This window comes from Oncorhynchus masou, chromosome 11, assembly GCF_036934945.1.
Source record: "Oncorhynchus masou masou isolate Uvic2021 chromosome 11, UVic_Omas_1.1, whole genome shotgun sequence".
Taxonomy (NCBI): Eukaryota; Metazoa; Chordata; class Actinopteri; order Salmoniformes; family Salmonidae; genus Oncorhynchus; species Oncorhynchus masou.
In genome coordinates this window covers 17,619,003-17,907,360 of record NC_088222.1, presented here as the reverse complement: position 1 = coordinate 17,907,360, position 288,358 = coordinate 17,619,003, and the positions used below count along the sequence as shown (strand labels likewise).

Sequence of the window (288,358 nt, the reverse complement as noted above, 5' to 3'; positions counted from 1 at the left end):
CCAACACACTGACTCAACTCCAGCCACTTTAATAATGGGAATTGATGGGAAATTATGTAAAATATATCACTAGCCACTTTAAACAATGCTACCTAATATAATGTTTACATACCCTACATTATTAATCTCATATGTATACGTATATACTGTACTCTATATCATCTACTGCATCTTTATGTAATACATGTATCACTAGCCACTTTAACTATGCCACTTTGTTTACATACTCATCTCGTATGTATATACTGTACTCGATACTGTATCTTGCCTATGCTGCTCTGTACCATCACTCATTCAAATATCTTTATGTACATATTCTTTATCCCCTTACACTTGTGTCTATAAGGTACTAGTTTTGGAATTGTTAGCTAGATTACTTGTTGATTATTACTGCATTGTCGGAACTAGAAGCACAAGCATTTCGCTACACTCGCATTAACATCTGCTAACCATGTGTGTGTGACAAATAAAATTTGATTTGGATTTGATTTGAACAGAGCGCAAACCTGTTTAAAAAAAGAAAAAAGATAAAGAAACACCTCAAGGCACAACGCCTCTCCCCTAGTTGGCCTAGATAGTTTGTGTGTATGTGTTGGTACTGATATGTAGCCTACCTGTGCCCTTTTAAAATAAATGTTTTATTGATGTAGTTCTGTCCTTGAGTTGTTCTCGTCTATTATTGTTATGTATTCTGTCATATTTCATGTTTTGTGTGGACCCCGGGAAGAGTAGCTGCTGCTTTTGCAACAGCTAACGGGGATCCTAATATAATACCAAATACCCCACAGCCCTGTGGAAAGGAAGTGTGTGTTTTTTTGCACACTTGTTGTTTGTGTACATGGATTTTATAATGTCATATGTTTTTCCCACACCACCACTTTCCATCAACTTCTATAGCAGACCCTCATGCCAAATTGAGTCAAAAGCTTTTTTGAAATCAACAAAGCATGAGAAGACTTTTCCTTTGTTTTGTTTTGTTTCTTTGTCAATTAGGGTGTGCAGGGTGAATACGTGGTCTGTCGTACTGTAATTTGGTAAAAAGCCAATTTGACATTTGCTCAGTACGTTGTTTCCACTGAGGAAATGTACGAGTCTGCTGTTAATGATAATGCAGAGGATTTTCCCAAGGTTGCTGTTGACGCATATCCCACGGGAGTTATTGTGGTCAAATTTGTCTCCACTGTTGTGGATTGGGGTGTTCTGTCCTTGGTTCCAAAATATTGGGGAAGATGCCAGAGCTAAGGATGATGTTAAAGAGTTTTTGTATAGCCAATTGGAATTTGTGGTAGGATACCATCAACACCACAGGCCTATTTGGGATGGAGGATTTGTATTTTGTCCTGTAGTTCATTCAATGTAATTGGAGAATCCAGTGGGTTCTGGTAGTCTTTAGTAGTTGATTCTAATATTTGTTTTTGATCATGTACATGTTTTTGCTGTTTGTTCTTTGTTATGGGGCCAAAAATATTGGAGAAGTGGTTTACCCATACATCTCCATTTTGGATAACTCATTGTGTTGCTTTTTGTTTTCCAATTTTTCCAGAAGTGGTTAGATTCTATGGATTCTTCAATTACATTGAGCTGATTTCTGTATTTCTGTATTGTTTTCATCATTCACCATAGTGAAGGCGTAGGCTCAGGTTTTCTAGTTATCTATGTTTTTGGTTGGACAGGCTTCTCAATTTCTTTCTTAGGTTTTTGCATTCTTCATCAAACCATTTGTCATGGTTGTTCATTTTCGTAGGTTTTCTGCTCGTCTCTCTCTCTCTCTCTCCCTCTCTCTCTCTCCCTCTCCAAGAATTTCACATGGAATGAGAACATGGCGGACATGACTCTTGGAACCCCATAAATCACGGAAATGTGACACAAATACTGCATAAAATCATAATATATACAAAATTCATAGTCCTATAAGTTTGATAGACTTAATTGTAGATGGATTCCTATTCCTACCTGACTCTGTTGCCCCTTATTGAATAAGGACTTATACAGCATCTTCCATAGAGCATATACTTATTTTCATCTTATTCAGTCATAAAGGTTCCTCTCAAAGCTACGATAACATGATTTCTATAGCCAGACCTCTCTAACGCAGCAGGCTAAGACGGCAACTGAGGAAGATAACGGATGACACTGCTGCTAGCACCAGGGGATCACACACACACGTTTCTTTCTTTCTCTCACACAGACACACACACACACACACACACACACACACACACACACACACACACACACACACACACACACACACGCACACGCACACGCACACGCAGACACACACGCACTTTTCTTTCTCTCACTCACTCACTCACTCACTCACTCACACACTCACACACTCACTCACACACACACACATCCAGAGATCCTGTAATGCCAGGCTCATTTGCATCCTCATCAGTATGCATGAATTCTCAGGCTGAACTGTAATACCCTAACTGCAGCATAATACACTCTAATGAGTATGAAAGTGAGCATGACAATTAAAACTCACATTAATCACTAAACGCTACTCTCAAGGAAGATGGCAGATAGAGAGGGAGAAGGGAGAATGGGAGTAAGGAGGGATAGCAGAGAAGCAGTAGAGGGCAGGAGTAAGGAGGGATAGCAGAGAAGCAGTAGAGGGCAGGAGTAAGGAGGGATAGCAGAGAAGCAGTAGAGGGCAGGAGTAAGGAGGGATAGCAGAGAAGCAGTAGAGGGCAGGAGTAAGGAGGGATAGCAGAGAAGCAGTAGAGGGCAGGAGTAAGGAGGGATAGCAGAGAAGAAGTAGAGGGCAGGAGTAAGGAGGAATAGCAGAGAAGCAGTAGAGGGCAGGAGTAAGGAGGGATAGCAGAGAAGCAGTAGAGGGCAGGAGTAAGGAGGGATAGCAGAGACGCAGTAGAGGGCAGGAGTAAAGAGGGACAGCAGAGAAGCAGTAGAGGGCAGGAGTAAGGAGGAATCGCAGAGAAGCAGTAGAGGGCAGGAGTAAGGAGGGATAGCAGAGAAGCAGTAGAGGGCAGGAGTAAGGAGGGATAGCAGAGAAGCAGTAGTAAGGAGGAATAGAAGAGATGCAGTAGAGGGCAGGAGTAAGGAGGAATAGCAGAGAAGCAGTAGAGGGCAGGAGTAAGGAGGAATATCAGAGAAGCAGTAGAGGGCAGGAGTAAGGAGGAATAGCAGAGAAGCAGGAGTAAGGAGGAATAACAGAGAAGCAGGAGTAAGGAGGAATAGCAGAGAAGCAGTAGAGGGCAGGAGTAAGGAGGGATAACAGAGAAGCAGTAGAGGGCAGGAATAAGGAGGAATAGCAGAGAAGCAGTAGAGGGCAGGAGTAAGGAGGGATAACAGAGAAGCAGTAGAGGGCAGGAATAAGGAGGAATAGCAGAGAAGCAGTAGAGGGCAGGAGTAAGGAGGAATAGCAGAGAAGCAGGAGTAAGGAGGAATAGCAGAGAAGCAGTAGAGGGCAGGAGTAAGGAGGGATAACAGAGAAGCAGTAGAGGGCAGGAATAAGGAGGGATAGCAGAGAAGCAGTAGAGGCAGTAGTAAGGAGGAATAGAAGAGACGCAGTAGAGGGCAGGAGTAAGGAGGAATAGCAGAGAAGCAGGAGTAAGGAGGGATAGCAGAGAAGCAGTAGATGGCAGGAGTAAGGAGGGATAACAGAGAAGCAGTAGAGGGCAGGAGTAAGGAGGAATAGCAGAGAAGCAGTAGAGGGCAGGAGAGAGGGGGATAGAAGAGGGGTAAAGAGATGGAGATCAAGGGAGGGTGCTGAGGATAGGGGGATCATGGAACACACTGAAAGAGAATGGAGAAAGAGAAGAAGGGGTTGAGGAATAAAATGGGTATGGAGAAGAAGTTAGGTTAGAGAGATTGATAGAGAGATTGTTAGAGAGATTTATAGAGATTGATAGAGAGATTGTTAGAGAGATTTATAGAGAGATTGATAGAGAGATTGATAGAGAGATTGTTAGAAGAGATTTATAGAGAGATTGATAGAGAGATTGTTAGAGAGATTTATAGAGAGATTGATAGAGAGATTGATAGAGAGATTGTTAGAGAGATTTATAGAGAGATTGATAGAGAGATTGTTAGAGAGATTTATAGAGAGATTGATAGAGAGATTGATAGAGAGATTGTTAGAGAGATTTATAGAGAGATTGATAGAGAGATTGTTAGAGAGATTGATAGAATAAGAAAGTGACAGACATTTTTCATGTATTACATGATTTTCTTTCTTCATAACGCATTCTATACACTTTTTTGTGTGCTTCTCACAAATGTACAATAAGCAATTTGTGTCCCTTTCACAATAATCTGAGATACTGGGTTTGCTCCCCTCCTCCTGTCTCTCTTTCTTTCCCACTTTCCCCATCCTGTAAAGATAGAAATACCTACAACAGCACCATTGTGTAATGACACCATGAAAAGTAGTGCACCTAAGCTGAGATCTGGTGTTCAGAGGCGTATGTAGCGGGGGCTACTAACAATCACGGATTACAAAAAGAAAGCCAGTAATGTTGTGGACACTGCCTACTGGACGAGCCAAAAAACCTTTTCTCCCGCTTCGAACACGATGACTCTGAGCTGCCGAGGAGAGCCCCTGAGGACAACGAGGTCTTCACAGAGGATGTATTTTTTTATTACCTTTATTTAACTAGGCAAGTCAGTTAAGAACAAATTCTTATTTTCAATGACCGCCTAGGAACAGTGGGTTAACTGCCTGTTCAGGGGCAGAACGACAGATTTGTACCTTCTCAGCTCGGGGATTTGAAATTGCAACCTTCCGGTTACTAGTCCAACGCTCTAACCATTAGGCTACCCTGCCACCCCATGTATGTATTTAAGTCATTCAACTGTGTTAACCCTGGCGAGGCTGCCGGCCCTAGCCGCGTCCTCAGAGCATGTTCAGACCCTAACCCTAACCCAGCTCGCTGTTGTGTTTTTCTGACATTTTCAATCTCTCTCTAGTCTAAGGCTGTTATTTCCAGCTGCTTCAAGATGTCCACTATCATCCCATGCCCAAGAAAGGGAAAGTAACTGAACTGAATGATTACTGACCCGTAGCACTCACTTCCGTCATCATGATGACAAAATCGCCATTGCACTGCACACACACCTCACCCACTTGGACAAAAGGAATGCATATGTGAGGATGCAGTTCATCAACTACAACTCAGACTTCAATACCATAGTGCCCTATAAGCTCATCACAAAGCTCACGACCCTGGGACTGAACTCCTCCCTATGCAACTGGGTCCTGGACTTCCTGACAGGCCACCTCCAGGTGGTGAAGGTTGGCAACATTACCTCCTCCACACTAATACTCAACACAGGGTCCCACAAGTTTGCGTCCTCAGTCCCCTCCTGTACTCCCTGTATACCCATGACTATGTGGCCTCACCACAGTTATATTTGACCTAGATAGTTTGTGTGTATGCATTGATATGTAGGCTACGTGTGCCTTTAAAAAAAAGTTATGTAGTGTTCTTGTCTATTGTTGTTCTGTATTATGTCATTCTGTATTATGTTTCATGTATTGTGTGGACCCAAGGAAGAGTAGCTGTTGCTTTTGCAACAACTCATGGGGATCCTAATATAATACCAATACCAACCCCATCATGAAGTTCGCTGATGACTCGACAGTAGTAGGCCTGATTACCAACAACAACGAGACGTCCTAGAGAGTGGAAATAGACACTGACGATGTGGTGCCAGGTAAACAACCTCTCACTCAAAGTCAGAAAAACAAAGGAGCTGATTGTGGACTTCAGCAGAAACCAGGTTGGGCATGCCCCCATCCTCATCAACGGGGCCGCCGTGGAGACGGTCAAAAACTTCAAGTTCTTCTGTGTATAAATCTCAGATGAGCTGAAATGGTCAAACCACATGATACCGTGGTGAGGAAGGGCGCGGCAGCGTCTCTTCAACCTCATAAGGCTGAAGAAATTCTGCCTGTCCCCGTGGGCCGGTTCACAGTGTTCTACAGGAGCACCATCAAGAGCATACTATTGGGCTGCATCACAGCCTGGTACAGAAACTCCACCGCCGCTGACTGCAAAGGCTTTTTCAAAGAGTGGTACGCTCAACCATTCGGTGCTCACACCATCTGCCTGCCCTCTAGGACACCTACAACACCAGATGTCACAGGAAGGCCAAGAAGATCATCAAGGACTTCAGCCACCCGAGCCACGGCCTGTTCTCCCAACTTCCAACACTGAGACAAGGGAAGTATCGGAGTATCCTGGCAAAAACTGTCAGACTTGCCAATAGCTTCTACCCCCAGACCATCAGATTACAGCTGTAATTATGTATATATTATTATTTTTCATTATTGTTTCATTCACTTCTCACTTCCCCCCTGCTGCTCCCCCTATGGACATGTTTTACCAAATTGCCACGCGCGCTGCCCAAATTGCAGGCTTCCCAAATTAGGCATAGGCCTACACTTGTGATTTGAAACAATCCACAGCTATTTTTTAAAATAAGCTATTGATCCTCTGTGGCTAAATCATACTCTCTGGTGAAGTATTTTGAATGTTTTTATTTAGACACAAGTAACTATATCATTTGGGCATCCTAACAGTGAACTGTGCACCCGCCAACTTTCCTTTACCATTCAGGCTGAAACCAGAGATCTGTATGTAATGAGGAGATGCTCATGTCTCCGACCCAACAATGGGAGTCGTTGTCCCAAAGGCGGAAAGGCAGGCGACAAGCTTAGGTTCTGCATATTATGCCCATAGAAACATATTGGGCTTATTCTGGACAGATTTTGGAGAGAATGAGCCCTCTTGCTTTAAAATTCTCTCAATGGAGAAAGCATCCCAGTGAGCAAAACAGCACCCCTCTGTCTTACTATATGTACCCCATGTATCTGATGCTGTCTGGCCAGAAAGAGTATGACATGCCATACTTTTTTTTGCTCAGACATTTTTGTCCAGATAAAGCATGTTTACATGGTATACACATAGTGAGACAGAGGGGTGCTATTTCAGTTGCTCGGATGCTTTATCTGAGATTGATGCGTCTTTCTGTTGGCGCGCGTCTCGTTCAAATAAATGATCAATATTTCAATATTTTATTTGGACGGGCAAGGATGTACGGTAGGGCGGGCCAGGCCCCTTAAGGCCCACCGACAACGTCACCCCTGTTGGTCAGTCATGAATATTCACTGTCGTCTTGGTTAGCAACTCCAGTGTAGATTTGGCTTTATGTTTTAGGTTATTGTCCTACTGGATGGTGAATTCATTTTCCAGTCTGGTGGAAAACAGACTGAACCAGGCTTTCCTCTAGGATTTCATTTATTTTTTATCCTGAAAAACTCCCCAGTCCTTAACGATTACAAGCATACCCATGATGCAGCCACCACAATGCTTAAAGATATGGACAGTGGTACTCAGTAATATGTTGTATTGGATTTGCTTTTTTACACTTTGCATTTAGGACAAAAAGTGAATTGCTTTGCCACATTTGTTGCAGTATTACTTTAGTGCCTTGTTGCAAACAGGATGCATGTTTTGGATTATTTTTATTCTGTACAGGCTTCCTTCTTTTCACTCTATCAATTAGGTTAGTATTGTGGAGAAACTATAATGTTGATCCATCCTCAGTTCTCCTATCACAGCCATTAAACTCTTAACTGTTTTAAAATCACCATTGGCCTCATGGTGAAATCCCTGAGGAAGGATGCCTGTATCTTTGTTGTGACTGGGTGCATTGATACACCATCCAAAGTGTAATTCAAATCAAATCAAATGTTTATTCGTCACTTACAAGCCCCTAACCAACAATGCGATTTTAAAAAATATGAATAAGAACAAGAAATAAAAGCAACAAGTTGTTAAAGAGCAGCTGTAAAATAACAATAGAGAGACTATACACAGGGGGTACCAGTACAGAGTCATTGTGCGGGGGCACCGGTTCGTCGAGGAAATTGAGGTAATATGTACATGTAGGTAGAGTTATTAAAATGACTATGCATAGATAATAACAGAGAGTAGCAGCAGCGTAAAAGAGCCATTATGTTCAGGATTCTTATGGCTTGGGGGTCGAAGCTGTTTTGAAGCCTCTTGGACCTAGACTTGGCGCTCACTGGTTGCTGTGTGGTAGCAGAGAGAACAGTCTATAATTAGGGTGGATTAGGGCCTTCCTCTGACACCGCCTGGTATAAAGGTCCTGGATGGCAGGAAGCTTGGCCCTGGTGATGTACTGGGCCGTTCGCACCACCCTCTGTTGTGCCTTGCGGTCGAAGGTGAGCAGTTGCCATACCAGGCAGTGATGCAACCAGTGAGGATGCTCTCGATGGTGTAGCTGTAGAACCTTTTGGGGATCTGAGGACCCATACCAAATTTTTTCAGTCTCCTGAGGGGGAATAGGTTTTGTCGTGCCCTCTTCAAATTAAATCAAATCAAATCAAATGTTATTTGTCACATACACATGGTTAGCAGATGTTAATGCGAGTGTAGCGAAATGCTTGTGCTTCCAGTTCCGACAATGCAGTAATAACCAACAAGTAATCTAACTAACAATTCCAAAACTAATTTCTTATACACAGCGTAAGGGGATAAATAATATGTACATAAAGATATGAATGAGTGATGGTGCAGAGCAGCATAGGCAAGATACAGTAGATGGTATCGAGTACAGTATATACATATGAGATGAGTATGTAAACAAAGTGGCATAGTTAAAGTGGCTAGTGATACATGTATTACATAAGGATGCAGTAGATGATATAGTGATATATTTTACATCCTTTCCCATCAATTCCCATTATTGAAGTGGCTGGAGTTGAGTCAGTGTGTTGGCAGCAGCCACTCAATGTTAGTGGTTGCTGTTTAACAGTCTGATGGCCTTGAGATAGTAGCTGTTTTTCAGTCTCTCGGTCCCAGCTTTGATGCACCTGTACTGACCTCGCCTTCTGGATGATAGCGGGGTGAACAGGCAGAGGCTCGGGTGGGTGTTGTCCTTGATGATCTTTGTGGCCTTCCTGTAACATCGGGTGGTGTAGGTGTCCTGGACGGCAGGTAGTTTGCCCCCGGTGATACGTTGTGCAGACCTCACTACCCTCTGGAGAGCCTTACGGTTGTGGGCGGAGCAGTTGCCGTACCAGGCGGTGATACAGCCCGCCAGGATGCTCTCGATTGTGCATCTGTAGAAGTTTGTGAGTGCTTTTGGTGACAAGCCGAATTTCTTCAGCCTCCTGAGGTTGAAGAGGCGCTGCTGCGCCTTCTTCACGATGCTGTCTGTGTGAGTGGACCAATTCAGTTTGTCTGTGATGTGTATGCCAAGGAACTTAAAACTCACTACCCTCTCCACTACTGTTCCATCAATGTGGATAGGGGGGTGTTCCCTCTGCTGTTTCCTGAAGTCCACAATCATCTCCTTAGTTTTGTTGACTTGAGTGTGAGGTTATTGTCCTGACACCACACTCAGAGGGCCCTCACCTCCTCCCTGTAGGCCGTCTCGTCGTTGTTGGTAATCAAGCCTACCACTGATGTGTCGTCCGCAAACTTGATGATTGAGTTGGAGGCGTGCGTTGCCGTGCAGTAGTGGGTGAACAGGGAGTACAGGAGAGGGCTCAGAACGCACCCTTGTGGGGCCCCAGTGTTGAGGATCAGTGGGGTGGAGATGTTGTTGCCTACCCTCACCACCTGGGGGCGGCCCGTCAGGAAGTCCAGTACCCAGTTGCACAGGGCGGGGTCGAGACCCAGGGTCTCGAGCTTGATGACGAGCTTGGAGGGTACTATGGTGTTAAATGCCGAGCTGTAGTCGATGAACAGCATTCTCACATAGGTATTCCTCTTGTCCAGATGGGTTAGGGCAGTGTGCAGTGTGGTTGAGATTGCGTCGTCTGTGGACCTATTTGGGCGGTAAGCAAATTGGAGTGGGTCTAGGGTGTCAGGTAGGGTGCAGGTGATATGGTCCTTGACTAGTCTCTCAAAGCACTTCATGATGACGGAAGTGAGTGCTACGGGCGGTAGTCGTTTATCTCAGTTAGCTTTCTTGGGAACAGGAACAATGGTGGCCCTCTTGAAGCATGTGGGAACAGCAGACTGGTATAGGGATTGATTGATATGTCCGTAAACACACCAGCCAGCTGGTCTGCGCATGCTCTGAGGGCGCGGCTGGGGATGCCATCTGGGCCTGCAGCCTTGCGAGGGTTAACACGTTTAAATGTTTTACTCACCTCGGCTGCAGTGAAGGAGAGACCGCATGTTTCCGTTGCAGGCCGTGTCAGTGGCACTGTATTGTCCTCAAAGCGGGCAAAAAAGTTATTTAGTCTGCCTGGGAGCAAGACATCCTGGTCCGTGACTGAGCTGGATTTATTCTTATAGTCCGTGATTGACTGTAGACCCTGCCACATACCTCTTGTGTCTGAGCCGTTGAATTGAGATTCTACTTTGTCTCTATACTGACGCTTAGCTTGTTTGATAGCCTTACGGAGGGAATTTCTGCACTGTTTGTATTCAGTCATATTACCAGTCACCTTGCCCTGATTAAAAGCAGTGGTTCGCGCTTTCAGTTTCACGCGAATGCTGCCATCAATGCACTGTTTATGGTTAGGGCATGTTTTAATCGTTGCTATGGGAACGACATCTTCAACGCACGTTCTAATGAACTCGCACACCGAATCAGCGTATTCGTCAATGTTGTTGCCTGACAAAATGGAGTTGTGGTCAGCTTTTCCGAAAGGGGGGCGGGTTAGGGCCTTATATGCATCGCGGAAGTTAGAATAACAGTGATCCAAGGTTTTGCCAGCCCTGGTGGCGCAATCGATATGCTGATACATTTTAGGGAGTCTTGTTTTCAGATTAGCCTTGTTAAAATCCCCAGCTACAATGAATGCAGCTTCAGGATGTATGGATTCCAGTTTGCAAAGAGTCAAATAAAGTTTGTTCAGAGCCATCGATGTGTCTGCTTGGGGGGGAATATATACGGCTGTGATTATAATCGAAGAGAATTCTCTTGGTAGATAATGCGGTCTGCATTTGATTGTGAGGAATTCTAAATCAGGTGAACAGAAGGATTTGAGTTCCTGTATGTTTCTGTGATCACTCCACGTCTCGTTAGCCATAAGGCATACGCCCCCGCCCCTCTTCTTACCAGAAAGGTGTTTGTTTCTGTCGGCGCGATGCGTGGAGAAACCCGCTGGCTGCACCGCCACCGAGAGCGTCTCTCCAGTGAGCCATGTTTCCGTGAAGCAAAGAACGTTAGTCTCTGATGTCCCTCTGGAATGCTACCCTTGCTCGGATTTCATCAACCTTGATGTCAAGAGACTGGACATTGGCGAGAAGAATGCTAGGAAGTGGTGCACGATATGCCCGTCTACGTAGTCTGACCAGAAGACCCCCTCGTTTCCCTCTTTTACAAAGTCGTTTTTTTGGGTCGCCGGCTGGGATCCATTCCGTTGTCCTGGTTGAAAGGCAGAACACAGGATCCGCTTCGCGAAAGTCATATTCTTGGTCGTACTGATGGTGAGTTGACGCTGCTCTTATATTCAGTAGTTCTTCTCGACTGTATGTAATGAAACCTAAGATGACCTGGGGTAGTAATGTAAGAAATAGCACGTAAAAAAAACAAAAAACTGCATAGTTTCCTAGGAACGCGAAGCGAGGCGGCCATCTCTGTCGGCGCCACAACTGTCTTGGTGTGCTTGGACCATGATAGTTTGTTGGTGATGTGGACACCAAGAAACTTGAAGCTCTCAACCTGCTCCACTGCAGGCCCGTCGATGAGAATGGGGGCGTGCTCGGTCCTCCTTTTCCTGTAGTCCACAATCATCTCCTTAGTCTTGATCACGTTGAGGGAAAGGTTGTTGTCCTAGTACCACACGGCCAGGTCTCTGACCTCCACCCTGTAGGCTGTCTCGTCATTGTCGGTGATCAGGCCTACCACTGTTATGTCGTCAACAAACGTAATGATAGTGTTGGAGTCGTGCTGGCCGTGCAGTCATGAGTGAACAGGGAGTACAAGAGGAGACTAAGCACACCTCTGAGGGGCCCCAGTGTTGAGGATCAGCGTGGCGGATGTGTTGTTACCTACCCTTACCACCTGGGGGCGGCCTGTCAGGAAGTCCAGGATCCAGTTGCAGAAGGATGTGTTTAGTCCCAGGGTCCTTAGCTTATTAATGAGCTTTGTGGGCACTGGTGTTGAATGCTGAGCTGTAGTCAATGAACAACATTTTCACATAGGTGCTCTTTTTGTCCAGGTGGGAAAGGGCAATGTGGAGTGCGATTGAGATTGCGTCATCTATGGATTTTTTGGGGCGGTATGTGAATTGGAGTGGGTCTAGGGTATCCGGGAGGATGCTGTTGTTCTGAGCCATGACCAGCCTTTCAAAGCACTCCATGGCTACCGATGTGAGTGCTACGGGGCGGTAATCATTTAGTCAGGTTACTTTCGCTTCCTTGGGCACAGGGACTATGGTGGTCTGCTTGAAATGTAGGTATTACAGGCTCAATGAGGGAGAGGTTGAAAATGTCAGTCAAGACACTTGCCAGTTGGTCCACGCAAGCTTTGAGTACACGTCCTGGTAATCTGTCTGGCCCAGCGGCTTTGTGAATGTTGACCTGTTTAAAGGTGTAATGGGATTTATATGTTCATATGAATGATTAGAATATTCCAGCTTGAAACCATATGATTGCATGAAATGAATTAAGAATCATGATGAAATTGATTAGAATCATGTGATTATTCTAATGATGTGTGTGGTTTTAGTCAATAGAATTATATATCCGTGAGTGTAGTTTTTAGTCAGAGTATAACAATATATCTGTACGATGTGTCTATAATAGTATCTTAAAACCAGACTGTCTGAGCAAGATTCGGTGCCGATCTTGGCTGGGGGCCACTGAGAGTACTTCCCTGGGTCTCCCTATCTTGAGGGAGGAAGGGGAGTGATTCTCACGGATTCCCCTAATCTTTGTCGGCTGGGTTGCAGGACATTGTGGGCGTAGGATACCTAAATGAATGGTTCTGTACAACTAACCAGCGCTCTCATGAATAAACCTTTTTGACTATTTAGCTGGGCCTCCATCTGTTTCATTCGACCAAGATCTTACAAATTCTAGGTTTAAGTTGCAGACTGAGTAGTATAATTGAATTGGGTTATGAACCTTGAGAACATGATTATCATAACAAAAGGTCTTGCTCACATTGGCTACCGAGAGTGTTATAACACAGTCATACAGAACAGCTGGTGCTCTCGTGCATGCTTCAGTGTTGCTTGCCTCAAAGCGAGCATGAAAGGCATTTAGCTCATCTGGTTGGCTCGCGTCACTGGGCAGCTCACATCTGGGTTTCCCTTTGTAGTCCGTAATCATTTTCAAGCCCTGCCACATCCGATGAACGTCAGAGCCAGTGTAGTAGGATTCAATCTTAATCCTGTATTGACGCTTTGCTTGTTTGATGGTTCATCTGAGGGAATAGCGGGATTTCTTATAATTGTCCAGATTAGTGTCCCGTTTCTTGAAAGCAGCAACACTAGCCTTCAGCTTGATGTGGATGTTGCCTGTAATCCATGGCATCAGGTTGGGATATGTACGTACGGTCACTGTGGGGATGACATCGTCGATGCACTTATTGATGAAGCCGATGGCTGAGGTGCTATACTCTTCAATGCCATCGAGTGAATCGCGGAACATATTCTAGTCTGTGCTATCAAAAAATTCCTGTAGTGTAGCGTCCGTGTCATCTGACCACTTCCGTATTGAGCGAGTCACTGGTACTTCCTGCTTTAGTTCTTGCTTGTAAGCAGGAATCAGGAGGATATAATTATGGTCAGATTTGCCAAATGGAGGGCGAGGGAGAGCTTTGTATGCATCTCTGTGTGTGGAGTAAAGGTGGTCTAGAGTTTTTCCCCTCTGGTTGTGCATGTGACATGCTGGTAAAAATGTGGTAAATTTATTTAAGTTTGCCTGCATTAAAGTCCCCGGCCACTAGGAGCGCCACTTCTGGTTGAGCATTTTCTTGTTTGCTTATGGCCTTATAGTGTTGGTTGAGTGTGGTCTTAGTGCCAGCACCAGTCTGTGGTGATAATAACGGCTACGAATAATATAGATGAGAACTCTCTTGGTAGATAGTGTGGTCTACATCTTATCAAGACTTCTTTAATATTAGACATTGCGCACCAGCTGTTATTGACAAATAGACACACACCCCTACCCCTCGTCTTACTAGACGTAGCTTCTCTGTTCTGCCTGTGGATGGAAAATCCCGCCAGTTCTATATTATCCATGTCGTCGTTCAGCCACGACTCTGTGAAACATAAGATTTTACAGTTTTTAAATGTCTCATTGGTAGGATAATCTTAATCGTAGGTCATCCATTTTATTTTCCAATGATTACACGTTAGCCAATAGTTACCCATTATTACCTAGACAGACTCACAGCTGTAATCGCTGCCAAAGGTCCTTCTACAAAGTATTGACTCAGGGGTGTGATTACTTATGCAAATTAGATATTTCTCTATTACAGTTTCAATAAATTAGTAAAAATGTCAAAAAACATGCTTTCACTTTTTCATTATGGGGTATTGTGTGTAGATGGGTGAATTTTTTTTTTTTAATCCATTTTGAATTCAGGCTGTAAATAACAAAATGTAAAAAAAAGTAAAGGGGTATAAACTTTCTGAAGCCAATATATACCACAATAAACAATACATTTCAAAGTTGAAATGCTTTTGATCAAGAAGTTGGCTCGAAAGCTCCACTGCTCTCTATCACCACCATGGACAGCGCCCTACACACTAAAGTTCGATTTTGATAAAAGCCAACCATCTAGATTGTTTCTAACCTTTTCAGATGAGTTGGAGTCTGCTTTCTTGATACTCTGTGGAAATTCTTGATTAATTGATCATTCCTTCTTTTTTTCTCCAAATACAAACTTATAGATAGGAACAACAACTTACATATGCAGAGAAACAACGACGACATGTTATCTGCCCAGACCCACATGCTCACACTGTCACGGATCCCTCCGGAACTTTCATTACACACACCTGGCCCCTATTCCCAGTGATTAGTAATTGTATAAGTGTGCCCTTGGTTTACCAGTGTCTTGTTGATTATTGTTACGATGTCCGTTAGTGCGTGTGAGTACCTGTGCTGTGTATTTTGGCATTAGTGCCATTGTGGATTGCACAGATGATTACGGGTCCCGTGTGTTAATCATCGTGCGCTTGTGTTTTTTTTTAGGTACTCCTCGCTCTTTTGTTTGGGTTTCAACCCTGTGTTTCGTATGGTGTTTGTTTGGTCTTCGTCCCCGTGCCTTGGTTAACTTTAATTTCATTAGTTATGCTCCAACTTTTCCTCCATCTAGTGCCAACATCAGTTCTTTTTATGTCTTGGTTCCAATAATTAATATTTTTTCTAAGAGATTATCAGGTGGATATGCTTAATCGATCATTCTATTCTCCCCGAAAATGTATAGTAAGATCTCTCTCAAATGCCAATTGTTATAGTTGAGTTTTCCTCAGGTGTAGCATGCTTATTTTGTGCTGACTGAACATGTTTGTTACATCCAATGTCCCACAGTGGTTGCTGGTTTGAAACAAGGAACTCAACAATGTCCACAATCGCTGACACATGCGATTTCTTGCCAGCTGCCCATCCTTAAAAAGTGTTGATACCTCAGTACAGCACTTTAAACTTTTTCTTTCCACAGGGGAGTGCTCAAATGCTCTTTGCTTGACGCGTGCTTAGCGAATACTTTGGTACTATCAATATCATGCTTCCAGTTAGAATACCTAGCTTAGGTGAAGTCCTTGTCTGCATTAACGTTAGACCCAACAAATCAAGTCAAACTTTATTTGTCACATGCACCGAATACAACAAATGTAGACCTTACCGTGAAATGCTTACTTACAAGCCAGTAACCAACAGTGCAGTTCAATAGTTAAGAAATAATTTACCAAATAAACTAAAGTTAAAAATAAATAAAAAGTAACACTAACACACTAATACAAAATAACGAGGCTATATACAGGAGGTACCGGTACCGAGTCAGTGTGCGGGGGTACAGGTTAGCTGAGGTCATTTGTCCATGTAGGTAGGGGTGAAGTGACTATGCATAGTGTTGGATCCTGTGTTTTACATTATAGCCATTACCATATATATGATTGAATATTATCTGCTGTTGGCTTGTGTGGATGTATGTATGTGTTATGCAACATAGCTGACTTGAAACATTGTTAAAAGCTTCAGGGCCATGGGCCTTTCTCATGATGGAAAAATACAGAAGACAGGAGCTATGCAATGAGTGGGGGGGGCACATTCAGAGTGTGAGGTTGCAGAACAAGCGGTCTTTTGTTAGATAACAGGAGCCAGGTGCGAGATAACGGTATGGAGCATGAGTGCATGGATGTTCTTCACAGCAACAGTTACATCTATCAACAGAAGCGCCAAGAGGCGGGGACCCGCCTGAGCGCCTGCAATAGGCTGAGCAAGTTTAAACCACGCCCAGCCTCTACTGTGATAGGCCAGTTCAGACGGGTTGTTGTCTATCACAGTATAAAGAATACTGTTTACATACATCTTGTCAGTTCTCTATTCTGCCCTGCGTGGTATTACAGTGAGCCCCTATATACGAAAGTTACATTTGCCATTTATTACTTAGCTAATAAAAAATACATAGTATACAATCGGTGACTCATTGTTATATTTATCCTGACACCAGATTCGAATTTACGCAACTCTAACAATAGATAATAAACAGCCAGTAGCAGCAGTGTACAAAACAAATGGAGGAGGGGGGTCAATGTAAATAGTCCGATGGCCATTTGATTAATTGTTCAGCAGTCTTATGGCTTGGGGGTAGAAGCTGTCAGAGGAGCCTTTTGGTCCTCGACTTGGCGCTCAGGTACAGCTTGCCGTGCAGCAGCAGAGAAAACACATGCAGCATTTGCAATAACCAAGTATTCCAGCCACTCTTCCAGTTGCTATTAGTTGCTATTGCTATCTTCCAGTTGCCACTCTTCCAGTTGCTACCAGTTGCTATTAAATGAAAATGCTTGGACAGTAAACCTGTCAGGAACATTTGTAGGTGGAGGGGCTGTGGAGTCGTTATCCTGGTGGCGCTTGTAGAACGGTGGGTAGGCTCTGCACGCGGAGCAGCGTCATCGCTTGTAGAACGGTGGGTAGGCTCTGCACGCGGAGCAGCGTCATCGCTGCTGTGCTTGGCGGTGGCCTTGGTGGTTTGATGCTGCTGTTGCTCATCACTCTCCTTCTCCTTTTTGCTTTATTTTGGGTACTTTGGCAAACGCTAATTTCTGAAACCCATCGTGGCAGTTAGATTAGCTAGTTCGAGCTAGCTAACTAGGCTAAGGCTAACAACACTAACACTTTTTTATAACTAGCTAAGAAGCTAACTAAACTTGTAGTGAGGCAGAGTTCAGTGAAGGAGCTTCAATGGTAAACTTGACCCTGCCTTTATAAATCAAAATCAAATATTACAGGTGGAGGCGTGCCACGTTATTCACGTAGCCTACCACAGATGAGAAGCGTTTTTTTAACCACCCCAGTACCTTTCCTTGAATAATGAACAGATAGTCTTCATCCCAGTGTGCAGAGAGTGTCAGAGAAGTCACAAACACATGCACACATTCACACTCACATGCACTATTACCATTGCATTACCGTAGTAACGACCATCATAAAAACTAACATTTTAAAGTCATAAGACCATCATGCTTGATTGAATTCTAGTGTCCATTGCTCATGTTTCTTGACCCAAGCAAGTGTCCTCTTCTTATTGGTGTCCTTTAGTAGTGGTTTCTTTGCAGCAATTCGACCATGAAGGCCTGTTTGATGCAGTAGCCTCTGAATAGTTGATGTTGAGATGTGTCTGTTACTTGAACTCTGAAGCATTTATTTGGGCTGCAATTTCTGAGGCTGGTAACTTTAATGAACTTATTCTCTGCATCAGAGGTAACTCTGGGTCTTCCTTTCCTGTGGTGGTCCTTATGAGAGCCAGTTTCATCATAGCGCTTGATGGTTTTTGCGACTGCGCTTGAAGAAATGTTTAAAGTTCTTAAAATTTCCCGGATTGACTGACCTTCATGTCTTAAAGTAATGATGGACTGTCTTCTCTTATTTGAGCTGTTCTTGCCATAATATGTACTTGATCTTTCAGCAAATAGGGCTATCTTCTGTATACCACCCCTACCTTGTCATAACACAACTGATTGTCTCAAATGCATTAAAAAGGAAAAAAATCCTCAAATGAACTTTTAGCTAGGCACACCTGTTAATTGAAATGCATTCCAGGTGACTACCTCATGAATCTGGTTGAGAGAATGCCAAGAGTGTGCAAAGCTGTCATCAAAGCAAAGGGTGGCTACTTTGAAGAATCTAAATATAAAATAAATAAAATATATTTTGATTTGGTTAACACTCTTTTGGTTACTACATGATTCTAGTTGTGTTATTTCATAGTTTTGATGTCTGCACTATTATTCTACAATGTAGAAAATAGTCAAACTAAAGAAAAACCCTTGAATGAGTAGGTGTGTTCAAACTTTTAACTGGTACTATACAGCCATATTTTAAGATGTCAAAGCTCACAACCATTGAATCCCACATAATTTTAAAGCCCATTTCATAGAAAATGCTACAAACTGAAATATACACTCAGTGGTCAGTTTATTAGTTGCGCCCATCTAGTACTGAGTCGGACCCCACTGTAGCCATGGAGGGATGCACCTGGTGAGCAACAATGTTTAGTTATGCTGTGGTGTTCAAACTTTGGTATCAAGGGACCTAACGTGTGCCAGGAAAACATTCCCCACACCATTACACCACTGCCACCAGCCTGTTCTGTTGACACCAGGCAGGATGGGGCCATGGACTCATGCTGCTTATGCTTAATCCTGACTCTGCCATCAACGCAACAGGAACTGGGATGTGTCAGACCAGGCAATGTTTTTCCACCCATTAATTGTCCAGTGTTGGTGAATGTTTGCCCACTGGAGCCGCTTCTTCATCTGCTGCAATAGAGCCATTCGTGACAAGGATCAACGAGTTGTGCGTTCTGAGATGCCGTTCTGCACACAACTGTTGTATTGCACCTTTATTTGCCTGTTTGTGGCCCACTTACAGCAGGAACGCACAATCCCTCCCCAGTGCTCAGACTGTCCGCAATAGGCTGAGAGAGGCTGGACTGAGGGCTTGTAGGCCTGTTGTAAAGCAGGTCCTCACCAGACATCACCGGCAACAACATCGCCTATGGGCAGAACGTGCTCTTCACTGACGAGTCGCGGTTTTGTCTCACCAGGGGTGATGGTTGGATTTGCGTTTATCGTTGAAGGAATGAGAGTTACACCGAGGCCTATACTCTGGAGCGGGAGCGATTTGGAGGTGGAGGGTCCATCATGGTCTGGGGCGGTGTGTCACAGGCAATCTCAACGCTGTGCATTACAGGGAAGACATCCTCCTCCCTCATGTGGTACCCTTCCTGCAGGCTCATCCTGACATGACCCTCCAGCATAACAATGCCACCAGCCATACTGCTCGTGCTGTGCGTGATTTCCTGCAAGACAGGAATGTCAGTGTTCTGCCATGGCCAGCAAAGAGCCCGAATCTCAATCCCATTGAGCACGTCTGGGACCTGTACGATCGGAGGGTGAGGGCTAGGGCCAGGGCCATTCCCCCCAGAAATGTCCGGGAACTTGCAGGTGCCTTGGTGGAAGAGTGGGGAAACATCTCACAGCAAGAACTGGCAAATCTGGTGCAGTCCATGAGGAGGAGATGCACTGCAGTACTTAATGCAGCTGGTGGCCACATCAGATACTGACTGTTACTTTTGACCCCCCCCCCCTTTGTTCAGAGACACATTATTCAATTTCTGTTAGTCACATGTTCTTTTTTTGCTGAGTTTATATAGTACATTTGGTGTGGTTACCCTTAGATATATTCTCCAGAATTTCACAGAGGCATCTTTTGTCAATTTTTAAAATTATCTTCAGAAAAATGTGCCAATGCTTTTTACATTCGTGTTTAGTATTTTACAGATAGAAAGATGGAAAAAGGTTTTTTCACCAATCTTCTCTGTAAAAGTTCGGTCCTGGAGTGTCCCAACAAAATAAAACCAAAATATTGGTTGAACTTCATCCAGTGTTCAGAAAAATATATTCTCAGGATATGCAAATATTAACATATTTAATGAGATATCGCCTCATTTGCATATTTTAATACAATATCTCATAAAAATTGTAATACAAAAAAGTATTGTATTTGTGTCTACATTCAATTGGCAAAAATGTATTCAATCAATTAAGTTGGAATCCCTTTGTTGCTATTGACTGCATGGTGTGTATGTTACTAATGCCTCATTATACCATTCCACCATGTGTCCGTCAAGACAGAAGCATTTACAGCTCTCTTTGTTTCTCCGCAATATGCCTCGGCACACACACACACACACACACACACACACACACACACACACCCTTCCTTTGTCCCTTTCTCTCCTCACTACAGATCTGCAATTGCACAGAGGTGTGTGATTACGTGTGTGCGTTCCTGCGTGTGTGTGTGTGTGTGTGTGTGGACCTATAGGGCCTCATAAGCCAATCATTGTCACAGCAGCCACATGCCACCATAAATTCTGCATGCAGTTTATGTTTTAAACATATTTTCTTCAGCCCCTCTTCCTTCCATCCCTCCACCCGTCTTTCTACCCTGCCCCCCACAAACAGATGGAGACATAGACAGTGCACACAATATGAACACATAAAGACATGCCTACACATTCTGTTCGGTCGTTCTCTTTCTCTCCTTTCTCTCCTTCTCTACCTTATTACAACTATCTTTTTCTCTGTGATAAGTGATAGAGGAGTTGATTGCTATGGTGACCTGGCCTGCATGCCGACCCTATCTTTAGATAGATAACAGGTTGGTGCCAAACCAGTCCCACCATGGACACTTACCAAAAGTAACCTTCCATGAACACACACTGTCCATACAACTTCAGCAGGAGGGACAACTGCACAGAGAAGACAATGAAAAACAGAGAGCGAGTGAGAGAAAGAGAGCGAGTGAGAGTGAGAGAGAGAGAGACCGACAGAGAGAGAGACCGACAGAGAGAAAGAAAGCAACTGACAGAGAGAGATTGAGAGAGAGAGAGACACAGAGAGCGAGAGAGAGAGAGGGGGGAGGTGGGTGGGTGCAGCAGGGATACAGGGAAAGGGTAAAGTTAGTCTGTTAAACATTGATGGAAACCAATCTACTGGGGAAGCAGACAATGTGGATGTGACTGGGAGAATCTACTGGGGAAGCAGACAATGTGGATGTGACTGACATAATCTACTGGGGAAGCAGGCAATGTGGATGTGACTGACATAATCTACTGGGGAAGCAGACAATGTGGATGTGACTGGGAGAATCTACTGGGGAAGCAGACAATGTGGATGTGACTGGGAGAATCTACTGGGGAAGCAGACAATGTGGATGTGACTGGGAGAATCTACTGGGGAAGCAGACAATGTGGATGTGACTGACATAATCTACTGGGGAAGCAGGCAATGTGGATGTGACTGACATAATCTACTGGGGAAGCAGACAATGTGGATGTGACTGGGAGAATCTACTTTGGAAGCAGACAATGTGGATGTGACTGACATAATCTACTGGGGAAGCAGACAATGTGGATGTGACTGGGAGAATCTACTGGGGAAGCAGGCAATGTGGATGTGACTGGGAGAATCTACTGGGGAAGCAGACAATGTGGATGTGACTGACATAATCTACTGGGGAAGCAGGCAATGTGGATGTGACTGGGAGAATCTACTGGGGAAGCAGACAATGTGGATGTGACTGACATAATCTACTGGGGAAGCAGACAATGTGGATGTGACTGACATAATCTACTGGGTGACTGACATAATCTACTGGGGAAGCAGACAATGTGGATGTGACTGGGAGAATCTACTGGGGAAGCAGGCAATGTGGATGTGACTGACATAATCTACTGGGGAAGCAGGCAATGTGGATGTGACTCGGAGAATCTACTGGGGAAGCAGACAATGTGGATGTGACTGGGAGAATCTACTGGGGAAGCAGACAATGTGGATGTGACTGACATAATCTAAAGAATCTACTGGGGAGGCAGACAATGTGGATGTGACTACTGGGGAAGCAGGCAATGTGGATGTCTACTGACTGGGAGAATCTACTGGGGAAGCAGACAATGTGGATGTGACTGACATAATCTACTGGGGAAGCAGGCAATGTGGATGTGACTGGGAGAATCTACTGGGGAAGCAGACAATGTGGATGTGACTGACTGGGGAAGCAGGCAATGTGGATGTGACTGGGAGAATCTACTGGGGAAGCAGACAATGTGGATGTGACTGACATAATCTACTGGAAGCAGGCAATGTGGATGTGACTGGGAGAATCTACTGGGGAAGCAGACAATGTGGATGTGACTGACATAATCTACTGGGGAAGCAGGCAATGTGGATGTGACTGGGAGAATCTACTGGGGAAGCAGACAATGTGGATGTGACTGACATAATCTACTGGGGAAGCAGGCAATGTGGATGTGACTGGGAGAATCTACTGGGGAAGCAGACAATGTGGATGTGACTGACATAATCTACTGGGGAAGCAGGCAATGTGGATGTGACTGACATAATCTACTGGGGAAGCAGGCAATGTGGATGTGACTGGGAGAATCTACTGGGGAAGCAGACAATGTGGATGTGACTGACATAATCTACTGGGGAAGCAGGCAATGTGGATGTGACTGGGAGAATCTACTGGGGAAGCAGACAATGTGGATGTGACTGGGAGAATCTACTGGGGAAGGAAGCAGACAATGTGGATGTGAGGGGAACAATTTACTGGTTACTGTACCAGCACCAACTCTCTCTCTCTCCTTCTGTGTGTGTGTGTGTGTGTGTGTGTGTGTGTGTGTGTGTGTGTGTGTGTGTGTGTGTGTGTGTGCATGTGTGCATACATGTGAGCTTGTGTTAGCGGAAAACTTCTCTTGCACAGTAACTTAACCTCACAATAATATTTAACTTTTTTTCATTCTTTTGAGTTGTTTGTGTAAACGTTTTAAAACTCTTTAATTGCAAGGCTAGGGGAAAAACAAATGACAGGCAAAACTATTGTATTTAAATTCTGAGAATGTAATGAAACATAAATGTATAATGCATCTGGCTGGGGGACACTGGAGTGTAGTGTGAATAATTAACAATGTTATATTATACTGCTGTTAGAAACTCCTCAGCTATACTACTTTAAAATGCTGCTGCTCATTTCATTGTGGATCTGTTTTTTTTTTCATTAAACCATCAGGAAAATAATTGAAAGGATTGTGCATCCCTAAATGTTTCATTTTCACTTCTTCTTCTTCCGACTCTTCCTCCCTAAGTTTCACAGTGTGAATGATGGTGTTTGCACCCAAACAAGGTGTGTGATATGAAATGTTCTGCCGGGTTAAATAATTAAGTCAGAGTGTTTGGGCGGGGGGCCTAGCAGACAAACTAATCTGAGATGATAGGGTACAGAGAGAGCGGCAGGTCTGGGAGGGACATTAGAAATGTACTATTTTATCATCTCTTATACAGTATATCATTTACATAGAGAGAACCCATTAAGATTCATAGACTAAGGCACTCTGGGGCAAGAGGCAAGAAGGGAGTTGAGACATAAGCCTTGATTATCCCTGGTACAAACGTGTCCTTTGTCCTTATCTTGTCCACATTCTGATTGTGCCCACATTTCAAGACATGCGTCTACACATGGTATCCGTCCACTGTGTCTGCATAGTGACCAGATATCATGGTTCCTCCCTGTATGCACATTATTTGACAGATATTCTTTAAAAATAATATTGAATTATCTATTTTAAGAAACCTTAACATTAACGGCATAAGTCAATGGTGCATCCTGTCAATGGTTTTCAACGGCGATATAATTATGATTGAAATGTTTTTTCTGTCCAGATCCCTCTACACTTGTAAGATATCCAGACAAATGCGTCAGAAAGATCTGATCACAATCAGATCACAATGTGTCTTTTAATCATCTACATCTGTCTAGAAATGTGGGCACAGTCAGAATATGTAGACACATGTTAGAAATAGTTAGAAACGGGACTAGAGAGTAGAGGGGAGAGAAAGAGGAATGGAGGGAAAATGGAGGGAGGAAGAGAGTAGAGGGGAGAGAAAGAGGTCTGCAGGGAGAGAAGGAGGGAGGAAGAGAGTAGAGGCGAGAGAAAGAGGAATGCAGGGAGAGAGGGAGGGAGGAAGAGAGTAGAGGGGAGAGAAAGAGGAATGCAGGGAGAGGGAGGGAGGAAGAGAGTAGAGGGGGGAGAAAGAGGAATGGAGGGAAAGATGGATGGAGGGAGAGAGTAGAGGGGAGAGAAAGAGGGCTGCAGGGAGAGGAGGGAGTGATTAGAGGGGAGAGAAAGAGGAATGGAGGGAAAGATGGAGGGAAAAAGAGAGTAGAGGGGAGAAAAAGAGGGATCAGGGAGAGAGGGAGGGAGAGCCCTGCAGACATATGGGTCAGAAACCATACTTCAAACAGTTCAAACTGGCAGAAAGATAGAAACATTATTTGTAGTAGCATCAGCAGCAGTACAGTGGCAAGCAAAAACTCCCTAGAAGGAAGAAATCTCAAGAGGAATCAGACGCAGGGGGGCTGAGAAGTGCAGGAGGGAACAGATTTAGGAGGGAGGGAGGGAAGCAGAGAAAGATGGAAAGATCCCCCCTCTCCCTTATCCCCCTCTCCTCTGTGTCCACCTCCATGGTCTCCCCTCTCTGTCAGCTAGTCTGGCCTGGCAGGCAGACAGAGTTGATGGCCCTTATGAAAATATGATCAATTCAATCGGGCTGCAAATTTTATGAGCCGGCCGTGTCAAAACAATCTCTTCTGTGACGTCTGACACAGCATGGCGAGCACTGAATCAGAAAATATGACGAGCAGTGGCCTGGCCTGAAACCCTCTCCTTCTCACTAATATTATGTATGACCGCCTCTCATGCTTATTGAACACCCCCTCATCCCCCTCACATCCTCACATTCTCACCACCTCACACCCATCATCCCCTCACACCCCTCATCCCCCTCACATCCTCACACCCCTCACATCCTGATCCCCTCACACCCCTCATCCCTCCATCCCCACTCCTCCTCTATTCTGTAGTCATGTTGCTAGGCCAGTGCAGATAAACTATTATGTCTGCCTGACACCATTCTATTATCACTACCCCCACTTTCTATAATTCAATTTCTATATTCAATACAGAGTCCAGCAGAGAGAACTCTGTTTTTAATTTACGCCCTTATCTCGTTGCAGGGCACACTGGGTAATGGGACTAGATATGCCTGGATGGGGAGGAGAGGGGGAGGGGAGGGTCCTCGGTGGCCAAATTCTCATCTCTCCAATCAACCAAAAGAAAACATTATTATTTCAAATTAATGCAAATATCCTTAAATGGGTAATACATGCCCAAAACTCAAAATGAAATTAGGGTTAAACGCTGATTGAAAATAGACCCAGACATTTACATTTACATTTAAGTCATTTAGCAGACGCTCTTATCCAGAGCGACTTACAAATTGGTGAATTCACCTTCTGACATCAGCTCGGTACTAGCTGTCTGGGTTTCTAGTACCTAGCTGTCTGGGTTTCTAGTACCTAACTGTCTGTGTTTCTAGTACCTAGCTGTCTGACTTTCTAGTACTTAGATGTCTGTGTTTCTAGCACCTATCTGTCTGGGTTTCTAGTACCTGGCTGTCTGGGTATCTAGTACCTAAATGTCTCGGTATCTAGTACTAAAATGTCTGGGTATCTAGTGCCTAGCTGTCTGGGTTTCTAGTACCGAGATGTCTGTGTTTCTAGTACCTAGCTATCTGTGTTTATAGTTCCTACCTGTGTGTGTTTCTAGTACCTAGCTGTCTGGGTATCTAGTACCTTGCTGTCTGCGTTTCTAAAACCTAGTTGTCTGGGTTTCTAGTACCTAGCTATCTGGGTATCGAGTACCTTGCTGTCTGGGTTTCTAGTACCGAGCTGTCATTGATTCTAATACCTAGTTGTCTGGGTTTCTAGTACATAGCAGTCTGGGTATCTAGTACCTAGTAGTCTGGGTTTCTAAAACCAAGCTGTCTGGGTTCCTAGTACCTAGCTGTCTGGGTTTCTAGTATCCAGCTGTATGGGTTTCTAGTACTTTGCTGTCTGAGTTTCTAGTTCCTACCTGTGTGTGTTTCTAGTACCTAGCTGTCTGGGTATCTCGTACCTTGCTGTCTAGGTTTCTATACCTAGCTCTCTGGGTTTCTAGTACTTAGCCGTCTGGGTTTCTAGTACCTAGCTGTCTGAGTTTCTAGTATCTAGCTGTCTGTGTTTCTAGTACCTAGTTGTCTGTGTTTCTATTGCCCAGTTGTCTGTGTTTCTAGTACCTAGCTGTCCGTGTTTCTAGTACCTAGCTGTCTGGGTTTCTAGTGCCTAGTTGTCTGGGTCTCTAGTACCTAGCTGTCTGGTTATCTAGTACCTAGTTGTCTGGGTTTCTAGTACCTAGCTGTCTGGGTTTCTATTGCCATGTTGTCTGGGTTTCTAGTACTGAGCTGTCTGGGTTTCTAGTACCTAGCTGTCTGGGTATCTTGCACCTAGTTGTCTGGCTTTTTAGTACCTAGCTGTCTGGGTTTCTAGTACCTAGCTGTCTGGGTTTGTAGTACCTAGCTGTCTGGGTTTGTAGTATCGAGCTGTCCGGGTTTCTAGTACCTAGCTGTCTGGGATTCTAGTGACTAGCTCTCTGTGTTTCTAGTACCTAGCTGTCTGGGTTTCTAGCGCCTAGCTGTCTGGGTTTCTAGTACCTAGTTGTCTGGGTTTCTAGTACCTAGTTGTCTGGGTATCTAGGTACTAGAAACCCAGACAACTAGGTATTAGAAACTCAGACAGCTCGGTACTAGCTAGCTCGGTACTAACTAGCTGTATGGGTTTCTAGTACTTTGCTGCCTGAGTTTCTAGTACCTACCTGTGTGTGTTTCTAGTGCCTAGCTGTCTGGGTTTCTAGTGCCTAGCTGTCAGGGTTTCTAGTACTTAGATGTCTGTGTTTCTAGTACTGAGCTGTCTGTGTTTCTAGTACCTAGCTGTCTGGGTATCTTGCACCTAGTTGTCTAACTTTTTAGTACCTAGCTGTCTGGGTTTCTAGTACCTAGCTGTCTTGGTTTCTATTGCCTAGTTTTCTGTGTTTCTAGTTCCTAGCTGTCTGTGTTTCTAGTACCTAGTTGTCTGGGTTTCTAGTACCTAGCTGTCTGGTTTTCTAGTACCTAGCTATCTTGGTTTCTATTGCCTAGCTGTTTGGATTTCTAGTAATTTGTAAGTCGCTCTGGATAAGAGCGTCTGCCAAATGACTTAAATGTAAATGTAAATGTAGTACCTAGCTGTCTGGGTTTTTAGTACCTAGCTGTCTGGGTATCTAGTACCTAGCTGTCTGGGTTTGTAGTACCTAGCTGTCTTGGTTTGTAGTTTCTAGCTGTCCGGGTTTCTAGTACCTAGCTGTCTTGGTTTCTTATGCCTAGTTGTTTGGGTTTCTAGTACCTAGCTGTCTGGGATTCTAGTACCTAGATGTTTGCGTTTCTAGTACCTAGCTGTCTGGGTTTCTAGTACCTAGCTATCTTGGTTTCTATTGCCTAGCTGTTTGGATTTCTAGTACCTAGCTGTCTGCGTTTCTAGTACCTAGTTGTCTGGGTTTTTAGTACCTAGCTGTCTGGTTATCTAGTACCTAGCTATCTGGGTTTGTAGTACCTAGCTGTCTGGGTTTGTAGTATCTAGCTGTCCGGGTTTCTAGTACCTATCTGTCTTGGTTTCTTATGCCTAGTTGTTTGGGTTTCTAGTACCTAGCTGTCTGGGATTCTAGTGCCTAGCTCTCTGGGTTTCTAGTACCTAGTTGTCTTGGTTTCTAGTGCCCTATTCTCTGAGTTTCTAGTGCCTAGTTGTCTGGGTTTCTGTTACCTAGCTTTCTGTGTTTCTAGTATCTAGTTTTCTGGGTTTCTAGTACCTAGCTGTCTATGTTTCTAGTACCTAGTTGTCTGGGTTTATAGTACCTAGTTGTCTGGGTTTATCGTACCTAGTTGTCTGGGTTTCTAGTACCTAGTTGTCTTAGTTTTTAGTACCTAGCTGTCTTGGTATCTTGTACTTAGCTGTCTGTGTTTTTATGTAGAGAAAATAAATACATCAGGAATGTTGAAATTGCACAAACGAAAAGACACAATTACAAAATAATAATGACAAAATAGCTCTGTTATTCTCATCAGAACAGGTGAAGAGGATTTACATGATTATCACAGAGGCAGACTATAAAAATGTCACTATGTTCAGGTCTGAGCTTGTTCTCTTTACCTGTGGAATCCCCGTCCGTGTTCCAGTACCCGTGTGTGTGTGTGTGTGTGTGTGTGTGTGTGTGTGTGTGGTCTGCGCACACACTATGCGTATTCTGTAGCTGTAGGCGTACTACAGGTTTTTCCTATTGGTGTTGTCTTATTGTAGCTTGACCTTAGAGTGATATACCATTTTTATGAGATTTTTATACACAACCATACATCACCAAACTCAAACTTTCCATAAACAAGTTAGAGAATGACTGATGCAGTATATTGCTGAATGGCGGAATCCCCCCCCTATAATCATACTAGTTTTGGCACCTCGGCGAAAGCTCCTTAATTTTACCCAAGGGGCCGAGCTGCAGCTGACAGAGTCTGTCTCTTTGTATTTGTATATTTCCTTTTTGAGTGAGTGAGTGAGTGAGTGAGTGTGTGTGTGTGTGTGTGTGTGTGTGTGTGTGTGTGTGTGTGTGTGTGTGTGTGTGTGTGTGTGTGTGCGGTGACAGTCTGCCATCTGTTGTTGTGTGGAAAACAAACCTTCAGTCCTATTCTCTGGCTGCAGACAGAACTGAGAGGCAACAATTAAAATAGTTTTAAAATAATAAGATATTATATCTCATATCTGTTGTAAAATAATATATACATATCTCTGTGTCTTTAGCTGTTATCTTCTTTTTTAGAATAATAATATATAATGCTTTGATTTTCAGACATTAAAATGACAACACATATTCTACATCAGGGCTCTCCAACCCCTGTATAAGGGCTCAGGGCCAGAACCAGATGCAGACACAGGAGGAAGATGGTTTGAGTGCTTGATATTTATTAGTACCAAAAAGGGCAGGCAAGCGAATAGTCGTGGACAGGCAAAAGGTCAAAACCAGATCAGAGTCCAGGAGGTACAGAGTGGCAGGCAGGCTCGAGGTCAGGGCAGGCAGACTGGTCAGGCAAACGGGTACAGAGTACAGAAAACAGGCAAGGGTCAAACCGGGAGGACTAGCAAAAGAGAGAATAGCAAAGCAGGAGCACAGGAAAAACACACTGGTTGACTTGAAACAGACAAGACAAACTTTCACAGAGCGACAGGAAACACAGGGATAAATACACTGGGGAAAATAAGCGACACCTGGAGGGGGTGGAGACAATCACAAGGACAGGTGAAACAAATCAGGGCGTGACACCCTGATCCTGGAGAGATCCCTTCCTGTAGGTTTTTGCTCCATCCCCAGTTGTAACTACTTTGATTCAGCTTATCAACCAACTAATTATTAGAATCAGGTGCGCTAAATTAGAGTTGGAGTGAAAACCTACAGGATGATATCTCACTAGGAACAGGGTTAGAGAGCCTTGTTCTTCATCACACAGTGTGGCTGGACGCTATAGGACTCACGGTTCACTGGGAGAGAATGGTGAACATCGCCCCTAGTGGCCAAGGCGTCCTACCTGGCTGTCTGTTCCTGTTCAGCTTTGACCCATGTTACACTGTTGCCTTGCCAACAACAAGCTGGCGACAGCACAGAAAGGTGGTAGTCTATACAGACACAAAAGTCTAACAAAAGCTTGTATAAAGTTTACACAAAACTCTGAAACTGGATGTTCCTTGCGGCCGGACCCAGGTGGTGATGGTAGGCAACAACACCTCCGCCAAGCTGATCCTCAACAAGGGGGCCCTTCAGATGTCTGTGCTTTGTCCCCTCCTGTACTCCATGTTAACCCATGACTGTGTGGCCACGCATGACTCCAACACCATCATCAAGTTTGCCATGACGGTGGTAAGCCTGATCAGCGATGGCAATGAGATTGGAGGCCTGAGACTTAGCAGTGTGGTGCCAGGACAACAGCCTCTCCCTCAACATCAGTAAGACCAAGGAGCTGATTGTGGACTATTAGAGAAAGATTGGAGAGCACGCCCCCATCCAGATCGACAAGGCTGTAGTGGAGTGGGTCGAGAGCTTCAAGTTCCTTGGCGTCCACATCACTAAGGACTTAACATGGTCGACACACACCCGCACAGTCGTGAAGAGGACACGACAATACCTCCTCTCCCTCGGGAGGCATGGGCCCTCGGATCCTCAAAACGTTCTATAGCTGCACCATTGAGAGCATCTCGACTGCAAAGCTCTATAGAGGGTGGTGCAGACAGCCCAATGCATCACTGGGGCAGAGCTCCCTGCCGCCCAAGATCTCTATATCAGGTCGGTGTCAGAGGAAGGACCAAAAAATTGCCAAAGACAAAGTTCACTGCTACAGTCCGGCAAACGGTACATAGAGCATCGGCTCTTGGACCAACAGGTTCTGAGATAGCTTCTACCCCACTCCATAAGACTGCTAAATAGTTAATTAAATGGTTACCTGGACTATGTGCATTAACCAATTCTTGCACTGACTCTATGCACACACACAAGACTGTATATACACACTATGCCTTCAGAAAGTATTCACACTCCTTTAACCGTTCCACATGTTGTTGTTACAGATTGAATTTATAATGGATTAAATTGAGATTTTGTGTCACTGATCGACACACAGTACCCCATAATGTCAAAGTGGAATTTTGTTTGTAAATATTTTTTTACTAATAATGTAACACCACAAAATGTGGAATAAGTCTAGGTGCATTCATTATTTCTGAAGGCACTGTACTCACAAACACCACACTGACACAAAAAACCTACACACATTGACATACACTACACACACACACACACACACACACACACACACACACACTGCTACTACTATGTTATTTATTTTACTCTTATTACTATCTATCCTGATGCAGAGTCACTTTACCCCACCTTCATGTGCATATCTACCTCAGATACTGTACCCTGTACCCCAGCACATTGATCTGCTACTGGTACTCTTGTGTATTTTATTCCTCTTATTTTACGATTATTTTACTCTGCATCGTTGGGAAGGGCTCGTAAGCAAGCATTTCATGATAAAGTCTACACCTGTTGTATTCGACACGTGTGACAATACAATTGAATTTGATTTGAAAACAATCATCTGCAGTATCCCCCCACAAAAAAAGTTGTATGCAAAAAACAAATACTCAAATACTTTTCCTTTCACTGAGAGAAATGAAAACTTCTGTACAGTCATTCCTTCTGCTCTCCTCCTCCCATGTCACATGCTCTCTCTGACATGTTTATTACATCCTTCCCTTTCTCTCTCGCCCTCTCTCTCTCTCTGTCCATCCTGGAGGTCAAAGGTCAGAGTTTGACTGCGTCCGTGACCCTACAGGTCATGACTCCCAGTTTGTCTGGGTCACGTGGGGACAGAGTGCCTCATTACTGAAGAGGACACACAGACAGAGACAGGGTCCTTGAACGTCCTGCTGAAATAACTTCCATCAGAAAATGTTCCCACACACATTTATTTCTCAAGTCTCACACACACAGTTATGTCTTCAATGGTTCAAGGGTCTTAAGGTATTCCAGTTCATTCATGGGTAGACCTATTTTCACACATTTCACTGCACCTTAAGTGCCTTCAGAAAATATTCACACCCCTTAACTTAACCCCTTCACTTTCTCCACATGTTGTTGTGTTACAACCTGAATGTATAATGGATTAAATGTAGATGTTGTCACTGATCCCCATAATGTCAAAGTGGAAATATGTTTTTCGACATTTTTACAAATTCATTAAAAATGAAAAGCAAATGTCTTGAATCAATAAGTATTCAACCCCTTTGTTATGGCAAGCCTAAATAAGTTCAGGAGTAAACATGCATTAACAAGTTATATAACAAGTTGCATGGTGTCACGTTCTGAACTTAGTTCTTTTATTATGTCTTTGTTTTAGTATGGTGAGGGCGTGAGTTGGGTGGGTTGTCTATGTTCTTTTTTCTATTGACTTGGGATTGCTGTGTTCGGCCTCTTATGGTTCTCAATCAGAAGCAGCTGTCAATCGTTGTCCCTGATTGAGAATCATACTTAGGGAGCCTGGTTTCCCTTTTGAGTTGTGGGTGTTTATTTTCCGTGTTAGTGCCACACGGGACTGTTTTGGTTTGATTACGTCACATTTATTGCTTTTGTTCGGTGTTCATTACTTTATTAAAAAACATGAACGCTTACCACTCTGAGCTTTGGTCCTCACCTTCTTCCACCACAGACGATCGCTACACATGGACTCAATAATACTGTTTAACATGTTTTTTTATGACTACCTCATCTCTGTACCCCACACATACAATTAACTAACTGCAAGGTCCCTCAGTCTGTGAAGCGAATTTCAAACACAGATTTAACTCAAAGACCATGGAGGTTTTCCAATGACTTACAGAGAAAGGCACCTATTGGTAGATGGGTAAAAATGTAATAATAATCAGCCAACGAATATCCCTTTGAGTATGGTGAAGTTATTGATTACACTTTGGATGGTGTATCAATACACCCAGCTACTACAAAGATAAAGGCGTCATCCCTAACTCAGTTGCCAGAGAGGAAGGAAACCGATAAGGGATTTCACCATGACGTCAATGGCGACGTTAAAACAGTTACAGAGTTGAATGGCTGTGATAGGAGAACTGTGAACAGAAGACATTCAAATATATTCCGAAACATGCATCGTGTTGGCAACAAGGCACTAAAGCAATAATGCAAAATAATTTAATACAAAGTGTTATGTTTGGGGCAAATCCAATATAACACATGGCTGAGTACCACTCTCCATATTTTCAATCATAGTGGTGGCTGTATCATGTTATGGGTATGCCTGTAATCTTAAAGGAGCTTTCCACCAGACACTGGGAGATGAATTCACCTTTCAGCAGGACAATAACCTAAAACACAAGGCCATCATCCCAGAAACCCTAGACCCACTCCAATTTGCATACCGCCCAAACAGATCCACAGATGATGCAATCTCTATTGCACTCCACACTGCCCTTTCCTACCTGGATAAAAGGAACACCTATGTGAGAATGCTGTTCATTGACTACAGCTCAGCGTTCAAAAACATAGTACCCTCAAAGCTCATCACCAAGCTAAGGATCCTGGGACTAAAAACCTCCCTCTGCAACTGGATCCTGGACTTTCTGACAGGCCGCCCCCAGGTGGTGAGGATAGGTAGCAACACATCTGCCACGCTGATCCTCAACACGTGCTCAGTCCTTTCCTGTACTCCCTGTTCACCCATGACTGCATGGCCAGGCACGACTCCAACACCATCATTAAGTTTGCTGACGACACAACAGTGGTAGGCCTGATCACCAACAACGACGAGACAGCCTATAGGGAGGAGGTCAGAGACCTGGCCGGGTGGTGCCAGAATAACAACCTTTCCCTCAACGTAACCAAGACTAAGGAGACGATTGTGGACTACAGGAAAAGGAGCACCGTGCACATCCCCATTTTCATCAATGGGACTGTAGTGGAGCAGGTTGAGAGCTACAAATTCCTTGGTGTCCACATAAACAACAAACTAGATTGGTCCAAACACACCAAGACAGTTGAGAAAAGGGCACGACAAAGCCTATTCCCCCTCAGGAAACTAAAAGATTTGGCATGGATCCTGAGATCCTCAAAAGGTTCTACAGCTGCAACACCGAGAGCATCCTGACTGGTTGCATCACTGCCTGGTACGGCAATTGCTTGGCCTCCGATCGCAAGGCACTTCAGAGGGTAGTGCGTACGGCCCAGTACATCACTGGGGCAAAGCTGCCTGCCATCCAGGACCTCTATACCAGGCGGTGTCAAGAGGAAAGCCCTAAAAATTGTCAAAGACCCCAGCCACCCCAGTCATAGACTGTTCTCTCTACTACCGCATGGCAAGCAGTACCGGAGTGCCAAGTCTAGGTCAAAAAGGCTTCTCAACAGCTTTTACCCCCAAGCCATAAGACTCCTGAGCAGGTAACCAAATGGTTACCTGGACTATTTACATTATGTGCCCCCCCCAACCCCTCTTTTACGCTGCTGCTACTCTCTGTTTATCTTATATGCAATGTCACTTTAACTATACATTCATGTACATACTACCTAAATGGCCCGACCAACCAGTGCTCCCCCACATTGGCTAACCAGGCTACCTGCATTGTGTCCCACCACCCGCCAACCCCTCTTTTTACGCTTCTGCTACTCTCTGTTCATCATATATGCATAGTCACTTTAACAATACCTACATGTACATACAACCTCAATAAGCCTGACTAACAGGTGTCTGTATAGAGCCTTGCTATTCTTTTTTCAAATGTCTTTTGACTGTTGTTTTATTTCTTTACTTACCTACACACACACACACACACACACACACACTTTTTTTCTTCCGCAGCATTGGTTAGAGCCTGTAAGTAAGCATTTCACTGTAAGGTCTACACCTGTTGTATTCGGCGCACGTGACAAATAAACTTTGATATGATTTGATTTGAAATACTGGAGTTGTTTACCAAGAAGACAGTGAATGTTCCTGAGTGGCCTGGTTACAATTTTGACTTAAATCTGCTTAAAAATCTGGGGCAAGACTTGAAAATGGCTGTCTAGCAGTGATCAACAACCAATTTGACAGAGCTTGAAGAATTTTGAAAAGAATAATGGGAAAATGTTGCACAGTCCAGGTGTGGAAAGCTCTTCGAGACTTACCCAGGAAGACTCACAGCTGTAATCACTGCCAAATGTGATTCTAACATGTACTGCATACTTATCTAATCAATATATATTAACTAGCAACAGAATGCATTTATATACTGGCTATCTCTGAACCTCACTTAGATTATTCTTCTGATGATAGAGTGGTAGCAATATATGGCTATAACATCTACAGAAGAGACAGTAATGCCAATGGAGAAGGTATTGCTGTTTATATTCCTGTAAAGCATAGTGAGGATCTCATGTCAAATGCTGTAGAAGTCATATGGATACAGGTTCACCTGCCTCACCTAAAGCATATTCTTGTGGGAAGCTGCTATAGACCATCAAGTGCTAACAGTTAGTATCTGGATAACATGTGTGAAATGCTTGATAATGTATGTGACATCAACAGAGAGGTATATTTTCTGGGTGACCTAAATATTGACTGGCTTTCATCAAGCTGTCCACTCAAGAAAAAGCTCCAAACTGTAACTAGTGCCTGTAACCTGGTTCAGGTTATCAGTCAAAATACCAGGGTATTTACAAACAGAACAGGAACTAAATTGTCCACTTGCATTGACCACATCTTTACTAATGCTGCAGAAATATGCTCTAAAGCAGTATCCACATCCATTGGATGTAGTGATCATATTATAATAGCCAAAACTGAAAGCACGAACCATGGCAAGGTGACTGGGAATATGGTCAAATACAAACAGTGTAGTTATTCCCTCTGAAAGGCAATCAAACAGGCAAAACATCAGAACAAAAACAAAGTGGAGTCGCAATTCAACAGCTCAGACATGAGACGTATGTGGCAGGGTCTACAGACAACCACGGATTACAAAGGGAAAACCAGCCACGTTGCGGACACCAACGCCTTGATCCCGGACAAGCTAAACACCTTCTTCGCCGGCTTTGTGAATAACACAGTGCCACTGATGCAACCCGCTCCCAAGGACTGTGGGCTCTCATTCTCCGTGGCTGAAGTGTGTAAGACATTTAAGCATGTTAACCCTCGCAAGGCCGCCAGCCCAGACATTATTCCTTGCCGCATCCTTAGAGTATGCGCAGACCAGCTGGCTGGAGAGTTTAACCTCGCCGTGTGCAACTGGGTCCGGGACTTCCTGACGGACACCCCCAGGTGGTGAAGGTGTGAAACATCACCTCCACTACGCTGATCCTCAACACAGGGGCCCAACAAGGGTGCGTGCTCAGCCCCCTCCTGTACTCCCTGTTCACCTTTGACTGCGTGGCTACGCACACCTCCAACGCAATCATCAAGTTTGCGGACGACACAGCAATAATAGGCCTGATTACCACAGCGAGGAGGTAAGGGACCTGGCGGAAAATAAACCTATCCCTCAACATCAACAAAACAAAGGAGTTGATCGTGGACTGATGTGGATAGGGAGCAAGCCCCTATCCACATCGGACGGACTGCTGCGGGAGAAGGTGAAAAGCTTCAAGTGTCTCTGTGTACACATCACTGACAAACTGAAATGGTCCACCACACAGACAGTGGATGCTGAAGAAATGTGGGTGACACATAGGATGAAGATGTTAAAGAGTACCTGTGCCAGCACACACCTCTGCCTCACACCAATGCTTACTCCAAAGGGCATTGACTCCTGCCTTCCTATGGCCACCCGTGCCACCATCCCATCATGGAACTGGTAAAGGATGTAGACAATTTTGCCTGGACAGCCACATTTGAGTAGAATGCCCCATAGTAGTTTCCAATTTAGCTTGGCCCCTAAGACCCTCACAGACTTTTACAGATGCAAAATTGAAAGCATCCTGTCGGGCTTTATCACCGCCTGGTACGGTAACTGCACCGTCCACATCAACAGGGCTCTCCAGAGGGTGGTGGGTCTGCCCAAAGCATCACCAGGGGCAGACTGCCTGACCTCCATACACCTACAGCACCCAATGTCACAGGAAGGCCAAAAAGATTATCAAGGACATCAACCACCTGTTCAACTCGTTATCATCCAGAAGGCGTAGTCAGCACAGGTGCATCAAAGCTGGGACCGAGAGAATGAAAAACAGCTTCTATCTCAAGGCCATCTGAGTGTTAAATAGCCCTCACTATCTGGCTACCACCCGGTTACTCAACCCTGCACCTTAGAGGCTGCTGCCCTATGTACATAGATATGGCATCAGTGGTCACTTTAATAATGGAACACTAGTCACTTTAATAATGTTTACATACTGTTTTACTCATTTCATATGTACATACTGTATTCTATTCTACTGTATTTCAGTCAATGCCACTCCGACATTGCTTGTCCTAATATTTATATATTTCTTAATTCCATTATTTTACTTTTAGATTTGTGTGTATTGTTGTGAATTGTTCAATACTACTGCACTGTTGCAGCTAGGAACACAAGCATTTTGCTACATCCGCAATAACATCTGCTAAATATGTGTATATGAACAATAACATTTAATTTAATTTGATATTTAGGAAAACCATAGTTCAAAAGACTGGACCTAAAATAGTGTTGAAGCGATCATACAAGAGGTTTTGCAATGATTCCTACAGCATGTTGAAGAAGTGAAAACTATTTGTTGGTCTATGTAATGAGGAACATCCTGACGCTGCACTTGAAACATTTATGAAATTGCTTCTTCAGGTTCCTGTCAAACATGCGCCCACACAGAAACTGACTGTTAAAACTGCCAAATCCCCCTAACTGAGTGGCGCAATGGTCTAAGGCACTGCATCACAGTGCTTTAGGCGTCAGTACAGACCCGGGTTCAACCCATGAGGTGGCGCACAATTGGCCTAGCGTTGTCCGGGTTAGGGGAGGGTTTGGCCCAGCATTGTCCGGGTTAGGCCCAGCATCGTCCAGGTTAGGGGAGGGTTTGGCAGGCCGGGATTTCCTTGTCCCATAGCGCTCTAGCAGCACCTTGTGGTGGACCATGTGCCTGCAAGCTGACTTTGGTTGCCAACTGGACAGTGTTTCCCCCGACACATTGGTGCGGCTGGCTCCTGGGTTAAGCGAGCAGTGTGTCAAGAATTTTGGAAGATGCATGGCTCTCAACCTTCGCATCTCCCGAGTCCATAGGGGAGTTGCAGCGATGGGACAAGACTGTAAGTCTGGCAACACAGCAGATTGACAAACATACAGAAATCACATAACTAAACTAACCAAAAAGAATGAGAAACTATATTATGGAACAAAGATAAATGATACAAAGCATGATAGTAAAAAGCTCTGGAGTTCATTAAATGAAATTCTAGGCAGAAAAGCTAACTCAGCTCTCTCCTTCATTGAGGTTGTTGGCTTATTCATAACAAAAGCCTTTGATATTGCCAACCACTTAAATACATTTTTTGTTGACAAGATTAGCAAACTTAGGCATGACATGCAAACAACAAATGTTGAGCCTTCAAATTCATGCATAACAGACCAAATAATGAAAGACAAGCACTGTAGCTTGGAATTTCGCAAAGTTAGTGTTGAATAGGTGAAAAAATGATTACTATCTATAAATAAGGACAAACCACCTGGAACCGACAACTTGTATTACTGAGGTTGGTAGCGGATTAGATTGATAAGAGCTGGGCAATATGGACAACAATGTATATCGCAATAAATTGCCTGAATTAATGCGATAACGATAAATAGAACGATAAGTTTATAACAAGTTTTTTTGTATAATCCTTTACTACTACGAATATTTTGAGGGTTGTAGCCATCCATTTTCCCATTAACAATCAACCACATTAGCACATGTATTTAATTTCAAAAGTCACATTTCTCTATTAAAGGCTACTTATCATAATGAAAACGATATCAGAAAAATGCCTGCGGTAAGTGATTGATATGGTCGGTGTCTATACATTTTGGTTTATCGTCCCAGGTCTATACATTGTCACTCCTATTTGCCACATCTTCAATCTAAGCCTAGAAGATGGAGTGTGCCCTCGGGGCTGAAGAGAGGCCAAGGTCATTCCGCTACCCAAAAGTAGCAAACAGCAGACCAATTAGCCTGTTCCCGGTGCTTTGCAAACCTTTGGAAAAAATGACTGAAAGAAATTGATAAAAGAACTGTTTTGTTAGACTTCAATGTAGCCTTCGATATCATTGATCATAACATTTTGCTAAAAAACATAGGTGTTATGGATTAATATCCTCTGCCTTATTATGGATGGACAGTTACCTATCCAATAGAACACAGAGGGTTTTCTTTAATGAAAGCCTCTCCAATGCGTACCGCAGAGCAGCCTGCTTGGACCGCTATTGTTTTCTGTGTTTGCTAATGACCTTCCACTGACCTTGAATAAAGCCTGTGTGTCTGTGTACGCTGACGACTCAACAGTATACACGTTGGCTGCGACAGTAAGAGAAATGATTGACATCCTTCACACTCCAGTCAGTTTTAGAATGGGTAAATATATATCAAAAAACTAAAAGCATAATTTTTGGGACAAATCCCTCACTCAACCCTAATCTGGATCTATTATTGAATAATGTGGCAATTGAGGAAGTTTTCATTTGACCTTTATATAACTAGGCAAGTTAGTTAAGAACAAATTCTTATTTCCATTGACGGTCTAGGAACAGCGGGTTAACTGACTTGTCAGCTTAGGGGTTTGATCTAGCAACCTTTTGGTTACGGCCCAACACTCTAACCACTAGCCTGCCGCCCGGGTTAAAGAGACTAAACTGCTGGGTGTCACCCTAGATACAAAGCTATCATGGTCAAAACATATAGATTACTAAGATGGTTACTAAAATGGGAGGAGGTTTGTCCATGATAAGGCGTTGCTCTGCTTTCTTGATGTCTCAGTCAACTAGGCAGGTCCTACAGGCCCTAATTTTGTCACACCTGGACTACTGTCCCGTTGAGTGGTCAGGTGCGGCAAAGAAGGACATAGGCAAATTGCAGTTGGTCCAGAACAGAGCAGCATGTATTGCACTTGGATGTACACAGAGGGTGAATGTCAATTACATGCATGTCAATCTACCCTGGCTCAAAGCTATTGGTCTTGGTGCAAGGTGTTGAAGGTACCAAAATGTCTGTTCAAGCAGTTGCCACAAAGTTCGGACACTCATAAGCATCATACAAGACATGCAACCAGAGGTCTCTTCACACTACCCAGGTCCAGAACAGAGCCTGGGAAACGACAGTATTAAATAAAGCCATGAGTACATGGAACTCTCTGCCACACCAGGTAACTCAAGCTAGCAATAAAATCTGATAAAGAAAACAGATAAAAGAAAACCTTATGGCATGATGGGAACTGTGAAAAAACACAGACATTTTTATGCATTTTGTATTGTATTTTGCATTGTATGTATTTTGCATTATGTATGTGATACTTGGTTGGGATGCGACCATGATATGTGGTTGTCTTGCCTGACTATCTTAAGATGAATACACCAGAAGAAGTGTCTCAGAGGAGGAAGGGGAGGACCATCGTCCTCAGGGAAATTTCATAAAAATAAAAATAGTGAAACATCAAAAAAGTTAGCCTTTTTAGATTAAAACTATACTAAATATATTAATGTCACCAAATAATTGGTTAAAATACACTGTTTTGCAATGAAGGTCTACAGTAACTTCAACAGCACTGTTTGGGCTAGCACGATGGTGTAGCCGGAGGACAGCTAGCTTCCGTCCTTCTGTCACGTTCGTCGTATGAATCGGACCAAGGTGCAGTGGGGTTTGGGTACATTCTTTATTATTATAAGAATGAACACTGAAAAAAATAACCAAAATAACAAAACGACACGTGACGCTATACAAATGAGTGCTGAATAAGCAACTACACATAGACAAGAACCTACAAACACCAAAGGGAAATGGCTACCTAAATATGATCCCCAATCAGAGACAACAATAAACAGCTGCCTCTGATTGGGAACCATATCAGGCAACCATAAACATACAAATACCTAGACCTACAAAACCCTAGACATACAAAACCCCTAAACAATACAAAACCCCTAGACAATACAAACCTAGCGTATCCACCCTAGTCACACCCTGACCTAACCAAAATATAAAGAAAATAGAGATATCTGAGGTGAAGAGTGATAGTTGAGCATTTTTGGGACATTATTCAATTCAAAATTGTTTTTTTTTCAAATTACGGGAGATGGAGGAGGTATACTATAAATTGCTTCTTGGGTTTAGAACTTTATTTTTGTGTCCAGTTAGTGCAATTTATTGAAAGTTGCCTTCCTAACATCAGTAGCTAGCTTGCTAGCTACCAGCGGGAGTGTGCAGTTTTCTCTGCCAGAATGGTAGAATGGCCAATGCTGCTGAAAATGTTGTGAACTTTTTGTTGAAGAACCCCTTTCATTATCTGGAGTACACGGAAAAGGTATGAATTAAAAGCGAGGGTCGACCTCTGGCTGAGATCAGTTTCATGAAGAAGGATGGAAAGGTGAGGGCGTTCAATACCAACTGGTATCAAATGTATAGCTGTTTTTTGATTATTTTTTAAATGTTATTTCACCTTTATTTAACCAGGTAGGCCAGTTGAGAACAAGTTCTCATTTACAACTGCAACCTGGCCAAGATAAAGCAAAGCAGTGCGACACAAACAACACAGAGTTACACATGGAATAAACAAACGTACAGTCAATAACACAATAGAAAAGTATATATACAATGTGTGTAAATGAGGTAAGATTAGGGAGGTAAGGCAATAAATAGGCCGTAGTGGCAAAATAATTTGAATTGAGCAATTAAACACTGGAGTGATAGATGTGCAGAAGATCAATGTGCAAGTAGAGATACTGGGGTGCAAAGGAGCAAAAAAAAACAATATGGGGATGAGGTAGTTGGGTGGGCTATTTACAGATGGGCTATGTACAGGTGCAATGATATGTAAGCTGCTTTGACAGCTGATGCTTAAAGTTAGTGAGGGAGATATGAGTCTACAGCTTCAGTGATTTTTGCAATTCGTTCCAGTCATTGGCAGCAGAGAACTGTAAGGAAAGATGGCCAAAGATGGAGTTGGCTTTGGGGGTGACCAGTGAAATATACCTGCTGGAGCGCGTGCTACGGGTGGGTGCTGCTATGGTGACCATTGAGCTGAGATAAGGCGGGGCTTTACCTAGCAGAGAATGGCTAAATTGTACTGTAAATGTAGTGCTATGTAAGTATATTTATGTACAGTATATTATGAATTCTATTTGTGTTGTTTCCTGTTCGGACCCCAGGAAGAGTAGCTATATTTTACAAGTGTTAGAAATGTTTTTCACCACTTTGACATTAGAGAGTATTTTGTGAAAATTGTTGTCAAAAAAGAAGAGTAAATTCATTTGAATCATACTTTGTTACACAACAAATTTTGGGAAAAATCAAGGGGTGTGAATACTTTCTGATGGCACTGTATCCCTTGTGTTAAAAAAACAAACATTCCCAGCCAGTGCAATGGGATTATACCCCGTGCCCACAAGAGGGCAGCAATGGTGTACAGAAGATGAAGATGACTTCTCACCCGATCACTATAGAGTAGGACTGACTGCTGAGGGGCGGGTGTGTTTATGTGTCATTTCTACATGGAGCCTTTACAGTAAGCAAGAGTTGGACAGATTGAGAATGAAAGGCAGTGTGACTAAGCATAAAATAGCCTGGTCAAAGTTTTGTTGTATCAGGAGTCATGACAAATAGCAAAGTTAACCATTAACAATGCAAAAGCTCGACATGAGTTCACCTTTTAGCTTGACAGTGGAGGAGGGCTAGCTAGAAGACAATGGGATCATTGTTCAAAGGAGAGATTAAGGAAATGAAGCTTTGACTACGTACAGAGTCAGTGAACATAGCCTTGCTATTGAGAAAGGCCGCCATAGCCTGTGTTCTCTTGAGAGCCATGTCTGCCTATGTGCACACTGCCTACAAAATGAGGTGGAATCTGTGCTGCCCTTCCTAACCTCCTGCCCAATGTATGACCATATTAGAGACACATATTTCCCTCAGATTACACAGACCCACAAGGAATTAGAAAACAAACCCAATGTTGATAAACTCCCATATCTACTGGGTGAAATACCACAGTGTGCCATCACAGAAGCAAGATTTGTGACCTGTTGCCACCATGTAAATACAATATGTAAATATGAATGTTTATTTATTTTCCCTTTTGTACTTGAACTATTTTCAAATCGTTACAACACTGTGTATAGACATAATATGACATAATATGACATTTGAAAAGCCTTTATTATTTTGGGACTTTTATGAGTGTAAAGTTAACTGTTCATTTTTATTGGTTATTTCACTTTTGTTTATTATTTATTTCACTTGCTTTGTCAATATAAACATAAGTTTCCCATGCCAGTAAAGCCCCTTAAAATGAAATTGAATTGAGAGAGAGAGGACCGAACTCTCCAGAGAGACATTTTATCAGCCAACCAGAGGGCAGCATTAACACAGAACACAGACCTGCTTGAGAAGAAAGTTGAGGAGTTAACAGTTGCTCATCATGAGTGAAACATTGACATGCAGTTAGTTAACATAGTTATAAGAGCTTATACATGGTCATAAGGACTCATAAGGAGTTAATGCATGTTCGTAAGACATTCATGAATCATAGGCCTATATGTTTGTCAAACATTCAAGGTTTAAAACAGCATTAGACTTTTCCTTCTTCAAGAGGGTCGAGATAGTATCTCTACCCCTCCTCCTCCTGTCCAAACACTCCTCTTCCCTCTTGCTCTCTCGCTTTGTCTGCAAACAGCTAATATCTCCTCAACCTCAGATTTCATAAACCACTTTTCTCCCAGAACTAACAGAACAGAAGTAACTTGTTTTTAAGAGGCCACTTCCACTCTCTCTTCCCCTTTCTCTCTCTCTCTTCCACACTCTCTCTCTCTCTCCCACCCTCTCCCCTCTCTCTTCCACAGTCTCTCTTTCTCCCCCTCCCTCTCTCGCTCTCTCTTCCACTCACTCTCTCTTCCCCGCTCTCTCTCTCTTCCACACTCACTCTTTCTTCCCCTCTCTTTCACTCTCTCTCTCTCCTCCACACTCACTCTCTCCTCCACACTCACTCTCTCCTCCACACTCACTCTCTCTTCCACACTCACTCTCTCTTCCACACTCACTCTCTCTTCCACACTCACTCTCTCTTCCACACTCACTCTCTCTCCCACCCTCTCCCCTCTCTCTTCCACACCCTCTCTTTCATCCCCTCCCTCTCTCGCTCTCTCTTCCCCGCTCTCTCTCTCTTCCACACTCACTCTTTCTTCCCCTCTCTTTCACTCTCTCTCTCTCCTCCACACTCACTCTCTCCTCCACACTCACTCTCTCCTCCACACTCACTCTCTCCTCCACACTCACTCTCTCTTCCACACTCTCTCTCTCTTCCACACTCTCTCTTCCACTCTCTCTCTCTCTTCCACACTCACTCTCTTCCACACTCACTCTCTCCCACTCTCTCTCTCTCTCTTCCACTCTCTCTCTTCCACACTCACTCTCTTCCACACTCACTCTCTCCCACAATCTCTCTCTTCCACTCTCTCTTCCACTCTCTTTCTTTCTCTCTCTTCCACTCTCTCTCTTCCCCTTTGTCTCTCTCTTTCCGCTCTCTCTCAGACTGACAGAGAATCAGATTCCTTGCGTGAGACCATGGCATTAGGTCCAGTTGATGTTGATATAACATTTCACTATTTTCCTGTAAATGAATCCCTCATTCAGCCAGACCAATGGAGCTGCTCTATGGGGACAGCTAAGGTTACAGTCCTGGATTTACACTCACGCTTCAAAACATGCAGCTTTTTTGGCATATTTTATACCACAGAAGATTCCTGGTTTAGTGTTCCATCAGGTGACTGCTCATTTAGTCAGAACTCATTGGTAGTTTTAACCCAGAGGAAACTTCTCAACATATCACACACAACTGTACTGTTCTGCAGTTCTAATAAATGTAAGCTACTAGAAATCATAATGGAAAGCTTAATGTAAGAAATACAGAAAAAATGAAAGAAATGAAGACAGAAAGAAAACAAAACAAACAAGAGAAAGAAAGAAAACAAGGAAAAAATAAAGAACAAACCAATTCACATGGCTCTCTAGACCAAGGGGGTAGACTTGAGGATGAGTTTCTTAACAAACTGATCTAACTCCATTTGACATCCAGTAACATTAACCAAATGTCTTTGACTTGTTTTACATTCTAGCTATTTTTCCATTTGCTTGTCAAACTTTGGAGAATTTGAACCTGATCCTGTATGGAGTTAGGTAGATCCAATTGGATTTCAATACTTAACTTCTAAGGAGGACCCCACTGAACCAAAACCTCCTCTTAACTACTAACCAAACTTCTAAACTAAAACATGGAGCTGCAACCTGGACTCAAGGGTAGATGTAACATAGTAAATCCGGGACACTCCAATTAGTATTATATGGTACGTTTCATATGGTAGGTCTCAATTTATGGATGTCCATCATCCATTTCGTGTGATATGTTAAGAATTGCAATTCGTACAATATGTTAGGAATTTGCAAAACTTTTGATATGTTACTAATTACAATTTGGGTTAAGGTTTGGGTTAGGAGTTAGGTTACAAGGGTTAGGGCAGGGTATTCACAAACGTTTTTTACCCATGACTCCATTTTGATATCTGAAAATACTCACGACCCCAACCATGTGAATTTTTTTAAATTTTTTTTTAATTTAGGGCTATGACAGTCAATTCAAAAACCTTCTAACAGTATTTCTGATTGTCTTCTCAACTCACCATCACATACTTTTAATGTGGGTCTATGACAGTCAATTTAAAATTAGTCTGACATAACGTCTCTTATCTCAACACCACTAATGAGATTGGTGTGCTTGATGCATGTTGTGTCGGAGCTTCTCAAAATCAGGGGGCGTGGTCGACAATGCGTACCTCATCTCTGCTGTCACATCCAACCTGGATTGATCTTTGGTTTAATGCAGACGAGAGCACCGAATCCAGCTTCACACAGATGTGCTTTCAAGACACCTGGGAACTCAAAAAAATTCAAGGTCAAATCATGACATCAGGGATCTTAAGGTCGAAAAGTCTGAGCTATAGAAAGAGCCCTGAGTTCTTAAGTTAGAATTCAGAGTCTGATAACTGTTAAAAATGATTTTTTCCCATTCGGAGTTTGTTTCTTTCCCGAGTTCCCAGTTCCACGTTGTTCTGAATGTGACATTAATGCTCAGCGGGAGACGTCAGAAACCAAAACTACTCCGTAGAGACCAGTGAATGCGCTGTCTGCAGCATTCGGTCACATGACAGCTCAATCAGCTATTCGATTTCACTTACCAGCATATAAACTGAGCCAGGATCACAGTCAAACGGATTAGGAAGTAGGTCCCAAAATTGGAGGTGAGCAGTCATCACTCATGTGGGACACTTACTGATGCTGTTTCCTGTTATTTTATTTTCATTACACAGTGTCAAGAAAGTCCGTTTTTTTTTTTTACATCCATTGAGAATGACAACAGTTCCTCTCTCAATTCGAAAAATCTAGCCACCAAAGCCTCAGTGTAAATCCACAGTTTTGAGAACAGGCATGCGCACCAATAACTTTTTTTGATGTAGTTTACAATTGAAGTTACCTGTTGCAGTGTATCTCAGTGCTGTGCTCATCTCTTTTGCCGCCAGTTGCTCTCAGTGTATGATACAATGGCAGAGGGAGACACATTCAAAACTAGGGTGCAGAGACTGCCCGCCGTCCCGCCATAGATGGAGCCCCATCTGTGCAAAAGCCCACCGTTCGATTCCATGGAATCTGTTTTTCATCAATATAGCCATGCAGCACACTGAACATCCCCTGTGCCTTTTCATGTTCGGGAATGGTGAGACAGATCAATATGTCCTTGTGAATAGCATCCCTCGACATGTGTAGTAAACAAAAGTCAATGCATCTCGGCCCTCATAGCTGAAGTCCATTTGGTGAGTATAAGCTGAGGAGTTTTTGAGTCGTTCAATCAAAGCATGGATTCTTTGTTTAACAGTGTTATCTGAAAAAAGCTATTGATGTGAGTTTCTTGTGCCTCTGCTTCCCCACACATTGTTTTCACCATATCAATTGCGGCCAGTAATATCAAAGTCTCTGCAATAGTGTGAGGTTTCATAGCGTACTGGGCCTAAACATTCACTGTGGGAATCATTCAAGTGCAACGGTCAAGTGCGGCCAATTCCCATTATCTAAGGGAGCTATCTTGTTGAATTTGATCTTTCAGATTTGAATAATTTAAATGTTTAAGGTTAACCACATTACAATGCTTTTGAGACACAAAGACGGTATTATAATATATAACGTTACACTAACGGTCAAAAGTTTGGACACACCTACTCATTCAAGGGTTTTTCTTTATTTTTAATATGATCTACATTGTAGAATAATAGTGATCTCATCAAAACTATGAAATAACACATGGAATCATGTAGTAACCAAAAAAAGTTAAATAAATCAAAATATGTTTTATATTTGAGATTCTGCAAAGTAGCCACCCTTTGCCTTGATGATAGCTTTGCACACTCTTGGCATTCTCTCAACCAGCTTCATGAGGTAGTCACCTGGAATGCAGTTCAATTAACAGGTGTGCCTTGTTAAAAGTTAATTTGTGGAATTTCTTTCCTTCTTTATGCCTTTCTTAGGGCTATGCCCCTTTTTCCTCCGCTTTCCGTCATGCCCAAAGTAAACTGCCTGTAGCTCAGGCCCTGAAGCCAGGATATGCATATAATTAGCTGATATCAGCTGATGTACGAAGGGCTATGTAAATAAATGTGATTTGATTTGATTAGTACCATTTGAAAGAAAACACTTTGAAGTTTGTAGAAATGTTAAAATATTGTAGGAGAATAGAAATGCGAGAGTAAGTGTAACGGCCGTCGTCGGTGGAAGAAGGTGAGGACCAAGGTGCAGCGTGGTAAGTGTTCATGATATTTAATATAATCAAAACTGAACACTAAACAAAATAACAACTAGGAAGAACGAACAAACGAAACAGTCCTGTCTAGTGATGACACTCAAAACAGAAAATAAACACCCACAAAACACAGGTGGAAAAAGGCTACCTAAGTATGATTCTCAATCAGAGACAACGACACCTGCCTCTGATTGAGAACCATACCAGGCCAAACTCAAAAATCAACCTAGAAAAACACTCACGCCCTGACCATACTAAAAACAAAAACAAAACAAAGGAACTAAGGTCAGAACGTGACAGTAAGGTCATATTGAAAATGAGCTCCCTGGATGCAATTCCTATGGCTTCCAAAGGGTGTCAGTAGTCTATGTTCAGGGTTTCAGGCTTGTAACTTCAAAAACGAATAAGAACTATCAGTTTTAGCAAAAGGACACAGTCTTGGAAATTCGTGTTTGCGCGCGCCATGAAGACAATATGCACCTGCTAAATCAATTTCCTATTGAACATACTTCTTTCCGTAAAAAAAAATTATAGTTTGCTTACATTTTAGGTTTAAATAGAAACGGATTTTGACTTGTTGAAACAAAGTTTAGGGGTAGATTTTTGGATTCCTTTTTCTGCACGTTGAACACGTGGATAACTCAAATCGATGGCACCAACTAAACAGATTATTTGGGATATAAAGAAGGATTTTATCTAACAAAACGACACTACATGTTATAGCTGGGACCCTTTGGATGACATATCAGAGGAAGAGTTTCAAAAAGTAAGTGAATATTTAATCGTTATTTGTGAATATATGAAACCTGTGCAGGTGGAAAAATATTTTGATGTGTGGCACCGTCCTCAAACAATCACATGGCATGTTTTTGCTGTAATAGCTACTGTAAACCGGACAGTGCAGTTAGATTAACAATAATTTAAGCGGGACTCCTATCCCTAAGAAGTTTTAATGCCTTTTAGCCAATCAGTTGTGTTGTGACAAGGTAGGGGTGGTATACAGAAGATAGCCCTATTTGGTAAAATACCAAGTCCGTATTTTGAAAAGAACAGCTCAAATAAGCAAAGAGAAACGACAGCCCGTTATTAATTTAAGACATGAAGGTCAGTCAATCCGGAACATTTCAATAACTTTGAAAGTTTCTTCAAGTACAGTTGCAAAAACCATCAAACGCTATGATGAAACTGGCTCTCATGAGGACCGCCACAGGAAAGGAAGACCCAGAGTTACCTTTGCTGCAGAGGATAAGTTAATTAGAGTTAACTGCACCTCAGATTGCAGCCCAAATAAATGCTTCACAGAGTTTAAGTACCTGCCACATCTCAACATCAACTGTTCAGAGGAGACTGTGAATCAGGCCTTCATGGTCGAATTGCAAAGAAACCAGTACTAAAGGACACCAATAATAAGAAGAGACTTGCTTGGGCCAAGAAACACAACCAATGGGCATTAGACCGGTGGAAATCTGTCCTTTGGTCTGATCAGTCCAAAGTTGCTATTTTTGGTTCCAACTGCTGTCTTTGTGAGATGCAGAGTAGGTGAACAGATGATTTCTGCATGTGTGGTTCCCACCGTGAAGCATGGAGGAGGAGATGGTTGAGGATGACTTGGACCGCAGAGTGAAGGAAAAGCCGCCAACAAGTGCTCAGCATATGTGGGAACTCCTTGGAGAGTGTTGGAAAAGCATTCCTCATGAAGCAGGTTGAGAGAATGCCAAGCATGTGCAAAGCTGTCATCAAGGCAAATGGTTGCTACTTTGAAGAATCTAAAATCTAAAGTGTTTTTTATTTGTGTAACACTTATTTGGTTACTACATGATTCCATATGTGTTATTTCATAGTTTTGATGTCTTCACTATTATTCTACAATGTAGAAAATAGTAAAAATAAAGAAAAACCCTTGAATGAGTAGGGGTGTCCAAACATTTGACTGGTACTGTGTGTATATTTATTTTCATCCGGATTTTGGAAATTCTCCCAACCCCTAGTTTGGGAACCGCCCGCTGGTTTAGGGGAAGGGTTGGCTGACATGCTAAGTAATTGTAAAGTTGTTAAAAAAAGTATTAAGCAGATGCAAAGTTTCTAATTAGTTAAAATACTAAAGTTGTCAGTGATGAGATACAAACACGCAACCTTCGGTTGCTAAACTTTAGTGTTATATGTCCATCCATCCACCCTACTTTTGTTTTTGCATTAAGTAAACTTCTCTCTTATGTAATACCAAACGTAACATATCATACTAAAGAGTGTCGGATTTACATTTACTATGTTTTGTCTAACCTCTTACTTTAACCATGAACCTATATCCTAATCTTAGACATAACACTAGATGTAGATTCAGAGCAGATAGCTCATGTACTATCTCAACAGGTCATGTGAAATAGCTGATGTTGTTTCTAGCGTGGCCATCTAGTGATTTCCATACCTCCCCCTCCTCCTTCCTCCACTTACAAGGGCTCTGATGGCAGCCATGTTTACTTTGTCAGAGCCAATCAGAGACTAGGCCAGTAGCGCGCTCTGAGGACACAGACACTGATAGTGGATGGGTAAGGGGCGAGAGAGAGATAGAGAGAGTAATGCAGGCAGTTACATAAGGGTGTTGTGGGAACAGAGTCTCCCGAGAAAGAGTGATGAGGGAGAAGGAAGGGAAAAGCAAACAAACAGTGGAAACATGCTAACTAACCAGTATCAGCAGAGTCTGGATGCAAGTCAGTTAGTGTTAAAGTGGTCAGTGTTAAAGTCACTCAAAGTTGGTCAGTGTTGAATCAAATCAAATCACATGTTATTTGTCACATACACCAAATACAACAGGTAACAACCTTACAGTGAAATACTTACTTACAAGCCCTTAACCAACCATGCAATTTTAAGAAAAATATGTTAAGTAAAAAATAAGAAAGAAAAGTAACAAATCATTAAAGAGCAGCAGTAGATAACAATAGCGAGGCTATGTACAGGGGTTACAGGTACAGAGTCAATGTGCGGGAGCACCGGTTAGTCGAGGTAATATGTACATGTAGGTAGAGTTAAAGTGACTATGCATAGATAATAAACAGAGAACAGCAGCAGCGTAAAAGAGGGGATGGGGGAACTATGCAAATAGTCTGGGTAGCCATTTGATTAGCTGTTCAGGAGTCGTATGGCTTGGGGGTAGAAGCTGTTGAGAAGCCTTTTGGACCTATACATGGCGCTCTGGTACCGCTTGCCGTGCAGTAGCAGAGAGAACAGTCTATGACTAGGGGTCTGGAGTCTTTGACCATTTTTAGGGCCTTCCTCTGACACTGCCTGGTATAGAGGTCCTGGATGGCAGGAAGCTTGGTCCCAGTGATGTACTGGGCCGTACGCACTACCCTCTTGTAGTGCCTTGCGGTCGAAGGCCGAGCAGTTGCCATACCAGGCAGTGATGCAACCAGTCAGGATGCTCTCGATGGTGCAGCTGTAGAACTTTTTGAGGATCTGAGGACCCATGCCAAACCTTTTAAGTCTCCTGAGGGGGAATAGGTTGTCTTGCCCTCTTCACAACTGTCTTGGTGTGCTTGGACCATGATAGTTTGTTGGTGATGTGGACACCAAGCTCTCGACCTGCTCCACTACAGTCCCGTCGATGTTAATGGGGGCCTGTTCAGTCCTCCTTTACCTGTAGTCCACAATCAACTCCTTTGTCTTGATCACGTTTAGGGAGAGGTTGTTGTCCTGGCACCACACGGCCAGGTCTCTGACCTCCTTCCTATAGGCTGTCTCATCATTGTCGGTGATCAGGCCTACCACTGTTGTGTCATCTGCAAACTTAATGATGGTGTTGGAGTCGTGCCTGGCCATGCAGTCATGAGTGAACCAGATATTATTTAGAAGTATATAGTCACAAGTTTGTCAAAACTGACAAAATGCAAACAATATGAGACAAAAAGAGCTACACAATGGTTATTTTCTACCCCTCCTCTGCTCACCAGGGTTCAAATATAACATGTCGACCTACCCCCGCTCACCAGGGTTCCAATATAACATGTCGACTACCCCTCCTCTGCTCACCAGGGTTCCAATATAACATATCAAACTACCCCCCCTCTGCTCACCAGGGTTCCAATATAACATGTTGAACTACCCCTCCTCTCCTCACCAGGGTTCCAATATAACATATCAAACTACCCCTCCTCTGTTCACCAGGGTTCCAATATAACATATCAAACTACCCCTCCTCTGCTCACCAGGGTTCCAATATAACATATCAAACTACCCCTCCTCTGCTCACCAGGGTTCCAATATAACATATCAAACTTCCTCTCTGCTCACCAGGGTTCCATAACATATCGAACTACCCCCCCTCTGCTCACCAGTGTTCCAATATAACATATCAAATTTCCCCTCATCTGCTCACCAGGGTTCCAATATAACATATCAAACTTCCCCTCCTCTGCTCACCAGGGTTCCAATATAACATACCAAAATACCCCTCCTCTGCTCACGAGGGTTCCAATATAACATATCAAACTTCCCCTCCTCTGCTCACCAGGGTTCCAATATAACATATCAAACTACCCCTCCTCTGCTCACCAGGGTTCCAATATAACATATCAAACTACCCCTCCTCTGCTCACCAGGGTTCCAATACAACATATCAAACTTCCCCTCTGCTCACCAGGGTTCCAATATAACATATCGAACTACCCCTCCTCTGCTCACCAGGGTTCCAATATAACATGTCGAACTACCCCTCCTCTGCTCACCAGGGTTCCAATATAACATATCAAACTATCCCTCCTCTGCTCACCAGGGTTCCAATAGAACATATCAAACTTCCCCTCCTCTGCTCACCAGGGTTCCAATATAACATATCAAACTTCCACTCCTCTGCTCACCAGGGTTCCAATAAAACATATCAAACTTCCCCTCCTCTGCTCACCAGGGTTCCAATATAACATATCAAACTTCCCCTCCTCTGCTCACCAGGGTTCCAATATAACATATCAAACTTCCACTCCTCTGCTGACCAGGGTTCCAATAAAACATATCGAACTACCCCCCCTCTGCTCACCAGTGTTCCAATATAACATATCAAATTTCCCCTCATCTGCTCACCAGGGTTCCAATATAACATATCAAACTTCCCCTCCTCTGCTCACCAGGGTTCCAATATAACATACCAAAATACCCCTCCTCTGCTCACGAGGGTTCCAATATAACATATCAAACTTCCCCTCCTCTGCTCACCAGGGTTCCAATACAACATATCAAACTTCCCCTCTGCTCACCAGGGTTCCAATATAACATATCGAACTACCCCTCCTCTGCTCACCAGGGTTCCAATATAACATGTCGAACTACCCCTCCTCTGCTCACCAGGGTTCCAATATAACATATCAAACTATCCCTCCTCTGCTCACCAGGGTTCCAATAGAACATATCAAACTTCCCCTCCTCTGCTCACCAGGGTTCCAATATAACATATCAAACTTCCACTCCTCTGCTCACCAGGGTTCCAATAACATATCAAACTTCCCCTCCTCTGCTCACCAGGGTTCCAATATAACATATCAAACTTCCCCTCCTCTGCTCACCAGGGTTCCAATATAACATATCAAACTTCCACTCCTCTGCTGACCAGGGTTCCAATAAAACATATCAAACTTCCCCTCCTCTGCTCACCAGGGTTCCAATATAACATAAACTTCCCCTCTTCTGCTCACCAGGGTTCCAATATAACATATCAAACTTCCACTCCTCTGCTCACCAGGGTTCCAATATAACATATCAAACTTCCACTCCTCTGCTCACCAGGGTTCCAATAAAACATATCAAACTTCCCCTCTGCTCACCAGGGTTCCAATATAACATATCAAACTACCCCTTTGCTCACCAGGGTTCCAATATAACATATCAAACTTCCACTCCTCTGCTGACCAGGGTTCCAATAAAACATATCAAACTTCCCCTCTGCTCACCAGGGTTCCAATACAACATATCAAACTTCCCCTCTGCTCACCAGGGTTCCAATATAACATATCGAACTACCCCTCCTCTGCTCACCAGAGTTCCAATATAACATATCGAACTACCCCTCCTCTGCTCACCAGGGTTCCAATATATCATATCAAAAATATATTTAAAAAAATATCAATTAGTGCATTTGAGTCATTAAATAGGTTTCTCTTTTTACAATAATGCAGGATACTGTGATCAACCAGTATCAAGGGATGAAGGGAATAGATAGTTACAGTAGAAAGTCCTCTAACTCCTATGACTACTGGACATTAGTACAGTTTATATCAAAATACAGAGTGCGGATCTGGGCTGGTGTCTTCAAAACAGCTTTGTGCAACTTATATAAAAATCTCAAAATGATCACCAAATGTACAAATTGTTTACTTAGTGAATAGCTAGAAACCTGTCCAACCATTCATAACCTCCAATATTCAAATACAATATGTTACACATTTAATGTTATACATACTTATCGTATAAGTCAATGACACATTAAGCATGATTTGTTGGGTAATTTTAAATAGTTACACAGGTAAAGCAATCATAATGTAATAAAGTCAATGGTTGACCAATTAAGTGCTGTATGTGATCTCTAACATACTGGGACAAACAGCCTATGGCCAAGGCACAAGCAGAAGGCAGGCTGTTTCCCTGGTAATGCTGATGTTCCTTAGGGCTACAGGCTCGTCAGCTAAAGCTTGAACAGAAACAATAATATCAACACAATAACATGTTTTTGAAACAAGTTAAAAACAAACAAACATGATGAAGCATGAACACAATGCACTCCTTTTGAAGCTTATCGTATCAACATGGACACTCAATCATACGCAAACTGCTGTATTTGGGTTTAAAACATTTTTTTAAAGCCTTTGCAACTTCCAAAAAACATTACCTCCTGTCTGTCTTTAAAGCTAGAGGTTCAGCCTTCTTTTTTCTTGGAATGGAAACAGACAAAAAAGAAAACATGATGAGAAGTGCACAAGAAACTCAAGTTGAGCTGACAGAATGGCCAGGCTAGAGTGGGAGAGAAAATGACTTTGAAAACATAAACAGATCCTGCTCAAACAGATGTTGTGTTGATAAATTCACATTGTCATGTGGTGGGGAGAGTGAAGTCCTTTGTATCGATGATGAAATTTCATATTCGTAAACACATCTTCTGTCCATCTGAATGGACCCTCAGCTGCAGCCATTATGCCACTAACACACAGTCTGAACTAGGGATGTGGCGGTCATGACATTGTGTCAGCCGGTGATTGTCAAGCAAATAACTGGCGGACTCACAGTAATTTACCGTTAATTAACATAAACATACTTAGCATCTCCTGGCTTCCACACATAGTCTACAAGCCACTTATGCAGAATTTTGGAACTACATTTAAAAAAAGTATAATAAATCAATGTAAGATAGCCTACACCTTCACAATAAATCCATTATTTATTTTAGACAGGTCTAAAGAAACATGATATGAAGAAAATGTAGTCTATTTCAGAAGAACAGAATAGCATACTCGGAGTTGTCCTTATGTTAGGTCCTGATCTGGCTATGCCATATGGCTGTGGGCTACACTAGATAATTTAGCAGATAAGATTTACTTAGAATTCCTTGGAATTATTTTATAGTATGAAAAATACAATTGAACATAACTGAATAAAATAGAAAGGATATTTTCACCAAACAATTTCTGAGGGAATGCACACGTGGCTATTCTGTGTTGAGGGGTTAACAAAGGAACTGGTCCTCCTATATGCTTCATTTAGAGTTATGTAACTTTAGTTGTGATAGATATAAACGCTGGGCTGTATGTTTAGATTTTTATACATTCTAAGGCTACATGATGTGACTAATGATGATTTGAAAAACGTTGTATGAAACATTTGATGTTTTTTTTATTTTTGTAAAAAATAAAATAAAAAATTCTTCCCAATTTCATGGTATCCAATTGGCAGTTACAGTCTTGTCTCATCACTGCAAGTCCCGTATGGACTCGGGAGAGACGAAGGTCGAGGGCCGTGCGTCCTCCGAAACACAACATAACCAAGCCACACTGCTTCTTGACACAATGCCCACTTAACCCGGAAGCCAGCCGCACCAATGTGTTGGAGAAGACACCGTACACCTGGTGACCGTGTCAGCATGCACTGCACCCGGCCCGCCAGAGGAGTCGCTAGTGCACGATGGGACAAGGACATCCCTGCCAGCCAAACCCTCCCCTAACCCGGGCCAGTTGTGCTCGGTCGCAGCCGGCTGCGACAGAGCCTGGACTCGAACCCGGAATCTCTAGTGGCACAGCTAGCACTGCAATGCAGTGTCTTAGACCACTCGGGAGGCCCCTTCATTCACAATTTGACAAGCACTTGATAATATTCAGACCAGGCCTAGAATTTCCCGGCGGCACCCTCTTTTGGGTGGCCGTAATGCCCCCTAACAATATTCATGCCTTTTGCCCTTGGGCTGAATATAATCATTATAATTCCCTTCTCCCGGCTGCAAATCGCCGCTTTCCGAAGCATCTCTCAATCACACGGTTCTCTCAGATATATCAATTCTTATTAGGCAATGCCCGTCACGGTGATCGGGTCCTTCTCACAGGCATCTCAGCTCTGAAGTAGGCTACAAGTGAAGACATATTGAGGACGCAACTGAGTTCTTCCTTCTCATCAAATTCCCAGGCCCATTTTGAAGATGTTAGAAGAACTGTCCACATTGACTTTTCATCAGCAAACAAGAGTCGTCATCCTAACCAACAGCAAAAGCACTAGCCTATGTCAATCTACTATCCTCCATAGTACAGAAGTAGACCTATTCTATTCTGTGTGAGAAAGAAATATTACCAAATTAATAAAACATTTTAAAAGCAATGAGGCTAATCCAACAGAAAAGAAAGTTTAGCTTAAAATGTTGATAAACTATTAGGCCATTTCATCACATTATAAGCACAGCAATGCACACACGGCAGTACGCTATATGCATGAATGTTCCAAAATGCAATCAATTGACAGGAAAACACCATTCTAAAAAGTGACTTCAAATGCTTCTCAACAAATGCTTCTCAACAGCATGTAATGCTTTATTATAAAAGTGCATTTATGGGGAAAATTATCTTCCCCAAACTTGAAACTCATGTGCCGCCTATGTATTCCATGTATGCTCTACACCAGTTGTAAAGTGGATTAATGTTCTTCATTTTAAGAAGTTATTTGGCAACTTTAGTTGTGATACAAACCCTTTCAACATATATAAGCCTATGGGCTAGGCTACATGAGGTGTTTGACTAGGATTTGAAAAAGTCAACAACAAAAAAGGAATGTACTGTTTCTTGCCTTACTACACATGCTGGGCATCATTCACAAGTGATACTACATCATTCACAAGTGATACTACATCATTCACAAGTGATACTACATCATTCACAAGTGATAATACATAATTCACAAGTGATACTACATCAGTAACAAGTGATACTACATTCACAAGTGATACTACATCATTCACAAGTGAAAGGCTAATATTCAGACTATTCTTAATTTGATATTGTCTTTACATATACTAAATAATATATGTGTGAAATTAGTTTGGATTTAGAATGGACCATGATCATGCACCTGTTTCGGAACAAATGGCAGGGGAAACAAATACATGTCATCTACGCACTTAAATAGCGAATGGAAGACGATTTTACGTGGTTCATTTTCATGCCAGCCAGGTAGGCTATACTCCTGTTGTAAAGCAAAGCAATGTGCTTAATATTAGGAACGTTGAAAAATAGAAAGCTGATGGGATCCTCCTCTTTTTAATAGAGGCCATCACTCTGTTTTCTCATGCAATTCCATAGCTTAAAGTGCTGAGTGCCAAGCAGTTATGACCATCAGCAGAATCAGAGCTGGGAGAAGCCTAGTTAGCGTGACTAAACAGTCACATGGAAATTGACTGCGGTCATGACTAGTGACTGCCGGTGTGGCAGTAATACGGTCACCGTAACAGCCCTAGTCTGAACATTAAACTGGTGGCCGTCCATGGCTGGAAAGCAGCACCCTTCAACCAAACAAGGAAATTAAATATAATATAGAATATTATCCAGCTCCAAGGAACAGTCTTCGATAGAGGTGCTGGTTTTTGTACAGTTGTATTCTTCCAGAAGATGTTGGTGGTTCCAAGGTAGGTCCAAGATTCCAAAAGATGTTGTGGTTCCATTGTGGAGATGGTTACTTGTAGGTTCCTCTTAGTCCTAGAGAATCTGGAAGATGGTGCCAGTGAAGAGAAAAGGATCCGCATCACCATTAGGACCGGTAGGGACCTATGGAAGGACTGATGAGTTAAAGACCGATCACATTGGAGGGTCATTTTAGGTCACATTCCAGTATCTAAACTTGTGAGGATGGGAGGCCCCCAGAATCTTGTTAAAATAGTAGTGAGATGAAGTTCGGCACTGTCTCACCTGTGTTTGTCCATTCCAGTAGAATAAAGATGACTCTACAGATCCGTTCTCCCAGGAGGAAAACCCTGTGTCGGGCCTCCAGGAAGGAGGCTTTCTTCCAACCCCCTCTGGCCCAGCATCAAGCTTCCTTCACTGGGATCACTACAGCTGCCATTTCCCCTGGTGCTCTGGGGAACCTGCTTGGGGCTGGGAAAGGGGCCTGGGAGCTGCTTCATGCCCAGGTACGGAGCCCCAGACCAGGCAGGGATAGCTCCTGTGTCCTTATCCATCTGAGCCCCTCTGGATAGGGCGGTGATGGGGGTGGGGATGGAGGTTGGGGGGTAGGTTAGGTTAGGAATGGAGTCTTGGGGATAAGATTTGGTAGATCTTGAGATTATGGATGCTTGAGGGTAAGTCGTAAAGACTTTGGGGGCCTGGGTTGAGGAGCTGGTTTTACAGTCATTGGGAAGAGTGGGAGAGGGTCTGGGTTCATTGTAGTAAGTGGGGGCAGGTATGAGACCGTATGATCTTCTTGGGGCAGTTGTAAGGGGGCTGAAGGGATTGGAGACGTTTGGAGTCGTCTTGTCAAACATACAGCTGCCTGAGGGTGTGTGTGTGGTGTGTGTGAGTGTTTGAGTTCTGGGTGCGTTATTGGACGGTATGTGTGTGCTGTGTTTGGGGTGTGTGTGACGATGTCCGTTTACTGGCTTTGCAGGAAAACCCTGTGGTATCCGCCGTGGTTGCCATTGTGTGTGTTGACGTGGCTGTTGCCAAGACTGCCTTGGGTCCTGATATGACAGACCTGGATAGGGCTGCCCTGAGAACTGCCTGTTTGCATCTCCAGTCTCAGAGTGGTATAACTCCCGGCTGGGCTGCATGGTTTGGTCAAAGGCCTCTGGGAGATAGTTGTTAAAGTTTGGGAGAGGGACAGAGAGAGAGGTGTGGTTATTATCATTTATATTTTGGATGGAGGGTATCCAGGACTCTGGTTGGTTGATAGTATGAGAAGGTTGTGGGACCATTTGGTTGCCATGGAGATCCGCACAGCTTCCTTGAGTCCATTGCCTTGCAACGGTCTGAGCAGCTCTGGGTAGTGTGTTTGTGTTTACAGTCCTCCGTGGCTGTCTCACAGTCCCAGGACTACAACCCAGCCCTTGCTCCACACCACCAACAACTCCATTTCCTAGCAACCTCTGCTCTCCAAAGCTGTTGAGGTTAGAGGTAATGTGTGGACCAGACAACTGCCATTGGTTCTCATTGTGGGATCCGTTCCCGCCATTGAACCCCTGGTTGCCTGGCAATATGGAACTCTGGGAGTGAGGGAACCCACATAGTATGTTTTGATTGGCAGTGATGTGAGCAGAAAGTCTGTTGATTGGCTCAGTGCCCTGTCCCAAGCTGCCCATCACACATCCATCATCACACTCTCTCATCAGAGCCTCCTCCACGTAGGAGAACACATCATTGGCTAAGATATCATACAGCTCCCCCGTCACATCCTGCTGTTCCATGTTGATCCTGAGGAGAGTGCTCTCCCACTCCCTCAGCTCTGTCTCCTCCACCTCCAGCCCCTCCAAGCCCCCCGCCCCCATCCCCTCCAGGATCTCCCCCAGAGAGTCCATCATGGCCTGCGCTGTGGGGTCTCCCCTGCTGGGCCTCTGGGGCCCCTGGAGCTCCCCAGGGACACTCAGCAGAGCGTGGCTGTCCAGGAAGGCTCTCTCCAGGCCTGGGTCCTGGTCCTGGGGGATGGCTGTGTCTAGGTTGGGGGAAAAGACCTGGAGGTCCAGGTTTGGGTTAGCGTCCTGGGGCTGAGTATAAACAGAGCGGTCCTGACTGAGTAGAGACCCCAGGAGAGACGCAGGGTCCAGGGGCTTGTCCTCAGGGCAGGAGCCTGGAGGAGTGAGGCCAGGGGGGATGGGTGGTCCTGTAGGCATAATGGCAGTATTCAGAGAGGGACAGGACTCATACAGCAGAGCCTCCCCAGTGGCAAAGTTGAAGGGAAGCTGCATTCTCCGCTGACGCAGGTGCTCCTCACCCTCTTCGTTTCTGTAGAAAGGTGACAAAGGTCACTAAAACATACTGTATGTAAGCGTATATAAATACCATGGAATGATACAACTATAACTGTTGGGGAGAGTAAATCGTAATATCAACAGTGGACTCACGTTAGGGCTTTCTGTCGAGCGATGATGAAGTCGGGTCTCCCTGCCTTGAAGACGACCCTGGCGTTGGCCTGAACCCACACCCACACACCTGCCTTTGTCAGCAGCCTGAAGATGGTGAAACCAGTCTCTCCTGTCTTTATCACTAGAGAGAGATAGAGGAGAGAGAGAGCGAGCAACAGAGAGAGAGGGAGTCAGAGTCTGCATCATAGTGAATGTTCGCTTGCGAAATACCAGATCGAACCTTTAATAAGATAAGACTCAGATGTGTGTGTAATGAGTAACTATAGTGTAACTCACTTTTGATGTGGTTGTCTGCGCAGTACATCATGTCAGCAGCATGGATGAACTGGTAACCTGAGCCTGGAGTTACCAACTCTGTCTCAGAGTAACCCAGCACCACTTTACCTCTGAAAGGGGAGAACAGACACACACACACACACACACACACACACACACACACACACACACACACACACACACACACACACACATACACACACACACACACACACACACACACACTTGTCCTCTCAAGTTCCCTCTTTATATGACCGTGGGAGGGTATTGTGTTCCCAGTGGTGCTATGAGATGTGATGAAGGAGTACATTCAGAGTTTCCCTGTCGTAATGGTACCTAGTATCTATGCCTATGGGGGCGAAGTCGAGTCTGTGTTTGGTCTGGAAAATGAGTGTCTTGGTCCTGATCTCCATGACAGCTGGGGTCTGCATGGGTGTGGCGATGGCAAACAGGGCCAGCTGAGCGGGGACCGAGGCCCCGTCATCCCCCAGCCTTCCCTGGCCTCGAACAAATTTCAGACGTCCCTGGAAGTTCAACGCCTAGAGGAGGGAGAGTGTTGTATGCAATGAATAATTTGAATAGATTTTGGGAGAGTAGATTATGGATAATGTCCATGTCATTTATGGATTAAATGGATAATGTATTTATGTAATGTATGGATCTATGGATTATATTTCATATATTAGTCATATCTATTTATTTTCATGCTGTCCTACCAGGAAGCCGGAGGAGTTGTCTAGGAGACACCGGAAGCGGCAGCAGAAGCTTCTCTCTAGGAAGGACCTGTTCTCCTCAGGGATGTGCTGGGGCGGGTAGCTCATAGACTCACTGTGGGGCCTGCTGCTAGACTCGATGGCTGCATAGGACAGAGGACATTACCATCAGATACATGTTTGAGATCTTTGGACTGTTTAATCAATAAATGACCAATCACTAAAAGAAACAGCATATTAAGAGGGCTGTGGCGAAAAGCTTGGCATATGCATACTCAGGTTGACTGGCTCTCATCCAGGCAAACGAGAAATAAGTGCACTCAGGCTATCCGGAAGGCCAAAGTTAGTTACTTTAAGGAGCAGTTCTCTCTCTGTGGGTCTGACCCCAAGAAGTTCTGGAAAACAGTTAAAGACCTGGGGAATAAACCCCCTCTCAGCTGCCCATGTCCATTAATGTTGATGTGGTTGTTACTGACAAGCAGCACATGGCTGAACTCTTTCATCACCACTTCATTAAGTCTGGATTCCTATTTGACTCAGCCATGCCTCCTTGCCTGTCCAACATTCCCTCATCTCCCACCCCTTCTAATGTGACTAGCCCCGACGTTTCTCCCTCTTTTTCCTCTGCCTCGCAACAAAGTGTCTCCCTGCAGGCGGTCACTGAGTCCGAGGTGCTAAAGGAGATCCTGAAACTTGACCCCCAAAAAACATCTGGGCCATTTCCCACCTGGAAAAAAGGTACATCTATGTGAAAATGCTATTCACAGCTCAGTGTTCAACCCCATAGTGCCCTCAAAGCTCAGCACTAAGCCAAGGACCCTGGGACTAAACACCTCCTTCTACAGCTGGATCCTGGACTTCCTGACAGGCCGCCTCCAGCTGGTAGGGGTAGGTAACAACACATCAGCCATGCTGATGCTCAACACAGGACCCCCTCAGGGGTGCGTGCTCAGTCCCCTCCTGTACTCCCTGTTCACTCATGACTGCACGGTCAGGCACAACTTCAACATCATCATTAAGATTGCTGATGACACAACAGTGGTAGGCCTGATCACCGAAAACGATGAGACAGCCTATAGGGAGGTCAAAGACCTGGCCGTGTGGTGCCAGGACAAAAACCTCTCCCTCAATGTGATCAAGACAAAGGAGATGATTGTGGACTACAGGAAAAGGAGGACCGAGCACGCCCTCATTCTCATTGACAGGGCTGTAGTGGAGCAGGTTGAGTGCTTCAAGTTCCTTGGCGTCCACATCACCAACAAACTAACATGGTCCAAGCACACCAAGACGATCGTGAAGAGGGCAGGACAAAACTTATCCCCCCTCAGGAGACTGAAAAGATTGGCATAGGTCCTCAGATCCTCATAAGGTTTTACAGCTGCACCATTGAGAGCATCCTGATGGGTTGCATCACTGCCTAGCATGGCAACTGCTCGGCATCCGACCGCAAGGCACTACAGAGGGTGGTGTGTACAGCCCAGTATATCACCAGGGCCAAGCTTCCTGCCATCCAGTACCTCTGTACCAGGTGATGTCAGAAGAAGGCCCTAAAAATGGTCAAAGACTCCAGCCACCCTAGTAATTGACTGTTCTCTCTGCTACCGCATGGCAAGCAGTACCAAAGCACCAAGTCTCGGTCCAAGAGACTTCTAAACAGCATCTACCCCCAAGCCATAAGACTCCTGAATAGCAAATCAAATGGCTAAACACAATATTTGTTATTTGCCCGTTGCCCTTGATTCAATGTTGTGCTGCTATTTTTATTGACTTGGCCAAAGCTTTTGATACGGTAGACCATTCCATTCTTATGGGCTGGCTAAGGAGTATTAGTGTCTAAGGGGTCTTTGGCCTGGTTTGCTAACTACCTCTCTCAAAAGAGTGCAGTGTATGAAGTCAGAATATCTGCTGTCTCAGCCACTGCCTGTCACCAATGGAGTACCCCAAGGCTCAATCCTAGGCCCCACGCTCTTCTCAATATACATCAACAACATAGCTCAGGTTCAGGTTCAGGAATGGTTAAAAAATAAATCACAACATACACTTAAAATTAACCATACAAATAGAAGTGTTGAGCGATTTGGAAAGCCATTGTCAGTCAATAAATAATATAATACTTGTAGGAAAGATTTTCATCTTTATCTCAATCTGTGGATACTATACAATTAGAAAGGTTAAAATGTATGTAAAACATCACAGCACAATTGAAAAATACATGGCACATGGAAATCAAACGAGGGTGGTCTGTGGTGATAGGTGTGATGGGCTGAGAGTGGCTGAGGGGCGGGATTAAAGAGCTTATGTTTGGTAATATATTATTGTTATATGATTGCTTTATATAAAATGTATATGTAAAATGTATGTATATGTAGCAGAAAAGCTGTTAAAAAACAAAGATATTTGTCCTCCAAAGGGTGGGGGGGGGGTGGAAGGGTTAATACCTAAATAAAAAACATAGCTCAGGCAGTAGGAAGCTCTCTCATCCATTTATATGCAGATGATACAGTCCTATACTCAGCTGACCCCTCCCTGGATGTTGTGTTAAATGCTCTACAACAAATCTTTCTTAGTACCCAACAAGCTTTCTCACTGTCTCAGTACATATCAAAGCTGCAGGCTAAAGTTAAATCTAGACTTGGTTTCCTCTATCGTAATCACTCCTCTTTCACCCCAGCTGCCAAACTAACCCTGATTCAGATGACAGATGACCATCCTACCCTTGCTAGATTACGGAGACATAATTATTAGATCGACAGGTAAGGGTGGTCTCGAGCGGCTAGATGTTCTTTACCATTCGGCCATCAGATTTGCCACCAATGCTTCTTATAGGACACATCACTGCACTCTATACCTCTCTGTAAACTTGTCATCTTTGTATACCCGTCGCAAGAACCACTGGTTGATGCATATTTATAAAACCCTCTAGGCCTCCCTCTTCCCTATCTGAGATATCTACTGCAGCCATCATCCTCCACATACAACACCCGTTCTGCCAGTCACATTCTGTTAAAGGTCCCCAAAGCACACACATCCCTGGGTCGCTCATCTTTTCAGTTCGCTGCAGAGACTGGACAGTTGTGGTTGATTTGCGTGATGTATTGTTGTCTTTACCTTCTTGCCCTTTGTGCCCAATAATGTTTGTACCATGTTTTGTGCTGCTACCATGTTGTTCTGACTTTGTGTTGCTACCATGCTGTGTTGTCATCTGTTGCTGCCTTGCTATGTTGTCGTCTTAGGTCTCACTTTATGTAGTGTTGTGCTGTCTCTCTTGCCGTGATGTGTGATTGGTCCTTTATCTATATATAAACGCAGCAAAAAAAGAAAAGTCCCCTTTTCAGGACCCTTGTCTTTCAAAGATAATTCATAAAAATCTAAATTACTTCACAGATCTTCATTGTAAAGTGTTTAAACACTGTTTCAATGACCCATAATCAATTAATGAACATGCAGCTGTGGAATGGTTAAAACACTAACAGCGTACAGACGGTAGACTATTAAGGTCACAGTTAGGAAAACTTAAGGCACTAAAGAGGCCTTTCTACTGACTCTGAAAAACACCAAAAGAAAGATGCCCAGGGTCTCTGCATCTGTGTGAACGTGCCTTATGCGTGCTGCAAGGAGGCATGAGGACTGCAGATGTGGCCAGGGCAATAAATTGCAATGTCCGTACTGTGAGACGCCTAAGACAGCGCTACAGGGAGACAGGACGGACAGCTGATCGTCCTCGCAGTGGCAGACCACGTGTAACAACACTTGCACAGGATCGGTACATCCGAACATCACACCTGCGGGACAGGTACAGGATGGCAACAACAATGCCTGAGTTAAACAAGGAACGCACATTCCCTCCATCAGTGCTCAGACTGTACGCAATAGGCTGAGAGAGGCTGGACTGAGGGCTTGTAGGCCTGTTGTAAGGCAGGTCCTCACCAGACATCACCGGCAACAACGTGGCCTATGGGAACAAACCCACCCTCGCTGGACCAGAGAGAACTGGCAAAAAGTGCTCTTCACTGACGAGTCGCGGTTTTGTCTCACCAGGGGTGATGATCGGATTTGCGTTTATCGTCGAAGGAATGAGCGTTACATCGAGGCCTGTACTCTGGAGCGGGATCGATTTGGAGATGGAGGTTGCCGTCATGGTCTGGGGTGGTGTGTCACAGCATCATCAGACTGAGCTTGTTGTCATTGCAGGCTATCTCAACTCTGTGAGTTACAGGGAAGACATCCTCCTCCCTCATGTGGTACCCTTCCTGCAGGCTCATCCTGACATTACCTTCCAGTATGAAAATGCCACCAGCCATACTGCTCGTTCTGTGCGTGATTTCCTGCAAGACAGGAATGTCAGTGTTCTGCCATGGCCAGCGATGAGTCAGGATCTCAATCCCATTGAGCACATCTGGGACCTTTTGAAATTGGAGGGTGAGGGCTAGGGCCATTCCCCCCAGAAATGTCCGGGAACTTGCAGGTGCTTTGGTGGAAGAGTGGGGTAACATCTCACAGCAAGAACCGGCAAATCTGGTGCAGTCCACGAGGAGGAGATGCATTGCAGTACTTAATGCAGCTGGTGGCCACACCAGATACTGACTGTTACTTTTTATTTTGATCCCTCCTTTGTTCAGGGACACATTATTCGATTTCTGTTAGTCACATGTCTGTGGAACTTGTTCAGTTCATGTCTCAGTTGTTGAATCTTGTTATGTTCATACAAATATTTACATATGTTAAGTTTGCTGGAAAAAACCCACAGTTGACAGTGAGAGGAAGTTGCTTTTTGTGCTGAGGTTATACATACAGTTGAAGTCAGAAGTTTACATACACTTAGGTTGGAGTCATTAAAACTCGTTTTTCAACCACTCCACAAATTTCTTGTTAACAAACTACAGTTTTGGCAAGTCGGTTAGGACATCTACTTTGTGCATGACAAGTAATTTTTCCAACAACTGTTTACAGACAGATGATTTCACTTTGAATTCACTATATGACCATTCCAGTGTGTCAGAGGTTTACATACACTAAGTTGACTGTGCCTTCAACCTTTTTGGGATAGGGGGCAGCACTTTCACTCTTGGATGAATAGCGTGCCCAGAGTGAACTGCCTCCTACTCTGTCCCAGATGCTAATATATGTATATTATTATTGGATAGAAAACACTCTGAAGTTTCTAAAACTGTTTGAATGATGTCTGTGAGTATAACAGAACTCATATGGCAGGCGAAAACCTGAGAAATCCAACCAGGAAGTGGGACATCTAAGGTTTGTAGTTTTTCAAAGTTTGGCCTACTGAATACACATTGAGATATGGATAAGGTTGCACTTCCTACGGCTTCCACTAGATGTCACCATCTTTAGAAACAGGTTTGAGGATTATACTATAAAGGAGGGGCTCATGAGACCTCTTTGAGTCAGTGGTCTGGCAGAGAGCCTTGGTCTCATGACGCATTATCTCTCGTTCCAGTGCTTTTCTGAAGACAAAGGAATTATCCGGTTGGAACATTATTGATGTTTTATGTTAAAAACATCCTAAAGAATTATTCCATACATCGTTTGACATGATTCTAAAGGACTGTAACAGAACTTTTCGAGTTTTTGTCTGGATGAAGTGCCTGCACTTCATGAAGATGGATTACTGGGCTGAACACGCTAACAACAAGTGGCTATTTGGACACAAATGATGGAACTTTATGGAACAAATCAGTAATTTATTGTCGAACTGGGATTCCTGGGAGTGCCTTCTGATGAAGATCATCAAAGGTAAGTGAATATTTATGGTGTTGTTTCTAACTTTGTTGATTCCAAAATGGCGGATATTCCTCTGGCTGTTTGGGTTCTGAGCGCTGTTCTCAGATTATGCTTTTTCCGTAAAGTTCTTTTGAAATCTGACACAGCGGTTGCATTAAGGAGAAGTCTATCTTTAATTCTGTGAATAACACTTGTATCTTTTATCAATATCAGTATTTCTGCAAAATCACTGGATGTTTTGGAATCAAAACATTACTGCACGTAATGCGCCAATGTAAACTGAGGTTTTTGGATATAAATATGCACATTATCGAACAAAGCATACATGTATTGTGTAACATGATGTCCTATGACTGTTAGTGATTAGTGATTAATTTGATCTATATTTCTGCTTTTTGTGACTCCAATCTTTGGCTGGAAAATGGCTGTGTGTTTTATCGAATTGGCTATGACCTAACATACTCATATGTTGTGCTTTAGCTGTAAAGCATTTTTTAAATCGGACACGATGGGTAGATTAACAAGATGTTGATCTTTCATTTGCTGTATTGGACTTGTTAATGTGTGAAAGTTACATACTTCTCACAACTCAATCGCTGGTTGAAAACTGTTTTCTGCCCCTCCCAAAAGATAGAATTTGTAGATAATTGGCCCTCTTTCTGGGACTCACCCACAAACAGGACCAAGCCTGACCCGCTGAGGAGTGACGGACTCCATCCTAGCTGGAGGGGTGCTCTCATCTTATCTACCAACATAGACAGGGCTCTAACTCCTCTAGCTCCACAATGAAATAGGGTGCAGTCCAGGCAGCAGGCTGTTAGCCAGCCTGCCAGCATAGTGGAGTCTGCCACTAGCACAGTCAGTGTAGTCAGCTCAGCTATCACCATTGAGACCGTGTCTGTGCCTCGACCTAGGTTGGGCAAAACTAAACATGGCGGTGTTCCCCTTAGCAATCTCACTAGGATAAAGACCACATCCATTCCTGTCATTATTGAAAGAGATCATGATACCTCACATCTCAAAATAGGACTACTTAAAGTTATAGATCCCTTAATTCAAAGGCAATTATAGTCAATGAACTAATCACTGATCATAATCTTGATGTGATTGGCCTGACTGAAACATGGCTTAAGCCTGATTAATTTACTGTGTTAAATGAGGCCTCACCTCCTGGCTACACTAGTGACCATATCCCCCGTGCATCCCGCAAAGGCGGAGGTGTTGCTAACATTTACGATAGCAAATTTCAATTTACAAAAAAAAGAAAAATGACGTTTTCGTCTTTTGAGCTTCTAGTCATGAAATCTATGCAGCCTACTCAATCACTTTTTATAGCTACTGATTACAGGCCTCCTGGGCCATATACAGCGTTCCTCATTGAGTTCCCTGAATTTCTATCGGACCTTGTAGTCATAGCAGATAATATTCTAATCTTTGGTGACTTTAATATTCACATGGAAAAGTCCACAGACCCACTCCAAAAGGCATTCGGAGCCATCATCGACTCAGTGGGTTTTGTCCAACATGTCTCTGGACACACTCACTGTCACAGTCATACTCTGGACCTAGTTTTGTCCCATGGAATAAATGTTGTGGATCTTAATGTTTTTCCTCATAATCCTGGACTATCGGACCACCATTTTATTAAGTTTGCAATTGCAACAAATAATCTGCTCAGACCCCAACCAAGGAACATCAAAAGTAAATTCACAGACAACACAAAGATTCCTTGATGTCCTTCCAGATTCCCTCTGTCTACTCAAGGATGCCAGAGGACAAAAATCAGTTAACCACCTAACTGAGGAACTCAATTTAACCTTGCGCAATACCCTAGATGCAGTTGCACCCCTAAAAACATTTCTCATAAGAAACGAGCTCCCTTGTACACAGAAAATACCCGAGCTCTGAAGCAAGCTTCCAGAAAATTGGAACGGAAATGGCGCCACACCAAACTGGAAGTCTTCCGACTAGCTTGGAAAGACAGTACCGTGCAGTACCGAAGAGCCCTTACTGCTGCTCGATCACCCTATTTTTCTAACTTAAATGAGGAAAATAAGAACAATCCAAAATTCCTTTTTGATACTGTCACAAAGCTAACTAAAAAGCAGCATTCCCCAAGAGAGGATGGCTTTCACTTTAGCAGTGATAAATTCATGAACTTCTTTGAGGAAAATATTATGGTTCCGGTTCCGGTTGGAGCGAGCGGTCGCATCTACACTTCGGTCCGCAGGTAGTATAACTTTTCAATACATTTCGTTATAGTACAACGGTTTGATTTGTCTAATCTTAGCAATTTCTTCTTAGCCAGCTACATAGCCGTCTTTGTATCAACGACAATTGCATAATTATCGTATTTCGTCGTCCTAACGTATCTGCCCAGCAGCTAGCTAAGCAGCTAGCTAACATCCACTGTCCACTAGCACTGTAGAAACTATTACACTCAACTGAACGACTCGATTAGCGTAGTGTCAGCTAGCTACATAGTTGTCTTCGCTGTCTTCGTATCCAAGATAATTGTGCAGTTTAGAGTGTGTAGACTTAGAGTGATTATCTTAATTTACCGAGGTTAGCTAGCCAGCTATTTGTCGTCCTTAACGTAGGAAATGCTGCTAGCTAGCTAGCCAACAGCTAGCCAACCTCTACCGAATTGAACTCCAACTACCCGGTCAACATTCCGCGTCGCTCCACAGGTAGTATCACATTTTCATTTCACTTCATTACAGTACAACGGCTTTTGATTTGTTTGATCGTAGCTAGCCAGCTACATAGCCGTCTTTGTATCTAAGACAATTGTGTAGTCTAGAGCGATTTTCTAGGTTAGCTGGCCAGCTATTGTCGTTCTTCTAACGTAGCTAGCCAGCTAGCCCCCGAATAGCAGCACTGTAGTAACTATTACAGTACAATGGTTTGTTTTGTTTGATCGTAGCTAGCTAGCTACATAGCCGTCTTTGTATCTAAGACAATTGTGTAGCCTAGAGCGATTTTCTAGGTTAGCTGGCCAGCTATTGTCGTTCTTGTAACGTAGCTAGCCAGCTAGCCCCCGAATAGCAGCACTGTAGTAACTATTACAGTACAACGGTTTGTTTTGTTTGATCGTAGCTAGCTAGCTACATAGCCGTCTTTGTATCTAAGACAATTGTGTAGCCTAGAGCGATTTTCTAGGTTAGCTAGCCAGCTATTGTCGTTCTTTTAAAGTAACGTAACGCAATTAACCTGCTAGCTAGCCAGCTAGCCCCGAATAGCAGCACTGTAGAAACTATTACACTCGACGGAACGACTTGATTAGTGTAGTGTCAACATCGCAGCCACTACCAGCTAGCCTACTCCAGCAGTACTGTATCATTTCAATCATTTTAGTCAATAAGATTCTTGCTACGTAAGCTTAACTTTCTGAACATTCGAGACGTGTAGTCCACTTGTCATTCCAATCTCCTTTGCATTAGCGTAGCCTCTTCTGTACCCTGTTAACTATGTGTCTATCTATCCCTGTTCTCTCCTCTCTGCACAGACCATACAAACGCTCCACACCGCGTGGCCGCGGCCACCCTAATCTGGTGGTCCCAGCGCGCACGACCCACGTGGAGTTCCTGGTCTCCGGTAGCCTCTGGAACTGCCGATCTGCGGCCAACAAGGCAGAGTTCATCTCAGCCTATGCCTCCCTCCAGTCCCTCGACTTCCTGGCACTGACGGAAACATGGATCACCACAGATAACACTGCTACTCCTACTGCTCTCTTCGTCCGCCCACGTGTTCTCGCACACCCCGAGAGCTTCTGGTCAGCGGGTGGTGGCACCGGGATCCTCATCTCTCCCAAGTGGTCATTCTCTCTCTCTCCCTTACCCATCTATCTATCGCCTCCTTTGAATTCCATGCTGTCACAGTTACCAGCCCTTTCAAGCTTAACATCCTTATCATTTATCGCCCTCCAGGTTCCCTCGGAGAGTTCATCAATGAGCTTGATGCCTTGATAAGCTCCTTTCCTGAGGACGGCTCACCTCTCACAGTCCTGGGCGACTTTAACCTCCCCACGTCTACCTTTGACTCATTCCTCTCTGCCTCCTTCTTTCCACTCCTCTCCTCTTTTGACCTCACCCTCTCACCTTCCCCCTACTCACAAGGCAGGCAATACGCTCGACCTCATCTTTACTAGATGCTGTTCTTCCACTAACCTCACTGCAACTCCCCTCCAAGTCTCCGACCACTACCTTGTATCCTTTTCCCTCTCGCTCTCATCCAACACTTCCCACACTGCCCCTACTCGGATGGTATCGCGCCGTCCCAACCTTCGCTCTCTCTCCCCCGCTACTCTTTCCTCTTCCATCCTATCATCTCTTCCCTCTGCTCATACCTTCTCCAACCTTTCTCCTGATTCTGCCTCCTCAACCCTCCTCACTTCCCTTTCTGCATCCTTTGACTCTCTATGTCCCCTATCCTCCAGGCCGGCTCGGTCCTCCCCTCCCGCTCCGTGGCTCGATGACTCATTGCGAGCTCACAGAACAGAGCTCCGGGCAGCTGAGCGGAAATGGAGGAAAACTCGCCTCCCTGCGGACCTGGCATCCTTTCACTCCCTCCTCTCTACATTTTCCTCCTCTGTCTCTGCTGCTAAAGCCACTTTCTACCACTCTAAATTCCAAGCATCTGCCTCTAACCCTAGGAAGCTCTTTGCCACCTTCTCCTCCCTCCTGAATCCTCCTCCCCCTCCCCCCTCCTCCCTCTCTGCAGATGACTTCGTCAACCATTTTGAAAAGAAGGTCGACGACATCCGATCCTCGTTTGCTAAGTCAAACGACACCGCTGGTTCTGCTCACACTGCCCTACCCTGTGCTCTGACCTCTTTCTCCCCTCTCTCTCCAGATGAAATCTCGCTTCTTGTGACGGCCGGCCGCCCAACAACCTGCCCGCTCGACCCTATCCCCTCCTCTCTTCTCCAGACCATTTCCGGGGACCTTCTCCTTACCTCACCTCGCTCATCAACTCATCCCTGACCGCTGGCTACGTCCCTTCCGTCTTCAAGAGAGCGAGAGTTGCACCCCTTCTGAAAAAACCTACACTCGATCCCTCCGATGTCAACAACTACAGACCAGTATCCCTTCTTTCTTTTCTCTCCAAAACTCTTGAACGTGCCGTCCTTGGCCAGCTCTCCCGCTATCTCTCTCAGAATGACCTTCTTGATCCAAATCAGTCAGGTTTCAAGACTAGTCATTCAACTGAGACTGCTCTTCTCTGCATCACGGAGGCGCTCCGCACTGCTAAAGCTAACTCTCTCTCCTCTGCTCTCATCCTTCTAGACCTATCGGCTGCCTTCGATACTGTGAACCATCAGATCCTCCTCTCCACCCTCTCCGAGTTGGGCATCTCCGGCGCGGCCCACGCTTGGATCGCGTCCTACCTGACAGGTCGCTCCTACCAGGTGGCGTGGCGAGAATCTGTCTCCTCGCCACGCGCTCTCACCACTGGTGTCCCCCAGGGCTCTGTTCTAGGCCCTCTCCTATTCTCGCTATACACCAAGTCACTTGGCTCTGTCATAACCTCACATGGTCTCTCCTATCATTGCTATGCAGACGACACACAATTAATCTTCTCCTTTCCCCTTCTGATGACCAGGTGGCGAATCGCATCTCTGCATGTCTGGCAGACATATCAGTGTGGATGACGGATCACCACCTCAAGCTGAACCTCGGCAAGACGGAGCTGCTCTTCCTCCCGGGGAAGGACTGCCCGTTCCATGATCTCGCCATCACGGTTGACAACTCCATTGTGTCCTCCTCCCAGAGCGCTAAGAACCTTGGCGTGATCCTGGACAACACCCTGTCGTTCTCAACCAACATCATGGCGGTGGCCCGTTCCTGTAGGTTCATGCTCTACAACATCCGCAGAGTACGACCCTGCCTCACACAGGAAGCGGCGCAGGTCCTAATCCAGGCACTTGTCATCTCCCGTCTGGATTACTGCAACTCGCTGTTGGCTGGGCTCCCTGCCTGTGCCATTAAACCCCTACAACTCATCCAGAACGCCGCAGCCCGTCTGGTGTTCAACCTTCCCAAGTTCTCTCACGTCACCCCGCTCCTCCGCTCTCTCCACTGGCTTCCAGTTGAAGCTCGCATCCGCTACAAGACCATGGTGCTTGCCTACGGAGCTGTGAGGGGAACGGCACCGCAGTACCTCCAGGCTCTGATCAGGCCCTACACCCAAGCAAGGGCACTGCGTTCATCCACCTCTGGCCTGCTCGCCTCCCTACCATTGAGGAAGTACAGTTCCCGCTCAGCCCAGTCAAAACTGTTCGCTGCTCTGGCCCCCCAATGGTGGAACAAACTCCTTCACGACGCCAGGACAGCGGAGTCAATCACCACCTTCCGGAGACACCTGAAACCCCACCTCTTCAAGGAATACCTAGGATAGGATAAGTAATCCTTCTCACCACCCCCCCTTAATGATTTAGATGCACTATTGTAAAGTGGCTGTTCCACTGGATGTCAGAAGGTGAATTCACCAATTTGTAAGTCGCTCTGGATAAGAGCGTCTGCTAAATGACTTAAATGTAAATGTAAATGTAGAAAGCAAATTACAGACTCCTCTTTAAATCTGCGTATTCCTTCAAAGCTCAGTTGTCCTGAGTCTGCACAACTCTGCCAGGACCTAGGATCAAGAGAGACGCTCAAGTGTTTTAGTACTATATCTCTTGACACAATGATGAAAATAATCATGGCCTCTAAACCTTCAAGCTGCATACTGGACCCTATTCCAACTAAACTGAAAGAGCTGCTTCCTGTGCTTGGCCCTCCTATGTTGAACATAATAAACAGCTCTCTATCCACCGGATGTGTACCAAACTCACTAAAAGTGGCAGTAATAAAGCCTCTCTTGAAAAAGCCAAACCTTGACCCAGAAAATATTTTAAAAACTATCGGCCTATATCGAATCTTCCATTCCTCTCAATTTTTTTTGAAAAGGCTGTTGCGCAGCAACTCACTGCCTTCCTGAAGACAAACAATGTATACGAAATGCTTCGGTCTGGATTTAGACCCCATCACAGCACTGAGACTGCACTTGTGAAGGTGGTAAATTACATTTTAATGGCATCAGACCGAGGCTCTGCATCTGTCCTCGTGCTCTTAGACCTTAGTGCTGCTTTTGATACCATCGATCACCACATTCTTTTGGAGAGATTGGAAACCCAAATTGGTCTACACAGACAAGTTCTGGCCTGGTTTAGATCTTATCTGTCGGAAATATATCAGTTTGTCTCTGTGAATGGTTTGTCCTCTGACAAATCAACTGTAAATGTCGGTGTTCCTCAAGGTTCCGTTTTAGGACCACTATTGTTTTCACTATATATTTTACTTCTTGGGGATGTCATTCGAAAACATAATGTTAACTTTCACTGTTATGCGGATGACACACAGCTGTACATTTCAATGAAACATGGTGAAGCCCCAAAATTGCCCTTGCAAGAAGCATGTGTTTCAAACATAAGGAAGTGGATGGCTGCAAACTTTCTACTTTTAAATTCGGACAAAACAGAGATGCTTGTTCTCGGTCCCAAGAAACAAAGAGATCTTCTGTTGAATCTGACAATTAATCTTAATGGTTGTACAGTTGTCTAAAATAAAACTGTGAAGGACCTCGGCGTTACTCTGGACCCTGATCTCTCCTTTGAAGAACATATCAAGACCATTTCAAGGACAGCTTTTTTCCATCTACCTAACATTGCAAAAATCAGAAACGTTCTGTCCAAAAATGATGCAGAAAAATTAATCCATGCTTTTGTCACTTCTAGGTTAGACTACTGCAATGCTCTACTTTCCGGCTACCCCGGATAAAGCACTAAATAAACTTCAGTTAGTGCTAAATACGGCTGCTAGAATCCTGACTAGAACCAAAAAATTTGATCATATTACTCCAGTGCTAGCCTCCCTAATCTGGCTTCCTGTCAAAACAAGGGCTGATTTCAAGGTTTTACTGCTAACCTACAAAGCATTACCTGTGCTTGCTCCTACCTATCTCTCTGTTTTGGTCCTGCCGTACATACCTACACGTACGCTACGGAGGCCTCCTAATTGTCCCTAGAATTTCTAAGCAAACAGCTGGAGGCAGGGCTTTCTCCTATAGAGCTCCATTTTTATGGAACGGTCTGCCTACCCATGTCAGAGACGCAAACTCGGTCTCAACCTTTAATTCTTTGCTGTCTCTGCCTGGCCGGTTCCCCTCTTTCCACTGGGATTCTCTGCCTCTAACCCTATTACAGGGGCTGAGTCACTGGCTTACTGGGGCTCTCTCATGCAGTCCTTGGAAGGGGTGCGTCACCTGAGTGGGTTGATTCACTGATGTGGTCATCCTGTCTGGGTTGGCGCCCCCCCCCTTGGGTTGTGCCGTGGCGGAGATCTTTGTGGGCTATACTTGGCCTTGTCTCAGGATGGTAGGTTGGTGGTTGAAGATATCCCTCTAGTGGTGTGGGGGCTGTGCCTTGGCAAAGTGGGTGGGGTTATATCCTTCCTGTTTGGCCCTGTCTGGGGGTGTCCTTGGATGGGGCCACAGTGTCTCCTGACCCCTCCTGTCTCAGCCTCCAGTATTTATGCTGCAGTCGTTTATGTGTCGGGCGGCTAGGGTCAGTTTGTTATATGTGGAGAACTTCTCCTGTCCTATTCGGTGTCCTGTGTGAATTTAAGTGTGCTTTCTCTAATTCTCTCTTTCTTTCTCTCTCTCGGAGGACTTGAGCCCTAGGACCATGCCCCAGGACTACCTGACATGATGACTCCTTGCTGTCCCCAGTCCACCTGGCCGTGCTGCTGCTCCAGTTTCAACTGTTCTGCCTTATTATTATTTGACCATGCTGGTCATTTATGAACTTTTGAACATCTTGGCCATGTATTGTTATAATCTCGCCCCGGCACTGCCAGAAGAGGACTGGCCACCCCACATGTGCTCTCTCTAATTCTCTCTTTCTTTCTCTCTCTCTCTCTGAGGTCCTGAGCCCTAGGACCATGCCCCAGGACTACCTGACATGATGACTCCTTGCTGTCCCCAGTCCACCTGGCCGTGCTGCTGCTCCAGTTTCAACTGTTCTGCCTTATTATTATTTGACCATGCTGGTCATTTATGAACTTTTGAACATCTTGGCCATGTTCTGTTATAATCTCCACCCACTAGGGAGTTTTTCCTAGCCACCGTGCTTCTACACCTGCATTGCTTGCTGTTTGGGGTTTTAGGCTGGGTTTCTGTACAGCACTTTGAGATATCAGCTGATGTACGAAGGGCTATATAAAATAAATTTGATTTAAAAAATATTTTTGCATTTTGCGCGCTGCCTTTTCGGCGGAATGTTGTCGAGGGGTTCCGCCTGCGCTAGAAAGGTTAAACAGCTTGGAAAATTCCAGAAAATTATGTCATGGCTTTAGAAGCTTCTCATAGGCTAATTGACATCATTTGAGTCAATTGGAGGTGTACCTGTGGATGTATTTCAAGGCCTACCTTTCAAACTCAGTGCCTCTTTGCTTGACATCATGGGAAAATCAAATGAAATCAGCCAAGACCTCAGAAAAAAAATTGTAGAACTTTTCCAAACCTGAAAGTACCATGTTCATCTGTACAAACAATAGTACGCAAGTATAAACACCATGGGACCATGCAGCCGATATACCGCTCAGGAAGGAGACACATTCTGTCTCCTAGAGATGAATGTACTATTGTGCAAAAAGTGCAAATCAATCCCAGAACAACAGCAAAGGACCTTGTGAAGATCCTGGAGGAAACCGGTACAAAAGTATCTACATCCTCAGTAAAATGAGTCCTATATTGACATAACCTGAAAGACCGCTCAGCAAGGAAGAAGCCACTGCTCCAAAAACCGCCATAAAAAAGACAGACTACGTTTTGCAACTGCACATGGGGACAAAGATCATACATTTTGGAGAAATGTCCTCTGGTCTGATGAAACAAAAATATAACTTTTTGGCCATAATGACCATTGTTATGTTTGGAGTAAAAAGAGAGAGGCTTACAAGCCTAAGAACACCATCCCAACTGTGAAGCACGGGGGTGGCAGCATCATGTTGTGGGGGTGCTTTGCTGCAGGGGGGACTGGTGCAACTTCACAAAATAGATGGCATTATGAGGCAGAAAATGTCAGGAATTGTGAAAAACTGAGTTTAAATGTACTTGGCCAAGGTGTATGTAAACTTCCGACTTCAACTGTATGTGTATATACAGTGGGGAGAACAAAAAAAAATCCAGAAAATCACATTGTATGATTTTTAAGTAATTAATTTGCATTTTATTGCATGACATAAGAATTTGATCACCTACCAACCAGTAAGAATTCCGGCTCTCACAGACCTGTTAGTTTTTCTTTAAGAAGCCCTCCTGTTCTCCACTCATTACCTTTATTAACTGCACCTGTTTGAACTCGTTACCTGTATAAAAGACACCTGTCCACACACTCAATCAAACAGACTCCAACCACTCCATATTGGAGTATAAGACCAGAGAGGGTGTAAGGACATCGGGATAGAATTGTAGACCTGCACAAGGCTGGGATGGGCTACAGGCCAATAGACAAGCAGCTTGGTGAGAAGGCAACAACTGTTGGCGCAATTATTCGAAAATGGAAGAAGTTCAAGATGACAGTCAATCACCCTCGGTCTGGGGCTCCATGCAAGATCTCACCTCGTGGGGCATCAATGATCATGAGGAAGGTGAGGGATCAGCCCAGAACTACACGGCAGGACCTGGTCAATGACCTGAAGAGAGCTGGGACCACAGCCTCAAAGAAAACCATTAGTAACACACTACGCCGTCATGGATTAAAATCCTGCAGCGCACACAAGGTCCCCATGCTCAAGCCAGCGCATGTCCAGGCCCGTCTGATGTTTGCAATGACCCTCTGGATGATCCAGAGGAGGAATGGGAGAAGGTCATGTGGTCTGATGAGACAAAAATAGAGCTTTTTGGTTTAAACTCCCCTCGCCGTGTTTGGAGGAAGAAGAAGGATGAGTACAACCCCAAGAACACCATCCCAACCGTGGGGCATGGAGGTGGAAACATAATTCTCTGGGGATGCTTTTCTGCAAAGGGGACAGGACGACTGCACCGTATTGAGGGGAAGATGGATGGGGCCATGTATCGCGAGATCTTGGCCAACAACCTCCTTATCTCAGTAAGAGCATTGAAGTCGTGGCTGGGTCTTCCAGCATGACAACGACCCAAACACACAGCCAGGGCAACTAAGGAGTGGCACAGTAGGAAGCATCTCAAGGTCCTGGAGTGGCCTAGCCAGTCTCCAGACCTGAACCCAATAGAAAATCTTTGGAGGGAGCTGAAAGTCCGTATTGCCCAGCGACAGCACCGAAACCTGAAGGATCAGGAGAAGGTCTGTATGGAGGAGTGGGCCAAAATCCCTGCTGCAGTGTGTGCAAACCTGGTCAAGAACTACAGGAAACATAATCTCTGTATTGCAAACAAAGATTTCTGTACCAAATATTAAGTTCTGCTTTTCTGATGTATCAAATACTTATGTCATGCAATAAAATGCAAATGATTTACTTAAAAATCATACAATGTGATTTTCTGGATTTTTGTTTTAGATTCCGTCTCTCACAGTTGAAGTGTAACTATGATAACAATTACAGACCTCTACATGCTTTGTAAGTAGGAAAACCTGCAAAATCGGCAGTGTATCAAATACTTGTTCTCCCCACTGTATATATATATTTTTTTTATCCCACATCCCCGCAAGAGGCATTTTGCTAGTCTGTTATTGTAAATCATAATTTGTTCTTAACGGACTTGCCAAGTTCAATAAAGGTTAATTTAAATAAATATATAAGTAAATATACTGAACATACCATCTGGTCCAGCCTCTGAGTCGGTCTGGTTGGGCTTGAGGGCGAAGTGAAGCTGACACCTGAACATGGCTCTGTCATCCATGTGTATCAGCTCATACACACTCTGGTGCACCACATCAGACTGGACAGAAATACACAGTACCAGTCAAACATATGGACACACCTACTCATTCAAGGGTTTTTCTTTATTTTTACTATTTTCAACATTGTAGAATAATAGTGAAGACATCAACACTATGAAATAACAATTATGAAATCATGTCGTAACCAAAAGTGTTAGTGTTAAACAAATCAAAATGTGTTTTATATTTGAGATTCTTCAAAGTAGCCACCATTTGCCTTGATGACAGCTTTGCACACTCTTGGCATTCTCTCAACCAGCTTCATGCGGAATGCTTTTCCAACAGTCTTGAAGGAGTTCCCACATATGATGAGCACTTTTTGGCTGCTTTTCCTTCACTCTGCGGTCCATCTCATTCCAAACCATCTCAATTGGGTTGAGGTCGGGTGATTGTGGAGGCCAGGTCATCTGGTGCAGCACTCCATCACTCTCCTTCTTGGTCAAATAGGCTTTACACAGCCTGGAGGTGTGATTGGTCATTGTCCTGTTGAAAAACAAACGATAGTCCTACTAAGCACAAACCAGATGGGATGGCGTATCGCTGCAGAATGCTGTGGTAGCCATGCTGGTTAAGTGTGCCTTGAATTCTAAATAAATCACTGACAGTGTCACCAGCAAAGCAGCAAAGATGTTGAGATGTGTCTGTTACTTGAATTCTGTGAAGCATTTATTTGGGCTGCAATTTCTCTGGCTGGTAACTCTAATGAACTTATCTTCTGCAGCAGAAGTAAATCTGGGTCTTCCTTTCCTGTGGTGGTCCTCATGTGTGCCAGTTTCATCATAGCGCTTGATGGTTTTTGCGACTGCACTAGACGAAAATGTAAAAGTTCTTGAGATTTTCTGTTTTGACTGACCTTCATGTCTCAAAGTAATGATGGACTGTTGTTTCTTTTTGCTTATTTGAGCTGTTCTTGCCATAATATGGACTTGGTATTTTACCAAATAGGGCTATCTTCTGTATACCATCCCTACCTTGTCACAACACAACTGATTGTCTCAAATGCATTAAAGAAGAAAATTGCACACATTAACAAGGCTCACCTGTTAATTGAAATGCATACCACCTTATGAATCTGGTTGAGAGAAAGCCAATAGTGTGCAAAGCTGTCATCAAGGCAAAGGGTGGCTACTTTGAAGAATATAAAATATATTTTGATTTGTTTAACACTTTTTTGGTTACGACATGATTCCATATGTGTTATTTCATAGTGTTGATGTCTTCACTATTATTCTACAGTGTAGAAAATAGTAAAAATAAAGAAAAACCCTTGAATGAGTAGGTGTGTCCAAACTTTTGACTGGTACTGTGTACATTACTAAACACATTAATACCCGGAGTGATATTCAGAATCCTCAAAGTACAGTTAGTCCTAAATAATGAGATAGAAAGCAGCCTGAGTTGTCAAAATCCTATAATTCTACAGTGCATTCAGAAAGTATTCAGACCCCTTGACTTTTACCACATTTTGATACGTTACAACCTCATTCTAAAATGGATTAAATCTATTTTTCTTCATCAGTCTACACACAATACCCATAAGGACAGAGCGAAAACAGGTTTTTATAAAAAAATAAAAATAAGAAAAGAAATACCTTAGGTACATAAGAATTCAGACCCTTTGCTGTGACACTCGAAATTGAGCTCAGGTGCATCCTGTTTCCATTGATCATCCTTGAGATGTTTCGACAACTTGATTGGAGTCCACGTGTAGTAAATCAATTAATTTGATTGGATATGATTTGGAAAGGCACACACCTGTCTATATAAGGTCCCACAGTTGGCAGTGCGTGTCAGAGTAAAATCCAAGCCATCAGGTCAGAATTGTGTTGGATTGTGTCGAGGCACAGATCTATGGAATGGTACCAAAACATTTTTTCAGCATTAAAGGTCCCCAAGATCACAGTGGCCTACATTATTCTTAAATGGAGGAAGTTTGGGACCACCAAGACTCTGCCTAGAGCTGACCGCCGGGCCAAACTGAGCAATCGGGGGAGAAGGGCCTTGGTCAGGGAGGTGACCAAAAACCTGATGGTCACTCTGACAGAGCTCCAGAGTTCCTCTGTGGAGATGCAAGAACCTTCCAGAAGGACAACCATTTCTGCAGCAGCCCTCTTAGACTTTGCCAAAAAGCACCTAAAGGACTCTCAGACTATGAGAAACAAGATTCTCTGGTCTGATGAACCTGCGATTGAACTCTTTGGCCTGAATGCCAAGCGTCACGTCTGGAGGAAACCTGGCACAATGAAACATGATGGTGGCAGCATCATGCTGAGGGTATGTTTTTCAACGGCAGGAACTGGGAGACTAGTCAGGGTTGAGGGAAAGATAAACGGAGTAAAGTACAAAGAGATCCTTGAGGAAAACCTGCTCCAGTGCGCTCAGGACCTCAGACTCGGGCAAAGGTTCACCTTCCAACAGAACAATGACCATAAGCACACAGCCAAAACAATGCAGGAGTGGCTTCGGGACAAGTCCATGAATGTCATTGAGTGGCCCAGCCAGAGCCCGGACTCATCTCTGGAGAGACCTGAAAATAGTTTTGCAGCGACACTCCCCTGACAGCTTGAGAGGATCTGCAGAGAAGAATGGGAGAAACTCCCCAAAAAGAAGACTCGAGGCTGTAATCGCTAAGGTGCTATAACAAAGTACTGAGTAAAGGATCTAAATACTTATGTAAATGTGATATTTCAGTTTTTTATTTTTTATGTATAAAAATGTGCTTTGTTATTATGGGGTATTGTGTGTAGATTGATATTTAATCCATTTTAGAATAAAGCTGTAATGTAACAACATTTGGAAAAGGTCAAGGGGTCTGAATACTTTCTGAATAAGCATAAGCATATAAGCATAATCAACAAGTAATAATAATGTTGTACCTGGTGGAAGCCCAGGTAGTCCTGGATGGTTGGAGAGGCGTAGAAGATAGAGTCATCAGTGGTGACCACCAGGACAAAACCATTCAGGGCCTACACAGAGAGAGAGAGCGCACGCGCATGCACACACAAGCACACCACACACACACACACACACACACACACACACACACACACACACACACACACGCGCGCACACACACGCACGCGCACACACGCACGCACCCACACGCACGTACACACACAAGCACGGACACACACAAGCACGGACACACACAAGCACGGACACACACAAGCACGGACACACACAAGCACGGACACACACAAGCACGGACACACACAACCATTGTAATCCTAGGGCGGACCGCCTAAGCATTTTTTGTGGTTGCCAAAGTCCAAACAGTGTAAAACATTTGGTAAAAAGCTTTCAGCGTAAACTTAAATGACTAAAATCAGATATAAAGTATGTGGAACAGATTGTGGACCTACATATATTTTATAATATAATCTTTGTGAACTAACAATCATCAAAATAAAATAAAAGTCAGGGAAAATTGAAAATGATCAAAACAATTAATTTTGTTATTATGTTTGAGCAGAAGAACACAGCAATAGCCATGGCAAAATGCATAAAATTGCAGGAAATTACCTTTAAAATTGCAAAATCCTCTCTCAGCATCATGGCAAATTTACAGGAAATTACAGGAAATTACCTTCTCTCAGCTGCAGAGCAAAATGTGTAGAATTGTAGGAAATTGTAGGAAATTTCTCTACACCGCCAAGATGGGCGCCTCTAAAATGCTCTACAATTTAGCCGCACCAACAGCCAACTGCGCTTATTGCCACGCCCCCTGTCACGCATACCACCTAAGCCTCTTTTTGATGCAGACAAACCCTACACACACACACTCTGTATACCTGCAGCAGTAGGTTTCCCTCTGAGAGGCTGACTCCGTCTATAGAAGTGGCTGTCCGTCCGTTCCTACAGTTCCCACTGAGAGGGGAGGCCGGCCACTCACACTTCTTCTGGAGGGTCGCTGGAACACAGGAGAGGAGAACATGGCTAAGTTCTTAGTCCTTAGATTCACTTCTTATTCCTTAGATTTACTTCTTAGTCCTTAGATTTACTTATTTGTTCTTCGTCCTTAAACTTAGTTTTTAGATTTAGTTCTTAGTCCTTAGCAGTGTTTCGGCTGCAAATCAATGCCGCCACGCACCCAAAATATGGAACATGAAAAAGTAGTACCTCTTATAACAGCTAATGGAAAATGCCATGGCGATGGTAACTGGACTAATCTAATGTCACAGAAAATGTAACTGAAAAAAGGATTGTGTATTTTTGAAGATGCTGGAACAGTCCACATTTACTTTTCCTCTGCAAACAAAACAAGTAATGAATATAAAAATCAGACAACCCCATAGTAGAATAGTTTATCTATTTACCTAATCAGCTTGTTGTTGTGTGCTCTAGATAAATAGATAAACAGGAAGAGGAGGACCGAGCACACCTCCATTCTCATCGAAGGGGCTGCAGTGGAGCAGGTTGAGAGCTTCAAGTTTCTTGGTGTCCACATCACCAAAAAACTATCATGGTCCAAACACACCAAGACAGTCGTGAAGAGGGCACGACAAAACCTATTCCCCTTCAGGAGACTGAAAAGATTTGGCATGGGTCCTCAGATCCTCAAAAGGTTCTACAGCTGCACCATCGAGAGCATCCTGACTGGTTGCATCACTACCTGGTATGGCAACTGCTTGGCCTCTGTACATCACTGGGGCCAAGCTTCCTGCCATCCAGGAACTCTATACTAGGCGGTGTCAGAGGAATGCCCTAAAAATTGTCAAAGACTCAAGCCACCCTAGTCATGGAATGTTCCCTCTGTACCGCACGGCAAGCATTATCGGAGCGCCAAGTCTAGGTCACTGCCTGTAAGAGGAGACCTTGAAAATTTTAGCCCTTTGGCTGCTGCCAAAGAAGTGCCCATCCAAGAAGGCTCAAGGTCATTGGCCAAAGATAAAATGATGTCAAATCACACTATATGTACAGTGTTGGCTGGGCTCCCTGCCTGTGCCATTAAACCCCTACAACTCATCCAGAACGCCTCAGCCCGTCTGGTGTTCAACCTTCCCAAGTTCTCTCACGTCACCCCGCTCCTCCGCTCTCTCCACTGGCTTCCAGTTGAAGCTCGCATCCGCTACAAGACCATGGTGCTTGCCTACGGAGCTGTGAGGGGAACGGCACCGCAGTACCTCCAGGCTCTGATCAGGCCCTACACCCAAACAAGGGCACTGCGTTCATCCACCTCTGGCCTGCTCGCCTCCCTACCACTGAGGAAGTACAGTTCCCGCTCAGCCCAGTCAAAACTGTTCGCTGCTCTGGCCCCCCAATGGTGGAACAAACTCCCTCACGACGCCAGGACAGCGGAGTCAATCACCACCTTCCGGAGACACCTGAAACCCCACCTCTTCAAGGAATACCTAGGATAGGATAAAGCAATCCTTCTCACCCCCCTTAAATGATTTAGATGCACTATTGTGTAAAGTGGCTGTTCCACTGATGTCAGAAGTTGAATTCACCAATTTGTAAGTCGCTCTGGATAAGAGCGTCTGCTAAATGACTTAAATGTAATGTTAAATGCAGTAGCTTTGATTGGACTGATCATGTCAACATTAGAGGTCGACCGATTAATCGGAATGGCCGATTAATTAGGGCCGATTTCAAGTTTTTATAACAATCGGAAATTGGTATTTTTGGACACCGATTTGGCTGATTGTTGTTGTTTTTTTTACACCTTTATTTATCCTTTATTTAACTAGGCAAGTCAGTTAAGAACACATTCTTATTTTCAATGACTGCCTAGGAACGGTGGGTTAACTGCCTTGTTCAGGGGCAGAATGACAGATTTTTACCTTGTCAGCTCGGGGATTCAATCTTGCAACCTTTCAGTTACTAGTCAAATGCTCTAACCACCTGATAACATTGCACTCCACGAGGAGACGGCCTGTTACGCGAATGCAGTAGGAAGCCAAGGTAAGGTGCTAGCTAGCATTAAACTTATCTTATAAAAAACAATCAATCAATCATAATCACTAGTTAACTACACATGGTTGATGATATTACTAGTTTATCTAGCGTGTCCTGCATTGCATATAATCAATGTGGTGCGTATTCGCGAAAAAGGACTGTCTTGCTCCAATGTGTACCTAACCATAAACATCAATGCCTTTCTTAAAATCAATACACAAGTATATATTTTTAAACCTGCATATTTAGTTAATATTGCCTGCTAACCTGGCTCGTTGCGAACTCTGAAGACTATTTCTTCCGAACGAAGACAGCCAACTTCACCAAACGGGGGATGATTTAACAAAAGTGCATTTGTGAAAAAAGCACAATCGTTGCACGACTGCACCTAACCATAAACATCAATGCCTTTCTTAAAATCAGTACACAGAAGTATATATTTTTAAACCTGCATATTTTGCTAAAATAAATCCAGGTTAGCAGGCAATATTAACCAGGTGAAATTGTGTCACTTCTCTTGCGTTCATTGCACGCAGAGTCAGTGTATATGCAACAGTTTGGGCCGCCTAATTTGCCAGAATTTTACGTAATTATGACATAACATTGAGGGTTGTGCAATCTGAACAGGAATATTTAGACTTATGGATGCCACCCATTAGATAAAATACAGAACAGTTCCGTATTTCACTGTTTTCGAGAAGATAGTTTCCGGATTCGACCATATTAATGACCTAAGGCTCGTATTTCTGTGTGTTATTATGTTATAATTAAGTCTATGATTTGGTAGATCAGTCTGACTGAGCGGTGGTAGGCAGCATCAGGCTTGTAAGCATTCATTCAAACAGCACTTCCGTGCGTTTTGCCAGCAGCTCGTCGCTGTGCTTCAAGCATTGAGCGGTTTATGACTTCAAGCCTATCAACTCCCAGGATTAGGCTGGTGTAACCAATATGAAATGGCTAGCTAGTTAGCGGGGTGCGCACTAATAGCGTTTCAAACGTCACTCGCTCTGAGACTTGGAGTGGTTGTTCCCTTGCTCAGCAAGGGCCACCGCTTTTTTGGAGCGATGGGAAACGCTGCTTCGAAGGGTGGCTGTTGTCGATGTGTTCCTGGTTCGAGCCCAGGTAGGGGCGAGGAGAGGGACGGAAGCTATACTGTTACACTGGCAATACTAAAGTGCCTATAAGAACATCCAATCCAATAGTCAAAGGTATATGAAATACAAATCGTATAGAGAGAAATTGTCCTATAATTCCTATAATAACTACAACCTAAAACTTCTACCTGGGAATATTGAAGACTCATGTTAAAAGGAACCACCAACATTCATATGTTCTCATGTTCTGAGCAAGGAATTTAAACGTTAGCTTTCTTACATGGCACATATTGCACTTTTACTTTCTTCTCCAACACTTTGTTTTTGCATTATTTAAACCAAATTGAACATGTTTCACTTTATTTGAGGCTAAATTGATTTTAGTGATATATTATATTAAGTTAAAATAAGTGTTCATTCAGTATTGTTGTAATTGTCATCATTACAAATAAATGTAAAAAAAACTAATTGGCATCGGCTTTTTCTGGTCCTCCAATAATAGGTATCGGTATCGGCGTTGAAAAATCATAATCGGTCGACCTCTAGTCAACATCATACTTCCACAATCTTAGCTAGCAGTCATCATCATGAATCAGGTCGACAAACTACTGGCAAATCCTTTTTAATCCTTGTCATATGAAGAGAAATAATGAAGGGAAATTATAGATAAAACGTATTGGTGCTCATCGGCCATTGGACATTACACAACAAGTTGGAAATCGCAAATTCAATGAGTGGTTTGGAAGGAATCAGCAGTGGTGGGAAGTCAGGGCCAGCAAGGCCTTCTCTGCTGGCCTAAACATCATCAGAATATAATTTTTTTTAAATATATTTTCCCACAAAGATGTATTAAATTATTCCCCAGAGTAAGAGTTACACTTTTCATTTCATAGCGTTCCTCTTGGTTGCACTGCAAACTGTACTGCTGGGAATGCCTATTATTTGCAAGTGATCGATTTGGTGTTTGGAGCCACACTGGCTTTGCAAACCTGAGTTGTCTAACCAAGGCAGCAACGAGACACCAAAGTACGGCTGGGCACTTACAAGCAATGGTGCTTTTGAAAACTTTTGGGGATACCCGAGTGGATCTACAGCTCAACGAACAAGCGCGCAGGGCAACGAAGCTGCACAATGAAAAGGTATTGTACTCTTCCCCTGCAATTCTCTGAATAAAAATTTCAATTTCAAGGTGACGCAACGCCTGGTTATACTGCGTTTCTGTCTAAATGTATAGTGTCTAGAGCCATGGCATCATACTGATGGTAATAAGAGATGGATTAATTCGGGTGGGACTGTGTAGGACTTCACTGAAGCCCCAGGCCCCAGAACCACGGCACGCTACTGGGAATCAGCGACAGTGGCTCTTTGGTTCCAAGTCTGGGATTAAGGGACTCTTTTGAAATTTAAAATGATAAAACATTCAATATTGGACATGCTGTCAATGAAGCATGATTTGTGCTGCACTCAAAACAACTGTTTACTCTGAGGACCCCCGCACCACCTTCCTGTTCAAGTGAGCGCAGCATGAACAATGTGAGTCCAAAAATGTTTTGTATGCTGCTTCATAAATGATGTAATATACCAGGAAGATATATATACACCGTATATATATACTGTAGCTAAGAAAGTAATACTAAGTGTATGTTGTATAGAAAGATGTTAGTAGCCCATGTGCCTCACCCTAATAATTTGGTCTATTTACCCCTTTTAGTTTTCACCGACTGTTCTAACTGTTCTACTGTAGCCTATAACTTGTTTTAGAGAAATGTAATAATCGAATATTGTAAGAGCTTTCATTGTCTGCTTATAGGCTATCCAGTGAAAGTGAACTTGGCAACATGTCTTATTTTCACGTGGGGAAAGGGAACATAAACTCTGCATGTGGACAAATTAGAACCTTTTAGCACCACACAAATAAGGGACAGTTCACAGCTCCACACACTCACCCTTAATGCATGCGTGGCTGATAGCCTTCGGTCTGCCTCACTGCTCACAGAATGGAATTCGCAACACAACAAGCTCATGGGTTATTAAAAAGTGTATTATCTTGATTTAATAATTTTTCACATTTACAAATTATTGTACCAATATGTTACATTGGTTATTTCTGGAGGTGGAAATTATGTCAGCATAATTTTATTTTGGGTGTAAAATGTCCTTTTAAAAGGTCACCAGAACTCAATCCTATAAAAAAATTATCCGAGGGGGGTTCATCCGCAACCTTTTCCCCACATGGCCAATTGTTTTTCCCAGAGGAAACACTGGTCCTCAGATTTAGTTCTTAGTCATTACATTAACTCAACTAATCTCCACTGACTGAACAAACCTTACAGACAGAACAGACAGACAGACAGACAGACAGACAGACAGACAGACAGACAGACAGACAGACAGACAGACAGACAGACAGACAGACAGACAGGACAGACAGGACAGAGAGACAGACAAGGGACAGACAGACAGGAGGACAGACAGACAGGACAGACAGGACAGACAGGACAGACACTCTACATGAGATTTTTGACATCAGGCGTCCAGATGAGAGCGGATATGTGCTAGATGTCTCCACAGCCACATATTCTAGATTCCATGTTTCTGTTATTCTTAGGATGGTCGCTAACTACAGAGCACATACAGTACACTGATAATCATTATCATTGCATCCCTGATCATGGTTCACTGGGCTATTTCTGGAACAAACAGAGTATCAGTGACTTCCTACAGGGCTAACACAAACATGTGGGCATGTACACATGCGCATACACACACAAACATCTGCAGTCATTCCATCTGTAAGTAGGACAACAGGACACAAAAGAAAGGAGAGAAAATGGTCAACGCTTCATATCAGCCGTGTGTATGTATGTCACCAAGACGTCTTTTGTCCTCGTCTTGTCGTGTCCCGTATATATATATATATATATATATATATATATATATATATATATATATATATATATATATAAAATAACTTTCTTTGCATACCTTTTTATATATTTTATGTATGTCACCAAGACGTCTTTTGTCCTCGTCTTGTCGTGTCCCGTATATATATATATATATATATATATATATATATATATATATATATATATATATATAAATAAACTTTCTTTGCATACCTTTTTATATATTTTATTTTTATTTTCCATAAATTCATCTTCAAAACACTTTCCTGCAACCCGCCTTACCAATTTATATAAAAAAGAAAGAAAGTATTATTTACCTCAAATCTGTAATCCTCCATAGAAGCTAGCCAGAAGCTAGCCAGAAGCTAGTTAGCTTCTTTAATGGCTATTCGTTAGTATTCAGCTAACCACGGTTTGTGGTCATCAGCTATCCTTTAGCTCAAAAATCTAATCGGCAGTTCTGTACGGCGCGGTTCAGAACATACCGGACCTATTTTTCTCTCCATGTCCCCGGATTTCAACCGCAAGCTCTGGACATTTATAGCTGGATCTCGCAGCTGGCTAGCTGCTATCCGTGTGACTATCGGCTTACGTCGATTCCGGAGCAAACATCAATTATTCCGGAGCTAGCCAGCTGAAGAGTTCCATCAGTCACTCCTGGGCTACAATCACCTATCCGGACCCGTTTTACTGCCAACACGGAGCCCCACCAGGCCTTCACAACTGGACTACTGACGTTATCTGCCCGAGGGAGTTATCCAGCTGGCTCCTCCATCGCGACGTTACCTGATCTGCGGCCTGCTAACCGTTAGCTGTCTTTTCGGCTGCTATCTGAATAGACCTATCGGACAATTTTTTTTTTTTCTTGGGCCTCTATAACTATATCTATTTTTTTTTTGCAAATTGGATTGATCCCCTCTACCACACGGAACCCCATTAATCCTCCCGACGGAAATGCACGAGGTGGCTAAAAACAGACCTCCATCCTATGCTAGCTTGCTACCGATGGCGTGGCTAGCTGTCTAAATCGCCGTAACCCCAACCAACCTCACTACTCACTGGACCCTTTTGATCACTCGACTAACCATGCCTCTCCTTAATGTCAATATGCCTTGTCCATTGCTGTTCTGGTTAGTGTTTATTGGCTTATTTCACTGTAGAGCCTCTGGTCCTGCTTACTATACCTTATCCAACCTATTAGTTCCACCACCCACACATGGGATGACATCTCCTGGTTTCAATGATGTTTCTAGAGACAATATCTCTCTCATCATCACTCAATACCTAGGTTTACCCCCTCTGTATTCACATCCTACCATACCTTTGTCTGTACATTATACCTTGAAGCTATTTTATCGCCCCCAGAAACCTCCTTTTACTCTCTCTTCCAGACGTTCTAGACGACCAATTCTCATTGCTTTTATCCGTATCCTTATCCTACTCCTCCTCTGTTCCTCTGGTGATGTAGAGGTGAATCCAGGCCCTGCAGTGCCGAGCTCCACTCCTATTCCCTATTCTTTTGATGACTTCTGTAACCGTAATAGCCTTGGTTTCATGCATGTTAACATTAGAAGCCTCCTCCCTAAGTTTGTTTTATTCACTGCTTTAGCACACTCTGCCAACTCGGATGTTTTAGCTGTGTCTGAATCCTGGCTTAGGAAGACCACCAAAAATTCTGAAATTTACATCCCTAACTACCACATTTTCAGACAAGATAGAACTGCCAAAGGGGGCAGTTCTATCTACTGCAAATATAGCCTGCAGAGTTCTGTCCTACTATCCAGGTCTGTACCCAAACAATTTGAACTTCTACTTTTAAAAATCCACCTCTCTAAAAACAAGTCTCTCACTGTTGCCGCCTGCTATAGACCACCCTCTGCCCCCAGCTGTGCGCTGGACACCATATGTGAACTGATTGCCCCCCATCTATCTTCAGAGCTCGTGCTGCTAGGCGACCTAAACTGGAACATGCTTAACACCCCAGCCATCCTACAATCTAAGCTTGATGCCCTCTATCTCACACAAATGATCAATGAACCTACCAGGTACCTCCCCAAAGCCATAAACATGGGCACCCTCATAGATATCATTCTAACCAACTTGCTCTCTAAATACACCTCTGTTGTCTTCAACCAAGACCTCAGTGATCACTGCCTCATTGCCTGCATCCGTAATGGGTCAGCGGTCAAACGACCTCCACTCATCACTGTTAAACGCTCCCTGAAACACTTCAGCGAGCAGGCCTTTCTAATCAACCTGGCTGGGGTATCCTGGAAGGATATTGATCTCATCCCGTCAGTAGAGGTTGCCTGGTATTTTTTTTAAATGCCTTCCTAACCATCTTAAATAAGCATGCCCCATTCAAGAAATTTAGAACCAGGAACAGATATAGCCCTTGGTTCTCCCCAGACCTGACTGCCCTTAACCAACACAAAAACATCCTATGGCGTTCTGCATTAGCATCGAACAGCCCCCGTGATATGCAGCTTTTCAGGGAAGCTAGAAACCATTATACACAGGCAGTTAGAAAAGCCAAGGCTAGCTTTTTCAAGCAGAAATTTTCTTCCTGCAACACTAACAAAAAAGTTCTGGGACACTGTAAAGTCCATGGAGAATAAGAACACCTCCTCCCAGCTGCCCACTGCACTGATGATAGGAAACACTGTCACCACTGATAAATCCACTATAATTGAGAATTTCAATAAGCATTTTTCTACGGCTGGCCATGTTTTCCACCTGGCTACCCCTACCCCGGTCAACAGCACTGCACCCCCCACAGTAACTCGCCCAAGCCTTCCCCATTTCTCCTTCTCCCAAATCCAGTCAGCTGATGTTCTGAAGGAGCTGCAAAATCTGGACTCCTATAAAATCAGTCGGGCTAGACAATCTGGACCATTTCTTTCTAAAATGATCTGCCGAAATTGTTGCCACCCCTATTACTAGCCTGTTCAACCTATCTTTCGTGTCGTCTGAGATTCCCAAAGATTGGAAAGCAGCTGCGGTCATCCCCCTCTTCAAAGGGGGGGACACTCTAGACCCAAACTGCTATAGACCTATATCTATCCTACCCTGCCTTTCTAAGGTCTTCGAAAGACAAGTCAACAAACAAATTACAGACCATTTCGAATCTCACCATAACCTCTCTGCTATGCAATCTGCTTTCAGAGCTGGTCATGGTTGCACCTCAGCCACGATCAAGGTCCTAAACGATATCGTAACCACCATCGATAAGAAACATTACTGTGCAGCTTCATTGATCTGGAGAAGGCTTTCGACTCTGTCAATCACTACATCCTCATCGGCAGACTCGGCAGCCTTGGTTTCTCAAATGATTGCCTCGCCTGGTTCACCAACTACTTCTCTGATAGAGTTCAGTTTGTCAAATCGGAGGGTCTGCTGTCCGGACCTCTGGCAGTCTCTATGGGGGTGCCACAAGGTTCAATTCTTGGACCGACTCTCTTCTCTGTATACATCAATGATGTCGCTCTGGCTGCTGGTGAGTCTCTGATCCACCTCTACGCAGACGACACCATTCTGTATACTTCTGTCCCTTCTTTGGACACTGCGTTAACAACCCTCCAGGCAAGCTTCAATGCCATACAACTCTCCGTCCGTGGCCTCCAATTGCTCTAAAATACAAGTAAAACTAAACGCATGCTCTCCAACCGATCGCTGCCTGCACCTGCCCGCCTGTCCAACATCACTACTCTGGACGGCTCTGAATACATGGACAACTACAAATACCTAGGTGTCTGGTTAGACTGTAAACTCTCCTTCCAGACTCACATCAAACATCTCCAATCCAAAGTTAAATCTAGAATTGGCTTCCTATTTCGCAACAAAGCATCCTTCACTCATGCTGCCAAACATACTCTTGTAAAACTGACCATCCTACCAATCCTCGACTTCGGCGATGTAATTTACAAAATAGCCTCCAATACCCTACTCAACAAATTGGATGCAGTCTATCACAGTGCCATCCATTTTGTCACCAAAGCCCCATAAATTACCCACCATTGCGAACTGTATGCTCTCGTTGGCTGGCCCTCGCTTCCACTGGCTCCATGTCATCTACAAGACCCTGCTAGGTAAAGTCCCCCCTTATCTCAGCTCGCTGGTCACCATAGCATCACCCACCTGTAGCACGCGCTCCAGCAGGTATATCTCTATGGTCACCCCCAAAACCAATTATTTCTTTGGCCGCCTCTCCTTCCAGTTCTCTGCTGCCAATGACTGGAACGAACTACAAAAATCTCTGAAACTGGAAACGCTTATCTCCCTCACTAGCTTTAAGCACCAGCTGTCAGAGCAGCTCACAGATTACTGCACCTGTACCTTGCCCACCTATAATTTAGCCCAAACAACTACCTATTTCCCTACTGTATTTATTTTAATTTATTTATTTTGCTCCCATGCACCCCGTTATTTTTATTTCTACTTTGCGCATTTCTTCCACTGCAAATCTACCATTCCAGTGTTTTACTTGCTACATTGTATTTACTTTGCCACCATGGCCTTGTTTTTGCCTTTACCTCCCTTTTCTCACCTCATTTGCTCACATCGTATATCTACTTGTTTCTACTGTATTATTGACTGTATGTTTGTTTACTCCATGTGTAACTCTGTGTCATTGTATGTGTCGAACTGCTTTGCTTTATCTTGGCCAGGTCGCAATTGTAAATGAGAACTTGTTCTCAACTTGCCTACCTGGTTAAATAAAGGTGAAATAAAAAAAATAAAAAAAATGTATGTATGTATGTATGTATGAGGTCGGAAGTTTACATACACCTTAGCCAAATACATTTAAACTCAGTTTTTCACAATTCTTGACATTTAATCCGAAAAAGAATTCCCTGCCTTAGGTCAGGTAGTATTACCAATTTATTTTAAGAATGTGAAATGTCAGAATAATTGTAGAGAGAATGATTTATTTAAGCTTTTATTTCTTTCATCACATTCCCAGTGGGTCAGAAGTTTACATACACTCAATTAGTATTTGGTAGCATTGCCTTTAAATTGTTTAACTTGGGTCAAACATTTGGGTAGCCTTCCACAAGCTTCCCACAATAAGTTGGGTGAATTGTGGCTCATTCCTCCTGACAGAGCTGATGTAACTGAGTCAGGTTTGTAGGCCTCCTTGCTCGCACACGCTTTTTCAGTTCTGCCCACAAATTTTCTATAGGATTGAGGTCAGGGGTTTGTGATGGCCACTCCAATACCTTGACTTTGTTGTCCATAAGCCATTTTGCCACAACTTTGGAAATATCATTGGGGTCATTGTCCATTTGGAAGACCCATTTGCGAACAAGCTTTAACTTCCTGACTGATGTCTTGAGATGTTGCTGTGGTTGGGATGGTGTTCTTGGGCTTGCAAGCCTCCCCCTTTTTCCTCCAAACATAATGATGGTCATTATGGCCGAACAGTTCTATTTTTGTTTCATCAGACCAGAGGACATTTCTCCAAAAAGTACGATCTTTGTCTTCAGGTGAAGTTTCAAACCGTAGTCTGGCTTTTTTAAGCCGGTTAGGGGGCAGTGGCTTCTTCCTTGCTGAGCGGCATTTCAGGTTATGTCGATATTGGACTCGTTTTACTGTGGATATAGATACTTTTGACCGGTTTCCTCCAGCATCTTCCCAAAGTCCTTTGCTGTTGTTCTGGGATTGATTTGCACTTCTTGCACCAGAGTACGTTCATCTTTAGGAGACAGAACGCGTCTTCTTCCCTGAGTGGTATGACGGCTGCGTGGTCCCATGGTGTTCATACTTGCGTACTATTGTTTGTACAGATGAATGTGGTACCTTCAGGCATTTGGAAATTGCTCCCAAGGATGAACCAGACTTGTGGAGGTCTACAATTTTTTTCTGAGGTCTGGTCTGATTTCTATTGATTTTCCCATGACATCACAGGTACACCTCCAGTTGACTCAAATTATGTCAATTAGCCTATCAGAAGCTTCTGAAGCCATGACATCATTTTCTGGTATTTTCCAAGCTGTTTAAAGGCAAGGTCAACTTAGTGTATGTAAACTTCTGACCCACAAATAATCTGTCAGTAAACAATTGTTGGAAAAATGACTTGTGTCATGCACAAGTCCTGCTCTGTCCTGTCCTCCCTTGTCCTGTCTAGGGTCGCAAAGGGAGGATATAGATATAGATATAGATATATATATATATATATATAGATATATATATATATATATATATATATATATAGATATATATATATATATATATATACACACACATATACACACATATACACAGACACAGTCACACACACCTGCCATCCCTTTCATGTGGTCCAGCCAGGAGTGTGTGTGTGTGTGTGTAGATGACTGTCTCTGACTGTACTCCTGTAGTCATTTGAGTGTAAGCCCTCCCTGTCTCCAGACTAACCTAACTACACAATTTGTCCTCCTGCCCGGTCATGTCCTCCCCTGTCCGGCCCGTCCCGTCTTGCCCTGCTCTGTCCTGTCCTCCCTTGTCCTGTCTAGGGTCGCAAAGGGAGGGTATATTACTGGAAACTTTGTAAGTTTCCCAGTAAACTACCAGAATTTTGTTATCTTTCATGCATTCCATATAATATATCACAAGCCATCTAGTGGCCCTTATGGGTACTTCAGATTATCACAGGTGTCTGTAATTATCTCTGGTTATCTGTGTGGCCTTATCACATGTCAATTATATGAAATAATTAAATAAAATGATTTTACAAAAACATTTTAGCTGTAGCCTGTGTGTGTCTCTGAGTGTGGTTTCTGCTTATCACCCAAGCAGGCCAGATACACATATCCTGATCCTCATTCCTGACCACAGTGGCTGCTAGGGACTGATATCAGCCACCACTTTGGTTCTCGGGTCAAGGTTAGGGTCAGAAACATTATCAGAGCTCAGAAAGGGAGGAACTTCGTGGATAGAACAGCATGTCTATTTTTGTGAGAAACAGAATTTGACTTCTGCCTCCCTTAAAGACACACACACACACACACACACACACACACACACACACACACACACACACACACACACACACACACACACACACACACACACACACACAGAGAGAGAGAGAGAGTTGGTGATAAACATTGGTAGGCTAATAGATGAGTTCCCTCCATACAATGTACCGGCACTTTGAAGACTTGGTATAACAGTCAAGTCCTGGAAACTGAGGCAGCTGAGGCAGTTGTGACAGTCAGTGTGCACTAGACCAGAGCATGCAGTTATCAGGAGCTATTAAAATACAAGTAGTTGAAATTTGTATTACACTTAACAGAGCTTGCACTTGTCAGTTGACTGTACATCTTAACAATATCCAATCAATTAGAGGAGTGTAAAAGTGGACCACTCACTCCAGAGGAAACCAATGGTTAGGTAGGCAAGAGTTAGATTAATGACTGGATTGACTGGGATTCAACCCAGCTCAACCCCCCCTCCCTCACCCCCTTCCGCAGCTCTCCCTCCCTCACCCCTCCTTATCAACAAACACAGGAAACAGGCCTGATGATCAGCCAGCCAAGCCATTGCACACACAGCAGCACCAAAAGCCTGATAAACATCTGATTGGCCCTGGAGGCTGTAACCCCATAAACAAGCAGGAAGTGACTGTAACCAGTGGGCTACAACAACAAAAACATTATAATGATGTTTCAGTCCTAAAACAACTGCAGATCTGAGGAACTGGATAGGTACAGTGGGGCAAAAAAGTATTTAGTCAGCCACCAATTGTGCAAGTTCTCCCACTTAAAAAGATGAGAGAGGCCTGTAATTTTCATCATAGGTTCACTTCAACTATGACAGACAAAATGAGAAAAAAAATCCAGAAAATCACATTGTAGGATTTTTAATTAATTTATTTGCAAATTATGGTGGAAAATAAGTATTTGGTCAATAACAAAAGTGTATCTCAATACTATGCTATACACCCTTTGTTGGCAATGACAGAGGTCAAACGTTTTCTGTAAGTCTTCACAAGGTTCACACACACTGTTGCTGGCTATGCCACTCCAGGAACTTGAAATGCTTCTTACGAAGCCACTCCTTCGTTGCCCGGGCGGTGTGTTTGGGATCCAGCCACGTTTCATCTTCAATGCTCTTGCTGATGGAAGGAGGTTTTCACTCAAAATCTCATGATACATGGCCCCATTCATTCTTTCCTTTACACAGATCAGTCGTCCTGGTCCCTTTGCAGAAAAACAGCCCCAAAGCATGATGTTTCCACCCCCATGCATCACAGTAGATATGGTGTTCTTTGGATTCAACTCAGCATTCTTTGTTCTCCAAACACGACGAGTTGAGTTTTTACCAAAAATTTATATTGTGGTTTCATCTGACCATATGACATTCTCCCAATCTTCTTCTGGATCATCCAAATGCTCTCTAGCAAACTTCAGACGGGCCTGGACATGTACTGGCTTAAGCAGGGGGACACGTCTGGCACTGCAGGATTTGAGTCCCTGGCGGCGTAGTGTGTTACTGATGGTAGGCTTTGTTACTTTGGTCCCAGCTCTCTGCAGGTCATTCACTAGGTCCCCCCGTGTGGTTGTGGGATTTTTTCTCACCGTCCATGTGATCATTTTGACCCCACAGGGTGAGATCTTGCGTGGAGGGAGATTATCAGTGGTCTTCTATGTCTTCCATTTCCTAATAATTGCTCCCACAGTTGATTTCTTCAAACCAAGCTGCTTACCTATTGCAGATTCAGTCTTCCCAGCCTGGTGCAGATCTACAATTTTGTTTCTGGTGTCCTTTGACAGCTCTTTGGTCTTGGCCATAGTGGAGTTTGGAGTGTGACTGTGAGGTTGTGGACAGGTGTCTTTGATACTGATAAGTTCAAACAGGTGCCATTAATACAGGTAATGAGTGGAGGGCAGAGGGGCCTCTTAAAGAAGAAGTTACAGGTCTGTGAGAGCCAGAAATCTTGCTTGTTTGTAGGTGACCAAATACTTATTTTCCACCATAATTTGCAAATAAATTCATAAAAAATCCTACAAAATGATTTTCTGGATTTTTCTTTCTCATTTTGTCTGTCATAGTTGGAAGTGTACCTATGATGAAAATTACAGGCCTCTCTCATCTTTTTAAGTGAGAGAACTTGCACAATTGGTAGCTGACTAAATACCTTTTTGCCCCACTGTATAAGCTAAGGCTCCCCGTTGTTATGGGGAGAGAGAGTAACCATGGTTACCAACACTAGGCGATGTGGACAGACTCACCTGGGGCTTATTCCCAAGGGTGCCATGTATATAGAGCAGTCCGATAGATATGTGTTATCTAAAACATATATGGTACTCAGAATAACAAATCCTATCAGCTCTATACTGTATATTTCGATCTGCAATGTTTCTGATCTTAACATCGGTTGCAACTCACTGACTAAGACCATGCATTAAATCACAAACCTTGAGCCCACTAAGAGTACATGAAGGCCTGTCTGTTTGTTACCCGGCCTTATCAAATAAATGTGTCTGGGCCGTATTCAACTCTCAACACTCTCTCCACAGGGACATCATACACACACAGACAAACTGACTGCAAACAAGAGAATGCAAACTGACTGCAAACTGACTGCAGACAACTGAGTTTTTCAAAATTCCTGACATTTAATCCAAGTAAAAATTCCCTGTTTTAGGTCAGTTAGGATCACCACTTCATTTTAAGAATGTGAAATCATAGAAGAGAGAATGATTTATTTAAGTTTTTATTTCTTTCATCACATTCCCAGTGGGTCAGAAGTTTACATACACTCAATTAGTGTTTTGTAGCATGGCCTTTAAATTGTTTAACTTGGGTCAAACGTTTCAGGGAGCCTTAAAATGAGCTTCCCACAATAAGTTGGGTGAATTTTAGCCCATTCTTCCTGACAGAGCTGGTGTAACAGAGTCAGGTTTATAGGCCTCCTTGCTTGCACACACTTTATCAGTTCTGCCCACACATTTTCTATAGGATTGAGGTCAGGGCTTTGTGATGGCCACTCCAATACCTTGACTTTGTTGTCCTCAAGCCATTTTTTCCACAACTTTGGAAGTATGCTTGGGGTCATTGTCCATTTGGAAGACCCATTTGCGACCAAGCTTTAACTTCCTGACTGATGACTTGAGATGTTGCTTCAATATATCCACGTAATTTTCCATCCTCATGATGCCATCTATTTTGTGAAGAGCATCAGTCCCTCGTGCATCAAAGCACCCCCACAAAATGATGCTGCCACCCCCGTGCTTCACGGTTGGGATGGTGTTCTTTGGCTTGCTGTCCTCCCCCCTTTTCCTCCAAACATAACAATGGGCATTATGGCCAAACAGTTCTGTGTTTGTTTCATCAGACCAGAGGACATTTCTCCAAAAATGTACGATCTTTGTCCCCATGTGCAGTTGCAAGCCATTGTCTGGCTTTTTTATGCCGGTTTTGGAGCAGTGGCTTCTTCCTTGCTGAGCGGCATTTCAGGTTATGTCGACATAGGACTTGTTTTACTGTGGATATAGATACTTTTTACCGGTTTCCTCCAGCATCTTCACAAGGTCCTTTGCAGTTGTTCTAGGTTTGATTTGTACTTTTTGCACAAAAGTACATTAATCTCTAGGAGACAGAACACGTATCCTTACTGAGCGGTATGACGGCTGCGTGGTCCCATGGTGTTTTTTCTTGCGCACTATTGTTTGTACAGATGAACGTGGTACCTTCAGGTGTGTGGAAATTGCTCCCAAGGATGAACCAGTGTTGTGCAGGTCTACAATTTTTCTTCTGAGGTCGTGGCTGATATCTATTGATTTTCCCATGATGTCAAGCAAAGAGGCACTGAGTTTGAAGGTAGGCCTTGAAATACATCCACAGGTACACCTCCAATTGACTCAAATTATGTCAATTAGCCTATCAGAAGCTTCTAAAGCCACGGCATCATTTTCTGGAATTTTCCAAGCTGTTTAAAGTCAACTTAGTGTATGTAAACTTCTGACCCACTGGAATTGTAATACAGTGAATTATAAGTGAAATAATCTGTCTGTAAACAATTGTTGGTAAAATGACTTGTGTCATGCACAAAGTAGATGTCCTAAACGTCTTGCCAAAACTATAGTTTGTTAACAAGAAATTTGTGCGTTGGTTGAAAACAAGTTTTAATGACACCAACCTAAGTGTATGTAAACTTCCAACTTCAACTGTATATTAATGAGAGAGAGAGAGAGCACTGATCTGAAGTCAGTAGTTCAGAGAGTTGGGTACTGAGGAAGATAATACAACAGTTCCATCTCTATGGGTACTGAAGGTTAGGTGGAGTTCTCGACACAGACTCCATCATCAAGTTTGCTGACGACAACACGGTTGTAGGCCTGATAACCAACAACGAGGAGTCAGCCTGTAGGGATGAGGTATGTGAACTGGCATTGTGGTGCCAGGACAACAATCTCTCCCTCAACATTAGCAAAACAAAAGGAGTTGATTGTTGACTTCAGGAAGCAGAGGAGGGAACACGCCCCAATCCACATTAACGGGACTAGAGTATAAATGGGCCAACAACACCACCACTTTTGCAAAGATTACGCAATAGCATCTCTACTTCCTAAGGCGGCTGAAGAAATTCAGCAATGCCGCCCCGTGTCCTCCAAAATACTACCGCTGCATCATCGAGTGTGTCATGAACGGTTGCATCACGACCTGGTATGGGAATTGCTCCGTCCACAAGGCCCTAGTGAAGACTGCCCAGTACATCACTGAGACCAAACTCTCACCCATCCAGGACATCTACATGAAACATTGTCTGAGGAACGCAGCAGCATCATCAAGGACCCCACACACTCCAGCCACGAGTTGTTCACTCCCTTACCGTTGGGCAGAGGTCTGATACCAACAGGCTCAGACACAGTTTCTATCAGACTGCTGAACACTTGAATTGGACTGACCACCTGCTCTGATTCTCTGCAACATAGCACATGCATTCATGAACACACCAACACAGGTACAGTATAGACTCACATACACACACCAACACTTGTCCCCCAATACCCCCTTCCCCAAATACACATGTAAATATTGGTCTACAAAATGTGCTTTCCTTTTATTTTACCCTTATTTTACCAGGTAAGTTAACTGAGAACACATTCTCATTTACAGCAACGACCTAGGGAATCAATAGAGGGGAGAGGAGAGGGGATGAATGAGCCAATTGGAAGCTGGGGATGATTAGGTGGCCATGATGGCATGAGGAACAGATTGGGGCTTAGCAAAACATTGACTGTAGTACTCGCACTGAGAAAACACTGAACAACTGCTACTCAACTTTTTGAAATGCCTACAAGGCCTCTCTCGCCCTCCCTTCGGCAAATCTGATCACAACTCCATTTTGCTCCTCCCTTCATTTAAGAAGTAACTCATACAGGGCGTACCCATGCTATGGTCTATTCAACGCTGGTCTGACCAATCGGAATCCATTCTTCAAAATTGTTTTGATCACACGGACTGGGATATGTTCTGGGTAGCTTCTGTGAATAGCATCGACGAATACACGGATACATTGGCTGAGTTCATAAGGAAGTCTATTGGAGATGTTGTACCCACTGTGACTATTAAAACCTACTCAAACCCGAAACCGTGGATAGATGGCAGCATTCACGCAAAACTGAAAGCGCAAACCACCGCCTTTAACCATGGCAAGGTGACTGGAAATATGGCCGAATACAAACAGTGTAGTTATTCCCTTTGTAAGGCAATCAAACAGGCAAAACATGAGAATAAAGACAAAATGGAGTCGCAAATCAATGGCTCAGGTACGAGACGTACACTACCATTCAAAGGTTTCGGGTCACTTAGAAATGTCCTTGTTTTGAAAGAAAAGCACATTTTTTGTCCATGTACAGTGGGGCAGGAAGTATTTAGTCAGCCACCAATTGTGCAAGTTCTCTTGTTTTTTTATTTGCAAATAAATTCATTAAAAATCCTACAATGTGATTTTCTGGATTTTTTTTCTCATTTTGTCTGTCATAGTTGAAGTGTACCTATGATGAAAATTACAGGCCTCTCGTCTTTTTAAGTGGGAGAACTTGCACAATTGGTGGCTGACTAAATACTTTTTTGCCCCACTGTAGATACTACTGCACTGTTGGAGCTAGGAACACAAGCATTTCGCTACACCCGCAATAACATCTGCTAAATATGTATATGTGACCAACATAATTTGATTTAATTTCATTTGAGCAGGTGGGTCTGGGCAGGTGTGATGTTGTGGATGTTGGTGTTGTTGCTGTACTCTAATGTACTTGTCCTCTTGCTCAGTATGTTGTCTTGTGTATGTTTTGTAGTGTTAAATAAATATATGTTCGTATTTTTATATTTTATTGTTGTTGCATTGTCGAGAAGGAACCTGCAAGTAAGCGTTTAATTGGAGGGTGTACACCATGTGTATCCTCTGACAAATCAACTGTAAATTTCGGTGTTCCTCAAGGTTCCGTTTTAGGACCACTATTGTTTTCACTATATATTTTACCTCTTGGGGATGTTATTCGAAAACATAACATTAACTTTCACTGCTATGCGGATGACACACAGCTGTACATTTCAATGAAACATGGTGAAGCCCCAAAATTACCCTTGCTAGAAGCAGGTGTTTCAGACATAAGGAAGTGGATAGCTGCAAACTTTGGAACTTTTAAACTCGGACAAAACAGAGATGCTTGTTCTAGGTCCCAAGAAACAAAGAGATCTTCTGTTGAATCTGACAATTAATCTTAATGGTTGTACAGTCGTCTCAAATAAAACTGTGAAGGACCTCGGCGTTACTCTGGACCCTGATCTCTCTTTTGAAGAACATATCAAGACCATTTCAAGGACAGCTTTTTTCCATCTACGTAACATTGCAAAAATCAGAAACTTTCTGTCCAAAAATGATGCAGAAAAATTTATCCATGCTTTTGTCACTTCTAGGTTAGACTACTGCAATGCTCTACTTTCCGGCTACCCGGATGAAGCACTAAATAAACTTCAGTTAGTGCTGAATACGGCTGCGAGAATCCTGACTAGAACCAAAAAATTTGATCATATTACTCCAGTGCTAGCCTCTCTACACTGGCTTCCTGTCAAAGCAAGGGCTGATTTCAAGGGTTTACTGCTAACCTTCAAAGCATTACATGGGCTTGCTCCTACCCATCTCTCTGATTTGGTCCTGCCGTACATACCTACACGTACGCTGCGGTCACAAGACGCAGGCCTCATAATTGTCCCTAGAATGTCTAAGCAAACAGCTGGAGGCAGGGCTTTCTCCTATAGAGCTCCATTTTTATGGAACGGTCTGCCTACCCATGTCAGAGACGCAAACTCGGTCTCAACCTTTAAGTCTTTACTGAAGACTCATCTCTTCAGTGGGTCATATGATTGAGTGTAGTCTGGCCCAGGAGTGGGAAGGTGAACGGAAAGGCTCTGGAGCAACGAACCGCCCTTGCTGTCTCTGCCTGGCCGGTTCCCCTCTTTCCACTGGGATTCTCTGCCTCTAACCTTATTACAGGGGCTGAGTCACTGGCTTACTGGGGCTCTCTCATGCCGTCCCTGGAAGGGGTGCGTCACCTGAGTGGGTTGATTCACTGATGTGGTCATCCTGTCTGGGTTGGCGCCCCCCCCCCCTTGGGTTGTGCCGTGGCGGAGATCTTTGTGGGCTATACTCAGCCTTGTCTCAGGATGGTAAGTTGGTGGTTGAAGATATCCCTCTAGTGGGGTGGGGGCTGTGTTTGGTAAAGTGGGTGGGGTTATATCCTTCCTGTTTGGCCCTGTCTGGGGGTGTCCTCGGATGGGGCCACAGTGTCTCCTGACCCCTCCTGTCTCAGCCTCCAGTATTTATGCTGCAGTAGTTTATGTGTCGGGGGGCTAGGGTCGGTTTGTTATATCTGGAGTACTTCTCCTGTCCTGTTCGGTGTCCTGTGTGAATCTAAGTGTGCGTTCTCTAATTCTCTCCTTCTCTCTTTCTTTCTCTCTCTCTCGGAGGACCTGAGCCCTAGGACCATGCCCCAGGAATACCTGACATGATGACTCATTGCTGTCCCCAGTCCACCTGACCGTGCTGCTGCTCCAATTTCAACTGTTCTGCCTTATTATTATTCGACCATGCTGGTCAATTATGAACATTTGAACATCTTGGCCATGTTCTGTTATAATCTCCACCCGGCACAGCCAGAAGAGGACTGGCCACCCCACATAACCTGGTTCCACTCTAGATTTCTTCCTAGGTTTTGGCCTTTCTATGGAGTTTTTCCTAGCCTCTACACCTGCATTGCTTGCTGTTTGGGGTTTTATGCTAGGTTTCTGTACAGCACTTTGAGATATCAGCTGATGTACGAAGGGCTATATAAATAAATTTGATTTGATTTGATTTGATATCCTGTAAATATGGTTAATAAAACTTGAATCCTCAGTTTGTAACCTGGCAGTGTACCATAGACATGGGATGGCACTGTACCCTGGCAGTATACCATAGACATGGGATGGCACTGTACCCTGGCAGTGTACCGCAGTCATGAGATGGCACTGTACCCTGGCAGTGTACCATAGACATGGGATGGCACTGTACCCTGGCAGTATACCATAGACATGGGATGGCACTGTACCCTGGCAGTATACCATAGACATGGGATGGCACTGTACCCTGGCAGTATACCATAGACATGGGATGGCACTGTACCCTGGCAGTATACCATAGACATGGGATGGCACTGTACCCTGGCAGTATACCATAGACATGGGATGGCACTGTACCCTGGCAGTATACCATAGACATGGGATGGCACTGTACCCTGGCAGTATACCATAGACATGGGATGGCACTGTACCCTGGCAGTGTACCATAGACATGGGATGGCACTGTACCCTGGCAGTGTACCATAGACATGGGATGGCACTGTACCCTGGCAGTATACCATAGACATGGGATGGCACTGTACCCTGGCAGTATACCATAGACATGGGATGGCACTGTACCCTGGCAGTGTACCGCAGTCATGGGATGGCACTGTACCCTGGCAGTGTACCATAGACATGGGATGGCACTGTACCATGGCAGTATACCATAGACATGGGATGGCACTGTACCCTGGCAGTATACCATAGACATGGGATGGCACTGTACCCTGGCAGTATACCATAGACATGGGATGGCACTGTACCCTGGCAGTATACCATAGACATGGGATGGCACTGTACCCTGGCAGTATACCATAGACATGGGATGGCACTGTACCCTGGCAGTATACCATAGACATGGGATGGCACTGTACCCTGGCAGTATACCATAGACATGGGATGGCATTGTACCCTGGCAGTATACCATAGACATGGGATGGCACTGTACCCTGGCAGTATACCATAGACATGGGATGGCACTGTACCCTGGCAGTATACCATAGACATGGGATGGCACTGTACCCTGGCAGTGTACCATAGACATGGGATGGCACTGTACCCTGGCAGTGTACCATAGACATGGGATGGCACTGTACCCTGGCAGTGTACCATAGACATGGGATGGCACTGTACCCTGGCAGTGTACCATAGACATGGGATGGCACTGTACCCTGGCAGTGTACCATAGACATGGGATGGCACTGTACCATGGCAGTGTATGATAGTCATGGGATGGCACTGTACCCTGGCAGTGTACCATGGACATGGGATGGCACAGTACCCTGGCAGTGTGCGATAGACATGGGATGGCACTGTACCCTGGCAGTGTACCATGGACATGGGATGGCACAGTACCCTGGCAGTGTGCGATAGACATGGGATGGCACTGTACCCTGGCAGTGTACCATGGACATGGGATGGCACAGTACCCTGGCAGTGTGCGATAGACATGGGATGGCACTGTACCCTGGCAGTGTACCATTGACATGGGATGGCACTGTACCCTGGCAGTATACCATAGACATGGGATGGCACTGTACCCTGGCAGTATACCATAGACATGGGATGGCACTGTACCATGGCAGTGTACGATAGACATGGGATGGCACTGTACCCTGGCAGTGTACCGCAGTCATGGGATGGCACTGTACCCTGGCAGTGTACCATAGACATGGGATGGCACTGTACCCTGGCAGTGTACCATAGACATGGGATGGCACTGTACCCTGGCAGTGTACCATAGACATGGGATGGCATTGTACCCTGGCAGTGTACCATTGATATGGGATGGCACTGTACCCTGGCAGTGTACCATAGACATGGGATGGCACTGTACCCTGGCAGTGTACCATAGACATGGGATGGCACTGTACCCTGGCAGTGTACCATAGACATGGGATGGCACTGTACCCTGGCAGTGTACCATAGACATGGGATGGCATTGTACCCTGGCAGTGTACCATTGATATGGGATGGCACTGTACCCTGGCAGTGTACCATAGACATGGGATGGCACTGTACCCTGGCAGTGTACCATTGACATGGGATGGCACTGTACCCTGGCAGCATACCATAGACATGGGATGGCACTGTACCCTGGCAGTATACCATAGACATGCTCCTCACGGACAATTACTACAGAAAAACACACACACACACACAGGGCCAATAAAAAGGCCCAGACACAAATACACAACACATCAACCAACACACTGGAACAAATGTGGGTCAGAAGGATTCCGTGTCAACTCTTATTTCAATCTCTCTGTTCTCCTTTGAGTCAGACAGACAACAGACAGCTAGGCTTCTAGACAGCTAGACAGCTAGGCTTCAGCCACCTCAGACAGACAACAGGACATAGACATGAAAACAACACTACCATTCACCATACAGATCCTTAAAATGTACCATAGCCATACCACCTAAACTCAGAGGAAAAAACACTCAACTTGAAAGACTGAATCCTAACTTCAGATATAAAAAAATATTACTTGTTAAACAAAATCTTTTTCCCTGAGCAACTATTAGTATTAGTGACAAGCAGTTGATAATACCTCAAATCTCCTCGCTGCATCCCCTTCGTGTAGCCGTAATCCTCCCATGCCTCTTGCGGCCAGTGGCTGTTGTGCCCTTGGGCTGAATACTATAATAATTCCCTTCTCCTGGCTGCGTGCCAAAGCACCTCTCACTCACATGGCTCTCTGTCACGTGATCAGGTCTTTCTCACAGGCTACAAGTGAAAACAGACACAGAGGACGCAACTGCACTCATCCTTATCCAAATCCGAACCACATATTGAAGATATTGGAAGAACTGTGCACATGTACTTTTTGTCAGCCAACAAGATCAGTAGGCATAACGAACAGAAAAAGCAATAGCCTATGTCAATCTACTACCCCCATTGTACAAAAGTTAACCTTTTCTATTCTGTGCTAAAAATAAATATTACAAACATAGTCTGGGAAAGTTGTGGGATGCGATAGATCCCAAATTGATACAACCACTAGCATGAAATTAGTTTTGTAGTGATTCCTATGTTGTTGATGTAAAGAACATTTGTTGGTCCGTGGTGTGGAATGAGGAGCAAACAGACGCTGCATCACTTATTCCAATTACTAATAAGCAGCACCCATTAAGAAAATGACTGTAAAGACGGTTAAATCCTTGTGGATTGAAGAGGAATTGAAAAATTGTCTGGTTGAGAGGGATGAGGCAAAAGGAATGGCAAATAAGTCTGGCTGCACAACCGATTGGCAAATTGAGAAATCATATGACTAAACTGAATTAAAAAGAAGAAGAAACTACACTTTGAAACAAAGATATATTACATAAAGAATGATAATAAAAAACATTGGAGCATGGGAAAAAAGGCATGGAATCAGATGGCTCATTCATCACAAAACCAACTGATTTTGCCAACCACTTTAATGATTTTTCAGTGGCAAGATAAGCAAACGTAGGCATGACATGCCAGCAACAAACGCTGGCACTACACATCCAAGTACGGTGCCAGTCAAGAGTTTGGACACTCATCATTCTTTATTTTCTACATTATAAAATTATAGTGAAGACATCAAAACAATGAAATAACACATATGGAATTGTGTACTAACCAAATAAGTGTTAAACAAATCAAATATATTTTAGATTCTTCAAAGTAGCTTCCCTTTGCCTTGATGACAGCTTTGCAAGCTCTTGACATTCTCTCAACCAGCTTCAACTAGAATGCTTTTTCCAACAGTCTTGAAGAAGTTCCCACATATCCTGAGCACTTGTTGGCTGCTTTTCCTTCACTCTGCGGTCCAACTCATACCAAACCATCTCAATTGGGTTGAGGTCGGGTGATTGAACAAATTAACTTATTCTCTGCAGCAGAGGTAACTCTGGGTCTTCCTTTCCTGTGGCGGTCCTCATAAAAGCCAGTTTCATCATAGCGCTTGATGATTTTTGCAACTGCACTTGAAAAAACTTTCAAAGTTTTTGACATTTTCCGGACTGACTGACCTTCATGTCTTAAATTAATGATGGACTGTCATTTCTTTTTGCTTATTTTAGCTGTTCTTGCCATAATATGGATTTGGTATTTTACCAAATAGGGCTATCTTCTGTATACCACCCTTACCTTGTCACAACACAACTGGTTGGCTCAAAAGCATTAAGAAGTAAAGAAATTCCACAAATTAACTTTTAACAAGGCACACCTGTTAATTGAAATGCATTCCATGTGACTACCTCATGAAGCTGGTTGAGAGAATGCCAAGAGTGTGCAAAGCTGTCATCAAGGCAAAGGGTGGCTACTTTGAAGAATCTCAAATATAAAATATATTTTGATTTGTTTAACGTTTTTTTTGGTTACTACATGATTCCATATGTGTTATTTCATAGTATTGATGTCTTCACCATTATTCTACAATGTAGAAAACAGTAAAAGTAAAGAAAACCCCCGGAATGAGTAGGTGTGTACAAACTTTTGACTGGTACTGTATATCTGACCAAATTATGAAAGATAACAAGATTGTGGGGCTGTTTTGTTAGACTTCAGCGCGGCTTTTGACATTATGGATCATAGTCTGCTGCTGGAAAAACGTATGTGTTATGGCTTTACACCCCCTGCTATATTGTGGATAAAGAGCTACCTGTCTAACAGACCACAGAGGGTGTTCTTTAAGGGAAGCCTCTCCATAATCCAGGTGGAATCCGGGATTCCCCAGGGCAGCTGTCTAGGCCCCTTACTTTTATCAATCTTTACTAGTGACATGCCACCGCTTTACAACAGGTGTAGAGCCTAAATGGCAAACACACACAGCGTGTGAGTTTCAAGTTGGAGAAGATCATTTTCACCATAAAAATGCACCTTTATAATAAAAGCATTACATGCATAATCGCATTTGTGGTCACTTTTGAGAATGGTGTTTTCCTACTAATTGAACATTTGTGCTTATAGCCTATTGCTGTGAGCGTATTGCTGTGCTTATACTGTGAAGAAATAGACCAATAGTTTATCAACATTTTAAGCTAAACGTTCTCATCTGTTGCGTTAGGCTCATTGCTTAAAACAGTATTTTTTAAATTTAGTATTTATCATGGATCCCCATTACTCTTCCTGGGGTGGAGCAACGTTAACTTCTTGCGGATCAGTGGGACGGTAGCGTCCCATTTCGACAACTTCCAGTGAAATTGCAGAGGGCCAAATTCGAGTTAAATTACTATAAATATTAAACCTTCATGAAATCACAAGTGCAATACATCAAAATAAAGCTTAACTTGTTGTTAATCCAGCTCCCGTGTAAGATTTCAAAAAGGCTTTACGGCGAAAGCAAACCATGCGATTATCTGAGGACAGCGCACAGCACACAAATGCATAACAAATCATTTTCAACCAGGGAGTTGCAACACGAAAGTCAGAAATAGCGATATAATATATGCCTTACCTTTGAAGATCTTCTTCTGTTGGCACTCCAAAAGGTCACAGTTACATTACAAATGGTCCTTTTGTTCGATAATGTCCTTCTTTATATCCATAAAAACTAAGTTTAGATGGCGCGCTTCAGTCAATAATCCACTCGGTTTCCCTCTTTCAAAATGCATACAAAATGAATCCTAAACGTTACCAGTAAACTTATCCAAACAAGTCAATCAACATTTATAATCAAAACTTAGGTACCCTAATATGCAAATAAACGATAAAATGTAAAACGGAGAATCGTTATTGTCTTTACCAGAGAAAAATACCAAAGAACGTGCTCTCATTCACACGCTTGGAAACACTTGCAGTCAATTTGCAGTCTACAAATGATTTGAAGTTATGTTTCCGGCCTCCTGACCATCCATTCGAGTTGAATCTAGTTGATGATCCCTGCTGTAGAGCATGTTAATAGCCTGTGCATTACTTTCCAACAGTGAGTTTAACGATAAACGTAGTGTGTGTGTGCGTGCCTGTATGTATGGTGTGTGCGTGCCTGTATGTATGGTGTGTGCGTGCGTCTCTGTGTGTGTGCACCTCCAACCCCACTCACCATGGAAGAAGCTCTTGACCTTGACATATCCCACGCTGAGCCGCAGGACAGACAATTTGTCCAACCTACCCCTGACCTCTGGGGAGAAGGGCAGCAGGCTGGTCAGCCGGTCGAGCTCCCCGTTCAGACGATTCCGGTGACGTTTTGAAGGGTTGGTCTTTACCACACCGTCACCTGGAGCATGCTTCAGACTGGGGACAGGAGAGGAGGAGAGAGGGGGGAATTAGTAATCTACTGAACAGAGCTGAACTGCAGCTGATTGTCAGAGGCTTTAGCGCAGAGTTTAACAGACCAGAGAGGACAAGGGAAGGTTAGGAATCTACTGAACACAGACTTTGGACTACTAGAGTATATGATTGTCAGTAGCAAGCGAACACAGTCTTGTGGTGAACAGACAACCCAGGTTCAAAACCAGTCAGACACTAATCAGTCACATTGGTGCCATGACACAAATTCTGTCAGGTGATGCCTATCAGCTGCTGGGGTCATTCCGGAGAGGAGGTGGTCAAAGGAAGTGAAGTGTAATAGATTGGAAACCTGGTCAGTCACACTTACAGTACCAGTCAAAAGTTTGGGTACACTGACTCATTCAAGGGTTTTTCTTTTTTTTAAACTATTTTCTACATTGGAGAATAATAGCGAAGACATCAACACTAGGAAATAGCACATGTAGTAACCCAAAAAGTTAACAAATCAAAATATATTTTATATTTGAGATTCTTCAAAGTAGCCACCATTTGCCTTGATGACAGCTTTGCACACTCTTGGCATTCTCTCAACCAGCTTCAGCTGAAATGCTTTTCCAACAGTCTTGAAGGAGTTCCCACATATGCTAAGCACTTTTTGTCTGCTTTTCCTTCACTCTGCGGTCCAAGTCATACCAAACCATCTCAACTGGTTTGAGATCAGGTGATTGTGGAGGCCAGGTCATCTGATGCAGCACTCCATCGCTCTCCTTTTTGGTCAAATAGCTCGTACACAGTCTGGAGGTGTGTTGGGTCATTGTCCTGTTGAAAAACAAATTATAGTCCCACTAAGCGCAAACCAGATGGGATGGCGTATTGCTGCAGAATGCTGTCGTACTCATGCTGGTTAAGTGTGCCTTGAATGTAAAAAAAATCACAGAAAGCATCACCAGCAAAGCACCCCCCCACCCCATCACAACTCCTGCTTCACAGTGGGAAAGACACATGCAGGGATAATCCATTCACCTACTCTGTGTCTCAAAAAGACAAGGCGGTTGGAACCAAAAATCTCACAATTGGACTCATCAGACCAAAGGACAGATTTCCACCAGTCTAATGTTCATTGCTTGTGTTTCTTGGCCCAAGCAAGTCTCTTTTTCTTATTGGTGTCCTTCAGTAGTGGTTTCTTTGTAGCAATTCGACCATAAAGGCCTGATTCACTCAGTCTCCTCTGAACAGTTGATGTTGAGATGTGTCTGTTACTTGAATTCTGTGAAGCATTTATTTGGGCTGCTATTTCTGAGGCTGGTAACTCTAATGAACTTATCCTCTGCAGCAGAGGTAACGCTGGGTCTTCCTTTCCTGTGGCGGTCCTCATGAGAGCCAGTTTCATCATAGCGCTTGATGGTTTTTGCAATTGCACTTGAAGAAACTTTCAAAGTTCTTGAAATTTCCCGGATTGACTGACCTTCATGTCTTAAAGTAATGGTGGACTGTCTTTGCTTATTTGAGCTGTTTTTGACATAATATGGATTTGGTCTTTTACCAAATAGGGCCATCTACCTCTTCACAACACAACTGATTGGCTCAAATGCATTAAGAAGGAAAGAAATTCAACAAATTAACTTTTAACAAGGCACATCTGTTAATTGAAATGCATTCCAGGTGACTACCTTATGAAGCTGGTTAAGAGAATGTCAAGAGTGTGCAACGCTGTCATCAAGGCAAAGGGTGGATACTTTGAAGAAAATATATTTTGATTTGTTTAACACTCTTTTGGTTACTACATGATTCCATGTGTTATTTCATAGTTTTGATGTCTTCACAATTATTTTACAATGTAGAAAATAGTAAAAATAAAGAAAAACACTTGAATGAGTAGGTGTGTCCAAACTTTTAAATGGTACTGTATGTAATCTGTCCTGAAATGCCCTGCCCCTGTAGTAAACAGATGGCTGAGAATAAGAAGCTGTTTCAGGTCAATTTTTCAACACCAGTTCCATGAATAGACAACAAAGACTCACTTCCATAAGCATATCAGGACATGTAAAATGAACGCAGTAACAGAGTTTGGGAAACAGAGTCCATTCTTCATGACAGGTCTGGTTGTCACACCTGCTCCCGCTCCTCTGTCAACGTCATGTCCATGCGCTGTCTGTGTTCTGTTTCATGTTTCTGTCCGTTGCTTAATAAATGTTCACTCCCTGTACTTGCTTCTCGTCTCCCAACGTCTGTCTTTACACTGGCTATTGCTGTCACTTACAATATGTTTTCAGGGGCTTGAAAGAGACAAGCCCCTTCAGACTATAAAATTGAGGGACAGGAGAGAAAATAACTTTCCATTATAGAGATGCAGCCTGTGTGATGTCTAATCCAGAGGCCATCCTGAAGCCTGCAGCCCCAGGCAGCATAGCTAAGGACAAACAGGATTTCTGTTCCACTGCTGCTGCCCCAGAGGACAGTGACTGGCTGGCTCCTCTATACCTTGGGGAGGAGGGGAGGATGCATGGTTACTGAACCCATGGTATGTCCTTTGGGAAACGCATGGAACTCATACTCAGGTTGGTTCTGAATTACAGGATGATTTATTTCCTCATAGCATTTCACGATCGTTAACCAGTGATGCCTTCTAGAGTCCCAATTAAGGTCAATTTCAAAGACATCTGACAGGGCCAATACAATTTCAAGAGGGGGAAAGTACGCAAACATTTTTTTTATTTTATTTTCTATTTAACTAGGCAAGTCAGTTAAGAACAAATTATTATTTACAATGACTGCCTACACCGGCCAAACCTGGACGACGCTGGGTAAATTATGTGCCGCCCTATGGGACTGCTAATCACGGCCGGTTGTGATACAGCCTGGAATCGAACCAGGGTGTCTGTAGTGATGCCTCAAGCATTGAGATGCAGTGCCTAGACAAGGGCTTTTCTTTCGAAGCATTGATTGTGCACTAAAGAAACCATAAAAACATCCTAAAAAGGAGTGATGTCATCATTGCGAGCCTGCAGTATCATGGGGTCTACCGGGGCTCTGCCAGTGTAACTACAACACATTACAGTAGGATTACTCTGCTAGAACAGGCCTGGACATGACACACAGTCTGCCAACACTCCCTCCCATAACACACACACACACACAATGAGAGAGAGAGACACAGAGAGAGACAGAGAGAGAGAGAGAGAGACTGTCGTGGAAAAATGAATGATTACGTTATAATGCTTGTAAGATTATATTATAATCTTTGTATTGCATTATAATAGTTGTTACATTGGACAGAATAGAGTATTGTGTGTGTGTTCCACTGAGGATGGGCCTCTATGAGATAGCACTGACAGAGGAGATTTAAGATGTCTTTGGATAATAAAGCCTAAAGAGCATTCCAGATAACATGAGCTAATGGTTCTGTTCTATGCCGTATCAGGGAGAGATGGTTCCCTTTTGGAGTGAGTGGAGTTCACCGGACGTGCTACCTGTCCCAGACCTGCTGTTTTCAACTCTCTAGAGAGAGTTGGTAGAGATACTCTTAATGATCGGCTATGAAAAGCCAACCGACATTTACTCCTGAGGTGCTGACTTGCTGCACCCTCGACAACCACTGTGATTATTATTATTTGACCATGCTGGTCATTTATGAACATTTGAACATCTTGGCCATGTTCTGTTATAATCTCCACCCGGGACAGCCAAAAGAGGACTGGCCACCCCTCATAGCCTGGTTACTCTCTTAGGTTTCTTCCTAGGTTTTGGGCTTTCTAGGGAGTTTTTCCTAGCCTCCGTGCTTCTACACCGCAATTGCTTGCTGTTTGGGGTTTTAGGCTGGGTTTCTGTACAGCACTTTGAGATATCAGCTGATGTACGAAGGGCTATATAAATACATTTGATTTTGATTTGATTTGAGTGAGGGGGCCAGACACTGGTCTTTACAATGGGAACTGTTGACACAGCAAATCTTAACCTTTGTGAACTGTTCCTAAGATCTGTGGTTCGTCAGTGTAAGTTGAGAGGGGTGTATCTTGGCTATAAAAGATCTTTGTACTTTTCTGGTGGTACTTTTCAATGGTTCATTAGAGATGGCGCATCATTGAAAGTCAAAAAGGCTATTGCAAAGCTTATTATTAAAAAATATGTAGTTTAAGTATAACTCTGACGGGTGTGTGAAGTTTGTAACTCATTTGGTAAAGCAGAAAAATGCCACGACAAGACGCAGAGAGAAAGACACAGAGAGAGAGAGACACACAGAGAGAGAGAGACAGAGCGAGAGAGACACAGAGACAGAGACAGAGAGAGAGACACAGAGAGAGAGACACAGAGAGAGAGAGACAGAGAGAGAGAGACAGAGAGACAGAGAGAGACAAAGTGAGAGCAAGAGAGAGAGAGAGAGACACACAGAGAGACACACAGAGAGACACAAAGTGAGAGACAAAGTGAGAGCAAGAGAGAGAGAGAGAGAGGGCGGAAGAAGAGATATAGGAAAGAGAAAGCAGGGCCTGGAGAACTTGGAATAAAAGCATGAGGATAGGCTGTACGTGCATTGTAAATTATACCAGATAGATCAACACTGGTTGGATCATTTTCTGGAGCTTCCATTCGCTCAGTGGTTAATGTCCTTAGTAAAGCTAGGCAATCGGGCCACATTGCATTCCTTTGGAAGAAAGAGGAAAGAGCAAACTACCCTAGAGAGTAAACTATAGTAGACTCTTGAGTAAACTTCACTGTCCTTCAAACAACCTCACAGTCCACTCTGCCATCACTATACCGCATTAGTGCACAATAACCAAACAAAACAATTGTATATTATATATAAAATATAAAAAAATTATAACAGTTGAGTCTTACTGTAAATTGTGGCTTAGTGTAAATGAATCCCAGCCCCCTGAGCTATTTGGTGTGAGGTTTCCGCCTGTCTGTCTGTCAGGTCTGTCTGCCCTCTTGCCGGTCTTGTCTGTCTTGTCTGTCTTTTTGCCTGAATAGCTGTCATGTCTGTCTGCCTTCTTGCCTGTCTGTCTGTCTGCAGGTCAAGTCTGTGTGTGAGGAAGCCAGCCAGGTAAACATCATCACACTCATACAGATGTTAAAATCCCTCCTTGGAGTCAATTTAAATGTTTGTTTGAGGGGGAACAACAGAGGCTGTGTCAACGCACACCTCTCATTCTCACCAGAGGAAAGTTATTTTAACACACTACAGTGACTTTATAATAGTCTACTTTACAGTGTTGTTACTGTTAAAAAAAAAAGTTGTCCTGAAGATGTTTGTCCGTGGACTCCCAGTCAGCAGCCTGTACTCTGGGAGGAAAACCATGTGCCTCCTCTGCTCTGCTGTAGTAAACTACACTTTGGCCCAGCTTGTTTCTAGCAAATCGAGCGACCAGTTATTCAAAATCAACTCTGCCTCGATATAAGAGAACAGAGTTGAGCTTCCTCAACTAGGTAGACTATTGACTTTGGACCAAATCTTCAAGACGGGAATTGGGATATCGCTTGTGGTCCCCAATCAAGAAGGGCCTACAGCAGCACCTAGATCTTCTGCACTGTTTCTGTCAGACCTGGACCCTGACAGTAAATCTCAGTAAGACAACAATAATGGTGTTCCTGAAAAAGGTCCAGTTCCCAGGACCACAAATACAAATTCGATCTAGACACTTGCCCGAGAGCACACAAAAAACTATACATACCTCGGCCTAAACATATTATCTATTTCACTTGTTTTGGCAGTGTAAACATACGTTTTCCATGCCAATAAAGCCCTTAAATTGAAATGATTATGATGCTGTGTTGATGTTGTACACCCTCCTCCCACCATCACGCCCACTAATTATATATAAGAATAGGCATGCATTCACAGAAGCAGAAAGCAGTGAATACATCTTAGCCTACAAATATTATTACCTTTTCTGGACGGGTTTCTTCCTCTTCTTCGCTGCATAGATCCCCTCATTCCCCAACATAGTTATTTTGACTTTTTTTTTAAATATATAAAAAAAATAATCTAGTCTAAATTTTCCTCCCCCGATTACCCACGAACTTCAAAAAAATCATACGCATAACAAGCACGAATAACAGTTCCAAATGCGAACAGAGAAGTTAGCATGCTTGTTGCTGGTCCAAAGAGACCCTTGCTATCTGCTCTGCTATTCTGAGGTCGATAAAATGTTGGTCGGAGCGTGGGGTCCGAGGTCTTACAAAGTCACGAAAACTACACTTGAGTCCAGTCCCAAACCACGTTTATCACTACCCTCGTTCATCGAAATGCAATGTGAAAGTTGTCCCTCCGGTTCCTCAAAGTAAACTCGACCTGATACGTAAGAAGTCTTCGTTCTCGCAATAGGTTTCAACCAATCGAAATCACTGTAACATATAGCGCTCTGTCACACCGAATATTATTGGTGTACATTCACTAATGTAGGGGGGGATTCTATTCATGCCCCGGGTGAACCGGGTGTTGATTGCATACAATGAAAACTAGTTTAAAAAAACATGTATTTTTCCTGCATGATGCAGCATGCTGTAATGTTTACAATATGAACGAGTGGCGCAGATTATCGTTCGATTTGATCGATCAGGGCGCGCCTCCCTCACCGGCTTCCTCGTGTCAGGTTCATGGCAATAGCCCCGTTCAGGTTAATAGAACTCTCTCAGTACCATCTTTCATAAGCAACAGAAAGAAACAAGTTCAAAGAATTCTGAAACAGTCGACCCGAATCGGATGTTTGACATGTTTCGACAAAGTAACAAACTATGTAGTATCTCATCAAACAGGAAACTTTTACCTAACAGTTCTGCGTCTAGTTTTTTATAATTTGTATACTGTTTGACATTTTTACTGCATTGTTATGAGCGAGTAAAAAGCTTTTCGCAATATCTGCTATAACACCTGCTAAACCGTAGCGCCCATATAGTAACGTCTAGAACACACCGACAGTGTTTTACAAAACGCCACCTGCTGGAGAAGACAGATTTCGGACGCAGTTATCCCTCTGGCTTCGCCTCATAAGCCTCAATCACACAGACAAGAGTTTTGCGTTTCGGTACACCAGAAGTACATTCATTTCCAATGGAATGCTGTGTTTGCCTTGCAGCATTGCAGAGGCAGTTGCAGTGTGTTCTGTGTGGTGCATACCAGTGGAGGCTGCTGAGGGGAGGACAGCTCAACATAATGGCTGGAACTGAGCGAATGGAATGGCATCAAACACCTAGAAACCATGTGTTTGATGTATTTGATACCAATCCACTGATTCCGCTCCAGCCATTACCATACAAGGTATGCACCACACAGAACGCAATGCTGACGCAATGTTCCATTGGAAATTAATAAACCCTATCGGTGTGATCAGGGTGTGATCGAGGTGTAAGAGGCAAGGCAGAGGGATAACTGTGCCCAAAACCTGTCTCCTCCAGCATGTGGTGTGTTGTCCATTTTTTTCTCCGCTCACCAAGCAAGAACTTTTTGTATGGAGGTCAATGAGTGTCGAATTGGGTTAACCTCTTGAAACTCGGGGCGCTATTTCATTTTTGGATGAAAAACGTTCCCGTTTTAAACAAGATATTTTGTCACAAAAAGATGCTCGACTATGCATATAATTGATAGCTTTGGAAAGAAAACACTCTGAATTTTCCAGAACTGCAAAGATATTGTCTGTGGGTGCCCTAGAACATGAGCTACAGGCAAAACCAAGATGAAACGGCAACCAGGAAATCAGCAGGATTTTTGAGGCTCCGTTTTCCATTGTCTCCTTATATGGCTGTGAATGCGAGAGGAATGAGCCTGCCCTATCTCTCGTTTCCCCAAGGTGTCTGCAGCATTGTGACGTATTTGTAGGCATATCATTGGAAGATTGACCATAGGAGACTACATTTTCCAGGTGTCCGCCCGGTGTCCTCCGTCGAAATTGGTGTGTCGTTTTCAGCTGCTGGTATTTTTCCATGCGATTCTGAGGGGAAAGCAGGCTTCCACGAACTGCATATCAATGAAGAGATATGTGAAAAAACACCTTGAGGATTGATTCTAAACAACGTTTGCCATGTTTCGGTCAATATTATGGAGTTAATTCGGAAAAAGTTTGACGTTTTGGTGACTGAATTTTCGGTTCGTTTCGGTAGCCAAATGTGATGTACAAAACGGAGCGATTTCTCCTACACAAAGATTCTTTCAGGAAAAACTGAACATTTGCTATGTAACTGAGAGTCTCCTCATTGAAAACATCCGAAGCTCTTCAAAGGTAAATGATTTTATTTATTTGGTTATCTGGTTTTTGTGAAAATGTTGCGTGCTAAATGCTACGCAAAATGCTAAGCTAGCTTGCAATACTCTTACACAAATTATTGATTTGCTATGGTTCAAAAGCATATTCTGAAAATCTGAGATGACAGTGTTGTTAAGAAAAGGCTAAGCTTGAGAGCAGGCGCATTATTTTCATTTTATTTGCGATTTTCAGAAATCGTTAACGTTGCGTTATGCTAATGAGCCTGAGGCTTTATTCACGATCCCGGATCCGGGATGGGGAGTATCAAGAGTTAAGAAAAAATGTAAAGGCTTATTTTCTATATTGGGCTTATATGATAGAATAGAAGTTGCGTAATGCTTAGGTTGTTAGTGTACTGATATAAGTAGGACACGTGACATCCCTGAAAAAACACTATATATCGGAGTTGTACCTGTTCTTTACAAGCATATCTGCCCTCTCATTGGCTAGAATGGTCCCATCTGACCTTGCCTGCTCCCGACTCGATTGCCTTCCATTTTTTCAGATGTTTTTTTTTAATTGTTAGAGTGACCACTTGAGCATCTGGTCAATAAAATGGATCATCTGTGACGGACCAATACACTTTGATCTGATACTTTTTTCTCTCCCTCCCGGATGCCGTTGAGTAATCAACAGATTACTACTTCCCTCTAGAGGTAATGGTGAATATTGTGCCTTGCGCTTTTCTGGAGGCCATTACAAACCTTGATTAAATTACACAACCAAGTGTCACACAGTGTTGCTGAAATGTCAATTTATATTTTCAGTAGGATAAAAGATAGAATTTGGCCCATGATTCACAGTTGACAATTACATGTTCAATCATAAAGAGAAAGGATCTACACTTTTTATCTGATAGTGTTATTTGGCAGTCAGATTTACAAGAAACAGCCAGGTGATAAGAGTGGTTGTTTCCATCAGAACTGCAGTGGCTTGGGCTTCTCCCAGGGGAACTCGTCCCGGCCGAAGTGTCCATAGCAGGCAGTGGACTGGTAGATAGGCCGCTTCAGACCCAGCTCTCTGGAGAAGAGGGAATATGTTAACACATCAGAATGTGCCATAAATTAGCCTGCTGCATAAGATTCTCCACCTCTCTTTGGCATAATCGTTGTGATTCCCAAATGCCCCAACTTGACCCAAAGCTGAAGCAGCTCATCAGCAAGCTCAATTAGTCAAATAGCTTAGTATCTCAATTTGATAAAAAGCCACAGATCACTCTAGATTACAAGACAGTGATATTGTACTTACTTGACAATTACCCCAGGCCTGAGGTCAAAGTTGTTGTTGACGATCTGCAGCAGTTCATCCTCCTGCCTGGTGGACGTTCCATAGTGGAACACAGAGATGGACAGAGGGTGAGCCACACCGATGGCATACGAAACCTGGGACAGCAGAAACAGAAGATTCACACTCCCAAAAAAGATTAACAAGGTTTAAAAAAAAGTCACACACTATTCTTCTTATTCTTATTACTATACAGCCAGATATTGAATGCATAATTTTAGTACATACTTTTAAGGATTTTGACTGACCTGAACCAAGGCTCTCCGGCAGAGCTTGGCTTTCACCAGAGACTTGGCCACCCAGCGGGCTGCATAGGCCCCAGAGCGGTCCACTTTAGAGTAGTCCTTTCCAGAGAAGGCCCCTCCACCATGCCCTCCCCACCCTCCATACGTGTCCACTATGATCTTACGACCTGTCAGTCCTGCATCACTCTGTCCAGAAGAGTACAAATACAAAACATAAAATACACACACCACACGTCTAATTGCCTGGGAGATGATTCATACATTGTAAAACCGGCACTCCTGCAAGGAAACACCTTATAAGACTATATATGTATCCTTGAATTAATAAGAATCTATAAACAAAAGAAGTTACAGTATGTGTACATATCGACAAATTAGCAACTCCACATGTATAAAGGTTTACAAGCATTTAAACCATGTATAAGGCATTTGATTTGGTTAGGGAAGTTATTTTAATTTTATTTAACTAACTTGGCTAGGGAATAATGGTGTATTATTTGAAAGACCCATTCTTACCTGAGGTCCGCCCAGAAGGAACTTCCCACTTGGCAGCAGGTGGTAGATGGTCTTGTCGTCTAGATAACGGGCAGGGATGACCTTCCGGACCACGCTGTCCATCAGGCTACGGCGTATCTCTTCCAGACTGACATCAGGGCTATGCTGCACAGAGATGACAACTGTATGGACACGCACCGGCTCCATGGCCCCACTGTTATCACGGTACTCCACTGTAACCTTGGAGACAGAGGGACAGTTCAAAGGTCAGCGTTTGGCCATAACTAACAAGAGGACAAGACAGAAGTTATCTGAAGAAATATTTTTGAAGTTGTATGCAAAAATATTATGCAAAAAATATTCAAAAACATTTAATGATTCATGTTTAGTTGTATTAGTACAGCGGTTCCCAAACTAGGGGTCACAACTGATATGAAATAGCTAGGCCTGCTACGCTATGAACCACACACTATTGCAGAGACTTCGATTTCACCGGCCACAATTGATATGATGAAAACAATGTGTGGGGAGGCAGAGGCACAGAAACTTACATCAATACCTTTGTCAGATAACACTGTGAAACTAAGAATTGATGCTATAGCTGGCAATCAAGAGGAAAATGACTGAACCTAGCCTATTTGAGAAACTGAACAAACGGAATACAAAAAAATGTGATAGATGAGTGACTGAATCAGCTAAATCTGTTTGACTGTGATCCTGGCTCAGTTGACATGCTGGTAAGTGAAATCAAACAGCTAATGGAGCTGTCATGTGACCAAATGCTGCAGACAACGCATTCACCAGTCATTTTGGAGGAGTTTTGGTTCCTGACTCAAAAGGGAATACTGTGTCATCTCCCTTCAAGCATTAAAAAAAACTCATGGTACGCTAATTCAGTGCTCTCCTCTGCAATAAAAACAAATATCGATCAAAGTTGGATGTGATAGGAGAGATGACGTACGCACTGTCGACCACGCCCCCTGACTTTGAGAAGCTCCGACACAACATGAATCAAGCACACCAATCTCATTAGTGGTGGTGAAATAAAATACATTATGTCAGACCCCTGTATTAGTATTTCATCTGATCTGAAACTCATTTCAAACCAATTTAATCTTGGGGATAAATATAAATCACCTCCATCTGTCTCCAATCCACTTGTATTTCTGTAGTTACATGATTTGTGCAGGATTGGGGACATTCACTAACTAGGTTCTACGTCACTCATTCTGATAGACTGGCCTCATCACTAGAGGGCTCACCTGAGTTTTAGAGTCGGGTCTGATCCAAGGACACTCCCCGTTGGCAGACAGCTCCTTCATCTTGTGGTTGAGTTTGTGGGCCAGTAAGATGGTGAGAGGCATACATTCCTCTGTCTCATCTGTAGCATAGCCAAACATCAGGCCCTGGCAGGACCACAGGCTAGATCATTAGACATTCACTTAAGCCAAGGCAGTGTGTGAATGCACGTGTGTGTAAATGGGTTGTTCCGCGAAATGAGTGCATTTTGTATCCCTTTGAGATTTTAAGTAGGATTTGTGTACAATATATAATTTTAAGCCGGTTACTTTAAATTAAGTAACCTTTAAATTGTATTTTCACCTTTATTTAACCAGGTAGGCCAGTTGAGAACAAGTTCTCATTTACAACTGCAACCTGGCCAAGATAAAGCAAATCAGTGCGACAAAAAACAAGTTACACATGGGATAAACAAAAGTAGTCAACAACACAATAGAAAAATCTATATACAGTGTGTGCAGATGGAGTAAGGAGGTCAGGCAATAAATAGGCCATAGTAGCGAAGTAATTACAATTTAGCAATTAACACTGGAGTGATAGATGTGCAGATGAGGATGTGCCAGTAGATATACTGGTGTGCAAAAGAGCAACAAAAAAAAGTAAATAAAAACTATAATATGGGGATGAGGGTAGGTGGTTGGATGGGCTATTTACAGATGGACTGTGTACATCTGCAGCGATCGGTGAGCTGCTCTGATAGCTGATGCTTAAAGTTAGTGAGGGAGATATAAGTCTCCAACTTCAATGATTTTTTGCAATTCGTTAGAGTCATTGGCAGCAGAGAACTGGAAGGAAAGGCGGCCAAAGGAGGTGTTGGCTTTTGGGATGACCAGTGAGATATACCAGCTGGAGCGTGTGCTACGGGTGGGTGTTGTTATGGTGACCAGTGAGCCAAGATAAGGAGGAGCTTTACCTAGCAAAGACTTATACATTACCTGGAGCCAAAGTCGAGGATCGGTAGGATAGTCAGTTTTACGAAGGTATGTTTGACAGCGTGAGTGAAGGATGCTTTGTTGCAAAATAGGAAGCTGATTCTAGATTTCATTTTGGATTGGCGATGCTTAATATGAGTCTGGAAGGAGAATTTACAGTCTAGCCAGACACCTAGGAATTTGTAGTTGTCGACATATTCTAAGTCAGAACTGTCCAGAGTAGTGATGCTAGTCGGGCGGGCGGGTGCGAGCAGTGATCGGTTGAAGAGTATGCATTCAGTTTTACTAGCGTTTAAGAGCAGTTGGAGGCCACAGAAGGAGTGTTGTATGGCATCAAAGCTCGTTTGGAGGTTTGTTAACACAGTGTCCAAAGAAGGGCCAGAAGTATACAGAATGGTGTCATCTGTGTAGAGGTGGATCAGAGAATCACCAGCAACAAGAGCGACATCATTGAAATATACAGAGAAAAGAGTCGGCCCGAGAATTGAACCCTGTGGTACCCCCATAGAGACTGCCAGAGGTCCGGACAACAGGCCCTCCGATTTGACACACTGAACACTATCTGAGAAGTAGTTGGTGAACCAGGCGAAGCAGTCATTTGAGAAACCAAGGCTGTTGAGTCTGCCGATAAGAATGTGGTGATTGACAGAGTCGAAAGCCTTGGCCAGGTCGATGAAGATGACTGCACAGTACTGTCTTTTATCGATGGCGGTTATGATAACGTTTAGTACCTTGAGCGTGGCTGAGGTGCACCCATGACTAGCTCGGAAACCGGATTGCACAGCGGAGAAGGTATGGTGGGATTCGAAATGGTCAGTGATCTGGTTGTTAACTTGGCTTTCGAAGACTTTAGAAATGCAGGGCAGGATGGATATAGGTCTGTAACATTTTGGGTCTAGAGTGTCACCCCCTTTGAAGAGGGGGATGACCGCGGCAGCTTTCCAATCTTTAGGAATTTCGGACGGTACGAAAGAGAGGTTGAACAGACTCGTAATAGGGGTTGCAACAATGGCGACGGATAATTTTAGAAAGAGAGGGTCCAGATTGTCTAGCCCAGCTGATTTATACGGGTTCAGGTTTTGCAGCTCTTTCAGAACATCTTCTATTAATTCTATATGGTATGAATAAAGACTTGCTAAATTGCCAAAATTCAGCATTTTGACGTGCCCCTTTGTGCACCCTCTGACTTCTAAGATTTTAACCCACATCACTAAGATTTCACTGAGTTTTCACCATCATTGTAAAGCTAGTTATCTTGCTGCTTTGAGAAAGTCATTTCTGAATATGATTTATTTTATGTGATTAGTAATTCACATACGTTTGTCCTTCATTATAAGGTCAACCCTGTTACGTGAACTGAACTCTCATTTTAATAAGGTGAAACTATCCCTTTTTTCAAAAGAAACATTTAACATCTAATAGTCAAATCATAGAGTAAAACCAGGTGAGCTGGTTCTACTCTTTTATGTCGTTTTCTGGTGTTTTGTGGTGGAAAACTGAGAGGGTTGGTAGAGAATAACATGTTAACCCTGTTATCCATAGATAGACTAGAATGTTTTTAACAAAAACAATTTTGGGGTGAAGCTTGCATTCAACTACCACACCGTGTTGCACACATAAAGCTGCCAATCGGAGGTTGACGTTTATTGTCACAAGTCTTGTCCTGGAGGCAGAACTGAGCAAATTGGATAGGCCAGCTGCAAAGTCAAAATTGGGTGCATTGTAAAAATGTATGAATATATATATATATATATATATATATATATATATATATATATATATATGTAACTTTTTTAAGTCTTAATTTAAGGTTAGGCATTAGGGTGAGCAGTGGGGTTCATGTTGGGTGCCAGCTAGTGACCACTCTGCAGAGTTGCCAGAATCATAATGAAAAACGCTATCTTCCTTCCATTCCCCGTCACAAGGGGATTTTTGTCCGATTTAAGATAAAATCAACCCACTTACATTTAACTATGTTACTTTATTTGGCACTTAATATAGTTTAATTTAACGTCTTGAGATGGGAAACAGGTTTTTTTATGAAGTTGAAAATGTGTCTCTATGACAATGTTAAAATTTGTTGAAATCAAACATTTTATTTTACAAAGTTACATTTCTCAATTGGTGGAACTGTAATTTAAAGTGTACCTGATCTCCGGCTCCGATGTCATCCTGATCCTTGCCTTCAAACACACATACTGATATCTCCTCTGCCTGGGGCTCTAGGGCCACCAGCACGTTACACGTCTTATAGTCAAACCCTGTAGAAAGACAGTTACAGGGCCTTCAGAAAGTATTCAAACCCCTTGACTTATTCCACATTGTTGTGTTACAGCCTGAAATTGACTAAATAGTTTTTATCCTACCTCTCACGCAGCTACACACAATACAAAGTGATATGTTTTTAGACATTTTTGCAAATGCATTGAAAATTAAAAACAGAAATATCTCTTTTAGTGTCTTCGAAAATTATTCAGACCGCTTTACTTTTTCAAACTTTAAATTATAGCCTTATTCTAAAATAGATTAAATAAAGTAAAAAGGGAGCATGTGATGACGCAGAGCTGAGCAGACATTGACAATTCGAGCTCTCCAAAGTTATTCTATTTTTACCTAAATAACATTGAAACAATATTGTAACATCGGCTGATAAATTGTCAAGTACTTACCTTCCCAAAGAGCCATGGACCTCCGACCGAGAGGCAAGAAGGACGACCAAAACGTCGTTGATTCCCAAGATAACGATAACGCTACAGCTAGCAAGATTAGCATAACTCAGACGATAGTTCCAGACTGTTGCTCTCGGCAAGCTCGCATGCTGGCTACTCTCCTCCGGGAAATTCAGGATGGTAAAAAAGGTCTTTCTATGAAAATTGACAAGAAATCGGCTGAACTCCATTCTTCCAATGACGACCTGAAATCCTCCGTGAATGATCTCCTTTTGAGAATGACTGAGGCAGGGTTGCGCATTAGCACAGTTGAAGACACCATCGCTCGACATGACCAGGTTCTGATACAACTGCAGAAGGACAATGCCTACCTCAAAAACAAGGTAGACCAGATGGAGAACCAGAGCAGACGTAGTCATATCCGTGTGGTGGGATTGAAAGAGGACAGCGAGGGCCGTGACACGGTCCGTTTCTTCACTCAATGGATCCCGGAGGTCCTAGGCATAATCAACTTCACCAAGCCGCTGGAAATCGAACGCGCCCACAGAACATCGGCGCAGAAACCCTGGCCAGATGAGCCCCTATGGGCCATCCTGAACAGGTTCCTCCGTTTCCAAGACAGAGAGAAGATACTGCAACTCACAAGAGCCAAAGGGGACATCACCATCGATGGCAAGAGGGTCAGCCTTTTCCCGGATATGAGCGCGGATCTCGCCAGACGCAAGCAGTTCAGACCTGCCGCCAAAGCACTGAAGGAGAAGAACATCACCGGCTACCTCATCCACCCTGCGAGGATGAAAGTTCAGTTCAAAGGCTGAAGGCATCTCTTCAACACACCTGGAGATGTGTTCACTTTTCTCAAAGAACTGAACCGCGTCTGAACCAAGACGGTCTCTCTGGGGGATAAGATGGAGTTTGTTTGTTTTCTCTTATGAACTGCTGATATCTTCTTGGAATTTGGATCCGTTTACCACGATATCCGGTCGCTATAACTGATTTGTACATTTTCAACTAACCATTTTTTCCCCGGGGTGAGTTCTATTACATTTACAGGAGAGTATATTTTGGTTTAGTCAATATCCACTGGGCGAAGCAAATAAGTGGGCTCAGGCCCACTGCTTTCCCCCCAATTTATGTTTTTCTTCCGAAAAGAGACTCAAGCAGCCCTTACCGTGGGCAGTAAATATTCAGCCATAAATGTCTATTCACAACGTTTGTTTTCAACTTAGAGAGCTCGCAGGTTTTCGTTTACGCCAAGGTTTAGCTAGTAAGAGCAAGATGGAAAGCGAGCAGCAACGTATCTCTACAAGTCTATTAATGTTTGATTGTTGTTTTAGTCTGACAATCGGGGTGGGTGGGATTTATTTTCCTTTTTTTCCCTATGTTTATTGTTGTTTCCTTCCTAAAGAGACACATGGGTCACTCCTGTGTTCAAACCAAAGTTGACACATTTCCTGACTATTTACACATGAGATATTTCCATTCGGTTACATATTTGAAAACCAACCTATGCTTAACCCACTAAAATATGTTACATTCAACGTAAAAGTTCTTAACAGCCCGATTAAAAGGAGTCTATACATACCTTAAGAAATAAAAGTCTGACATTGTGTTTTTACAAGAAACACATCTTACAGCCAGTGAACACAAGAAATTGAAGAGGGAATGGGTAGGACATGTTTTTGCATCCTCTTTTAACGCCAAAGCAAGAGGAACTGCAATTTTGATAAGTAGACACATCCCCTTCTGCGTCAACAACACCACCTCAGATTCCTCGGGCAGGTTTGCTTTGGTGCAGGGGCATATGTTCTCAGAGTCTTGGACCCTATTGAATATTTATGCTCCTAACTTCGATGACCATATGTCATAGAATGTCTTCCTTCAGGTCGCTCAAGCACCACCAGGATGGCTACTGGTTGGAGGAGATATTAATTTTTGTTTAGATACAGTTCTTGATAGGTCCTCTGATAAACCCTCACTTCTTACCAAAGCCGGCAAGCTCACCATTTCATTCATGAAATATCTCAATTTGCTAGACATCTGGAGACAGACGCACCCACAGGATAGGGACTACTCTTTTTATTCACACCCACACGCATAGATAACTTTTTACTATCGACCCAACTATTTTAGATATCTCCCCAGATTGCTTAGTGACCATTCTCCTCTGGTATTATCAATCTCCATTCCTACCAAATATGGAGGAAAACTCGCCTCCCTGCGGACCTGGCATCCTTTCACTCCCTCCTCTCTACATTTTCCTCCTCTGTCTCTGCTGCTAAAGCCACTTTCTACCACTCTAAATTCCAAGCATCTGCCTCTAACCCTAGGAAGCTCTTTGCCACCTTCTCCTCCCTCCTGAATCCTCCTCCCCCTCGCCCCCCCTCCTCCCTCTCTGCAGATGACTTCGTCAACCATTTTGAAAAGAAGGTCGACGACATCCGATCCTCGTTTGCTAAGTCAAACGACACCGCTGGTTCTGCTCACACTGCCCTACCCTGTGCTCTGACCTCTTTCTCCCCTCTCTCTCCAGATGAAATCTCGCTTCTTGTGACGGCCGGCCGCCCAACAACCTGCCCGCTTGACCCTATCCCCTCCTCTCTTCTCCAGACCATTTCCGGAGACCTTCTCCCTTACCTCACCTCGCTCATCAACTCATCCCTGACCGCAGGCTACGTCCCTTCCGTCTTCAAGAGAGCGAGAGTTGCACCCCTTCTGAAAAAACCTACACTCGATCCCTCCGATGTCAACAACTACAGACCAGTATCCCTTCTTTCTTTTCTCTCCAAAACTCTTGAACGTGCCGTCCTTGGCCAGCTCTCCCGCTATCTCTCTCAGAATGACCTTCTTGATCCAAATCAGTCAGGTTTCAAGACTAGTCATTCAACTGAGACTGCTCTTCTCTGTATCACGGAGGCGCTCCGCACTGCTAAAGCTAACTCTCTCTCCTCTGCTCTCATCCTTCTAGACCTATCGGCTGCCTTCGATACTGTGAACCATCAGATCCTCCTCTCCACCCTCTCCGAGTTGGGCATCTCTGGCGCGGCCCACGCTTGGATTGCGTCCTACCTGACAGGTCGTTCCTACCAGGTGGCGTGGCGAGAATCTGTCTCCTCACCACGCGCTCTCACCACTGTTGTCCCCCAGGGCTCTGTTCTAGGCCCTCTCCTATTCTCGCTATACACCAAGTCACTTGGCTCTGTCATAACCTCACATGGTCTCTCCTATCATTGCTATGCAGACGACACACAATTAATCTTCTGATGACCAGGTGGCGAATCGCATCTCTGCATGTCTGGCAGACATATCAGTGTGGATGACGGATCACCACCTCAAGCTGAACCTCGGCAAGACGGAGCTGCTCTTCCTCCCGGGGAAGGACTGCCCGTTCCATGATCTCGCCATCACGGTTGACAACTCCATTGTGTCCTCCTCCCAGAGCGCTAAGAACCTTGGCATGATCCTGGACAACACCCTGTCGTTCTCAACTAACATCAAGGCGGTGGCCCGTTCCTGTAGGTTCATGCTCTACAACATCCGCAGAGTACGACCCTGCCTCACACAGGAAGCGGCGCAGGTCCTAATCCAGGCACTTGTCATCTCCCGTCTGGATTACTGCAACTCGCTGTTGGCTGGGCTCCCTGCCTGTGCCATTAAACCCCTACAACTCATCCAGAACGCCGCAGCCCGTCTGGTGTTCAACCTTCCCAAGTTCTCTCACGTCACCCCGCTCCTCCGCTCTCTCCACTGGCTTCCAGTTGAAGCTCGCATCCGCTACAAGACCATGGTGCTTGCCTACGGAGCTGTGAGGGGAACGGCACCGCAGTACCTCCAGGCTCTGATCAGGCCCTACACCCAAACAAGGACACTGCGTTCATCCACCTCTGGCCTGCTCGCCTCCCTACCACTGAGGAAATACAGTTCCCGCTCAGCCCAGTCAAAACTGTTCGCTGCTCTGGCCCCCCAATGGTGGAACAAACTCCCTCACGACGCCAGGACAGCGGAGTCAATCCCCACCTTCCGGAGACACCTGAAACCCCACCTCTTTAAGGAATACCTAGGATAGGATAAAGTAATCCTTCTCACCCCCCCCCCCTTTAAATGATTTAGATGCACTATTGTAAAGTGGCTGTTCCACTGGATGTCATAAGGTGAATTCACCAATTTGTAAGTCGCTCTGGATAAGAGCGTCTGCCAAATGACTTAAATGTAAGGTAAATGGAGCATATAGATGGAGACTAAATTCTACACCCCTAAAGCAACCTGAATTCTGTGCATTCATCAAAGAGCAGATCAATATTTTTACAAACCCTCCGCTCCTGACAGTTTCATTCTTTGGGACACATTGAAGGCCTATCTGAGGGGACAGATCATTTCCTATACTAAAGGGCTGAAGAGAAAACAGTGCAGAACTGAGTGCCCTTGAATCTGAAATCTCCGAGCTAGAGAAAACCTACCAAAGAGGCCCGACTAAAGATCTATACAGGCTTTTGGTAAATAAAACTGAAATATAATATTCTGAACACATATCAAGCTGAGAGGGCCATCACTAAATCAAAACAGTGTTATTACGAGCTTGGAGAGAAAAAGTATTGGCATGGCAACTGAAAGCAGAGGAAAATAAGAGGACAATTAATGCTATAGAAACTATTACTAATGAGATATCTTTCGACCCTACTGAAATTAATAATACTTTTACGAAATACTATGAAGACCTCTGTTGATGGAATCTATAGGTTTAAATGAATGATTAGAATACTCCACGATGATGATCTATCAGAGATCGACTCCTTTCTCTCCTCTCTCAACCTCCCATGCCTGTCAGAGGAAGACAGAACGCCTGAGTGAACACTTCTGAGTTCCTGAATTGTTGAAGGCCATTAAATCCTTAACTTCTAATAAATCTCATGGGGAGGATGGCTTCCCTCCAGAGTTCTATAAAGAATTTAGGGAGCTGTTGGTCCCCTACCTTATGGAGGTACTTAAAAAAGCCAGGGAAGACAACTGCTTTCCAGAGTCTCTCTCTCAAGCAGTGATTACTGTAATCCACAAAAAGGGAAAAACCCGCTAAAGTGGGCCTCCTAGAGACCAATCTCTCTCCTTAACACAGATTGTAAACTGGTCACCAAAACCTGGTCACCCAATGGTCACTCTGACAGAGCTCGAGAGCTCCTCTGTGGAGATGGGAGAACCTACCAAAAGGACAACCATCTCTGCAGCACTCCACCAAATCAGGCCTTTATGGTAGAGTAGCCAGACAGAAGCCACTCCTCAGCAAAAGGCACATGAAACAATGATTAATGACAAAGAATGATAGTAAAAAGGCAAACTCAGCTCCATTCATTGAATCAGATGGCTCATTCATCACAAAACCAACTGATATTTCCAACTACATTAATTATTTTTTTCATTGGCAATGTTAGCAAATTTAGGCATGCCATGCCAGCAACAAATGATGACACTTACACATCCAGACAGATATTTATTTGACCAAATTATGAAAGACAAGCATTGTAATTTTGCCTTCTATAAAAGGAGTCTGGAAGAGGTGAGAAAATTATTGGTGTCTATCAACAATGACAAGCCACTGGGGTCTGACAACTTGAATGGAAAATTACTGGGGATAATAGCGGATGATATTGCCACTCATATTTGACATTTTCAATTTAAGCCTACTAGAATGTGTGTACCCCCAGGCTTGGAGAGAAGCAAAAGTAATTCCGCTACCAAAGAATAGTAAAGCCCCCTTTACTGGCTCAAATAGCCGACCAATCAGCCCGTTACCAACCCTTAGTAAACTTTTGGAAAAAATTGTGTTTTAAAAATGCTATTTTACAGTGAACAAATTGACAAACTTTCACCATGCTTATAGGGAAGGACATTCAACAAGCACAGCACTGATGATTGGCTTAGAGAAATTGATGATACAATTGTGGGGGCTGTTTTGTTAGACTTCAGTGCGGCTTTTGACATTATTGATCATAGTCTGCTGGAAAAACTTGTGTGTTATGGCTTTACACCCCCTGCTATATTGTGGATAAAGAGTTACCAGTCTAACAGAACACAGCGGGCCTTTCCAACATAATCCAGGTAGAATCAGGAATTCCCCAGGGCAGTTGTCTAGGCCCATTACTTTTTTCAATCTTTACTAATGACATGCCACTGACATGCCACTGACATGCCACTGACTAAACTACTGTTCAGTTGTGTGGTCAGGTGCCACAAAGTTGCAATTGGCTCAGAAGAGTGCAGCACGGCTGGCCCTTGGATGTACACATAGAGCAAATATTAATAACATGCATGTCAATCTCTCCTGGCTCAAGGTGGAGGAGAGACTGACTTCATCACTACTTGTTTTTATGAGAGACATTGACATGGCACCGAGCTGTCTGTTTAAACTGATGGCGCACAGCTCAGACACCCATGCATACCCCACAAGACATGCCACAAGTGGTCTCTTCAGTCACCAAGTTCAGAACAGACTATGGGAGGCGCACAGTACTACATAGAGCCATCACTACATGGAACTCCATTTCACATCAAGTAACTAATGCAAGCAGTAAAATTTGATTTAAAATATAAAAATACACCTTACGGACAGTGGTGGAAACAGTACCCAACTGTCATACTTGAGTAAAAGTAAAGATACCTTAATAGAAAATGACTCAAGTAAAAGTCACCCAGTAAAATTCTACTTGAGAAAAAGTCTTAAAGTATTTGGCTTCAAATACACTTAAGTATCAAAAGTAAAAGTATGAATAATTTCAAATTCCTTATATTAAGCAAACCAGATGGCACCATTTTCTTGTTTTTATTTATTTACGGACAGCCACGGGCTCACTCCAACATTCAGACATCATTTACAAACAAATCATGTGTGTTTAATAAGTCTGCCAGATCGGAGGCAGTAGGGATGACCAGGGATATTCTCTTGATAAGTGTGTGAATTGGACTGTTTTCCTGTCCTGCTAAGCCTTCAAAATGTAACTAGTACTTTTGGGTGTCAAGGAAAATGTATGGAGTAAAAGGTACAATATTTTCTTAAGGAATCTAATTAAGTAATAGTAGTCAAACATAAATAGTAAAGTACAGATAACCCAAAAAACGACTTAAGTAGTACTTTTACACCACTGCTTATTGAACAGTGTGGACTGTGAAGCAACACAAACATAGGCACATACACATGCATACGCACACACGATAACATGGATTTAGTACTGTAGATATGTGGTAGTGGCGGAGTAGGGGCCTGAGGGAATACAGTGTTGTGAAATCTGTGAATGTATTATGTTTAAAAAAAAATAAAAAATTCCTGTCACAGCCATTAAAATCTAACTGCATTAACTTCTTGGTGACAGGGGGCAGTAATGAGAAGCTTGGATGAATAAGGTGCCCAGAGTAAACTGCCTGCTATTCTGTCAGATGCTAATTTATGCATGTTATTAACCTCTCTGAACCACCCATACCGGATCTGGGATAATTGTCATCAGCAACGCTGAATAGCATAGCGCCACAGTCAAATAATATTACTAGAAAATATTCATATTCATGAAATCACAAGTGCAATATTGCAAAACACAGCTTAGCCTTTTGTTAATGCACCTGTCATCTCAGATTTTGAAATTATGCTTTACAGTGAAAGCAATACAAGTGTTTGTGTAAGTTTATTGATCGCTCGACAAAACAATAATTACACTTAGCATCAGGTAACTTGGTCACGAAAATCAGAAAAGCAATCAAATTAATCGTTTACCTTTGATCTTCAGATGTTTTCACTCACGAGACTCCCTGTTAGACAACAAATGTTCCTTTTGTTCCATAAAGATATTTTTATATCCAAATACCTCCGTTAGTTTGGTGTTATGCCCAGGAATCCACCGGAAAGAGCGGTCACGACAACGCAGACAAAAATTCCAAATGATATCCATAATGTCCACAGAAAAATGACAAACATTTTTTTAAATCAATCACCAGGGTGTTTTTCAAATATCTATTCGATAATATATCAACCGGGACAGTTGGCTTTTCACTAGGACTGGGAGTAACAATGGCCGCCTTTCTCTTTTGTGCACAAATCACTCTGAGAGCCCCCACCTATCCACTTACGCAATGTGGTCGTTCACGCTCATGCTTCAATATAAAAGCCTGAAACTATGTCTAAAGGCCGTTGACACCTTAGGGAAGCCATAGAAAAAGGATATCCCTTTAAATGGGCAATAAGAACGGAGAGGTTTCAAAAACAGGGGCACTTCCTGATTGGATTTTACTCAGGTTTTAGCCTGCAATATCAGTTCTGTTTAACTCACAGACAAACTTTTGACAGTTTGAAACTTTAGAGAGTTTTCTATCCTAATCTGTCAATTATATGCATATTCTAGCATCTGGTCCTGAGAAATAGGCCGTTTACTTTGGGAACGTTATTTTTCCAAACATAAAAATAGTGCCCCCTAGCTTCAAGAGGTTAATAGTATTGGATAGAAAACTCTAGTTTCTAAAACTGTTTGAATGTCTGTGAGTATAACAGAACTCATATGGCAGGCAAAAACCTGAGAAAAATCCAACCAGAAATCGGGAAATCTGAGGTTTGTAGTTTTTCAACTCTTTGCCATTCCAATATACAGTGTAAATGAGGTCATATTGCACTTTCTAAGGCTTCCACTAGACGTCAAGTCTTCAGAACGTTGTTTCAGGCTTCTGTGAAGTGGGGGCGAATGAGAGCTGATTGAGCCAGGTGTCTGGCAGAGTGCCACAGTCTGATGCGTGGTCACGAGAGTTGGCTCTTGTTCCATAGCTTTTCTACAGACATAGGAATTCTCCAGTTGGAACATTATTGAACATTTATGATAATAACATCCTAAAGATATATTCTATACTTAGTTAGACAAGTTTCTACGGGCTGTAATATAACTTCTTGAACTTTTCGTCCGATGTCCGGCTGGACCTGAACGCGTTTTTGGATTTGTTTACCAAATGCGCTAACAAAAGAAGCTATTTGGACATAAATGATGGACATTATCGAACAAATCAAACATTTATCGTGGAACTGGGATTCCTGGGAGTGCATTCTGATGAAGATCAAAGGTAAGTGAATATCTGTCGCAGCCGGCCGTTACCGGGAGGTCCGTGGGGCGACGCACAATTGGCCTAGCATCGTCCGGGTGAGGAAGGGTTTGGCCAGCAGGGATATTCTTGTCTCATCGTGCACTAGTGACTCCTGTGGCGGGCCGGGAGCAGTGCACGCTAACCAGGTCGCCAGGTGCACAGCGTTTCCTCCGACACATTGGTGCGGCTGGCTTCCGGGTTGGATGTGTGCTGTGTTAAGCAGTGCGGCTTGGTTGATTTGTGTTTCGGAGGACGCACGGCATTCGACCTTCGTCTCTCCCGAGCCTGTACGGAAGTTGTAGCGATGAGACAAGATAGTAACTACTAACAATTGGATACCACGAAATTGGGGAGAAAAGAGGGTGAAATTACCTCCCCAAAAGGGAAAAAAAGTTAAGTGAATATTTATAATGCTATTTCCGACTAATGTTGACAACACAATATGGCGGATATCTTTTTGGCTGCTTTGTTGTCTGAAAGCTGTACTCAGATTATTGCATGGTTTGCTTTTTCCATTTTCTTAAATCTGACACAGCAGTTGCATTAAGGAGAAGTATATCTAATTCCATGTATAACACTTGTATTTTCATCAACATTTATAATGAGTATTTCTGTAAATATATGTGGCTCTCTGCACAATCACCACATGTTTTAGAATTTTGATATAAATATGCACTTTATCAAACAAAACATACATGTATTGTGTAACATGTGTCATCTGATGAAGATCAAAGGTTAGTGACTAATGTTCTCTATTTGTGCTTTTTGTGATTCCTCTCTTTGGCTGGAAAAATGGCTGTGTTTTTCTGTGAGTTGGTGGTGACCGAACATAATCATGGTGCTTTCGCTGTAAAGCATTTTTTAAATCAGACACTGTGGCTGGATTAACGAGAATTTTATCTCTAAAATGGTGTAAAATACTTGTATGCTTGAGGAATTTTAATGAGATTTTTGTTGTTTTGAATTTGGCGCCCTGCACTTTCACTGGTTGTTGGCGAGGTGGGACGCTACCGTCCCACATATCCCAGAGAGGTTAAAGTCACCATTGGCCTCATGGTGAAATCCCTGAGTGGTTTCCTTTCTCTCCGGCAACTGAGTTAGGAACTATGCCTGTATCTTTGTAGTGAGTAGGTGTATTGATACACCATCCAAAGTGTAATTAATAACTTCACCATGCTCAAATGGATATTTAATGTCTGCTTTTTGTATTGTCACCCATCTCGACTGAGGGACCTTACAGATAATTGTATGAGTGGGGTACAGAGATGACAGTCAATGACAAATCATGTTAAACCCTATTATTGAACACACAGTGAGTCCATGCAACTTGTGACTTGTTAAGCAAATTTTTACTCCTGAACTAATTTAGGCTTGCTCACTTTTTATGAATTTGTTAAATTATTACATCATAATTCCACTTTGTCGTTATGAGGTATTATGTGTAGTAGGCCAGTGACACTTGTTTTTCAATTTAAATTCAGGTTGTAACAACAAAATGTGGAAAAAGTCAAGGGGTGCGAGTACTTTCTGAAGACACTGTATACAGTTACACGTCATAGTAATAACCTGTAGAAACAGACAGCGGAAAGCTCATATTTTCACATACAAAGGAGTCGTGGCAAACTTGCAGCGACTTGTGAACATCTGGCAAACAATCCTTGTGCAATTTTGCTGTAAACTCCTTATGAATATGCTGTTACTTTTTTTTAGTTACTTTGTGTTTTAACATTGAAATTCCATATCTACACGAACCAATTCATATATAACTTGGAATTATCTTGCTTCTCACCGAAAACTAAAACATACAAAATGTACTAAACAACATTCAATGTCTTAACAGAACAAAATAAATCCAACACAACTTCAAATCATCAGCATGCTAATGAAGAAAAAAAGCAAAGACTGAATATTTCCCAAATAAATTGTTTATTTAATATTTTTATGTAGCAACAACATTTACATGAGAAATATGTGAACACTATGAGGATGTTGAACTTAGGATGTTTAGAGGGGAAACTACAGAATTTACATGAGCCAAGTGATAACTGAGCAATTAGCCATTAACCAATTGAAGCTTAAAAGAGATGAGAATGTGAATTAAAACTAAAAATCTAACTTGGTTCAGAACTATAGGCTTTTTGAGTGAACTTTGTAGATGGCAGCCCTGTGGAAGTACGTCATCCAAAGATTTTTGAATACATGCACTGAAACAGTAAGAAAACAAAAACAACATTATGGTTACTGAAAGCATTTTCTATTTTGGCATCTTAAAAAAGGTACTCAGTGGCTAATGGGTTTGGCTTTGGAAAAAGGGGGTCAGATGTTACAAAGTTACCTTGATGTTGCTATGCTTCTCACTGAAACTGCCATTATACAGATGAAGTCAGAAGTTTACATACTCCTTTACATACATTGGCCAAATACATTTAAACTCAGTTTTTCACAATTGCTGACATTTAATCCTAGTAAAGATTCACTGTCTTAGGTCAGTTAGGATCACCACTTAATTTTAAGAATATGAAATGTCAGAGTAATAGTAGAGAGAATGATTTATTTCAGCTTTCATTTCTTTCATCACATTCCCAGTGGGTCAGAAGTTTACATACACTCAATTAGTATTTGGTAGCAATTTGATGTTTGATGTTGTTCTGGGATTGATTTGCACTTTTTGCAACAATGTACGTTCATCTCTAGGAGACTGATAGCATCTCCTTCCTGAGCGGTATGACGGCTGCTTGGTCCCATGGTGTTACTTGAGTACTATCGTTTGTACAGATGAACGTGGTACCTTCAGGCGTTTGGAAATTTCTCCCAAGGATGAACCAGACTTGTGGAGGTCTACAATTTTTTTCTGAGGTCTTGGCTGATTTCTTTTTATTTTCCCATGATGTCAAGCAAAAGGAGGCACTGAGTCTGAAAGGTAGGCCTTGAAATTCATCCACAGGTACACCTCCAATTGGCTCAAATTATGTCAATTAGCCTATCAGAAGCTTCTAGAGCCATGACATCATTATAAGTGAAATAATCAGTCTAAACTTTAACTATGCCACTTTGTTTACATACTCATCTCATATGTATATACTGTACTCGATACCATCTACTGTACCTTGCCTATGCTGCTCTGTACCATCACTCATTCATATATCCTTATGTACATGTTCTTTATCCCCTTACACTTGTGTATAAGACAGTAGTTTTGGAATTGTTAGTTAGATTACTTGTTGGTTATTACTGCATTGTCGGAACTAGAAGCACAAGCATTTTGCTACACTCGCATTAACATCTGCTAACCATGTGTATGTGACAAATAAAATGTGATTTGATGACTAGGGTGGCTGGTGTCTGACAATTTTTAGGGCCTTCCTCTTGACACCGCCTGGTATAGAGGTCCTGGATGGCAGGAAGCTTGGCCCCAGTGATGTACTGGGTTGTTCGCACTACCCTCAGTAGTACCTTGCAGTCGAAGGCTGAGCAGTTGCCATACCAGGCAGTGATGCAACCTGTCAGGATGCTCTCGATGTTGCAGCTGTAGAACCTTTTGAGGATCTGAGGACCCATGCCAAATCTTTTCAGGCTACTAAGAGGGAATAGGTGGTCGTGCCCTCTTCATGACTGTCTTGGTGTGCTTGGACCATGATAGCTTGTTGGTGATGTGGACACCAAGGAACTTGAAGATCTCAACCTGCTCCACTGCAGCCCCGTCAATGAGAATGGGGGCATGCGCTCGGTCTTCTTTTTCCTATAGTCCACAATCAACTCCTTTGTCTTGATCATGTTGAGGGAGAGGTTGTTGTCCTGGCACCACACGGCCAGGTCTCTGACCTCCTCCCTACAGGCTGTCTCATCATTGTCGTAATCAGGCCTACCACTGTTGTGTCATAGGCAAATTTAATGATGGTGTTGGAGTCGTGCCTGGCCGTGCAGTCATGAGTGAAGAGGGAGTACAGAAGGGGACTGAGCACGCACCACTGAGGGGACCCTGTGTTGAGAAGCAGTGTGGCAGATGTGTTGTTGCCTACCCTTACCACCTGGGGGCGGCCCGTCAGGAAGTCCAGGATCCAGTTGCAAAGGGAGGTGTTTAGTCCCAGGGTCCTTATTATTGATGAGCTTTGAGGGCACTATGGTGTTGAACACCGAGCTCTAGTCAATGAATAGAATTCTCACATTGGTGTTCCTTTTGTCCAGGTGGAGAAGGGCAGTGTGGAGTGCAATAGAGATCACTTCATCTGTGGATCTGTTGGGACAGTATGCAAATTGGAGAGGGTCTAAGATTTCTGAGATAATGGTGTTGCTGTGCGCCATGATCAGCCTTTCAAAGCACTTCATGGCTACAGATGTGAGTGCTACGGGTCGGTAGTCATTTAGGCTGGTTACCTTAGTAATTTTGGGCATAGGCATTATGGTGGTCTGCTTAAAACATGTTGATATTACAGACTTGGACTTGGAGAGGCTGAAAATGTCAGTTGGTCAGCACAGGGTGGCAGGGTAGCCTAGTGGTTAGGGTATTGGACTAGTAACCGGAAAGTTGCAAGTTCAAACCCCCGAGCTGACAAGGTACAAATCTGTCGTTCTGCCCCTGAACAGGCAGTTAACCCACTGTTCCTAGGCCATCATTGAAAATAAGAATTTGTTCTTCACTGACTTGCCTCGTTAAATAAAGGTACAATAAAAAAATAAAACAGGCTCACAGTACACGTCCCTGGTAATCCGTCTTGTGAATGTTGACTTGTTTAAAAGGTCTCACATCAGTTGTGAAAAGTGTCATCACACAGTCTTCCGGAACAGCTGGTGCTCTCATGCATGTTTCAGTGTTATTTGCCTTGACGCGAGCATAGAAGTAGTTTAGCTCATCTGGTAGGCTTGTGTCACTGGACAGCTCTTGGCTGTGCTTCCCTTTGTTGTCTCATGGTTTGCAAGCCCTGCCACATCCAATGAGCGTCAGAGCCGGTGTAGTACAATTCAATCTTAGTCCTGTCCTGCCTTGCCTGATGGTTCGTCAGAGGGCATAGCAGGATTTCTTATAAGCTTCTGGGTTAGAGTCCCACTCCTTCAAAGCGGCAGCTCTAGCCTTTAGATCAGTGTGGATGTTGCCTGTAATCCATGGCTTCTGGTTGGGGTATGTACGTACGGTCACTGTGGGGATGACGTCATTGGCTTCTACAGCCAATGACTGATGTGGTGTACTCCTCAATCCCATCAGAAGAATCCCGGAACATATTCCAGTCTGTGCTAGCAAAACATTTCTGTAGCTTAGCATCTGCTTCCTCTGACCACTTTTTTTATTGATCTTGTCACTGGTGCTTCCTGCTTTAATTTTTGCTTGTAAGCAGAAATCAGGAGGATATAATTATGGTCAGATTTGCCAAATGGAGGGCGAGGGAGAGCTTTGTATGTGTCTCTGTCTGTGGAGTAAAGGTGGTCCAGAGTTTTTTCCCCCCCTCTGGTTGCACATTTAACATGCAGATAGAAATTTGTTAAAACGGATTTAAGTTTCCCTGCATTAAAGTCCCCAGCTACTAGCAGGGCCTTGTTCTTGTTTGCTTATGGCAGAATACAGCTCATGCAACACTGTCTTAGTGGTATGTAAACAGCTATGAAAAATACATATTGAAACTCTCTAGGTAGATAGAGTATCTCATAAGCTATCGACCGCACTACCTAAGGCGAGCAATAGCTCGAGACTTACTTAGATATTGTGCACCAGCTGTTATTTACAAAAATACATTGTCCGCCGCCTCTTGGCTTACCAGATACTGCTGTTCTATCTACAGTGTTTAACCAGCCAGCTGTATGTTGATAGTGTCGTCGTTCAGCCACAACTCTGTGAAGCATAAGATATGTCCCCGTTGGTAGTTTAATCTTCCCACGTAGGTCATCGATTTTATTCTTCAAAGATTGCATGTTTGCTATAGAATGGAAGGAAGTGGGGGTTTATTCGATCACCTATGAATTCTCAGAAGGCCGCCTGCCCTCTGGCCCCTTTCTCTTTCTCCTCTTCACGCAAATCACCGGGATCTGGGCCTGTTCCCGAGAAAGCAGTATCATTCGAGTCGGCCTCATCAGACTCATTAAAGGAGAAAAAGGATTCTGCCAGTCCGTGGTGAGTAATCGCAGTCCTGATGTCCAGAAGTTATTTTCGGTCATAAGAGACGGTAGCAGTAATATTACATACTTTTTAAACTTATTTTGTAAGTTACAAACAATACAAATAAACAAACAAAAAAACAAAATCGGTTGGGGACACATAAAACGTCTGCCTTCTTCTCCGGCACCATTTTTAACACAGATCAATCGAACAATTGATAGCGACAGTCACACATTGTATAAGTATAATTTCTTTGACTCCTCGACTTCAGAAGGTCTTACCTCAGCTTCTGAATGTCAGAGACATACCAAAGATATTCCCATGTGCAGAGTCACATCTTCCTCAGGCATTTAACCACCTGTTTTTAGCCTAAAGCATATCGCATTTATGCATTGTTTTAAAAATCGGTATAACCAAAACGTAAATGATTCGTAAAAAATATATTGTTCCCTCAAATCAGGGAAGGTCCCGCACCCTCCCACAAAACATTGGTGCCCCCTGTCTTAAAGAGCCACATACAATATTTTTCTACAGCCAAGCCTCAACACAATTGATTCAAACTAATCAACTAATTATGATCTTCAATCTAGACTTAATCATTAAGAGCCAGTCGTCTACTAGTATTCTCTTCTTCCTGACTAAGGTGTATGAGGCTTGGGCAGAAGAAATATGGCAATTCATTTTATTTTTCCAAAATTAATTGAAGAACTTACATCTAAAAGTTATGCATGCAAGAAGCCTTGACCCGGTGCACACATATTTCTCTGTCCTCAGTTCGATTGAAGGCCTCAATCTGTCTTTTTGACTTGTAACTGATTGCTTCTAGAAAGAAAGGAACAACACATGATCAGGATGAGCTAGTTACTAGTTTAAAGCAATGAAAGATCCAATTGTTACAAATTCATATATAGACTACATTAAGAGAATAATACATGCATTTGCTTACCTTACCAACCTTGAAGATGATACTCATTAATCACTCAAAAACGTGTTATGAGTGAGTGCACCACAAACATCTCTTCAGGGTGTTGATGTATCCTTTTCCCACACCACAGGTAGTGAAAGAGTATCCATCTGCAAAAGTGAAGTTTTGCTTTGATGTCAAGTCAGCTCATATTGTTGTGCTAACTAACATGCTTCTGAATAGTTACACTAGCATATTGACAGCATGTTATTGGTACAGCAACTTATTCACCCCAAATATATAGTGTTGAGGCAAATCATTAGTTAGCTAGCTAGTTATATCTCACTTTTCAACGTTTAAGTTATTAGCTACATCAAACCAATGAGAACGCCGAAGTCATGTCAGAAAATGTTTTGCCTGGGTGTAATGTAATATGGAGGACCCGGCAAGCCAGACAATTCCCTAGAATGTAAACAGAAATAACTTCAAAATGTATAACTTCAAATTAAACCAAATTGTCTGCACTCATGACTACTGGTTTCAATGACATTTTCTGCCAACTTACAAGCAAAGACTATGAATTTATTTACAAATCAAACTGCAAGGTTGCTAGCAACTAGCCTGCTAACATTAGCCCTACTGACCTGCTAACGTTAGCCCTACCAGCCTGCTAATGTTAAGTTACCACTGCATAAGTCAGCCAGCTAATATCAACAGCTAGCTTAAAGCTACCTTAAAGTAAACCAAAGTTTTGGAAATACATAATGCCATTAACCAGTTATCAAAGAATGATCGCTATATGAAGTTATCCAGCCAGCTACCGTTAGCCATTTAGACAACTAGCTATTAGTCTAGCCAACCACCACGGTTTTGGTCAGCAAGCCAGAGCCCAACAACTGGAGACCAGCTAGAACACAACTAAAACATGACCGCAGATCAAAAGCAAAGAGAGAGCAGAGACTTACAGATTAATTGCTGGGGCCCATCCGACGGGAAAACTTATTTTTAAAAGCGTGCAGGCTGAGTTAGCTACCAAAGCAAGGGGGAGGCATGCAATTCACCAGGCTGAGGGAGAATGAGGAAAATCTAATAGCTATAGCGAGAAAAATCTAAAATAGATAGACATCAGATATCTCACGTGCTAATACTAAGCCAAGGTGGAAAAAGAAACAAGTCCAGTAGCCCACTTCACAGAGAAAATGCAGAAAAGTTGACAAAACAAAAAGGAGAAAAGATGAAGTACTACATAATTACTGCAGGTATGATGTTCTCCTTTTGTGCCCGTGGCAAGAAGGCCCCAGAGCCTGCTGTGCTAACACAGCCACAAAGTTTGATAAGCATGAGGATGCTGCATGTCTCTCCCCCCCCAGAGAGCCTCAGCCAAGCGCACGCCTGTCAAAAGACAGGGAAAAAAGCAGGCGCTTGCCGTGAAGGTGCTTATCGATGAAATAGCATAGTGAGAGAATGTGTTACCGTGGCGAAGAAAGGAAATGACAAGTAAAGTTGTGGTGGAAACTAGGTAAGCCCTACACTCGTTTTTAGTCGGGGGTGAGGATGTTGGACCAATGCTACTTGAAAATCTGTTTAATGTCTCGAGGAAAATCGGGAACGTGTTGGAGGAAAGTGTGGAGTCAAAAGAAGTGGTCTTTAGATTTGTGTGTCTGCGGCAGAGAAGAAGCATGTTTTAAGACAAAAAGAGGGTGGAATGTTTACTGTTTGGATTTTCAAAGCATGGTGCCTATCAAGGGGGTTATTTCTGGGGTGGCGCAAGAATTGTGGACACCCCTTCAAATTAGTGGATTTGGCTATTTCATCCACACCGTTGCTGACAGATGTATAAAATCGAGTACATAGCCATTAATCTCCATAGACAAACATTGGCAGCAGGATGGCCTTACTGAAGAGCTCAGTGACCTTCAACGTGTGTCTGTCATGAAATGCCACCTTTTCAACAAGTCAGTTAGTCAAATTTCCTCCCTGCTAGAGCCGTCCCGGTCAACTGTAAGTGCTGTTATTGTGAAGTGGAAACCTCTCGGCGCAACAACAGCTCAGCCGCAAAGAGGTGGGCCACACAACCTCACAGAATGGGACCGCAGAGTGCTGAATAGTCTATCCTCGGTCATAACACTCAATACCAAGTGCCCGAGCAGCCGCACCATGCACGATGCCAAGTGTCGGCTGGAGTGTTGTAAAGCTCGCCACCATGACGAATCAAGCTTCACCATCTGGCAGTCGGACAGACGCCAGGAGAACGCTACCTGCCTTAATGCATAGTGTCAACTGTAAAGTTTGGTGGATGAGGAATAATTGTCTGGGGCTGTTTATGGCTCGGGCTAGGCCCCTTAGTTGGTAGTAGAGCCGAGTGGAGGCTCCTCATAGGAGGAAGGGGAGGAACCTACTACTCAGTGAATTTCAGAAGAATAAAAATTGTGAAACATAAAAAGTTATCATTTTAAGATAAAAACTTTGGTAAGTATATTCAAATGTATTTTAAATTGATAAAACATTGTTTTGCAATGAAGGTCTACAGTAGTCTCAACAGCACTCTGGTGTAGCATCATGGTAAGCTACAGCTAGATAGCACTGTATTGCATAAAACGTGGTGAGTAGTTGACTAAACTGCTTGCTGTACACTGTATTGCATGATTGTAGAGGGTTGACTAGCGCGTTAGCTACTATAACTATGTTGACTATGACGTTAGGTAATATGGTGACAATGAAAAAATGTTTTGCCTGGTCACAGACAACTGTTGTATTGTGCACTGAACTCCACAAGCATTGGGAAAAAAAGTGAGCGAGCGTGTAGATGCGAAAAGGAATTATATATATACACACACACACAACAATCAAAGTGATCATTTGGCTGCTAGTTCTGTGTTTGCATGTGATCAGGGGTATATTCATTCCAACGATTCTGTTGAAAAATGTTTCTTAAACAGAAGCAAACGGAAGGAAACGGGGATAAACATACCTGAATTTGTCCACTAGGAACTCTTGTTTGTAACTGTTGGACTAAGATTACAACCTAGATCAGCTAGATGCAGACAAGAGTGTGCAAGGCAGTATTTAATAATATGTCACTGTCTGTCACCTTAATTACTCAATTTTCTCGACCTGTGCACCTAAATTGTAAACTTTCATTCGTGGGATAGGTTGTAGCAACCTCATGATAGGTTCAGGGAAAACTTGAGTATCACATAGTACCCTAAACATATTGATGTTACATTGAGCTGGGTGAATGGAATATGAATGGCAGTCATCCAATAAGTTGTAATAGAAATAAGGCCATGCTAAAAAGGAAAAAGTGCTTCATCTTAAAACGGCACTGACCGCCACTGGCTGAGCTACCACGACCAATGAAGGTTTTTCCAATCAACCAAGGGACTGTGAAATGCTGCATGTTAACAAGGTGGACCTTGTATTATTCATTGCAAATTGTGAAACTGTACAGCACAAGCAGAGAAATTAGAATAATTGTGAATGCAGCTGAACGTTTCTTGGGACTTCATGATTTCACAGCAGAGGCCTTGCAAGAAATCCTGTTGCTGAATGTTCCACCCTCACAGACCCCTTAGCCTGTCTAGGGATCTATTTTGGAATGGACTGATTGAATAAGTGTGATGGATTGTGTTTGCTAACATGTCTTTTTTGTATGATGTTGTTTTCCCTCTCTCCCACAATGGATTTTTATTTTCTCGTTCAATACCCCGTCCAGCTGGTGGCGCTAATACACCATTAATATTTGATGCCAACTGCCATTAAACCCCATCAAAGAAGGCAACGCGTGCAGAGACTGGCATCAAAATACTAGAAAAAACGCAATTTAACTCATTTAAGTACCCACATTTTTGTTAGAGGTTTTAGCTTTTAATTTGGCTTATTATTATTTCTGTTTTATGCACAATCATAATTCCTTTCTAAAGGCTTTCCCCCAAAACTTCCCCAATTAAATGTTGACTGCAAAGAAAGCATACCTAGCAGAATGATATGATGGTTTATATCAATCAGGTGGGCATTCGTTTGTTTTGCAAACTCTCCCATCACATGTCTAGGTTAATTGAGAGGTGGGAAGTTGAATTAAAGGGGAACTACAGCATTTTCTGCTGAAGTGCACAGTTGAATAAAAAGAGAACTACACCAATTTTTATAAATGTTTTACTGATGTGGTTTAAGAATTGTTGTGGATATAGAACAACCAATGTTCTAGTTTTTAGAGAGAAAAAAAGTGAGAAAAAAATGGAAAATTCTAAAATCTGCAGTTTTCCCTATAGGTCTACTCATTGTCCTTTATGATGAATCTATGACATTTTAAATAGCCTGACAGAAGTTAGTTGGACAGCTCTAAAATACACTTTTTATTACATTTGATGTAATTGTGTGTGGTATTTACAATCAAATTTTATTTAGATTTTTACAGGTTCAAAAGCTCAAAAAGTTGCAGAATGGCTCCTTAAAAAATGCTGTACATGCTAAGGTAGAAGAACTAGTCCCATCCTCTCCGAAAATAAATAGTGAAACTAGAAAGCCAAGTTGGAGAACCAGCATGAAGATTAAAGACCCTAAAAAATGTGGAATATTTAACAAAGGACAAAACAGACATGAGATGTCTCTTGCTGATTGTTCCTCTTTTTTTTAGGATACTTTCATGCAAAGGGAGAAGGCAGAAAGGCCTTTCCCAGAGAATGCGGAAGATGAGAGCAAAGCAAAGAGAGGAAGAGAAACCAGAAATGTGTTAAGAAAACACTTCACAGAATAGCAGAAAAAGAAGAATGCAAAGACGGCTTTAAAAAAAATGTGAACAGAGAGCAGCTCGGTCAAAAGAGCATGAAAGAGAAAAGACAGGGAAATATGGTCAGAACAAAGAACAGGCAAAGCAGGTGAAAGCACAAGAGAAATGGAGGCAGAGAGGATTCGTCTCAAGGAACTAGAGATAAATTAGAGGAACAGAGAAAGCAACTTGAACATTCTGAAAGTGCCTTGCAGACAGCAAAGCAAAATGTACGGGGTCCATCTGCCAGAAGGATGACACTTCAAAAGGGCTAAAGCCTGTATTCCAAAACAGGCAGCACAGTATGTCACGACTACCATGGACCCTTATTGACAAAGCAGCTATTTTCTGTCAGAAAAACATCAGAACCACAGAGGGGAAGTTGGAAGTGGCAGTTGTTGAAGCAGTAGCCAATGGCCTGTCAGAGTTCAGACAATCTCCAACTAGAAAGGCTTTGGCTTGTTCACTGAATATGATCTTGAAATACAAACTACAGAGACAGTTTGCAAAATGATTTGGGGTCAGTAGAAAACTTTTAAAGGTAAGCTTAAAAAAACCAAGAGATTGACATAGAGTCTCAGCAGTGGAAAAATGATATGAAGCAGTTTCAAAATGCCAGATAAGAAAAAAGGTGAGCAAGAAGACTGGGAAGGCAACCAGCTTTCTTGACCCCTCCATTACACTAAAAATGTCTCAAAGCCAACCATGGTATCTCAATAGGAGCTGCTATATTTCACATATTTGGACCAAGAACCATTAAGCCACAGAGAAGTGCAACACTTGTGGGTTGCCTCTACGAATACTGTGAAAATATCAAAACTGAAATTACAGACAGCGAATGGCCACCTGGTGAGCAGACATTCACCAACCATAAAAGGGGTTAAGCATTCAGCAGTGTCATTATGTGTGAGAACTACAGGGAATGATTCCCACTATCCTAAGTGTATCCGTGCAAGGATTGTGGTGTCCATACAGCAGAGCCATGTATTGTCCCTCTCCTAAAAAAGGACACCGATAGAGAGTGGAAAAGATAGATTATCAGACAAAAAGTAACAAATGGAAACAAGAGTACACCATAAAAAAGTGATATTTAGTATGAAAGTGTAGATCTATGAAGATGCTTATTGATTAAACTGAAACAAGAGGCTCAAGCTTTTTCAGAACACTTTTTTATCAAGGACTGGCAGAACAACCAATTAGCAAAAGTGAAAGCCAACCTCCCAGAGCACACAGTATTGGGTATCCTGAACTTTGCCAAGAACTACACTTGCAGGTACCAGCAAGAGGCCCAGGGGGCTTACTGGACCCACGAGAGTGCTACACAAACACCCAGTGAGGTCATTGAAAGAAACCAAAGTCACCGTAGTCTGAAGCAAGTGCCTGGCACCATGAAGTTGCTTTGCATCAAAACAGTCAAGGGCGGGGTAGTGGCAACCAGAAACCTCAGCTGCTTCTGGGATTCTTGTATCCATGGGAGTCAGTGAGAATGGATTATGTGTTGAGTAATGGAGAGGTAAAACGTCAGTCTGCATGGTAAGTAACACAATGCTTACATAACGTAAATCATGTTTGATATTAAATGACATCTCAATAACCTCATGTGATCCTTTGTTTCCTTACCAGAACTTAGAAAGAGATGCCAGAGACAAGATGGATGACATCACACACACACAGTGCTGGAGGAGTATTGATAATGGTGGTGTCAGAGATCTAATGATGTCATAAAGCCAGAGAACGGACTGTAAGTGAAAATAGGGTATACAGTGTAACACACACAATACTTGAAGCGTTTACTGTTTATATTAATTTCACTATTGATTATTATTGTCAATGATTTGACAGAACCCATTGTATTATTATAAATTAAAAATATTGAAATGCTGTTTATCTTCTCTTCAGGAAGGTTCAACATGGCTATAAAGGATAGGGAAATTGAGAAAAGTATAAATAGATTTGGTTTCTATGCATGACAATTAAACATGCAGTGTCAATGTTACCTGTGCCACTTTGAATGACATGTAGATGTTTTGTTGATGCTTGGTGGTTATGGTCTCATTGTGCCAAACTACACATATGAAACTGCAAGAAAAATCATATTTAAAATGTATATCAAACCATTTTGACCCTGATGTTACACATCAGCCCCCTTATTTATAGAAAGACCCAATTAGGGTTAAGTGCCTTGCGGCACAGACAGATTTTTCACTTTGTCAACTCTAGGATTAAAACTAGAAACTTTGGTTACTGGCCCAACGCTCTAACCACTAGGCCACCTTCCGCATCCTAACATGACAAATGTAACTGTAATATTAAGTAGAAAGGTTTACCAAACGTTTAGCTGTGTTTGATCAAACCTACCACAACGTTTTAGAGGTAGGAGTATAGAGAGCACCTGAGTCCACAATAGGAGAGACTGGTTTCAGACTAAGGCACAATACCAAATGGACCACCAGACCATATAAACTTGACAGGTGCAATCAATATGATAATGTTTCCACCTTGTTGTCCTCTGCTAGGAAAAGTTGAAGCTTCACCATATTGCTTATACCAATCAAATCCTCACAGATCTCCATAAGTGCACAGGATCTAGGTGTTCTTTGAGATTGGGCCTAGCTAGTCATGGGCGCACCTCAGCCACGCTCAAGGTCCTAAACTGCAATCGATAAAAGACAGTACTGTGCAGCCATCTTCATCGACCTGGCCAAATCTTTCGACTCTGTCAATCATCACATTCTTATCGGCAGACTCAACAGCCTTGGTTTCTCAAATGACCGCCTCGCCTGGTTCACCAACTACTTCTCAGACAGAGTTCAGTGTGTCAAATCAGCAGGCCTGTTGTCCGGACCTCTGGTAGTCTATGGGGGTGCCACAGGGTTCAAATCTCAGGCTGACTCTTTTCTCTGTATATATCAATGATGTCGCTCTTGCTGCTGGTGATTCTCTGATTCACCTCTACACAGACGACAACATTCTGTATAATACATCAATAAAATCTTTGGACACTGTGTTAACAAACCTCCTTCCGTGGCCTCTAACTGCTAGTAAAACTAAATGCATGCTTTTCTTTTGTTGAATTTTACCCCTTTTTCTCCCAATTTCGTGGTATCCAATTGTTTTAGGAGCTACTATCTTGTCTCATCGCTACAACTCCCGTACGGGCTCGGGAGAGACGAAGGTCCGATACACAACCCAACCAAGCCGCACTGCTTCTTAACACAGCGCGCATCCAACCCGATACACAACCCAACCAAGCCGCACTGCTTCTTAACACAGCGCGCATCCAACCCGGAAGCCAGACGCACCAATGTGTCAGAGGAAACACAGTGCACCTGGCAACCGCACTGCGCCAGGCCCGCTACAGGAGTCGCTGGTGCGCGATGAGACAAGGATATCCCTACCGGCCAAACCCTCCCTAGCCCGGACGACGCTAGGCTAATTGTGCGTCGCCCCACGGACCTCCCAGTCTTGGCCGGTTACGACAGAGGCTGGGCGCGAACCCAGAGTCTCTGGTGGCACAGCTGGTGCTGCAGTACAGCGCCCTTAACCACTGCGCCACCCGGGTGGCCCTTAAATGCATGCATTTCAACTGATCGCTGCCTGCACCCGCCCGCCCGACTAGCATCACTACTCATTTACATTTACATTTAAGTGATTTGGCAGACGCTCTTATCCAGAGCGACTTACTACTCTGGACGGTTCTGTGATATGTGGACTAGATTATGAATTTGTCAACGCCGATACCGATTATTGGAGGACATAAAAGCCGATGCCGATTAATCGGCCGATTTTTTTAAAAATGTATTTGTAATAATGACAATTACAACAATACTGACTGAACACTTATATTAACTTAATATAATACATAAATAAAATCAATTTAGCCTCAGATAATGAAACATGTTCAATTTGGTTTAAATAATGCAAAAACAAAGTGTAAAAGTGCAATATGTGCTATGTAAGGAAGCTAACGTTTAAGTTCCTTGCTCAGAACATGAGAACATATGAAAGCTGGTGGTTCTTTTTAACATGAGTCTTCAATATGAGTGAGTCCAAGTAAGAAGTTTTAGGTTGTAGTTATTATAGGACTATACCATTTGTATTTCATATACCTTTGACTATTGGATGTTCTTATAGGCACTTTAGTATTGCCAGTGTAACAGTATAGATTCCGTAACTCTCCTCGCTCCTACCCGGGCTCGAACCAGGAACACAACAGCCACCCTCGAAGCAGTGTTACCCATGCAGAGCAAGTGGAACAACTACTCCAAGTCTCAGAGCCAGTGACGTTTGAAACGCTATTGGCGCGCACCCTGCTAACTAGCTAGCCATTTCACATCACATCGTTACACCAGCCTAATCTCGGGAGTTGATAGGCTTGAAGTCAAACAGCAGAGCTGCTGGCAAAACGCACGAAAGTGCTGTTTGAATGAATGCTTATGAGCCTGCTGGTGCCTACCATCGCTCAGTCAGACTGCTCTATCAAATCATAGACTTAATTATAACATAATAACACACAAATGCGAGCCTTAGGTCATTAATATGGTCGAACCCGAAAACTATCATCTCGAAATCAAGACGTTTGTTCTCTCAGTGAAGTACGGAACCGTTCCGTATTTTATCTAATGGGTGGCATTCCTAAGTCTAAATATTCCTGTTACATTGTACAACCTTCAATGTTATGTCATAATTACGTAAAATTCTGGCAAATTAGTTCGCAATGAGCCAGGCGGCCCAAACTGTTGCATATACCCTGACTCTGCGTGCAATGAACGCAAGAGAAGTGACACAATTTCACCTGGTTAATATTACCTGCTAACCTGGATTTCTTTTAGCTAAATATGCAGGTTTAAAAATATATACCTCTGTGTATTGATTTTAAGAAAGGTATTGGTGTTTATGGTTAAGTACACGTTGGAGCAACAACAGTCCTTTTTCGCGAATGCGCACTGCATCGATTATATGCAATGCAGGACATGCTAGATAAACTAGTAAAATCATCAACCAAGTGTAGTTATAACTAGTGATCAGGATTTATTAAGTTTAATGCTAGCTAGCAACTTACCTTGGCTTCTTACTGCAGTCGCATAACAGGCAGGCTCCTCGTGAGGCAGGTGGCTAGAGCGTTGGACAAGTTAACCGTAAGGTTGCAAAATTGAATCCTTGAGCTGTCGTTTTGCCCCTGAACAAGGCAGTTAACCCACCATTCCTAGGCTGTCATTGAAAATAAGAATGGGTTCTTAACCGACTTGCACAGTTAAATAAAGGTGTAATATATATATATTTTACACCTTTATTTAACTGTGCAAGTTAAATATATATTATATATATATATATATATTTTTTTTTTTTTTTTTAAATCATCCAAAATTACCGATTGCTATGAAAACTTGAAAATCGGCCCTAATTAAATCGGCCATTCCGATTAATCGGTCGACCTCTAACGTGGACAACTACAAATACCTAGGTGTCTGGTTAGACTAAACTCTCCTTCCAGACTCACATTGAGCATCGCCAAGCCAAAATTAAATCTAGAGTCGGCTTCCTTTTCGCAACAAAGCCTCCTTGACGCATGCTACTAAAAATATCCTCGTGAAACTATCCAACCGATCCTTGACTTCGGCGATGTCATTTACAAAATAGCCTCCAACACTCTACTCAGCAAATCAGATGTAGTCTATCACAGTGCCATCCGTTTAGTCGCCAAAGGCCTATATACTACACACCACTGCGACCTGTATGCTCTCGTTGGCTGGACCTCGCTTCATATTTGGCGCCAAACCCACTGGCTCCAGGTCACCTATAAGTCTTTGCTAGGTAAAGCCCCGCCTTCTCATCTCACTGGTCACCATAGCAGAACTCGCTCCAGGAGGTATATTTTTTGAAAGGGGCATGCTTATTTAAGATGGTGAGGAAAGCACTTTTAAAGAACAACCAGGCATCCTCTACTGACGGGATGAGGATACCCACGCCAGGTCGTATAGAAAGGCCTGCTTGCTGAAGTATTTTAGGGAGCGTTTGACAGTGATGAGGGGTGGTATTTTGACTGCAGACCCATTACGGACGAAGGCAATGATCGCTGAGATCCTGGTTGAAGACAGCAGAGGTGGTTTTAGAGGACAAGTTGGTCAGGATGATATCTCTGAGGGTGCCCATGTTTACAGAGTTAGGGTTGTAACTGGTAGGTTCCTTGATAATTTGTGTGAGATTGAGGGCATCGAGCTGAGATTGTAGGACGGCCGGGGTGTTAAGCATATCCCAGTTTAGGTCACCTAACAGTATGAACTCCGAAGAGGAAGTTTGTACTTCTTCTGTGGTGTGGGCCAATGGGTGTCTTTCTAACAGCTTCCAACAACAAACGCAAGCTGCACTTGTGCAACTCCAACCGAGTCAGTTCGTAAACAGTGAGTGTGACATACTAACAAAATATGTCAGGGCTCATCAACTAGATTCAGCAGCAGGAATATAATTTTTTGTTCTTTAGAGGATAGTCAGGGGTCTGGAACATAATTGAAAATCATTTGTATTCTGCAAATTGACCACAAGTTGATAATCAATAATAATACATTTTCAAGCCTTGCTTATATTTGTACATAATCATAAATACAGTGCCTTCAAAAAGTATTCATACCCCTTGACATATTCCACATTTTGCTGTTACAGCCTGAATTCAAAATCTACACACAATACCCCATAATGATAATAATTCACACCACTGAGTCAATACTTTGTAGAAGCACATTTGGTAGCGATTACAGCTGTGAGTCTTTCTGGGTAAATTTTAAAGAGATATCCACACCTGGATTGTGCAACATTTGCCCAGGAACATTCATGGTCTTCTTGGCAAGCAACTCCTGTGTAGATTTGGCCTTGTGTTTAAGGTTATTGTTCTGCTGAAAGGTAAATTAATCTCCTAATGTCTGCTGGAAAGCAGACTGAAGCACATTTTCCACTAGGATTTTACCTGTGCTTATTTTTTTATCCTGGAAAACTCCCCAGTCCTTAACAATTACAAGCATACCCATAACATTATTTAGCCACCACTATTCTTGAAAATATGGAGAGTGGTACTCAGTAAAGTGTTGTATTGGATTTGCCCCAAACAAACCATTTTATATTCAGGACAAAAAGTTCATTGCTTTGCCACATCTTTTACATTATTACTTTAGTGCCTTGTTGCAAATAGGATGCATGTTTTGGAATATTTTTTATTCTGTACAGGCTGTCTTTTCACTCTGTCAATTAGGTCAGTATTGTGGAGTGATCCTCAGTTCTCCTATCACAGCCATTAAACTCTGTTTTAAACTCACCATTGGCCTCTTGGTGAAATCCCTGAGTGGTTTCCTTCCTCTCCAGCAGCTGAGTTAAGTAGGACGCCTGTATCTTTGTAGTGACTGGGTGTATGTATACACTATCCAAAGTGTAATTGATAACTTCACCATACTAAAAAGGCATAATCAATATCAGCTGTTTTTATTTTTACTCATCTACCAATAGGTGTCCTTTGTGAAGCATTGGAAAACCTTCCTGGTCTTGGTGTGGTTGAAATTCACTGCTTGACTGGGACCTTACAGATAATTGTAAGTGTGGGGTCTAAAGATGAGGTACTCATTCAAAAAGTTATTAACTCAAGACTTTTCAGCTTTTTATTAAAATGTTAACCATTTCGAAAAACATACTTCCACTTTGACATTATGGGGTATTGTGTGTAGGCCAGTGACAAAAAAAACTCAATATAATCCATTTTAAATTCAGGCTATAACAACAAAATGTGGAAAAAGTCAAGGAGTGTGAACAGCTTCCGAAGGAACTGTATCTCTAATATGCGTTGGAATACTTTGGAACATCAATTCCTCAATTAAAATCACTTCGAGCTGATTTGCTAGTTTTTTTTTTGTATTTTATGTTCAACAATATAAAAACAAAAAATAAATAATTGTATATATTTTTTGCTCAGAATATTTGGGAGACAAAATAAAATCACTGTGGGCTGCTAGTTGGGGAACCCTGGTCTATAATCTAGATATGTAGAGATGATTAGATTATTAATCTGTTAACGAACCGTTTGCAAGGTCCTCTTGTTGAAGTCATTGCGTCACCTAAACTGTAGCTGTATATATTGAATAATAAATCAAATGAATGTTGTACCTTATAATACTCTTTCATAAAGCAAATAAGTAACATAGCTGTGGTAATGCTAAAGTTAAAAAAGGACTCGTTGTTACTACTTCAGTCACCAGCTGGGGTGTGATATCACCAAATTGTCCAGATGCTGATGAATTATTCAAATGGAGATATGAAACTCCTCAAACCAGTTGCATGTTTTCATTGTGAAACGCTTAAATAGATTAATAAATCAAATAATAAGATTACATTCTGTATTGTCGCCTCATTTGCATCATGGTGTCTGTGTTCTCACTCGCCCTCCAGTGACTGGCTGGGCTGTTCTCGCCCTCCAGTGACTGGCTGGGCTGTTCTCGCCCTCCAGTGACTGGCTGGGCTGTTCTCGCCCTCTAGTGACTGGCTGGGCTGTTCTCGCCCTCTAGTGACTGACTGGGCTGTTCTCGCCCTCTAGTGACTGGCTGGGCTGTTCTCGCCCTCCAGTGACTGGCTGGGCTGTTCTCGCCCTCCAGTGACTGGCTGGGCTGTTCTCGCCCTCCAGTGACTGGCTGGGCTGTTCTCGCCCTCCAGTGACTGGCTGGGCTGTTCTCGCCCTCCAGTGACTGGCTGGGCTGTTCTCGCCCTCCAGTGACTGGCTGGGCTGTTCTCGCCCTCCAGTGACTGGCTGGGCTGTTCTCGCCCTCCAGTGACTGGCTGGGCTGTTCTCGCCCTCCAGTGACTGGCTGGGCTGTTCTCGCCCTCCAGTGACTGGCTGGGCTGTTCTCGCCCTCCAGTGACTGGCTGGGCTGTTCTCGCCCTCCAGTGACTGGCTGGGCTGTTCTCGCCCTCCAGTGACTGGCTGGGCTGTTCTCGCCCTCCAGTGACTGGCTGGGCTGTTCTCGCCCTCCAGTGACTGGCTGGGCTGTTCTCGCCCTCCAGTGACTGGCTGGGCTGTTCTCGCCCTCCAGTGACTGGCTGGGCTGTTCTCGCCCTCCAGTGACTGGCTGGGCTGTTCTCGCCCTCCAGTGACTGGCTGGGCTGTTCTCGCCCTCCAGTGACTGGCTGGGCTGTTCTCGCCCTCCAGTGACTGGCTGGGCTGTTCTCGCCCTCCAGTGACTGGCTGGGCTGTTCTCGCCCTCCAGTGACTGGCTGGGCTGTTCTCGCCCTCCAGTGACTGGCTGGGCTGTTCTCGCCCTCTAGTGACTGGCTGGGCTGTTCTCGCCCTCTAGTGACTGGCTGGGCTGTTCTCGCCCTCTAGTGACTGGCTGGGCTGTCTCAGTGGCTGCAGAAAATAGAGGTATTACTGCTGTAAGAGATATTTAATCAACTTCAGCACTCTGCTTTGGTACATCAAATATCCACATGAAAGTGATTGTGTAACCATAAACAACAATAAAATTGCCACTATTTTACCTCCTGTTGTCTTCAGCAACTCATCCCTCATCTCCAATGTTGTCAGGAGGATGTTGCTGGACAGGCATTTGTATATCTGGACCACAGCAGCCTGGTGTCTGCATGGAGCTCCCATGTGCCCTACTGAACAAATGCATGTCCGCAGTATAGGTCAGGCCTGGTGTGGTGCCCTTCACCCTGTACTGCTTCCTCCCTGCACACCTGACAGACATTAGGAGAGAGAAGATAGACAGCTTATAATAGAAGATACAACAAATAATAAAAGACCACATAATATTTAAAAAATGTATTACAAACCTGTATTCATCACTATTTACCTGCTCAATGTCAGATGGGTTGACGCTACTATCCTGTGCCAGAAAATGTGAGTTCTGGAACATTTCCGAGCGGCCAAGGACAATGTCAGTCACCCGTTCCTCATAGTAAGCCGTCAGGCGCAGGGGGATTTAACACTTTCGTCCTCTGGAGGGGTTTACCCTTAAGGATCCGCATGCTGCCTTATTGGTGTCACTCCCTCAGGTTGGCAGCTCCTCCTGATAGCTGAATGCCCAACACTCTAGACGAGTGAAGAGTCAATGGAAGTAGGTCGTGAATTTCTTGTACCTGTAATTAGAGAAAATATGTACTTGAACTATCACATACTGGTTACAAACTATAAAAGGGAAAATGTATCCCAAATAACAACATATCCCAAACAAGGACTGGGTACATTTCAATTAGAAAATACTAAAACTGAATAGTTACTGAGAATAAAGCATAAGTTAATAGACTGCACCTCATTATACTGTTATACTACACTAACCTGGCGACAAATGTGTTTTGATCTGCCTGCTGATAGAGGGGCTCAACTCTCTCTTCCCTGTCATACATGAGGTCTTTGGGACAGCGAAGAGGGTCTGCCTGTCTCTCAGGTCTATGCCTCTCTCCACAGCCACACTGCCTGGAGTAGGTGGAAGGTGCAGAGGAGCAGTTTGGACCCTAGAAATGGCCTCCCTAATGCTCCCCTCTCTGCCTTGCAGTCATCTGTAATGAGGCGAGGATCAGCCTGACCACTCCCTGCAAAGGCATCCTCCCTAAGGATGTCCTTCAACAGTTGAAGACACTCCAGGAGGATTGTGGCCTCATCCTCAGATTGAATCAGGAAACCACAAGGGGGAGAACACCAGCACAGATGTGGGTAAGAGAAGAAAAAAAGTAAACCTCTGCAGTTCTTTTGTTCCATGTTCCCAGAGAAATCAATGAAGCAGAGCTCCTCACTGTATCTGGCCTGATGGATACGCTTCATCAGTAGGGAATAGACAGCCACGCGAGGTGTTCTTACAGAGCTCCTCACTGTGTCTGGCCTGATGGATACGCTTCATCAGTGGGGAGTAGACAGCCACGCGAGGTGTTCTTACAGAGCTCCTCACTGTATCTGGCCTGATGGATACGCTTCATCAGTGGGGAATAGACAGCCATGCGAGGTGTTCTTACAGAGCTCCTCACTGTATCTGGCCTGATGGATACGCTTCATCAGTGGGGAATAGACAGCCACGCGAGGTGTTCTTACAGAGCTCCTCATTGTATCTGGCCTGATGGACACGCTTCATCAGTGGGGAGTAGACAGCCACGCGAGGTGTTCTTACAGAGCTCCTCACTGTGTCTGGCCTGATGGATATGCTTCATCAGTAGGGAATAGACAACCACGCGAGGTGTTCTTACAGAGCTCCTTACTGTGTCTGGCCTGATGGACACGCTTCATCAGTGGGGAGTAGACAGCCACGCGAGGTGTTCTTACAGAGCTCCTCACTGTGTCTGGCCTGATGGATATGCTTCATCAGTAGGGAATAGACAACCACGCGAGGTGTTCTTACAGAGCTCCTCACTGTGTCTGGCCTGATGGACACGCTTCATCAGTGGGGAATAGACAGCCATGCGAGGTGTTCTTACAGAGCTCCTCACTGTGTCTGGCCTGATGGACATGCTTCATCAGTGGGGAGTAGACAGCCACGCGAGGTGTTCTTACAGAGCTCCTCACTGTGTCTGGCCTGATGGACCCGCTTCATCAGTGGGGAATAGACAGCCACGCGAGGTGTTCTTACAGAGCTCCTCACTGTGTCTGGCCTGATGGATACGCTTCATCAGTGGGGAGTAGACAGCCACGCGAGGTGTTCTTACAGAGCTCCTCACTGTGTCTGGCCTGATGGACACGCTTCATCAGTGGGGAATAGACAGTCACGCGAGGTGTTCTTACAGAGCTCCTCACTGTGTCTGGCCTGATGGACACGCTTCATCAGTGGGGAATAGACAGTCACGCGAGGTGTTCTTACAGAGCTCCTCACTGTGTCTGGCCTGATGGACATGCTTCATCAGTGGGGAGTAGACAGCCACGCGAGGTGTTCCTACAAGAGGTTCTCAATCTTGGCACAGAGATCGCCAGCACCTAAGAATATACTCCTCAACATGCCTCTCGGGCCCATTCTGTTCCCCATATGCCTGCCTGAACACACTGAACACACTGTGGTACAATCTGTGCAAAAAGTAAAAGTAGCACAATGATGTGTCCACAAGTTCACAACTAATACTGTAAAACATACCACGATACAAAAGGAAATTATGATAATCATCATAACACAAGACTGTCCTGAATTCTAAAAATATTACCCAGTTTCTTAGGCACCTTCCCTAACTTACCGGTAGCAGAACTGAAGGTCTGGACAGAGGGATCGGTTTGCCGTGGTGAAGATGTAGTCCTCTCCGTCGTTCTTCAGGACTGTAAACTTACTGTATTGGCTGATGTAAATGGATGAAGTTGATGATCTGCTCAGATGCGGACAGTCCTTTTGCAGGCACGTTCTGATCCCCCCCCCACACACACACACACACACAATATCAGCATTGACTGTAGCTTAAAAGGATATAGTTGTATTGAATGTGTAAGAAATAGCTATGCAAAGGGCCAGATGGGTAACCATTCACAATAACTGCAGTTCATTATTAGCCTACTCAGTCAATAAGCACCAGCAGGACAGACTATCTAGCTAAATTAGCTACAGAAAGTACTGTAGAAATCTCACCTTTCTGCAGCAGGTACCTCTGGCCGGGCAGCTTCATCTTGTAGCTGGTCGAGGGACTAACTTACTTCCACTAGCTAACATGACTATAGCCAGTAGCCAGGTATGGCTAGCTAGCCAGCCTGCTAGCTTGCTACCAGTCAGCAGTAACGTTAGCCGGCTAATGCTAGCTATCCAGGTGGTGCAAGCAACTATGTTCAGTTGTTGAGGAGTTCATCCTATTGGCATGCCAACTTCATGATAAGTTAAGCATCTTAGCTAACATTCCAAGTTGTATCTTCCTGGCTGTCACAAAATTGCTTAATCCTTTCTCTGTCCTGCCTGAAACGTCTTCTACGGCATCTTGGCGACCACACAATTTAATGTGCATACCGACAACTACATGGGATGGAAACAGGATCCACCCCCAAAATTAAAAAATATTTAACTTTTCTGTTAAAAATAAATTAATGAAACAGATTTGATCCCTACACAGGCTCAATGGGAACCTGGGAGGGCAGGTCTTCCCGCTCCAGTACCTCTTGCAAGTCTTCAGATGTAAAATCCTTGAGTCCCAAAAACTTTTCTGCCACAGCCACAATAATGTCCAGGTTTTTTGTTGTTGTTATTTATGACTTGTGCTCTACAATTTGTAACTGTGGCAATGAAGGCAAAAAAACAAACAAACAAAAAAAAAATCACCTTTTTAAAAGACACACAGCATTTATTCTGTCTGACAGCAAACATTTACTTCAGGCTGTGGTGTTTCCACTACCATATCTTCACTAGCATCACTTGTTTCCTCAATTATTTTAATCGCCTCCGCATAAGCGATTCGATTTGACCGCTTTAACACTTGCCATCTCAATTTCCTTCACCCTTACATGGCACTCCAGGAACATGATCCCTACCACAACTGCAATACCGTTCTCCTTCTGCACACCGTTCTTCACTATACTCTGTTAGTCTGCACACACTTGAAACATGGTCAAATCCTTTACAATTCTTAAACGGCAGTGGTTTTTGGACGAAAGTTCTTACGGCGTATCTTACGTAACCAAACTGAAACTGAACATGTTTTCAACTGTCTCTATCTCCTCCTGACAATGATCACACCCCCCAGTCTAATGTTTCCCTACGAATTTCACTGTACTATTTAGCCTTGTGTGTCCCAGTCTCAGCCTTGTGACTACACTTTCCTCCCTTCGACCTGAGGACCTCCCTGCCACCAACTTTTCCTGGATCTTATACAGGTGACTTCCCTTTCTCTCCCTGATTCCACAACTCTTGCCATTTGTTTTTAACCACTGTTCTTATTAACCTTTTGGATTCTGCTTTACTGATTGACAATTCCATCTCAACACTAGGATGTTTAAGAGCCTGCTTGGTGATAACATCCACCTCCTCATTCCCCTCTACTCCCACTTGAGCTGGTACCCAGAGGAACATCACAAATACCACAATCTGTTTCACCCTATACAAACACTGCAAAACCTCATACAACACATCCTGTCTGCTCTGAGACACAAATTAATTTAAGCTCATCAATGCTGCACAGGAGTCAGAGCAGATGACTACCATGTCTGGCCTCACCTCCTCCACCCAGTCTGCAGCCAATAGTATGGCCAACAACTCCATTGTGTAAACAGATAAATGATCCCTGGCTCTTTTTGTCACTGCCACCTTAAACTCAGGAACACCAAAAGCTGCACCTGTCCTTCCTGTTTTAGGGTCCTTAGATCCATCTGGATGGATCTAAAAAGCATAGTATTGTGTTCTTAAATGTTCACTTACAACTGAATCTACTCCTTCCTCAACTCTTACCCTCTCAAGCAACCCTAGATCTATCACTGTCTGAGGGAGAAACCAAAGTGGAATAGCAGGCAGAAGCAGGAAGAAGGGCTAAACTCCCTCCCAAACAACCCCAAGCTCTCTCGCCATGCCATTGCCTATCCACCCAAAGCTTGTATTCAGATTTTATTAGTCCCCAGCACTCTGCTGCCGACACTGCAGCTCAATCAACCCAGACTAAGCAAACACCTGCTATGCACTGTGAATATTATATTAGGCGGCGTGTACTTCCAGGTATGAATGAAATGAAAAATGGGATAAATGTTGTTATTTGTTTTTTGTTACTCGATGCCGAAATTGGACACCATAAACTAAAAAAATAAGCTGATATCCGATTTCCGTTTTCAACTAGAATGATTAATTTCCTTGTTTGGCCTTGACAAGCACAAGCCTTGACAAGATAAAAAAGAAATAGGAATTATCCATTAGCACATGGATCTTACAGATGTAGTATCTTCATTTGATCACTATTTTGTTGCTGCAAACTTGTAGTGTATTTTAGCTTTAAAAAAGGTTCTAAAGTTTTAATTTCCACTTTCAAATTTTCAGAATTGATTTGCCCCAACGAAAAATGTATCAACACCTACGAAAATATCCATTAATTCTATTGCACATAATAATTCACATTTCTTGTTACTGCAGGACAATTTTCTTGCTGTAGCAAATTGGCTCATATTAAGATCCTACATTGTAAGTCACAACATGTAGTGTAGGAGACAGTAGTCAAATAGAAACAGACAGTTACACAGTTGCATCTTATCGTCAAATCCTGGGAGAAACACCAGCCCTACATATAAGTCACTTTCACTTAGTCTTTCACCTCAAAACCAAATTACTGTATTTTCTAATTAAATTGTGGATGTTCTCTTGCACAGATTAGATGTACCACTGTTAAATGCATGAACAGGCTGGTAACCCTGGCTGAGGCTAAATCTGCTCTGTGAGTGACTGTACCTTTGGAGGAGTGATCGTAACCAATCTTCTTAACGGTGTTCCTGACCACCTCCACGAGGTCCACTACACCCTTGGAGGTGACCTCTCCACACAGCATGATCATACCAGTCTTCGTAACAGTTTCTAGTGCAGAAAGAGTTCAGTAATGTTGAGGTGAAAGGTCATTCAGATATGAAATCATGAAAAAAACTATTGATAAAGTCTTGTTTGTCTATTAACATATAAGAGCTTTAGAGAATGTAAGGGGTCCTGTGTGGCTCAGTCGGTAGAGCATGGCGCTTGCAACGCCAAGCGTCGTGGGTTCGTTTCCCGCTAGGGCCACCCATATGTAAAAGTAGTGGCCCCAGCCGACTTGTAAGTCGCTTTGGACAAAAGCGTCTGCTAAATGGGATATATTATTATATTATATTATGTAAAACTGGACAAACTTACCACAAGCCACTTTGGAGTCAGGGTCCAGAGTTAGGTATGCATCAAGGACAGCATCACTTATTTGGTCACACATTTTGTCTGGGGAAAAATTATATGGTTTAATAAATATTGATATCCTATGTGCTAAAAAATAAATATATTCTGTGTGACAGTAATTAATGTAAAGTCATTTGCATTCATACAGAGCTACTTGAGAACTCGCCAGTTTGTAGTCCTAAAAAACAGAAATTAGTTACCTCTGGTTCGTTCAGCCATTCCTATGGGGACAATTAATGGGGCAAGAATGGGGTTATGGGATAAATGCCGAAAATTAGGTCTGAGGTTCACACAGGCTTATGAGATCTACATTTTGTTCTATGAGATCATATCAGTCAGTTAACATGACCTTAATAAACTATGAAGCCTTTATGTGCTTGTTTTGATTGAATAAATGCTTCAAAATGCACAAAAAAGGGACATTAGCTGATGAAGATTAGCTCATGGAACAAAACGTATAAGATCTCCTAAGCCTGTGCTTACCACAGACCTTATTTTGGGCATCTATCCCAAAATCCCATTAATTTCTCCATAGGCTTTGAGCAACAAGACGTGACGGAGTTAGTGCCTACAAAAATACATCATTACTACAGCAGGGCCGGCTACAGGCATAAGCGACATAAGCAGTCGCTTAGGGCCCTAGGCCATTAGGGGGGCCCTCTGACCAAAAAACAAACCACATACATATATACAATGCTCAAAAAAATAAAGGGAACACTAAAATAACACATCCTAGATCTGAATGAATGAAATATTCTTATTATATACTTTTTTCTTTACATAGTTGAATGTGCTGACAACAAAATCACACAAAAATGATCAATGGAAATCAAATTTATCAACCCATGGAGGTCTGGATTTGGAGTCACACTCAAAATTAAAGTGGAAAACCACACTACAGGCTGAACCAACTTTGATGTAATGTCCTTAAAACAAGTCAAAATGAGACTCAGTAGTGTGTGTGGCCTCCACGTGCTTGTATGACCTCCCTACAACGCCTGGGTATGCTCCTGATGAGGTGGCGGATGGTCTCCTGAGGGATCTACTCCCAGACCAAGACTAAAGCATCCGCCAACTCCTGGACAGTCTGTTGGTGGATGGAGCGAGACATGATGTCCCAGATGTGCTCAATTGGATTCAGGTCTGGGGAACGGGCGGGCCAGTCCATAGCATCAATGCCTTCCTCTTGTAGGAACTGCTGACACACTCCAGCCACATGAGGTCTAGCATTGTGTTACATTAGGAGGAACCCAGGGCCAACCACACCAGCATACGGTCTCACAAGGGGTCTGAGGATCTCATCTCGGTACCTAATGGCAGTCAGGCTACCTCTGGCGAGCACATGGAGGGCTGTGCGGCCCCCCAAAGAAATGCCACCCCACACTATGACTGACCCACCGCCAAACCGGTCATGCTGGAGGATGTTGCAGGCAGCAAAACGTTCTCCACGGCGTCTCCAGACTGTCACATCTGTCACATGTGCTCAGTGTGAACCTGCTTTCATCTGTGAAGAGCCAGTGGCGAATTTGCCAATCTTGGTGTTCTCTGGCAAATGCCAAACGTCCTGCACGGTGTTGGGCTGTAAGCACAACCCCCACCTGTGGACGTCGGGCCCTCATACCACCCTCATGGAGTCTGTTTCTGACTGTTTGAGCAGACACATGCACATTTGTGGCCTGCTGGAGGTCATTTTGCAGGGCTCTGGCAGTGCTCCTCCTGCTCCTCCTTGCACAAAGGCGGAGGTAGCGGTCCTGCTGCTGGGTTGTTGTCAAAAGTGACCAAAACATCAGCCAGGAAGCATAGGAACTGAGAAGTGGTCTGTGGTCCCCACCTGCAGAACCACTCCTTTATTGGGGGTGTCTTGCTAAATGCCAATAATTTCCACCTGTCGTCTATTCCATTTGCACAACAGCATGTGAAATTTATTGTCAATCAGTGTTGCTTCCAAAGTGGACAGTTTGATTTCACAGAAGTGTGATTGACTTGGAGTTACATTGTGTTGTTTAAGTGTTCCCTTTATTTTTTTGTTCAGTGTATAGATATATTTTTTAGGAAATCAGTCAGGGTCTCAACTTACTGTTGAGAGTTAGAATAGTAGAATACACAAGGTGCAAGTTCAAAATGTAGTTGTGCATCAGCTATTTTTCTCTTGTTATTTAGTCACTGACAGTCACTCAATTTGCATTGTCAGTGAAGCAATTTTTTTTATTATTGGGAAATTTGTCTAGCCAGCTATCTAAACTTGTAGTAACCATGGCCAAATACCAACCAGGCACGCAGTACAGGTGCCCAGGGGCGATGACCTCCATGGGGCCCCCCATTGATTTTGTTAGTCACTCTCACTCTGGCATAAGTCATGGCAAAATGTGTAGAATTGCAGGAAATTAGCTTTAAAACTATTGTGAATCCACCCAAAACTGAAGGCTCCATGCTATCTGGGAACCTTAGGACATCCGTACCCCCATTGAAGTTGACATTTAAAATGGTTAAGGTTGGGTAAGGGTAGGGTTAAGGACATCCCAAGGTTCCCGGATAGTATGGTCCCAGCTGAAGTGGGTTGACAGACATTTTTCCAAAGCCCTGCAGATGATGTAACATCGTACACTCATCTGAAAGTCTTTACTACTGCAGATGCGCATGTAGAGGTGAAAGTTTACGCGAGAAACACTCGCTTCACGACACTTCGATACAGCTACGACCGGAAGTGACTTTTTCGTAGCAGGTTAGGGATATTAGGTTAAGGGTTAGCAATAATCCTCCATATATCGGGGTGGCGTGAAAATAATGTGTCCCAGTTTAAACAGTAAGCACGATCCGATAATAAAAACAGACACTAATATCCTTGCTTAACAGTATGCAATGCTGGTATTAGCCCTCAAACTGACATCCATAACAGAGAAAGAGCACATGTCATGCACGAGTAAAGCTACGTGTGATAGTTCAGTCGGCTAAATGTGCTACACTCGTACAACAACATTAGATACAATATAGCCTGCAAACGCATGGGAAGTAACCACCAACCAGAATGTCCCTCTCCAACTGACTCCGATGTAAAAAGGAATGTTTTCCCACTGGGTCTGTTGCCGCTGGGATTCATCTTCAGTTGGTCGGTTGAACAAGTGCTACAATCAAAAGTTTGTTGAATTTGAAGGTAGAACTGAAACAGATGCTATATATATAGGCTACTTACTATCGTATCGACTAATGATTTACTTACAGTAGGAGACAATATTTTAAGTTCTGCTTCTGATCTAGCGCCGCCTACTGGAAATGTATAGTGATGCACGACTCCAGGATTGTTGGAGTCGACTCCGACTCCTTTGGTTGGAATCGAAGGAATCGACTCTTGCTCGACTCCCAAAACACTTTGAAACGGTTGTGCAAACACGTACACACCACTTCATTCTTGCAGAGTCCTACTAGGAAGACTACACATTTGCGTTCTGGAGGACTGACATGTGCATGATGCTGCCCATTTGCTCATCAATTTAGTCTATACAAGGACTATCCTGTTTGAATATAGAAGGTGATGTGTAAGAACTACAATATCTCAGTTATATTCATGCTGTTCGGCCTTGACTGATCCCCCGGGGCACTCCACGCTGATAACCCTATTATGTGCCATGTTATAGCCCTATTGGACAGGTATTACTAGAGATGTTGGTTATGTAATTATTATAAACTGGGTGGTTCGAGTCCTGTCCTGAATGCTGATTGGCTGACAGCGTGGTATATCAGACCATATAACATGTGTATGACAAAACGTGTATTTTTACTGCTTTGATGGCCAATATACCACGGCTAATGGCTGTATCGAGACACTCCGTGTCATGCATAAGAACAGCCCTCAGCCATGGTATATTATACTATATATTATATATACTAGGCTACACTGCCACATCAACTTATGTCACAAAGTGCTGTACAGAAACCCAGCCTAAAACCCCAAACAGCAAGCAATACAGGTGTAGAAGCACGGTGGCTAGGAAACATTTCCTAGAAAGGCCAGAACCTAGGAAGAAACCTAGAGAGGAACCAGGCTATGAGGGGAGGCCAGTCCTCTTCTGGCTGTGCCGGATGGAGATTATAACAGAGCATGGCCAAGATGTTCAAATGTTCATAGATGACCAGTAGGGTCAAATAATAATAATCACAGTGGTTGTAGAGGGTGCCACAGGTCAGCATCTCAGGAGTAAATGTCAGTTGGCTCTTCATAGCCGATCATTCAGAGTTTCTCTACCGCTCCTGCTGTCTCTAGAGAGTTGAAAACAGCAGGTCTGGGACAGGTAGCACGTCCAGTGAACAGGTCAGGGTTCCATAGCTGCAGGCAGAACAGTTGAAACTGGAGCAGCAGCACGACCAGGTAGACTGGGGACAGCAAGGAGTCATCAGGCCAGGTAGTCCTGAAGCATGGTCCTAGGGCTCAGGTCCTCTGAGAGAGAGAAAGAAAGAAAGAGAGGAAGAATTAGAGAGTATACAGGACACCAGATAGACAGGAGAAATACTCCAGATAACAGACTGACCCTAACCCCCCGACACAAACTATTGCAGCATAGATACGGCAGTTTTAACTTGTTGTAGCTTATAAACCAAGACCATGCCAATAGTGTACTGCATTGTAGCTAGAAGCTAGATCATCCTTGCTGACCTTGCTGTCAGAGGTGCAAGATTTTATGTGTGTGTGTGCGTGTGTGAGAGGGGGGGGGGTAGGGGTCAATTATTCCTAACCCAACTGCCGTTTGGAGCTCTGTATCGAAGAACCATTCCATTGGATGGGTGAGCAAACTATTACTACACTACAGTATGTGTAATTCCATGTATCTGAACCTGATTGCCAGCACCACATCCTGTCAGAGGATGGGGTGTCCTAAATCTGTGTCACAGAGCTCAGCTACAGTATGAGTCCAGTAGGGCCCATCAATTTCTTAACAATATCCATTTACAACCTTATACTGTACTGGAATAGATGGAGTTACAAGGACAGATTTCACCACAAATCAAGGGGATATCATATGGGTTACGCATACCTACAGTAGTCTTTTCCTACTGTTTGATGGCCAAAGAAAGGGTAACGTTTCATGTGAAATTGTTTATTTTCTTCAAGTTATACCCTATTTAGAGAAGAAGAGTGATTCAGTTTTACTATAAAATACAGTAACACTCAAACATGTCAAAACATTTAGACTGCTTTGAGGGAGGGAATATCTGTCTCTTTAAAATAACAAGAGTGGAGCTTATTTCCATAAATAAAGTGTATGCCCTCCTCTTCCTGGTACTAGCCTCATGTTTGGAACAGAGCGATCTGAACAACATGGCCAGCCATGGAAATCAAATCAAATTGTATTAGTCACATGCTTCATAAATAATAAGTGTGGACTAACAGTGAAATGCTTACTGACGGGCCCTTCCCAACATTGCAGAGAGAAAGAAAATAGAGAAATAATAAAATAAAACACGTAATAATAGATACACAATGAGGAACGATAAGGTGGCTATACAGTACAGGGGATACCTGTACCGAGTCAATGTGCAAGGCTACAAGGTACATAATTGAGGTAGATATGTACATATGAATAGGAATAAAGTAACAGATAGTAAACAGTAGCCGCAGAGTGTGATGAATCAAAAAAGTTAGAGCAAAAAGAGTCAATGCAGATAGTCCGGGTAACTATTTAACTAACTATTTTGCATTCTTATGAAATCAGATGTAGCTTATGTAGCAAGCAAGTGACTTGACTTTTTATTGCCTTCAAGATCTGCAGTTCCTTTGCTAACAGCCCCCTGATAAATAAAGTGACCTTTGCCCAGCGCTGAACTGCATCAGGTGCTAGGACAGCTGATGGTATGTCCCAAAGACACATAGAATTAGAATAGGTAGAATGGGCATTAAAATTCAGAAGATCAGCTTGTCATGTAATTTCTCCAAATCTTGTTTCTATCTCAAGTGCTATACGTGCACTATGGGGTGGACCATGGACATCTGGGGGGTTTCAGAGCAATCTCAATTCTACTAATCCTAGTTCTATGTAAAGAGATGAGTGACTAACATCAGGCCAATGGTAGAGCTCCAGTGCAGCAGAAGTAGTTAATGTGTAACTACAGGGAGGGGCAGCGCTGTGCGGAACCTGTGTCTGTACCTGCCTGTTCGCCTGTGTCTCAATCTACAGCTGTCTGAAGCATACTTTACTTGTCTCTACTTTATTTACTATGCTAGTAATTCGTCTGGATAATACATATTTGTGAAACATTTACCCTCTGAAGTGGAGTAGTTCTTTGTTTTGTGGATAAATTAATTTGTTCTGACATGGTAAGTGTATTTACTTTGTCATGTGGAAGCTGTGAATGTGAGGCAGTCATATGCCTTGAGGGCACACTAATGATCTGAACTATAAGCACTACAGTGAGTAGAGCAGTGGTATTAAAGGAACAAAGACTATAAACAACAGGATCAGGCAGGCTAGGCTGTGAATATAGTTATTTACATGTGACTTCCGTGTAAGTAAATGTCTGACAGTCCAATAACCTTTGGGACTAAAGAAAGCAGTGAACTAGCTGTTTTGTAGGAAGTGAAAAAAACTGTCTAGTCAGGAATGTGTCAATACAGGAATGGCTGAGGCTGAGCGATAGAGCAATATTTGCTTGGCCTGCTTTCAGATATGTTCAAATTATACTGTATATCCTGGTGTTATTGAATTGCATTCTGCCCTGTGTATTGGCTCCTGTATTTGTGTGAATTGATATGGATGAATCTTGTTTTTTTTGCGAAGTCAGATGAACATTTCTCCATCATACAGGAGCAAAGTGTCATGTTATTCTGAAAACTATGGTTACAGTGTGTCATACCTAATATATTGATAATATTCAGAGCAGATTCTCTCCTCTTCCTCTCTGTAGGCTGACTACAGTTCTCAACAGCCAGCCTCCTCTAAGATGGACTCGGTGCAGGGCCAAGTCAATGAAGTTAAAGTTATACTCAAAGACAACATCAACAAAGTACTGGAGAGGGGAGAGAGGTTAGATGACTTGGTTGACAAGACACATGAGCTACAAGCAACCGTAAGTATTATAAGAGAAAGACAATAGTATTTTTTGAGGTGATAAGTAGTGGTCCCTCTAGTCTAGAGAAAGGTGTTGAACAGCCAATATGCTTCTGGTTTGCCTGTCTGTTTCTGCTTAAACTTGCTTGAAACCCAATTATATTTGACTTAACCTTCCATAATTTCTTGAATTTTCAGGCAGACTCCTTTCAGAGGACATCCACGCGGGTAGCCCGGAAGTACTGGTGGAAGAACGCCAAGATGATGATCATCATTGGAGTGATAGTTCTGATCATCCTCATCCTCATCATCCTGTTTGCTACAGGTGTCATCCCCAGTTAAATTGCCTCACAGACTCCTACAGTACTACATTCTCGCTAAAAGGAATAGGATGAAGCACAATCACCAACAGTCATGTTTTGAATTTGATGAAACTGTAGTTTCATTCTGGTCTTCTCCCCAAGGCTCAAGGTGGATTATGTATAGTATCGTGACAAAATATTACATTTCACATGACTTCTGTAAATAAGCGTCCTGGAATTTGTTTGATTGTTTTTAGATTATATCTGTTCATTTGATGTTTAATAACATACATCTCATCATTTTTGTAGATACATTTGATTGTGTATTTTTGTCCCAAGAGAAACATTACAGGTAAGGAGCCTCTTCCCACAGCATTAGGGTTCATTGAATGCTTTATATTTGTGCTTAAAGGGGCAATCTGCAGTTGCTATATACATTTTCTGATTTATAAGTTAATGATTTATACCCATTGATTCTTGAAGAACTTATAAATGCCTCATGAGCTTAGTTCAACTGTCGTACCCCATCAGAACCCAAAATATTAGCTTGTTTTACTTCAATGTTTGTAAACCAAGTAAATGTAAACAAACACTATATCCTCAAACCATGGTTAAAACTACAAATGCTATATCATGGATAGTCAGTCCTTTCATCCATCGCACCGTCTATGAATTTGAGTAGTTACATTTCTCAAACCCCATCCCTCAACTTTTAACCGAAACAGGGGCGGGGAGTCGCTTTGTTATTGTTTCAACTGCTGATTTACTGCTTTAGAAATGGTGGCCACAATAGTTCACTTCATTACAGTATACAGTTACACTCCACTAGCAATATAATACTGTCCAAGGGTAAAGCTTAATGTAACAAACAGTTCACACTGTAAAAAAACAATCCATTTCAATTTCAGATACGTTTTTTTATTTAAATGTTTTGATGATTTCTGAATGTTCTATATTTCTGTGTACCATGTCAAATATATATTAACAAAATGTTTACTTGTGATAACTACGATAAAGGATGTAGATTTATTTAAGGGCCCATTTGCATTTGCTTTTGACCGCAATATAAATCATTTATTTTCTGGCCCTGACCAATCCAATTTTATTTATCGAAGACAAATTTCCACCTCAGGGACAATTAAGTATCCTAGTCCTATTTGGGTTTCAATAATGGTAATTTATGCCTTAACAAAAAGCAATTTACATAGAATATTACACACATTTAACAAAAGGGATAACACTGAGCGTAAGTGAACAATCAACTCTTAAATATAATTCTGCATATATTCCTTTCACACAGTGTAACTCAATACAAGACGAATAGGAAACTTTTAAAAGCTTTGCAAGAAGAAACAACAAAATACAACACTGAACATAAATTCAATGTGCGTAGATCAACTGAATACTCTGACTGTGTCCTGTCTCAAGCCGTCCATAATAAAGGAAACTCTTGACTGAAACCTGTCACTTCGTCTGCCAACGCTCCTTCACAAGATATCCTTCATTCTTCCATCCTGAAAAAGACAAAACAAGTCAAACTGTTAACGATGAAGGTTACTACTAGTAGGGCTACAACTAAATGTCAAAGGAATCCCGTCTTTACCATTTCCATTAAGAAAACACAATACAATAGATAAAAATATGTCTTACAATTAAGAATTAAAAACAAGTTAGTCCATAAGCTAGAAATCCTGAAGTGTGACAAATTAAAGAGTTCAAAGCCCAAATACAAAACCAATGAGTAAAGCCTTCAATTGGTCAAAAAGAGACACATTAAAGAAAGCATTACATGCAAATTTCCAGGAAACGTAGAGATACTTTGATACTTTCTCAAAAGGTTAAAAAGAGAATTTTGTTAGAGGAAAATTAACGTTTAAAGGAGAAGTTTTCCCACCGCTGTCAGTAACACAAGCAAACAATACAAGTACAAAAATAACGCACTTCTCCAACGCAGTAGCATCCAAGTACAAACCAGGTTTTAGCTCATGGACTACTGGCTATTACTGCTACAAGAGCTAAATAAAGAAAAGCAAGAATTACAGGTATGATTAGGAATGAAAAAGACACTGGAAAGTCCAGAGAAAGCCGTGTCCTTTGAAAAGTAAATAGTTATTTTCTCAGTATCATGTTGTAATTTACCATTACTTGACGGGGGAGTAAGGGCCTGTAAAAAATGGCATTAAAATTACATAATTTGTATTTAAGTTTTACATTACAAAAAAACACATTACAGAAATTAAACAAATGAAAATAAAAAAAAGTGGACAAAGCCGGACATGTCCCACTTAGTTTTTATTTACAATGCTGAGACAGGATGTTGGAAGACCATACCAAATGGCAGCATTCGAGAGCGTACGCCTCTCGTACCCGGTCCGCATTGAGCGGGCCAGAGAGTACCGGGGAGGTCAGCTCATGGCCTGCAAGGAAGCTCCGCTGGCAGGTACAAACAAGGTATATGTCAGAGTTAGGAGACAACATTATTATTTTCTCTCTTTCACTCTCTTTTCCCTTGTAAATCCTTAACTCTTGGTATCCATTTTACTGTAGTAATAGTAGTACTATACCTGTTAACTTTACAGTTACAAAATGGCTCATAAGAGGCAGCAGAAATAATTCACCAAAAAAAGACTGTAGCCTCTATGTTAAGACTACTGTAAAGCACTTTTCAGGTGCTGTGAAAAACTATAAAGAGAAAAACATTATGAGGGTTTATTATTATTATTATACAGAGGTAGGTAGATTGCACATTATCTAGGTTTGTTGTAGGTGACTTATAAAACATACCTGTCTGTGGGTGTGGTACTTCTGTTACATCAATACGGCTTGTAATTGTTTTGGTGACCACCTCGCCTGGGGGACTTCCCATAACCACCCTGCTGGTCTGCTGATTGGACACAAACACACACAGAAAAAACATAATTATATGAGTAAATGATAGTTCTAGCTCTTAGATAAGATAGTAGTACATATTCAAAATCAGTGATTTTCATTACATATTTCCTTTGTTGTGTTGAATATTTAGTAATTTAGGAAACAGAAAACAATGAATAAAGGTAATGCGTTTTTAACAATATTGTTGGTTTTAATGTCATTTTTTATATTTATTTACAGCATGTACAGCATGATGGAATTTCACTCAAATACTAAAATATAAACCATACAGTTAATCAATAAGATTAAAGAGAAAAAAATCCATTGTCAAATTATCCATACATACACGTTAATACTTAAATACTTAATAAGTACATTGTTTTCTTAGTGTGCCTTCACCAAAAAGATTACATACTGCTGTAGTCACCATATCCGCCGTAATAGTTGTTGTAACCAGAGTAATCATAGCCACCGTAGCCTTGGTTGTTGTAGCCATAGTTGCCGTAGTTGTTGCCGTAACCTTGGTTCCAGTAGTTGCCATATCCCTGGTTCCAATTCTGATTGGGTCCTGAAATACAACAAATTGTCCATTTGTTATTATTGAATTGACCAAAAACACATGATTTAACATACATATCATTACTCAAATGTAATACAGTACTACTAAACATATCCAAAGTATTGGTGCAGGAAACGACCTATTCTATCCAGCCAACTTACCCTGTCTGCCGGGAGGCCTGGAGGGGTATCCCCCTCTGCCTCCCCCCCCCCAGTGCTGCTGCTGGTACTGCTCCTTGGACATGGCCACCTTAATCTCACACTGAAGACAGGAATAAAATGTTTCAATAACCATGCTTTAAAGCTTCAAACTCTGTCTGACATTACACTGCAGTGTATTCTCATTAATAATACTAATAGATCACCAACTGGACCTGGCAAGGAAATGCCATCTGAAAAACATGCATTGAAGGCAAAGTTTTGAACTACCAAACATATTCTGTGGGATGGATTAGCAGGGCAAGCCATGATGTACTGTACCTTGCTTAATCCTATATTATGGTACTTTTTCTCCATGATCTTCTTCACTCTCTCCTCCTCTTTGAAGGTGATGAAGCAGAAGCCTCGTCTCTTGTTGGTTTTGGTTTCCATGGGGAGCTCAATGGACTCCACCTGTTCACACAGACAACACAGTAATACAATAACCTCTTATTCAGCAAGGTTTGGAAGTTTGGAAGTGTTTAGAAGGCTTGTCGACTGTGAGGAAACAAACACTCAATATCAGCTCGTTTCGCTAACTAGTTTGGTCTGATCCGATCATTCAAAATGGCACCCAGGCTAGAAAACTCTACAGAACATCTGACAATGTAATATATATATTTTTTATTTTTATTTTATTTAAGTCTACTGTAGTAGCCTACCTCTCCAAAGGCACTGAAATATTCTCTGATCTTCTCCTCTGGAGTATCTGGAGAAAGACCTCCTACAAAGACCTTTCTGATGGGCTCCTTGTTCTTCATGGCCTTGGCCTTCTTAGGGTCGATCACCTTCCCATTCAGCTTGTGGTCCTTCTGTAAAACCACCTACCAGAGGCGAGCCACAGATAAAACATCATTATAATAAAGAAACTGATAGAGCAAAAAAAGATTCCCATCCCATTGCTGTCATGCTATAAAGGTTAAGAGTGCTGGGACAGTAACCAGAACAATGCTAGGTCGAATCCCCAAGCTGACTAGGTGATAAATCTGTTGATGTGCTCTTGAGCAATGAACTTAACCCTAATTGCTCTTGTAAGTCGCTCTGGATAACAGCTTCTGCTATATGACTAAAATGTAAACGTAATACCATATTCACACTATATAAGAGAGATAGATATAAAATAATCTATCACAATCATCCAGCATGATCAATACCATTGAACACAATCAGGAATACCTTATCAACGCTGTTAGCTGCTTTAAACAGAACAAAGCCGAACCCTCGGGACCGGCCTGTCATGGGGTCAAGCTTCAGGGTGCAGTCTACCACCTCCCCAAACTTGGAGAAGTAATCCTTCAAATCCTTCTTTGTTGTGTCCCAGCTCAGACCACCAACAAACATTTTCCTGCATTTTGAGACAGATACGGATATTTCCATTCTGCATACAAATTCTGAGACTGCAGCTGTGTTCCAATTATCTCTAATAATGTTCTTGTCTCATATGCTTTCCTTTCACCCGTCAGTAGGAAAGAAGGAAAGAAAGAGTTAAAGCCTTTAGAGAGGGAACGTAGCCAAAGTCCTGGTTCAGGGTCAACGTTATCATTATAGCTATGATTATGACAATTAGCAAAGACATCGTTTGATAATGCTGTAGCTTTTACAAGCTGTATGTTTGTAGTGGATGATTTAACTAACATCTCCCAGGTCGCCACTAAAACTTACCCAGAGACAGCATCCCTAGGCCACCCCAACATCTGCCTAGCAGTATCCTAGTTCTACCCATTTCTCACATACACAACTCCAGCAAGCACCGTCTGTCTATGTTAGCAAAATGGAAGGTTCTGGTCGCCTGAGAGCTGAAGGATGACAGCCACAACAGAGAGACAGTGATGCTGCTGACCTGACTGACCAGCCCTGAAGGGATTATCCATCCCTCCATCATCAGTGCCCTGTCTGTAATATTTAGGTATCGGCATTCAACTGAAGTTATTCCTCATTTAAGCTTGCCAACGATGCGAGGAAATGTCAAAAGTATAACAATTAGCTACTTGTCCCTTCTTCAAAACTGAGCTAACTAGCTAGCCATATAGGGAACGACAGTTATCTAACGTTAGGCTAGCTAGTTAGCGGTCTCACCCCTCATCCTCCTCGTTTTTGCTGGCATCAATCTTTGATCCCTCGGATTCTCCTGCCTGGCCGCCCTCTGCAACAGTCGGCGTCTGCTCTTCGGTGCTAGCCTCTCCGTCCTCCTCCATTTTCACCAGAGTTGGATCTTCACCGGTTTCAAGGTCCGACATTTTTTTATGTTGCACAAATTGCTAAAGGTAGCTAGCTAATCAGCTGCTGTCGAGGTTGCGTGCTAACGCGACTACAGCTGCTGTCTGTCTCGTTTGCGTTCGAAATGGGACTCGTTCTATTTTGCCCCCAGGTTAGTAGGTTGCTAAAGATCAGACACTAGGCATAAAACAGTCACAACAGAACCACCCACTCTGCTTTTGCTGACAATTACCAACTGTACTACTTTATCTAGTATATGTTTGCAAGATACCAGCTGTTGGCAGCTTGCTATTTTGCTAGCCAGCTACGTAAACACAATGGCGTCATGTATAAAATGGTGGGACTAGCTTCAGGGAGGTGTATTTCCAGACTATTGAAAGTAATTCTCAAATAGAACAAATTTTGCTATGCTTTGAAACGTATTGCACTGCAGTATATTATATAACCGTCTGGTTTGTATGACAACAGGTTGATCTTTTTCGCACTGACTGAATTTGACAGGTTCCATACGCAATAATATCGCTAAACAGATCTAGAAAATATGGCAGGGTTTATTCTCATGTCACGATAAACAAACTCTTAGTACATTACTGTTGTGTGTATCGATGACTGCACCTAGGCTGAAGTACCTACAGGACTAAATGTTCAAGTCAAAGAATGACGCGTCAGCTATAGTTCGGTGTTATGAAATGCAAAACAGAATATCAAATATGACAAAGTCAAGCTCTTGAGTTGTACCCTCTTTAATAATCCCTTTATCCAAAAAACTGCAGAAAATCCACGTTTAAAACAAAAGCAGGACAGGTTGAAAATCAAGGTGATAAGAACACATTACATGAAACCTAGACCGACAAGATGAAGGGAAGGTGGGGACTGGAACCAAAAAGCAGCAACCTCGCTATTTACAAAGTCAGACACACTGCATGCCAGCTTCAACTCAGGAAGAGGACAACGAAATAAGGGCCTGGTGTTTAAAACATGAGCTGATCTGAGGACAGGACAGGATTCAGCCCCCAAAGCTTCCACCTGGGTACAGGGTCATTCTCCAGCCAGCCCGTCTGCAAACAAGGACACAACACAACACAGTAGATGTTACCAACTTTGGAGCTCTGCAGGGCACAGTGAACCTTGCACGTCCATGTTTCACTGTTTAACTTCTGCTTGTGTCGTCAACTTAAACTATTAATAGTTTATTTTTCCCCATTCCGTTTTAAAGATCATGTGTAGAACTCAGCTTCACCAAGGTTCTGTAACCTGTCCTGTAACAGCTCACCGGCCAGCAAAAGCTTCAGCTCCAATGAATTGGTGGGTAAATTTCACCATTAAGGACCAAGCCCAAATGTGACCCTAACTAAACTAAAAGATAACACATTTGGTGGACATTTAAAGACAGATACACAAATAGCTCATAATATATTTTGAGTTGTCAGCTTTTTATGGCACCATAAAGCTGGTTTTACATATGATCTTTAACACCTAAGTAAAAAATAAAATAAAACGTTTTTTGGTGTTTATCAAGTGAAGTTCTCTAAGGGCTATAAAGAAAAAGCAATCATTATGAGTTTTAGCAATTTAAGAAAGGGGTTCATTATAGAAAAAACACTGTTGGTCCAGAACTGAAACAAGACCACTAAAATTAAGAGAACACACATACAAGTCAAAGTACATTTTTATACTTTCATATTAATATCCTGTAAAAAATCAATTTCAGACAAATCGTTATAGCAAACACTTTAAAAACTGAAAAGAGATTAATTTCCTTTCTCTTATGTTTCTTTTTGTTTTATCGCTGGTTACAGGAAGTGTGAAGAGACCATACCACAGGACAGCGTTTTCTTGTGCATGCCGTGCTCTCTGCCCGCTATGTGCGTCGCCCAGAGATTGTCGTGATCAGGCGACACACGGCCTGCAATGAAGTCCCCGCTGGCAGGTACAAACAAGGTACAACATCAGAGTTAGGAAAAGGAAAACTAAGGATAGGTCCTTACTCTGTACCCTTAGCAGTACTTTACCTGTTAACAATGCTATCAAGTCTCTTTATGTTATTTCCTTATGAACACCTGTTAAAAAGCAAGGGAAAAAGGAGAATCTACAGAAAAAAAGCATACGTTTTTTTCTGGAGAGCTTAATAAAAATAAAACGCTGCACAAGCATTTTTGCAATTAAAGATCTATAGACATTACTTTTTAGTTTTGTCAAAATGGGGGTGTGCATCGTAATAGTAACCACTTGCTTTCTCTCATGATAGGTTTGAGTAATTGTTTAGTGTCTATTGATCTTTAAATTTTGAAGTTTTAAAAGTCAAGCCTTGGGTGGGAGTGTTGTCTTACCAGAATTCTAAGCAGGTCCTGTTGGATCAGATCAGCTCAGTAAGGCTGGTAGTTGTTCTGGTGGGTTGTGACCTCTCGAGAGGCCTTCCCATAGCTGCTCTGCTGGCCTATGGGAAGGTCAAGGGTTAGAGATCAAGAAGATGAGTGTCACAGGCTAACTAAACAAAAACGTAGCAAAAGGAAATCCTATCAAGGTTTTATCAATGGAGTTTAGTTGACATGGCAGTCACGGTGCATGGGAGTTTTTTTTAAAGTTCATTTTTCTTTTTTGTGGTAAATGGCAGCAGTAATCACATAGTGGGATGTAGTCTGCAGTGTTTGTTAACCCAGTTGTGTTATTTTTGCTTGGACTTTCAAATTGAATGTTATTGTATCAGTATTGAGATGCACAATCATGTGTCAAGACATATGTACCAAAAACTCTAAGCTCAGCTGTGTTTTATTTTATATACCCAGGAATTGAACAACAAGTACTCTCAGAAGTGTGTGCAATACAAATGTAATCTTAGAACTTTACATGGGCTGAATGATCATTAATGTTGCAAGTGTTCCCTGTAAAATAAAAGTGCATTGCCTGGATATGGAAGACCCCTCAAACATGCACCAGAGCAAAGAGACCCAAGGCAGGCAGCATTACAGACATCTGTTTTATTTTTTTCCAGAGCTATTGATTACATACAAGGAGAATTTTTTCCGCCTGTTGTTGTCTTAGCTAGAAGTACATGAGTTGTTGTTGGGGGCTGAAAGGCACTGCTTGTTTCGATAGTTGGCATCAATAGTGTAGCTTACCATTGTAGTCGTCGTATCCCTGTCCATAACCATAACTATTATAGTTGTAGCCAGAGTAGTCATAGCCCGCGTAGCCATTGTAGCCCTGGTTGTATCCATTGCCGTAGCTACCATAGTTCTGGCTGTAGTAGCCGTTGTAACCTTGGTTGTAGTTACTCTGACCTGCACAGAGACAATGGAGAGGTTCAGTGTGACAAGCCTATATTGTAGTTTCAAAGGCATTTGTATGTCTTGATTTTCTTTTCAATGTACTGTAATGCATGCCCTTTTCAGTTGTCAGTACTGTCATTGTTGCATGTGTCAAATGCCACACAAGAAATTCCTTGTCGGAAGAATAAATAATGATACAGGGGAGGAAAAGAGATGTGCATTCTTCAGTGTCATAGGGTAGATGACGTACCTCCTCGTCCCCGGCCCCTGTATCCGCCACCTCCTCTCCCTCCTTCGTAGCCTCCCCGCTCTCCTCTGTGTTGTTGCTGCTGTCTATACACTTCTTTGGGCTGGGCCACTTTGATTTCACACTGCAGAGAAATCAGCCCATTAACCAAGACACTTGTGGAAAACAGTGATGACACTTTCTTCAAGTACCTACAGTCACATGTTATTTGACTGCCAACATTCTTCTAAATGGCTGTCTAAACTAAGTTGGTTAAATAGCATAGAAATAATAGCTTTGCCTATCAGCACAAGATGTGTAACAGCGTTCAAATGGTCATTGTGAATAAGCGGAATCCAGCTACCTTTCCACTCCCAACTTGGTGGTATCTGCACTCCAACAGCTTTTGAACAGGAGTCTCCTCACAGTAGGTCACGAAGCAAAACCCACGTCGCTCGTTGGTTTTGGTGTCCATGGGAAGCTCGATGCTGTCAATCTGGAAACAAGGTTTCTCTCAGTGGCTAATGAAGACAGTAATCATAATTCTGTGTACCTCAGTCTTTGTACCATGTGTACCAGTCTTTGTACCAGCTCTAGCTCCATTGCCACACTCTCTCAGTGGACTTACAGCTTCCTAAAAAAAGTGTGGGTTTACCATATCTAAAAACATATGAATACGTTGACAGTGCACTCATTCTGTCACTCTTACATCTCCAAAAGCGCCAAAGTATTCTCTGATTTCCTCCTCTGGGGTATCTGGGCTGAGGCCTCCAACAAACACCTTCTTGGGCGGTTCCTTCCCCTTCATGGCTTTGGCCCTCTTTGGATCGATCAGCTTCCCGTCCAGCTTGTGCTCCTTCAGTTCCAACACCTGCATACAGGATAATGTGTCAGTAAAACAGGGTGTGTGTGTGATCAAGTGATGTGAGTGGATGCCAACTATGCATGTCTTGAAATTATTTTGTTCAGAATTAAGAAAGCTAAACAAGAAGAGACAGTCTGTCCTGTTCTCTGCTCATTGAGTCTGTTCTAGTGCTTACCCGGTCTACACTCTCTGAGTCTCTGAAGAGAACAAAGCCGAAGCCCCGGGACCGGCCCGTCATCAGGTCTGTTTTGATGGTGCAGTCCAGAACCTCTCCAAACTTCGACAGGTAATCCGTGAGGTCTGTTTTGCTGGTGTCCCAACTGAGCCCTCCAATGAACATCTTGCTGTGAATGGAGAATCAAGGAGACAATTGCAGTCTCAGACAGTCATAACTACGTCTTTGTTATACATCCATAACAACCTGAGTCACTAGCTATGACTTTGTTCTTAACTGACTTGCTTAGTTAAATAAATGCCTAATTTACTTTAGGTCAAGCGGTTGTCACCAGCAAGCTGATTAGGCCTAACGTTTCAAACTGTATAGAACGGTTAGCTATAAAGGCAACAGCTAGATCAGTTAACTGTATCTAACTAGATACTACACACACACACTTCTGATTCTAACTTGGGTGGCCACTGAGTGCATGTACAGGACATGTGTAGCTATTGTTGTTCTGTCAGTATTCGAAAAACCAGCAGTAACGTTAACGTAGTGTAAGAGAAAAAAAGAGCGCCAATAACCAACACGACGTCAATCTGATGATAAACTAGCTAACTACAAATAACGCGGTGACAACATGTTTCACAGCACATAGCCAACCCCGTTTGCCAACTTAGCCACTTCGGGAACTTGGCCTGAATGACATGACGCCAGTTAGTTTGCTAACGTTAGCTAGCCATGCATGCATGCATGCATGCATGATCACAACAGGGTCTGGCTAATATTGGCTAGTAACCTAATACACGTTAGCGTGTTACCACTCCAATAACACGCTACGTTTGAATCAAAGATAACGTAGGTTGTCTCCAGTTGGCAGAAATAACAGTAGCTGGTTAGCTACACCTACTAGCTAGCTACTCTTGCTGAAAGTAGCTAGCTAGGCTAACGTAGCTAGGCTAACGTTAAGCCGCTTACCCGTCGTCCTGCTGGTTTTTGCTTGCATTTATCTTGGAGCCCTCTGGAAACTCGTCTGTACTGAAGTCAACCTGGCCTTCGGTCTCCATTTTCGAATGTCACCCGGTTGTTAAATAGAAATGTGTATTTAACGTTAGGCCTGCTTGCTAAATACTTTTGGGGACGAATTCAGTCGCGATTGCTATGTAAAATGGCTGACATCAAGGGCGGACTGGGTTGCGGGGAGTGACGCAGATGTGGTTTGTTTGCGGCGGCTCAGTGGGGGAGGCGCTGTTGTCTTTGCTACAAGCACTTTTTTACGAAAATTACTGATTGGTAATGTAACAGCTGATCACAGATTATCATCATTACAAACAACTTCCTGGGTTTAATACAATTTTACCAATGGCAATTTATTCTAAAATCTCTGATTTTACTTTCTTCATTCTTGTTCGAAAATTAAAAGCAACACAGTAAATTAACTTTTGGTTGCCTCAAAACGAAATACTGCATATGATTTCCATTATTATCAACAAAAACCAAAGAGACTGAACAGAGGTTTCAAACATCTCTGCAAACACTTCTGTCAGATACTGTATATTTACCCAGGAGAGTATGATATCTGCGCAAACGCATATGGCTCTGTCGCCATCTAGGTTTACTTTTCAGACAGTGGCACTCGAAGCATTGTTGCCTATTGCGCCACCAAAGCCGCGGTCTGGGAAAGTACTTCAAGGTCTCACGGGTGAGTGACGTCACCGATTTAAACGCGACTCACGAAGTTTTTTTAAAATAAAGTACTACTAGCGCTCTACTAACTAGCTAGCCATTTCACACCGGTCATACTCATACAGTACCAGCCAAAGATATTGAAAGCACTGTACACATGTTGTGCCCAAACACTGGTCTTATAATTAGCTACGACAGAGCAGAGAATCTCTTGATATGGTTATAAGGCTTCACACATTCTAAAATATGTGGAATGGGACATACGACTGCGCATGGCCTGTGCCCCACCCACCAGTAAATACAACTATTGTAGCGAAATGAGCAATGTTATGATATTGCAGCACACAGTGTCCTTTTTTATTTTACTAACCTAGCTAAATGTTTGGTTTTGTCATTTAACATTTTACGAGTAGCAGTGCTTTACCCTCGTGGTCGTCATTATCACGCCTTCCTGGAAACAGAAGACTTTCTTTGCTCTTGAGCACGTTCAATGGGTCTGGCTGCTTCATGCGTGCCGACGAGTCTGCTCTACCCAACAATAGCTAATTGAAAAGTAACCTAAAAATATATATATATATTTGGAAAGGAATTGGTAATCCCCTGTTAGGGTTTGCTCGCTTTTCTCCAGCCTGGGTAGCGGGGTAACGTTAGATAGCCAAGCTAACAGTTAGCTACTAACTACAGTAGAAGGCTTCAGACAGGAAAATGGCCAGTGTTTCAATCCCTGAAAACACTACCGCACTTTTGCTGGATATTGAAGGAACTACGACACCAATAACGTTTGTAAAGGTAGCTAGGACAACAAACCGAGACAAATGCATGGCTTTTGTGGTGTTTTTTTTTGGTAGACTGGTGGTTTGACTGTTAGCTAGCTACATGATAACGGTGCTATTTCTCTACTATAGGACATTTTATTCCCATACATCAAAGATCATCTCGAGGAGTATCTGTCGGCGCACTGGGAAGAAGATGAATGCAAACAAGACGTGCATCTCCTTAAGAAACAGGTAACTGGTTTGCTGCAAACTGTGGACAATGATGACCAGTCAGCAGTGACTGCACACAATCTCAGACAGAATATGCAACACCCATGCATTAATTTAGGTTGAAAACCTGTACATTTTGATTTGTTGAACCAGTTAATGATTGCTTGTGTGGTATGATTAGTACAGATTAGTACATTAAATGACTTGCCATAGCAACCTTATCTCGTGTAGCTAACTATTATTGTCGCCTGTTTTAAAATATTTAAACAAATGTTTTTATTTTTTTCTAAAGAGCGAGGCCTACATGGATTTGAGATTTCCTGTTTTCATTGTTTGCTGTAATCCAGTGGGTTTGGGTTTAGCATATATATATATATATATATGATTTTTCAACATCGATACCGATTATTGGAGGACCAAAAAAAGCTGATACCAATTAATGGGACCATCTTTTTTGGGGGGGGGGGGGGGTAATAACGACAATTACAACAATACTGAATGAACTTATTTTAACTTAATGTAATACATCAATAAAATCAATTTAGCCTCAAATAATGAAACATGTTCAATTTGGTTGAAATATTGCAAAAACAAAGTGTTGGCGAAGAAAGTAAAAGTGCAATATGTGCCATGTAAAAAAGCTAACGTTTAAGTTCCTTGCTCAGAACATATGAAAGTTGGTGGTTCCTTTTAACATGAGTCTTCAATATTCCCAGGTAAGAGGTTTTAGGTTGTAGTTATAGTATTTATAGGACAATTTCTCTTTATACCATTTGTATTTCATATACCTTTGACTATTGGATGTTCTTATAGGCACTTTAGTATTGCCAGTGTAACAGTATAGCTTCCGTCCCTCTCCTCGCTCCTACCTGGGCTCGAACCAAGAACACTTCGACAACAGCCACCCTCGAAGCAGTGTTACCCATTCAGAGCAAGGGGAACAACTACTCCAAGTCTCAGAGCGAACTAGCTAGCCATTCCACATCGGTTACACCAGCCTAATCTTTGGAGTTGATAGGCTTGAAGTCATAAACAGCTCAATTCTTGAAGCATTGCCAAGGGCTGCTGGCAAAACGCACGGAAGTGCTGTTTGAATGAATGCTTACAAGCCTGCTGCTGCCTACCATCGCTCAGTCAGACTGCTCTATCAAATTATAGACTTAATTATAACATAATAACACACAGAAATATGAGCCTTTGGTCATTAATATGGTCGAATCCGGAAACTATCATCTCGAAAACAAAACGTTTATTATTTCAGTGAAATACAGAACCGTTCGGTATTTTATCTAATGGGTGGCATTCCTAAGTCTAAATATTCCTGTTACATTGTACAACCTTCAATGTTATGTCATAATTACGTAAAAGTCTGGCAAATTAGTTCGCAATGAGCCAGGCGGCCCAAACTGTTGCATATACCCTGACTCTGCGTGCAATGAACGGAAGAGAAGTGACACAATTTCACCTGGTTAATATTGCCTGCTAACCTGGATTTCTTTTAGCTAAATATGCAGGTTTAAAAAATATATACTTCTGTGTATTGATTTTAAGAAATGCGTTGGTGTTTATGGTTAGGTACAGCTGTGCAACGATTGTGCTTCTTTCGCAAATGCGCTTTTGTTAAATCACCCCCCTGCGTTTCATCGATTATATGCAACGCAGGACACGCTAGATAAACTAGTAATATCATCAACCATGTGTAGTTAACTAGTGATTATGATTGATTGATTGTTTTTTTATAAGATAAGTTTAATGCTAGCTAGCAACTTAACTTGGCTTCTACTGCATTCGCGTAACAGGCAGGCTCCTCGTGGAGTGCAATGAGAGGCAGGTGGTTAGAGCGTTGGACTGGTTAACTGTAAGGTTGCAAGATTGAATCCCAGAGCTGACAAGGTAAAAATCTGTCGTTCTGCCCCTGAACAAGGCAGTTAACCCACCGTTCCTAGGCCTTCATTGAAAATAAGAATGTGTTCTTAACTGACTTGCCTAGTTAAATAAAAGTGTAAAAAAATACCGATTTCCGATTATGAACACTTGAAATCGGCCCTAATTAATCGTCCGTTCCGATTAATCGGTCGACCTCTAATATATACAGTGGGGCAAAAAAGTATTTAGTCAGCCACCAATTATGCAAGTTCTCCCACTTAAAAAGATGAGGCCTGTAATTTTCATCATAGGTACACTTCAACCATGACAGACAAAATGAGGGAAAAAATCCAGAAAATCACATTGTAGGATTTTTTATGAATTTATTTGCAAATTATGGTGGAAAATAAGTATTTGGTCACCTACAAACAAGCAAGATTTCTGGCTCTCACAGACCTGTAACTTCTTCTTTAAGAGGCTCTTCTGTCCTCCACTCGTTACCTGTATTAATGGCACCTGTTTGAACTTGTTATCAGTATAAAAAACACCTGTCCTCAACCTCAAACAGTCACACTCCAAATTCCACTATGGCCAAGACCAAAGAGCTGTCAAAGGACACCTGAAACAAAATTGTAGACCTGCACCAGGGGAAGACTGAATCTGCAATAGGTAACCAGATTGCTTTGAAGAAATCTACTGTGGGAGCAATTATTAGGAAATTGAAGACATACAAGACCACTGATAATCTCCCCCGATCTGGGGCTCCACGCAAGATCTCACCCCGTGGGGTCAAAATGATCACAAGAACGGTGAGCAAAAATCCCAGAACCACAAGGGGGACCTAGTGACCTGCAGTACATGTCTAGGCCCGTCTGAAGTTTGCTAGAGAGCATTTGGATGTTCCAGAAGAAGATTGGGGAATGTCATATGGTCAGATGAAACCAAAATATAACTTTTTGGTAAAAACTCAACTCGTGTTTGGAGGACAAAGAATGCTGAGTTGCATCCAAAGAACACCATACCTACTGAGAAGCATGGGGGTGGAAACATCATGCTTTGGGGCTGATTTTCTGCAAAGGGACCAGAACGACTGATCCGTGTAAAGGAAAGAATGAATGGGGCCATGTATCGTGAGATTTTGAGTGAAAACCTCCTTCCATCAGCAAGGGCATTGAAGATGAAACGTGGCTTGGTCTTTCCGCATGACAATGATCCCAAACACACCGCCCAGGCAACGAAGGAGTGGCTTCGTAAGAAGCATTTCAAGGTCCTGGAGTGGCCCTGAAGCCAGTCTCCAGATCTCAACCCCATAGAAAATCTTTGGAGGGAGTTGAAAGTCCGTGTTGCCCAGCAACATCCCCAAAACATCACTGCTTTAGAGGAGATCTGCATGGAGAAATGGGCCAAAATACCAGCAACAGTGTGTGTGAACCTTGTGAAGACTTACAGAAAACGTTTGACCTCTGTCATTGCCAACAAAGTGTATATAACAAAGTATTGAGATAAACTTTTGTTATTGACCAAATACTTATTTTCCACCATAATTTGCAAATAAATTCATTAAAAATCCTACAATGTAATTTTCTGGATTTTTTTTCTTCTCATTTTGTCTGTCATAGTTGAAGTGTACCTAATGATGAAAATTACAGGCCTCTCATATTTTTAATTGGGAGAACTTGCACAATTGGTGGCTGACTATATACTTTTTTGCCCCACTGTATATAGCTATGTAGGTCACAGATAACGGGTGTATTTGATTAGCTACCGACCATAGAAGTCATATGGGATGATGTGAGTGCAGGAGATGAGACAAGCTTTCAGAGCTGCACTCATATTCACTGGCTATTACAGGATGCTGCTTTTTTTCACAGGGGACTGGCAAACTAAGGTGGTTTAACTCCTTTTCAGGACAACTTGCCTAAAATCAAAACTTGCACTTGAAAGCTGACTCGATCGGTCATCTGGGGGACCAGAACCGGGGGTTGATGGACACTGACATAGTTCATGGCTATCTACATTCATAGACAAACCGATTTACAGTAAATTAGTGAACATTATTAGGTTCCTCAATAAGATATGCAGCCAGGAGGTCTGAGCTATGAGATCTTTTCTCCAGTGAGCTTACTGATTTGAAGAAGGCAGAACGATGATCAGTTCTCATTATAGCATGGTGATTTCCATATGTAATTGACTGGAATGAACAGTTTCCTGTCTGCCAGGAGCTGCCTGTCTCCGTCCTTGACGGGGGTGGTTGATGGAGGGCAGAGGCCAGCCTTGAAATATCAATGCACCAAACAAGCCCCAGAAATGTCAGTCAATATATCTATGTTGGACAACCCCAAGCGCTGTCAATGTGTAATCGAACCCTGCTTCCTAATGGACATGACCTGATTGACCATGTCCTGTCCCGGTCATCATGTTAGGTTGAGGAGGACCTGCGTCTGCACCGGGCTTGTGCGCAGCACTCCCTGGACCAGTCTGGGCACACGGACGAGGAGAAAGCCATCAGGGAGGTGGTGGACAACGTGCTGTGGCAGATGGCTTCGGACAGGAAGTCCACGGCTCTGAAACAGCTGCAGGGACACATGTGGAGGGCGGCCTACGCTGCCGGGAGAATCAAAGGCGAGTAAGTAGCTGGGAGTGTTCCTTCTATTGGACGGATGGGAGGCAGGTAGCCTAGCAGTTAAGAGCATTGGGCCTGTAACTTAAAGGTCGCTGGTTCGAAGCCCTGAGCCAACTAGGTGAAAAATCTGTCTGTGCCCTTGAGCAAGGCACTTAACCTAAGAGCATCTGCTGAAAATGACTAAAGGTTACTACTGTCTGAGGGTACTATTGTAGGAGGGATGAATCTTTAATCAATCTTAGTGCAAATCTTACTTCATGGTTAACATAAGTCAGAGATATGTGTGCACAGATTGCAAGATTCGATTCTTCCCTGCATGAATGTGTAGCCCTATGTTATTGTACTCAAGGTGATGGCTTCTAAACCGCCTGTGGGAGGATCAAGTCCTATTGTACTGTCGCATTTCTTCCAAATGTGACCTTCAAACCCGATGACAACACAGGATTACTAAGGTGTGTGTGTGTGTGTGTGTGTGTGAACCAGGGTGTACCAGGACGTGGTTCCATCCATCAGGAGGTGGAGACGGCAGGGCCTGAAGGTTTATATCTACTCCTCTGGCAGTGTGGAGGCTCAGAAACTACTGTTTGGATACTCTGTAGAGGGAGACGTACTAGATGTAAGGAACTCTTCTCTTTTATACACTGTTTAGAACACACACTAATCTTCATTGTAATACACTCCCAGCTAAATTCAGATTTTCTCTCTTCCTTTCAGCTATTTGATGGCCACTTCGACACCAACATAGGCACTAAAGTAGAAAGCAAAAGCTATGTGAGGATTGCAGAGAGAATGGGCTGCCCACCTGAAGAAATCATGTTCCTGACAGATGTCACACGAGGTAAGTGTTGTAGCAGGCGGATTAGTTTAACACTGAATGTCATTTACATAAATCAGACTGAGCCAGAGCCTTTCTACCTAGCAGGATCACCCTCCGAAGCCTTGCCAGCCTTAGCTGTTACTCTGAATTCAACAGTAGATTTTTCCACTAGCTCGTCAAAGGGCTTGTCCTGAACTACAACAACCCAGCCAGCATTAGGCCAGTAGAGCTGCTTCTTATATAATATCAATTAGGCATATTTGAACTTTTATTTATTTGACTATATTATGAACTGTTTTATGTACACACATGTTCCCAATAACCTACTGGTTAACATGAAGGAAGAGAAATAATACATTGACCAGATGTTTATATCCAAAGCCATGTAGCTTGCCCTGCACTAATCCAGAATAGCATTTGGAATGGCTGTTGTATCAGAGTTAAATCAGTACTGTATTAGTGCTCTGCTGCACTGCACTGCAGCGAGGGCCTCCCCCTGAGGGAATGCAGATGCCATCATGTTAGTGTAACGGTGCGTTAACGCATAGTCATACAGTTACCTCAGGGGCTGGGACCACAACCACCATGAGGCCTCCATGTCACATGTTCTACTTTCCTTTGTTGTGTAGAATGTTAACTTAAAACCAAGGGTTAGGGCCTCTGTTAAACCATGACTGGGACTTGAGTAACCCTGCTGTTGTGGGATCCTAGTGTAGCTCAGGGAACATGGATGACTGAGAGGAGGCTATTACAGTAGTGCGTTTTGTTCCTCCCTGCAGAGGCCAAGGCAGCGGAGGATGCTGGTGTGAACGTGGCTGTAGTGGTGCGGCCAGGGAACATGGAGTTGACAGAGGAAGAAAGGTCTCACTATAACCTCATTACAACCTTCAGCCAACTGGAAGTGAATGGCAGCGCTTAACACTGGAGAAGAGGGTAGGGGGAGGGGGTAGAAATGCTGCCGTCTGATTTTCCCCTTCACCTCCCCAAAGTGTATGCTCATTGACTCCCCCTTGGGGATATAAAAAATGATTGGTCTTCACATGGGAGTTTTCACCATATATCTTACACCTTTGCATTGTTTTTAAATCTGAGGGGGAGTAACGAATGCACACTTCAGGGAGAACAAGGGTAGAGAAACAGAACACAACCAGAGAGTGGGAGAATACACTCACTGGCCCTGTTCCCCTAGCACCTGCTGCCCTTAGGTCTAAAGGACTGGAACGGTATAAGTGACGTGATGGACGATCCTCTGTTGTTGAACACAGGAACTGTCGGGTATTCAGGCTACGCACAGTGTGGGTGGTGAGCAACAAGCACTAAGAGCCGTACCAGTCTGCACGTTTAAGGGACATGACAGGGCTTCTTTTTTTTAACATTTTAAATAAAAACTATTTAAGTTGATCACTTTGTATTTCTTTAACTGTATTATGGTTAAATAGGCTCTTGGAAGTTGAGTGCTACATCACTGCACAGCGGGTTTTGTACATTGAGTCACTTTGAAACATGTACAGGATTTGGCTATACTCAACAAGTCCATCAATCAGAATGCAAAGACAAGTTTTATTGTAAAATATAATTGTAATGTTCTAACAAACAGCAGTACAACACTAAGATGCATTTGTCTGTTATGCTTGAATGGTAATGATAAAGCCTAGTGTTGTACTAAGAAATGTGAAATAGAGAGAACACTGAAAGGTTCCCATGACTTGTGTTTAATGGGTGCAACAGTGATTTGGTTCAAAATGGCATCATTGTACCTGGATGATAATACTACTGTACTACTCATCTTCACAGAGAAGCTGAGATCGGCTTCATCACAAATCACAAACTGTTGTCTGTCTTAATTCAGGTTGAAAATAGAGGGAGGTAGACAGACGGACAGGAAATAGAGAGAACGCCTCTGTCGGTAGAATGAGAATACTCAAAATGGGAGTGGTGATGACTCCCATCACACATTCTATTGAGGATTTGGCTGGATTCATATGAAAGGAAGGTCAGTGGGGTAGTGTCACTATCAATCTGAGATGAGTTATCTATCCTTCTACAACTCACAGCTACATAAAACAGCCATCTTCATGCACATCCATCTTCAATTAAACCATTTAGCGAACATCCCTGTTACTGTTGATGAGTTGACAAAGATAATGATGCCTTTGTGCTCATGGAAAGAGTTTGTTGCTTTTGAAATATCACCTCAAGGTACAGTAGTAGTAGAAAGACAGTCGTTCACAGGCTGTGTTCAAACAGGCAGACATGCAGTAGTTTTTGACTAACTCTTCTTCAGTAACTAACAGAGACAAACTGGAGCCCTTACAAATATGTTAATTTGTAAATTACCCCCAACTGACAACCACAGGCAAGCTAACTGTTTTGTAGTACGCCAAAGCTCTACAGCTGGTTCTGTCCTCCGGAGCCGCCCTATAGCTGCTTCTGTCCTCTGGAGCCGCCCTATAGCTGGTTCTGTTCTCTGGAGCCGCCCTATAGTTGGTCCGACTGGTACTCTGACACCTCAGAGAAGGTTTCTGAGAGGCTGAGAGGTGGATCGCGGTCGTCGGTGCAGACAATCTCGAAGTGGTAGTGTCTGAACTCGATGGCAAAGGTGGCGAGGAAGCCCAGGAAGAACATGACCAGCGCCCATTGCGCCCGCGCCGCGTGCATGTGAAGACGTTGCGCCATCAGGGCAAAGTCTGAACGGGGTGGGGGTTAAGGGTCAAACAAACACTTTACAAAATGTACTTTCAAAATGCGTAATTCCTAGCTTCCTCTTTCATGGTAAACACTGATTTAACATGGCTGAATAAGTGAAAGAAAGGTTTCCACCACTACAGCTGTATCCAGCCAACATACCCATAGTAATGCCCTCACTGTACCGTAAGTCTCTTTGTTTAAAAGTGCCTGCTAAGTGACAGAGTGAGTCCCTGGTGCAAGCCAGAGGAAGGATACAGAGCAGCATGCAGGCGGTGACAGCCCCTGACAGTAGGAAGCGAGGGATGCCCGCCTTCCGGCCCTCGTTCCTCAGGTTGACCTTCAGGGTGATGACAGATTGCACCCAGCAGAACAACGTCCCCAGGCCAAACGTCATGGACGTCCCAATGTTGTGGAGCTCCTCGTCATTTGACAGCTGGACCAGACACATTACAGACAGATGACAGACATGGCTGTTATCTGTTTAATTTCATTACTGTGACCCTGCTACACACACTGATAAAATCTGATTATCACTGTAAACCAAGATTAGGTTTTTGTAGATTTTGTCAGTGGTTCTCAAACGTTTTGGGTCTGTATGTAGGGGCTAAGGGTTGTGTAAGACTAGTGACTCCTACGAAGTACACCAGGGACAGTCTAGGGTAGGGCTTTCCAACCCTGTTCCTGGAGAGCCTACCTCCTTCGTGCCAACCCAAATTTAGCACACCTAATTCTAATAATTAGCTGGTTGAAAAGCTGAATTGGGTTAGTTATAACTGGGGTTGGAGCGAAAACCTACAGGGGGGTAGCTTTCCGGGAACAGGGTTGGAGCGAAAACCTACAGGGGGGTAGCTTTCCGGGAACAGGGTTGGAGCGAAAACCTACAGGGGGGTAGCTCTCCAGGAACAGGGTTGGAGCGAAAACCTACAGGGGGGGTAGCTCTCCAGGAACAGGGTTGGAGCGAAAACCTACAGGGGGTAGCTCTCTGGGAACTGGGTTGGAGCGAAAACCTACAGGGGGGTAGCTCTCTGGGAACAGGGTTGGAGAGCCCTGGTCGAGCGGTTAAGGAAGTGTTTCCCAAACTCGGTCCTGGGGCCTGCCCTGGGTGCATGTTTTGGTTTTTGCCCTAGTACTACACAGCTGATTCAAATAATCAAAGCTTGATGATTAGTTGATTGATTGAATCAGCTGTGTAGGGCTAGGGCAAGAAACTAAAACGTGCACCCCCTTGGAAAGTTTGGAAAAGGGGAAGTTAGGGACTAGGGGAAGTGTCTAGGGTCTGAAGGTTTATTTTCTGGACAGAGCCAGTGACTCCTACCTGGAAGTTTCCCACCAAGGTCATGCCGAAGCAGGCCAGGGACAGGGCCACCAGACTGCCAATATTGAGCCAGGGTTTATGGACCCGGGGCTTCAGCTGCAGGTATCTGAGGACACCAATGATGAACCCTGAAAGGAGAAGACCCATAAGGGATCTCTCTGTTCTGGCAGTCTCTCTAGCCATTTCATTCCTTGTACTGGGGACCCACAGGGTGTGCAGGCTTTTGTTTCTGCTCAATACTAACCTCATCAATAACTGTTTGTAATGAGCATTACATGTTCTGCTGCTGGAACTGCTGACTGTAAATCCATCCAAATCAATAGACAGTACTTCCCCATTTTATAATATGCATCCTGTTGTTTCTATTCTTGTCTCTCGTCCATCTCATATCCTACCATTATTATGGTACAATGTCCAATGTTCACTATGATTACATGTACATTTATATGATAGAAGATAGGAGAACATGCATCAGGCTTACCTACGAAGGCAGCTAGGTTCATGACCTGGCTAAAAACACAGCTGGCTGGGGGAGCATTGCCTGCAATGCTGAGAGAGAGAATTGTATTGATAGGAAGCACAAATCCTAGGTAAAGATCACTAACCAATTAGGTTGGTACTCATAGGCTGTGTACCTTATATATGGAGGGGATTTAGTTCCAGATCGCCTGTGAAAAATTACATCTAATGTTTAGAAATAGTGCATGGTCATAATGACTGGAATAACACATTTCTACGTTCTTCATTTATATTCCACCTTACTTGTATTCTGAACTCAGGGGTGTTATCTTCTCATCTTCAACAGCTATAAAATACCTGTAACCAAAGTCACACACAGCTGTAAAGCCGAATGGTGCGTGAGATAACTGAAAAGATCTGGAAAAATAAGACACTTACACAACCCAGAGTCCAGCGGCTGTGAAGAGAGAGTACATGATAGGGAGAAACGTCCAGGGACTGCACTTCCTCATGGTGTCTCCTGTAAACAAAAAACATTTTAAACTTCTCCACTCCCTGGCAATGGTGAGACAGGAAATGGAAGGAGGTAGAACTGTTTTAGAACCACCTGCAGCAGAACATGTAAAACCTGTCCTGAGATGTTTGAGGGAATTACTGTAACTCAAAATAGAAGTACAGGAATGCTGTCCTGTTCCAATGCCACACTTACGAATGATAAGACCAAGCCAAAGTCAGGTCCGGGGGTTAATCTACAGAAGAAAAACACAATATTATGTGACCTGTTTTTACAATTTGAGACTGCAGTTACCTCTTCCGGATTATCCTAACATTGAATGGCTAGTAGCTTGCTAGGCTCTTACAACAATTAGTTAACGTAAGGCTCGTGTAATTAATTGCACTTATTAAAACCTTGAATTAACTGACATGTAAACGGAAAGGTGTATGTATCTAGAACCAGAATAATTTCAGCACTGGATAGCGGCGAAAAGCCCATTGGGCCAATGTTCTGCAGCCGTTGATTTCAGCACCACTGCTACTGGACAGCTCCCGTGTCTACAAAACTGGGGAATGCAATTGCCAAGGACGACCAATAAAACACTATTTATTACAGCCACTCAGTACAGCAACAGCAACAACAATCACTCATTGACAGTCAATTTGCACGTGCATCAGATTGAGCCAAGAAAATGTATATTTTTGTGATGACTGCATAGATAGGTGAATGTGTTTGCCTCGTGCATAGCCTTGAATGAAAACGATGTAGCGAGCATGTAGGCCTACATTTTACATTCTACCGCGGGCCGGTTAGGTATTTATCACCTACCCTGTCAATATGTTATGTACTTTCTACCATGATACTTTCACAACAGCGACAGATTTACATGTAAGTCACTGATAACAGCTCACTTTCCCAAACAGTGTTATAGTATTGTTCCCCACAACCTTTAAAATGGAGGATACCTTCCCTTCCCTAACTGGCTTCCCCAATCCCAATACCCCCCCTCTATCTGTCTCTGATCAATCGTCAGACAGAAAAATGAAATACCTCGTTGCCAGCCAGGGCCTGTTGGATTTAGATTCCGTCTTCTTCTAATTTCATAATTGACTGAAACACGCAGTTTTGTTATCAGTCGTAGTCACAAATCGTCATATAAACATGTGCCTGAGAGCACTAAATCCGGAGATAGTGAAATGGAGTGTGCAGTCGCGAACATACACTGTGGCCATGGGCGAACCTTTTCTTTGCAGCACTGAATATTTAGGCTAGCGAGGAAAGAGCCTTCTACCGTAGGAAAGAGCAATAGCAGTAAGCCTCGTTTCCAGCATGTAAACTGTCCTATCCTACACTATAACCTATGTGACATGATAGTAGGCAACCTGTAGCTGCTCTGCTGTGGACACTTCACTCAGAGGTAGGGTGCATTCAGAAAGTACTCAGAACCCTTCATTTTATCCAAATGTTCTTACATTAGCCTTATTTTTTTAAATCCCCCCCTCAAACTACACACAATACCCCATAATGACAAAGCAAAAACAGTTTAGACACTTTTGCAAAAGTATTAAAAATAAAAAACTGAAATATCACATTTACATAAGTATTCAGACCCTTTACTCAGTACATTGTTGAAGCGCCTTTGGCAGTGATTACAGCCTTGAATCTTGGGTATGATGCTACACGCTTGGCACCTGTCTTTGGGGAGTTTCTCCCATTCTTCTCTGCAGATCCTCTCAAGCTATGTCATGTCATATGGGGAGTGCACAGCTATTTTCAGGTCTCTCCAGAGATGTTCGATTGGGTTCAAGTCCAGGCTCTGGCTGGACCACTCAAGGATATTCAGAGACTTTTCCCAAAGCCACTACTGCGTTGTCTTGGCTGTGTGCTTAGGGTCGTTGCCCTGTTGGAAGGCGTGCAGGTTTTCATCAAGGATCTCTCTGTACTTTGCTCTGTTCATCTTTCCCTCGATCCTGACTAGTCTCAGTCCCTGGCACTGAAAAATATCCCCACAGCATGATGTTCCCACCACCATGCTTCATTCAGGGTCTGAATACTTTCCGAATGCACTGTATGTGGATTTCTGATTTATTCAATTTAGCTAATGTTATTCAATTATGCTTTATTCAATTATTCTAATGAAATAATTCTACTATAATAACATCATGTTACGTTGGCATGTTGTTCATAGAAGAAAAACATAATGGATCTTCTGTGATTCAACTGAAAAAGCAAATGAATAAATGTACCTCGACCCTCACAGGAATTGGGAGGAAAATCTGCTTATTTTCCAGGCAATAAACAAACACCGAACTTTCATATCCAACAGTTTATTATTAAAAAAGCCCTCTCTAATGAATGGCACAAAGTCATCTATAAAATAATTTATCTTAGCTATAATAATGATGATGATGATACACATGCGTACATACAGTTGAAGTCAGAAGACTCCACAAATTTCTTGTGAACAAACTCTAGTTTTGGCAAGTCGGTTAGGACATCTACTTTGTGCATGACACAAGTCATTTTTTCAACAATTGTATACAGACAGATTATTTCACTTATAATTCACTGTATCACAAATCCAGTGGTCAGAAGTTTACATACACTAAGTTGACTGTGCATTTAAACATCTTGGAAAATTCCAGAAAATGATGTCATGGCTTTAGAAGGTTCTAATAGTCTAATTGACATAATTTTAGTCAATTGGAGGTGTACCTGTGGATGTATTTCAATTTGTATTTGTAGACCCCCACAAGTCTGGTTCATCCTTGGGAGCAATTTCCAAGTTGAAGAACACCATCCCAACTGTGAAGCACGGGGGTGGCAGCATCGTGTTGTGGGGGTGCTTTGCTGCAGGAGGGACTGGTGCACTTCACAAAATAGATGGATTCATGAGGATGGAAAATTATGCAGATATATTGTAGCAACATCTCAAGACATCAGTTGGGAAGTTAAAGCTTGGTCAAAAATGGGTCTTCCAAATGGACAATGACCCCAAGCATACTTCCGAAGTTGTGGCAAAATGGCTAAAGGACAACAAAGACAAGGTATTGGAGTGGCCATCACAAAGCCATGACCTCAATCCTATAGAAAACTTGTGGGAAGAACTGAAAAAGCGTGTGAGCAAGGAGGCCTACAAACCTGACTCAGTTACACCAGCTCTGTCAGGAGGAATGAGCCACAATTCCTCCAACTTATTGTGGGAAGCTTGTGGAAGGCTCGCCCAAATGTTTGACCCAAGTTAAACAATTTAAAGGCAATGCTACCAAATACTAATTGAGTGTATGTAAACTTCTGACCCACTGGGACTTTGAGAGAAATAAAAGCTGAAATAAATAATTCTCTCTACTATTATTCTGACATTTCAAATTCTTAATATCAAGTGGTGATCCTAACTGACCTAAGACAGGGAATTGTTACTAGGATTAAATGTCAGGAATTGTGAAAAACTGAGTTAAAATGTATTTGGCTATGGTGTATGTAAAGTTCCGACTTCAACTGTACGAACATTCAGTTACCTACACATCAGATTAATCATATGCATCATCTCAGCCAGATCCAATCATCACAAAGGAAACTCCACCATACTCTGTGTGTCTCCCCAATAAGACAGTGTATAAACTAAACCACAAATATACAGTTTAGGCTATTGATATAGACCCAGTATAAAACCTGCAGAAGACAGGTACAGAATACAACCAAAACAAATACAGTCCTTCCACAACTGACAGGAAAATACAAGCATATAACACAAGCTCAATTGTCAAAGATACTCTGATATAAACACAGTACCGTTGTAATAGCTAGAAGCACTACGGCAACACTAACTCTCACTATACATAACAGTAGAGTGAAATTGATATTTCCAATGAATCAAATGGATAGATTCAAAGTTTGGTAGATGCTCTCATATCTCATATAGCTTTTTGTCTCATTCTGTCTTGCATTTAATTAAATCTGAATTACTCCCATTATAAAGTACATCATGACAGAGTGACAGACACATCTTCCTGAGAGTAGTGGTGCGGTTTTGTGTTATTCAAACAGGGGGATCCAAACTGATTCAAACAGGGGGATCCAAACTGATTCAAACAGGGTGTTACGGATACAGTTATCCTGTGTGTGTGTATCCTGTGTGTGTGTTTCTTTTCTCTCCTTCTCCCCTCACAGGTGAAAATCATCACTCCCCAATCAATCATCAATCAGAAGACACACCTCCTCATATTTCCTGACCTATCACAGTTCCTTCCCCATGGTTTAAAAACCCCATTTGTTTGTTCTACAGCCCAGCCCAGCTCAGCTCAATCTCTCTGTAAATGCCATGTCTGTAGGTCTCTGTGTTTCACTCTCGCTTTGTGTCGTAACCTCTCTTTTGTTTAAGCACCTCATAGCACTTTGTCATCACCTGTGAGTATTGTTTTTGGTTATGGTGTTTGTGTTTGATTGCTGGTGGAAAAGGGGGAAACCAAGACAAGTCGCCCATGGGCATACACTACCCGTAGGTGAACTTTGTTAAATACACTAGTTAGAACTGGGCGGACCACCCACTGTATTTTTGGTTAGTTAGTTAGCTGTTGTTAAAGTAGGCTAGTCTAGCTTAGGGGTGTTTTTGAATACTTATTGTTTCTTTCCTTGGGTCCAGCTCAGCCCCTTTTCCTGCTCCCCCCATTACCGTGTGTTTTATAAATAAACCTAGAGTTTGACGGTAGATTTCAGTTGTCGTGCTTATTTCGTTCACACTTTTCCTTTGTCACAATAATAATTTGCATGAGTTATGTTACGAGTCTCATTACCATCCCCCCTAGACTGTCGGGCCAAAAGGGATTCGTAACACAGGGGGATCCAAACTGATTCAAACAGGGAAACCAAACTGATTCAAACAGGGGGAACCAAACTGATTCAAACAGGGAAACCAAACTGATTCAAACAGGGAAACCGTATTAACATTCTATTATATCAGTATGCATCATGAAGAGTTGGATAAAAACTAATAGTTACTGAGAATATTCCAAGCACAATCTAACCCCATTATGGCTGCGTTTACGCAGGCAGACAAATTCAGATATTTTTTCCACTAATTGGCATTTTGACCAATAACATTAGATCTTTTCACATCAGATCTATTGCAAATCTGATCTGATTACAAAAAAATACCAATTAGTGCAAAGAATTTAAGAATGTGAAGTTGTCAACCTGTTTCAAGCTGAAGTAAATATGGAGAATGAAATTTCAGCATTCAGAGTAGATAAGCTAACTTATTTTGCATAATGAGTGAAAGTACAACATCTATAAGTATAAGGGCACCTGTTAAACATATTCATTTTTTAAATTATTGTTGGAGATTAATTCATCACCATCGAAGCAACAGTTACTCAACTACCCCTGCTCATTGTAATTTTGGTACTGACACTGAGCCTGTATATACAGTGGCAAGAAAAAGTATGTGAACCCTTTGGAATTACCTGGATTTCTGCATAGCATTTTATCTGATCTTCATCAAGTCACAACAACAAACACAGTCTGCTTAAACTAATAACACACAAACAATTATACGTTTTTACGTCTTTATTGAACACACTGTGTAAACATTCACAGTGAAGTGTGGAAAGTGTATTTGAACCATTGAATTTAATAGCTGGTTAACCCTCCTTTGGCAGCGATAAACTCAACCAAGCGTTTTCTGTAGTTGCGGATCAGACCCGCACAACGGTCAGGAGGAATTTTGGACCATTCATCTTGACAAAACTGTTTCAGTTCAGCAATAATCTTAGGATGTCTTGTGTGAACTGTTCTCGTTGTCATGCCACAGCATTTTAAATCGGGTTGAGCTCAGGACTCTGACTAGGCCACTCCAGAAGGCGTATTTTCTTCTGTTGAAGCCATTCTGTTCTTGATTTACTTCTGTGTGTTGGGTCATTGTCCTGTTGCATCACCCAACTTCTGTTGAGCTTCAATTGGCAGACAGATAAGCCTTACATTCTCCTGCAAAATGTCTTGATAAACTTGGGAATTCATTTTTCCGCCGATGATAGCAAGCTGTCCAGGCCCTGAGGCAGCAAAGCAGCCCCAAACCATGATGCTCCCTCCAACATACTTTACAATTGGGATGAGGTTTTGATGTTGGCATGCTGTGCCTTTTTTTTCTCCACACAGTGTTGTGTTCCTTCCAAACAACTCAATTTTAGTTTAATCTGTCCACAGAATATTTTGCCAGAAGCGCTGTGGAACATCCAGGTGCTCTTTTGCGAATTTCAGACATGCAGCAATGTTTTTTTTTGGACAGCAGTGGCTTCTTCCGTGGTGCCCTCCCATGAACACCATTCTTGTATAGTGTTTTACGTATTGTAGACTCATCAACAGAGATGTTAGCATGTTCCAGAGATTTCTGTAAGTCTTTAGCTGACACTAGGATTCTTCATTACCTCATTGAGCATTCTGCACTGTGCTCTTGCAGTCATCTTTGCAGGATGGCCACTCCTAGGGAGAGTAGCAACAGTGCTGAACTTTCTCCATTTTTAGACAATGTCTCTTACCGTGGACTGATGAACATCAAGGCTTTTAGATATACTATTGTAACCCTTTCCAGCAAGTCAACAAATCTTAATCTTAGGTCTTCTGAGATCTCTTTTGTTCGAAGCATGGTTTACATCAGGCAATGCTTCTTGTGAATAGCAAACTCAAATTTTGTAAGTGTTTTTTATAGGGCAGGGCAGCTCTAACCAACATCTCCAATCTCATCTCATTTATTGGACTCCAGGTTAGCTGACTCCTGACTCCAATTAGCTTTTGGAAAAGTCATTAGCCTAGGGGTTCACATACTTTTTCCAACCTACACTGTGAATGTTTAAAGGATGTATTCAATATAGACAAGAAAAATACAATAATTTGTGTGTTATCAGTTTATTAAGCACACTGTGATTGTCTATTGTTGTGACTAAGATGAAGATCATATCACATCTTATGACTGATTTTTGCAGAAATCCAGGTAATTCCGAAGTGTTCACTTTTTCTTGCCACTGTAGCTTGCGTTCTCATGTTTACTTTATAGTATTACTTTATATTTTTACTTTATATAATTTTGTCACGGCTTCCGCCGAAGTCGGTCCCTCTCCTTGTTCGTTCGGCGGTCGACGTCACCGGTCTTCTAGCCATCGCCGCTTCACCTTTAATTTTCCATTTGTTCTGTCTTGTTTTCCCACGCACCTGGTTCACATTCCCTCATCAGACTAAATGTATATTACCCTCTGTTTCCCCCATGTCTGTGTGTGGAATTGTTCTTCGTGTAGGGTGTTATGCTACAGGCTGGATTGCGCTAGGTTTGTTTCAACCTAGGTTTGTTTGCTTTGTTTAATCCGGTTCATGTTACCGTGGTTGTGCTTTGTGCTGCCTCGCCTGTGCCTTTGAGCCAGGGTGTATATTAAAGTTCTCCTGTTATCACCCATATCTGCTCTCCTGCGCCTGACTTCCAGGCAACCAGTCACTCACCCCGTTACAGAATTCCACACCTGTCATAGAGGAGCGTGTCCGGGAGCATGCGGCGATGCTCCACCCGGCTCCTCCGAGACGTGAGAGGGTGTCCGCCCTCAGCCCTTTCCCCGAGAGGCACGAGACAACGCAGTGTGGGTAGAAGGAAATGCGGCGCTGGACCACTTAGAGGAGTTCAACCGCCGCTTCCGGGCAGTCTTCGACCACCCGCAGTCAATGAGTCCTCAGTCAGTCAGTCCTCAGTCAGTCAGTCAGTCCTCAGTCAGTCCTCAGTCAGTCAGTCCTCAGTCAGTCAGTCCTCAGTCATCAGTCAGTCAATGAGTCCTCAGTCAGTCAGTCAGTCAGTCAGTAGTTAGTCCTCAGTCAGTCAGTCAGTCATCAGTCAGTCAGTCAGTCCTCAGTCAGTCAGTCAGTCCTCAGTCAGTCAGTCAGTCCTCAGTCAGTCAGTCAGTCCTCAGTCAGTCAGTCAGTCGTCAGTCAGTCAGTCATCAGTCAGTCAGTCATCAGTCAGTCAGTCCTCAGTCATCAGTCAGTCAGTCCTCAGTTAGTCCTCAGTCAGTCAGTCAGTCCTCAGTCAGTCAGTCAGTCCTCAGTCAGTCAGTCAGTCCTCAGTCAGTCAGTCAGTCCTCAGTCAGTCAGTCAGTCGTCAGTCAGTCAGTCATCAGTCAGTCAGTCATCAGTCAGTCAGTCCTCAGTCATCAGTCAGTCAGTCCTCAGTCAGTCCTCAGTCAGTCAGTCCTCAGTCAGTCCTCAGTCAGTCAGTCAGTCCTCAGTCAGTCAGTCCTCAGTCAGTCAGTCCTCAGTCAGTCAATGAGTCCTCAGTCAGTCAGTCAGTCAGTCAGTAGTTAGTCCTCAGTCAGTCAGTCAGTCATCAGTCAGTCAATGAGTCCTCAGTCAGTCAGTAAGTCCTCAGTCAGTCATTCCTCAGTCAGTCCTCAGTCAGTCAGTCCTCAGTCAGTCAGTCAGTCCTCAGTCAGTCAGTCAGTCATCAGTCAGTCAGTCATCAGTCAGTCAGTCATCAGTCAGTCAGTCCTCAGTCATCAGTCAGTCAGTCCTCAGTTAGTCCTCAGTCAGTCAGTCAGTCCTCAGTCATCAGTCAGTCAGTCCTCAGTCAGTCAGTGAGTCAGTCAGTCCTCAGTCATCAGTCAGTTAGTCCTCAGTCATCAGTTAGTCCTCAGTCAGTCAGTCCTCAGTCATCAGTTAGTCCTCAGTCAGTCAGTCAGTCCTCAGTCATCAGTTAGTCCTCAGTCAGTCAGTCAGTCCTCAGTCAGTCAGTCATCAGTCAGTCCTCAGTCAGTCAGTCCTCAGTCAGTCAGTCCTCAGTCAGTCAGTCCTCAGTCAGTCAGTCCTCAGTCAGTCAGTCATCAGTTAGTCCTCAGTCAGTCAGTCAGTCCTCAGTCAGTCAGTCAGTCCTCAGTCATCAGTTAGTCCTCAGTCATCAGTTAGTCCTCAGTCAGTCAGTCAGTCCTCAGTCAGTCAGTCATCAGTCAGTCCTCAGTCATCAGTCAGTCAAAGAGTCCTCAGTCAGTCAGTCAGTCAGTCAGTAGTTAGTCCTCAGTCAGTCAGTCAGTCCTCAGTCAGTCAGTCAGTCCTCAGTCAGTCCTCAGTCATCAGTCAGTCAATGAGTCCTCAGTCAGTCAGTCAGTCAGTCCTCAGTCAGTCAGTCCTCAGTCAGTCAGTCCTCAGTCAGTCAGTCATCAGTCAGTCAGTCATCAGTTAGTCAGTCCTCAGTCAGTCCTCAGTCAGTCAGTCAGTCAGTCCTCAGTCATCAGTTAGTCCTCAGTCAGTCAGTCCTCAGTCAGTCAGTCCTCAGTCATCAGTCAGTCAGTCATCAGTCAGTCAGTCAGTCCTCAGTCAGTCAGTCAGTCCTCAGTCATCAGTCAGTCAATCCTCAGTCAGTCAGTCAGTCCTCAGTCATCAGTCCTCAGTCAGTCAGTCAGTCCTCAGTCAGTCAGTCAGTGAGTCAGTCAGTCCTCAGTCATCAGTCAGTTAGTCCTCAGTCAGTCAGTCAGTCCTCAGTCATCAGTTAGTCCTCAGTCAGTCAGTCCTCAGTCAGTCAGTCCTCAGTCAGTCCTCAGTCAGTCAGTCCTCAGTCAGTCAGTCCTCAGTCAGTCAGTCATCAGTTAGTCCTCAGTCAGTCAGTCCTCAGTCATCAGTCAGTCCTCAGTCAGTCAGTCCTCAGTCAGTCAGTCCTCAGTCAGTCAGTCCTCAGTCAGTCAGTCCTCAGTCAGTCAGTCCTCAGTCAGTCAGTCCTCAGTCAGTCAGTCCTCAGTCAGTCAGTCCTCAGTCAGTCAGTCATCAGTTAGTCCTCAGTCAGTCAGTCAGTCCTCAGTCAGTCAGTCAGTCCTCAGTCATCAGTTAGTCCTCAGTCAGTCAGTCCTCAGTTAGTCGTCAGTCAGTCAGTCAGTCCTCAGTCATCAGTTAGTCCTCAGTCATCAGTTAGTCCTCAGTCAGTCAGTCAGTCCTCAGTCAGTCAGTCATCAGTCAGTCCTCAGTCATCAGTCAGTCAAAGAGTCCTCAGTCAGTCAGTCAGTCAGTCAGTAGTTAGTCCTCAGTCAGTCAGTCAGTAGTTAGTCGTCAGTCAGTAGTTAGTCCTCAGTCAGTCAGTCAGTCCTCAGTCAGTCAGTCAGTCCTCAGTCAGTCAATGAGTCCTCAGTCAGTCAGTCCTCAGTCAGTCAGTCCTCAGTCAGTCAGTCCTCAGTCAGTCAGTCCTCAGTCAGTCAGTCCTCAGTCAGTCAGTCCTCAGTCAGTCAGTGAGTCAGTCAGTCAGTGAGTCAGTCACTCAGTGAGTCAGTGAGTCAGTCACTCAGTGAGTCAGTCAGATATAACAACATTATGAGACACTACAGTAGAATAAATTGTTTATGAGTTAAAAACATGTTATAACAGGTCATAGCCAGACTCACCGGTGGCTCCGAAAGTGACCCAGCGGTTCTCCCGGGGGCTGATGTTCTGGTCGTACGGTCGGTTCCCGTACATGTGGGCGGTGCTGTTCACCAGCCAGGTGACATTGAGCGAGACGGTGTAACGCAAGATGGACGCCAGGAAGTAGGAGTTCCACAGTGTCTCGCCCCAGAACTACCAGGGAACCACGGTGGGAACCAGGAAGCACATTATCAGGACCGTGGTCTTATAGTACCTGGGATAGAATAGTCTCAAAAGAATGGTAGAGGAGAAGAGAGGGAAGAGAAGAAAGGAGAGTCGATGGAAGACAGGAGACAGGAGAGGAGAAGAGCAGAGATGAGAGGAGAATATCTTATAGGGCTTATCCAGAGTAACTTATGACTTACAGACGTGATCATCAAGCAGATTCAGCCATGGGACAATTTTTTCTTGAGCGGATAATCAGTGGACCGGAACATAATTACAAATAATTTGTAGACTGCAAATTGTCCGGAAGAAGCCCAAACAAATTTTATGTTTGACTAAAACATAATAATTTCAAACCAAGGGGGCCAAATAAAACCACCTGTGGGCCAGTCGGGGAACCCTGACTTACAGGAAGACTAGTGCAAAGCTCGGGTGGTGTTGTGTTCTGATCAATCAAACAGGGCTAGAGCTCGGGGTCAACGTGAAATGGGGCAGTGGACCCACTTTCTCTGAAAATGGACGACGGGATCAGCCAAGAGGTCAGTAACGTCCAGCTTCTTTACCTTCTCGATGACATCACGGTGTTTACGCACAAACAGCCAGCCAATGTGAGCAAAGAAGAAGCCTCGTGTTGCATTGTGGGGGTCTGCATTTGTCTCTGAGAACTTGTGGTGCACACGGTGGTCTCTCGCCCACTCATAGATGTGATTCTGGGGAGGAGAGAGGAGGAAAAAGGTGTGTGGAAATGTGTGAAGTGAACTTTTTGAATCCTGCATTCAGGCAAATTTTCCATAAAGAGGACAGTCTCTCACAGTGCACCTTGGTAGTCATGACAACACTACTATTCTTTCTGTCCAGCGGACCCCCCACACCAGCCATCGTCTCCCTGCGTTAGATGGCCCTATTGCTTTGTCATAATTAGAAACCAGTGATGTAATATAGTTCAGGTCCTGGGACGAGACTGAGAGCACAGTGGTCAGCAACTTAATTAGAATCATTAACCTGAAACTCAAATCAAATGGAGTCATAGGTAGTTGATAGTTAAGTACCTTGATCAAGGGTACATCGACAGATTTTTCACCTTGTCGGCTCAGGTATTCGAACCCACAACCTTTCGGTTACTGGCCCAACACTAACCACTAGGCTACCTGCCGCCTCTCAGAGACATTTTGGAGACATTTTGGAAGAAATAGCTTTTGATTTGTAGAAGTACAAGTAAATAATTAATATCCACCTGTTTCTTTTATGTCTTTTATGTGTCTGAAAGGGCAGAAAGACCCTGTGCTTTATGAAGGTTCTCTATAGTGATTCTGTCACGACTCCCGCCGAAGTTGGCTCCCCTGCCTGTTGGGGCGGCGCTCGGCGGTCGTCGTCACCGGCCTACTAGAAGTTGGCTCCCCTGACTGTTAGGGCGGTGCTCGGCGGTCGTCGTCACCGGCCTACTAGAAGTTGGCTCCCCTGCCTGTTGGGGCGGCGCTCGGCGTCACCGGCCTACTAGAAGTTGGCTCCCCTGCCTGTTGGGGCGGCGCTCGGCGTCACCGGCCTACTAGAAGTTGGCTCCCCTGCCTGTTAGGGCGGTGCTCGGCGGTCGTCGTCACCGGCCTACTAGAAGTTGGCTCCCCTGCCTGTTGGGGCGGCGCTCGGCGTCACCGGCCTACTAGAAGTTGGCTCCCCTGCCTGTTAGGGCGGTGCTCGGCGGTCGTCGTCACCGGCCTACTAGAAGTTGGCTCCCCTGCCTGTTCGGGCGGTGCTCGGCGGTCGTTGTCACCGGCCTACTAGTGTTGGCTCCCCTGCCTGTTCGGGCGGTGCTCGGCGGTCGTCGTCACCGGCCTACTAGAAGTTGGCTCCCCTGCCTGTTCGGGCGGTGCTCGGCGGTCGTCGTCACCGTCCTACTAGCCGCCACCGATCCCTTTTCCCTTTTCTGTTTGTTTTGTTTTATTAGTTGCACCTGTGTCCTATTGTGTGTTTTCTGATGGGCGTCCCTTATTTAAGGCTAGCAAACCCGCCCTTGTTTTGTGCGGGATTATTCTAGTGTTACGTGTTGTGTTGTTGGGTGTGTTCGTGCTCCGGATCTGGTTCCCTGTGTTTTAGGTTGGTACGTATTTTTGCGCCCTGTGTTTGGGCATTGTATTTTGGTGCCACATTAAAGTGCACTTCTCCCTTGGAACTCTCTGTGCCTGATTCCTACCTCACACACCTAGTCTATCGTGACAGATTCCCACCTGGACTAATTAAAAAATTTCTTCAAGGTTGTCAACAACTGAGGGAGAGTGGGATGGAGGACACTTGAACAGCTGAGGGAGAGAGGGATGGAGGACACTTGAACAGCTGAGGGAGAGAGGGATGGAGGACACTTGAACAGCTGAGGGAGAGAGGGATGGAGGACACTTCAACAGCTGAGGGAGAGAGGGATGGAGGACACTTCAACAGCTGAGGGAGAGAGGGATGGAGGACACTTCAACAGCTGAGGGAGAGAGGGATGGAGGACACTTGAACAGCTGAGGGAGAGAGGGATGGAGGACACTTCAACAGCTGAGGGAGAGAGGGATGGAGGACACTTGAACAGCTGAAGGAGAGAGGGATGGAGGACACTTGAACAGCTGAGGGAGAGAGGGATGGAGGACACTTCAACAGCTGAGGGAGAGAGGGATGGAGGACACTTGAACAGCTGAGGGAGAGAGGGATGGAGGACACTTCAACAGCTGAGGGAGAGAGGGATGAAGGCCACTTGAGAAAAGAGGAAGAGTAGAATAAAGGAGGAGGAGAGGTACTTCGACAGTATTTGATTTGGAAAACAATTGTTGATTATGCAGATAAACCCTGTTGTTACATCCTGTTGTTATGGTTGGATGCTGAAGGGTTGCTAGGTTGCTGCTGTAGTTTTATTATTGTATGCGTTCATCACTTAATGTGAATAAGAAATAATAAGAAAATGAACTTGAACTAACCTGGAAGGACATTGAGTTGGCGGCTGCGAGGAAGACAGAGGGAGCTTGGCTCTGTAGGAGCGGTGACTCCACAGCCGATGGACCCCTGCTGTCACTCCCAGGGCTGTCACGATGAAACACACATAGGCTGTAACACACACACCAGAAAACACAACAGAGCCATTTAAAAACCGAAAGGGTGAATACCAGCTTGTTACACACCAGAGGAAACAATATATAAATATTCCGAAACATGATTATGTATACAACAAGGCACTAAAGTAATACTGAAAAAAAAGCACGACTAAGGAATACACCTTTTTGCCTAAATAAAAAGCCTTATGTTTTGGGCAAGTCGAACACTACACGTCACTGAGTAATTTTCGAGCATGGGGTTGGCTGCATCATGGTATGTGTATGCTTGACATCGGCCAAGACTGGGGAGTTTTTCAGGAGGAAAAGAAACAGGATGGAGCTAAACACAGGCAAAATCCTAGAGGATAACCTGCTTCAGTCTGCTTTACACCAGACACTGGGAGAGGTATTCACCTTTCAGAAAGACAACAACCTACAACAAATCTGCACTCGATTCAGATTGACAGTGTTTAATAGTCACATGTACAGGGATGCATGTGTGATTGCATGGTACAGTGAAAATCTTAGTCCTGCATGTTCGGGCTCAGAGCCTAAGTTAAATAAAACAATTCAAATGTTAATTAAAAAACAACAATAGAAATAGCAGTATATACAGTACATAAGACAGTGAATTCTCCTGAGTTACCTAATTACATTTTTTAAAATAAAATCTCCTTGAAAATCTATGGCAAGACTTGAAAATGGCTGACGAGCCATGATCCCCAACACTTTGACAGAGCTTTTTTACACAATTTTTTCTCAACTTCTTAAAGCATTGTTGGTTAAGGTCTTGTAAGTAAGCGTTTCACTGTGAGATCTACCTACACCTGTTGTATTCGGCGCATGTAACAAAAAAAATTACATTTGATTTGAATAATTTTGAAAATAATAATTAAGCAAACATTGCACAATCCAGGGGAGCAAAACACTTAGAGACTTACCCAGAAAGACAGCTGTGATCGCTGTCAAAGACTTCCCCAGAAAGACTCAGCTGTGATCGCTATCAAAGACGTACCGAGAAAGACTCAGCTGTGATCGCTGTCAAAGACTTACCCAGAAAGACTCAGCTGTGATCGCTGTCAAAGGTGATTCTAACATATATTGACTGTTTAATTTTACATCCGCTTTAATATTGCGTATTTTGTGTACATTACTAACAATTTTTTTTATTTGTAACACTTTGTAACACAATAACATGAAGAAATCCAAGGGTGTCACGCCCTGACCATAGATAGACTTTTTTATTCTCTATTTTGGTTAGGTCGGGGTGTGACTAGGGGGGGTGTACTTAATCTAAGTTGTTTATGTCTATGTTGGCCTGGTATGGTTCCCAATCAGAGGCAGCTGTTTGTCGTTGTCTCTAATTGGGGATCCTATTTAGGCAGCCATTTCCCCACTGTGTTTTGTGGGATCTTGTTTTTGTGTTGTTGCCTGTGAGCACTCCTGAACGTCACGCTTCATCAATTCTTTATTGTTTTTGTGCATTTCATTGAATAAACATGTGGAACCCATATCGCGCTGCACTTTGGTCTGAGTATGCTTACGACGATCGTGACAAAGGGGGGTGGGGGGGGGTAGACTTTCTATTTAAGCACTGTATCTATATCTATTGAACAAAAATATACATGCAACAATTTCAAAGATTTTACAGAGTTACAGTTCATATGAGGAAATCAATCAACTGAAAAAATGTATTAGGACCTAATCTATGGATTTCACGACTGGGAATCCAGATATGCATCTGTTGGTCACAGATACCTTACAAAAACGGCCCTCACAATGGGCCTCAGGATCTCTTCACGGTATTTCTGTGCATTCAAATTGCCATCAATAAAATGCCATTGTGTTCATTGTTCGTAGTTTATGCCTGCCCACACTATAACCCCACCTCCACCATGGGGCATTCTGTTCACAATGTTGACATCAGCAAACCTCTTGCCCACACAACGCTATACATGTGGTCTGTGGTTGTAAGGCCAGTTGTATATGTACTGACAAATTCTCTAAAACGACATTAGAGGCAGTTTATGGTAGAGAAATTATCAATCAATTATCTGGCAACAGCTCTGGTGGACATTCCTGCAGTCAGCATGTCAATTGCACACTCCCTCAAAACTTGAGACATCTGTGGCATTGTGTTGTGTGACAAAACTGCACATTTTTTAGTGATCTTTCATTGTCCCCAGCACAAGGTGCACTTGTGTAATGATCATGCTGCTTAATCAGCATTTTGATATGCCACACCTGTCAAGTGGAAGGATTATAATGGCAAAGGAGCAGTGCTTACTAACATGGATGTAAACAAATTTGGTCACCAAATTTGAGAAATACCATTTTTGTGCGTATGTAACATTTCTGGGATCTTTGATTCAATCTCATGAAACATGGGACCAACACTTTACATGTTGCGTTTATATTTTTGTTCAGTATAGATTAGTCTCACTGAGATTAAATCTCTTTTGCAAGAGAGGCAGGGTCAGCAGTGTATTACATGTTACAGGTGGATAAAAGGCTGAGAGTTTAGGCTTAACCAAATCTCTCTGTAAGGCACACAGGTCACAAAAATAGGTGCTTTTGAATAACGTGGCCATAGATGATTGATAAATGAAGATAGTTCACTCAGGCAGTTTGTCATTGAACAAAAATGGTTGGTTCTGGTCTACTTAAATGGATGTCTTTATAGCAGCTGGGTCTGGTATACTTAGTTAACTGACATTCATTGAACCATAAAAAAAAAATACAGCAAGTGGGGTGTCTCGCTTCCTCTTCCGTCTCTGATGTGGCCTCATATAGTGGAGGCTATGCAGCTAAAAATAGTGTCCCCTGTGTTCAAACGATGAATTACTAGACTAATGAAAATGGTTCCACTTGGAAAGCTATGCTGTCTAGTGTCTGATGGAATTGATTCCAGGAACTGTGCATCACTATGACTGACTGGGAAACACCCATCCAGAGTGCGACCCAGACAGACACTGCCCATAGAGGGCCGGAAAAACTGGGATTGGTTCAGCTTCAACGCTTTCCAGGAAAATAAACAAATTACAGATTATGGTAATCCCTTAATATCTTAATAGTTCAAAATGGGGATGTAGCCAATAATAATATGCTCATTTGGCAGACGATAACACAACTTGATTTTAAATTAGTTCTGGATATTGCCTACCATATATTCATATTTTAGGTAATCAATACACTTGATCTTTTTAACAGGTTTAATTTAGAAATGCTTATAAAAAAAGACCCTGGGTGTATAGCGAGTCCCCCAATTCAGATGCCCGCTGTTTCTGACATGGAGAGTACTTGATGACATTACACTTTAAAGGCACAATCTGTTCATGCTGTTCAATTGTCATCTGAAAAGCTCTCACAGCAAAAAGAATATACATCAATACATCTACATATTTGTTGACTTGGATGAAACATCTCTTACATGAGAATACCTTTTAGTTATGAAATCATAGGAATTACTGTATCTAAAGCTGATCGTTACAGTGTAACAAAACAAAAAGCTGATAGTGTAACAAAACATTATTACATGACAGCTCCCGTTATTACGTGACAGCTCCCGTTATTACGTGACAGCTCCCGTTAAAATCAGCTGGTTAAATTTTTGGGGGAAGTTGGTTCTTTGATTAAATATGAATCTATAAAACAGAAGCGGAAATGCAACTAACATGCTGTTGGTCATCAGGAATATTGGCAAGCGCTTTTGATGATTTTTTTTTACATTGATTAGTATCATCTGGTCAGGCCCGGTGGCAGACATTTCCGGGCAGTAATTATATAAAGTAGCAGAGCAGAGCTGTCCATTTAAATTCACCTTCACCTTCCATGAAACAGGTACTGTCTGGATTATATCCTTCTGTGAATGAAACAAATACATTCTACAACATTTCCCAGAACCAACAGGGCACATGTGAGAGAACAGTAATTTGATAATGACAATGATAGCTAGGGAACTACTAATAGTACACTCGCACTCAACATTTAAATTAGTCATTTAGCAGACACTCTTATCCAGAGTGACTTACAGGAGCAATTGCCTTGCTCAAGGGCACAGACAGATTTTTCACCTCGGGATTCGAATCAGTGACCTTTCGGTTACAGGACCAACGCTCTTACCTGCTAGGCTACCTGCTGCACCTCCCTGAAATGTGTTGTTGTTACTGTACCTGTTTACACATAATAAAGTCCCATTTCATTTAACAAGATCCTAATAACATCGCACACTTGGGTTACCCCAGAAGGCCAGACAGGGCCATGTTAATAAGTATCAGCCACATTTCAGAGGAGTAACAGTGTGTCAGTTGAGAAACGCTTCCTCAGCTTTTCCCACCCAGAGATAGATGTGTGAGAGATGCTTGGAAAAACAGCAACTGTTGACTTTCTGAAGGCTGTCTGCACTGTGCTCACTAAGCAGATAGATAGCACACACACACACTGACTCCTGCCTCCCTATGGCCTTATATTTGGACACTGTCTACGCAGCTGTCTGTCACTTACTCAATTTTAAGACCAGTTCCTTATGGAGCCCTAGCTTCCTATGCTGGTCTCTAACCCTATACATGACATTTGGTTGGCTATTTAAACTGAAATATGGCTTTGTTCCAATATCCACACTAGCATAGCACTTTAGAATACAGGTCCAATACATTGTTTTTTTCTAAAGGGCAATTGTGATGTTGGAACAGATCCAGTGACACCTCTGATGAGTACTGGCATGTTGTAGATGATTGGTGGATGGTGAGAGGGGCAGAGCCATGATCAGGCTGCGTACCTGAGGATCCGGTTGGTGGAGGAGGCAGCATGTACGAGGCAGGCGACCCCATAACTAACAGTGCTCACTGTGGGTCTTTAACAAAAGTAACATACATTCTAATTTCTAGCAGTTCAGGAAATGTGAAAAGGAAGCATTTTTCTCTGTTAATAATTACAATATATGGTAACAGTACAGACAAATGCTTCAACTTATTTCAAAAGTACAGTTGTTGCCAAAGATATCGGCACCCTTGCACTTTTTTCAAGTAACTCACAATTTCCCCCCAAAATAAGTTGAAATTGACCAAAGTATTTGGTCTCCACAATTCTTTATTTCACTGTCAATATTACAGAACCTTTGATTTTGATTCAGAACTTAATATATCCATTTAAATCTAAAAAATAAACAGATGGCATTGACTAAATTAATATTTGGTAGCACAGCCTTTGGTCAAAATAACTGCAATCAAGCGCTTCCTTGTCACGGTCTTCCTCCTCATCTGAAGAGGAGAGGCGAGAAGGATCAGAGGATCAAAATGCGGCGTGGTATGTGTTCATAGTGAATATTTAATTAAAGAAAGTACTGAACACTGCATACAAAAACAATAAACCAATAACGACCGTGAAGCTACAAATGAGACCTGTGCTGACAGAAGCCACTAGCATAGACAATCACCCACAAACAAACAGTGCAACCCAGGCTACCTAAGTATGATTCTCAATCAGAGACAACTAATGACACCTGCCTCTGATTGAGAACCATACTAGGCCGAAACACAGAAATCCCCAAATCATAGAAAATCAAACAGACTGCCCATCCCAACTCACGCCCTGACCATACTAAATAATGAATACAAACCTCAGGAAATTAAGGTCAGAACGTGACATTCCTATAGCCATCAATGAGCTTCCTGCACCTCAGTACTGGCAGTTTGGTCCACTCATTTTGTGCAAACAGCTCCAATTCTCACAACTGCGGTTTTCAGATCTCTCCACAACTTTTGAATGTGATTTATATCTGGACTCCTTGCTGGCCACTTCAGAACAGTCCAGCATTTGATCTTGAACCATTCATTGGTGCTTTTTGAAGTGTGTTTGGGGTCATTCTCCTGCTGGAAGTCCCATGACCTTCAACGGAGACCCAGCTTTCTGACACCGGGTCCAACATTGCGCTCCAATGCCTTGGTATTCTCCTGATTCATGATGCCAAAACATCACTGAACCTTCTCCATGTTTGCCTTCAGGGAAGGTATTATTTTCTTTGAAGGCTTAAATGTTGTTATGTTAGTTTTTTTTGTTTTGTGTTTTGGTAGAATTTTTACCCCGTTTTCTCCCCAATTTCGTGGTATCCAATTGTTTTTAGTAGCTACTATCTTGTCTCATCGCTACAACTCCCGTACGGGCTCGGGACGAAGGTTGAAAGTCATGCGTCCTCCGATACACAACCCAACCAAGCTGCGCTGCTTCTTAACAGCTTCTTAACACAGCGCACATCCAACCCGGAAGCCAGTCGCACCAATGTGTCAGAGGAAACACCGTGCACCTGGCAACCTTGGTTAGCGCGCACTGCGCCCGGACCGCCACAGGAGTCGCTGGTGCGCGATGAGACAAGGACATCCCTACCGGCCAACCCCTCCCTAACCCGGGCAACGCTATGCCAATTGTGCGTCGCCCCACGAACCTCCCGGTCGCGGCCGGTTACGACAGAGCCTGGGCGCGAACCCAGAGTCTCTGATGGCACAGCTGGCGCTGCAGTACAGCACCCTTAACCACTGTGCCACCCGGGAGGCCTCTAAATGTTATTTTCTGTAAACATAGAGATGGTGTGCTTTACCAAAAAGCTCTAATTTGGTATCATCTGTCCACAGGACATTCTCCCAGAAGGGTTTTGGCATGGTCAGGTGTGTTTTGGCAAATTGCAGTCAGGCTTTTTTACGTCTCTCTCTCAGCAGTGGGGTCCTCCTGGGTCTCCTACCATATAACCCCCTTTCATTGAGTTGGTGACGGGTGGTGCGAGGTCTCCGGAGATGGAGCCTTCAGATTGTCCATGCTTGGATACAATGTTGTCTGACCTCAGATAATTATCTGGTTTTCTTTCTTTTCTCCATGCTCATTGAGGTACACACAGTGACACAAAACAGGAGAATTTGTCCTTTTCTCTATTCAAACTAGTTGATTTTTATATTGCAGGCACAAGCAACTCACCACAGGTGGGTTCAATTCCAAAGTAAAAGAGGATGACCTGCTTGGAAATCAAATTATTTCTAACTACTTCTAGAAGGTGCCAATAATATTGTTTCGGGCCATTTTAGGATTTCTTTGTGGAATAAGCTAAGATTTTGTAAATTACTCAGATTTGTTTTGTTCAATTGCAAAACAAAGACATAAATATGTGGATACCAAAATATGTTCGAATTTCAACAGTTTTCTGGAAGAAAATGTGTATTATTTGAATAAATTGCACAGATAACAATATTTTTGGCCATGACTGTATGTAGATTTTTATAGAGAGACTATCAGGCATGAAAAATGTGTCATTCAGAATGGGACATCATGCAGAGCGATAGTTAACAGCCAAATGTTCTCATTTTAATTTAGGGTGATATTTCAGGTTTAGATAAATCGCCAAAGAAAGGCTCAAGGCTGATGAGCAAAGAACATTCCAAAGAGAGAACACTCGGAAAGCAAACATTCAACAGAAAATGCTTGGTTTAAATTTAGAAAACAGGGCATTGAAGATCGTGTCTCCAACTGTATTCCAAGTCAGACTAACTGTATTTAGAACACCCAAGGCTAGCGCCTGTGTGTGCGAGGCCACGATTAGCTCAAGCCTATTAAATGTATACTCCAAACGTGTTGGTGGCAGCATACACACTTATAGGTGTTCAGTGTGCCATTTTCCTTCAACACGAAGAAGAGATCACCTATCACCTGGAAGTGGTTGTGATGTTTGAGACACTTACACTGGTACTGATGTGAGAACATGGGGAGGTATGCAGCGGCCGAGGAGGCTGGGGGGGGGCACTGTAAGTGCTGTTATTGTGAAGTGGAAACGTCTAGGAGCAACAACAGCTCAGCCTCGAAGTGGTAGGCCACACAAGCTCACAGAACGGGACCTCAGAGTGATGAAGCGCTTAAAAATTGTCTGTCCTCGGTTGCAACACTCACTACCGAATTCCAAACTGTCTCTGGAAGCAACATCAGCACAATAACTGTTCGTCAGGAGCTTCATGAAATGGGTTTCCATGGCCGGGCAGCCGCACACAAGCCTAAGATCACCATGTGAGATGCCAAGCATCGGCTGGAGTGGTGTGAAGCTCGCGGTCATTGGACTCTGGAGCAGTAGAAACGTGTTCTTTGGAGCGATGAATGGAGGCTGTTCTAGCAGCAAAGGGGGGAGCAACTCCATATTAATGCCCATGATTTTGGAATAAGATGTTTGACAAGCAGGTGTCCACATACTATTGGTCATGTAGTGTATGTCTATGGTGTATGCATTGTAGGCACCTGACCTGAGCCATAAGGGAAACTGGGCATCTACCACCCCACTATCAGTTAGATTAGGCCACTTTGAAAACTATGTTGCAGGTGTGTGTGTGGGTTGAGATCACTGCAGCAGGCAGCTTAGTCCCCTAATGGCTGAGTCACATGAGTGAGAGAGGAGACAGAGCAGCACGCGCACGCGTCATGACTTTTTAACGGATGTAGGTAGGCTATTTAGATTGTCATTTTGGAGACACATATTTTTTTCCCAAAAAACATATTAACATGCTAGAACTGATGCCCATCAAGAAATATTGTCGGCAAATCACTGGAAAGCGTCTTTATACCACAGGTATGACAAAAAAAAGTTTTACTGTTCTAATTATGTTGGTAACCAGTTTATAATAGCAATAAGGCACCCCGGGAGTTTGTTGTATATGGCCAATATACCATGGCTAAGGGCTGTGTCCAGGCACTCCACATTGTATCATGCATAAGAACAGCCCTTTGCCGTGGTATATTGGACATACACCATACCTCCTTGTGCCTTATTTCTTAATCATAACAGTCAAACGAGTTAAATCGACATCCATTGATGGAAAATGATTTTGCAAGTTTTATAAAAAGGTGAATTATGTTCTCTCATGCAACATATTAAAATTCCTTTATGTCACAACAATAATTATTTTGATAATAAACAAATTTAGCTTACGTAACCCCAACTTGAGACGTTCCCTCTCCTATGTCTTAAAGGGCAATTCCAACACTTTTCAAACTCATATTCATTACCTCCAGCACAATACCAGAGTATACATGTGTGAAAAGTGCACGTTTCTACATCTTGTAGTAAAAAAAAAATATAAAGTTCAAAAGTTGTAAAATATATTTTCAACCACAGATCATAGAAACATGCTGATATGTCACACATGTAGACACAGGTATGGTGCTGGAGATGAATATGAAGTTGTGGAATTGACGTTTAAAAGGGATACTCTGAGATTTTGGACATCACGCCAGGCCCTCATCACCACTGCACTGATCAGCTGCAAATCAATAACCAATTATCAATATGACAATACACCTCCCTCTGCCAGTTCCTCAACACCCCCACTGATCAGCTGAAGAATGATATGTTGTCAATAATCAATGAGTAGAACAGTAGCCAATACCATGAATTAACAACTACCTGATCACATGGCCGTGGCACTCATCATGATAGAGGTACTCTTGTGATGGGAGAGGCTATACGGACACACCCAAAATTCATGACGTATGTCACAAGTTAAGTGGAGACGAACGGATTCGGTTCAATCAGCTCAGTCAGTCGTCCTGATGAGCCCTCCCAAGATAGATAGTTTAGGTTTGCGGCTAGAAACTTCAGAGACAATTTAAAACTGGTCTGCTGAAGTTGGGGGTGTTCAGAATCATTCTGTTTATACTGAACTGCAAAAGCAATAAATGTGCTTTAGCTGTCTGTCACCCTGGCCTGACATTAGCTACACTATCTAGCTACTTCCCTCTACGTTAATGCAAGACAGAAGTCCTCGGCAAGCAGGACCCGGGAGAGAAGGATACTGCATGGTGCTGTTGTGTTGCCGGCTTGCAGCACAAACTCTCCCCATTGAGCAGTAGACTATCACGGTGACATCCAGATGGTTACTTCCAATATTACAAGTTATTTCTCCTGTAGGCTGCTATACTATTCAAAATATAATTGAGTATGGAACAAAATGTTCCACATTAGCTACCACCAGCCACATGGGATACAGTCTCCCTGTGAAGCAACTGCTGCCCAGTGGGAAGCACCTTGCTACAACACCGTTGCATTGGTCATTCACACCAGCATGTCACGTTATGTTACGGTGATAGTTACCTTGGTGATCTTGCTGGGAGTGTTGGGGAAGTACTTCCTCTGTGTTTTCTCCAGGAGCTCCACCCCAATCTTCCTGGCAGCAATATCCTTGCAGGTGAAGCACTTTTTCTGCAAAGCAATGATGCCTGCATGTGTTTCATTACAGGTAACCATGATTGACAGAGGAAGAAGAATGATTACAAGCACCACCCACCTTTTGAAGCTTCCAGTCTGTTATTTGAACACAATCAGGATGACAGAGTGATCTCCAGCCTTGTCCTCGTCAACACTCACACTTGTGTTAACGAGAGAGTCACTAACATGATGTCAACTGGTCCTTTTGTGGCAGGGCTGAAATGCAATGGAAATATTTTGAGGGGGGATTCAGTTTATTTGCATGGCAAAGAGGGACTTTGCAATTAATTGCAATTCATCTGATCATAAAATATCTTACACAACTAAGTGTTATAATTACAGTGTAGTGTTAATGCATAGCATAAATCACGTACAAATCAACTTCATGTTATTGTCGAAAACAATCAGACATCTGAAATCAGAAAATTGGCTTATCAGAAATATGACAATATTTGATCGCCCTATTCTATGTAATTAGTAAATTATGAATGCAATTTAGTGCAAAGATTTAGAAAACTTTTTTTTTAAAGAACTGTATAAATTTTATTTGCTTTGTATTTTGCTTACATTACAGTCACAACATCTTACATAGGCTTTACTCAATATAAATCTGAAAATAATTAAAAGTACTTTAATTTTGGTGATACTGTGTTATAGTCAGGATAACATGAGATAAATAATTCCAGACAGAAAGAGATGTTTACAAGAACGGTGACATAAGAAAAAACATGATTTCACCTAAAAAGCAATGGTCACTTAACATACGATATACAATCAAACAACCAAGTAGTACTACTGAGCTGTTGCACAGGGGCTTTTATACATGGAGGGGCAGCAGGTAACAGATTTATACAGATCAGGTCAGTACAGAGATTCCCTCAGTGAAAAAAAGCCTGATATTGCACACATTGAGAAGGTACAAAGAAGGTTTATTGTTTTGTCTAGTGTACAGAGCACTACCAGATGCCATGGGATAGGTTACCTGATAGAAGGCTAGGTTTCTCCTGAAATATATAGATTTGATAGGAACTTTTCTGTTCACAGACAGAGCACAACTTTGCTGTTTAGTTTTATTGATAATATAAATGTATTTTTTATGTTACATTTCTCCCACCACCTTTCAACATCAGATTAAGGGAGTGAGCTGGGCAGATCACTTTCAGAGCAGCGTTCTGTTTGTGCTCAACTATTGGAAGCCCTTTGAAACATCCCACTTTGTGGGTTGACAATGGATACTAGGGCTGTATTCAATGAGGGGAGACTCAACAAATGTTACAAATAGAAATGTAACAGTGCCAATAATTCCAATCCTCTACCTGAAATACCACTGTATTAGTTCTACACAATACATTTCTATCTGAACGTTCTGTAACATTGCACCCTCCTGAACAGGGCCTAGAGAAATGTGTTTTATTAGGGATGCATCACGCTGCTCAAACCAATTGTTGATGCTCCTGTACAGCAATTTTGTAATAACCTCAGCATCCAGCAAGATCATCCATACAATAAACAAAGTTTTCAGTGCATAGGGATGATTACAACTTAAAAAAGGATGTGTGATGGTGTATAACATGGTCATGCTCTTTTGGACAAGGGCAATTTATATCAACAAACACCTGCTTTTTGATAGATCTTGAACGTGTTTTAATAAGTATGTGTGCGTCTTCAACAACATTGGGGGAAACAACTGACAACGTAGTAAAAGTCCTTCAATGCCCCGAGCAGACTGGGGAAGGTAAGGCAAAGGTATCCTGAGGGGAAATAAATATACTAATAACAGTATTTTAAAAACAACACCCAAACACACACAACACTCACCCCAATACAAAAACAGAGAGGGATTGGCTTTCTGAGGGGGAAATGTAGCCTGGCTGGCGCGACCCACATGACTCACAGCACAGGGACAGCTGTCGTACACTGGTCTGGAAAGAAGGCCGTTAATGCAATATTCACTCAGAAATTGAGCGATGGCTTTGATTGGTTCAATCAAATGTGATTTTTTTCCCCCCTCAGAGGTTGAGACCTCGCGTTGTTTTTAAAATACAACCATTGTAATGGAAGGGGCAGCGCTCAGGGGGTTGTGTGGCCATGCATGTTGGTGTTTGAGTGAGAATAATACAGAAGAGAACCAACCAGTAAAAACACAGCCCTGTGCCAACATGGAGGAGCCATTCCAGACTGTAGTCAGGAGGACTTGAGAGTTGTGTGTTCACCAGACTAGTGGACATGATAATACGAGTTTTAGAAACACCACCCAGATGCTGTTGAACACATACCTGATGGGCAGAGTTAGTGTGACACACAGAGGCCAAATCATGTGTTACCTGGTAGCCTAATCCATGATGACATTGTAGAAAAAAAGTTACCATGCCAATCATCAGCTCACTGTAGACTAAAGGCACTCTGCTATACTAAAATAGTTGCAGTGCTCCTGACATACGGTGATACTATGGCTAGATTCATTATCCAATCAAACAATCTGCCTCTTGACAGTGATCCAACATGGATGTGTGTGCACTATTCTACATACATTACTCTACATCTTTGTTATTCACAAAGAAGTTAAAGTAGGGTCACTTAGATTCCAATATTCCTATTTACCTAATAAGTGGACAACTTTCCTACCTTCACAATTAATTTAGAGTTTAGAGTACCATAAGCACTTTAGCAGAGCAAATAACTTGGATTTGATATTGTGAAACTTTACCCTACCTGAAAGTGTCAGAAACAGGACTGTATGCTACCCCAAAACCCAGTTTGGTGAATGTAAATTTAAATAGTTACTAATTATTTGTTTAAAAATGGTAAATAGAATCCATATCCATGATAAAATCAAAAGTGGGAATTTAGAATTTGTTCTTAGACATTTTTATAAGCACAAGTTGAAACGGTGGTTGAGGAAAATAAATAGTGGGGGTATCTTGTGGGCTACAGTAAAAGCTAGCAACTGTAGAGAGATCAGCATCATGATTAGAACCTGGGCTACTAACTGAAGAACCATCAGAAATGATTAAAACATGTTAATATCACACCAGAGAGAAGGAGAGGGACAAACAGAGCCATGATAGGATGGTAGAAAAAAATACATTAGAAGAAAAAAAAAACATGTAAAAATACCTATTATCAAAAAGTGTGCAAGGTAAGTCTAAAACAACCCCCTTCCAAAAACAAACAAACAAACTGTGCTATTCCACTCAGTCAGAGGGTGCACCGAAACCAAGAACTGGTTAAAACCCAAATCCTGGTCCCGCTCGTTTGCTCAACCTTTGCACCTCTTTCTCTGCCAAGTCTCTCCCACAATCCTTGTTTTTTCAGGCAGGCATGGGGACAGCCCCTCCCTTCAGCCAAGGCTGTTCCCACTAACTGAAGAAGGAGCAGCACCAGCGCCATAGCAATTAATGTCCCTTAGTTCTCCCAATGCTAGAGCTCTGAGGCTGGGTAAGCATTGCACAGGGCTGTCCTTGCCTCCTGGTGCTGGGTCTAGCTAGATAACAGTTGACGGGGCAGTCTACTCTCCTCTCAATCCAATGTCTATGGGGATAGCTAACCTGGGAGACAGAGAAACCAAGGACCTCCCAGGGATCACCACCACTCACCAGTACCAATGTTTAGCTCTGGGGCTTGGGGAGAAAGGGGGCCACCCTTTCAGTCTCCCAGGAACGAGTTCTCTCAGCGCTGGGTGAGAGGCAAATCGAGAGAGCCCTTGGACCTAGCCTAGCAGTTGATGGAGGGACAGTCTGTCTTGCCCGCCGAGCTGATGATCCTCATGAGGCAGCGTCCAAACTCCTCCAGGATCATCCTCTCTGCGGTGGCCTGGGGCTGCTGGTTCAGCTCTGCCTGCTCAGCCTGCTCCAGCAGACACTCGCACGTCACCTCCGCCACCTCCTTCGTCACAAACGTATAGGGCATCCTGGTTGAGAGAGGATGAAGATATTAGCCACTGCTCTAGAACAAGATACACCATAGATGGGGAGTACAGAGCCGAGGCTGGAGAGAGGGGGACCCGAGGCTGGAGAGAGGGGGACCCGAGGCTGGAGAGAGGGGGAGCCAAGGCTGGAGAGGGGGGTGAGAGGGAGGAGGCGTTAAGGATAGAGAAAATAAATCTAGAGAAGATGCGTTGAGGAGAGGGGGTAGGTAGAGGGGGTGAGTAGAGAGGGGGTGAGGCTGGAGAGGGCGAGTGTAGAGAGGGAGGGAGTCTTACCTCCCCCTCCGCTGGTGATGGCGGGAGTGGTCCGTGTAAGCAGGTCTGAGATCTGTGATGACAGCTTGGTCTTGGCTGCCGTCTGTTGTTGAACTCTGACCTCAGCTGCGTCGGCCAGGTGCATCAGAGTCTTCCTCTCAGGGCTCTCTTCAAAGTTCTTACAGCCCACACACTTACAGGTAGACGAGCACATGATCTTGGCCTGGCAGAGAGAGTCTCAATAAATAAGCAGGCGTGACCAAGAACGTGGTGTGCTACTAGTAGGTCGGACCAGAAGCCTGCACCCACCGCTTCAGGGATAAGACTGGCCACCCCTGATGTAAAGTGGCGTGCAACATATAATAGAACAGAGTACAACGTTATAGTCCACCCTGGACTTGAACAGTCTTTACGACCAGGTCCACCTCTACAAGGCAGCAATCCCAACTTTTGTCAGGACCCTGAATGAAGTCACCCTCAACCACAGCCCCAGCACCTCACACAGGAGCAACAGATATCCCGCCAAGACCCCTTCCAGAAGGACCTGCATCAAGAGAAGCCACGTCAAGAGGACGTACACCCAGGTCACAGCCCTTACCCCCAACCAGCTGAGACCCCCCCCCCCCACATAACTAGTTAACCTTTATTTAAATAAAAAAATAAAACAACTCCTGGAGCTCTGTTGCACGCTGGGTATGTACATAGTAAATGGTAGGCTTCGAGGAGACTCCCATGGTAGGTACACCTACAGCTCGTCCCTTGGCAGTAGTACTGTAGATTTATCACTGACTTCAACCCAGTCTCTCAGAGTGTTCAGTCAGCCCACTGACACCCCGATCAGCAAAATCATAGTTATGATTGAATATTGCTCTGTTCAAGTAGAGGCATCAAAGCCAAAGGAACTGCACAATATAACAGAAATGCTATAGATGGAATGAAAGTAGTGTAGAAACCTACCGGGGGAAAAAAACGAACAATTAGGCAACAGCAAATTCAATTCCTTTTAGATAACTTCCTGGACAAAACATTTCACTGTATTTAGTGAAGGTGGAAACTTGGCAGTAGAAAGCCTAAACAGTATATTTGACATTTCAGCTTCCCTATCAAACCTAAAAATTGAGAGCAGGCAACCTAAGAAAATTAAAAAAACAATGACAAATGGTTTGATGAAGAATGCAAAACCTACGAAAGAAATTGAGAAACCTGTCCAACCAAAAACAGATGCAGAAAACCTGAGCCTACACCTTCACTATGGTGAATCATTGAAACACTACAGAAAAAGGAACATCACGTCAGAAATCAACACAATGTAATTCAAGAATCCATGAAATCTAACCACTTCCGGGAAAATTGGAACAAACACGAATAGTTCATTCAGAAAGTATTCAGACCCCTTCACATGTTCCACATTGTTACATTACAGCCTTATTCTAAAATGGATTAAATAAAATCCTCAATCTACAAACAATAACCCATAATGACAAAGCGAAAACAGGTTTATGGACTTTTTTGTTGTTGCAAAACAGAAATACAGTATTTATATAAAATTTAGACCCTTTGCTTTCAGACCTGAAATTGAACTCAGGTGCATCCTGTTTCCACTGAGCTTCCTTGAGATGTTTTTAGAACGTGATTTGGAAAGGCACACACCTGTCTATATAACGTCCCACAGTTGACAGTGCATGTCGGAGCAAAAACCAAGCCATGAGGTGGAAGGAATTGTCCATAGAGCTCAGAGACAGGATTGTGTCGAGGCACAGAACTGGGGAAGGGTACAAAAAAAAGTCTGCAGCATTGATGGTCCCCAAGAACAGTGGCCTCAATCGCGGGATTGTTGAAGAAATGAGTCTCCCTCACTTGATTAGAATATTATACGACAAGCAATGCTCTCCATCCAACCTGACAGAGCTTGAGACGATTTGCAGAAAAGAATGGGAGAAACTCTAAATACAGGTGTGCCAAGCTTGTAGTGTCATACCCAAGAAGACTCAACGCTGTAATCGCTGCCAAAGATGCTTCAACAAAGTACTGAGTAAAGTGTCTGAATACTTATGTAAATGTATATTTCCATTTTATTTTTTACAAGTTCGCTAAAATTTCTAAAAACCTGTTTTTGCTTTGTCATTATGGGGTATTGTGTGTAGATTGATGAGGGGGGGGGGACAATTGAATCCGTTTTTAGAATAAGGCTGTAACGTAACAAAATGTTGAAAAAGTCAAGGGGTCTATATACTTTCGGAATGCACTGCATCTATTCAAAATGGAAATGTATGGATATCCACTTCTCTAATCCTTTTGGTTCTATAACTAAATGGAGATGTATGGATATCCACTTCTCTAATCCTTTTGGTTCTATAACTAAATGGAGATGTATGGATATCCACTTCTCTAATCCTTTTGGTTCTATAACTAAATGGAGATGTATGGATATCCACTTCTCTAATCCTTTGGTTCTATAACTAAATGGAGATGTATGGATATCCACTTCTCTAAACTCCCACTTTTGGTTCTATAACTAAATGGAGATGTATGGATATCCACTTCTCTAATCCTTTTGGTTCTATAACTAAATGGAGATGTATGGATATCCACTTCTCTAATCCTTTTGGTTCTATAACTAAATGGAGATGTATGGATATCCACTTCTCTAATCATTTTGGTTCTATAACTAAATTCAAACAGCAAAAAACATGTCCATGATCAAATACATATCTTAGAATAAGCTATTAAAGAATACCAGATCCAACTGGACTCTACAATTACAACAGACCACGTATTCACCCTGCACACCCTATTTGACACAAACTATACGCACCTCTGCCTAAACATCAGCGCCACAGGCAACTTCCACAAGGCTGTGAACAATCTAAGAGACAAGGCAAGAAGGGCCTTCTACACTATCAAAAGGAACATAAAAATCAACAACCCAGTCAGGATCTAAAAAAAAAAAAACTTGACTCAGTTTTAGAACCCATTGCCCTCTACGGTTTGGGTCCGCTCATCAATAAAAATAATTCACAAAATGGGACAAACACCAAATTGAGACACTGCATGAAGAATTCTGCAAAAACATCCTCCATGTCCAACGTAAAACACCAAATAATGCACGCAGAGCAGAATTAGGCCGATATTCCCTAATGATCAAAATCTAGAAAAGAGACGTTAAATTCTACAACCACCTAAAAAGGAAGCGATTTCCAAACCTTCCATAAAAGCCATCACCTACAGAGAGATGAACCTGGAGAAGAGCCCCCTAAGCAAGCTGGTCCTGGGACTCAGTACACAAACAAACACACCCCACAGAGCCCCAGGACAGCAACACAATTAGACCCAACAAAATCAGGACAAAACAAAAAGATAATTACTTGACACATTGGAAAGAGTTTACAAGAAAAGAGAACAAACTAGAATGCTATTTGGCCCTAAACTGATTGACCCAAAATTAAGGAAAGCTTTGACTATGTACAGACAGCAGCATAGCTTTGCTATTGAGAGAGACCGCCGAAGGCACATAGTGCACATTGCCCACAAAATGAGGTGGAAACTGAGCTGCACTTCCTAACCTCCTGACAAATGTTTGACCATATTAGACACATATTTCTCTAAGATTGAGGTGGCAGGTAGCTTAGTGGTTAGAGCGTTGGGTCCAGTACCCGAAAAGTTGCTGGATCGAATCCCCGACAAGGTAAAAATCTGTCGTTCTGCCCTCGAACAAGGCAGTTAACCCATTGTTCCCTGGTAGGCCATCATTATAAAAAGAATTTGTTCTTAACTGACTAGTTAAATAAATAAATAAAATAAAGATTGCACAGACCCACAAAGAATTTGAAAATAACTTATATCTACTGGGTGAAATACCAGTGTCAAGATGTGTGACCTGTTGCCACAAGAAAAGGCAACCAGTGAAGAACAAACACTATTGTAAATACAACCCATATTTATGTTTATTTATTTTCCCTTTTGTACATCATTACAACACTGTACATAGCCATATTATGACATCTCCATTGCTTTGAAACTTTTGTGAGTGTAATGTTTACTGCTTGTACCATTTCACTTGCTTGACACACAGAGAGAGACAGAGAGAGACCCACCTCGTAACACTCGCAGTAGTTCTTCAGGCAGCCTGAGCGTTTACAGTTGCAGCCTTTGCTGTGTCTGCGGTCCGACTCGCCCTCTTTACCTTTACCGATCTTCGGCTTGAACGCCTCCGGGTTACGGTCCAGACACGCCTGGGGAAATTATACACTCCTTTAAACAACTCTGTACACAAGGAGTCACATATAACAGACAGTTATTTATTACACAAGGCCAAATCATATCACGAATCAAAGGGTACAATTGTCACACCAAGCATTTATTTCACACAAAGGAAGAATAAGGTGAGACAAATAAAGTTGAGTCAAATCTGAGGTCTTATTCCTCACCTTGATGGCTTTAGCTCGGTCCGTCTCGTGTTCCAGGTTGTTGAAGCAGTTGGTACAGTTACAGTTCTGACAGAACTCCCCGTTGGCAAAACAGTCACAGTACCTGCAGAGAGAACATTCAGACACAACATAGACAGCTAGAGGTGAGGCCCATCTCAAATGACGTCTGCACGTCTAAATACAGGACATTTACTTTTTAAAGCAGGAATCCTGTTAAACATCAATAGTTGAGTAGGTTGAGTTCCCTGTAAGTTATTATAGTACGTACAGTTTGAGACACTGAGATTTGGTGCAGTTACAGGGCTTCCGTGGTCTGAAGGCAGCACCTGATGTTGATAAGCTGTGTGAGAAGGGAATATGCTCATAATTAGTCAGGGCAGTGAGTTTATTACAACGTTGTCATAACATTTCATATCAAAAGGAATTTAAAACATTCAAACAAAGGTGATTTACTGTACTGACTTATTCTACTGACAAGGACTTCTTTGCCATCAAACCACAGATCATACTCCAGCTGGAGATTTCCTGTGTGGTGTTATGCTTACCCATTGAGAGGCAGTCTGGCCTGAGTCTGGATGCCTGTAGGGGTGGAGAACCCAGAGCTGCTGGCCAGAGTCACATACGCCGACTGCTGGAGCTGGAGAAGGGAGAGAGACGTGTGAGAGCACAAACACACACGTTTAAAATGCATTCAACACACATTCCAGCCCTGTACCTGTGTAACGTATTGTGCGGGCAGCACGGCGTAGCCCATGTTCCCAGAGCCAGGGGCAGGCGCCAACACGGTACCCGGGGGTAGATTGGTGAGGTTGGGCTGAATCTGGGGTAGCGATGTGGCGGGCATGATCAACCTCTGCTGGGTCTGAGTGGTCAGCACCTGGCCTGACGATGTCAAGGGCTTAGGCACCACCTGAGAGAGGAGGAGAACAATGAAGGTTCATTCAATTACACTCACCTTATTGATAGTGCATGTTGTCATGGCTGAGTGAATGTATGATTAGGGGAGCAATTCAATCTGTAAGTAAGTAGTGTGTTCGTGTTGCGTGTGTTTCACCTGCTTCATTGTCTGTGCTGGGACAATGGGGACAGACATCCTGACTTGGGTTGTGTTGACCACCATGGGCTTGGCTGTGGAAGTAAAACAGGTCATTATATACCGCTGTATATACACTATATATTTATGGCACCGTTTGGACTTAAAATCCTTTTCCTGCCACTCTGTATGGATGGTGAGTTGGGAGTCTGGCTCCTACCTGTCATGGATGAGTTAGTGATGGGGCTGCCGGCATGTCCCGTGCTGCTGCCCGTGGTGGCAGTGACCAGCCTGACGTAGTGGAAGCGGCTGCCTGGCACCTGGATCTGCTGCACGTTGGATGGTGTGGACAGGGGAAAGATGGTCTTAAATTGGGGGGCGCCCACCCCTCCCACCGTCACAGTCTGCACAGGCTTCATGGTCTGTGAGGAGGAGAAAACAGTCAAGATTATTTCCAAGAGCATCAGCAGTAGCATACCTGATGATCAAGGTCTTGGTGATTAGTTGTCTAGTTGAATCAGGTGTTCCAGTGTTTGAATAAAACAAAAAATGTGCAGTTCTGGGGGTCAGAGAGGACCTCAGTTGAGAAACACTGTTATAAAAGCTTGTTGTAGCCGCGCAGTAGAATGGGTTGAGACTACCTTGGCTGGGGAGGTGGCTGTAGACTGTTGTAATAGTATCTGATGTCCCAGGTGGGCCATGTTGAGAGGCAGAGACACTGACTTCTGAGGGGAGTTGGGGACCTGTGAGGCCACCGACACCACCGTCAACTGTCACAAAGTGAAAACAGAATGATACATTTACTAATACATGTCAATAGCTCCAAGTTGTCATCCAAACACAAAATGGGAGAAAACTCAGGGTCCCACTCACTGGCCCAGACATGGTATAGTTTCTAAATGGATTGGGGTCATGCGGGACCTATAGGTTGGCATGCTTTCTCTTTATATGCAGCTATTAAATATGCTAGATTTGGTTATTATGATATGTATTAAATAGTGGTGTAATATTCACTGAGTGTACAAAACATTAGGAACACCTGCTCTTTCCATGACAGACTGACTAGGTGAATCCAGGTGAAAGCTATGATCCTTTATTGATGTCACCTGTTAAACACACTTCAATAAGTGGAGATGAAGAGGAGGAGGCAGATTAAATAAGGATGTTCAAGCCTTAAGACATGGATTGTGTTTGTGTGCCATTTAGCAGGTGAATGGGAAAGAAAATATGTAAGTGCCTTTGAATAGGGTATGGTAGTAGGTGCACCGGTTTGAGTGTGTCAAGAACTGCAATGCTGCTGGGTTTCACACTCAACAGTTTCCTGTGTGTATTCAGAATGGTCCACCACCCAAAGGACATCCAACCAACTTGACACACCTGTTGGAAGCACTGGAGTCAACATGGGCCAGAATCCCTGTGGAACGCTTTCGACACCTTGTAGAGTACATACCCCAACGTAGAGGCTGTTCTGAGCACAACTCAATAGTGGGAAGGTGTTCCTAACATTTTGTACAATGCAAGTCATTACTCTATTATTTAAAATTTAAAAATGTATTAACTGCATTCATTTTTATTTCTAAATTATGTCCTTTTGAGATGATTTTCTAAATGTTTTTATCATCTCAAAATAGGACAATGCTCCTTTAAGAGAATTGGGTTCAAAAGATATTGACCTGGCTACGGTAGACTAGCCAAGACATATGCTAAAGTGTCTTTTGTAGACTATCAACAGTAGCCAGTATATTGCTAGTATGTTCACTTTTGTAAATCACTTTCCTTAGTTAAAATAAATAAGCTGAGCGAGTAGATTGATGGGTGCTTGTTTTTGCTCTGGACAGCTTGAGCGTGCCGTGTGAAGGCATCAACTCTTGTACTTCTCAAGACGTTGTGACTCACGGCAGCGTGGTGGTGCTTTAGTGAATTGCTAATCATAATCATATTGCGCAAATAGAAATAACATGACTTCTACGTATGTAGTCTTCAATGGTAGACTGCAACAGAGCAAGTATACGTTGAACTGGAACACAAAAAGGAGATCCACTGACTGGAAATGCGTTTACTGGCCCCGGGCCAGTAGGCCACTCTAATGTCAGACCCTGAAACTGCACTGGTTCTCTCTCCCTCACTCAAAGTGGGGTCAGAGGGATTGAGTGGCAGCATGTCTGACCTTGCTGGGCGACTTGAGGGGGGAGATGGCGATCTTGCTGCTAGAGCTGGAGCCGAGGGTCTCAGAGAGGGTGATGGTCCGCGGGGGGGTCACCGGGCTGCTTGTGGACAGGACCCGACCTGGGTGGGTGGGGTTAAGGGAGGACACAGAATCACAACGATAAGGTCAGACCCAATTGGGGCAGGGATCAAAGTCTATATACATTTCTATGGCTCAAAGCAGTTATAGTCAAAACTTTCAATTACACAGCTATCCATGGGTGTGTGTGGCACATTGGAAACCAAGCATTCTTTCTATGAAGATGTCAATATGAAGAGCATGTCAGGGAGATTACCTGTAATGACATTGGATACTGATGTCTGGGCAGTCAGACCTTTGTTGTTGACAGCTTTAGTGAAGACAAACTTGATTGGTCCAGCTGAAGACACCTGAGTTTTCTTAGCAATCTATTGAGAAATATGTTAATTTACCTTCACTGCACAAACTACAACTTAGAGATAAAGCCCAGACCTATAAAGCCTGTTAACATCATCCACCATAAAAAAAAAAATTGTTATAGTATTTGCTTCAGAAATACAGAATGTTTATTTATTTTATTCAACACTTAGGTTTGGACATGCCAATAAATATATTTTTTCTCTATGTAAATAGCAATGATGTGGAATTGTAACCCCTCCTTTCACCAACCAAGTAAATGCATGTGAGTGTACTTGAAATGAAGATGATCACATATGGTGTTTGTGGAGGGGTTACAGTTAGGGATTGATTTCCAGCCTTATAAGGCTCTTCATGACAACACATAACTAAATGAATCTCCTCACTACACAATGTGAGCACAGCATAGCAAAGACACTGAATTACTTTCTGATGAATTGCAAAGAATCCAGACCCTTTAGACAAAAAGTTAAACAAGTCAATAAACAAGTAAACAAACAGGTCTCACCTGTACAGTCTTCAGCTGCTGGGCCTGCAGGGTGGATACCTGACTGGCTGAGCTGACCGTCACCACCTTGAAATGCTGCGGGTTGGCCTTGGCCTCCCCCAGACCCTGCACTGAGGCAGACTTGGAGCCTGTGTGGGGCAGCTGCAACACAATAGGCTGGCCAGACTTTCCTATGGCCGTCACCATGAACTGCTGGCCCCCTGGAGTAGTGGAAGTGGTGGTGGTGCCTTGGGACCTGGTGGTGTCTGCGCCTGGGGATGAGGCCACCTTGTTGAGGATGATCTGGTGGTTGGCTGAGAGGGTGAAGGGGGCTGAGAGCTTCTGTAAGCCCCCCAGGGTGAGACTAACCCGGGAGAGGCTGCTGGTGGTTTTAGGGGTGGTTGAGGTTAGGGTGGAGGCTGTGGCGGGTCGCAAGGTGAGGGAGGAGGATGAAACCGTGGAAGAGGTGAGGAGGAGCTGGGTAGCAGAGGTGGTGCTACAGAGGGTGGAACCTGTGGGGGTGGAGGTGGTCCCGGCTTGGGTCAGCTGGGTTGGAGGGGCGTCCGAACACAGGCTTACGATCTCTGGGACAGCGGGCACATCTGTTTCCATGGGGACTGGTGAATCGTCACGAGGCTGTGATTGGCCAGAGGCTGCAGGGGACTCGGCGGGGGGATCGTCATCCAAGATGATGGCCTCTGTGTCCATGATCTCATCAGGGAGCAGACTGTTCAGCTCTGGCGACACCACGTCCATGTCTGCAGGTTTACACTCAGCTCAGTCACTACTGGAAACAGAACAGGAAGCATCAGAACATCAGTCCAATAGCTCCACCAAGCCATTGGATGTGTTAAACAACTTTTCTTTCAGTAGAATGACTGACAGGAAAGTACCAGTACATTATAAAACAGATATAGATAGCTGCTACTTGGGCTATAAACGTGCATTTCTAACAATAGGTTGTTATACCTCTTGGTTAGTGCCCATAAGCAATTGTTAGGCAACCAAGAACAATTATAAAAGTATTTTCTATATGAACAAAATACAGTGAGAAGCCTAAAACAGAATTACCAATTCCTGCATATGATGTTGCACACACCACTGCAAAGACAATGGAAGGCGCAAATCACCATGGATTTGAATGATGTTATTGTCACAATATACAGCCAAAACATTCAGTGTGTGACATTAGTGAATATATTAGATTTATACATCTACTATCAAAAACACAAGCGCAAATACACCAAATAGTTTCAAAGATAGCGATGAATTCATAAGCAATGAAAAGGGTGTTACAGAACACACACACAGGCAATAGAAAATCAAGTACGTGACGTTACAATATAAATTCATAAATAATCTGTTTAGCTAGCATTAGCAGTGTTGCAATGGCTCTGCAGCGGTAACTAACAGTGCATTCTATGGTCGTTAACACTAGCTAGCGAGCTAAACGAAGCTGAATACGCTAACGTTAGTTTAGCTAGCCACCAAGAACAATAACAAACATGTTTATGCAACGACGTTATGATCCTAACTTTGATTGCAACACAACTAGATCAAAAGCCTACTTTGCAACACAATCCGCCGAATCTCGAACGGTGCCAATTAAATAGTTTGGCTAACATGTCATGGATTGCATAGCGGAGGTGTAGATAGCTGGTTAGTTAGCTTGGCTAGGCCGCTTTGGACATCCCAGAAAATAAATCTTTGTCCTACCTCCGGCATACGCAAAATAAGACAGATAGGATAATATACAAGTTGATAAACTAGGGGGAGGGGGTCGATGTTCATCCCCTCAATTTTGGATAGGATATATGATCAGGGCCTGCTTTTTGTTCTCTCAACTATTAAGCAGCCTGTCAAAATCATGAATTTGTGACAGGAGCAGCACTGTGAAAACGACCAGCTATAGCTTGCTAGCTACGTTTCTATTTTCATGCCGGGTTGGATTTCGAAATATCCGCCATTTTCACCTCGTCATGAGTTCAACTAAAGAGATGAGAGGAAGAACGAGCAATAGATATGAACGCCCATGTCAGGAATCTTGTTTACCAATAAAGTAATGGGGTCACAGCTTGCGATAGATTACCTGGTAGTGCAACACAGTAATAATATTAAGAGTTCTCCGCCTTGTGTCACATACTGTAACAAGCCTTATGAGCCTGTAAATAATTGCATGATACTCTGTGTAGAACTATACAACTTACGTAAATAACGTCACGAATAATACATCTAAATTCTCTCAAATGTCCACATTTGAAAACAACTGAACTGTTATGTGTTTTTGGTAAACCTATTCAAATGTAGAATGAGAACATTCATTAGACCAACGCTTAATAGTCATTTGTCAAATAACAAACCCCCAGAGACCTAAATCAAATGGGGATATGACTTCCTTTTGGAAGAAAGAAACCTTGAGAGGAACCCTCGACGTAATCATCTGACTATTTGACAGTCAAAGCCCCAGCTGCCTTCAAGTCATTTCACAAAGCAGACACACAGCCTATACTAGGAAGGTATTTTTCCGTCTAGCCAATATTGAATAGACAGGATTACTACAGCGGCATTAACCTCTGGAAGCTAAACAATGACAGGCCCTAATGGCAAACTGGCTTAGTAAAATCAGAAATTGCTGTCCATCTGTCGGAGTGCTGGAAACTATATAGAGGGCTGCATTTGCAATACATTTTAGGTCATTATAATCACACAAAGCTACAGGCTGATTAATCAATGTAACTCTCAAACATCAGTAAAATAATAATTATCTATGAAATATATGCAACGTTAGTTTCCTTTATCCGAATGAATGGTGAATAAAGTTAATGGATATTTTCCAACTTCATATTGCTTCAACAACATGAATCCTATAACAAAGCTACGTTAGCTAACTAGAATAAGGTATTTCCACAGTTTGTAAGTACATACTACAAGTAACGTTACTATATATTGTATCTTCATATGCTGCTAGCTGTCTGCTAACTGGCCAAATTGATATCATCAGCTGTTAGCTAGCTAGCAAGCCTAGCCAGCAGCAACACAAAGTATTGCCCCTTTCACACAGCGAACAGATTCTTACGTGGTTTGTTTTTCCCCTTGAAGCTATGATTTTTAGTGTCTCGAAACGCCTTAACTCACATACTCCTTCACCGGTCCATACAGGTGGAGCAACATATCGGTAAAAAGCACAGAAACGTAGACGATTGTTCAAAATACCGCGCCGAGCGCCATTTCACCCCTAACATCCCATAATAATGTCACGCACTCCTTGACAACCACATGGCGCGTCATTGATCGAAGTACTTCCGGCCTCGCTCTCAGCGTGTGATAGATCTACACAACAACTCCGTAGGCACTGACAAAATAAAGGAAACACTTGAGTAAATGAGGGTTACAGAGCGAGGCAAAATGTATTAACCTGAGCCGCGGTGCACCAAATGATGTATATATACACTAGATTTCTAATAAGGGGCGCTATGTTGAAGCCACAGTGCCGTCATCATTTGTTAACGTTTACATTCGTTTTTGCCACATTTATTATATTACAGACACCTTCATGCATACTGTTAAATGATATTATGTGAGCTATTGAACAGAAAAAATATAAGTATCATTTTTAGAGATGACTAATGTTACAGGCCCAACTGCAACAAAAAAAGACATGTAATTTTGTCCTTGAAACATGAACTACTAGTGAGTGCCAATATGTCCGACCGTTGGCTCCAAAGCCAATACACAGCTTCAGCAATTCAGGGTTTACATATGTAACGGATGTGAAACGGCTAGCTTAGTTAGCGGTGGTTCGCGCTAAATAGCGTTTCAATCGGTGACGTCACTTGCTCTGAGACCTTGAAGTAGTGGTTCCCCTTTCTCTGCTTTTGTGGAGCGATGGGTAACGATACTTCGTGGGTGACTGTTGTTGATGTGTGCAGAGGGTCCCTGGTTCGTGCCCGGGTATGGGTGATGGGACGGTCTAAAGTTATATTGTTACATTGATGCTGTTTACCCGGATCACTGGTTGCTGCGGAAAAGGAGGAGGTCAAAAGGGGGGTGAGTGAAACGAGTCCCTGGTTTGCACCCGGGTATGGGCGAGGGGACGGTCTAAAGTTATACTGTTACACATACATCATAGGGTTAATGCTTTGAGTAACTAGTCAAGGACCCACTCCAATTTGCTTACCGCCCGAATAGGTCCACAGACAATGCAATCTCAACCGCACTGGACAAGAGGAATACCTATGTGAGAATGCTGTTCATCGACTACAGCTCGGCATTTAACAGGTATTTCCACAGTTTGTAAGTACATACTACAAGTAACGCCCTGTGCAACTGAGTACCGGACTTCCTGACGGGCCGCCCCCAGGTGGTGAGGGTAAGCAACAACATCTCCAGCCCGCTGATCCTCAACACTGGGGCCCCACAAGGGTGCGTTCTGAGCCCTCTCCTGTACTCCCTGTTCACCCACGACTGCGTGGCCATGCACGCCTCCAACTCAATCATCAAGTTTGCGGACGACACAACAGTGGTAGGCTTGATTGTTATGATCCATCATTCATTGTCTCTGATCCACCTCTACGCAGACGACACCATTCTGTATACTTCTGGCCCTTCTTTGGACACTGTGTTAACAACCCTCCAGGCAAGCTTCAATGCCATACAACTCTCCTTCTGTGGCCTCCAATTGCTCTTAAATACAAGTAAAACTAAATGCATGCTCTTCAACCGATCGCTACCTGCACCTGCCCTCCTGTCTAACATCACTACTCTGGACGGCTCTGACTACAAATACTTAGGTCTCTGTTTAGACTGTAAACTCTCCTTCCAGACCCATATCAAACATCTCCAATCCAAAGTTAAATCTAGAATTGGCTTCCTATTTCGCAACAAAGCATCCTTCACTCATGCTGCCAAACATACCCTTGTAAAACTGACCATCCTACCAATCCTCGACTTTGGCGATGTCATTTACAAAATAGCCTCCAATACCCTACTCAACCAATTGGATGCAGTCTATCACAGTGCAATCCGTTTTGTCACCAAAGCCCCATATACTACCCACCATTGCGACCTGTACGCTCTCGTTGGCTGGCCCTCGCTTCATACTCGTCGCCAAACCCACTGGTTCCATGTCATCTACAAGACCCTGCTAGGTAAAGTCCCCCCTTATCTCAGCTCGCTGGTCACCATAGCATCTCCCACCTGTAGCACACGCTCCAGCAGGTATATCTCTCTAGTCACCCCCAAAACCAATTCTTTCTTTGGCCGCCTCTCCTTCCTGTTCTCTGCTGCCAATGACTGGAACGAACTACAAAAATCTCTGAAACTGGAAACACTTCTCCCTCACTTAAGCACCAACTGTCAGAGCAGCTCACAGATTACTGCACCTGTACATAGCCCACCTATAATTTAGCCCAAACAACTACCGCTTTCCCTACTGTATTTATTTTATTTATTTATTTTGCTCCTTTGCACCCCATTATTTTTATTTCTACTTTGCACATTCTTCCATTGCAAATCTACCATTCCAGTGTTTTACTTGCTATATTGTATTTACTTTGCCACCATGGCCTTTTTTTGCCTTTAACTCCCTTATCTCACCTCATTTGCTCACATCGTATATAGACTTGTTTATACTGTATTATTGACTGTATGTTTGTTTTACTCCATGTGTAACTCTGTGTCGTTGTATGTGTCGAACTGCTTTGCTTTATCTTGGCCAGGTCGCAATTGTAAATGAGAACTTGTTCTCAACTTGCCTACCTGGTTAAATAAAGGTTAAATAAATAAAAATGACCAACAACGATGAGACGGCCTACAGGGAGGAGGTGAGAGCCCTCGGAGTGTGATGTCAGGAAAATAACCTCACACTCAACGTTAACAAAACTAAGGAGATGATTGTGTACTTCAGGAAACAGCAGAGGGAACACCCCCCTATCCACATCGATGGAACAGTAGTGGAGAGGGTAGTAAGTTTTAAGTTCCTCGGTGTACACATCACAGACAAACTGAATTGGTCCACTCACACAGACAGCATCGTGAAGAAGGCCCTCAGTATATTGAAAGCAGGTGCTTCTGCACAGGTGTGGTTTTAGTTAATTAAAATCCCATCATGCTTAGGATCATGTATAAAAATGTACAGTTGCCCAATATTTTGGCCACCATGGCTAGAATAAGAGATCTCAGTGACTTTGAAAGAGGTGTCTCAAAGGCGCATTGAAACTGTTCTGGCGGCTCATGGTGGCTCAACGCCCTATTAAGGCGCTCTATGCTGGTGTTTCCTTTATTTTGGCAGTTACCTGTAGATCAGTAAGGCTGTACAGTTCACAAAAAGAACAATTTTGGAATATAAATCAATAATTAGTTATTTGGTCACATTTAACCGCTGATGTAACAACATGTACATACAGTAGTCAATGTAAAAACACTGAATTCAGTATAGGCTAAACACCATCTTTAGCGTTCCCAGGCTGGGGCCCTGGGGCCTCTGCCCTCATGGTCTTGCAGGCTCTCTGTACCACACTGCTACTGTGACAAAGATAGAGAGATGGGCCACGTCTGAAATCAAATTGTATTTGTCACATGCGCCGAATACCACAAGTGTAGACTTTATCGTTATATGCTTACTTACGAGCCCTTTCCCACAAATGCAATTAAAAAGTATACAAATGAACAAATATTTAAAAAATAGTAACACAATAAAATAACACAATAAAATAACTATAATGAGGTTATTTACAGGCAGGCACCCTATTCCCTTTATATACAGTGGCAAGAAAAAGTATATGAACCCTTTGGAATTACCTGGATTTCTGCATAAATTGGTCATCAAATTTGATCTGATCTTCATCCAAGTCACAACAATAGACAAACATAGTGTGCTTAAACTAATAACACACACATTATTGTATTTTTCTTGTCTATGTTGAATATATCATTTAAACATTCACAGTGTTTGTTGGAAAAAGTATGTGAACCCCTAGGCTAATGACTTCTCCGAAAGCTAATTGGAGTCAGGTGTCAGCTAACCTGGAGTCCAATCAATGAGACGAGATTGGAGATGTTGGTTAGAGATGCCTTGTCCTATAAAAATGTTTTCACAAAATTGAGTTCGCTATTTATAAGAAGCATTGCCTGATGTGAATTATGTCTTGAACAAAAGAGATCTCAGAAGACCTAAGATTAAGAATTGTTGACTTGCATGAAGCTGGAAAGGGTTACAAAAGTATTTCTAAAAGCCTTGACGTTCATCAGCTCACGGTAAGACAAATTGTCTATAAATGGAGAAAGCACTGTTGCTACTCCCTCAAGGAGTGGCCGTCCTGCAAAGATGACTGCAAGATCACAGTGCAGAATGCTCAATGAGGTTATTAAGACGAATCATAGAATGTCAGCTAAAGACTTTCATGAATCTCTTGAACATGATAACTTCTCTGAGTCTACAATTTGTAAAACACTAAAAAAGAATGGTGTTCATGGGAGGACACCATGGAAGAAGCCACTGCTGTCCAAAAAAAAGCATTGCTGCATGTCAGAAGTTTGCAAAATTACACCTGGGCTTGGACAGCTTGCTATCATTGACGGAAAAATGAATTCCCAAGTTTATCAAGATATTTTGCAGGAGAATGTTAGGCTATCTGTCCGACCAATTGAAGCTCAACAGAAGTCGGGTGACGCAACCAGACAATGACCCAACACGCATAAAAGAAATGCCTTCTGAGATGGCCCAGTCAGTCCTGAATTCAACCCGATTTGAGATGCTGTGGCATGACCTCAAGAGAGCAGTTCAAACTAGACATCCCAATAACATTGCTGAACTGAAAGAGCTTTTTGTAGAGGGGAATGGTCCAAAATCCCTCTTGACCGTTGTACTGGTCTGATCCGCAACTACAGAAAATATTTGGTTGAGGTTATTGCTGCCAAATGAAGGTCAACCAGTTAATAAATCCAAGGGTTCACATACATTTTTCACCCTGCACTAGGAATGTTTACACGGTGTGTTCAATAGACATGAACATATAATTGTTTATTAGTTTAAGCTGATTGTTTGTCTATTGTTGTGACCTAGATGAAGATCAGATCAAATTATGTGGAAATACAGCTATTTCCAAAGGGTTCACATACTTTTTCTTTCCTCTAGTGAAACTTTACCAGTGCACATAGGGTTCACATAGGCATGTATTTTGTCCGTCCTAGTATGATTCTTTAGAAAATACAGGGAATGGGCAGGGTGTTCAGATGTGGGTGGTTTTATTTAAAAAAAATGGTATTCTGCTGAAATGCAACAAGACATTTTCAGACAAAGAACACAGGGAAGATGCTTTTGTCAAATTCAAACTATGGTTATTGCTAGTTGAGCACTATACTGTACTGTAATACTTGTGTTGTCCAGAAATATGACCTCCCTGAAGCATTATGGATTATGATATTGTGCAAAAATGCCCCTCTTTTGTTCTATTTCATCTAAGGCCCTAAAAATTGTCAAGCAATACTGCCACCCTAGTCATAGACTGTTCTCTCTGTTACCTAGGATAGGATAAAGTAATCCTTCTCACCCCCCCCCCCCTTAAATGATTTAGATGCACTATTGTAAAGTGGCTGTTCAACTGGATGTCATAAGGTGAATTCACCAATTTGTAAGTCGCTCTGGATAAGAGCGTCTGCCAAATGACTTAAATGTAAATGTTACCGCATGGAAAACAGTACCGGCGTGCCAAGTCTTTGGTCAAAAAGGATTCTTAGCAGTTTGTACCCACCAAGCCATAAAACTGGTTAACAGTTAATCCAATGGCTACCTGGACTATTTGCATTGCTTTTTTTTCACACTGCTACACGCTGTTTATCTGTTCATAGTCACTTTACCCTTACATGTACATATTACCTTAATTACCACACTCAACCTGTACCCTGCACATTGACTGGTACCCCTGTATATAGCCTCGTTACTATTTTTATTTAGTAAATATTTTATTAACTGTCATATTTTTCTTAACTGCATTGTTGGTTAGGGGTTTGTAAGTAAGCATTTCATGGTAAGGTTGTATTCAGCAAATACATTTTGATTAGATTTTTTTTTAACCTTTATTTAACTAGGCAAGTAATTTAAAAGAAATTCTTACGACGGCCTAGGAACAGTGTTTTAACTGACTTGTTCAGGGGCAGAATGACAGATTTTTACCTTGTCAGCTTGGGGATTGGATCTAGCAACCTTTTGGTTACTGGCCCAATGCTCTAACCACTAGGCTACCTGCCACCTGATCTAAGTGTCTGTCCCAAATAGCACTTTTATTCCCTATAAAGTGTAACACTTATGACCAGGTCAAAAGTAGTGCACTACATAGGGAATATGGTACCATTTGGGTTATAACTTAAGAGCTAACTTTTTACCTTTCAGCTGGCAATTACTCTTGTGCCTTGTCACATTGTTTGTTTTGGCATGCAGTCATTCTTTTCTCATGTCTCATTTAGTTGTTCAGATACTGTATGGGCTCTATCTATCTTAAGGTGTGTTGTGTCAAGGTTGACCAATATATTTTTAAATCACACCTGTGTTTAATTAACATAATAAAATGACAGCTGCCTAAGCATAAAACGTGACAAGTCACACGAGTCTAATTATTTGGAAAATACAGACATGAAAATAACGTTTTACTCAGTAAAATGTTGTTAGACGTTGCGCTGTTGCATAATAATATCAGAAAAGTCGAAAGAGCAAACGAATTTCTGTTTTAGAGACCAACGTCTAAATCTGCTGTACAGATCTGTTACAAGTCTTGGAGGACCTTCTAGGCGTTCCCTGTGTAGCGTGGACAGCATACCCTCTTGTCGGCTGATAATTCTCGTTGACACTTCGTCGGAGAAAATGGCGGCTGGAGTGAGACAGGAGCTTGCACAACTTATGAATTCAAGCGGATCTCACAAAGATCTCGCTGGAAAGTATGTATTGGCCAAAATGGATGAAAATATATGTGCGTGGAGATATACATTACTTTAGACCTGAGTGTAACGTTTACAGTGAATTATAAAAGTGTCAATGAGCAGCCCACCGATGCTAGTTATGCTAGCTAGCAATAGCTATTAGCATCACACTGCGGCTAGCATAGGTTAGACGTTTTACCGGTACTGTATGTATCTAACGTTATCTACCGGTATGTTAGCTAATGTTAATTATCAGCAAGCTAGCTAGACAGTGTCTGGATAAAATGATTGCCAAATATATTGTGTTGTCAACAGTGTGCACTAGTCGATTAGCTACAGTGTAGTTTATTAACGTCAGCTCGCTATGGCTTTTGGTAATGTAGATGGCTAGCTAAATATAGCTAGCTAACTGTAGTTGGCTTTTGATTTGTGTGTATTGATTTGCATTTGGTATTGCATGCTTGCTATTCCATTTCCATTGTAATTGAAAATAATTGTAAATTCTCAAGTCATGAATATCATTTTTCATTTAAGATAGCTCGCTAGCTAATACACCCCTTGTTTGATCAATTGTAGATATCGACAGATTCTGGAGAAGGCCATCCAATTCACAGATGCAGAACAATTGGAATCATTAAAAGCATTCGTCGAAGCAAGTACGTATCCTGTATGAACTACAGGATGGAATAAATCCTGCTTACCATTTACTCACCTATTACATAAAGTCCCCCTTTTCCTTTTGTACAATCATTACTCATAAATCACATTACTGTATATCCTTTCTAACTAATCCTCTCCTGTCCTGCAGTGGTCAATGAGAATGTCAGCTTAGTGATCTCTAGACAGCTGCTGACAGACTTCTGCACAAACATACCCAGTCTTCCTGACAGCACAGCCAAGTCAGTTTACCACTTCACACTAGAGAAGATACAGCCCAGGGTCATCTCATTTGAAGAACAGGTGAGTACTGTGTACATTGCACACACCTGGTTTCCCAGATCTAGCCTAGAGACTGGTTTGAAATAAATAACACAAATGTCTACCCTATGTTTAAATCCCATGTCTACCCCCAGGTGGCCTCCATCAGACAGCACTTATCCACCATCTATGAGAAGGAGGAGGACTGGAGAAACGCTGCTCAAGTTCTAGTGGGCATTCCTCTGGAGACAGGACAGAAGTAAGTCAATTTACCTCAGTGTTTCCCCCAATATAATGTTGCGCGACTCGCCGGGAGTGTACAATTTGGTTCTAGCTGAGCACTAACACGTCTGATTCAACTTATAAACCCTCTTGTCCTCTTGGTCAGGCAGTACAACGTAGACTATAAGTTGGACACGTACCTGAAGATCGCCCGTCTGTACCTGGAGGATGATGACCCTGTTCAGGCCGAGGCCTACATCAACAGAGCCTCTCTGCTCCAGAACGAGTCCACCAACGAACAGCTACAGGTCCACTACAAAGTGTGCTACGCCAGAGTGTTGGACTACAGGAGGAAGTTTATCGAGGCTGCACAGCGGTACAACGAGCTCTCTTACAAGTCCATCGTCCACGAGACAGAGCGTCTAGAGGCCCTGAAGCATGCTCTTCATTGCACCATCCTGGCATCAGCAGGTACCTGCCACTGGTTTGTCTATTGTCTTTCACAACATTGTGAAAGGCGTGTTGTCAAAGCAGCTCTAACTGTGTCGTTGCTTTTTTGGCTCCATTTTTTTGTTGCGCTATATTTGGACTGCAAGGTATTAACAGTAAAGTTCGCTCTCCCTCTTCCTTCTCTCTTCTCCCTCTTTCTCTCCAGGCCAGCAACGCTCCCGTATGTTAGCCACCCTGTTTAAAGACGAGCGCTGTCAGCAGCTGGCGGCCTACGGCATCCTAGAGAAGATGTACCTGGACCGCATAATCAGGGGGAACCAGCTGCAGGAGTTTGCTGCCATGCTTATGCCCCACCAGAAAGCCACCACTGGGGATGGTCAGTCTCCCAACTCAGCGCCTCTCCATAGTCCCTAGTTATTTCATTGATTGTGTAATAAGAAAATATGCTCTGCTGCATTACTGTGGGATTCTGTTTTTAGGCTCCAGCATATTGGACAGAGCTGTTATTGAACACAACCTGCTGTCTGCTAGCAAACTTTACAACAACATCACGTTTGAAGAGCTAGGGGCGCTTCTGGAGATCCCTCCCGCTAAGGTAAGATGGATTTCAACATACAAGACTCAGTAGCACTTTAACAGGTGTACGTTTTTTTCCTGGGGGGGGTGTAGGTAGGTCTAGGGTTTTGGTAATGCGTCCTTTAATTTAGTGTATTTGTAAATGTTGAAAATCAGGTGCGTTTTAAACAATTTCTTTAATTTGTTATCAAGAATAATAGTTGGTGTATACATATCATCTTATTCCTCAAGACGTTAAGTATCTGATGGAGAAAATCACTTTTCGGGGAAAGAGTTCGGGATGTAATTTATGATGAATGTAGCGTTTGAGGGCATAACCAACACCTTTAGTATGAGAGGCTGAAGTTACAAATAAAAAAACGATTTATAGTATTTTCACAGACATGCAGTATTTATCCCAAAATATAAACAGAATAATATTTTGTGGTCTGTTATTATGAAAGTTGAAGTGTCAGTTTTAAAGCAGCAGCATTACCTAGAAGGCTTGTATTTTGAATATACATGTTGTTGTGCAGGATGATTATCTCCATGGTGAGGTCCCTGGTTACAGATGCAGTCTGGTAGGGAACATAATCACTACTTTACTAATGAATGGGGTGTGAAACCAAAAATACACAACTAAAATACAGTGAAATAAAGCCTTGTTGGCTCTCTCTCTCTCGCAACTTTTTGGTTGAAGATAGAGGTAATCAGAACGGAATGTGCACTCCCCTTATAATACCAGCTAAATGCTGTGGCTGATGTTTTTGTTAACATAAAGGGTGTTCTTGTAATTCCTAAAGACTCATTGTGTCATATTTAGGGAAGTAGGCTACTTCGGGTAGTGGGATTGGGGATACATTACTCATAACCATGTGAAATTGTAGTCTTATTTGATGATCACGTTGATAAGGGGCACCTAGGTAAGACATTGATCTGTAATTTATTGTCTCTGTGGTAAATAGTAAATTAGGTTTCTACTGAAAACAGACCTTAAATAGCCTGTGTTGCAATGATAGGAAAGCTGTGGAGATTGTTAAAGTTTAATGATACAGGCATTAGAAAGGTAGCTTAGTATTTCTATCATCATGGAACAGCGCCAACTGAATTCCACCTTATTGTATATTTAGTTTATTCTTATTACCCAGTCATTTATTGCATGCATATCTTATATCCCACAGTATGTTTCAAGTACAGAACGTTTCTGTTGCTATTCTCCACAGGATGACTTTTTCAACTCTGCTGAATTGAAAATATTGTAGAGTTAGCTATGTGAACTACTCATTGGTTTGTGTGTTAGTGCACTAGGTTACAATATCCAAATAAAGAGTAAACCTATGAGATATTTGTTGTTGAAAGATTGTGAACTGCATGTCTGGTTACAGTGGACTTAGTGTACATATTGAATTGAAAAGTGGGATGGTGTTAGTCAATTATAACGGGAGTGAGACGCTACACTACAGTTCTCCATTGGGCTGGGTTAGACCAAAAGACATTGTCATTTGTAGGTAATGCATACATTTACTGCTGAAGCATAAAGGTAACTGCCAAAATAAAGGAAACGACAACTTTAAGGGCATTGGGAATAGATTCTACAAGTGTCTGGAACTCTATTGGAGGGATGCGACACCAGTCTTCCACGAGAAATTCCATAATTTGGTGTTTTGTTGATGGTGGTGGGAAACACTGTCTTGTTGCCGCTTCAGAACCTCCCATAAGTGTTCAATTAGATTGAAATATGGTGACTGACACACGCACAATTTAAACCCCTATGCTCCTTTGGGAACCCGCTTTCAAAGTCACTGAGATCTATTCTAGCCATGGTATACATGACCCTAAGCATGATGGGAAGTTAATTTCTTAATTAACTAAGGAAACGTTTGTGGAAACACCTGCTTTCAATATATTCTGAACCAAATATAAACACGTGAAGTGTTGGTCCCATGTTTCATGAGATGAAATAAAAGATCCCAGAAATGTTCCATATGCACAAAGCTTATTTCTCTCAAATGTTCTGTACACATTTGTTTATCTGTGTTTGTGAGCATTTCTCCTTTACCAAGATAATCCATCCACCTGACAGGTGTGACATAATCAAGAAGCTGATTAAACAGCATGATCATTACGCAGGTGCACCTTGTTCTGGGGACAATAAAAGGCCACTCTAAAATGTGTAGTTTTGTCACACAGCACAATGCCACAGATGTCTCAAGTTTTGATTGAGCGTGCAATTGGCATGCTGACTGCAGGAATGTCCACCAGAGCTGTTGGCAGAGAATTGAATGTTAATTTTTCTACCATAAGCCGCCCACAACGGCATTTTAGAGAATTTGGCAGTACGTCTGACCGGCCTCACAACCGCAGACCACGTGTAACCATTCCAGCCCAGGACCTCCACTTCCGGCTTCTTCACCTGCGGGATTGTCTGAGACCAGCCACCCGGACAGCTGATGAAACAGGAGTATTTCTGTCTGTAATAAAGCTCATTTTGTGGGGGAAAAAATCATTCTGTTTGGCTGGGCCTGCCTCCCGAGTGGGTGGGCCTATGCCCACCCATGGCTGCGCCTGTCAGGTGTGAAAGATGTAGATTATATGAACTGTAACTCAGTAAAATCTTTGAAATTGTTGCATGTTGCGTTTTTTAAATTTTTGTTCAATATACTTAATTTACTCAAATGTTTCCTGTATTTTGGCAGTTACCTGTACATGTTTGCTGTATTGTGAAATATTACAGTTATGTACACAGATTAACTAGCACTTAACAACACTTGTCGTATTGGCCTGAAATGAATCTGACCACGTTTCACTGGCCTGATCCAGAAACAACCCCTAGTACCTACCACTACCCACTTCATGGGGACCTGAAAGGATTGTACCATAAGCCAGTGATTCTCAACTGGTGGGTTGTGACCCAAATTTGGGTCGATTGGTCAGGGGTGTGTGTAGAAAAACTAAAACCAGGTAGAAGGTGTGTAGAAATTATCATGAACCTGCATTTAACAAAATATAAGTTGATTTCAATATGTAATTATTGACAACAAAAAAGGTGGGAATGTTGTTCCCTTGTCATATAATTGCTACATTTACTATCAATATAGCATAAAAATACAAACATTCACATTGTATTTTGAACCTCAAAAAATTGGGTCAAGACTGAAACAACCTGATTCAATTTGGGTCCCGAAGAAAAACCAAACACAACTTAGCAGTATGGCTAATAGCACATGAGGCTACGGTTGTTTCTGGACAGGGCTGTTAACTTGTTACTGACTTGTTCCTATGTGTAGTTGGTAGTATAGTGTGTGTGCTATGGCGATGCCAGTGAACTATCCCTGTGTGTCTGTCCCTGTCCCCAGGCTGAGAAGATCGCCTCCCAGATGATAACAGAGGGACGCATGAACGGCTTTATTGACCAGATAGACGGAATCGTCCACTTTGAGAGTGAGTACTTAGCCGTTAGCTGTGCATGGACTCCTCTATTTACAGAAGGCTATGCCCGCTGCTCAGTTAGCTCTAGGAGGATGAAATGCCTCTCTCTAGGCTAAGGCCTGGTTCCTCTTGGTTAATTCCTGTCAGCGTAAGATTCCATGGTTCCTTTTTAAGTTTCTGCTTTTCTAGCTAATGTAATCCTATGCTTTTTAAAATGTTATTATTAAAATGTTGTGTTATTTATTTTCAATTAGATACCTAACCCTCTTTCTCCCTTCCTCTCTGTCTCTCAGCACGGGAGCCCCTGCCCACCTGGGACAAGCAGATCCAGTCTCTATGTTTTCAGGTGAACAACCTGCTGGAAAAGATCACTGCTGCTGCTCCTGAGTGGACAGCCCAGGCCATGGAGGCTCAGATGACCCAGTAGACTGACTGACAACCCCTGGCCTGGAACACTCCACATGATCACCCACACCAGGCACACCCCCTGGCCTGGAACACTCCACATGACCACCCACACCAGGCACACCCCCTGGCCTGGGACATCTCACATGACCACCCACACCAGGCACACCCCCTGGCCTGGGACATCTCACATGATCACCCACACCAGGCACACCCACTGGCCTGGGACATCTCACATGATCACCCACACCAGGCACACCCACCGGCCTGGGACATCTCACATGACCACCCACACCAGGCACATCCCCTGGCCTGGGACATCTCACATGACCACCCACACCAGGCACACCCCCTGGCCTAGGACATCTCACATCACCCCACACACCAGGGCACACCTGGCCTGGAATACCCCACACACCAGGGCACATCTCACATGGCACCCTACTCCCTATTCACTATGGAGGGTGCGATTTTGGCTGGGTGGCTGGGCTAAGTGCAAAGTTTTGTAAGATCGTACTGTACTGAAGACTGCAAACACGAAATTGTTCAGTTGAAACCAGCTGAAGCCAAATTCTGTTGTATTTTGGCAGGGGTTAATAGAGCTTAGCCGAGCGCCCGGCCTTAGTAGTGGTAGGGGAAACACTGGCCACTCCTCCCCACATACTCTCACTCTCTCTCTCACTGTCTCGCCCATCTAAGTGTGAGACATGTTCCAATCTGGTACTTCTCTAGCATGTTTCTCAGAAGAAGGCTGCTGTATATTATGCTTGGAGTTTACCATTCATCTTTCTAGGACTAATAAATGGATACTTGAATCCATAGGCTCATCAAGTTACCAGTGGTTGCAATCTCATATATACTTTGATTTCATGTAATACAAACCAGAGAACGCAAACATTGATGTCCCACGACGAAGGTGTTAGTGATTCTATTTGAAATGTGAAAGACACACAGGCCATGCCTACCGCCACTTAATTTGTTGCTGTATTCTTGTACAATGATTTTGTTACATTCTGTTTGGAAACATTTTGTCAGACCTGGAGTGCAACTTCAACAAAGAGATGAATAAATCAAAAAATAAGTCAGTGTACATGTTTTATTTCTTCTGAAATGCTCTTTTTCATCACTATTTGTGTTTCAGCCATGGTTTATACTGTTGAATTTGCCGTATCTGACTTCTTCAACAAGGTCCATGTTTGACAATAAGTATCTTCTTCCTAGTTTCTCTGCAAGAGGAAAAATGAATTGCAATTTACTTAGACCCTGTCAGTATAAATGACATTGTACTCTCACCAGTTTGATTGGAATCAGCAGGATAGAGATAGTCAGCTTATAGATGATGACTTGCATATAGTAATCAGGTAACATAAGGTTTTACAACTAGATTTAACCATGTACTTTCCATCTCCAGTCCCTCTTTATCATCAGCATACAGGATCCAAACAACTCCTTTTATAACAACGACTGATAGTGTTTCTTTGTTGTACCTTACGGTGTCACACAACACACACTCGTTGGTGTAAGTGACTCCGTTGGATCCACACACAGGCTCAAAGTGGAAGGGACAGCCAGGCTGCTGATAGTTGTAGCACGCTGGCTAAAGGAAAGATGTTTAAGTGTTGTGAGCTTTGTCTTTCCACCCAGTTTTAATTCATTTGAATGGACCATTATGATCAGTTACACAAGAAAAACTAGTTAACTCTTTGTGTCAAAATATGAATAACTGGATACATTACCTTCTTAAAATTTGCCCCCTGCACATCTGATGGACAAAACATTGTCATTGATATAGTGACACAACATTAACCATACATACTAAAACTACATTTCAATGGTGAAGAAGTATGCTTACTTGAGAGGCAAGATATGATGAGAAGAAGGAAAAAAGTAGGTTTTCCAGGCATATTGGCAACTGCAGTAGTTCGCTACAGTGAGTGTTTCTCCTAGTAATAAATGTCTATATACTCTATTAGTGTTTTGGGAAACTTCAATGACCTCATTTCTGTCCAAAGTCCCCCTTCGGTTCTATTGACAGTGACACACATTTTTGGCTCTAGTCTTAAAACAAAATGTCAAACAGTTGCACCATACAGATATCCAAGCTCTTGTGAAGACCAATGTTGAACATTACTATTGTTACAACCACACTCCCTGTTCATTCATTCAGCTAGTTGTTATGATGTCTCTTCAAGGCAATATTGAATATTGAATATGTGTTGGAGTTATGTTGATGCTCAGAATATCTTTTACTGATGATATACACTTTCTAGGAATTACTGAATGATCAAGCCACAATGTATGTCCCATTTTAGCATTTCTATAGCATTCATAGTAACAAATCGGCAAAAAAAAGCAACATGCAAGCAATTTAAAAAAAAAGCAACATGCAGCAATTTAAAAGATTTTACTGAGTTACAGTTCATTCAATTCACCTGTGTAATTATTGATCATGCTGTTTATTCAACTTGTTGATATGCCACACCTGTCAGGTGGATGGATTATCTGGCAAAGGAGAAATGCTCACTGACAGGGATGTAAACAAATTTGTGCGCAACAATTGAGAGAAATAAGCTTTTTATTCTTATGGAACATTTCTGGGATCTTTTATTTCAGCTCATTAAACATGGGACCAACACTTCACATGTTGCGTTTATATTTTTGTTCAGTAAAGTTAAGAGATTCATTACTGTCCACTATTCCATTTTCCCATCAGAGTTGTGTTTCCATCCAGTTGACTTGTTGCAGATAAAAGTCTGTGCATAAATACATAGTGCACATAAAAATAACTTTTGAGGTTAAATTCCCATGTACCGAATAAAAAATACAAGATAAATGGGTTTCCATGGCATTTTCAACTCTACTGTCACTAAAACTATTAAGTAAGTATAGCTTTTGTGCCCACTCTGGTATGGACACGTGCTCTCTAACCAACAGCTACAGTTGAGGTATAGCCTACTACATGATGAGATTACTATAGATAAAAGTGCGAGATTGTTTTTATCGGTCAAATGGCAGCCAAGCATCGATCATCATGCCAACAGAATAAGAACCTCAATATTTATTGAAAGGAGCGTCAACCTAATCCCTGTGCATTTTCACCACCCTTTAAAGTTCATCTTAATTTATATAATCTGTAACCTAATTTAACTTATGTTTATGTTGTGACATTTTCATCTGACATGTAGGCTACTTTACTGGCATAAAAAGGCTAGATGGAAACCTGCTTAATATCAAGGCATTTTGAAGATGCTGGAATTATATTTTAAATGAAGGTGTGCATGCCTACAATATTTTGTCACGCCCTGACCTTAGAGAGCCGTTTTATTTCTCTATTTGGTTAGGTCAAGGTGTGATGTGGGGTGGGGTGGGCATTCTTTGTTTTGTTGTCTATGTTTCTTTATTTCTATGTTTTGGCCGGGTATGGTTCTCAATCAGGGACAGCTGTCTATCGTTGTCTCTGATTGGGAATCATACTTAGGTAGCCCTTTTTCCCTTCTTTCAGTGTGGGTAGTTGACTTTGTTAGTGGCACTATGGCCTGCTAAAGCCTCACGGTCGTTTTGTTGGTGACATTAGAAATAAAGTAATGTACGCTCACCACGCTGCACTTTGGTCCACTTCTTACAACGCCCGTGACATATTTAGGTTATATTGAAGTGTTAGGTTCACAAGGAATAGCTCGGGAATTGGAGAGACGTGTAAGCTTTCCTGAATAACTGGGCCTGCCAGGAGTATTTGTATTTATTAAGGATACCTTGGGTCCAGCAACATTAAAGCAGGGTGGCAGGGTAGCCTTGTGGTTAGAGCGATGGACAAGTAACCGGAAGGTTGCAAGTTCAAATCCTTGAGCTGACAAGGTACAAATCTGTCGTTCTGCCCCTGAACAGTTCCTAGGCTGTCATTGAAAATAAGAATTTGTTCTTAACTGACTTGCCAAGTTAAATAAAGGTAATAATATACAGTTTAAAACATTACATTTCATAACACTTTTCACAACACATTCAGTGTGTTCCCACAGGCCACTACTCTACTATCACATATCTACAATTCAAGGTCCATGTGTGCACATGTGTAGAGTGCGTGTCTTATCATTTGCACAGTTGAAGTTGGAAGTTTACATACACCTTAGCCAAATACATTTAAACTCAGTTTTTCACAATTCCTAACATTTAATCCTAGTAAAAATTCCCTGTTTTAGGTCAGTTAGGATCACCACTTTATGTTAAGAATGTGAAATGTCAGAATAATAGTAGAGAGAATGATTTATTTCAGCTTTTATTTCTTTCATCACATTCCCAGTGGGTCAGAAGTTTACATACACTCAATTAGTATTTGGCAGCATTGCCTTTAAATTGTTGAACTTGGGTCAAACGTTTCAGGTAGCCTTCCACAACCTTCCCACAATAAGTTGGGTGAAATTTGGCCCATTCACCCTGACAGAGCTGGTGTAACTGAGTCAGGTGTGTAAGGCCTCCTTGCTCGCACACGCTTTTTCAGTTCTGCCCACAAATGTTCTATAGGATTGAGGTCAAGGCTTTGTGATGGCCACTCCAATACCTTGACTTTGTTGTCCTTTAGCCATTTTGCCACAACTTTGGAAGTATGCTTGAGGTCATTGTCCATTTGGAAGACCCATTTGCGAACAAGATTTAACTTCCTGACTGATGTCTTGAGATGTTGCTTCAATATATCCACATAATTTTTCATCCACATGGTGCCATCTATTTTGTGAAGTGCACCAGTCCCTCCTGCAGCAAAGCACCCCCACAACATGATGCTGCCACCCCCGTGCTTCATGGTTGGAATGGTGTTCTTCGGCTTGCAAGCCTCCCCCTTTTTCCTCCAAACATAACAATGGTCATTATGGCTAAACATTTCTATTCTTGTTTCATCAGACCAGAGGATCTTTGTGTGATCTTTGTCCCCATGTGCAGTGGCAAACCGTAGTCTGGTTTTTTTATGGCGGTGTTGGAGCAGTGGCTTCTTCCTTGCTGAGCAGCCTTTCAGGTTATGTCGATATAGGACTTGTTTTTACTGTGGATATATATACTTTTGTACCTGTTTCCTCCAGCATCTTCACAAGGTCCTTTGCTGTTGTTCTGGGATTGATTTGCAATTTTTGCACTAAAGTACGTTCATCTCTAGGAGACAGAATGCGTCTCCTTCCTGAGCGGTATGACGGCTGCGTGGTCCCATGGTGTTCATACTTGCGTACTATTGTTTGTACAGATGAACGTGGTACCTTCAGGCGTTTGGAAATTGCTCCCAAAGATGAATCAGACTTGTGGAGGTCTACAATTTTTCTTCTGGGGTTTTGGCTGATTTCTTTTGATTTTCCCATGATGTCTAGCAAAGATGCACTGAGTTTGAAGGTAGGCCTTGAAATACATCCACAGGTACACCTCCAATTGACTCAAATTATATCAATTAGCCTATCAGAAGCTTCTAAAGCCATGACATCATTTTCTGGAATTTTCCAAGCTGTTTAAAGGCACAGTCAACTTAGTTTATGTAAACTTCTGACCCACTGGAATTGTGATATAGTGAAATAATCTGTATGTGAACAATTGTTGGAAAAATTACTTGTGTCATGCACAAAGTAGATGTCCTAACCGACTTGCCAAAACTATAGTTTGTTAACAAGAAATTTGTGGAGTGGTTGAAAAACGGGTTTTAAGTGTATGTAAACTTTCAACTTCAACTGTATGTGTTTCTGTGTCCGTATGTGTCTCTTCACAGTCCCTGGTTTCCCATAAATTGTATTTTTATCGGATTTTAAAATCGGATTCTACTGCTTGGATCAGTTACCTGATGTGGAAGAGAGTTACATGTAGCCATGGCTCTATGTAGCACTGTGCATCTCCCATAGTCTGTTCTGGACTTGGGGACCTCTTGTGGAATGTTCTTGTTGGGTATGCATGGGTGTCCGAGCTGTGTGCTGGTAGTTTAAACAGACAGCTCGGTACATTCAGCATGTCAATACTTCTTACAAAGCAAGTAGTGATTAAGTCAATCTCTCCTCCACTTTGAGCCATGAGAGATTGACCTGCATATGTCAATAGTAAAGATTTAAAAAGTTAAGGGGCCTAGACAGCTGCACTGGGGAATTCCTAATTCTACCTGGATTATGTTAGAAAGGCTTCCATTAAATAACTCTATTTTCTGTTAGGCAGGTAACTCTTTATCCACAATATAGCAGGGGTGTAAAGCCATAACACATACATTTTTCCATCAGCAGACTATGATCGATAATGTCAAAAGCCACACTGAAGTCTAAGAAAACAGCTATTATTAGCAATTTCTCTGAGACAATCATCAGCCATTTGTATAAGTGACGTGCTTGTTGAATGTCCTTCCCTTTACTAAGGGTTGGTAACAAGCTGATTGGTCAGCTGTTTGAGCCAGTAAAGGGGGTTTTACCATTCTTGAGTAGCGGAATTACGTTTCTTCCCTCCAGGCCTGGGTCACACACTTTCTAGTAGGGTTATATGGAAGATATGGTAAATAGGAGTGGCAATATCGTCCACTATTAACCTCAGTAATTTTCCATCCAAGTTGTCAGACCCCAGTGGCTTGTCATTGTTGATAGACAACAATATGTTTTTCACCTCTTCCACACTCACTCTATGGAATTCAAAATTACAAGGCTTGTCTTTCATAATTTGATCAGTTATACTTCAACGTTTAGTGTCAGTGTTTGTTGCTGGCATGTCATGCCTAAGTTTGCTAATCTTCCCAATTAAAAAGGTAATTCAAGTAATTGGTCATATCAGTGGGTTTTGTGATGAATGAGCCATTTGATTCATTGAATGATGGAGCTTGCCTTTTTGCCCAAATTTTCATTTAAGCTTTTTACTCACATGTTTTATATAATTCTTTATGTGATTTATCTTTGTTTATATATGTGGCCAAATGATTATAGGACTTGGGAGAATAATGATTTGCAACAGACAGCGAATTCAGTATCAGAAATAAAAATACAGCCAGACTGGCCTGCTACTGTGCCTTTCTGTGTCTTTGATATTCTTTCATGCTCAATGATGCACCTGGCCTCTCCACTGCCTATCAGCTATTCGTATTTGTTCTTGTGAATTAATATTGAAAATATGATGCATGCTTTTATGGGTAATATATTTCTAGTTAGCCTATTGCATATCTGGACAAACGATCCACCTACCACTACTGTCACTACGAATGGTGGATAGAGGGCAGGATAGACCGTTAGACTGGTAGACTATACTGACCTGTGGTATAGTAAAAGTGAGCACACGGAAAAGTATAGTGCATAAGGGAAGTACCAAAACACCTTGGTATAAGGGAGGTGCATACAAGCAGATGGGGAAACTTTGTGAGGAGGAAGAAATTGTAAAGTAAAACCTGCAAAAGAGCAGATGTAAACCAGTGAAAAAATGCACGACCCTCCCCTGTGCCCAATAACAAACCACACTACCCTCCCCTGTGCCCAATAAAAAACCACACAACCCTCCCCTGTGCCTCCCAAAAAACCACACAACCCTCCCCTGTGCCTCCCAAAAAACCACACAACCCTCCCCTGTGCCTCCCAAAAAACCACACTACCCTCCCCTGTGCCCAATAAAAAACCACACAACCCTCCCCTGTGCCTCCCAAAAAACCACACTACCCTCCCTGTGCCCAATAAAAAAAACACACTACCCTCCCTGTGCCCAATAAAAAGCCACACAACCCTCCCCTGTGCCCAATAAAAAAACACACTACCCTCCCCTGTGCCTCCCAAAAAACCACACAACCCTCCCTGTGCCCAATAAAAAAACACACAACCCTCCCTGTGCACAATAAAAAACCACACAACCCTCCCCTGTGCCTCCCAAAAAACCACACTACCCTCCCTGTGCAAAATAAAAAACCACACAACCCTCCCCTGTGCCTCCCAAAAAACCACACTACCCTCCCCTGTGCCTCCCAAAAAACCACACTACCCTCCCCTGTGCCCAATAAAAAACCACACAACCCTCCCCTGTGCCTCCCAAAAAACCACACTACCCTCCCTGTGCCCAATAAAAAACCACACTACCCTCCCCTGTGCCTCCCAAAAAACCACACTACCCTCCCTGTGCCCAATAAAAAACACACTACCCTCCCTGTGCCCAATAAAAAGCCACACAACCCTCCCCTGTGCTCAATAAAAAACCACACAACCCTCCCCTGTGCCTCCCAAAAAACCACACTACCCTCCCTGTGCCCAATAAAAAACACACAACCCTCCCTGTGCACAATAAAAAACCACACAACCCTCCCCTGTGCCTCCCAAAAAACCACACTACCCTCCCTGTGCAAAATAAAAAACCACACAACCCTCCCTGTGCCTCCCAAAAAACCACACTACCCTCCCCTGTGCCTCCCAAAAACCACACTACCCTCCCTGTGCCCAATAAAAAACCACACTACCCTCCCTGTGCCCAATAAAAAACCACACTACCCTCCCTGTGCCCAATAAAAAACCACACAACCCTCCCTGTGCCCAATAAAAACCACACAACCCTCCCTGTGCCCAATAAAAACCACACAACCCTCCCTGTGCCCAATAAAAAACACACAACCCTCCCTGTGCCCAATAAAAAACCACACAACCCTCCCTGTGCCCAATAAAAAAACACACAACCCTCCCTGTGCCCAATAAAAACACACTACCCTCCCTGTGCCCAATAAAAAAACACAACCCTCCCCTGTGCCCAATAAAAAACCACACTACCCTCCCTGTGCCCAATAAAAAACCACACTACCCTCCCCTGTGCCCAATAAAAAAACACACTACCCTCCCTGTGCCCAATAAAAAAACACAACCCTCCCCTGTGCCCAATAAAAAACCACACTACCCTCCCTGTGCCCAATAAAAAGCCACACAACCCTCCCCTGTGCCCAATAAAAAAACACACTACCCTCCCCTGTGCCTCCCAAAAACCACACAACCCTCCCTGTGCCCAATAAAAAACACACAACCCTCCCTGTGCACAATAAAAAACCACACAACCCTCCCCTGTGCCTCCCAAAAACCACACTACCCTCCCTGTGCAAAATAAAAAACCACACAACCCTCCCCTGTGCCTCCCAAAAACCACACTACCCTCCCCCTGTGCCTCCCAAAAAACCACACTACCCTCCCCTGTGCCCAATAAAAAACCACACAACCCTCCCCTGTGCCTCCCAAAAACCACACTACCCTCCCCTGTGCCCAATAAAAAACCACACTACCCTCCCCTGTGCCTCCCAAAAAACCACACTACCCTCCCTGTGCCCAATAAAAAAAACACACTACCCTCCCTGTGCCCAATAAAAAGCCACACAACCCTCCCCTGTGCTCAATAAAAAACCACACAACCCTCCCCTGTGCCTCCCAAAAAACCACACTACCCTCCCTGTGCCCAATAAAAAAACACACAACCCTCCCTGTGCACAATAAAAAACCACACAACCCTCCCCTGTGCCTCCCAAAAAACCACACTACCCTCCCTGTGCAAAATAAAAAACCACACAACCCTCCCCTGTGCCTCCCAAAAAACCACACTACCCTCCCCTGTGCCTCCCAAAAAACCACACTACCCTCCCCTGTGCCCAATAAAAAACCACACTACCCTCCCTGTGCCCAATAAAAAACCACACTACCCTCCCCTGTGCCCAATAAAAAACCACACAACCCTCCCTGTGCCCAATAAAAACCACACAACCCTCCCTGTGCCCAATAAAAACCACACAACCCTCCCTGTGCCCAATAAAAAACACACAACCCTCCCTGTGCCCAATAAAAAACCACACAACCCTCCCTGTGCCCAATAAAAAAACACACAACCCTCCCTGTGCCCAATAAAAACACACTACCCTCCCTGTGCCCAATAAAAAACACAACCCTCCCCTGTGCCCAATAAAAAACCACACTACCCTCCCTGTGCCCAATAAAAAACCACACTACCCTCCCCTGTGCCCAATAAAAAAACACACTACCCTCCCTGTGCCCAATAAAAAAACACAACCCTCCCCTGTGCCCAATAAAAAACCACACTACCCTCCCTGTGCCCAATAAAAAGCCACACAACCCTCCCCTGTGCCCAATAAAAAAACACACTACCCTCCCCTGTGCCTCCCAAAAAACCACACAACCCTCCCTGTGCCCAATAAAAAAACACACAACCCTCCCTGTGCACAATAAAAAACCACACAACCCTCCCCTGTGCCTCCCAAAAAACCACACTACCCTCCCTGTGCAAAATAAAAAACCACACAACCCTCCCCTGTGCCTCCCAAAAAACCACACTACCCTCCCCTGTGCCTCCCAAAAAACCACACTACCCTCCCCTGTGCCCAATAAAAAACCACACAACCCTCCCCTGTGCCTCCCAAAAAACCACACTACCCTCCCCTGTGCCCAATAAAAAACCACACTACCCTCCCCTGTGCCTCCCAAAAAACCACACTACCCTCCCTGTGCCCAATAAAAAAAACACACTACCCTCCCTGTGCCCAATAAAAAGCCACACAACCCTCCCCTGTGCTCAATAAAAAACCACACAACCCTCCCCTGTGCCTCCCAAAAAACCACACTACCCTCCCTGTGCCCAATAAAAAAACACACAACCCTCCCTGTGCACAATAAAAAACCACACAACCCTCCCCTGTGCCTCCCAAAAAACCACACTACCCTCCCTGTGCAAAATAAAAAACCACACAACCCTCCCCTGTGCCTCCCAAAAAACCACACTACCCTCCCCCTGTGCCTCCCAAAAACCACACTACCCTCCCCTGTGCCCAATAAAAAACCACACTACCCTCCCTGTGCCCAATAAAAAACCACACTACCCTCCCCTGTGCCCAATAAAAAACCACACAACCCTCCCTGTGCCCAATAAAAACCACACAACCCTCCCTGTGCCCAATAAAAACCACACAACCCTCCCTGTGCCCAATAAAAAACACACAACCCTCCCTGTGCCCAATAAAAAACCACACAACCCTCCCTGTGCCCAATAAAAAACACACAACCCTCCCTGTGCCCAATAAAAACACACTACCCTCCCTGTGCCCAATAAAAAACACAACCCTCCCCTGTGCCCAATAAAAAACCACACTACCCTCCCTGTGCCCAATAAAAAACCACACTACCCTCCCCTGTGCCCAATAAAAAAACACACTACCCTCCCTGTGCCCAATAAAAAACACAACCCTCCCCTGTGCCCAATAAAAAACCACACTACCCTCCCTGTGCCCAATAAAAAGCCACACAACCCTCCCTGTGCCCAATAAAAAACACACTACCCTCCCCTGTGCCTCCCAAAAAACCACACAACCCTCCCTGTGCCCAATAAAAAACACACAACCCTCCCTGTGCACAATAAAAAACCACACAACCCTCCCCTGTGCCTCCCAAAAACCACACTACCCTCCCTGTGCAAAATAAAAAACCACACAACCCTCCCCTGTGCCTCCCAAAAAACCACACTACCCTCCCTGTGCCTCCCAAAAAACCACACTACCCTCCCCTGTGCCCAATAAAAAACCACACAACCCTCCCCTGTGCCTCCCAAAAAACCACACTACCCTCCCCTGTGCCCAATAAAAAACCACACAACCCTCCCCTGTGCCTCCCAAAAAACCACACTACCCTCCCTGTGCCCAATAAAAAAAACACACTACCCTCCCTGTGCCCAATAAAAAGCCACACTACCCTCCCTGTGCCCAATAAAAAACCACACTACCCTCCCCTGTGCCCAATAAAAAACCACACAACCCTCCCTGTGCCCAATAAAAACCACACAACCCTCCCTGTGCCCAATAAAAACCACACAACCCTCCCTGTGCCCAATAAAAAACCACACAACCCTCCCTGTGCCCAATAAAAAACCACACAACCCTCCCTGTGCCCAATAAAAAACACACAACCCTCCCTGTGCCCAATAAAAACACACTACCCTCCCTGTGCCCAATAAAAAAACACAACCCTCCCCTGTGCCCAATAAAAAACCACACTACCCTCCCTGTGCCCAATAAAAAACCACACTACCCTCACCTGTGCCCAATAAAAAAACACACTACCCTCCCTGTGCCCAATAAAAAAACACAACCCTCCCCTGTGCCCAATAAAAAACCACACTACCCTCCCTGTGCCCAATAAAAAACCACACTACCCTCCCCTGTGCCCAATAAAAAACACACTACCCTCCCTGTGCACAATAAAAACACACTACCCTCCCCTGTGCCCAATAAAAACACACTACCCTCCCCTGTGCCCAATAAAAAAAACACACTACACTCCCCTGTGCCCAATAAAAACACACTACCCTCCCTGTGCCCAATAAAAACACACTACCCTCCCCTGTGCCCAATAAAAACACACTACCCTCCCCTGTGCCCAATAAAAACACACTACCCTCCCTGTGCACAATAAAAACACACAACCCTCCCCTGTGCCCAATAAAAACACACTACCCTCCCCTGTGCCCAATAAAAACACACTACCCTCCCCTGTGCCCAATAAAAAAAACACACAACCCTCCCTGTGCCCAATAAAAACACACTACCCTCCCCTGTGCACAATAAAACCACACTACCCTCCCTGTGCCCAATAAAAAAAACACACAACCCTCCCTGTGCCCAATAAAACCACACTACCCTCCCTGTGCACAATAAAAACACACTACCCTCCCCTGTGCCCAATAAAAAAAACACACAACCCTCCCTGTGCCCAATAAAAACACACTACCCTCCCCTGTGCCCAATAAAAACACACTACCCTCCCCTGTGCCCAATAAAAAAAACACACAACCCTCCCTGTGCCCAATAAAAACACACTACCCTCCCCTGTGCACAATAAAAACACACTACCCTCCCTGTGCCCAATAAAAAAACACACTACCCTCCCTGTGCCCAATAAAAAACCACACTACCCTCCCTGTGCACAATAAAAAACCACACTACCCTCCCGGTGCCCAATAAAAACCACACTACCCTCCCTGTGCACAATAAAAAAACACACAACCCTCCCTGTGCCCAATAAAAACACACTACCCTCCCCTGTGCACAATAAAAACACACTACCCTCCCCTGTGCCCAATAAAAAAAACACACTACCCTCCCCTGTGCCCAATAAAAACACACTACCCTCCCCCTGTGCCCAATAAAAACACACTACCCTCCCCTGTGCCCAATAAAAAACCACACTACCCTCCCTGTGCCCAATAAAAAACCACACAACCCTCCCTGTGCCCAATAAAAAACCACACAACCCTCCCTGTGCCCAATAAAAAACACACAACCCTCCCTGTGCCCAATAAAAACACACTACCCTCCCTGTGCCCAATAAAAAACACAACCCTCCCCTGTGCCCAATAAAAAACCACACAACCCTCCCTGTGCCCAATAAAAAACCACACAACCCTCCCTGTGCCCAATAAAAAAACACACAACCCTCCCTGTGCCCAATAAAAACACACTACCCTCCCTGTGCCCAATAAAAAACCACACAACCCTCCCTGTGCCCAATAAAAAACCACACAACCCTCCCTGTGCCCAATAAAAAAACACACAACCCTCCCTGTGCCCAATAAAAACACACTACCCTCCCTGTGCCCAATAAAAAAACACAACCCTCCCCTGTGCCCAATAAAAAACCACACTACCCTCCCTGTGCCCAATAAAAAACCACACAACCCTCCCTGTGCCCAATAAAAAAACACACTACCCTCACCTGTGCCCAATAAAAAAACACACTACCCTCCCTGTGCCCAATAAAAAAACACAACCCTCCCCTGTGCCCAATAAAAAACCACACTACCCTCCCTGTGCCCAATAAAAAACCACACTACCCTCCCTGTGCCCAATAAAAAAACACACTACCCTCCCTGTGCACAATAAAAACACACTACCCTCCCCTGTGCCCAATAAAAACACACTACCCTCCCCTGTGCCCAATAAAAAAAACACACTACACTCCCCTGTGCCCAATAAAAACACACTACCCTCCCTGTGCCCAATAAAAACACACTACCCTCCCCTGTGCCCAATAAAAACACACTACCCTCCCCTGTGCCCAATAAAAACACACTACCCTCCCTGTGCACAATAAAAACACACTACCCTCCCCTGTGCCCAATAAAAACACACTACCCTCCCCTGTGCCCAATAAAAACACACTACCCTCCCCTCTGCCCAATAAAAAAAACACACAACCCTCCCTGTGCCCAATAAAAACACACTACACTCCCTGTGCACAATAAAACCACACTACCCTCCCTGTGCCCAATAAAAAAAACACACAACCCTCCCTGTGCCCAATAAAACCACACTACCCTCCCCTGTGCCCAATAAAAACACACTACCCTCCCTGTGCACAATAAAACCACACTACCCTCCCTGTGCCCAATAAAAAAACACACAACCCTCCCTGTGCCCAATAAAAACACACTACCCTCCCCTGTGCCCAATAAAAACACACTACCCTCCCCTGTGCCCAATAAAAAAACACACAACCCTCCCTGTGCCCAATAAAAACACACTACCCTCCCCTGTGCACAATAAAACCACACTACCCTCCCTGTGCCCAATAAAAAACACACAACCCTCCCTGTGCCCAATAAAACCACACTACCCTCCCTGTGCACAATAAAAACACACTACCCTCCCCTGTGCCCAATAAAAAAAACACACAACCCTCCCTGTGCCCAATAAAAACACACTACCCTCCCCTGTGCCCAATAAAAACACACTACCCTCCCCTGTGCCCAATAAAAAAACACACAACCCTCCCTGTGCCCAATAAAAACACACTACCCTCCCCTGTGCACAATAAAAACACACTACCCTCCCTGTGCCCAATAAAAAAACACACTACCCTCCCTGTGCCCAATAAAAAACCACACTACCCTCCCTGTGCACAATAAAAAACCACACTACCCTCCCGGTGCCCAATAAAAAACCACACTACCCTCCCTGTGCACAATAAAAAAACACACAACCCTCCCTGTGCCCAATAAAAACACACTACCCTCCCCTGTGCACAATAAAAACACACTACCCTCCCCTGTGCCCAATAAAAAACACACTACCCTCCCCTGTGCCCAATAAAAACACACTACCCTCCCCCTGTGCCCAATAAAAACACACTACCCTCCCCTGTGCCCAATAAAAAACCACACTACCCTCCCTGTGCCCAATAAAAAACCACACAACCCTCCCTGTGCCCAATAAAAAACCACACAACCCTCCCTGTGCCCAATAAAAAACACACAACCCTCCCTGTGCCCAATAAAAACACACTACCCTCCCTGTGCCCAATAAAAAAAACACAAAACTCCCCTGTGCCCAATAAAAAACCACACAACCCTCCCTGTGCCCAATAAAAAACCACACAACCCGCCCTGTGCCCAATAAAAAAACACACAACCCTCCCTGTGCCCAATAAAAACACACTACCCTCCCTGTGCCCAATAAAAAACACTACCCTCCCCTGTGCACAATAAAAAACCACACTACCCTCCCTGTGCCCTATCAAAAACCACACTACCCTCCCCTGTGCCCAATAAAAAGCCACACAACCCTCCCCTGTGCACAATAAAAAACCACACTACCCTCCCTGTGCCTCCCAAAAAACCACACTACCCTCCCTGTGCCCAATAAAAACCACACTACCCTCCCCTGTGCCCAATAAAAAGCCACACAACCCTCCCCTGTGCACAATAAAAAACCACACGACCCTCCCCTGTGCCCAATAAAAAACCACACAACCCTCCCCTGTGCCTCCCAAAAAAACACACAACCCTCCCTGTGCCCAATAAAAACACACTACCCTCCCCTGTGCACAATAAAAACACACTACCCTCCCTGTGCCCAATAAAAAAACACACTACCCTCCCTGTGCCCAATAAAAAACCACACTACCCTCCCTGTGCACAATAAAAAACCACACTACCCTCCCGGTGCCCAATAAAAAACCACACTACCCTCCCTGTGCACAATAAAAAAACACACAACCCTCCCTGTGCCCAATAAAAACACACTACCCTCCCCTGTGCACAATAAAAACACACTACCCTCCCCTGTGCCCAATAAAAAAAACACACTACCCTCCCCTGTGCCCAATAAAAACACACTACCCTCCCCCTGTGCCCAATAAAAACACACTACCCTCCCCTGTGCCCAATAAAAAACCACACTACCCTCCCTGTGCCCAATAAAAAACCACACAACCCTCCCTGTGCCCAATAAAAAACCACACAACCCTCCCTGTGCCCAATAAAAAAACACACAACCCTCCCTGTGCCCAATAAAAACACACTACCCTCCCTGTGCCCAATAAAAAAACACAACCCTCCCCTGTGCCCAATAAAAAACCACACAACCCTCCCTGTGCCCAATAAAAAACCACACAACCCTCCCTGTGCCCAATAAAAAAACACACAACCCTCCCTGTGCCCAATAAAAACACACTACCCTCCCTGTGCCCAATAAAAAAACACTACCCTCCCCTGTGCACAATAAAAAACCACACTACCCTCCCTGTGCCCTATCAAAAACCACACTACCCTCCCCTGTGCCCAATAAAAAGCCACACAACCCTCCCCTGTGCACAATAAAAAACCACACTACCCTCCCTGTGCCTCCCAAAAACCACACTACCCTCCCTGTGCCCAATAAAAAACCACACTACCCTCCCCTGTGCCCAATAAAAAGCCACACAACCCTCCCCTGTGCACAATAAAAAACCACACGACCCTCCCCTGTGCCCAATAAAAAACCACACAACCCTCCCCTGTGCCTCCCAAAAAACACACTACCCTCCCTGTGCCCAAAAAAAACCCACACTACCCTCACTGTGCCCAATAAAAAACCACACTACCCTCCCTGTGCCCAATAAAAAACCACACTACCCTCCCTGTGCCCAATAAAAAAACACACTACCCTCCCTGTGCCCAATAAAAAAACACACTACCCTCCCTGTGCACAATAAAAAACACACTACCCTCCCTGTGCACAATAAAAAACCACACTACCCTCCCTGTGCCCAATAAAAAACCACACTACCCTCCCTGTGCCCAATAAAAAACCACACTACCCTCCCTGTGCACAATAAAAAAACACACAACCCTCCCTGTGCCCAATAAAAACACACTACCCTCCCCTGTGCACAATAAAAACACACTACCCTCCCCTGTGCCCAATAAAAAAAACACACTACCCTCCCCTGTGCCCAATAAAAACACACTACCCTCCCCCTGTGCCCAATAAAAACACACTACCCTCCCCTGTGCCCAATAAAAAACCACACTACCCTCCCTGTGCCCAATAAAAAACCACACAACCCTCCCTGTGCCCAATAAAAAACCACACAACCCTCCCTGTGCCCAATAAAAAAACACACAACCCTCCCTGTGCCCAATAAAAACACACTACCCTCCCTGTGCCCAATAAAAAAACACAACCCTCCCCTGTGCCCAATAAAAAACCACACAACCCTCCCTGTGCCCAATAAAAAAAACACACAACCCTCCCTGTGCCCAATAAAAAAACACACAACCCTCCCTGTGCCCAATAAAAACACACTACCCTCCCTGTGCCCAATAAAAAAACACTACCCTCCCCTGTGCACAATAAAAAACCACACTACCCTCCCTGTGCCCTATCAAAAACCACACTACCCTCCCCTGTGCCCAATAAAAAGCCACACAACCCTCCCCTGTGCACAATAAAAAACCACACTACCCTCCCTGTGCCTCCCAAAAACCACACTACCCTCCCTGTGCCCAATAAAAAACCACACTACCCTCCCCTGTGCCCAATAAAAAGCCACACAACCCTCCCCTGTGCACAATAAAAAACCACACGACCCTCCCCTGTGCCCAATAAAAAACCACACAACCCTCCCCTGTGCCTCCCAAAAAAACACACTACCCTCCCTGTGCCCCAAAAAAAACCACACTACCCTCACTGTGCCCAATAAAAAACCACACTACCCTCCCTGTGCCCAATAAAAAACCACACTACCCTCCCTGTGCCCAATAAAAAAACACACTACCCTCCCTGTGCCCAATAAAAAACACACTACCCTCCCTGTGCACAATAAAAAAACACACTACCCTCCCTGTGCACAATAAAAAACCACACTACCCTCCCTGTGCCCAATAAAAAACCACACTACCCTCCCTGTGCCCAATAAAAAAACACACAACCCTCCCTGTGCCCAATAAAAACACACTACCCTCCCCTGTGCACAATAAAAACACACTACCCTCCCCTGTGCCCAATTAAAAAAACACACTACCCTCCCCTGTGCCCAATAAAAACACACTACCCTCCCCCTGTGCCCAATAAAAACACACTACCCTCCCCTGTGCCCAATAAAAAACCACACTACCCTCCCTGTGCCCAATAAAAACACACTACCCTCCCTGTGCCCAATAAAAAAACACAACCCTCCCCTGTGCCCAATAAAAAACCACACAACCCTCCCTGTGCCCAATAAAAAACCACACAACCCTCCCTGTGCCCAATAAAAAAACACACAACCCTCCCTGTGCCCAATAAAAACACACTACCCTCCCTGTGCCCAATAAAAAAACACAACCCTCCCCTGTGCCCAATAAAAAACCACACAACCCTCCCTGTGCCCAATAAAAAACCACACAACCCTCCCCTGTGCCTCCCAAAAAACCACACTACCCTCCCCTGTGCCCAATAAAAAACCACACAACCCTCCCTGTGCCCAATAAAAAACCACACTACTCTCTCTGTGCCCAATAAAAAACCACACTACCCTCCCCTGTGCCCAATAAAAAACCACACAACCCTCCCCTGTGCCTCCCAAAAAACCACACTACCCTCCCTGTGCCCAATAAAAAAAACACACAACCCTCCCTGTGCCCAATAAAACCACACTACCCTCCCCTGTGCCCAATAAAAACACACTACCCTCCCTGTGCACAATAAAACCACACTACCCTCCCTGTGCCCAATAAAAAAACACACAACCCTCCCTGTGCCCAATAAAAACACACTACCCTCCCCTGTGCCCAATAAAAACACACTACCCTCCCCTGTGCCCAATAAAAAAAACACACAACCCTCCCTGTGCCCAATAAAAACACACTACCCTCCCCTGTGCACAATAAAACCACACTACCCTCCCTGTGCCCAATAAAAAAAACACACAACCCTCCCTGTGCCCAATAAAACCACACTACCCTCCCTGTGCACAATAAAAACACACTACCCTCCCCCTGTGCCCAATAAAAAAAACACACAACCCTCCCTGTGCCCAATAAAAACACACTACCCTCCCCTGTGCCCAATAAAAACACACTACCCTCCCCTGTGCCCAATAAAAAAAACACACAACCCTCCCTGTGCCCAATAAAAACACACTACCCTCCCCTGTGCACAATAAAAACACACTACCCTCCCTGTGCCCAATAAAAAAACACACTACCCTCCCTGTGCCCAATAAAAAACCACACTACCCTCCCTGTGCACAATAAAAAACCACACTACCCTCCCGGTGCCCAATAAAAAACCACACTACCCTCCCTGTGCACAATAAAAAAACACACAACCCTCCCTGTGCCCAATAAAAACACACTACCCTCCCCTGTGCACAATAAAAACACACTACCCTCCCCTGTGCCCAATAAAAAAAACACACTACCCTCCCCTGTGCCCAATAAAAACACACTACCCTCCCCCTGTGCCCAATAAAAACACACTACCCTCCCCTGTGCCCAATAAAAAACCACACTACCCTCCCTGTGCCCAATAAAAAACCACACAACCCTCCCTGTGCCCAATAAAAAACCACACAACCCTCCCTGTGCCCAATAAAAAAACACACAACCCTCCCTGTGCCCAATAAAAACACACTACCCTCCCTGTGCCCAATAAAAAACACAACCCTCCCCTGTGCCCAATAAAAAACCACACAACCCTCCCTGTGCCCAATAAAAAACCACACAACCCTCCCTGTGCCCAATAAAAAAACACACAACCCTCCCTGTGCCCAATAAAAACACACTACCCTCCCTGTGCCCAATAAAAAACACTACCCTCCCCTGTGCACAATAAAAAACCACACTACCCTCCCTGTGCCCTATCAAAAACCACACTACCCTCCCCTGTGCCCAATAAAAAGCCACACAACCCTCCCCCTGTGCACAATAAAAAACCACACTACCCTCCCTGTGCCTCCCAAAAACCACACTACCCTCCCTGTGCCCAATAAAAAACCACACTACCCTCCCCTGTGCCCAATAAAAAGCCACACAACCCTCCCCTGTGCACAATAAAAAACCACACGACCCTCCCCTGTGCCCAATAAAAAACCACACAACCCTCCCCTGTGCCTCCCAAAAAAACACACTACCCTCCCTGTGCCCAAAAAAAAAAACCACACTACCCTCACTGTGCCCAATAAAAAACCACACTACCCTCCCTGTGCCCAATAAAAAACCACACTACCCTCCCTGTGCCCAATAAAAAAAACACACTACCCTCCCTGTGCCCAATAAAAAAACACACTACCCTCCCTGTGCACAATAAAAAAACACACTACCCTCCCTGTGCACAATAAAAAACCACACTACCCTCCCTGTGCCCAATAAAAAACCACACTACCCTCCCTGTGCCCAATAAAAAACCACACTACCCTCCCTGTGCACAATAAAAAAACACACAACCCTCCCTGTGCCCAATAAAAACACACTACCCTCCCCTGTGCACAATAAAAACACACTACCCTCCCCTGTGCCCAATAAAAAAAACACACTACCCTCCCCTGTGCCCAATAAAAACACACTACCCTCCCCCTGTGCCCAATAAAAACACACTACCCTCCCCTGTGCCCAATAAAAAACCACACTACCCTCCCTGTGCCCAATAAAAAACCACACAACCCTCCCTGTGCCCAATAAAAAACCACACAACCCTCCCTGTGCCCAATAAAAAAACACACAACCCTCCCTGTGCCCAATAAAAACACACTACCCTCCCTGTGCCCAATAAAAAAACACAACCCTCCCCTGTGCCCAATAAAAAACCACACAACCCTCCCTGTGCCCAAAAAAAAAACACACAACCCTCCCTGTGCCCAATAAAAAACACACAACCCTCCCTGTGCCCAATAAAAACACACTACCCTCCCTGTGCCCAATAAAAAAACACTACCCTCCCCTGTGCACAATAAAAAACCACACTACCCTCCCTGTGCCCTATCAAAAACCACACTACCCTCCCCTGTGCCCAATAAAAAGCCACACAACCCTCCCCTGTGCACAATAAAAAACCACACTACCCTCCCTGTGCCTCCCAAAAAACCACACTACCCTCCCTGTGCCCAATAAAAAACCACACTACCCTCCCCTGTGCCCAATAAAAAGCCACACAACCCTCCCCTGTGCACAATAAAAAACCACACGACCCTCCCCTGTGCCCAATAAAAAAACACACTACCCTCCCTGTGCCCAATAAAAAAACACACTACCCTCCCTGTGCACAATAAAAAAACACACTACCCTCCCCTGTGCACAATAAAAAACCACACTACCCTCCCTGTGCCCTATCAAAAACCACACTACCCTCCCCTGTGCCCAATAAAAAGCCACACAACCCTCCCCTGTGCACAATAAAAAACCACACAACCCTCCCCTGTGCCTCCCAAAAAAACACACTACCCTCCCTGTGCCCCAAAAAAAACCACACTACCCTCACTGTGCCCAATAAAAAACCACACTACCCTCCCTGTGCCCAATAAAAAACCACACTACCCTCCCTGTGCCCAATAAAAAAACACACTACCCTCCCTGTGCCCAATAAAAAAACACACTACCCTCCCTGTGCACAATAAAAAAACACACTACCCTCCCTGTGCACAATAAAAAACCACACTACCCTCCCTGTGCCCAATAAAAAACCACACTACCCTCCCTGTGCCCAATAAAAAAACACACAACCCTCCCTGTGCCCAATAAAAACACACTACCCTCCCCTGTGCACAATAAAAACACACTACCCTCCCCCTGTGCCCAATTAAAAAAACACACTACCCTCCCCTGTGCCCAATAAAAACACACGACCCTCCCCCTGTGCCCAATAAAAACACACTACCCTCCCCTGTGCCCAATAAAAAACCACACTACCCTCCCTGTGCCCAATAAAAACACACTACCCTCCCTGTGCCCAATAAAAAACACAACCCTCCCCTGTGCCCAATAAAAAACCACACAACCCTCCCTGTGCCCAATAAAAAACCACACAACCCTCCCTGTGCCCAATAAAAAAACACACAACCCTCCCTGTGCCCAATAAAAACACACTACCCTCCCTGTGCCCAATAAAAAAACACAACCCTCCCCTGTGCCCAATAAAAAACCACACAACCCTCCCTGTGCCCAATAAAAAACCACACAACCCTCCCCTGTGCCTCCCAAAAAACCACACTACCCTCCCCTGTGCCCAATAAAAAACCACACAACCCTCCCTGTGCCCAATAAAAAACCACACTACTCTCTCTGTGCCCAATAAAAAACCACACTACCCTCCCCTGTGCCCAATAAAAAACCACACAACCCTCCCCTGTGCCTCCCAAAAAACCACACTACCCTCCCTGTGCCCAATAAAAAACCACACTACCCTCCCCTGTGCCTCCCAAAAAACCACACAACCCTCCCTGTGCCCAATAAAAACCACACAACCCTCCTTGTGCCCAATAAAAACCACACTACCCTCCCTGTGCCTCCCAAAAAACCACACTACCCTCCCCTGTGCCTCCCAAAAAACCACACTACCCTCCCCTGTGCCCAATAAAAACACACTACCCTCCCCCTGTGCCCAATAAAAACACACTACCCTCCCCTGTGCCCAATAAAAAACCACACTACCCTCCCTGTGCCCAATAAAAACACACTACCCTCCCTGTGCCCAATAAAAAAACACAACCCTCCCCTGTGCCCAATAAAAAACCACACAACCCTCCCTGTGCCCAATAAAAAACCACACAACCCTCCCTGTGCCCAATAAAAAAACACACAACCCTCCCTGTGCCCAATAAAAACACACTACCCTCCCTGTGCCCAATAAAAAACACAACCCTCCCCTGTGCCCAATAAAAAACCACACAACCCTCCCTGTGCCCAATAACAAACCACACAACCCTCCCCTGTGCCTCCCAAAAAACCACACTACCCTCCCCTGTGCCCAATAAAAAACCACACAACCCTCCCTGTGCCCAATAAAAAACCACACTACTCTCTCTGTGCCCAATAAAAAACCACACTACCCTCCCCTGTGCCCAATAAAAAACCACACAACCCTCCCCTGTGCCTCCCAAAAAACCACACTACCCTCCCTGTGCCCAATAAAAAACCACACTACCCTCCCCTGTGCCTCCCAAAAAACCACACAACCCTCCCTGTGCCCAATAAAAACCACACAACCCTCCTTGTGCCCAATAAAAACCACACTACCCTCCCTGTGCCTCCCAAAAAACCACACTACCCTCTCCTGTGCCCAATAAAAAACCACACAACCCTCCCTGTGCCCAATAAAAAACCACACTACCCTCCCTGTGCCCAATAAAAAACCACACTACCCTCCCCTGTGCACAATAAAAAACCACACAACCCTCCCTGTGCCCAATAAAAACCACACAACCCTCCCTGTGCCCAATAAAAAACCACACTACCCTCCCTGTGCCCAATAAAAAAACACACTACCCTCCCTGTGCCCAATAAAAAACCACACTACCCTCCCTGTGCCCAATAAAAAACCACACTACCCTCCCTGTGCACAATAAAAAACCACACTATCCTCCCTGTGCCCAATAAAAAACCACACTACCCTCCCTGTGCGCAATAAAAAAACACACTACCCTCCCTGTGCCCAATAAAAAACCACACTACCCTCCCCTGTGCCCAATAAAAACACACTACCTTCCCCCTGTGCCCAATAAAAACACACTACCCTCCCCTGTGCCCAATAAAAAACCACACTACCCTCCCTGTGCCCAATAAAAAACCACACAACCCTCCCTGTGCCCAATAAAAAACCACACAACCCTCCCTGTGCCCAATAAAAAAACACACAACACTCCCTGTGCCCAATAAAAACTCACTACCCTCCCTGTGCCCAATAAAAAAACACAACCCTCCCCTGTGCCCAATAAAAACCACACAACCCTCCCTGTGCCCAATAAAAAACCACACAACCCTCCCTCTGCCCAATAAAAAAACACACAACCCTCCCTGTGCCCAATAAAAACACACTACCCTCCCTGTGCCCAATAAAAAAACACTACCCTCCCCTGTGCACAATAAAAAACCACACTACCCTCCCCTGTGCCCAATAAAAAACCACACTACCCTCCCCTGTGCACAATAAAAAACCACACTGCCCTCCCTGTGCCTCCCAAAAAACCACACTACCCTCCCTGTGCCCAATAAAAAACCACACTACCCTCCCCTGTGCCCAATAAAAAGCCACACAACCCTCCCCTGTGCACAATAAAAAACCACACGACCCTCCCCTGTGCCCAATAAAAAACCACACAACCCTCCCCTGTGCCTCCCAAAAAACCACACTACCCTCCCTGTGCCCAATAAAAAACCACACTACCCTCCCTGTGCCCAATAAAAAAACACACTACCCTCCCCTGTGCCTCCCAAAAAACACACTACCCTCCCTGTGCCCAATAAAAAACCACAGTACCCTCCCCCTGTGCCTCCCAAAAACCACACAACCCTCCCTGTGCCCAATAAAAAAACACACAACCCTCCCTGTGCACAATAAAAAACCACACAACCCTCGCCTGTGCCTCCCAAAAAACCACACTACCCTCCCTGTGCCCAATAAAAAACCACACAACCCTCCCCTGTGCCTCCCAAAAAACCACACTACCCTCCCCTGTGCCTCCCAAAAAACCACACTACCCTCCCTGTGCCCAATAAAAAACCACACTACCCTCCCCTGTGCCCAATAAAAAACCACACAACCCTCCCTGTGCCCAATAAAAACCACACTACCCTCCCCTGTGCCCAATAAAAAACCACACTACCCTCCCCTGTGCCCAATAAAAACCACACTACCCTCCCCTGTGCCCAATAAAAAACCACACAACCCTCCCTGTGCCCAATAAAAACCACACAACCCTCCCTGTGCCCAATAAAAACCACACAACCCTCCCTGTGCCCAATAAAAAACCACACAACCCTCCCTGTGCACAATAAAAAACCACACAACCCTCCCCTGTGCCTCCCAAAAAACCACACTACCCTCCCCTGTGCCTCCCAAAAAACCACACAACCCTCCCTGTGCCCAATAAAAACCACACAACCCTCCCTGTGCCCAATAAAAACCACACAACCCTCCCTGTGCCCAATAAAAAACCACACAACCCTCCCTGTGCACAATAAAAAACCACACAACCCTCCCCTGTGCCTCCCAAAAAACCACACTACCCTCCCCTGTGCCTCCCAAAAAACCACACTACCCTCCCCTGTGCCCAATAAAAAACCACACAACCCTCCCTGTGCCCAATAAAAAACCACACTACCCTCCCTGTGCCCAATAAAAAACCACGATACCCTCCCCTGTGCCCAATAAAAAACCACACAACCCTCCCTGTGCCCAATAAAAACCACACAACCCTCCCTGTGCCCAATAAAAACCACACAACCCTCCCTGTGCCCAATAAAAAACCACACAACCCTCCCTGTGCCCAATAAAAACCACACAACCCTCCCTGTGCCCAATAAAAAAACACACAACCCTCCCTGTGCCCAATAAAAACCACACAACCCTCCCTGTGCCCAATAAAAACCACACAACCCTCCCTGTGCCCAATAAAAAACCACACTACCCTCCCATGTGCCCAATAAAAAACCACACTACCCTCCCCTGTGCACAATAAAAACACACTACCCTCCCCTGTGCTCAATAAAAAAAACACACAACCCTCCCTGTGCCCAATAAAAACACACTACCCTCCCTGTGCCCAATAAAAAACACACAACCCTCCCTGTGCCCAATAAAAACACACTACCCTCCCCTGTGCACAATAAAAACACACTACCCTCCCCTGTGCCCAATAAAAAAACACACTACCCTCCCCTGTGCCCAATAAAAACACACTACCCTCCCCCTGTGCCCAATAAAAACACACTACCCTCCCCTGTGCCCAATAAAAAACCACACTACCCTCCCTGTGCCCAATAAAAAACCACACTACCCTCCCATGTGCCCAATAAAAAACCACACAACCCTCCCTGTGCCCAATAAAAACCACACAACCCTCCCTGTGCCCAATAAAAACCACACAACCCTCCCTGTGCCCAATAAAAAACCACACTACCCTCCCTGTGCCCAATAAAAAACCACACAACCCTCCCTGTGCCCAATAAAAAACCACACAACCCTCCCTGTGCCCAATAAAAAAACACACAACCCTCCCTGTGCCCAATAAAAACCACACAACCCTCCCTGTGCCCAATAAAAAACACAACCCTCCCCTGTGCCCAATAAAAAACCACACAACCCTCCCTGTGCCCAATAAAAAACCACACAACCCTCCCTGTGCCCAATAAAAAAACACACAACCCTCCCTGTGCCCAATAAAAACACACTACCCTCCCTGTGCCCAATAAAAAAACACAACCCTCCCCTGTGCCCAATAAAAACCACACTACCCTTCCTGTGCCCAATAAAAAACCACACCCGGTTCCGGGTTGGAGCGAGCGGTCGCATCTACACTTCGGTCGCATCTACACTTCGGTCCGCAGGTAGTATAACTTTTCATTACATTTCATTATAGTACAACGGTTTGATTTGTCTAATCTTAGCAATTTCTTCTTAGCTAGCTACATAGCCGTCTTTGTATCAAAGATAATTGCGTAATTATCGTATTTCGTCGTCCTAACGTAGTCTACACTGCTTTCTGCCCAGCAGCTAGCTAACGTACACTAGCACAGCAGCTAGCTAACGTCCACTAGCACTGTAGAAACTATTACACTCAACGACTCGATTAGTGTAGTGTTAGCTAGCTACATAGTTGTCTTTGCTGTCTTCGTATCCAAGGTAATTGTGTAGTTTAGAGTGTGTAGACTTAGAGTGATTATCTTAATTTACCGAGGTTAGCTAGCCAGCTATTTGTCGTCCTTAACGTAGGAGTCACTGCTAGCTAGCTAGCTAGCCAACAGCTAGCCAACGTCTTCCGAATTGAACTTCAACAACCCGGTCAACATTCCGCCTCGCTCCACAGGTAGTATCACATTTTCATTTCACTTCATTACAGTACAACGGTTTGATTTGTTTGATCGTAGCTAGCTAGCTACATAGCCGTCTTTGTATCTAAGACAATTGTGTAGTCTGGAGCGATTTTCTAGGTTAGCTAGCCAGCTATTGTCGTTCTTTTAACGTAACGTTACGTAATCAACACTGCTAGCTAGCCAGCTAGCCCCGAATAGCAGCACTGTAGAAACTATTACACTCGACGGAACGACTTGATTAGTGTAGTGTCAACAATGTAGCCACTGCCAGCTAGCCTACTCCAGCAGTACTGTATCATTTCAATCATTTTAGTCAATAAGATTCTTGCTACGTAAGCTTAACGTTCTGAACATTTGATAACTGTAGTCCACTTGTCATTCCAATCTCCTTTGCATTAGCGTAGCCTCTTCTGTAGCCTGTCAACTATGTGTCTATCTATCCCTGTTCTCTCCTCTCTGCACAGACCATACAAACGCTCCACACCGCGTGGCCGCGGCCACCCTAATCTGGTGGTCCCAGCGCGCACGACCCACGTGGAGTTCCAGGTCTCCGGTAGCCTCTGGAACTGCCGATCTGCGGCCAACAAGGCAGAGTTCATCTCAGCCTATGCCTCCCTCCAGTCCCTCGACTTCTTGGCACTGACGGAAACATGGATCACCACAGACAACACTGCTACTCCTACTGCTCTCTCTTCGTCCGCCCACGTGTTCTCGCACACCCCGAGAGCTTCTGGTCAGCGGGGTGGTGGCACCGGGATCCTCATCTCTCCCAAGTGGTCATTCTCTCTTTCTCCCCTTACCCATCTGTCTATCGCCTCCTTTGAATTCCATGCTGTCACAGTTACCAGCCCTTTCAAGCTTAACATCCTTATCATTTATCGCCCTCCAGGTTCCCTCGGAGAGTTCATCAATGAGCTTGATGCCTTGATAAGCTCCTTTCCTGAGGACGGCTCACCTCTCACAGTCCTGGGCGACTTTAACCTCCCCACGTCTACCTTTGACTCATTCCTCTCTGCCTCCTTCTTTCCACTCCTCTCCTCTTTTGACCTCACCCTCTCACCTTCCCCCCTACTCACAAGGCAGGCAATACGCTCGACCTCATCTTTACTAGATGCTGTTCTTCCACTAACCTCATTGCAACTCCCCTCCAAGTCTCCGACCACTACCTTGTATCCTTTTCCCTCTCGCTCTCATCCAACACTTCCCACACTGCCCCTACTCAGATGGTATCGCGCCGTCCCAACCTTCGCTCTCTCTCCCCCGCTACTCTCTCCTCTTCCATCCTATCATCTCTTCCCTCTGCTCATACCTTCTCCAACCTATCTCCTGATTCTGCCTCCTCAACCCTCCTCTCTTCCCTTTCTGCATCCTTTGACTCTCTATGTCCCCTATCCTCCAGGCCGGCTCGGTCCTCCCCTCCCGCTCCGTGGCTCGATGACTCATTGCGAGCTCACAGAACAGTGCTCCGGGCAGCCGAGCGGAAATGGAGGAAAACTCGCCTCCCTGCGGACCTGGCATCCTTTCACTCCCTCCTCTCTACATTTTCCTCCTCTGTCTCTGCTGCTAAAGCCACTTTCTTCCACTCTAAATTCCAAGCATCTGCCTCTAACCCTAGGAAGCTCTTTGCCACCTTCTCCTCCCTCCTGAATCCTCCTCCCCCTCCTCCCTCTCTGCAGATGACTTCGTCAACCATTTTGAAAAGAAGGTCGACGACATCCGATCCTCGTTTGCTAAGTCAAACGACACCGCTGGTTCTGCTCACACTGCCCTACCCTGTGCTCTGACCTCTTTCTCCCCTCTCTCTCCAGATGAAATCTCGCTTCTTGTGACGGCCGGCCGCCCAACAACCTGCCCGCTTGACCCTATCCCCTCCTCTCTTCTCCAGACCATTTCCGGAGACCTTCTCCCTTACCTCACCTCGCTCATCAACTCATCCCTGACCGCTGGCTACGTCCCTTCCGTCTTCAAGAGAGCGAGAGTTGCACCCCTTCTGAAAAAACCTACACTCGATCCCTCCGATGTCAACAACTACAGACCAGTATCCCTTCTTTCTTTTCTCTCCAAAACTCTTGAACGTGCCGTCCTTGGCCAGCTCTCCCGCTATCTCTCTCAGAATGACCTTCTTGATCCAAATCAGTCAGGTTTCAAGACTAGTCATTCAACTGAGACTACTCTTCTCTGTATCACGGAGGCGCTCCGCACTGCTAAAGCTAACTCTCTCTCCTCTGCTCTCATCCGTCTAGACCTATCGGCTGCCTTCGACACTGTGAACCATCAGATCCTCCTCTCCACCCTCTCCGAGTTGGGCATCTCCGGTGCGGCCCACGCTTGGATTGCGTCCTACCTGACAGGTCGCTCCTACCAGGTGGCGTGGCGAGAATCTGTCTCCTCGCCACGCGCTCTCACCACTGGTGTCCCCCAGGGCTCTGTTCTAGGCCCTCTCCTATTCTCGCTATACACCAAGTCACTTGGCTCTGTCATAACCTCACATGGTCTCTGCTATCATTGCTATGCAGACGACACACAATTAATCTTCTCCTTTCCCCCTTCTGATGACCAGGTGGCGAATCGCATCTCTGCATGTCTGGCAGACATATCAGTGTGGATGACGGATCACCACCTCAAGCTGAACCTCGGCAAGACGGAGCTGCTCTTCCTCCCGGGGAAGGACTGCCCGTTGCATGATCTCGCCATCACGGTTGACAACTCCATTGTTTCCTCCTCCCAGAGCGCTAAGAACCTTGGCGTGATCCTGGACAACACCCTGTCGTTCTCAACTAACATCAAGGCGGTGGCCCGTTCCTGTAGGTTCATGCTCTACAACATCCGCAGAGTACGCCCCTGCCTCACACAGGAAGCGGCGCAGGTCCTAATCCAGGCACTTGTCATCTCCCGTCTGGATTACTGCAACTCGCTGTTGGCTGGGCTCCCTGCCTGTGCCATTAAACCCCTACAACTCATCCAGAACGCCGCAGCCCGTCTGGTGTTCAACCTTCCCAAGTTCTCTCACGTCACCCCGCTCCTCCGCTCTCTCCACTGGCTTCCAGTTGAAGCTCGCATCCGCTACAAGACCATGGTGCTTGCCTACGGAGCTGTGAGGGGAACGGCACCGCAGTACCTCCAGGCTCTGATCAGGTCCTACACCCAAACAAGGGCACTGCGTTCATCCACCTCTGGCCTGCTCGCCTCCCTACCACTGAGGAAGTACAGTTCCCGCTCAGCCCAGTCAAAACTGTTCGCTGCTCTGGCCCCCCAATGGTGGAACAAACTCCCTCACGACGCCAGGACAGCGGAGTCAATCACCACCTTCCGGAGACACCTGAAACCCCACCTCTTCAAGGAATACCTAGGATAGGATAAAGCAATCCTTCTCACCCCCCCTTAAATGATTTAGATGCACTATTGTAAAGTGGCTGTTCCACTGATGTCAGAAGGTGAATTCACCAATTTGTAAGTCGCTCTGGATAAGAGCGTCTGCTAAATGACTTAAATGTAAATGTAAATGCTCAATAAAAAAAACACACAACCCTCCCTGTGCCCAATAAAAACACACTACCCTCCCTGTGCCCAATAAAAAAACACAACCCTCCCCTGTGCCCAATAAAAAACCACACTACCCTCCCTGTGCCCAATAAAAAACCACACTACCCTCCCCTGTGCCCAATAAAAAAACACACTACCCTCCCTGTGCCCAATAAAAAACCACACAACACTCCCTGTGCACAATAAAAAACCACACTACCCTCCCCTGTGCCCAATAAAAAACCACACTACCCTCCCTGTGCACAATAAAAAACCACACTACCCTCCCCTGTGCCCAATAAAAAACCACACTACCCTCCCCTGTGCCCAATAAAAAAACACACTACCCTCCCTGTGCCCAATAAAAAACCACACTACCCTCCCTGTGCGCAATAAAAAAACACACTACCCTCCCTGTGCCCAATAAAAAACCACACTACCCTCCCCTGTGCCCAATAAAAACACACTACCTTCCCCCTGTGCCCAATAAAAACACACTACCCTCCCCTGTGCCCAATAAAAACCACACTACCCTCCCTGTGCCCAATAAAAAACCACACAACCCTCCCTGTGCCCAATAAAAAACCACACAACCCTCCCTGTGCCCAATAAAAAAACACACAACACTCCCTGTGCCCAATAAAAACTCACTACCCTCCCTGTGCCCAATAAAAAAACACAACCCTCCCCTGTGCCCAATAAAAACCACACAACCCTCCCTGTGCCCAATAAAAAACCACACAACCCTCCCTCTGCCCAATAAAAAACACACAACCCTCCCTGTGCCCAATAAAAACACACTACCCTCCCTGTGCCCAATAAAAAACACTACCCTCCCCTGTGCACAATAAAAAACCACACTACCCTCCCCTGTGCCCAATAAAAAACCACACTACCCTCCCCTGTGCACAATAAAAAACCACACTACCCTCCCTGTGCCTCCCAAAAACCACACTACCCTCCCTGTGCCCAATAAAAAACCACACTACCCTCCCCTGTGCCCAATAAAAAGCCACACAACCCTCCCCTGTGCACAATAAAAAACCACACGACCCTCCCCTGTGCCCAATAAAAAACCACACAACCCTCCCCTGTGCCTCCCAAAAAACCACACTACCCTCCCTGTGCCCAATAAAAAACCACACTACCCTCCCTGTGCCCAATAAAAAAACACACTACCCTCCCCTGTGCCTCCCAAAAAAACACACTACCCTCCCTGTGCCCAATAAAAAACCACAGTACCCTCCCCTGTGCCTCCCAAAAAACCACACAACCCTCCCTGTGCCCAATAAAAAAACACACAACCCTCCCTGTGCACAATAAAAAACCACACAACCCTCGCCTGTGCCTCCCAAAAAACCACACTACCCTCCCTGTGCCCAATAAAAAACCACACAACCCTCCCCTGTGCCTCCCAAAAAACCACACTACCCTCCCCTGTGCCTCCCAAAAAACCACACTACCCTCCCTGTGCCCAATAAAAAACCACACTACCCTCCCCTGTGCCCAATAAAAAACCACACAACCCTCCCTGTGCCCAATAAAAACCACACTACCCTCCCCTGTGCCCAATAAAAAACCACACTACCCTCCCCTGTGCCCAATAAAAACCACACTACCCTCCCCTGTGCCCAATAAAAAACCACACAACCCTCCCTGTGCCACAATAAAAACCACACAACCCTCCCTGTGCCCAATAAAAACCACACAACCCTCCCTGTGCCCAATAAAAAACCACACAACCCTCCCTGTGCACAATAAAAAACCACACAACCCTCCCCTGTGCCTCCCAAAAACCACACTACCCTCCCCTGTGCCTCCCAAAAACCACACAACCCTCCCTGTGCCCAATAAAAACCACACAACCCTCCCTGTGCCCAATAAAAACCACACAACCCTCCCTGTGCCCAATAAAAAACCACACAACCCTCCCTGTGCACAATAAAAAACCACACAACCCTCCCCTGTGCCTCCCAAAAAACCACACTACCCTCCCCTGTGCCTCCCAAAAAACCACACTACCCTCCCCTGTGCCCAATAAAAAACCACACAACCCTCCCTGTGCCCAATAAAAAACCACACTACCCTCCCTGTGCCCAATAAAAAACCACGATACCCTCCCCTGTGCCCAATAAAAAACCACACAACCCTCCCTGTGCCCAATAAAAACCACACAACCCTCCCTGTGCCCAATAAAAACCACACAACCCTCCCTGTGCCCAATAAAAAACCACACAACCCTCCCTGTGCCCAATAAAAACCACACAACCCTCCCTGTGCCCAATAAAAAAACACACAACCCTCCCTGTGCCCAATAAAAACCACACAACCCTCCCTGTGCCCAATAAAAACCACACAACCCTCCCTGTGCCCAATAAAAAACCACACTACCCTCCCATGTGCCCAATAAAAAACCACACTACCCTCCCCTGTGCACAATAAAAACACACTACCCTCCCCTGTGCTCAATAAAAAAAACACACAACCCTCCCTGTGCCCAATAAAAACACACTACCCTCCCTGTGCCCAATAAAAAAAACACACAACCCTCCCTGTGCCCAATAAAAACACACTACCCTCCCCTGTGCACAATAAAAACACACTACCCTCCCCTGTGCCCAATAAAAAAACACACTACCCTCCCCTGTGCCCAATAAAAACACACTACCCTCCCCCTGTGCCCAATAAAAACACACTACCCTCCCCCTGTGCCCAATAAAAAACCACACTACCCTCCCTGTGCCCAATAAAAAACCACACTACCCTCCCATGTGCCCAATAAAAAACCACACAACCCTCCCTGTGCCCAATAAAAACCACACAACCCTCCCTGTGCCCAATAAAAACCACACAACCCTCCCTGTGCCCAATAAAAAACCACACTACCCTCCCTGTGCCCAATAAAAAACCACACAACCCTCCCTGTGCCCAATAAAAAACCACACAACCCTCCCTGTGCCCAATAAAAAAACACACAACCCTCCCTGTGCCCAATAAAAACACACTACCCTCCCTGTGCCCAATAAAAAAACACAACCCTCCCCTGTGCCCAATAAAAAACCACACAACCCTCCCTGTGCCCAATAAAAAACCACACAACCCTCCCTGTGCCCAATAAAAAAACACACAACCCTCCCTGTGCCCAATAAAAACACACTACCCTCCCTGTGCCCAATAAAAAAACACAACCCTCCCCTGTGCCCAATAAAAAACCACACTACCCTTCCTGTGCCCAATAAAAAACCACACCCGGTTCCGGGTTGGAGCGAGCGGTCGCATCTACACTTCGGTCGCATCTACACTTCGGTCCGCAGGTAGTATAACTTTTCATTACATTTCATTATAGTACAACGGTTTGATTTGTCTAATCTTAGCAATTTCTTCTTAGCTAGCTACATAGCCGTCTTTGTATCAAAGATAATTGCGTAATTATCGTATTTCGTCGTCCTAACGTAGTCTACACTGCTTTCTGCCCAGCAGCTAGCTAACGTACACTAGCACAGCAGCTAGCTAACGTCCACTAGCACTGTAGAAACTATTACACTCAACGACTCGATTAGTGTAGTGTTAGCTAGCTACATAGTTGTCTTTGCTGTCTTCGTATCCAAGGTAATTGTGTAGTTTAGAGTGTGTAGACTTAGAGTGATTATCTTAATTTACCGAGGTTAGCTAGCCAGCTATTTGTCGTCCTTAACGTAGGAGTCACTGCTAGCTAGCTAGCTAGCCAACAGCTAGCCAACGTCTTCCGAATTGAACTTCAACAACCCGGTCAACATTCCGCCTCGCTCCACAGGTAGTATCACATTTTCATTTCACTTCATTACAGTACAACGGTTTGATTTGTTTGATCGTAGCTAGCTAGCTACATAGCCGTCTTTGTATCTAAGACAATTGTGTAGTCTGGAGCGATTTTCTAGGTTAGCTAGCCAGCTATTGTCGTTCTTTTAACGTAACGTTACGTAATCAACACTGCTAGCTAGCCAGCTAGCCCCCGAATAGCAGCACTGTAGAAACTATTACACTCGACGGAACGACTTGATTAGTGTAGTGTCAACAATGTAGCCACTGCCAGCTAGCCTACTCCAGCAGTACTGTATCATTTCAATCATTTTAGTCAATAAGATTCTTGCTACGTAAGCTTAACGTTCTGAACATTTGATAACTGTAGTCCACTTGTCATTCCAATCTCCTTTGCATTAGCGTAGCCTCTTCTGTAGCCTGTCAACTATGTGTCTATCTATCCCTGTTCTCTCCTCTCTGCACAGACCATACAAACGCTCCACACCGCGTGGCCGCGGCCACCCTAATCTGGTGGTCCCAGCGCGCACGACCCACGTGGAGTTCCAGGTCTCCGGTAGCCTCTGGAACTGCCGATCTGCGGCCAACAAGGCAGAGTTCATCTCAGCCTATGCCTCCCTCCAGTCCCTCGACTTCTTGGCACTGACGGAAACATGGATCACCACAGACAACACTGCTACTCCTACTGCTCTCTCTTCGTCCGCCCACGTGTTCTCGCACACCCCGAGAGCTTCTGGTCAGCGGGGTGGTGGCACCGGGATCCTCATCTCTCCCAAGTGGTCATTCTCTCTTTCTCCCCTTACCCATCTGTCTATCGCCTCCTTTGAATTCCATGCTGTCACAGTTACCAGCCCTTTCAAGCTTAACATCCTTATCATTTATCGCCCTCCAGGTTCCCTCGGAGAGTTCATCAATGAGCTTGATGCCTTGATAAGCTCCTTTCCTGAGGACGGCTCACCTCTCACAGTCCTGGGCGACTTTAACCTCCCCACGTCTACCTTTGACTCATTCCTCTCTGCCTCCTTCTTTCCACTCCTCTCCTCTTTTGACCTCACCCTCTCACCTTCCCCCCTACTCACAAGGCAGGCAATACGCTCGACCTCATCTTTACTAGATGCTGTTCTTCCACTAACCTCATTGCAACTCCCCTCCAAGTCTCCGACCACTACCTTGTATCCTTTTCCCTCTCGCTCTCATCCAACACTTCCCACACTGCCCCTACTCAGATGGTATCGCGCCGTCCCAACCTTCGCTCTCTCTCCCCCGCTACTCTCTCCTCTTCCATCCTATCATCTCTTCCCTCTGCTCATACCTTCTCCAACCTATCTCCTGATTCTGCCTCCTCAACCCTCCTCTCTTCCCTTTCTGCATCCTTTGACTCTCTATGTCCCCTATCCTCCAGGCCGGCTCGGTCCTCCCCTCCCGCTCCGTGGCTCGATGACTCATTGCGAGCTCACAGAACAGTGCTCCGGGCAGCCGAGCGGAAATGGAGGAAAACTCGCCCTCCCTGCGGACCTGGCATCCTTTCACTCCCTCCTCTCTACATTTTCCTCCTCTGTCTCTGCTGCTAAAGCCACTTTCTTCCACTCTAAATTCCAAGCATCTGCCTCTAACCCTAGGAAGCTCTTTGCCACCTTCTCCTCCCTCCTGAATCCTCCTCCCCCCCCCTCCTCCCTCTCTGCAGATGACTTCGTCAACCATTTTGAAAAGAAGGTCGACGACATCCGATCCTCGTTTGCTAAGTCAAACGACACCGCTGGTTCTGCTCACACTGCCCTACCCTGTGCTCTGACCTCTTTCTCCCCTCTCTCTCCAGATGAAATCTCGCTTCTTGTGACGGCCGGCCGCCCAACAACCTGCCCGCTTGACCCTATCCCCTCCTCTCTTCTCCAGACCATTTCCGGAGACCTTCTCCCTTACCTCACCTCGCTCATCAACTCATCCCTGACCGCTGGCTACGTCCCTTCCGTCTTCAAGAGAGCGAGAGTTGCACCCCTTCTGAAAAAACCTACACTCGATCCCTCCGATGTCAACAACTACAGACCAGTATCCCTTCTTTCTTTTCTCTCCAAAACTCTTGAACGTGCCGTCCTTGGCCAGCTCTCCCGCTATCTCTCTCAGAATGACCTTCTTGATCCAAATCAGTCAGGTTTCAAGACTAGTCATTCAACTGAGACTACTCTTCTCTGTATCACGGAGGCGCTCCGCACTGCTAAAGCTAACTCTCTCTCCTCTGCTCTCATCCGTCTAGACCTATCGGCTGCCTTCGACACTGTGAACCATCAGATCCTCCTCTCCACCCTCTCCGAGTTGGGCATCTCCGGTGCGGCCCACGCTTGGATTGCGTCCTACCTGACAGGTCGCTCCTACCAGGTGGCGTGGCGAGAATCTGTCTCCCTCGCCACGCGCTCTCACCACTGGTGTCCCCCAGGGCTCTGTTCTAGGCCCTCTCCTATTCTCGCTATACACCAAGTCACTTGGCTCTGTCATAACCTCACATGGTCTCTGCTATCATTGCTATGCAGACGACACACAATTAATCTTCTCCTTTCCCCCTTCTGATGACCAGGTGGCGAATCGCATCTCTGCATGTCTGGCAGACATATCAGTGTGGATGACGGATCACCACCTCAAGCTGAACCTCGGCAAGACGGAGCTGCTCTTCCTCCCGGGGAAGGACTGCCCGTTGCATGATCTCGCCATCACGGTTGACAACTCCATTGTTTCCTCCTCCCAGAGCGCTAAGAACCTTGGCGTGATCCTGGACAACACCCTGTCGTTCTCAACTAACATCAAGGCGGTGGCCCGTTCCTGTAGGTTCATGCTCTACAACATCCGCAGAGTACGCCCCTGCCTCACACAGGAAGCGGCGCAGGTCCTAATCCAGGCACTTGTCATCTCCCGTCTGGATTACTGCAACTCGCTGTTGGCTGGGCTCCCTGCCTGTGCCATTAAACCCCTACAACTCATCCAGAACGCCGCAGCCCGTCTGGTGTTCAACCTTCCCAAGTTCTCTCACGTCACCCCGCTCCTCCGCTCTCTCCACTGGCTTCCAGTTGAAGCTCGCATCCGCTACAAGACCATGGTGCTTGCCTACGGAGCTGTGAGGGAACGGCACCGCAGTACCTCCAGGCTCTGATCAGGTCCTACACCCAAACAAGGGCACTGCGTTCATCCACCTCTGGCCTGCTCGCCTCCCTACCACTGAGGAAGTACAGTTCCCGCTCAGCCCAGTCAAAACTGTTCGCTGCTCTGGCCCCCCAATGGTGGAACAAACTCCCTCACGACGCCAGGACAGCGGAGTCAATCACCACCTTCCGGAGACACCTGAAACCCCACCTCTTCAAGGAATACCTAGGATAGGATAAAGCAATCCTTCTCACCCCCTTAAATGATTTAGATGCACTATTGTAAAGTGGCTGTTCCACTGATGTCAGAAGGTGAATTCACCAATTTGTAAGTCGCTCTGGATAAGAGCGTCTGCTAAATGACTTAAATGTAAATGTAAATGCTCAATAAAAAAAACACACAACCCTCCCTGTGCCCAATAAAAACACACTACCCTCCCTGTGCCCAATAAAAAAACACAACCCTCCCCTGTGCCCAATAAAAAACCACACTACCCTCCCTGTGCCCAATAAAAAACCACACTACCCTCCCCTGTGCCCAATAAAAAAACACACTACCCTCCCTGTGCCCAATAAAAAACCACACAACACTCCCTGTGCACAATAAAAAACCACACTACCCTCCCCTGTGCCCAATAAAAAACCACACTACCCTCCCTGTGCACAATAAAAAACCACACTACCCTCCCCTGTGCCCAATAAAAAACCACACTACCCTCCCCTGTGCCCAATAAAAAAACACACTACCCTCCCTGTGCCCAATAAAAAACCACACAACACTCCCTGTGCCCAATAAAAAACCACACAACACTCCCTGTGCACAATAAAAAACCACACAACACTCCCTGTGCCCAATAAAAAACCACACAACCCTCCCTGTGCCCAATAAAAAACCACACTACCCTCCCTGTGCCCAATAAAAAACCACACTACCCTCCCCTGTGCACAATAAAAACACACTACCCTCCCCTGTGCTCAATAAAAAAAACACACAACCCTCCCTGTGCCCAATAAAAACACACTACCCTCCCTGTGCCCAATAAAAAAAACACACAACCCTCCCTGTGCCCAATAAAAACACACTACCCTCCCCTGTGCACAATAAAAACACACTACCCTCCCCTATACCCAATAAAAACACACTACCCTCCCCTGTGCCCAATAAAAACACACTACCCTCCCCTGTGCCCAATAAAAACACACAACCCTCCCTGTGCCCAATAAAAACACACTACCCTCCCCTGTGCCCAATAAAAACACACTACCCTCCCCTGTGCACAATAAAAACACACTACCCTCCCCTGTGCACAATAAAACCACACTACCCTCCCTGTGCCCAATAAAAAAAACACACAACCCTCCCTGTGCCCAATAAAAACACACTACCCTCCCCTGTGCCCAATAAAAACACACTACCCTCCCCTGTGCACAATAAAAACACACAACCCTCCCTGTGCCCAATAAACAAAAACACACAACCCTCCCCAAAGCAAAAAACCCTCACCTTTATCATACCCTGTTCAAAGGCACTTAAATCGTATGTTTTTCACATTCACTCTCTGAATAACACACATACCCAATTCATATCACAATGATCTCAAGGCTTCAAAATCCTTATTTAGCCTGTCTCCTCCACTTCATCTATACTAATTGAAGTGGATTTAACAAGTGACATCAATAAGGGATCATAGCTTTCACCTGGATTCACCTGGTCAGTCTGTGTTATGGAAATAACAGGTGTTCATAATGTGTTGTATACTCAGTGTATGTACTCTGGTACCAGATCTGTTTGTGCTGTCTGCCAACTCCATAATATTGACAACAACAAAAAACATCTTAAAGGAGTTAGCCATCAGTTGACAACAGACACTTAAAACAGACATATTTTTTTGCCTCTAAAAATAAAAGTTTAATACAAATATTTGTAAAATATGAAAAATTATTTATTTGAAATTCCCCAATAAAAACATAACCATTCTATAAGATCTTTCAGCACTCTGAAGGAGTTTATGTTAGACAAAAATCTGACAGCGTTTATGTAATTTTTCTTCTTCATTCAAGTGGTATACACAGTAGCAATTTTGTTTTTCCACAGTTGCTTTATAACTCTAACAATTAAATGTAACATATTCAAACCAAAATTCATATTCTATTTAAATCTCTCAGGCAGATGGAGTTGACAGTTAATGTTTGTGACCATGGTGATTCCAATATTTTTTGCTTAAATCTATCAAAAGTAGAGAACTATACAGACCATGAGGGGTCTTGTTGCACTACATGTAATGAGGACAGGAAGAAGGGGTCTTTATGGTATAGCTGACCCTGCTCATTCCTGATTAAATTTGGATTATAGACAAATCTGATGGAGTAAACCAAATCTTTCAGGAATCAAAGTTTTGAGATCAATATTCTCTAGTCACAAAGGGCTATTGCAAGAAACTACATCCAATTATTTTTCAGTTAATAGCAATTTTTTTGAATTGTCAATGTTACATTTTTTTGAGAGTTTGAAAATGGGATGGTTTGTTCCAGACAAGGGAATTTCCGGGGATTTCACCCTTTGCCTTGATGACACCTTTGCACACTCTTGGCATTCTCTCAACCAGCTTCACCTGGAATGCTTTTCCAACAGTCTTGAAGGAGTTCCCACATATGCTGAGCACTTGTTGGCTGCTTTTCCTTCACTCTGCGGTCCAACTCATCCCAAACCATCTCAATTGGGTTGAGGTCGGGTGATTGTGGAGGCCAGATGATCTGATGCAGCACTCCATCACTCTCCTTCTTGGTCGAATAGCCCTTACACAGCCTGGAGGTGCGTTGGGTCATTGTCCTGTTGAAACACAAATGATAGTCCCATTAAGCGCAAACCAGATGGGAAGGCGTATCGCTGCAGAATGCTGTGGTAGCCATGCTAGTTAAGTGGGCCTTGAATTCTAAATAAATCACTGACAGTGTCACCAGCAAAGCATCCCCACACCATCACACCTCCTCCTCCATGCTTCACGGTGGGAACCACACATGCGGAGATCATTCATTCACCTACTCTGCGTCTCACAAAGACACAGCGGTTGGAACCAAAAAGGTCTAATTTGGACTCATCAGACCAAAGGACAGATTTCCACTGGTCTAATGTCCATTGCTTGTGTTTCTTGGCCCAAGCAAGTCTCTTCTTCTTATTGGTGCCCTTTATTAGTGGTTTCTTTACAGCAATTCGACCATGAAGGTCTGATTCTGCGTGAACATCAACTGAACAGTTGATGTTGAGATGTGTCTGTTACTTGAACTCTGTGAAGCATTTATTTGGGCTGCAATTTCTGATGCTGGTAACTCTAATGAACTTATCCTCTGCAGCAGAGGTAACTCTGGGTCTTCCTTTCCTGTGGCGGTCCTCATGAGAGACAGTTTCATCATAGCACTTGATGGTTTTTGTGACTGCACTTGAAGAAACTTTCAAAGTTTCATCAGACCAGAGAATCTTGTTTCTCATGGTCTGAGAGTCCTTTAGGTGCCTTTTGGCAAACTCCAAGCGGGCTATCATGTGCATTTTACTGAGGAGTGGCTTCCATCTGGCCACTCTACCATAAAGGCCTGATTGGTTGAGTGCTCTAGGAAGAGTCTAGGTGGTTCCAAACTTCTTCCATTTAAGAATGATGGAGGCCACTGTGTTCTTGGGGACCTTCAATGCTAGTAAAATTTGTTGGTACCCTTCCACAGATCTGTGCCTGGACACAATTATGTCTCAAAGCTCTACGGACAATTCCTTCGACCTCATGGCTTGGATTTGCACTGACATGCACTGTCAATAGTGAGATCTTATATAGACAGGTGTGTGCCTTTCAAAATCATGTCCAATCAATTGAATTTACCACAGGTGGACTCCGATCACGTTGTAGAAACATCTCAAGGATGATCAATGGAAACAGGACGCACTTGAGCTTTATTTTTTTTATTACACATTTGCGAAAATGTCTAAAAACCTGTTTTCACTTTTTCATTATGGGGTATTCTGTGTAGATCGATGAGGATTATTTTTTATTTCATCCATTTTAGAATAAGGCATAACGTAACAAAATGTGGTAAAAGGGAAAGGGTCTGAATACTTTCCAAATGCACTGTATATGCATGAGGGTGAGTAAGTACCAGGTTAAGGACCAAGACTAAAGGGGGCTAACCTTACAAACCGATAACAATCCCCAAGGATCCCTGTATAGATTTTTTGGCAGGTAATTTGACTTTATGATGTCTAGGTTCAAACTGGCAGCTGCATCCCATGTGTTGGTGTCTGTAATAAACATGTGGACTGGGGTTAAACCACCTAACCCTAGTCACATATCTACCATAAGCATAGTGGAAAATGTTTTTTGGAGGGATACTCTGATTACAGGTGTGTGTGTGTGTGGGGGGGGAGAGAGAGAGAGAGAGAGAGAGAGAGAGAGAGAGAGAGAGAGAGAGAGAGAGAGAGAGAGAGAGAGAGAGAGAGTGGAGGGGATTCCCTTTGATCAAAGACTCCCTGGAGGATTATTTACATTTCAGTTTTGCTATTTAGGCTGAATTCAATCAGGTAATGATGACAGGTAATTGTGAAATGTGAAAGTTGCTATATAGTTTTTGAACACTTGATGGCGCAACAGTCCTTCAAATAGTTATGTGTTTTAGAAAAGGTAGCTTAGTGGTTAGTGGGTTGGGCCAGTAACCTAAAGGATGCTGGATCGAATCCCCGAGCTGACAATGTAAAAAAAAAAGTTCTACCCCTGAACAAGGCAGTTAATTCACTGTTTTGGGATAGGCTGTCATTGTAAATAAGAATTTATTCTTAACTGACTTGCCTAGTTAAATAAAGGTTATGTGTGTTGGAGTGTCAGTGTAGTATTAAGATGAAATGCAGGTTATTGTTAGCTTTGTCAAAAAGTAGGCATATAGAATTCTACATATTTTACAGTGTATAGATGGATATACCAAAAGGTGCCAAGGTCTAGGGCAGGCTATTAAAGCTGACCAATTTCATTACACTTTACATATTAGTTAGGTCTAGGTCTGTTTTTTAGCTAGGTCTGTGTTTATTTTTGTTGCAATAAATACTTGTAAGTATGCCACATGTTCTTTGTTCTTACTGTGATTGTGGGCATATACTGTCAATGCGATATCTACTGCAGCCGTCATCCTCCACATACAACACCCGTT

At 43.7% G+C, this 288,358-nt stretch overlaps 10 protein-coding genes, 2 long non-coding RNA genes and 1 pseudogene across 33 annotated transcripts; 4 read left to right on the top strand and 9 right to left on the bottom strand.

Annotated features, from left to right (window-relative positions):
- Positions 1-54,096: 54,096 nt before the first annotated feature.
- Positions 54,097-116,801, bottom strand: LOC135548230 (aryl hydrocarbon receptor-like). 2 transcript variants are annotated; one of them, XM_064977603.1, is made up of 11 exons: positions 116,393-116,801; positions 110,319-110,509; positions 82,820-82,938; positions 81,905-81,994; positions 78,907-79,027; positions 61,331-61,470; positions 60,951-61,153; positions 60,615-60,724; positions 60,318-60,459; positions 58,174-60,198; positions 54,097-58,032 (listed from the first exon to the last, which is right to left on the bottom strand). In XM_064977603.1, the coding sequence occupies exons 1-10, from the start codon at positions 116,449-116,451 to the stop codon at positions 58,209-58,211; spliced, it is 3,165 nt and encodes a 1,054-aa protein (XP_064833675.1). In that variant the 5' UTR covers positions 116,452-116,801; the 3' UTR covers positions 54,097-58,032; positions 58,174-58,208. The 2 variants fall into 2 exon arrangements, with proteins under 2 accessions (XP_064833675.1, XP_064833676.1); XM_064977604.1 differs by lacking the exons at positions 81,905-81,994; positions 82,820-82,938; positions 110,319-110,509; positions 116,393-116,801 and adding an exon at positions 79,239-79,633.
- A 2,684-nt stretch (positions 116,802-119,485) lies between these two features.
- Positions 119,486-165,621, bottom strand: mat2al (methionine adenosyltransferase II, alpha-like). 3 transcript variants are annotated; one of them, XM_064977601.1, is made up of 10 exons: positions 165,562-165,621; positions 165,366-165,466; positions 162,309-162,386; positions 161,877-161,999; positions 125,150-125,262; positions 122,033-122,176; positions 120,792-121,010; positions 120,279-120,461; positions 119,995-120,128; positions 119,486-119,766 (listed from the first exon to the last, which is right to left on the bottom strand). In XM_064977601.1, the coding sequence occupies exons 2-10, from the start codon at positions 165,439-165,441 to the stop codon at positions 119,664-119,666; spliced, it is 1,173 nt and encodes a 390-aa protein (XP_064833673.1). In that variant the 5' UTR covers positions 165,442-165,466; positions 165,562-165,621; the 3' UTR covers positions 119,486-119,663. The 3 variants fall into 3 exon arrangements, with proteins under 3 accessions (XP_064833673.1, XP_064833672.1, XP_064833674.1); XM_064977600.1 differs by having other exon boundaries at positions 165,366-165,604; XM_064977602.1 differs by lacking the exon at positions 119,486-119,766 and having other exon boundaries at positions 119,991-120,128; positions 165,366-165,605.
- LOC135548228 (uncharacterized) lies at positions 136,681-156,835 on the bottom strand. Its single transcript, XR_010456793.1, has 4 exons — positions 156,357-156,835; positions 156,040-156,240; positions 141,804-141,931; positions 136,681-141,679 (listed from the first exon to the last, which is right to left on the bottom strand). It is a non-coding gene; the product is annotated as an uncharacterized LOC135548228 (long non-coding RNA).
- LOC135548229 (uncharacterized) lies at positions 146,490-157,168 on the top strand. Its single transcript, XR_010456794.1, has 3 exons — positions 146,490-148,062; positions 148,153-148,270; positions 157,059-157,168. It is a non-coding gene; the product is annotated as an uncharacterized LOC135548229 (long non-coding RNA).
- Positions 165,622-168,456: 2,835 nt separating the features above from the next.
- Positions 168,457-171,147, top strand: LOC135548226 (vesicle-associated membrane protein 8-like). The gene is made up of 3 exons (XM_064977599.1): positions 168,457-168,651; positions 169,239-169,400; positions 169,580-171,147. Exons 1-3 carry the CDS (start codon positions 168,649-168,651, stop codon positions 169,721-169,723), a joined length of 309 nt encoding a protein of 102 aa, XP_064833671.1. The 5' UTR covers positions 168,457-168,648; the 3' UTR covers positions 169,724-171,147.
- hnrnpd (heterogeneous nuclear ribonucleoprotein D) lies at positions 170,580-175,864 on the bottom strand. Of its 10 annotated transcripts, none has more exons than XR_010456788.1 (8): positions 175,387-175,863; positions 174,487-174,655; positions 173,973-174,134; positions 173,593-173,724; positions 173,275-173,374; positions 172,970-173,122; positions 171,625-172,567; positions 170,580-171,197 (listed from the first exon to the last, which is right to left on the bottom strand). XR_010456788.1 is itself a non-coding variant. In XM_064977585.1 (8 exons), the coding sequence occupies exons 1-7, from the start codon at positions 175,545-175,547 to the stop codon at positions 172,497-172,499; spliced, it is 948 nt and encodes a 315-aa protein (XP_064833657.1). In that variant the 5' UTR covers positions 175,548-175,863; the 3' UTR covers positions 170,580-172,116; positions 172,468-172,496. The 10 variants fall into 10 exon arrangements, 7 of the variants coding, with proteins under 7 accessions (XP_064833657.1, XP_064833658.1, XP_064833659.1 ...); XR_010456789.1 differs by having other exon boundaries at positions 171,823-172,567; XR_010456790.1 differs by having other exon boundaries at positions 172,015-172,567.
- A 390-nt stretch (positions 175,865-176,254) lies between these two features.
- Positions 176,255-181,232, bottom strand: LOC135548222 (heterogeneous nuclear ribonucleoprotein D-like). Of its 5 annotated transcripts, XR_010456792.1 has the most exons (9): positions 181,023-181,232; positions 180,063-180,231; positions 179,732-179,893; positions 179,387-179,518; positions 179,047-179,167; positions 178,647-178,808; positions 177,858-177,964; positions 177,347-177,450; positions 176,255-176,585 (listed from the first exon to the last, which is right to left on the bottom strand). XR_010456792.1 is itself a non-coding variant. In XM_064977592.1 (8 exons), the coding sequence occupies exons 1-7, from the start codon at positions 181,109-181,111 to the stop codon at positions 177,894-177,896; spliced, it is 906 nt and encodes a 301-aa protein (XP_064833664.1). In that variant the 5' UTR covers positions 181,112-181,232; the 3' UTR covers positions 176,255-177,450; positions 177,858-177,893. The 5 variants fall into 5 exon arrangements, 3 of the variants coding, with proteins under 3 accessions (XP_064833664.1, XP_064833665.1, XP_064833663.1); XR_010456791.1 differs by having other exon boundaries at positions 177,347-177,964; XM_064977592.1 differs by having other exon boundaries at positions 176,255-177,450.
- Positions 177,332-189,423, top strand: enoph1 (enolase-phosphatase 1). Of its 2 annotated transcripts, none has more exons than XM_064977595.1 (6): positions 177,332-177,468; positions 182,636-182,737; positions 187,006-187,208; positions 187,689-187,821; positions 187,920-188,043; positions 188,802-189,423. In XM_064977595.1, the coding sequence occupies exons 1-6, from the start codon at positions 177,439-177,441 to the stop codon at positions 188,939-188,941; spliced, it is 732 nt and encodes a 243-aa protein (XP_064833667.1). In that variant the 5' UTR covers positions 177,332-177,438; the 3' UTR covers positions 188,942-189,423. The 2 variants fall into 2 exon arrangements, with proteins under 2 accessions (XP_064833667.1, XP_064833666.1); XM_064977594.1 differs by lacking the exon at positions 177,332-177,468 and adding an exon at positions 181,728-182,519.
- A 139-nt stretch (positions 189,424-189,562) lies between these two features.
- On the bottom strand, positions 189,563-194,378 carry tmem150c (transmembrane protein 150C). Of its 2 annotated transcripts, XM_064977596.1 has the most exons (9): positions 194,031-194,378; positions 193,194-193,233; positions 192,923-193,004; positions 192,788-192,841; positions 192,661-192,693; positions 192,507-192,574; positions 192,026-192,153; positions 190,966-191,143; positions 189,563-190,709 (listed from the first exon to the last, which is right to left on the bottom strand). In XM_064977596.1, the coding sequence occupies exons 3-9, from the start codon at positions 192,994-192,996 to the stop codon at positions 190,501-190,503; spliced, it is 744 nt and encodes a 247-aa protein (XP_064833668.1). In that variant the 5' UTR covers positions 192,997-193,004; positions 193,194-193,233; positions 194,031-194,378; the 3' UTR covers positions 189,563-190,500. The 2 variants fall into 2 exon arrangements, with proteins under 2 accessions (XP_064833668.1, XP_064833669.1); XM_064977597.1 differs by lacking the exon at positions 193,194-193,233.
- An 8,967-nt stretch (positions 194,379-203,345) lies between these two features.
- LOC135547810 (stearoyl-CoA desaturase 5-like) lies at positions 203,346-216,884 on the bottom strand (annotated as a pseudogene).
- A 478-nt stretch (positions 216,885-217,362) lies between these two features.
- On the bottom strand, positions 217,363-232,812 carry LOC135548219 (protein lin-54 homolog). 2 transcript variants are annotated; one of them, XM_064977583.1, is made up of 14 exons: positions 232,651-232,812; positions 229,596-230,361; positions 228,987-229,098; positions 228,653-228,771; positions 227,127-227,255; positions 226,706-226,907; positions 226,507-226,580; positions 226,168-226,362; positions 225,998-226,089; positions 225,721-225,792; positions 225,453-225,555; positions 225,120-225,257; positions 221,049-221,248; positions 217,363-220,758 (listed from the first exon to the last, which is right to left on the bottom strand). In XM_064977583.1, the coding sequence occupies exons 2-14, from the start codon at positions 230,328-230,330 to the stop codon at positions 220,560-220,562; spliced, it is 2,370 nt and encodes a 789-aa protein (XP_064833655.1). In that variant the 5' UTR covers positions 230,331-230,361; positions 232,651-232,812; the 3' UTR covers positions 217,363-220,559. The 2 variants fall into 2 exon arrangements, with proteins under 2 accessions (XP_064833655.1, XP_064833654.1); XM_064977582.1 differs by lacking the exon at positions 232,651-232,812 and adding an exon at positions 231,291-231,472 and having other exon boundaries at positions 220,754-221,248.
- Positions 232,813-239,394: 6,582 nt separating this feature from the next.
- Positions 239,395-246,553, top strand: LOC135548217 (COP9 signalosome complex subunit 4-like). 3 transcript variants are annotated; one of them, XM_064977578.1, is made up of 10 exons: positions 239,395-239,504; positions 240,063-240,142; positions 240,295-240,446; positions 240,560-240,663; positions 240,793-241,097; positions 241,282-241,452; positions 241,556-241,671; positions 242,168-242,212; positions 244,988-245,072; positions 245,354-246,553. In XM_064977578.1, exons 1-10 carry the CDS (start codon positions 239,431-239,433, stop codon positions 245,485-245,487), a joined length of 1,266 nt encoding a protein of 421 aa, XP_064833650.1. In that variant the 5' UTR covers positions 239,395-239,430; the 3' UTR covers positions 245,488-246,553. The 3 variants fall into 3 exon arrangements, with proteins under 3 accessions (XP_064833650.1, XP_064833651.1, XP_064833652.1); XM_064977579.1 differs by lacking the exon at positions 242,168-242,212; XM_064977580.1 differs by lacking the exons at positions 242,168-242,212; positions 244,988-245,072; positions 245,354-246,553 and adding an exon at positions 243,936-244,981.
- LOC135548218 (trypsin inhibitor ClTI-1-like) lies at positions 246,548-247,454 on the bottom strand. The gene is made up of 4 exons (XM_064977581.1): positions 247,318-247,454; positions 247,202-247,227; positions 246,953-247,062; positions 246,548-246,691 (listed from the first exon to the last, which is right to left on the bottom strand). The coding sequence occupies exons 1-4, from the start codon at positions 247,367-247,369 to the stop codon at positions 246,646-246,648; spliced, it is 234 nt and encodes a 77-aa protein (XP_064833653.1). The 5' UTR covers positions 247,370-247,454; the 3' UTR covers positions 246,548-246,645.
- Positions 247,455-288,358: the final 40,904 nt, after the last annotated feature.

Coding starts and splice junctions, on each gene's coding strand:
- LOC135548230 (XM_064977603.1), bottom strand. CDS start 116,451: ATGTTGGGGAATGAGGGGATCTATGCAGCGAAGAAGAGGAAGAAACCC. Junction 82,939..110,318: donor GGTCAAGAGCTTCTTCCATG/GTGAGTGGGGTT, acceptor CCTGTGTTCCAG/CGACCCTCCAGAAGAAGTGT. Junction 81,995..82,819: donor AGGGAAACCTACTGCTGCAG/GTATACAGAGTG, acceptor CTCTCTGTGTAG/GCCCTGAATGGTTTTGTCCT.
- mat2al (XM_064977601.1), bottom strand. CDS start 165,441: ATGAATCCCAGCGGCAACAGACCCAGTGGGAAAACATTCCTTTTTACA. Junction 120,129..120,278: donor GCCGGAGAGCCTTGGTTCAG/GTCAGTCAAAAT, acceptor CTGCTGTCCCAG/GTTTCGTATGCCATCGGTGT. Junction 119,767..119,994: donor AGGCCTGGGGTAATTGTCAA/GTAAGTACAATA, acceptor CCTCTTCTCCAG/AGAGCTGGGTCTGAAGCGGC.
- LOC135548226 (XM_064977599.1), top strand. Junction 169,401..169,579: donor CACATGAGCTACAAGCAACC/GTAAGTATTATA, acceptor TTGAATTTTCAG/GCAGACTCCTTTCAGAGGAC.
- hnrnpd (XM_064977584.1), bottom strand. CDS start 175,547: ATGTCGGACCTTGAAACCGGTGAAGATCCAACTCTGGTGAAAATGGAG. Junction 173,375..173,592: donor ATAATATAGGATTAAGCAAG/GTACAGTACATC, acceptor TCCTGTCTTCAG/TGTGAGATTAAGGTGGCCAT. Junction 172,568..172,969: donor CGGATATGGTGACTACAGCA/GTATGTAATCTT, acceptor GTGTCCAATCAG/CAGACCAGCAGGGTGGTTAT.
- LOC135548222 (XM_064977591.1), bottom strand. CDS start 181,111: ATGGAGACCGAAGGCCAGGTTGACTTCAGTACAGACGAGTTTCCAGAG. Junction 179,894..180,062: donor ACTCAGAGAGTGTAGACCGG/GTAAGCACTAGA, acceptor TCCTGTATGCAG/GTGTTGGAACTGAAGGAGCA. Junction 179,519..179,731: donor ACTTTGGCGCTTTTGGAGAT/GTAAGAGTGACA, acceptor CCTTGTTTCCAG/ATTGACAGCATCGAGCTTCC.
- enoph1 (XM_064977594.1), top strand. CDS start 182,436: ATGGCCAGTGTTTCAATCCCTGAAAACACTACCGCACTTTTGCTGGAT. Junction 187,822..187,919: donor TAGAGGGAGACGTACTAGAT/GTAAGGAACTCT, acceptor TCTTCCTTTCAG/CTATTTGATGGCCACTTCGA. Junction 188,044..188,801: donor CCTGACAGATGTCACACGAG/GTAAGTGTTGTA, acceptor TCCTCCCTGCAG/AGGCCAAGGCAGCGGAGGAT.
- tmem150c (XM_064977596.1), bottom strand. CDS start 192,996: ATGAGGAAGTGCAGTCCCTGGACGTTTCTCCCTATCATGTACTCTCTC. Junction 192,842..192,922: donor GCCGCTGGACTCTGGGTTGT/GTAAGTGTCTTA, acceptor CTTTGGTTACAG/GTATTTTATAGCTGTTGAAG. Junction 192,575..192,660: donor AAATCCCCTCCATATATAAG/GTACACAGCCTA, acceptor TCTCTCTCTCAG/CATTGCAGGCAATGCTCCCC.
- LOC135548219 (XM_064977583.1), bottom strand. CDS start 230,330: ATGGACGTGGTGTCGCCAGAGCTGAACAGTCTGCTCCCTGATGAGATC. Junction 229,099..229,595: donor AGCAGCTGAAGACTGTACAG/GTGAGACCTGTT, acceptor ATTTCTCAATAG/ATTGCTAAGAAAACTCAGGT. Junction 220,759..221,048: donor GCCATCACCAGCGGAGGGGG/AGGTAAGACTCC, acceptor TCCTCTCTCAAC/CAGGATGCCCTATACGTTTG.
- LOC135548217 (XM_064977578.1), top strand. CDS start 239,431: ATGGCGGCTGGAGTGAGACAGGAGCTTGCACAACTTATGAATTCAAGC. Junction 241,453..241,555: donor GAAAGCCACCACTGGGGATG/GTCAGTCTCCCA, acceptor TTCTGTTTTTAG/GCTCCAGCATATTGGACAGA. Junction 241,672..242,167: donor TGGAGATCCCTCCCGCTAAG/GTAAGATGGATT, acceptor GTTGTTGTGCAG/GATGATTATCTCCATGGTGA.
- LOC135548218 (XM_064977581.1), bottom strand. CDS start 247,369: ATGCCTGGAAAACCTACTTTTTTCCTTCTTCTCATCATATCTTGCCTC. Junction 247,228..247,317: donor CATCATATCTTGCCTCTCAA/GTAAGCATACTT, acceptor TTTGTCCATCAG/ATGTGCAGGGGGCAAATTTT. Junction 246,692..246,952: donor GTGTTGTGTGACACCGTAAG/GTACAACAAAGA, acceptor TTCCTCTTGCAG/AGAAACTAGGAAGAAGATAC.